General features: G+C 43.8%; 1 protein-coding gene across 2 annotated transcripts; it reads right to left on the bottom strand.

Moving 5' to 3' along the window:
• Positions 1 to 1,951: 1,951 nt before the first annotated feature.
• On the bottom strand, positions 1,952 to 175,763 carry SEMA5B (semaphorin 5B). 2 transcript variants are annotated; one of them, XM_077829927.1, is made up of 21 exons: positions 175,610 to 175,763; positions 153,060 to 153,159; positions 132,860 to 132,905; positions 103,427 to 103,489; positions 90,332 to 90,430; positions 87,766 to 87,979; positions 84,896 to 85,181; positions 79,254 to 79,389; positions 74,196 to 74,403; positions 71,732 to 71,939; positions 51,007 to 51,124; positions 41,807 to 41,988; positions 38,756 to 38,899; positions 35,818 to 35,965; positions 34,147 to 34,372; positions 33,191 to 33,409; positions 30,852 to 30,926; positions 29,726 to 29,875; positions 28,901 to 28,945; positions 21,353 to 21,558; positions 1,952 to 2,107 (listed from the first exon to the last, which is right to left on the bottom strand). In XM_077829927.1, the coding sequence occupies exons 1-21, from the start codon at positions 175,761 to 175,763 to the stop codon at positions 1,952 to 1,954; spliced, it is 3,183 nt and encodes a 1,060-aa protein (XP_077686053.1). The 2 variants fall into 2 exon arrangements, with proteins under 2 accessions (XP_077686053.1, XP_077686051.1); XM_077829925.1 differs by having other exon boundaries at positions 30,852 to 31,022.
• Positions 175,764 to 288,358: the final 112,595 nt, after the last annotated feature.

The following is a 288,358-nucleotide window of genomic DNA, read 5'->3' on the forward strand; positions in this document are numbered from 1 at the left end:
CAATGATGAAATTTCATAATAAATCTCCTTACAGCTATCGATCACTAGCATACATTAGGGTTCAACTAGTTTAGAAACAGAAGGTTAATTTGTTCTCCTGCTTTTGGTCCCACACTGTAAGACCAGGTTACAGAGGCCACCTCTGCTCTGCCTCACTCTTAGGAGACTGTACATTTTGAGTCATGAGCAGCAAAGCCTCTTCTCAGCTCCAATTTACCACCTCTATGGATGGGTATGTGTGCAATGACCAGCTACATCTCAGCCCCACTTTCCAAACAAGTGTCCGTGAAGTGACAGCAATGAGAAACTCGCTGAGTGCTGGCTTACAGTGAAATCTGTTGTATGTAACCAACAGAACCCAAACTGCTTCAAACACATCCCAATCAATGACTGAAAACAGACATGGCAATTGCCACAGTAAGATGCATACAAAGAATTCAAATTCTGGAACTACTTGGAGCTCCTGGGTGTTTAGGTTTGTGCTCATCTCATGCTCAGTATTGTGGCATTCTAAAAGTCATAGCATCAGTTCATTATAAATAGTTAGAAACATTCAATAGTAACAGTGTCAAACTTGCTCACGTTGCTAACACATTTGATGGAACTGTCCATTTAGCACTGCCAATACTATTTGGCCAAAACAAAACCTAATGTCAGACATACATCTGGTTGTACACACCATGGCTTCTGCAACAGTCTAATACAGTTCTGCTGGACACAGGCACACACATACACAAAATTACATTTCAAGGCTGGATATAATGTTTAATAACACTACAGTCCCAATTTAATAACTGTAGCAAGATTTGTTTGTTTCTAGCTGAGAAATCTAAAGGAATATTGGCAAACAATGCACATTATTCAGCTGTATAATTATTTGATGGAGTACTGACTGGAAGACACTGAAGAATGTGCAGCAGACTTTCTGCATCATGGTATGCTATGAATACATTCCTTAGAAAAATACCGTGCCAAAAATTCAGAATTTCTTACTCTTCGAAAAATAAGTGAACTAAAAAAAAATAATAAAATAAGAATTAGCCCCAAGCCTAGTGATTTCACAAGAGGAGGGCCGGGGCCATCAGTCATCATTCCTTGTAGATATGAACAGAATCAAAGTTGGAGGGGAAAAAAGTAAATGTTATTTCAAAGAAAGCTCACAGCTCATGTACAGCACTCCTCACATTTTTTCCAGTGCTATGCACATCTTTGTTCTGCAGCCACAGTCCACATCTCATTCGTTCAACATTTACCTCACTTAACATCTCATTGCCTGTATCATTTTCTTTTAATAAGACTGGAAATATTCTGAAATGCTTCTTTGGGTAGAGCACTTTGTGTGTTTTCTTTCCCCAGTTGAACTGGATGTTACCAAAGAAGACTGTGGAGGCTATTTCTTGCAATGTGAAAGGAATCTTCTGGTGATGCTGGAGACACCACTATAAACCTAAAACTTTGTTCTAGTTCCTAGTGTGATGAAATCCCAGACAGCTCGTCTTGTGAACTAAGTGTCATTCAATGTACCGCCATTGTCGAGTCACTGTACAATCATCCATTGCTCTAAGGAGCTATCTGTAAGGTTTCTTAGAACACACTGGTGTATCATGGTGGAAACCTAACACAGCATGCAATCAGCTCCTCGGCAATTCAGGCCTCAGACAGAAATACTGATCATCCGGCCATGAATATTTGCAGCAGTAAGTGTCATTTCCAGCCAAATATCCACAAAAGTTTATGCAGAATGGTCCATGGTCCATAAGCATTCTGTCCACTTAAGGAGGAGATGTGCTGTTTAAAAGTAATACAGTTAACCCCCCCCCCCCCAAAAAAAAAAAGGCCCTACTTGTACAATATTTACATCTAGAGACCGGGCCAATATTTGGTCCATAAACTCAGTTTAAAAAACAATTCATATAGGAAGTGATCCAGTCCTTGGACAGTCTGTCCATCATCAGCTGTTGGTAAAGGTCCTTCCAGGGGAGGCCTCAGGCCTGTAGTCATATTTATTCAGTGTACTGGGATAATAGGTTGTAGTGTACACGTTGGTTTGCTGCAAGGGGTAGAAGTTGGTCCTTTCATCAGGTATTAAGTTGTTCTTGTTAAGCGTCTGTAAAAAGTAAAAAGAAATTACATAGACATATATAAATGTTTTGGAAATGCTCTTTCCTATCTTCAGATCTTTCTCTCTCAGATTCCTTCTCCAGCATGGTCTCCATTCTGGGCCACTGGCACCTTCCCTCCATCTGGGAGGATAAAATGGATGTGTACCATACATGGCTCTCTCTTTCTGTGGAGTCAGTCAGTGGGTGGACCCACATCTCTTGCCATTTCTGCATTGGTGGATCTGTGCTCAGCCATTACTAGAGCCAGAATCCAGAGTCTTCTGCAGAGACCCAGATTCTCCTAGTAGATGGTATGATGTCTGATCATCATTGTCACACAACCATGCTGGGCCTAAACATGACTGAGGTGGTGAACTGTACACTCAATCTATTCCCTTCCAAAGTGTTCATTGTACAGCCACCAACTCCCTCTCATAGCAGTTACCAAAATGGCACTTCTTTTCTCTTTTGAAGAGCAGGTGCACATTTACCTGATCTCCATCTCCATTGGTAGATATCCAGGTTTGGACCCCCCGATATTAAGTGTGTCACTTCTGTCAGCTACAGCATAAGTAACAAGTCATGGTCACTTTTTGAAAAACTAAAATGACTCAAGAAATTCTACAACCAAGTAACAAGTGTTGTCAATAGCAGCAGAAAAATGAGAAATTCAAAACGTATCTTTTACCACTAGAATTTAGAAATGAGACAGGGGCTTTTCCTCCCCCTTCTTTGCCTTATCATGGAATCACTTATATTCATGCCACGAGAAATTGTTCCCCCCCCCCCCCTTGTAAAATCTATTGACATGCCAGATGTTTCCAGCTCAAAGGGATAAAGTCCCGTTTTGGAGGATGAGACACCTCTCAGAAAATTTATCGTTTTCCTTGCTGTCAATGTCATTTCAATCACATAATCCATTTTGCTTTTGAAGCATGATCATGGCAGGCTTTTATTTGTAAATAACTGCATGCCTCAGTCTCTCATGTGAGCACCTTAATCTGCTGTTATGCTGCAACAAGGAATTCATCCCTTGTTCTAAGGCAACAAAAGGTGTATGTTTCACTTACACCCTTAAAACAGGTTCACACTGTTTCCAAAAAGGGTGCAGATACCTGTGATTGGCTAGTTCAAGCTTCTTGCCATCTGGAGTAGAGAATGTCACCCATTTGAAAGGCAGCATGGACCTGAGGACTGAATATAGGCTTTGGAGTCTGGAACTCCTGAGTTCTAATGCTGGCTCTGCTACTGACTAACTGTGTGACCTTGGGCAAATTACATCACCTGTTTCCATATGGATTAATAATGTTTGCTAACCTACCTCCCAGAAGTGATGTGATGATTAACTGGCTAATGCTCACCGAGTGCTAAGGGCCCAATACTTCCACTCTCACTCAACCTGAGAAGTACCCTACTCATGCAGATAGTCCTAGGTACTTCAAGTGAGTAAAGGTAACAGCATCAGGCAGAACTCCTACTTTAGATGTGCAAATGCTGTCCAACAAGGAGTGAGAATTCCTTCTGCCCTTAGAAATAAAAGGAAGATATGATAGGAAGTGTTATGCATTGCTCCCAATCAGCCAAAGAAATATCAAAATAATAAAGGGAGCAGTTTGTTGGTTAGAGCTCAGCGCTGGTCATCAGGGAATTTGAGTTTAATTTTCTGGCTCTGACACATTCTATGTGTCCTTGGGAAATCTCTGTGATTCAGACTCCCCATCTGTAATATGAAGATAAAAATACTTACCCAGCTTGGTCAAACAGTTGAAATTCCTGGATAAAAGGCACATTATATGTGCAAAGTTTTATTATTGAGGAGCTCTTCCAAGGCAAATGAACTTAGTTATTCATGCATACTGTACATAAGGATTGTTATTTCCTAGCCGGTGTGATTTAGCTCCGTTTACTTAACACATGGAGTTAAACACTACATGCCAGTGCCTTCCACGGAGGAGTATAGAGCGTCGTACCATTGGTGTCCTCATTCACCAAGAGAGCATAAAACACCACCAGATCCACTCAACTGCACAGTAGTAGCACAAGTGTAAATTTTCAGAAGCATAAATGAGGGCAAGAGGAACAAGTGTCTGAAGAAATCGCCTCCTACATGGTCAAGTCTTATGATGATGCTCAGGGAAATCTCATCGGTTGCACAATGTGGAAAGCAGAGAGCTGTCAGCATATGGATGTGAAAGAGCAGGTGGTTCAACTGGGATGCTCTCGGGAGGTCACAGCAGTTGTGGATTAGCTGAGTCTCCGCTTGGGATTTCACAAAGTGTTAAGAGTAGAGATGAGTCCAGATCAAAACCCCAGATCTAAACATGCCTGAAGTTTGGTGATGATCAAATTCTGGCAGGGCCCACCTCTAGCTCAAAATGAAAAATCACAGCCCTCTATTACTTGGGCTCTTAGCTGGAATGACTAAATTTCAGGATATCCTGCAACGCTTTAAATCTAGTCACTGAAAGCAAGCGTTGCATTTAATTAACATTTGCATTTTCTCTCTCTTTTTTGCCTTTACTTTCCTATAACACTTAATTAGAAAACAACCCCACAACTGTGTCTTTGTTCTTTGATGGAAGGTCTCATATCTTCGGGAAATACCTTATGAAAATGCTTTAAGGGATTTATAATGCAATTAGCTGCACAGAATATGTCTCTGGCGATATTAGGATGGCAGAACAAGCCCTAAATCAGTACGATCAATGTATAGCACCTTAATGTTTTCCAGCACAAACATATTGTTGGTCATATTTTAATGAATAGATGGTTAGTCTCCCAGGCACTAGAAATTGGTTGATATTTTTGCCAGAGGGGAAATTGGGCAGCAGCAAATTTTAGAAATCCACAAACCCAGAAGGGGATTGCAATTAAATTTCCATGTTAGCCTCACTTGTATTATTAAGAGATTTAACCCTGGCTCCTTTCCTTTCTCCCTATGCAGAGATGATAGGCAGGTGACAAACCGTCCCTCTGAAGACTTTCCTTCAGGTGCGATATGGGTTGCGCCATCAAGGCAGGCAATGGCTCAGACGCTGGACCGCAGTCATCCCCAGTGTGCTGAACTCAATGGAGTTACACCCGGGGCACATTTGGCCTACTCTGAACATACAGGGGTCTCCAGCAGGGTTTGTTGATTCTGAGACCGCAAAATCAAGAGCACTCATTGCCACAGCACTAACTCCCACCACAAAACCAACTGCAGAGAGCACCAGAACCCAGCAACAAGCTCCATAATCTCGGCCCTGTTCATGCAGTGCTCAGCAGCTCACTGCCCAAGAAGTGGTTGCTGACAGCACTATGCTTGTGCAGTTCTCTTCGAAGAAACACTTGCTGTCTGTCCTTCTAGGTACTTATATGGACCTCATCACCATAGAATCTCATCTTGCTAATCCAGTGCAGCACATGCCACCCTCCACACAGCTCTCAGAGAAGATACAGAGAGAAGAGACTTGCCTCTCTGTGCCAGTGTAGATTGTCCCCTATGGTAGATTTTATATTGTCTAGTTTAAAAGGCTAAAGCAATGGCATTCCCATCACTTGGCAGCCTAGGAGATCTTATTGTCTAATAGAACTAACAGATCTTTTCCTGATATTCAGTTTATATTTTCCCTTTCTTAATTTCACCCCATCTCTCACATAGCACTAATTAATGCCTCTTCCTCCTTGGTGTTTACAACCTCTCCTGGCATTTATCTGTGAGCAGGAAGGATGGGGCTATATCTGCATTTTCCCCACCCCTTTATATTTAAGAGTCTTAAGTATGTAACTCCCCCTTTCCTAGTGTTGAAATATCACTTGGCACACAATGCCTGGGCAATACACAGCTGTATCTGAGAACCTTCCTAAACACAGCTGGGAAAGGGGGTTCAGGCTCTCTCACAGCCCCATCCTGCCCTGAGGAGAAGGCATCTTACTGCAGTTTTAGAGAGACAACAGACAAATTACTACAAGACTTTAGGAGCACTCAAAATCTATAGTGATAAAAATGCCTATAAGATAGATTTAGACAGAAAGATAGAAAATTGTTTCACTCGGGAGCAAACAGGAACTCAAACCACATTGATCAAATATCTGCTACCTGCTTCCTCCATCCTCGAGATCAGCAGTATCAGCAAAGCCAAGTTATATTTGCCAGTCTATCCATCAGGAGCCTCCATCCGAGAACCTTTTAGCAGATGGCTTGCCAGCAATTTATGCTAATCTGACCAAGGGCATGCACCAGCATTTAAAGTTCTTCCTTTAAAAGAGTTTTTATTATATGATATTGGCATATGAATAAAACACAAGAAAGACTCTTCTGTCCTAGGAATATTAGTTTGTCACATGGGGACGTTTTCAGAAAAGTGAAGAAAGAGATCACTGTAAGATGGTTTGAGATAAGTGCAGCATTTTGACATACTATCACCATCAGCAAATTTTAAAAAAATGTCCTGACAATGCTACTGTTTAACCTGGGGCTAGCAGAACACTGAATAGCCCAATATTTACAGAAATGTATAGTTGTCATTACAATAATTTTAAAAGCATAGGGCTACCAAAAATGCCTTCCATATATTTTCATAACCTCTGAAATTTACATACAATATATGTATGGATATTTTCCATATGGATGGAACATTATGTATGTGCATATGTGTGTGTGTGTATTATTTAACATGCACACACAGTTCCATCCCATCCAAGATAAAGTTCCAATAAAGCAAAGTGTAAGTAATTTTAAACATGACTGGCATCATGATACATTTGTTCACTAGATCTTTTTCATCATTTACTAGTGATATTTTTAGGCAAAGTAAAACATTCAGACTTTCTAATTACTAACCTCCTGTGCTATAAGCCTTACTCCCAGGCCAAAAAATACTGCCTTTAGGTCATTAAATTATAATCCACTCGTGTATTGGATTGCAATCTGACACAACTATCAGCACATGATCACATTTAATAATATGGATATTACAGAACTAACCCAGTTTGATCTTGGTTACAACTGTATATATGCCTGTATGTACATTTGTTACTTATACATAGAAATGTGTGCTAAAACTTTTCCAAATTTCAATTTTTTCTTCAAAATTTGTCTAAACATAAAATTTTGACTAAAAACAGGACAATTTTTTTACAAAAATGTTTCAATTTTCTCCCCATTTTTTGACCAGCTCCAGTGAAAAGGGCACTTTTTTTTAGTGTATTAGCTATCAATACACTTTCCTCCCAAACATATGCCCCCAAAATCGAAGTCAGAACAATAAAGTAACAGCGTTTCTAACACAGAGAAATAATACAGAAAGATTTCTAATAAGCCTCATCTGGTGCCTGATTTTGCAGTTACTTCTACATTTGTCCAGTCCTCTCAGCACTTCAGATTCCTCTCCCTTTTTGGAGCTCTCCTAGGATCTTGGGGGCAGATCTTCATCTGGTGTAAACTGTCATCACTGCATGAAAGCCAATGGAGCTATGACCATTTACCCAAACAGAAAATCTGTCCCAACATCTTTCTGCCACTGGCAGATATTTCAGTCTTTCCGTTTTACATTTGGCAGATATGTTTAGTTAGGTGACCCCTTTAGAACATCTCACTCATCATTTGTGATTAATCCCTAATCGCATTTTAATCTCCTCCTGGATTAAGAGGTTTTATACCATGATGCATATCCTTCCAACTGTAGTTTCCCCCAAAAGATCCCTCTAAAATGCTATGACTGCACTTCCCCTGCTCTTGCAGTTTTGTATATAATGTCAGATCTCTTTCTTCCACTAAAAAAAATCAGTCCTAAACCTCAAATTGGGTGGAAAGGAACACAAGAAGCCAGCCAGCCAATCAGTGCTGCAGCCTCTCCATATACTTTTAAGCTTTGACATGCATTGTGCAGTGGATTTAGGCAATAGCCCAGAACTAGTGTCTACATATCGAATTGACTGGACTGCTTTATGGATAGACAGCATTCATTAGACTACTCCACTCAGTCACAGTAGGAACCCACAATGCCCAAATTGGGACCATATGCAAGTAGAGCTTGATATCCTACTTCCGCTGTAATCAAGGGCATGACATTAGGCCTTTAAAGAATAAAACGAGTAGTTCCCATTTTCCCTGCTAGCAGTATCCAATATCCTGCAGTAACAGTGATCTGGGAGAGCAAGCTGGACACTCCTTTTTTCTGTGGGGAAAGAGGGAGGGAGAAGGGAATGATATAATCAAATCAAAATGTAATTATATAATGGAGAGAAAAAAACACACAATAAAGCATCCCAGATCCAACCTTTTGTCTTTTTTGTGTTCCTTGTGGGGCTCATGTTTTCCTCAGAGTAAAATCAGATTGGGTGAAATGCTTTTTCCATACAGATGGTTTATGTTTTATGGAGCTAGCCATGCCCTTCTCAGGAGAGGAAATTACTCTGTGTCATGGCAACATAAAATAGATAAGGATTACTGAAATGGATTCAGATTATGAAGAATTCCCTGCAGAATGCACTTTTCTGGAGTGGTGCACGGTGGCAATCTCAGCACTATGATTAGCCAGCAAATTGGGGAACAATTAGCACAACAATTACATTAAAAATAAATAAAGCACATGACTAAAATCAAACCTCTTGGCATTTACTAGCACTAACAAAACAAAGGATACATAGCCTACTCCCGCCCATCAACTGGCTGCTGCAACGGTATCATGCCTCTCACGCTATACATTATAACCACTCCTGAAAATATAGACAGATGCTGGAAAAGGCTTCAGAATCCCATAGATTTATTAGCCACAAGCTATAAAAAGATTCAAAGCCTCTGGTGTCTCTTCTTTCAAGTCTTCCTTAGAAGCTCACCTCCCGGATGGTGCAAAGACATTTATATCTGCTAAACCATATGCCCTGTGGGTGAAATCCTAGCCCCACTATAGTCGCTGGCACAACTTCCATTGTGAACGAGGCACATACTTACAGACAGACTTGTGTTTAAGTATCTTTCTGAATTGGAACCCAAGAGTCTGATCCAAAGGTGACTGAGGTCAATGGGAGTCTTTCCACCAACATCAGCGGGTGCTGGATCTGACCCTAAGTAATTTGTCCACCTCACACTCGTAGTGATCTCAGACTCACCAGTATTTGTTACTCTTCTCTGGATGATCATCATTGGTTATTTGTTTCCTGTAGCACTCACAATATGCTATGCTCTATACAGACACAAAGGAAGCCCCAAGCAACCTACACCCAAAAATTCCCTCCTGTTTGTCAATATGGAGATGTTTGGAGTGGGACACAAAATTCCAGCTGTAGTCTCAACAGTGCTGTGGAGATATAGACTATCTGCTCCCTGCTCTGTGATGTCTCTGTGCAGAATTCTTCTGTCCACCCAGCTGTTGCCTATTGGGAAGGTGAACAGATGTAAGCACCCCTCCTGTCGGCATAGGTAGTCTCTACACTGAAGTGCTACTGTAGCGCAGCTGCAGCATTTCCAGTGTAGATAAGTCTTACATCAGTGTAGCTACACGGGTACAAATAACTCTAATGTATATACTGCATCAGTGCAACTTACCCTGGTAACTTACTGGGGTGAGCCCCACATCACACCAGCACAGTACATTTAGACTGGGAGTTACACAGATACAGCTACCCCAGCACACACAAGAAAATATCACAGTATAGACAGGGTCTAATTTGCCAGCCAATATTTCCCTTAGGTCTCTGACAGCCTTCCTGCTTTTCAAGGCCCTCCTGTGATGCTGGCAGACCAGGTGCCATATCTTGCCAAGGCTTTAGACCTCAGCTGAGCAGTGATAAATTCATTGCTGGAAACCAGTCTGTTTCACCTGTGTACCAGGATGGCTAAGATGGGTACTGGACTTACCACAAAGTGTTCAGTGTTTAGATTTTATGAAATGCTTGTAAGTTGCTGCAGGCATTAATCTCACATATATCTTTATCACATGCTATGAGGTAGTATTTGTTTTGTTTTTGTTTTGTAACTGTAAAAAATGCTTGCTCTTAAATTGTGAACTCAGTCAGGAGGGATGTCTCCTGCCCAACAAGAAGTCCTATCTAAATGAAATGGACCACTGTGGAACATTACGATCCAGACTTTGTTAATTGCCCCCTCACACTCATGAAGAGGCTACATTCAAAAGGGCTTGTCACATCAGCTTGAATTCTGGAAGTAGGAAATAAAAACAGCTGACAAGAAAATGTGTCATCTCTTTTGCTCTTTGGATTCCCAAAGGGCTGGAGGCAGCTCCGAAACAGAAGCAGAGATCCCCAGTGTGACCCTGGGTTAGCTCTAAAAGACATTCAGAGCTGACATATTACTACAACTCTCTCACCTTTTGAAACCATACACACTAATTCATTTGCGTATCTATGCATGCCTACCTTAACTTTGTAAATAACGCTCTCATTTTTTTCATAGTTAATAAATCCTTAGATAATTTACAATAGTATTGGCTACAAGCATTGTCTTTGGTGTGAGATCTAAGGTGCAAATTTACCTGGGGTAAGTATTTGGTCTCTGGGGCTGGGAGTAACCCAAATATTTTGTGATCTTTGCTGCATAGCAACCATCTATCACTACGTCATTTGTCTGGGGGGAAGACAGACTGGAACGTCCAAGGGGACTGTTTGTGACTCCATTGTAAGGCTGTTATAGTGCTTCAGAAGTTCACATTTGTTACTGGGTTAGTGAAATCTAATTACAGATCATTCAACCAGGTTGGGGGGTCTGCCCTGCTTCTTGACAGTCTGCCTTGAGGGTGGCACTCACGGTCGTCACTCCCGACAGCGTGACACCTCCCTCCCACTACATAGCTGCCTTTTGAGTACCTTCCACACGATTGCTTTGGCTTTTCCCCCATGCTAAATCTCACCTATTTCCTTTCTACACTTATGAACTCTCCGGGTCCTTTCCCATGAGTTTTCTATCCTGGCTGGTGTTTAACACACCTCCCAATTTACTGTCTTCTAATAATTTAATTAACATGCTGTTTGCAATGAAGATGTCGAAGGAAACCAGGCTTCACCGATCCTTGCTCCGCCCCACAAGACACCTCCTCACAATACAGGTTATTGTCATTAATCATTGCTAAGGCTACGATTTAATCTCGGGTATTTTTAGTAAAAGCCATGGACAGGTCACGGGCAAGAAACAAAAATCATGGGCTGTGACCTGTCCATGACTTGTACCATAAATATCCCTTATTGAACCTGGAGAGGAGGGGTGCATGCTGTCAGGGTGGGGAGCCCGCGGCACCAGCTGCCATGGTGGGAGGGAGCCCCAGAGGCCCATGGCACCAACTGCAGGGAGAGCCCCACTGCCGGGGTGGGAGCCTGTGGCTGCTCCTGCCACCATCATGGAGGGGGTGTTGAGCCCCGGGGCCAGCCACTGCCCCAGCCATCTCGGGACTGCTGCTGGGAGCCACTGAGCTGTGGCTGCTCCAGTCACCCCCAGGACTGCTGCTCAGGTGGTCCCTAGGGCCAGCTGCATTGGCTGGTGCTTGGGCAGTCCCCGGGGCTGCCCAAGCAGCTGGCTGCAGAGCCCCTCCAGTGGCTGTCCCCAGAGCCGCCTGAGTAGCTATCTCTGGGGCCAGCTGCTTGGGTGTCCCTGGGGTCAGCAACACTGGCCACTGCAGATGTCGCAGAATCCGTGACTTCCGCGACCTCCGTGACAGACACGGAGCCCTAATCACTGCCCACCATTTATAATCCATCAACCAATTTTCAGGCTCAGTGGCAAATCCAAGCCAAGTCAATCTGAATCCATTTGCCAAATCAGATTTCATATACCCCTGTACCAAATGCTTTACTAAAGGATATGGGTGAGTGGAGTACACCGATTTCCAACAGGTGGGGATCCAGCCCTAGATATCTGACATGAGCATTCCCTTCATCCCCTACCCTTGGAAGGCAAAGAAGTGATGATGTTTGATTTCTCTCTGTATGCAGAGGGGGTCCCAGTTCAGCTGTCAGTTCCACCCAAGTACCCTTCACTTCAACATATGTTGAAGTGAAAAAAAGGGGGTGGGGGGGTGAGAAAACCTGGATTTGTGCTGGAAATGGCCCACCTTGATTATCATACACATTGTGAGGAGAGTGGTCACTTTGGATAAGCTATTACCAGCAGGAGAGTGAGTTTGTGTGTGTGGTTTTTGGAGGGGGTGGGGGGAGGGTGAGAAAACCTGGATTTGTGCTGGAAATGGCCCACCTTGATTATCATACACATTTTAAAGAGAGTGGTCACTTTGGATGGGCTATTACCAGCAGGAGAGTGAGTTTGTGTGTAGGGGGGCGGAGGGTGAGAAAACCTGGATTTGTGCTGGAAATGGCCCAACTTGATGATCACTTTAGATAAGCTATTACCAGCAGGAGAGTGGGGTGGGAGGAGGTATTGTTTCATGGTCTCTGGGTATATAATGTCTTCTGCAGTTTCCACAGTATGCATCCGATGAAGTGAGCTGTAGCTCACGAAAGCTTATGCTCAAATAAATTGGTTAGTCTCTAAGGTGCCACAAGTACTCCTTTTCTTTTTGCAAATACAGACTAACACGGCTGTTACTCTGAAATATGTGATACTGCAGCTCAAAAATTAATTCAGCTCGCCCTGCATGTAACGTCGACACAGACTGGCTTCAATGCATTTGCACAGGCATAACTGACAGCACAATATGGCCCATTCAAGCCATTGCTCCTAGTTTCATTCTCCACTGTGGCCCCGATTCAGCCAAGCGCTCAAGTCCTAATGGTTTAATGGGGATGGATTGAAGTTAAGGATGTGCTTAAATACTCTTTGGAATAGGGGCCTATGTGCCTCCAGATATCTCCTCTTCACACCAAATCTAGCTGGCTTTACTCATGTGGAATTAATGCGGCTACTCCTGTGACTGAAGTGACCCAGATTTGGGGGTTTAATAGCTATTCAGTTAAGTAAGGACTGGAGCTCTCTCTTCCCTTGTATTTAATGCTTGGTACTCTATATTTGCATTTCACTGCACTGGGGTATTGCCTCAGTTTTCATGAATTTTCATAAATAAATACTAGCAATTGGGGCTGTTCATTCACTAATTCTCGCACATTCCAGGATACACTCCATCCAGACCTGTTGATTTGTACAGTTTCAGTTTTCCCCTTTATTCTCATACTTAGTGCTGGGATCCAGTGAGGATGCTCAGGCAAAGCAACTTTAGAGATGGCTTAATGAGGATTCCCCTTATATACGAGCACCTGCGGGCAGGGCAGAGCCAGCATTGTTAACTCGATGCCAAACCCACTCTGTATAGGGGATGTGACTGAGGGGAGGAGGTGGTGTAGATGGAGTGTTGCTGCACTCCATCAATCCAGACTGCTGGAGGAGCAACCAATGCATTTTAGAGCAGCCCTGAGGCTGCTCTCAACTGCTCCTCTGGACAAGTTTGCACTTTGACAGGGTCCCTTCCTCGAGCTGCTCCAAGGTGCCAAACCACTGTCCCCTAATTCTTAGAATTGATAGCTCATTATTTACTAATTACCAGACTCACTCTCCTTATTATTCCAGTTAAAGAAGCCATTCAGTAGCTTCCTAATTCTAGATTCCTAATTAATTTAGTCTCCTTCCAAATGTATCACTGGGCTTATACTTTCTCTGGTATTTATTGTTCCCCTGATATATTTCTAAAGTCCCTGTTAATGTCTTTGTTTAGCATTCTGCTGTTTTGGTTCCTTTACCTCTTCCGCAAAGCTTTAACCAATTCTGTCTATATTATTATTAGTCCACGGCCACTCAGGACTTCACAGGTTTCTCTATGCTGCATACCGTTGCCACTCTGGGCTTCATGGCAGCTGTGGAGGGAAGAATACACATCTTCCTTCTCCAGTATCACAGTCCCATGCCCCCGAGCCAAGGGAAAACCATTAGCTGTTAGCAGTAAGAGCCTAGGACATAACTGAGCAGGCTGTTCTGGCCAGTAGAGGGCAGTGGTATAAATATACAGTTAACCGCCATATTGCTGAATTTCCTTAGGAATCCACATTTCTTCTTCCTTGAATTCTGTTTTTTTTTCGGTGTGGGGAACAAATAAATATCACACCAATGAAGGCAAACCTGGCATTTGCAATGACTCGATGGGGTTCTCAGCTCACAGAGTAGGGGACAATAGCAAAAATCCTGCTCACATGCATATCACCCTCTGGATGGGGGAGAGAGTTGAGTAATCATTAAACACTTGGCAGGACGAGAATGAAGGACCTACATCCACAGGGAGGTGGATAACTTAAAATCGAAGAGGAAGTCAAAAAAGGATCAAGAGAATTGAACAGAAGCTCTCTTGACAATTACCGATGTGCTAATTTGGATTCCTGCCACACAGCACGCAGGCACAGCCCTGCAAAGCAACGAAGCGCCCGCCTTAAAAACGGCTAGAGTGGAAACCAGATTGGACTCGAGCAGCACTGTGAGCGGCTGTTTAACATTCCAAGGGGGAGCCCTATCTGGGACAACCAGAGAGAGGAGACATTCCAGCTCTAACTGGCAGTTTTCACTGATCTTAAACAATTCATCTATAGAACAGAGGCATGTGTGAAAACTAGAAGGCAGCTTTCCCTCTCCCAGCTCACATCCTCCTGGTCACTGCTGTCACCGAGTAATGACCCCACTGCTAGGTTAAGTCACTCCATGGGCATAATCATCGCATAAATAGCCACACATCCAGGCATGCCTGACTGCTCAATTTGACTTGACCCAATTAAATAAAGGGGTTGGGGGAGACAGACACTAATAGATTTCATCTGAGTTGCATGGCTTAATCCTTTTTTCCCCTCAACAGGAGCTCTCTTACTTTCCTTTCCTAGCAGGGCTTATGTAAATTTAGACTCCCCTGAAGTGATATTTGCAACTGCTGGATAATACAATGAAGAGCACAATGCTCCTTTGCCAATACAGCCGCCAGGCCCTACCAGTCTTTTTCAAATAAGACTATACTCGTAAAATACGTAATGTGCCATTTAAACAGTTAAATGCCAATTTGCTCAGGGGCAATAGTCTTTATTAAGCATGAAATTCACCTAAGACAGATTTTATGTTTCAGTCTGATTTACTGTTGTTTTTATTTGTTGTTATTTCATCTGATTGCATCAGCTAAATCTCTCTTTAAAAAGCCACTTAGCCAAGGCAGATGCTAAAGGGAAACTGTTGAGAACTTTCTTGAATGTGTTCTGTTTCATCAGCTGTTGACTGTCTGAACTGTATAGCCAAATTCCTGGGAATTGAATGATGCACAGTGACGAGGTCATTGAAACAAAAGGAATTCTTATATCACAACGATATAATGGTCTGTGCTGTGACCACATGGGAATAAGTGTGTTAGCTAAGCATAGTTGAAGTAGCAACACATCAAATTAGCTGATAGGAGACAGAATCCTAAATTTTCCAAGGGTGAGAGAAGCAAATATCCTCACAAACTAAGAATGACTTAGGCAAAACTTTCCTCTGGGGGACCCAAAGTAGCTAAAACTCATTTACACTTGAACCCCAGCTGCTTCTCGGCTTTAAAAAAGATGGAATTTTCAGTAGCGGTAAAAACAACTATACCCAAAAGAAACAGATTTTTAAAACCAGACAGATATCCACAGCCCGCTTCAAGCTTTATTTCTCACTACACAATTGGAATCTTTAAGAATCTACCATCTTTAAGACTGCCGATTCGTTCAGAATGGTTATTCTTCAGCAAGGCAGAAACTCAATCACGCGAACCCCATATTGATATTTTGTTTCTATAAAATATTTTGCTGTTGTCTGGCATCCCTTGCAGAGGGTGCCTGCTCCGCATGGGTCTTTGGCTCTCAGTGGGATTATTCCCACTTTGTTGAAAGGCGTTTAATTTAGATTTATATAGCTCCCATGGGAATTAATTAATATATTTTCCCATTTATGAATATTTTCTAATGGCCGTATTTTTATTCAGAGGTATAACTTTGGGCAAGTGTGATATTCGCAGAGTTACCCAACTTAGTTTGTAGTGACCCAATCTCTTCCCATAAACTCCAGGCACTAGGAGACACATCAAACATTTACAAGTTTCTTCCAGTTTCTTTACAGCCCAATCCTGAAATCCTCACTCAGTTTTCACTCTGTCCTCTCTCATATAAAGCTCTTTTGGAGCAGATGGCAGTTTTGCTTAAGCAACAACTTCAGGGTTTTTCCCGTGGTTTACAAGGGGATGGCAGTGGGGGTGACAGAGACAGGATGTGGAGTAGAGGAACTGGAAGCTTTGATAATTTGTCCAAGGCATCTCTACAGAGAGAGAAGTTTGATTTTATAAAATATATGAATATGTCTTCAAAATAAAGCTACAAGCTACATTTAAAAAAGACACGTCAATACAAGCACAGCTGGAAAGAAACTATATAGTTGTCATCACACCCAACCTTGAAAACATGCAATTCTCCTTAAATCGATAAGACCCTGATCCAAAGTCCACTGAAGTTAATGGAAGCCCTTCCACTGTCTTCAATGGGATTTGGTTTTGGCCCTATGTGCAGGTGCCTTTCCCAGACGTTTCTAAAGCTCAGTCCACACGCTTTGTAGAGTCAACACTTAGCCCCCTTTAGTAACAAAGAATTTAACAATAAGAGGAAGTTCAGTTTGAGCCTTATCTTCAGGCATGGCTGCTCTAGGACTCCTATCTCATGACAGCTCAGCCCTGACCTTGGGTCCTCCTTGCTTTCAGTCCAAGATCCCTCGTCCCTTATATCAAGTGCAGAGCTAACTAGCCACTTGGAAAGAGTGGGCTGCTGAGCAATTCTCAGAAGGAACAAAACCTGCTAAGAATGCCAGTCCACTGCAGGTTTGCTCTCCCCTATTATCATCAATTATTAACTAATCAGCCTGACAGTACTGGGGATGTTGTAGGAGGTTCTGTAACCCATTCTGCCATGATGCCCAGTTCAAAGAGCTGCTAATTCTTATTTTGTCGTGCCCTTGTACTGCATAGTGCTTGATATTGTCAAAGCACTGTATGAATTTCACTAATTAATGAAACGTGAACTACTTATTAGATGACCCCAAAAGTCTCTCCCTACAATTTATGAATAAGAACTCAAAATCTATGTATTGCTGATGAAAGCATATGTATGAAATCTTTTAAAATGTCACAGCTAAAATATCTAATAATAGAATCCACAGAATCTGACTAAGCAAGACAGAAATTCAAAAGAAGCCAGGAAAATAAAACATTTTTGTACAAAACCCTATCGTAGCACGTTATCATCAACTAAATGATCAATAGGTCATTTTCATCAATGGCATTTACATATGATCTGCATTAATGTGTGACTGTACTTGAGTGTCCCAACAAGGCTAATACCTGCTAAGATTGCCGTCATTAAATCTACCTTAATATAAAATTCACCTTGATTTACAATTCTGCATTCAGCACTGTACATTTGAGTGTAACGCTCTCAAAAACTTTCAGTTGTGTTCACCTGCTGATTGGGCAACAGAAATATTTCAAGATGAATACAAAATAAAGAAGGTTGCAGAAGTCTTAGTAGTATCAAAATAATAGAGAATATAATAGAGCTGTGTATATGCTCAGGTTTATGTTACCATCCAGTCAATGTGCATTATTGGTTTCTTTTACTGCAAAGTAGCCAACTGATCATATATTTCCTTAATCTCAGGTTTTATTAACCCATACGCACGCACATAGACACACACCGTGTCCGTGTGCATTATTCTGACCCAGAAAATCAATTGGAATTTAAATGTTTAGAATACAGACAGGCCCAAGCCAAAATTCCAGAGCACGTTCCATTTTTAAGAAGGTGAATTTTAGCCCCCGTGAATTTAGAAGGACAACAAGGTTCATGTTCCTGTGTAGAGCTCTGTAGGATCACACTGAGACCATGGACCCTTCTTTAACTGATGATAATTCTATCTAATATATTTTTAAACTTAAAAACCATTAGGAACATTTTTAAGTTTCTCCTTTTTAAAAACCAGAGCAGGGCACAATCTCGCTCATCAAAACAAACATCTACCACAGATTAGTTTGGCGGGGACAAAACATAAGCAATGAAAAAATCCCCCAAAACGCCTGCTGAAGTTTGTCAGCTACTCGCAAATACAAAACTAACTAATAATACCCCTTTGTCTTATGTTCCACACACACACATGCAACCTCTCTTCAACTGCCGTAACACTACATTATTTAGAGAACAGTGAGAAGTGACTCAACTGAAGTGTAAGTCTAAGGTTCTTGGACAGACTAGAAGTAGGGGTTTAAGGTAAGAGGAACTATATGCAAGCAGATTTTAAGGAGACACTATTTTACAGAGGGAGTGATGATTAGGGAGAAGGGATTTCATTTAAATCATTTGCCTTCACCACACCTGGATGTCCATACCACTCATTCCCCACTCCCTCTGTAAAATAAGATCACTTTAAATTCTTCTTAATATATAAGGAAGGCCCTTTTACCCGGAACTCTTAGTTCTTGTTGGTCCAATGATCTTCGATTTACATACTTCAGTTATGTCACTTCTTAACGGTCTCTAAACAACCCCCATCTTGTCCATAACTACTTATATGCAAGTCCCTCCTTTCCATTAATCACCTTCACTGCCCTACCTTGTACTGTGTCCAATTAGCTAAACCTTCCTTCAAATAAAATAATCTAAACTGGACACTCCAGAATGTGGTCTAACTAATGCTAAGAATTCCTACGTAATATATACACCCCCACTTCAGAGAATCCAACATCCTATCACCTTTTACTGTAGCTGCACACAAGAGTAAACATTCAGATATTCAGTCTGTCAAAAACCCAGGTCCTTTTCTGATACTGTATTAACTAATCCATTGCCATTTTAAACTATGCTTCACTTCAGTATTATTCCTACCCAACTGCATCAACTTTACACAGACACATTCCATTCCATAATCCATTTGCCCAGTCAATCAATATTAGTCTGTAATCAGCTGTATCCGTCTGAATCTTAGCCACTCCCACTTTTTTAGTAGCGTCTGCAAATGTAATGATCTTACACATTACAGCAACATTTGCATTATTACCAAAATATTAATATAGTGCCCTGCAAGTTCCTTGCCCACTTCCAATAAGAATATACCCCTTTCACGCCAGCACTCTGCATGCTGCCCATCAACCAAGAGAGCAGTTCTGCAAAACTCTACTCACACGAGCAGGCCTTACTCACTGCTGCAGGCCTACAGAATGTGCCAGGACTAGTCACATAACTGAAAGGTTTACTCCTGTGGTTTCGGAGCTTTCAGGATCTGGCCTCAATTCTTTACCCATCTTCATAATTTATTACCTACCCTGTATTCTGAGACTTTATAGGATAATCCATCCTGTGAAACTTTGTCAAGAGCTTTCTCAAAATCCAGATATTGTCTGCTGCTTCCCTTCTACCTAGATCAATATTTATTTAATTTAAAAAAAGGAATCCAATTTGTGTGACATGATTTACCGTCCACAAATGAATGCTGACTCTCATTATTATGCTGCACCCTTAGTAAACTCTATGCAACTGTATCCATAAGCCACCAGGAAACATATTTTTGCGATTGCATTTACAAACTTCACAATCCTGCAAGGTGCTAAACAGCGGAGGAGAGGCCGTGACACCCATCAGGAAGTACTCAGCACCTCAATCAAGACCGCAGTTACCAGATGAGTCTGTAGTTTTCAGACTCTTATAATTTTTCTTTGAAGTACCAGAACAATAGTCACTGTCTTCTAATTACCTGGTTTAGCCCCATTATCATCATTGTTGTTATTATTATTCGTATCATGCTAACACCCAAAGGCCTCAATCAGGAGTGAGGTCCTCTCGTGCTGGGCGCTGTGAAAACTTTTAGGTAGAAATGGTCCCTGCCATGAAGAGCTTACAATCTATGGCCCCGATCCTGCAATGAGCACAGTTCAAAGTCTATGGGTTCAGAAGTCTGCCTGCATGGAGCTTATTGCAGGATCATGGCCTAAACAGGAAAGAGGCAAGCAGCAAAAGACAGACAGACAACATACACAAAATGTCAGTGAAACATAACTACTGGGGGAGGAGGGGTTGTTTGTTGTTGTTATAACTTCCAGACCATCCTCCCCACTGTGTTCCTGTGCCCCAAGACAGCCTGCTCCACTCAAAGTCCCTTCCTGCCACCTCAGCAGTCACCATTCAGCTGTCTGATCCCTAATCTCAACGTGAAGCTGCAGAACTGGAATTAATTTGCAAACTGGATACCATCAGATTAGGCCTGAATAGAGACTGGGAGTGGTTGGGTCATTACAAAACCTAAACTTTATTTCCCCAACACTAATTTCTCCCTACTGTTACTCACACCTTCTTGTCAACTGTCTGTAATGGGCCACTCACTTACCACTTCAGAAGTTATTTTTCCTCCCTTGGTATCCTGCTGTTAATTGATTTATCTCGTTAGACTGACCTCACACTTGGTAAAGCAACCCACATCCTTTCATGTATTTATACCTGCTCCTGTATTTTCACTCCATGCATCTGATGAAGTGGGTTCTAACCCACAAAAGTTTATGCCCAAATAAATGTGTTAGTCTCTAAGGTGCCACAAGGACTCCTCATTATTTTTGCTAATCTCATCTATTCCTGGTAGACATCATCCATTACTACCCCAATTTTACTCAAATAAGTGTTTACCACTGTTTCAGTATTCTCAGTCTTCTCCAGCACATTGTCTCCGGCACCCTCCTGCAATTCCTCCAGGCATGTATTGCTAATGCTCTCCTTACGAAATACAGTTCCTAAGGGAGCATGTGAGTTCTACTATCATTTCTTCCTACCTCCTTAAGATCAGATTCTTCCAACCTTTCACACACACTGAGTAGCCTCATTGATTTCAATGGAGCTACTCACAGAATAAGGTGTTACCCACCATAAATAAGGGAGGCAGAATTTAGTTCTTATTCTGTTGCTCCAGGAACGGCCTCACCAAGTCTCTCCTATTTTTCATTCCCTCTGTGTATTTAAAGAATCTCATCCTATTTATCTAAATATCACTACTAGCTATTTGTTCTTTAAGATTTCCATTTTTCTTTCCATTCTTTCTATTTCTTTTTACCAAGCCCTAACAGTGCTGTCGGGTTATCCCCTTTCTGACTCTTTTATGGACGTATATACATTTTATATATGTATCACGTTAGTGCACACACACACACACACACACTCATAATTAAGACCATAGCATAAATATATATGTAGGCAGCTGTTATCAATTTGCCAGGGGTGTTTCTGGTAAAGTACCCTACCTTGAATTCCATGGGCGTGTACTTTTCATTCTTGGGGGTTGTGTTGCCTTTGTAATGGAGATGGTTGGGAGTGGTTGGGTGGATAATAGTCGATTCCTGGGACTGCCGCTGACAGCGCTGACAGTACACATAGATCACAAACGTTAGGAGACTGGAACCAAAGAAGCAGGAGACCCCGGTGGCAATCAAATGGATGAGACTAAACCCTGCAAGCAAAACAACAAGTGATGCTCCTTTCAAAAAACAGCCTTCTTCCTCTCGGGACAAGAGCACAGATACAAGTCAGAGCTACAACATCTTGAATTCAGTGGTGATAAGCTGCTGAAGCCAGTATTTCATGTTCGAACATACAAATCAGTCCCCCCCCCCCCCACAGCTCTGTCTTGCTGAGTTTAATGGGTCCATACATTGTTTTCTCAAAGTTCTTTCACTGTCTCCCCATTCTCTCTCCCTCTATTGATATTGAAACTAAACATTCTGTTAAGCTGACAGCAACAGAAATGAGGCATACAGACAATACATGTTCATGGCTTGCAAAGCACGGGCATGTCATGGAAATGGGGGGCTACAAAAACTCAGTGTTTCTCGAATGGAAAATAAAAGCCCTCTTTGTTGGCGACCCAAAAATATTCAGTGGGGGAGGTGTATGTGGGGAAGCAGCATGACACATTCCTCCTTTATGTAATCCCCACGGATACATTGACAATGCAAACAAAAAACCCATGGAAGCAAGTCTCAGAGCCTGGGCCAAATGACTCAGCCATGTGGGGCTCCTACTATGGGGCTAAAGAATAGCAGTATAGAGGTTCCTGCTCTGAGACCCACCACCCACCCCGCCGGAAACCTCTACACTTCACTTTTTAGCCCTGAAGTTTGAGCCCCACAGGCCTGAGTCAGTTGATCCAGGCTGAGACTCGCAGCTCCAGGGCTTTTTGCAGTGTCCACATACCCTAAGTGTGCTCAGCCATCTTGTTTATTGACGATTAGTCTCCCCTCACTATCGATGCGGTGTACTAGCAACACTAAAGAGTGTGCTGGTGGGTGCACAGGAGGGTCCCGGGAAATGGGGAAAATGAGAAGGAAACAAAATGGGCAGTGGGGAGAAAACAAAATACCAAGGAAATGGTCTGAAATATTCTTTGATCAAACTTCTCCATGAGCTGCCCAGACAGAATCCCAGGCAGACCCTGGTGAGGCAGCTATAGTAAAAGGATGTCAAAGAGCAGAGCTCTTAACCTGAGGTTTCAAACACTTCCAGTACAGCACGTTCTCTGCTGGAAGGAGATGCATATCTGTCGGCAGGCGAAACCACAGGCACTGGGAGGTAGCTGAGAGAGGTGAATGGAGGAAGTCAAATAAATGCTAGGAGAGAGTCATCCTTCTTACATTTTTCATTCCTGCTTCACCCCAGAGAGCCTTTATATGGTCAGGGTATAACCAATGGCCAACAGCTCTCCACCTTACACAAGAGGAACAGCCCTGACCGGAGTCCATGGCACAACCAGCACTAGCAGATGTAGGAGTGGGGACTGGAAGAGTCTTGCGCAGCACCCAGATGTGACCCTGTTTAGTGTCCATCTTCAATCAGAGGGTGCTGCTTTCTGGTCGGAAGAGTGGAGCTATTTGAGAACCAGCAGTGTTAGCCCAAATGTACATTTCTACCGACTTTGGTCTGCTACACAAGTTGAGAGGAACCACTGCACTACTGAACATCAACATGCTCACTGCTGAGTGCAGCCACTATGTTCAGAGTCTAGCTATCAGAATCTTTAGGTAGCCCAGGAAAGCCGAAGAATTCATCTGCAGAGGCCGCAGTCTCAACTTTGCTGGGTGTGGCAGAAGTGACTGCCTGGCAAGCAGCGCTAAACTGATGCTTATTCTTGGTCTGCCCATGATACAGATATGCCTCTTTCTGCCTGCCAGAGGTTGGTGACATTTTACTTTTCGGTTGACATGCTTTTCAAATAGAGAATTTCACCCACTAATTTTACTGTTTTGCTCTAATCTTCATTTTAAAAAACCCCTATAGAAATAGAATGTAATAGAGAGTTTGATAGGGTTCTATCATAATTACATGAAGGAACATACAGAATTGAGTAGACCCATAAAAAATGGTTACCTACCTTTCTTAACTGTTGTTCTTTGAGATGTGTTGCTCATGTCCTTTCCATGCTAGGTGTGGACACGCCCAAGTGCACAGTTGTCAGAGATTTTTGCCTTAGCGGTATCTGTAGGGTTGGCTGTGGCACCCGCTTGAGTGCTGCACTCATGCATCGGTATATTAGGCACCGCCGGCCCTACACCCTCTCAGTTCCTTCTTGACAGCAACTCTGACAAAGGAGTTGGAGAGCGGGCAATGGAATGGACATGAACAACACATCTCGAAGAACAACAGTTATGAAAGGTAGGTAACCATTTTTTCTTCTTCGAGTACTTGCTTCTGTTGACTCACAAGAAGTATCCATGGAGGTGGGCTTGGAGTTCACGGTCATGCAGCTTGCATTACTGCTCTACCAAAGCCAGCATCATCTCGGGCCTGCTGGGTAAGCGCGTAATGTGATGTAAATGTGTGGACGGAGAACCAGGTGGCAGCCTGGCAAATATCCTGGATCGGCACTTGGGCTAGGAAAGCTGCCAAAGAGGCTTGCGCCCTGGTTGAATGGGCTATTAAAATTGCTGGAGGAGGCACGTAGGCCTGGTCGTAGCAGCAGCGGATACAGGCAGCGATCCAGAACGAGATTCTCTGAGCTGACAATGGATGACCTTTCATCCTGTCGGCCACCGCGACAAACAACTGCGTCAACTTACGAAAAGGCTTGGTCCCCTCAATGTAGAAGGCTAACGCCCTTCTAACATCCAGAGAATGCAACCTGCACCCCTCCTCTGACTTATGGGGTTTAGGGAAGAAGATAGGTAAGAATATCTCCTGACTCCTATTGAACTGTGAGACCACCTTAAGCAGGAAAGCAGTGCGTAGCCACAGCTGGACCATGTCCTCGTAAAACACCGTGTTGGGCGCCTCACAAGCGAGCACCCTAATCTCAGAGACCCAGCGGGCAAATGTTATTGCAACCAGGAATGCAACCTTCCAGGAAAGGAGAAGGGGAGAGCAGGAAGCCAGAGGCTTGAAGGGAGGCCTCATGAGCCGCGACAGCCCAAGATTCTGGTCCCATAGAGGCACAGGGTTCCTGACGTGAGGGCGGAGGCGTTCTAGGCCCCTGAGGAATCTGGCTGTCATGTCTTGGGCGAAAACTGACCTGCCCTCGAGCGGAGGATGGAAGGCTGAAATAGCGGCCAAGTGGACCTTAGCAGATGAAAGGGACAAACCCTGGAGTTTAAGATGCAGGAGGTAATCCAGGATTAACTACAGTGAGGCCCGCTAAGGTCGAATACCTTTGTCCAAAGTTCAGCATGTAAACCATTTCCATTTGGCCAGGTAGGTCGCTCTGGTAGAGGGTTTTCTGCTGCCCCGCAGGACCTGTTGGACACCGGCCGAACACTCCCGTTCATCCACATTGCTTAAACCCTTTTGTTTGTCCTTTCTCCTGTAGGAAACCCTGCCAGGAAGACCCTCAGGACCTACGAGGAAGAGATGGAGGAGGAGGCCAGAAGTGCTTTCTGGCCTGCTGTGGAGTGTAGAGACCTAGCAATTGCTGGGTGACCTGGGAGTCTTTAAGGCCATGCAGCCTTGCATCCGTGAGCTCAGAAAAGAGCCCCGTGCCCTCAAATGGGAGGCCCTGGATAGTGGTCTGCATCTCTTAGGATAACCCCAAAGATTGTAGCCAAGAGCTGTGCCTCACGGTAACTGGCGAGGTCACCACTCTGGTGGCCAAGTCTGTAGCATCCCAGGCCATCTGCAAGGTGTCCTTTGCCATTGCTTTGCCCTCCTCCAGGATCGTGGAAAACTCGTGGGCCAGGTCCTGTGGAAGGGCCTCCCTGAACTTGCCAAGGGAGTCCCATAAATTACAACTGTATCTGCCCGACAAGGCTTGGTGGTTGGACCCCCAAAACGGTAGACTGGCTGTAGAATAAATCTTTCTGCCAAAGAGGTCCAGTTGTTTGGCATCTTTATTTTTTGGTGAGCCGCTCACCTATCCCCGCCTGTCCCTCTTGTTACCTGCGGACAAAACCAGTGACCCCGCTGGTGGGTGTGTATGGAGATATTCAGACACCTTTGCGGGGACATAATACTTCTTTTCTGCCCTTTTGGACGTGGGCGGAATCGAAGATGGGGTCTGCCACCGTGTTTAGAACCCCTGGACGGACACGCAACGTGATGTGGCCCGGGCTAGGAGATGACATGACGTTGAAGAGATCATCTGACTGCTCCGCCAACTCCTCAATTTCGAGGCTTAAGTTAATAGCCACCCTTTTAAGGAGAGCCTGGTGTTCCTTAAAGTCGTTGGGGGGACTGCCAGTCTGAGAGGGCCCCGCCACCGCTTCATCTGGCAACGAAGATGACGAGGGCATTGCAGGGGGAGGGGCAGGTTTCCTTTCCCTTCGTGAGGATGGCTCCTTGGGCGGTGGCCCCTGTTGTGCTGCCCCATGATGGACTCCACATCATGATCTGAACCTGGTGCTGGCAGTGCCGGGGTCTTTTCCAAGATGGCCAGGGAGGAGTGGTGGGAGCATGGACCTGGCATCACCGGTACTCCCCAAGGGTTCCAACACAGCCATTGGGCAGGTCACTGGCCCTGCTGCCAACCTGCAGTGCTGGTCTTGTGGGCCGACAGGGATTCGGACCCCTTTGGCGATGGGCTGAACCCTGTCTCCGACTCAGACCAGTCCCCTTCCCGTGATCATGTTGATGCTGTGGAGGCCAGCATCTGCCGACTAACCCTTGTTGGAGACTGGTGTCTAGGGAGCAAGGATTGCCGCCTGTCCCTCGAGTGGTACCATGGCAGCGAAGATTGGTGCCGCGATGGTGACCGACGTCTAGGAGACCACCTAAGCTATAGGGACCTGCGCCAAGGTGATCTTAAGCAGGAGACTGGCCAGTACCGGGATCCCGGTGCCTCAATTCCGGCATTCAATGCCTTGTGGAAGGAGAGCGCGGTGCCGGGAAGCTGGGCCTTCTAGCTGGTGACCAAGGTTGTGGGACCGGGTTCCTAGGCCGTGGGGATGGGGACGAATGCCTGTGATTCGGGGACTGATGGCGCTCCCCTGCCCTTTGGGGAGGTCCCATGGCTTGCTTGCCCTTAGATTGCAGGGCCTTAGCCATGTCCGGTGCAATATCTGTGGTGCTGACAGGCCCACCAGGTTTTTGGCTGTCTGGGCCATCTCGGGTGACGAAGGTCCCCATAGGAGCCAGGATCCCTTACCGCTCCTGGGAGTCGGAGTCACATCCCTGGCTGGGCTAGGGGGGGTCCAACCATAGCAGTACTCCCCTGTAGCTCTGGAGCGGGTACGTGGCCTAAACGAGACCCTTTGCCCAGAGTCCCCTTCCCCTTCTTGGTTGGTGCCGGGGAGCTTTTTTTCCTGTGCCGCTTCTTGGGCACCGGCAAGGGGGAATGGTGCTGGGAGGATCCTGGTGCCGGGGGGCGCTCTGCACTGATGCCAAGGTGCTGGGAGTTGAGTCTGGTCATGAGGGCTCTGACACTGGGCAAAGCACAGTCTCCATCAATAGGGCTCTCAGGCAGATTTCCTCTCCTTCTGGGCTCTGGGGCGAAAGTTTTTGCAAATCCTGCACTTGTCCTTTATATGGGATTAACCCAAGCACTTCAAACAGCACTTCAAACAGACGTTGAATAGGGTCACTGATAGGCATGGGCCTGTTGCATGACGAACATGGCTTGAAGCCTGGGGAATGGGGCATGCCCCACTCTGGGGCGAAGGCCCAGCCAGGACTCTAACTACTAAACAACAAACACTTACTTAAATTGGCTAGGTACCTAAGAACTATGAATAACAATGGGCTGTTAAGAACCGCTAACGCTCTTGCAATGCAAGATGAGGCGCTATGACCAACCATCACGGGTGGGAAGAAGGAACTGAGAGGGGTAGGGCCAGCGGCACCTAATATACCAACGTATGAGCGCGGCGCTCAACAGGTCACCACAGCCGACCCTACAGATACCAGTAAGGCAAAAATCTCCGATGACTGTGCACATGGACACGCACACACCGAGAATGGAATCGACACGAGCAAGCACTCGAAGAATCTATGGTTTACTTTTTAAAAATTGTATAAAATTCCATAGCAGGCATATAATTTTTATTATATTTTATAGGTTGGTCCAAAAAGTCTACAGAAAGACTATAATTTCCTATTAAATTTTATAGGACTTTTCCATCAGGGCAGTTCCCTCCTAAAAATCCACTTCTGCCTTCCTGGTTCATCACTTTTTAAATGTTGGTTTTCTCTTCAAGATGCAGCACAAGGAGCTTCTATTGATTAGCTTCTTTGCCAGATATTGTAAGATGCTAAGTCATAAATAATATTAGCCAGGGTAAAATATAAATTGTAACTGCAAATAAAATATCAATGGAAAAAGAAGACAGTTCAAATTGTCAATAGGAATGCATAATTCTGGAGTGCAAGGATAATCAGGAGCCCTGGAATAGGAGCAGATACCTTGCATTATTTGGGCAGGAATAAGTGATGCAGAAAGACAATCTTTATATAATTGGTACTGAAGTCATAATTCCACTGACTGCCCTGCAGCCACAAACCAAGAAGCTCCATATCAAAATACTGATGTTTTATTTGTCTTTTTTGTCATCCCTTTGAAGGGAGAGCTGCTCTGCATGGGCCAGAAGCTGCGCTTCATCTTGAGCACTTACAGGCACAACTGGTGATTTGTATTTCACAAGAACTTTGTGTTCACCATCCGTGGAAATCTACCAGAACCCCAGTGTGACACTCCTCTGGTACGGTTTTAAAATGTACAGGAAAATCAGTAATCCGTGTCCCCAGCAGCATTGTAGGGAGCAGTAAGGGCAAGTCACAGAAATCTTGGAAGTCTTCAGAAGACCTTATCAATCTAGAACTAACAGGGCAGTAGAGAGGTGAAGTTATTGATTGGACCTTCCAAGTTCTACACATAATGAAGATGCAGCTGCTTGGGAGATAAACAAGATCATGAATGGAAGGGAATGCTTGGGAGGATGATGGTCCACTCTGATCTAATCCACCTTGTCTCTCAAACCTCATTATACTGCAAAGGTACAGTCTGGGATGTTCTACTCATTGAAATTTTCATAGCTGTCTGAAGGATACCTCCCTCCAGATAGCTGGAATGTCATAGAGGAATCTCTCTTAATTTCTCTTGGACCATTTACAAGTGGGCACAACAAGACAGGCATGTGCTCCCTGCTAATTAATGACTCTGAGGACCCAACCCAAATTCAGAAATAAGTAAGAGTCTTGGAACTGACAGCTGGACAGAGCAATGCATTCTTCCAATGTGACTCAGACAACGAGACTCCACGGGAATTAGGGCTATCAGCAGGATGCGAATTGGGTAGATTAATGGTTTGGTTGATGCTGCCCAGAAAGGTAAAGCCACATTAAGATAAAAATAAGATATATAGTTAGCTGTACTCTACCTCCACAGTTTGTGCTCTCATCAATGCTTGAGGCCGGCAGGATCACTAAACAAAGAGAAAGCATTGGGGAAAGTTGTCATTTTGCCTCAGTTGCAAATACCCCCTTTGCTCCTTGCAGAAGTTGGTTGTGCATTCCACAGTAAGCTGCGGGCCTAAGTGGAGAGACTGGCTGACAACACGGAGCAAAATGTAACAAAAACTGTATAAACCACAAGGACACAAAGGTGCAGCACAGAAAACAATAATTAGAAGGGGTTCTTCAGTCTAAAACTGCTAAATATTTGCACAGGGGACTCAAATTCAACTGACACAAAACCTGAGGTTCCAGGTGTTCATGAACCTCAACCTGTCAGCAAAACTACACCCGAAGAGCCGTCAATGGCCCCTCTCCCTTCCCCACATCAGCCCTATAAGCCCAGACGCCTTGCCCTTGTGGGATGTTTCCCCTGGGGTGTCTGAATGAACAAAACTCCAGTCGCCAACATTCACACAAACACCAGGGGTTCATTTAATTAACGCTTCATGCACTGCACCCTGCAGGGTTTAACAGCCCCAATTCAAATTAAGCAGCTCACTTAATTTATTGTAGCTGTAAACAGTATTGCCTCATGGGAGAGCTGAGCTGCCACATCCATTTCATGCACTGTACGTTACAGAGGGGTTTTTCAAAGAGGTCTGCAGGTGTGTGATATGCCATTGCCATTATTTCTAATGGGCATCCAAACCCCTTAGGCAGCTCTGGACACTGCAGCATATGTTGACTGACTGTCATTCCTCCTGAGCGAAACCTGCTTTCCTGGCCCTGTGGGGCTATGCCGCACCTACCGGGAATCTCATTGTACAGGCAGTCTTGGTACTGTGTGCTGTTTCCGACGCACTGGGATGACTCTGGACTGTGCATCTCGCAATAACGGCTGCGATACTGGATCCCGTCTTCGTTGCACAGGCTCCACTCTGACCAGTCCGACCACCCACCTTAAATCCAACCAGTCTGAAATCAGGAATAATGTGCACACAAGGCTACCGGGGCGGGGGGGGGGTACACGACACAACGACGACACACCCATACGATCCCAACTTCCCCAGTGTTTGGGGGTGTCTGAATCCTAATTCTGGTGTAGGCCCATCTCTGGTACGACCTACAACAGGGAGCCTTCAGGGGACTGGATTGAACTCCCTCAATATAATCAACATTACCACTGTGCAACCAAAGCTTCAGTGCAAAGCAGCCTGAAGGCTGACTTAACCAGCCCCAGAAGGAAAACCCAGACTAGGGGGATCCTCATGGGGCTTAGAGTGGGCATAAAGGCTCCTAGATCAGCCCTCTTCCTGTAGCGGCACAGGAGCTGGCTGGGGTTTTGTTCTAGTTGCCATAATGCCCTCATGGGGGCATAACTTAGTCAGCCTGAGGGCTGCTCTAATGTCCTACTGGCCACCAGCCCAGCATGCAGCCAACCCAGGATCAGGGGAGCACAAAAGTGGCTTCAAACCACCTCTGCACCCTTTTCCCAACCACCCGTCAAGTTGTGATGTGAGCTCCCCACCCATTCTGTGTAGCGCAACACAGGGAAGGAAAATCCCTTGTCAACTGCACAGGCTGCTACTTCGGAGACGCCTTTGGCTTGTCTTGCGCGCGTCTCCGCTCAAAACCAATCTGCTTTTTCAATTATTTTAAATGGATCAGCTATCAACAAGATTTTGGCAGGCTGGCTGGCTCTAGAATACCAGGCCATGCTCTAGTGAACAAGTTAAGAGGAAGGTGATGCCATTAGTTTTAAGAATAGGGTGCCTTCTTTTACATGGTTCAATATATGCTTACGGAAAAGGCAGGCAAACATTTGTTTTACAGCTTGTGTTTCTTGCTTCTGTTTTTTTTTTAATATTCATTTGCTGCTGGGGTTTGTTTCCACCCTCCCTCACCCAACTTGAACAGGAGAAAATAATCTGCTACCTTTGCAGGAGTGTGTGTTGCAGAGCGCCTCCTCGGTGTGCAGGCCAATGCAGATATCCTCTCCGCTGGACGGCGCTGGGTTGGTACAGGTGCGGGTACGCTGGTAGTGTCCTCCCCCACAGGTTGCTGAACACTGAGACCAAGGGGTCCAGCAAGACCATGAACCTTTTACTGAGGATCATAAGAAATAAAACAGAGACACACACTGGCTTTTATTTCTCTTTCTCTGATCAAGCTTGTGGGACCATTTGAGTCTCGACCTCCTAGGCAGCCCAGCCCAACCTAACAAGCTCTTTCTGTGCCACTAGGAATAGAGATTTCCTGGTTGAATGTCTGTGCCAGACAATGGACAACTTAAACCAACAATGAGGTTAAACATGTTGTACTCCATAGATGCTGAATCAAACATATTGGTTATTCAGCCAGAGGAAACCCTGTATCTTAAGAGTGCTCTAAAGGAAACAATTATTTTTCATGTTTCTTTGTTCATACACGTTCATAATCTATTATTTACCTATTTCCTTACAAGGCCCACTTCACCCACAAGGAGGGTGAACTACCTACATTTCTTGGAAACAAATAGCTGCTACAACCCGAACATTTTTAATGCAATAATTAGTCTTTGAGTTTGCGTAGCATCTTTCTTTTGATGATTTCAAAGTGCTTTACTAACAGCAAGTCTTAGCACACCGTTGTGAGATGTGTATATCAACCCCTTTTACAGACTGGAGAACTGAAGCGGAGAGAAGTTACTTGACCCGAGGTCACGCAGCCAGGCAATGGCAAAGCAGAGAATGAACCCATGAGTCCGGGCTCCCAGACACTCTCCCCTGTTTTTCTCATTTCCATGTTCCATTCCTTCAAATGTGATTCAGTGCAACATATACCGGCATAGCTATACACGCTGAGAAAGGAGGCAGAGATAAACCGATATAGGAACCATGCACTCAAAACACTGTGCAATAAATCAGACAAAAAGGAAAAAAGAAAATCTGTGCAGGGTGCACAAAAGGACACAACCATTAGTGAAAAGCCACTAGGATGTGCCAAAATAATAGTAAAAACCGTATTTGCAGAGCTCAAATTTTTAATTTTTACAGGCCACATTTTACAGGCTCAAATTTTGTCACTCTCATTGTGCTCAGTACACATCTCTCCTGTCTAAAAATGGCAGCTTTAGCTTTAGGGTTGCCAACTCTCCAGGACTGTCCGGGAGTCTCCAGGAATTAAAGATTAATCTTTAATTAAAGATTATTGACATGTGATGAAACCTCTAGGAATATGTCCAGCCAAAATGGGCAACACCATTTAGCTTGGCCTTTGAGATTTTAAAATATAAGAAATATAATACGTGATACTGCTCATAATGGTACTTAGCAGTTGTAGCAATTTCACAACTAAGGCATAAAGTGCTTCACAGGAAGTGGCTAAATATCGTTACTGTTCAGTGGTGAGGTGACTGCTGAAATTGTTTCTACAGGGTGAAGAGGAGCGGAGTGGGGGGAGCCCATGGACTATGAGTAAGGCCCTACCTAATTCGCAATACTGCGGGAATTGCGGATCCCACAATATTAGGCTTCCCCAGTGGGAGCCTCATCCGCCCCGGTGGCTGACAGTGGGAGCCCCGGCTCTTAGTCCAGGTCTGCTGCTCTCAGCCCTGGGGTGCCGACAGCAGAAAATCACAGAAAAGGAATAATGGACCTTATTACCACAAATCATAAGACCCATTATTACTTTGATACGATTCTCCATGGCTTGTCCTCAACGCAGTGCAATTTTTTGACAATCATCCTGCAATTCAAGTAGGGCCTTCACTATTAGAACTATTCTGGACCAGAAGTGCAACAAAAACATGAGGACTAACTCAAAAAACAGGTAACCTGGCACGAATACTCCCTGCTGGCCATGCAGGAAATGCTAATTGATGTTGGGAGGAGATCCGCATTACATATGCGGGAGAGGCGGGAAGTGAGAAGAAACAAGTGTTCACACAAAAAATTTGCCACAACAAGCATCTCTACACAGTAGTAATCCACATTTGTTGTTCTCTCACCAGGGGTAAGGGCACCACACTGCCCTCTGCTGGATGGAGCACTATGTCTGCTCAAGTGTGCATGGAAAGTAAGCTACAGTGCCGCCTCTAGAGCATGTTGGTATGTCACCCTCTAGGGGCGACAGAGGGTATAGGGCATAGCACTGAAGTGTGCATGTATCAGGCTGCCCAAAGCTTATTTAAAATACTTTAAAAAAAGTGATGTACGTTACAAACAGACATTTAGAACTATTGAGTCTTCATGAGAAGAGCACATAATTTTGTGGAGGAAAGAAATTATTTTTACCTGGGCAGGGATGTGGGTTACAATCTTGGTATTCCATTGCTGACCCCACGCAGGGCAGGCCGCCATTTTTAGGCTCTGGGTTTGTGCATGTTCTCTTCCGGATCCGAAATCCCAATTCACAGTCCCTGGAACACGATGACCAGGCCCCCCAAAAGGACCAGCCCCCATTGATAATCCGTGCAGAGGTTTTACCAGTCTTTAGAAGGTCGTCAACTAGAGCTTCAAGAAGCACAAACAAGACACAGAAGTGTTAATTTTCAGGCAGGGCTTTGTCATGGAAACAAACTCATTCCATATTCAGGATCTGGGGAGGAATTCTGGGGAAACTGCATCCCCCTGCAGTGCTGGAAACCCAGTGCCAACAGCATGGCTCAACTGCTCCGGAGTGAAACTGAAAGGGAAGTGAAAGGGAGCAATCTGGTTTCCCTGTGCAAACCGAACGAAGTGAAAAACAATATCACACGGGCAACAAACTGACTAGGGCCAGACCGGGCCTGAAATTCACTGACCTGTGCTAGGGGGCAACACAGAGGGTCTTGACCCCACAGGCAGCGCCAGGAGGATTTCTGCTTTCCCCTTGAACCTCCGGAGCACGCAGTGGGAGCGTACATGCCACACCTCAGGATGGCCCTCCCCACTAGAGAGAATGGGTGAGGCCATGCCCCCACCTGCAGCATCTCAGCCCCCTGCGGGCATAGGAGGAAGCAGTCCCTACATTCCCATAAGCACAAGGATTAAAAGACTGTGTCGCCTTGAGTGCAGGGGAACAATTGCTCCTTGCAGCCTCCCTGCATGGTCAGGGACAGTCGGGTCTAGAGATTCTTGCCATCCCTGCAGTATGTGGTGGTGTCAGAGCACAGGTCCACGTTTATTCATGTCTGCATCCCCCTTTCACCACCACAAAGGATGCAAAGGTGAGCCTGGCTTAGGGCTCTGGGCGAGCCGGCGGGACGTACAGTCGGTATCACAAACCGCCGAGCCGTCATTGGGGCAGAACCGACTCTCCGTCTTCTTCCTCCCAAACTGCAGCTCGTGAGGATCAGCCAGCTGGGCGCGGCAGGTGTAGCGGAAGCGCTGCTCTTGGCGGGCTCCATTCTGGGTGAGGTTCACGGGCATCCAGGGGGTCCAGGGCGTGTTTCTGCGCACCTCTGGGCAGCCCTCTGGATTGCAGGTCTTGTATTCCTACCAACCAGGAAAACCATTTCTCGTTACTCCCAACGTGCTTATGGATGAACTTAATAACTATAACATGTCTGCAGCACAGCTAAGAGGAAGGAACTCCTTTACACTCAAGAAATCAGCACGAAAACAAGTGGATCTAAGAAGGCATGCACCTGCATCACCCTGATTGCTCCAGATACAATTCATCCCCATGCAGAAGGACAGCATGATCCAGAGGGATTAACTGGGAGCTAACTGGTGCAGAGGCCTCATACAGGTCCTTGGCACGGGATGAATTTCACCCACTGGCTTGTGACCTTCCTTTGTTTTTGTTTCTTTGCAGTTTGCAAGCTCTTTGGAGCAGGGAACAGGTCTTTACACACATTCGGTCAGTGCCTAACACATTTTTGGAGTGGCCATAATGCAAGTAATAAATGAAATAAATTATAACAATAGTAAATCTCTGGCTGTGAAGAGCAGTGGGACGATCCTGAAAGTTAAGTCTACGGAAGTGCATGGCCCATCACTGAAGTAAAAACATTAGCCCATTCTCCAGCACTTTATATTCCAATTGTGGCACTAGCCGTTTACTTCTAAAGAGGCTTTTAGAAAACCTGTCTTTTAATTTGGGTTTCTGCATACATGGTGAAGGCAATGGGCCATATAGGTCTTCAGTCTAGATCCGAGTTCCTACTGACATTTGTAGAAGTTCTGTATCGGCGGATAGCAAGGTGGTCCTGGATTCTGATAACCCCATCACCACCATGTTACAGGATGAATTCCAATGAATAACACCGAGTTCCTGTTTTTAAAAAAGAATAAGGGAATTCCTTCTGGCAGGGGATAAGAATATTCCTGCTTCAAGACTTTATATGACTCTAGAGTAGATGCCAAATGGCTTGTGAACAAAATCAGAGATCCCTGATCAAATCTGCTTACACCGAGAAAAACCCTTCATAAAGAAAAACCTTACTAAAACCAACTCATTAAAAATACAATGCACCCATAAGCTGACAAACTGTGTAGAAATACAATGGAAATGTTAACCAGTGTATCACCAGCAGGCTGATTAGATAAACCTTCCATTGTCAAATAAGTGCGAGACCCATTTCTGCAGTATGTGCAAGGCTCCCGCTAACTGCAGGAGGATCCTCCACGAGAGTGAGATGTAAAAGAAAAAAACTGCTGGAATGCTCTCACTTTCCCAGACTAATGAGGGCAAAAGGCCTGATCAAAAGCCAGCTGAAGTCAGTGTAAAGACACCCCTCCCTCCCTCCCCCCCCACATCAAGTTCCATTAGCTTTGGCTAACTCCCAATATAGCATGACTCCACGACCTACCATTTTCCCCAGCACCTTCCCTAGCAGGAGAAGTTGCTCCTGGCATTTTTTACTAGCACAAAAAATGAAAAAATAAACGCACGAGATTCCTGTAGGCTGAATGCAATGTCAGTAAATAATACATACCACAGCGCAGCCCAGACAGGTGTTGCCATTCTCACAGGACCTCTGCCTGGAATGTATCCCTCCACCACAATTCGCACTACATTTATTCCAGGGGCCCCATGAAGACCAAAATATTGGTAATGGGCATGGACTGTTCTCATTGCAGAATCTGAAAGAGCGTGGGCGAAGCACATCAGAGAATCCCTGTCACTTCTAGAGGCATCCAAAGGACAGAGGAATATGGGCTTTAAATGGCACCCCCAAAGCAAGATCACAGCCATTACATACGTTTTGGGTGACATTCATGTGCCACCAAAGTCAAATTTAAGGGAAGTGTGGGCTTTGCTGGCACGCCGCACAGGAGTGAATTTCACCCTTTGCACTTAACCCAAAGTAGTTAACCAATTAGGGGGAGATTTGCCAACAAGCTCAGAACCCACAGTCAGGGGCATATTTTCAAAAGAGTTCAGATCTCATTTGGATAGCAAAATCACTCAGATAGATTTCCAAAAAAGCCATGCCCCCAACCCACATGTGTCACAACGGATGCTGAGCTGGGTGCTGAGCATTTTGGAAATCTGGCCCTCATTTTAGTTGCCTAAATGGGAGTGGAGCTGTTCAATCTGTCCCCAGTTACAGGTGCTGAGCCCTTGGCAAACTAGGGTTGCCAACTTTCTAATCGCACAAAACTGAACCCCCTTGCCATGCTCCTGCCATGCCCCTTCTCCGAGGCCTCACCCCTTCCCCACCCCTTCTGAGGCCCCACCCCCATTCACTCCATCCCCGCCTCCCCCCCACCCTCACTCACTTTCACCGAGTGTAGGAGAGGGTGAGGGCTCTGGCTGGGGCCAGAAATGAGGGGCTCAGGGTGTGGGAGCAGGCTCAGGGCTGGGGCAGGGGGTAGGGATGTGGGCCGGGATGATGGCGCTGGCTGGGGGTGTGGACTCTGGGGTGGGGCCGGGGGTGAGGGGGTATGGGGTGCGGGAGGGGGCTCAGAGCTGGAGCAGGGGGTTGGGGTTAGGGGTACAGGTTCTGGGAGGGAGTTAGGATGCAGGAGGGGGTTCTGACCTTGGGCAGGGGGCTCGGGTGCAGGAGGGGGTTCAGGGTGCGGGCTCCAGCTGGGCAGTGCTTGCCTCAGGCAGCTCCCGATCAGTGGCACAACAGGGCTAAGGCAGGCTCCCTGCCTGTCCTGGCTCCGCCCAGTTCTCGGAAGCGGCCAGCATGTCCGGCTCCTAGGCAGAGGGGCCAGGGGGCTCTGAACGCTGCCCACACCTGCAGGCGTTGCCCCTGCAGCTCCCATTGGCTGCGGTTCCTGGCCAATGGGGAGTTGCAGAGCCGGTGTTTGGGGCAGGGGCAGCACATGGAGCCCCTGTGGCCACCCTGCACCTAGGAGCTGGACATGCTGCCCGCTTCCGAGAGTTGTGCGGAACCAGGGCAAGCAAGGAGCCTGCCTTAGCCCCGTTCCGCCAACAACTGGACTTTTAGCGGCCCCGTCAGCACTGCATTCCGGTCGAAAACTGGACACCTGGCAACACCATGACAAGCTGGTCTTTCAAAAATCTCGCCCTTATTGATGTTCTGAACACAGGTAACTAGTGTTTGAAGTTGGGCTGTACCTAATAGCAGATTAATGTTGTTTCAGGTTTCCTTTTAAAAAGGGAACATCATTTTTGTTCAGCTTTTGAATCAAACTCCATCTGAATTTTAATCACTCCAGTCTTTAAACTTAGACCACAACTGACTGCCATGCAGTCTTTAAAGTTCCTTTTGAATGGCCACAAATCAAGCCAAACAGAGACGTCCAGAGTCAAGAAAGTGGAAATGAATTACCCTTTGCACAGTGAAAAACACAGAGAAACCTGTCTTAAGTCACTACTCAAGAGACCAGCAAAAATCTGCTGCCAAGTAGAAGTGGCCTTTAATGAAATGTCAAAGCTAGAAACCACATGGGGATACTTTAAAGCATTTGCTTAAAGAGTGGTTGGACTCTGAGAAGTGACTCTGTGGAAGACGTATTGTGCATTCCAAATTTATTGTCTTTCAAGAATTCCAGATCAAATTTCCTCAGTTTTCAAGTAAAAACAGATTTTTCCCATGCCGAACCCTGCAAACTCAATCTGAGATCTGAAAGTCAAGCTGGGTTCTTTCTTTTTCGCGCATAATTACCATTAACACTGACCTAACACTGGAGTGAACTGGAGTTGTAATTAAGGTGCAACTGATGTGTGCACTGACTAGAATGTATGTACACCACTGCCCTCTAGTGGGTGGAATCAGAACTGCCCAACTGAGTATCTGCTAACAGAGATTCTCTTTTAGCACACGAGATAGGATCATCTGTGTTGGGGGTAAGAAGATCTCAGTTCTATCCCTGATACTACTGAGAAACCACAGCATGCAGCACGGTGGTAACTGTGAAGTCTTAGGGCTTGTCTTCACTACCGGGGAGATCAACGCTGCTGCAATCGATGCAGCAGGTGTCTATTTAGCAGATCTAGTGAAGACCCGCTAAATCCACAGCTGTGCGCTCTCCGGTTGACTCCAGTACTCCAGCTCCCCAAGAAGAGTAAGGTAAGTCAGTGGGAGATGTCTCCCGTTGACACAGCACAGTGAAGACACTGCGTTAAGTCGACCTAAGCTATGTTATTTATTTAGGTGGAGTAGCATAACTTAAGTCGACCCACCACACTAGTGTAGACAAGGCCTTAGATGTCACAGGTTTGTTACAATATAGAGCATGGTCAATGTGGGCGAACTAATGCATTTTAACTCTGAAATTCCCTCACTTCTATGTGCTTGACTGGTAAGCCCTAACACTGCATTAACACTAGCTCTTTGTCTTTCATCTACGTTAACTTAAGACCCATCCTTCCCGCTGGTACATATTTATAGCCTCGAAAGTGAATGCACTGCCCTGGATGAAAGACCGTCTAGTGTCTGGGCTGGGAATGCCTCTTACCTCTCTTCTCTGCTCTGTCCAACACAGACCCTGCCCCCATACCGCGGAGCAGGGTTGCTGCACGATCTCTGACGGACCTGAAAGCCAATCCCACAGGAGGTGCTGCATTGGGCCCAGGTGGACCAGGGTGTCCAAGCTCCATTTCTGACAGAGACAAAGGGAGGGGGCAGATGAGAAAACAGGCTATTTGGGTTAATTACAATTCTTCCAGTTTTGTGCTATACTCAAAGTCTTAGGCTGTAAAGTTCTTAAGGGGCAGCCCCACTAAATCACTGGGATACACTGTTCTAAAAAGGCTCACTTTATTTCAGCCAGACCCAAGCGATAGACCCCAAGTTAGGACTGGGATTTTCAGAAGCACTCAGCCTTGGCCTAACTCCACTCCCATTGGAGTTGATGGCAAAGCTCCCGCTGACTTCAAACACAGCAGAGTTAAGCCAATGCTGAGCAATTTGAAAGCCCCACCCGAGGATTCTCTGAGTTTTCTGTGGTGTTACTGGATGATGATTTCCCTTTCCCTTCAATCCCATTCCTCTATAAGTTTCATTGACTAACCCCCTCCAATATCTCTTTACCTTCCCTCTCTAGCCAATGTGCTCACACAACAGCAGACCCAAAAATTTGCATGTTAAAACCCAACCCCGTTGCATGAACTGGTCCTCCCACTGAATGGGATTCAGGTGTGGTGGGTCAGCAAAACCAGCTCTGCCAATGCCCAGGTGTTGGGAAAACTACCCCTCTCCATTGAGGGCACACTGACACTACAGATTTGCTATAACTAGTGTTGCTATCTCAGGATTTTATCATGAATCTTGTGATATTTTGGTGTTTTTCTTAAAGCTCCAGCTCCTGGAATCCTGCTTTTAATCTCAGCTTTCAGTTAAAAAAAAATTAGTATCATCTAGCTTTCATGGTTGCAGAGAAAAGTCTGAAAAATCTGACCTTAGTGTCACCCTAGATGTGCAGAAACCAGAAGGCAAATTAAAACCCCCAACATTTATTACATTAAAAAAAAAATCTCTCATGATTTTTAAGCCAATCTCACAATTTTGGGGGCCTGATGTCCGACAGGGGTTGGCAGTACTACTCGATCACAAATCTCAATAGGACCAGGGGACAGAAGAATTAGATTACGGTTTTTCATGCGCCGCAGATTCTCATCTCAGACTGTGCCACCAGATAGGCAACTATCTCTCTGCCTGAAGACCTCATCTCAATGTGCTACTGTTTCTAGTCCAGCAATCTCATTTTGTAAAAAATGCCACTTTCTAATGTCTGCTAAAGCAACGACTCAGGTGCTCTCCTGTTACAGCCATGCTCGAAAGCTGAGGTGGAAAACAGATGTTACTTTTCAAAACCTTTACTGAACTAATAACACTGCTGGCAACAAGTGCGTTTTAGCCTGGCACCAATCGTGGTACAGGATGAAAGTTAAAACCCAAGTTCCCCTGAATGTTTTTTGTGTTCGTTATCAGCTCGTGCCTTCTCTGAGCAGTCTGACTTCAGAACAGTGCTGGATATCCCCTCCTCCCCACACAGGTGAAGGAACGAGAGATCCTTTTATATGAAAATCTTACTCTTCCATGTTTTAACCCACCTCTCACCTGCCAGTCCTCACTCCAGGAGGAGAGGTTTTATGCAAAATCTTAAAAGGGAAAAACACTACAAGGAGGATTTTTGTTGCTGTTGTAGCAGGAAAAGAAAAATAAATATATACAAAAAACATTCCTCATAAAAATAACACTTCCTGCCATCAGGTGATTTGTATTCCAAGTAGAAAGGATTCTTAATGGCAACAAAAAGTTTCCATTTTCAGATTTCCAACTCCTGTTTTCTAATAAAACTCATCTTTAAACATCCTGCTTTCTCTCTGCGGAAACATCCCAATGGCATATGAAGTCAATTAAAGGAAATTCTAGGGCTTAAGTGGATGTAGGATGACCAGATGTCCCTATTTTTCAAACCTTGCTGCCTTCCTATGTTTTATGATGGAATACATATTTCAGCCACTTCTTACAGGCTGTTCCCACCACTTTTCCCGCTGGACCGAAGCCTATAACATGAGTGATGCTGAAATGCTTGTCCCTCTGGTGGGCCTGACATCAGTCAGTGACAGAAAGGGCTGCCTCAAGAGGGCTCCGCTCAATACGGGGCAGCAGAGCAGTGGCAGGAATAGCTGGCTCTGCTGCGTAAGCAGCACAGCTGGAAGAATACACTGCAATTAAAATATTACCCTTAACAAATGTAGCTGATCCTTTTGCTGCCAAGAGCAGGGCTGAGCTTGGGGGAGGAAGCGAGGCCTACTCAGTATGAGGAGTGTTTAAAGAGGGGCTAAGGTAGATTAAAGCTATGTAGGATCCCAACTCAGGAAAGAAACACAGACCTAAGCCGATCTCTATTAGGGCAGCACTTAAGCACAAGCTTAACTTCAGATCCATGATTAAGTTCCATTGACTGCAATGGGACATAAGCAAGTCCTGTCCTGACTAGAGATGCTTTCCTAGGCCTGCCCTTGTCTCATGCAGCCAGCCGGCAGCAATCCCCTGCGTGGCGTGATGCTGATGGTTCACTAACTCAGGGATCCGGCACACAAAGGAGGCACCTGAATGCTCCTGTGCAATATGCTGTCTCCCAGCCTCCTCCATTTGGCCACACTTCCAAGGCTAGAAACACTAGTGTGCTTAGCACGTTTTAATCTTCACAGCACTGTTCAGTCATTACCTAACTAAGCCTCCTGCCACTGCACTGTTGTCTCACTATTCCTACTGTACAGCGGGGGGGAAAGTGAGCCCAGAGAGGCTAGGTCCGTTTTCCAGTACATCCACTCACTTGGGAGCCTCTCAGCTCTTGGGTGCCTCACTTGAGACACATTCAGCCTGTTTATCAGAGGAGCCGTGTCCCTGCAGCTCCTATTGATTTGGACTGGAGTTGCACCCACTTACCCCTTGGGCCAAATGTGGCCCAGAGACAAGACGATACCAGTGGAAATGTAGTTGAGGAGACCAGACATTTAGGAACCACCCTGTTCCCCTCCCAGCCATGCAGAGGTACCTTGAGCAATTTGCTATCTCGATCCTGGCCCCTTCGCAGACACGACCCCCGCAGCGAGGGCGAGGGCTGTCACAGGACCGTGACCTGCACATACAAGAGCCTGTGCTGTCCCCATCCAAATGCTCACATGGTTGCCACGGGGACCAGGGCCCCAATCTCCCATTTGTTGTCAGGTTTTTCACCTAATTTAAAAAAAAAAAAACCATAAGAAGTCACTGCAGAGAGTTTACATTTCTGGAGACAGCACCACAATAGACAGAGCAAACACAGCTGCTGAGAGCATTAAGATGCAGCTTGGACAGGAGCTGTCTGTGCCTGTGAGCAGGATTCAAAAGCTGGGGTTATTTTCAGATGACGCTGAGCCAGTATTTACCCTCAGAATTCCATCCTGCATACCTAACATGCGTATACAAGCAGCAAAGCTCCCTCAGGCGACTACCGCAACCCACAAGAGCATTGTCTGCCTACCTCACAAAACCGCCACACCTTCAGACATCATCTCACACCGCCTCAGCCTTTAAGACACCACTACGTTTTGTGGTTATTATTTATTTGTCTTACCCTAGCACCTGGGAGCCCGAGTCATGGACCAGGAGCCCACTGGGCTAGGTCTTGTGCAAGCACAGAACAAAGACACAGTCCCTGCCCCAAGGAGCTTACAATCTAAGGATAAGACAAGAGACAACAGGTGGATATGGACAGACAGGGACAACAACTGAGCAATGAGACAATATTCCTCGGCATGATAGGCAGTAGGCACTGCCCACTAGCAGCCTCACCACTGGCTTCCTGTGTTAACAGTCCCAAACTCCACAGTTTACTGAAGTACTGCTGCAATGTGTGAGACTATTCCCCTAGAATTTATTATTTATATGACTGTAGCATCCAGCTGAGCTCAGAGCCCCACTGTGTGAGGCGCTATACAAACACATAGTAGGAGACGGTCCCTGTCCCAAGCAGCTTACAATCTAATTAGATAACACAGGGAAAGGAGGGGAGATGAAACAGACACATACAGGTAAGTGAAATGACTTGCTCAAGGTCACACAGCAGGTTAATGGGAAAGCAAGGAATAGAGCACAGGTCTCCTGTGGCCAGTCCAGTGCCTTATCTAGTAGGCTGTGCCACTCGTCTCCAGAAAACTCGAATATATGCAGCTTTGGGGCAAGCGCTGTCTTCTTATTCTGTGTTTGTACAGCACCTGGCACTATGGGCTTGTGCTCTGTGACTTGGGGGTACCAGGCATTACAACACAAATACATAATAATAATAAAAACATCAGGGTAATCATGCAAGTGCAAAAAACTGGAATAAGGGGAAGTTTCAGACTAGGATTGATAGGTGTGAGAGGTGGGGTGTCAGTATCTGCTCGTGCGATGCCTGGCTTGCTGTTAATCTCATGCCTTCAAGATCGCTAAATTACCCTACAAATGAAAAATAACCTTGCACGTTGGTCATGATTTATACTTAAAAAAAAGCCAACAACCACCCAGACACAATTATTTAATCAAACAATCTTCCTATTGAAATTAATACTACAATCACTCCCATCCCCCAACCTCTCTCCCTCTCTTTCTTTTGCTACAGGAAGTTGCCCATCTCACAGAGGCTCCTAGGCGATGCACAAGTGTAAGGTCACAAAATTCTGGTGCAAAGTGAAGTCAAGGGCCTTACAGAAGAGAGATGAGTTTGCTGAGCACGGTTGCCCCCGTACCCTGCTTTAGTTTGGTTTGCTCTGCCAGCTGCCACAATAATAGACCTGTGCTCTTCACAAACTCCAGCCAGAACCAGCCGTCAGGATACTGCTGCTCTAGGCTGCACCAGCTCCTCTCTGTCTAGCGTAACAGAATAGAAGAAGAATCAATAGAATCAATCCTGAAGCACTTACATGAGAGGAAAGTGATCAGGAACAGTCAGCATGGATTCACCAAGGGAAGGTCATGCCTGACTAATCTAATCGCCTTTTATGATGAGATTACTGGTTCTGTGGATGAAGGGAAAGCAGTGGATGTATTGTTTCTTGACTTTAGCAAAGCTTTTGACATGGTCTCCACCAGTATTCTTGTCAGCAAGTTAAAGAAGTACGGGCTGGACGAATGCACTATAAGGTGGGTAGAAAGTTGGCTAGATTGTCGGGCTCAACGGGTAGTGATCAATGGCTCCATGTCTAGTTGGCAGCCAGTGTCAAGTGGAGTGCCCCAGGGGTCGGTCCTGCGGCCGGTTTTGTTCAATATCTTCATAAATGATCTGGAGGATGGTGTGGATTGCACTCTCAGCAAATTTGCGGATGATACTAAACTGGGAGGAGTGGTAGATACGCTGGAGGGCAGGGATAGGATACAGAGGGACCTAGACAAAATGAAGGATTGGGCCAAAAGAAATCTGATGAGGTTCAATAAGGATAAGTGCAGGGTCCTGCACTTAGGACGGAAGAACCCAATGCACAGCTACAGACTAGGGACCGAATGGCTAGGCAGCAGTTCTGCGGAAAAGGACCTAGGGGTGACAGTGGACGAGAAGCTGGGTATGAGTCAGCAGTGTGCCCTTGTTGCCAAGAAGGCCAATGGCATTTTGGGATGTATAAGTAGGGGCATAGCCAGCAGATCGAGGGACGTGATCATTCCCCTCTATTCGACATTGGTGAGGCCTCATCTGGAGTACTGTGTCCAGTTTTGGGCCCCACACTACAAGAAGGATGTGGAGAAATTGGAGAGAGTCCAGCGAAGGGCAACAAAAATGATTAGGGGTCTAGAACACATGACTTATGAGGAGAGGCTGAGGGAACTGGGATTGTTTAGTCTGCAGAAGAGAAGAATGAGGGGGGATTTGATAGCTGCTTTCAACTACCTGAGAGGTGGTTCCAGAGAGGATGGTTCCAGACTATTCTCAGTAGTAGAAGAGGACAGGACAAGGAGTAATGGTCTCAAGTTGCAGTGGGGGAGGTTTAGGTTGGATATTAGGAAAAACTTCTTCACTAGGAGGGTGGTGAAACACTGGAATGCGTTACCTAGGGAGGTGGTAGAATCTCCTTCCTTAGAAGTTTTTAAGGTCAGGCTTGACGGAGCCCTGGCTGGGATGATTTAATTGGGGATTGGTCCTGCTTTGAGCAGGGGGTTGGACTCGATGACCTCCTGAGGTCCCTTCCAACCCTGATATTCCATGATTCTATGATAAGCAGCAGAAACTAATTCTGTGCAGTATGTGCGCTGTGGCCTCCAACAGGGGGGCTACATGAAGTGAGGCAGCTATAGGGGAGGCAGCAGGGCACCCTAGCCCGCCATGGGAGGAAGTGTAGAGGCCCTAGAGGTGCCAGTGTCTATAACTGTGCCTGAGATCCACTGGGTTCCCAATGCCACTTCCTGAGGATGTGCAATTTGTGTGTTGTCTTGAGCCTACAACTCCCTTGCAGCTCCCACAGAGACAGCCCAATCTGAAGGGCTCTGACAAAGGTGTGGTAGGGCATGTCACCTGGAGCTGTTCCAGAACTGTGCTTCCGCAGTATGGTCGGAGTGAAAGGAAACAGACTCGCCAGGTGTCAGGCATCTCCTGTGACATTTACAATTCCAGACCCAACCCCAACCCCACAACACCCAGCCACAGGGTCAGCTCTCGGAAACTGGCAACCTCTGCACCTCTCTCCTCTGACTGCTCCCTGCTCTCCCTGCCGGTTCCCAGGCTGCCTGGAGCTGCAGGGAGGGACAGAGGCGGCAGGAGTGCGGGGGTACCTGGAAGGAAGTGACTCGTGCCTCTGCCACCCAGCAACTGCACCTCCAGTTGCCCCTGGTTCCTGCCGTCTCTTGTGAGGCATGCAAGGAATATGGTCCTGCTTCCCCACAATTGCTCCCCCTGCTGGGGGAAGACAGAAGGGAATCAGAGAAGAGTCAGCACCAGTGTGAAATGTCCCACACAGAGCTGCACAAAACCCTGCAGCTACAGTGAAACTGCCAATAAAGGCAGCATGGAAATTGGTCTTTGGGGTCTCATTCCAAGAATGATAAGAACAGAACAGACTGGGGCCCTGGCTAACATTTCGGGCCCAAGTACTGAGCCAGAGACAGCTGCAAATAAAACCAACATTCCTTATCACTCTACAGCTTCAAAAAGCTCTACAATCATTCTGAACTAGCCAGTGATGTAAGCATCTTTTCCCCAGTTTTACAGATGAGGAAACTGAGGCACAAAAAGGTTAAGAGACACGTCTGAGGCCACACAGTGAGTCAATTGTAGAATCGGGAGTAGAACTCTCTCATTCCTCCTCACCCATCTGGCCTTGTGTTAAGCTTTAAGTAGGTACTTTTGAGAGTCGACATCACCCCCCTCAGTCCTTCTAACAACCTCGGCAATCCGCAGCAATGACATGGAAGTAATTTAGATCTGTTACTGTGCTCGTCACATTGCGGTTAAGGGGTTTCAAGCATCTGTTGCAAACCTTTGTTTTCAACAGATTGTCATTCAGCAGCAAAAATTCATTCTGGGTTGAAGGTTACCAGGCAAGATGTCCCAAAGGAGTACGTTGTTTCTTTTTGTGATTTTAAATACAGACACAAAATTAATACAGCTTGGGTGTTACAAAATTAGAAAATTAAGAGAGCTATTTTCAAACATTTGATTCTGGATTTTCTTTTTTTTTTTTTTTTTTTGCCTTTCAAAAGTAAAAATCCAAATATTGGATCATGCGATTCATTTTTAAGCCAGAAGCTTTTGCTGATTTCCATGAGGAGTTCTGCTTAGAAATCAATGGTATGATATGGCCCATTGCTTCAGTTTTTAAAAATAAAAAGCTGATAAATAATTATTGGCTCGTAACTGGTACTGGGAAACAACCCAAAATTTAAATAAATAAACAAAATGGCTGAAATGTTGAGATTTATAAACATGTCACGTTGCAAGTATCGGAAGTTTTTTTTCTTAAGAAATTATGTATGGATTATTATTCCATCCTTAGGTTTGTAGTGACATTTTGAAAAGAGCCAGCTCGGGAATTTGGATAAAAAATCATGCATTGATCTTTTTCAGAACAGGTCTCTGTGGTGGTTCCTTTGTAGCCATCATATAAACAAGATATTTTTTAAAAAATCTGTACATCAAATACATCTTTGAAATTATTACATGATCAGGTAAGAGAGTCCTTGTTAATCATAAATAGACCCACATATGCAGAAGGGTCCAATCCTCCACTGCTCACATAACTTAAATGTCTCACTGAGTTCAAGGAATGCAGAAACAGGCCCAAAAGCAGCGGTGTTCAGAATCCAAGCTAAAAATCCAGACTGACCTGTTTTCATGTAGAGCAGATATTTTTGATATATAGTCAAATACGATAGGTGGAGATGGTAGCACCACCATAGCTGGCAAGTGTAACAGGCCAGGGGAGGCTAAGCCTCTCCTGGTGCAGCTGCCGCCAGCGGACAGCTGGGCCGTGGTGACCCCACCTGTACCCAGCCTCTTCCTGTCCCTACCCTGCCCGCTGCTGTCTGGTGAGTCCCTCCTCTTCTCCACTCCACCCCAGCTCCAGGAGGTCCCCATTGCTTGCTACATCCCTCCTGTCTTCCACCTCCCCTGCCCCGCAAGGCCCCCACTGTCCCACGTCCCTCCTCTCTTTCATCCCCTCCTGCCCGCTGCTCACCATGTCCTTGCGGGCAGTGGGGGCCTCGCAGGGGAGGAGGAGGGAAAGGACGCACAGCGTGTGAGCAGCAGGGGCCTTGAGGGAAGGGGACGTGCGGAGAAGAGGAGGGAAGTGGGGAGCGGCGGAGGCCTCGCAGGGGAGTGGCTGGAGGAAAGGAGGGATGCGGGGAGCCTCGTGGGGGGCAGAGGAGAGGAGGAACGCGGTTAGTGGTGGCGGGGGGGTGGAGTGGGGGTGGAGTGTGGGCGGGGCCACAGGTGGAAGAGATGGGACAGGGAGCTAGCCTCCTCCAGGGGAAGCTTCACCCATTGCTCGTGAGCACCACCTAATATGAATGCTGCCCGACACTTTTCATTATAAGACCCCGTTTTCAGTTCCATACAGCTTTGCCAAACTCAGACATTTGAGCTGGTTTTCCATGACAGGTGTCTGCCTCAGGCTGATTTATTAATTTCAGCCAAGGCGAGGGAGAAACGCATCGTTTTCCCTACGTTAAAAATTTCTGGTGTCCTTTTCTTTCATCAGCTCTAGTGCCCCCATGATTTGGAGCAGGGGTTTGAAATTTGGCAGAGAGGTGCCCTTTGAATCAGGGATGTGCCTTTTGTTATCCCTAGGAAAACTGCCAAATTTGGCCAAGTTATAAGCCTTTGTAAAAAATCACAGTTTGCACAAGCTCAATAGAGACTTCTCTTAGATTTTAGAGGCTGAATTCCCTGAAGAGCTTATCCATGCTTGGGGGGACAGAGCAGGACTTTCTCTGTAACTGCAGCTCTAGACAGTTGAGGGCTGGGCCAGGCCTTGGTCTGGGCACTTGAGCTGAGAGCAGAGAGACTGTTTCATCTGTGCTCTTCATGGTCCCCCTGCTGGGCCAGGCAGGGTGGAGGATGAAGCTGATGATTCAAACACAGAGGGTACAAGAGACAGATATATGAGGTAGGGGAAGACTGGAACTGCAGATAGGAGAGGAAGAGAAATGGGAAAATGAGACTAGGAGAGGATGGGCAAAGCAACTGGGTCTGAGGTGGGGCAGAGGGGAAACCTGTCGGGATAGACTTGCTCTGGGGATGCATCAGGGTTGTGTAGTAGAGAGGACAGTAGTCTGTAGGATCCTTGTCTCATTAGTAGCAGAAGTTGAAAAGCTTACAGTGAACGTGGCAGGGGACTGCAGGAAGAGAAAGGACAGCCTTAAGGTTACAGCAGTTGAATGTTGCCCTGGAAAACTGGATTCTCTCCCTTCCTCTGCACAGAGTTCTAATGTCATGTTTGGCAAGTCATTTAAACAAAAACTTTTCACAGGTGATCACTAATTGCATGTTCCTCATTTTCTAGGGGCCTGACTTGAGACTCTCTCTGCCTCAGTTCCTCACCTGTAAATGGGGATAATATCACCCCTTTCTTCACAGAGATTTTGTGAAAGTAAAGTAATTAGTAAAGCACTCAGATCCTACAGGGATAAGTGCCACAGAAAAGCTCCTGAGGAAGTTAATCATTCTCTGTCTAGAGCAGAAGTCGAATAGAGTGCAGTGAACAAAGCACAGGGCTATGCATGGAACTTCATAGAATATCAGGGTTGGAAGGGACCTCAGGAGGACATCTAGTCCAACCCCCCGCTCAAAGCAGGACCAATCTCCTGAGTGCTTGACTTTGCAACTTGAATAACATGAGTGTGAGAGAGAGAGAGAGAGAGAGATAATACTATGGATCAAGTACCTGAAACCCAGTAAGATAAAAATCTGGATTCTCCAAGACACAGGAAGTAAAACAAACGAGATAACAGAGAGGCATTCTTCACAAGGGCAGTTAACTTCTGTTAACTTCAGTGTCCCAGCCAAATTCCAACTCCGGTCACTGCATTCTATTTACCTACATGCCACTGCTTTTTAAATGGGTACAACATTCTTCTGCTTACTGTAATGTAAGGCCCCTACTGAGCAAGGCGTTTACCATGCACTTAAAATTGGGTGCATGCTTCCATACATTGCTGAATTAGGGCCTTAAATCAGCTGTTCCATTCTATATCAATCTCTGATGTGTTCAGTTAAGGGGGGGAAGGGGAGAAAGAGAGGAAGTTATTTCTGTAATGTATGTGGTTTTTAAAGTACTTGGAGTGAAAAGTACTATTGATGAAAATTAATATATTAATAATAAAAATCCTAAAACTATCTGCATATTAAATTCTAACACAAAGGTGAAATGAATGTCCCTAGGAGCACACAATATTCAGAATGCTCCTGAATATTCTGTGCAGCCTTTATAACCTTGAAACAATTATCTGGAATTGCACGTTCCCCAGCGTTCGCCATGGTGGATGTGTTCGAACTATAGGATTAATACCTCACACCTATCAACAGACACAGGCATTAAACAGGAAGAGATAACAGCATGTCCAATCAGGAAGCACCACACTAGAGGGTTATAAACACACAAGCCTTTGAATCCAGTGGTAAAAGACTTAAGCCTGCCAAGCAGAGGATGGATTGAAGTAATGACTAGTATTTCCTGGGAAATTTTCTGAGAAGAAAGATAGATAAGGGAAATAAATATCCCAGCATCTCTAGACATAAATAGCATATTGAAGTTATAACCCACCCAGCCCCTTCTCAGCCTGCTGTAGTTAGCAGCATTAGCACACTAATTGGCATTAGATAACAATGGAGGTTGAAGAGAAATCTTTTAATTTTCCACATTGCAAGGTAATCAGAGTAGTTCTCTTTCCTGCCATCTTACAGATATGGTTCAAGCAGCAGGAATTAACTTGGCCATGCAGCTTTCGAAGACTGCAGCCACAAACTGGGTATGATAGGCAGAAAGATAGCCAGCTTGCTGATCAAAACTGAAGCATGCAAAGCTGGTTTGTTGCAATGACATTTCAGAGACCATGACAAGAACAGAAAAGTGTTCCCTTTGAGTGCCTTAAACTGTGTTTGAATCCTAGTCAGATGAGTGGAGGGTTACAATTTCATCTCTCTCTCTCATATATAGATATACACCATCACCCTTCCCTTCCAACTGCGCTTACATACTGACACATCAAATTCTCTCCACTTTAACACACACACCCTATCACCCTCTTTCCTTCTTTATGCTCCCCCCACTCTAGCATTCTTCTCCCCTTACAAACACACACACACACACATGTGGCCTGATTCTCTGTTTATGTTCAGCCTCTTTCTGCTTCTCCAATAGAATATAGCCCAGCACAGGGAGTTTCTCTGGCTAGAACAGAATTGTCACAAGAACTCTATCCGGTCCCTCATATAAGGTGTGTGTCAGAGATGAGTTCGGACATGCTGGGCAGGGCCAGAGAGCACGGCACTTCAGCTACTCTCATTTCCCACACCCACAGAGAGCCGAGAGAAGTAGTGCATGAATTAAAGCAGCCTTGAGGCTGCTCTGACTTAACTGCGGGTTTAGGAAGCCCCCAGCAGGACTCAGAGACCTTAGAGAATAGAAAGGTATGTTCTGAGCAATAGGCTGACTACAATGCTCACTCACTCTCTCTCTCTCTCACACACACACACAGACACACACACAGTGCAATATATTTTTCTACTCTTTTATTTTAATTTCCACTTACCGGGCACTCAGTAATATTCTGAGTCCACAGGCTCATGTTGGAGCTGTCCTCAATGGTGGTGCATCGTTTCTGTTTGTTATCCCAGCCACAGTATGGGTCCCTGGCTCCTAGACATTCCCTGTGTGAGGAAAGAGAGCAGATTAGAGCTCTTTAAGATTGGCCAGCTCTAAGAACCTATATTAAAGTGTAGTGCTTCTATATGACAGCTGTCAACTGCACCAAATTTTAGCAGAAGAAACCATTTCTTTAGGCAGCACTCCACCTGCTTGCAACGAGAGAAAAGTTGAATAACAAGGGTGATAGGACACAAAGCAAATATCACTCATACAAACTGTAGATTAAAAACCCAGTCACTCTCTCTTTTGAGGCCTAGGGGGGGAAAATTGTGAATTTTAGTCAGGAACACTTGTCATTGAGATATCCTTGTGCCCCCTAGTAATCCTTCACCAGGCCAGATCTCACACAAAGCATCCTCTGTGAGCATGTTTGCTGACACTATGTCCATCCAAAGGGGTTAGACAAGCAGAATTAGCCAATGGGCCAGTAATAAAGGCTTTCTATTAGTCTTGGCCTTTGTCAGAACAATGATTTCATTTATAATCCTAACATCAAGATGTCAGTTTGGAACAGTCACAGCAGAATATTATTTCTGAGCCTTTGGCTGCTCTGAATACGGGTGCATTCATTTCCCTGCCAAACCCATATTTACAGCTATGTGTGTGTTCCCATCCTATGAGCTGCTAAAGAAAAATAACTATGGCTACCACGATCACTGGACAGCAAATGTCAGGGATCAGACTGGTCCATCTTGGGCTGTACTGGTTACTTCCCTCACGGATTCCTTTCAAGTCCTTAATTTTCATTATGAAAATGTAATAGCACAAGCCACAGAGAATATGTGCAAGTTGGGGAGAAAGAAGAGGGAGGGCCAAAACTAAAAGGATTTGTAACATCATCTCTTTATTTCAGTGATCCACGCTTTGCTATCATGCAAACTGCTGCTTTGCTCTTTCTGAAATCCCCCAAAGATTTCAAAAATGCCAATTAAATGGTGGCATGGGACCAACGGGAAAAAATCTAGTCCAGGCAACTAAAAAGGAAGATAATGAGATTCATTCCAAGGGTAGGTATCAGTATGATAAGTGAAACATCAGAAAAAAATCAAATGAAATGAGATGTGAAGTATTCCCACCCAGAAATCTTTGAAATCCTATTAGACCATAATCAGCTACAAATGAAAAATCATGTCCCTCGAGCACAGCTGAAAACACTTGGATGTAGCACTAGTCCTATTGATTCCAAAGCAATTTACCCAAAAGCAAACACTTGATTCTTTTGCTCTCTGGTACATGTTTTTATTACTTAACAACTCTCTAATTTGCTCATATGGAGCAGAAGGGCATCTGTTTCACTAAAGATTTAAACTTGGTAAACAGCAAGCAATGCAATTGTCTCTTGGTTGTTTTAAAGGAGAGATTTATTTATTTAACAAGTTACAATGATTCTCCATTATGTTTTCCTTAAACTGCTTAAAAATACCTGAGGAAAAGATATAGATAACTCTCATCCAGCCCGAAGTAGTAAAGGGCTAGGCTTTAACGTAGAAAAAGACTTGAGATCCCTAGCCCAAGGACACTGAAGGGTACATATGTGCTGCGGTGCTTACTATTCTGGCTAAAGAGCCCCATAGTACTGTTTTGGCTGCCCATCCTGTTCTAATCCACAATATGGGGTAGCATTCATTTTCATAGGAAGTGCTTGTCTGCTGTTTGTACTTCAAAGGCAGCAGCTCCTCTCTGGGATCGTACATAGTCACTGAGCAAATGCAGAGCCTGGAAAGATGCATGGCATGTGCTCAGACCCCTAGGTAACCCCAGCACTTCAGGAGGGAACTGTGTGGTTTCTGGAGGAAGTGAGAAAAACACAGAGAAGAACAACAAAAGAATCCGGCATATAGCTGTACAGATCTCTGCTCATCCTTCCAGACCTTGAGACGGAGCACGTGTGGTTGCTCCCGACTGTATAAAGCTGGTCCACTAGACACTCAGCAATCAGAGGCAGGTCATTGTAATTCGTAACAGGGATGGCTGTTGTGAGCATCACCCTATTAGAAATACACATTTCCTCTGAATTTAATTTATAGGAAAACATGTGCTGCATAAATTCAGAAAATAATCTCCGTATGTTCTGCGCTGCAGCCCACAGCCACCCTGCAGGCTGCAATATATCCCAGTTAGGCACTGACCACTTTGCTGGCACTATTATACCGTATGTCATGTAGCTAATGTGCTGCTCTTGGCTGAGAGCAGCAAGTTACAGACCCTTAACAGTGCACTCAGTGAATCACAGCCTGCCATTCTCTTGCCATTCTCACTAACCCCCACTGCTGATGGGCAATCAGTAACTGAATCACAGAACCAGTGCCTTCATTGCAATGGGCTTGGCAAAAGGCTGACACTGTGTGAGTTAACCCGAGCTATATCTTGTGCTAGGAGTGCACTCACTGTGCTCTGGACATGAATAGAACAAAGTGTCATTTCCCTCTCTCTCCCACTTACATGAGAACTGGACTCTATTTGGTGAGCAGAACATACATGGTATAATTTAATAATAATCAAAAAGAACAAGACATTTCCCCATCTCAAGGCTGGCTCCCGTGACCAGCTGAGATCTAAAAACAAAACAGCTGTGCTGTCAACTTCACTTCAAAATTCAGAACCCATCTGGTTCAGTTCTCGTAAGAAACCTATCAACTGACAGAGATACGATTTAGCTTAAAGAGAAATGTATTTACTTAAACACAAGTTACTTCATTTTTTTCTTTTTATAAATGGAAATAGCATTACAATAGACAGTACAGCAAGAGACGATGTCTGGCTAATGCATTAAGTAAACACTTTCAAATCCACATTTCATTTAGATTTTTGAAAAATATATTCCTATTTATTTTATGAATAATATAGACACACACACGCACACCCATCCCCCTCTATACATAGTACATCCCCATTTATCTGAATGGGCTGGGGGACATCCAAATACTTCAGATAAACAGGTTTTCAGACAAACGGAAGTGCTATTAACTAACATCGGGCTATATGGGAGGGACACTGTGGCTTTGAATAACTAGGATTTTCGGATAAAGGGCATTTTGATAACTGGAATTATACTGTACACATACACACACCCCAAAATGCTACATAAATTGTATTGCAAAAACAACAATGTATGCAATAAAAAGACAAATTAGACACCTTCTAGACTGTAGACTCCGAGGTAGGGACGGTCATTCGCTATATGTGCAATGCCTAGAAAAATGGGACCCTGATTTGGTTGAGGCCTCTGTATGTTACCATAATATAAATGTTAAGGACCAATAATATCCATACAATAGTCACCATTAGTAAATCAGCATTGTCACACCATGGTAGCTACGACACCACGGTATTTCCGTGTGTTTAGAATAGAAAATACATGCGGAAACTACTTACAAATATTATCATGTAGCAATTACATTTTGGTACTGCTCAAAAGCCCCCAATCAGGATCAGGGCCCCATTGTGCTATGCATTGTACAAGACATAGCGAGAGACAGTCCCTGCCCCCAAAGAAACTCAGAGGATGCTACTGAAGTCAATGGGACTTTTACCATTGGCTTCAATGGGGCCAGGATTTCATCCCGTATGTAGACTCTTTAATGGCAAACAGTATGTAGATTCTTAAAGTGGCTGATTAGAAGCGCCTCAAGGAGCAAATGATACAATATCATCTCCTCCCTGCTCCTTGCCATCACAACTCCCATTGAAGCAACATTGCCAGGGAATCAATCCACTAGCCCTTTCCACCCCCCCCGGGAAATTCTCCCTGGGGGCCTTCCAGAGCATAGCAGGGAATAGCGATTACATTAATGCTGATGGTGCTGCCCACTGACTTACCTGATGAAGTCCCAAAGGGTGGGATGTGCATTAAGAGTAAGATGCTGAGGACACCAAACCACCGCCCCGCACCAGGACCCCTAGTGCTGATTAATAATTGCAACACGTTCACTGAGTCAGGAAAATACCTCTCCATGTACAGCTGCTGGGCTGCGTTTATGATGACAAGGTATTTGTATCAACAGTGATTCACTTTAGTTCATTGGCTTGCAATAAATGTCTTATCTGGTCCCTAATGGCATATACTGTACTGAAAACCCGCAATTTAGAAACAATTCTGCTGATATCTTCTGCACAGGGTATTTTGTCGCTCGCTCCCTACTTTCACTCACCAGGGACATTTGCATGAAAATAGGAACTCCTCCTTAAGAGTTCACCTGCCGCCTGCTGCTCTGGAGCCACAGGACTGTCAGTTGTCGAACAACAATAATTTCCACAGCAATGAGATGGGATAACACAGACAGAGGATTAAGGCTCCGGGTGGGGAATCAGCAAGTAGGATTTGATCCACAGCCCACTACAGTCAATAGAAAAACTTCCCCTGCCTCCTGGCCCCATTCCCCACTACCCAGGCTCGGCCTCCTATCTCCTTTCCTCAACTGATCAAGGCCCACCTTCCCTTCTAATCACCTGCCTTCTGTCCCCACTCCTCAATTGCTCTGGCTCTGCCTGCCTCTCTCTCATCACCCAGGCCCTGTCTCCCTCCCCACTCCTCACCACTCAGTATCTGTCTCCTATCCTTATTCCATAATTACCTAGGGCCAGCCCCCATCCCCACTCCCAATCACATACCGGCCATGCAGCAGCGGCTTATTGGGAAAGTATTTGTGAATTTTTATGTCCTTACGATGCAGGTTAGCATCTGAAAACAAGGAGGAGAAGCCAGCATTGTGTGGCCAACCATCTCTGTGCTGACCACCGCATGAGAACTTTTCTCTCACAGAGCAATGAAAATGAGGGGACCCTTCAGAATCACTTTGTTGCTGCAGTTGTGGGGTTTGGTTTTAGGGGACTGAATTTTACCACAGACTGTCCCAAAACGAGTTAAATGACCCAGAAAAACGTTTGACCTGTGAACACAGTTGTTTCTTAAAGGGAATGTTTATTCCAATGTGCACCTATTGAAGCACTGGGGATGCTTCTGCCCACACACATCTAAAGGCCCCTCCCCTTAACCCAAGGGGAGGAGCCACTGGACCCAGGCTTCAAATAAGTTCAGGGGACAAAAAATGAAAAAACAGGAATGGTTGTGAGGGTCACAGGTATAAAAGCAGGGATCCAGAGGGGGACACCATGCACGGAAGCACAGACACCACCCACTACTCTTGGAAAGCAACTAGGGAGCGAGTGGAGGTGGCCCAGAGGAACTCTACCTAGAGATGTGACTTGAGGGAGAATTGGAAGTAGGGCCTGCAGTCGCAGAACACTCCCTCCCCCCAAATTTAGCTTCCTGCTCCAGGTATAGTGGATGGCCACTTTGACCAGGGCCAAGAGGAGGCTGACAAGGAGGTCTTGCAACTTTGTGGAGCCACAGACAGGGGTGCGTAAATCAGGAGATGTGGGGAGAAGTGAAACCAGAATCACTTGAAACCAGTCAGCCTCACCTCAGTCCCTGGAAAAATCATGGAGCAGGTCCTCAAAGAATCAATCTTGAAGTACTTGCATGAGAGGAAAGTGATCAGGAACAGCCAGCATGGATTCACCAAGGGAAGGTCATGCCTGACTAATCTAATCGCCTTTTATCATGAGATTACTGGTTCTGTGGATGAAGGGAAAGCAATGGATGTATTGTTTCTTGACTTTAGCAAAGCTTTTGACATGGTCTCCCACAGTATTCTTGTCAGCAAGTTAAGGAAGTATGGGCTGGATGAATGCACTATAGGGTGGGTAGAAAGCTGGCTAGATTGTCGGGCTCAACGGGTAGTGATCAATGGCTCCATGTCTAGTTGGCAGCCGGTGTCAAGTGGAGTGCCCCAGGGGTCGGTCCTGGGGCCGGTTTTGTTCAATATCTTCATAAATGATCTGGAGGATGGTGTGGATTGCACTCTCAGCAAATTTGCGGACGATACTAAACTGGGAGGAGTGGTAGATACGCTGGAGGGGAGGGATAGGATACAGAAGGACCTAGACAAATTGGAGGATTGGGCCAAAAGAAATCTGATGAGGTTCAATAAGGATAAGTGCAGGGTCCTGCACTTAGGACGGAAGAATCCAATGCACCGCTACAGACTAGGGACCGAATGGCTAGGCAGCAGTTCTGCGGAAAAGGACCTAGGGGTGACAGTGGACGAGAAGCTGGATATGAGTCAGCAGTGTGCCCTTGTTGCCAAGAAGGCCAATGGCATTTTGGGATGTATAAGTAGGGGCATAGCCAGCAGATCGAGGGACGTGATCGTCCCCCTCTATTCGACATTGGTGAGGCCTCATCTGGAGTACTGTGTCCAGTTTTGGGCCCCACACTACAAGAAGGATGTGGAGAAATTGGAGAGAGTCCAGCGAAGGGCAACAAAAATGATTAGGGGTCTAGAACACATGACTTATGAGGAGAGGCTGAGGGAACTGGGATTGTTTAGCCTGCAGAAGAGAAGAATGAGGGGGGATTTGATAGCTGCTTTCAACTACCTGAAAGGGGGTTCCAAAGAGGATGGCTCTAGACTGTTCTCAATGGTAGCAGATGACAGAACGAGGAGTAATGGTCTCAAGTTGCAGTGGGGGAGGTTTAGATTGGATATTAGGAAAAACTTTTTCACTAAGAGGGTGGTGAAACACTGGAATGCGTTGCCTAGGGAGGTGGTGGAATCTCCTTCCTTGGAAGTTTTTAAGGTCAGGCTTGACAAAGCCCCGGCTGGAATGATTTAACTGGGAATTGGTCCTGCTTCGAGCAGGAGGTTGGACTAGATGACCTTCAGGGGTCCCTTCCAACCCTGATATTCTATGATTCTATGATAATCAGAGGAGTAAGTTTTGGAGGAGCCGGAAGGGGGGCTGCAACCAGGCGCACTTGATATAAATGCGTGCCAGGGTCTCCCTCTCGCCACAGAAGGAACAGCTGTTGGGGGAAGTCATGAACCGTGCCAGGTACATAGCCGTGAAGGAGCCACCAACAAATATCCCCGGTGGGCCATGGGGCCAGGGTGGAATACGAACTAGCCCACTGGGATTCCTCACCCTCCTTAGGCATTCCAGTGTGCAGTGCAAAGCAGCAGCTCACTCCTTGACATGGGCACTTGGGAACTCTTGTTTACGAACTGAACAATTTCTCCCTTAAAATCTTCATTGAAGTTTAAAAGTCTGCAGTTCAAAAGTTTCCAATCCAGGCTCTAATGTACGGATGGCCCAAGATGACTCCATCTTTTGGTCAGTTTTCCCTGACAAATAAAAGCTTCAGACTGTAATAAATAGACCTTTTAAAATCAGGAGAGCAGACCCAAGAGATTAGGCTTTGACAGACCAAAGGAAAGCAAGAATTATTGTAACTTCTGTCCTCTCTTCTGATTACCATGGGAGAGACAACAAGGAAATGTGCTCTTCTGTACCAAGAATCCCAAAGCAACCACATGGCATTTATACGAATAGATATTCAGCTAAGGTGCTCCAGCAATTCATCACAATGCTCTTGCTCTCCCCATGCCCTTCCTCTCTATTTCCATTTTCCTCTTTCTCACTCCCTTTCTCTTTACTCTGCAAGTAAATGCAACTAATTCTGGAAGGTGGGTGAGGGAGGGTGTAACAGGCTGGCATGACCCTTTAAGGGCCACAGGCCTGAGGCCAGCTAGCCCTGCTCACTAATCAGATTCAGCTGAGCAAGGAGTCAGTGCTCCTTATAAGAGCTGCAGAGGAGGGGTGTCTGCACAGAAAACTGCCAGAAAGGGATAGTCTCTTACAATAGTCCCTGCAGTAGAAAGAGTCCAGGAAGGAAGGTCCAGGGGAGCAGCCCTGTGGACACTGTCCTGTATAAAGGGCAGGGTACGAGAAGAGAAATGAGATGGAAGAAAGCCAAGGGGCTACAGAGTGGCAGAGGTTATGTTTCATGCCAATCTCAGACTACTAGAGTGAAAAAAGGCCCAGGGAAGCAGCCCCGCAGCCACTCTCTGGAACAAGGAGCAGATTGCTGAGAAAAAACCCAGGAGGGACGCAAGACTTTTATTAAGCCCAGCGCGGGTGGACATTGTTTATGTTATTCCTTTGTTTTAAGGAAGACTGGGGACTGATAAAGAACATGAAGTCATAGAAGGAGATGGGAGCCAGAATCTTTTGAGTTACAGTACTGAACTTTGCTTTGAGATGTTAGGAGTCCATATTAATAGGTTTCAAACACAGAGCAGCCCGGCTAATGCAAAAAGGGTAGCATTTTGTAAGCAATAAGATGATATTATTGCTGTTGATTAGCTATGAGCCTAAAGACTGTGTTTGGCAGACTGGCATTTCCTGACAAGGTTAGCTTATTGTCCCATTAACATCAACCTGCAGAGGGTATGAACGAAACAGATAATCATATTAGCTTCCAGCCAATCAAATAATAATTCCTGACAGTCTCAATAACCCATGCAAAGGAGAGTGGACTTTTGTCTTCCCTAAAACCAGATGGCGTGAAGAGAGCAGAGTCAGAATCAAAGGATGTTCACGGCTTATGAAAATAAGATTAAAATGAAAAACCAACTCAAACAATCCCAGGAATTTCGATACCTTTAAAAATTTAAACCCATAGAGATGGGCTCATGAGCTGTGCAAATCCATTATCTTTCCCACTGAACAGACAAGCGGACTGGAACTGAGCTGTTGCAGTCAGATGCTGGTCAAGTTGCAACTTCATTTTTCTGCCAAACAATGCAACACATTCAGAGCCAGATTTTGCCACCCATTATTCATTTGGAGTAGGACTTTACCCCTCAAAGTAATCAATGGAACTACTTACTGAGTAAGGTACTGCCCAATAAGAAACCAGCCCCCAGACCACAGTGGTAGGGTGATAGTAGCATTTACAGTGGCTAGATGAGGTTCATTAGTTTGGTGCATGATGTCAGAACACGAAGACAGAGAAGTGTGTATGTGAAGTTTATCGCCTACATACTACCAGCTTCCGTGATTTCCACTTTGCATATACTGTGTTTTAATCACATAAATTAAAACCTGACACACAAAAATGACTTCTGAAATTAAATTACCTTCCAGGCCATTTAAAAGCCAAAACACATCTAACTTATTTGAAAGTAATAGTGTATAGATGCATGACTTCTGTCAGCAATTTTGGCTTATTTCCCTTTCCTTGCCATAGACCTTGAATTGGCTTTATCTTTGTTACTTTCCACTTGGGCCCCAACATTTTCAATATCTCCATAATTGTTTGTGGCTTTATAGATTATGGCCTCTCACAATCTACACAACAAATTATTGCATTTCTTACTCCCTGACATCCCTTTCCATCATTTCTTAGGGACAATGAGTTCCTTATTGCGTAGGGTTTGTTTTTTTATTAAAGACATGAAATAAAACAACATTGCATTTATTCAGAGATGAAGATTAATGCTATCCTGAGAAAATTCTGATTAAATCTGGATTTACGTTTGCATCAGTAAAACAGGTTATTAAAAAAAAGCACTGACAGGTGTTTTTAATAACTAAAAACAGGTTATTAAAAAAGCAGCACTGCTCCATAAACACTATTAAAAACTCCTGTCACCATGCCAAACAAAACTGACCTCTAATAGAAACAGAAAGTCAGCGTGCCTTTGACTACCCGACATGGAATCAGTCATCCACAAGGAAATGCAGATAACTACACAAGTCCTAACCAGAAGGGTCACAAGAAGGAATTCCTCAGTAGGAAGTGTACTTGTCCGGATGTTGAAATACAATCCATTTCCGAAACTGAGAAGAATTTAGAAAATTCCTAGAGCACATTTTGGGGGAGTTCTATGGCCTGTGTTATACAGGAGGGCTGACTAAATGATCCCAATGGTCACTTCTGGCCTTGGAATCTAGAAAGACAACATCTCTTATACACAATGCAGACTGCAGTGTGGAGCAAACACACCAAAAAGAAAAAAGGCAGCGGGGTTAGAGGTCCTTTTGAAAAACAGCATTGGCAAATTTGCCCATTCAAGTGTTATTCCCTACAGCTGCTCCGTGTCGTGAAATGCCAGGATGCTGATGTCACGTGCAGCTGGAACTTTGCCTCTGCATTTTGGGTTTGCAATTTCAGATTTCATATTCTTAAGAATGAAGTGAATTCCTGCAATTTACTGGCTTCAGAGCATTGCAGAAGGGGCGGCTGGAGGGAAAAGAAATGTGTCTGCTCTCACTAGCAAGGAAAAATGAATATGTTATAGGCAACCTCCAGAAGATGCTGCTGATTCACACCTAGGCTCAGATGGGAGTTATCAAGAAGAAAGCCTGCAGGAGCAAATGACTTTGAAAGAGTCATGAACGATGATACAGAGGTCTGAAAACAACCTACAATTTTCCCCAAGGCTGCACAAAATAATCACTATTTGAGTAGCTCTTTCATATGAGGTTGTTTTGTCCAGCTTTGGGTAATTACTTTCTGCTCAAAAAATAGCCCTCAGCTGATTCAACTAGAGAGAGAGTATTTGTAGAATAACAGAATATTAGAGAGTTCAAAGAAACGTTAGCCATCTAATCTATCCGTTGGGGATCTAGTTCACCCCTTGCCCAGTGCAGGATGGTCCCTACACTAGACAAGTGCAAGAAGTATGTTCTCCATCACTTGTTCTGTCTAGTTTTAAGTGTCCCAGGAAACAACGCTTCCTCTACTTAACTTGATAGATTATTCCACACTGTAACTGATCTCACTATAAGGACATTTTTCTTGATAGTCACCCAATACCTTTCTAGTGCCTGTCCAAAACAGCTATGTAGTGTTGCTGGGAGCGGCTGTATTCCACGTGAGAAGTAACTGATTTTCAATGGTGGACGAAATGGGTGACTATATTTTTCACAGAAGCTTGTTGCTTTGGGATTCTTTGGCATGAAAGACACTATATAAATATAAATAACTATCACTATTATGTGTTTCAGAGTAGCAGACCTGTTAGTCTGTATCCAGAAAAAGAATCTTGATTATCACTACAAAAGTTTTTTTGACTATCAATAATCTTTTCACTTATCACTATCAATAATCTTGATTATCACTACAAAAGTTTTTTTCTCCTGCGGATAACAGCTCATCTTAACTAATTAGGCTCTCACCAGCCCTGACCTTCCCTCGGCCTTGCCCCCTGTATCTCCCTTTGGTGCAGGTGGAAGGAGCCATCATGAAGCTGGGCTTCACAGTGTCCTGTGTCTTTTGCAGAGTGGGCTTGTTCTGGTTTCCCTGTCTCAGGGGGTGCTGTGTACCTGCAGGGGAATGGAGGCAGCACATACAGATAGAAGGGTTTGGGGAACTAAGGCATTTGCACAGTAGTTTCATTTCTGCAAAACATTCACTGTAACAAAATGCCTGGCTCACAGTGTCACATGTAGAAATAACAATGAGCCCCCAAGGAAACAGGATGGATGAGGATGACAACTTGCAGCTCAGCTCTGCGCAGGCTCCTGCCACGTGTTCCAGTGACTGCAGCAGGGACACTTCCTGGGAACCTACTTCACTGCCTCACTTGTTACCTCAAGTCATTCTTGTTAACTCCTGGAAATGTGCTGGAAACGGCCCACCTTGATTATCACCTCAAAAGGTTTTCTCTCCCCCAACCCCACTCTCCTGCTGGTAATAGCTCATCTTAAGTGATCACTCTCCTTACAATGTATATTTTTCATGGTCTGTGTGTATATATAAAATCTCCTCACTGTACTTTCCACTTTATGCATCCGATGAAGTGAGCTGTAGCTCACGGAAGCTCATGCTCAAATAAATTGGTTAGTCTCTAAGGTGCCACAAGTACTCCTTTTCTTTTTGCGAATACAGACTAACACGGCTGCTACTCTGAAACCTGACAGTTTGTATGGTAACTTCCAATTTATCTGTATGTATATATCTATCTATCTTACTATATGTTCCATTCTATGCATCCGATGAAGTGAGCGGTAGCTCACGAAAGCTCATGCTCTAATAAATTTGTTAGTCTCTAAGGTGCCACACGTACTCCTGTTCTTATGATGTGTTTGATTCTGATGATGAATTGTACATACATAGGGTGACCAGATGTCCCGCTTTTATAGGGACAGTCCCGATATTTGAGGCTTTGTCTGATATAAGCACCTATTACCCCCCACCCCTTGTCCTGATTTTTCACACTTGCTGTCTGGTCACCCTGTATATACATATTTTACACACTCTGCTGATGCTGTAAAGAAAACCCCAACAACTAGCACATCTCCAAATGAAAAGGCCAAATTCCCCAGCAGCTGTCCAGCTGGATATTATGACTATGACTCCTCCAATCAGGGGCGCACATTGCATGTTACAGTGTCTATTCACTCTCACTGCAGGTCTTGCTGTAAGAAGACCGGAAATTTGAGATATGAAGTAGGCAGCCAGTGGAATTAGACTACAAGCTCTTTGATGCAGAGACTGCGTCCTCCTACGTGACAGTGTCTAGAAAATTGAGGGTGCTACAAATAATATGAAATAACAGTTGCACAAGATGTAAAAGCTGAAGGCTGCAAAGGATGAATCACCTGGGGCCTGCTTGTAGCATTTTGTTATTAATATTATTTAAATTACTGTAGTGTCAAAGCCATCCTAGCATTGTACATTCCAAGAAAACTGCCTGCTCACTGTCAATCTGCACTGGACTGAGACTAATTTCACAGAGCCCACCAAGCAGTCAACAGATGGTAATGACTTCTAGACACCACTGATCTAGGCTGGACTCAAGCCAGTTAACTAGAGGTGAAAGAATCCATCTTCTAAGCTATTCAGAATCTTCTGAACCACCCAGGTCACAAGTGCAGTGTGTTTAAAAAAACAACAACAACAAAAAACGTAACACCAAAGCATCCCAAAACAAATTGGCAACAAAGAGATGACAGTGAGAAAACAAAAGCCAGTGAGCCCTGAAATTAGCTCATTTTACTGGGCTCATTCTTAAGTGACCTTCGTCTGTCTAAGCTATAACCTTTCTTTTTTCAGTAGCTGCATAAACCTGGGCTCCAGCTATTGTATAATATGATAAATGGTAGTCTAAAGGCGGGGAGAGGGGGGTTAGAGAGAGATGGTATTCAGAAAGACAGCATAAAAATACAGCTTTATAAACTGAGTTTATAGAATCATATAAGTCACAAATTGGACAGAACTATCAAACTGTCCAGTCTATTTTCCAGCCACTGTGGGTTTCTTCCCTACAGATTATTTCTTAGGGTTCTGTCCACTCTACTGTAGTTTTAAATGTGCCAAGTGATGGGGCTTTCACCACGTCCCTTGGAAGATTATTCAATAGCCAAACACATTTCTGTAACCACGTAGCTTTCACACCCCGCTCTGTGCATCCAGACACAGCACAAAATCCTGAATTCCTACTGTTTGCTTTTTCATGTTTAACTCAACCACCACCAGAACACAAACCTCAGTCTCAGCTTTCTCCCCAAACTCACCCCATCTTAGCTTTCCTTGCAGATACTTAATTTTCTCATCACTGTTCTTTGTGATTCTTTCACACTTTAGTATCAGCCACAAAGCATGCTATTTTCTTCCATGTCATAAAGATACTGTCAAATAAGATGGACCTATTGCCAATTTCTTGAGTACCTCACTAGAAACTTCCCTCAACTTGCTTCATTATCACTTACCCGTGCCCTTTGCTTACGGACTTTTAATCGATTTTAGATCCATACAACAATGTTCCTTTCCTAAACAATTTGAATTAAGCTTTCATGAGATACAGTACCCAATGTTTTACTAAAATCTAACCATATTACATCTATCTCATTCCCTTCAACCACAAAAGTCCAGATCCTGCAAACTATTATGAAGTTGCTTAACTTTAGGTACAGGACTAGATTTATTATAATAATTAGGACTACTCATCTGCTTACAGCTCAGCATGTGCCTTAGAGTTTGCAGTATGGAGGTCCAATATTGTAGTGCTATAAAAAAAGCAATCAAATTAATCTACCACGTAAATTCATGTAGCTTATTGATTGTAGTTCTGTTTGTTATCCTTAGGGTTATGTCTACACTGCAATTAAAAACCTGCGGCTGGCCTGTGCCAACTCACTCGGGTTCGTGGGGCTTGGGCTAAGTGGTTGTTTAATTGCAGTTAGATGTACTGGCTCAGGCTGGAGCCCAGGATCTAGGGCCCTGTGAGGAAGGGCTTCCTAGAGCCCAGGTTGCAGTCTGAGCCCAAACGTCTACACTGGAACTAAGCAGCCCCTTAGCCTGAGTCAGCTGGCATGGGCCACCCACAGGTGTCTAATTGCAGTGTAGACATACCCTAGAGGTAAAATGCTGGCCCCATCGAGTCAATGGGAGTTTTACCATTCAGACATTCCTGTTAACTGCTGGAAATGGCCCACCTTGATTATCCCTACAAAAGGTTTTCACACACACACACCCCCGCTCTCATGCTGCTAATAGCTCATCTTAAGTGATCACTCTCCTTACAGTGTGTATGATAACACCCATTTTTTCATGTTCTGGGTGTATATAAATCTCCTCACTGTATTTTCCACTGAATGCATCTGATGAAGTGAGCTGTAGCTCACAAAAGTTTATGCTCATATAAATTGGTTAGTCTCTAAGGTGCCACAAGTACTCCTTTTCTTTTTGCGAATACAGACTAACACGGCTGCTACTCTGAAAATGTAAATTGAGTCAGGATTTCATTCGCACGATTTATCACATTATATTAGTAGGGTTTGTGGATGGATTTATGGGATAATACTTGTCCTGATCACTCTTCTTTCCTTCTTTGAAATTTTCCAAGGCTTTTCAAATTAATTATCAGTGGTATAGTAAGTAGCTAGTTCCCTTAACCCTACAGTGACCATGTCAACCAAACCAGATGGAAAGAGGTAGTACAGATTTTCCCTTTCCTGCTTTTCAATAATAGTTATATTTTCACAAGGCCCCCCTTACTACTTCTCTTTAATCTCTCAAACACATGCATAAAAGGAGTTCAGTATCTCAGCAATTTTCATAGTCGTTAAAGAACCAGATTTTCAAAAATGCTCAGCTCCCACTTAGTTATCAAAATATTCAGCAAAAATCTGGCCACCAGTCTCACAATGGGAGCTACTGCGCCGTCATTACCATGTTCCAGGGCTCTTCTGAGGGCATCCAAGTATTTTTAATACTGCCACAACTGCATGCGAAGAGGGCCTGGTTCTCATCCCAGTCACAGAAGTGTAAATCAGGAATAACTCCAGTGACATCATTACTCTGCTGCCAAACTGGTACCAGGCCTAAGAGATTCACAGCTGAAGAAGTGAACACAACTGCACAGAGAAATATGCCTCTTTAGCAGCAGGGGTGGATAATAAACTGGCCCGTTCCCAAGACCCCACAGTGCACCCAAAATATCATTGATTCGTATGAGCTGTAGACTCTCCAGACAGTTGTGTGGGACGGCGTGGGGAGAGGATGGGGAGGAAGATGATCCATAAAAAGTGCACTGAAATAATGTCTCTAGCAGGAATAGGAGCAGCAGTGATATTGGCGTGACCTTCCAGCCTGGTCACCAACCATGCTTTGTTGACGCTGTTCTAAATCCAATGCAGGACTACAGCTTCGCTCACATTCCCTGTTCTGAAAGTGGTTGGCTGACCCACGGGTCAGTAACCCACTGTACTGTACGCACACTCTGGATAGATGTCGGGCAATGGGTAGGTCACATAGATCACAAAGCTCCTGGTGTTAGTGCTGGCCTCACTGTCCCAACTGCTCCACAGTGATTCCCAACATGAAATAATGATCTCACTCTCCCTTTAAATAATTATTGACCTAGACTAAAGATTGGCCCAAACTATCAATACTGGATCCTGATCACAAATCCCCACCATTCCAAAGTTCCGATGCTGGGTTTTGTTTTTACCTGTTCTCGATATACTGTGGATGCCAGCTGTGAAATTTAGACCAGGAATCCAAGACCAACCCCAGGCCAAAGTTTAGGGGTATCTGGAAACAAGAGTTAAACCCAACTTTACCTACTTCTAGTATTATAAGGAAATTAAAAAGGTTTCTAAACAAGTAAAACCCTTAGCAGCAAACCCAGCCAAACTACTATACAGCAAAGAAGTCTAGAAACATGGCATGTTTAAAAGGGTTTGTAGATTTTGCATGCATTGGACACCCTCCTAATACTCTCCAGTGAAAGTGAGGAACACAAGAGGAAAACACACAAATGCACAAGGCAAGGTCCCAGCAGCCAAGTCCAGCCATAAATTTGGGCAACTGACACTACAGCCGTCTTCCTGTCGCCCGGCTGCTGAGCCTGGCTGTATTGAAAAGGCCAATTGTGACAGGTCAGTGGACATGTACAAAGCACCATTTAGACACCCAGAAATAGCTTGGGTCAGCGAGACACATCAAGACACTGTGCAATGCTATCAGTGACCGTTTAGCAGGTTCAATTGATGCTATGGCAATAAACAAACAGTAAGGAGAGGTCAGAAGTTCTTTTTTCACCCCCTTTCTTCCTCTTCCCCTCTTTCTGAGCCTTAGGTATGTGTCCCACTGCCTTGCAGCAGCAGAGCTGTATGGAATGCCAAAGCTAATCAATGCTAGATCAATTTTGTTTCCACATCTGATTTCCCTTTCTTAGGGCCCAGACTGATATGATTCCAAAAACTACTTGGCAATCATAATTCCCAATCAGCCCTTGGGGTGCGAAACAGTCACAAGTTTCCTGATAAAGTGGGACAGAGCCAAGGGAAACAAACAGCACTGTAGTATTCCTGCCTGGGAGGTATGAAATTTTCATCAGCTGAAGGCTTCCCAAGCCCCCGTCAAAATGATTAGATTATGAAAAATGCTGAAACCAGAGCTTTTCTGAGAAGCCAGTCAAGAAGTCATAGTACCGGCAAGAAAGTAGGTGAGGGGTAGGAATCGTGACTTGCTCCTGAGGTTATTTATTGGCATGTATTAAACATAGACACAACAATAAGCAATAAATCACAGCCCATGAGAAGTGCCAGGTGAAAAGCACCAGAAAAAATTAAAACACCCCTCTTGAAACAACTCAGCACTGAAATAAATACAAAGGTTGGTAAACATGTGATCTACACATCCAGGATATTAAAGGGGGAAAGTTTCAGGAATCTGAAATTGAGAAATCCCCTACAAAACAGTTTCTATTAGGAAAAAAAAATCCACCATCTAAATACATACAACCCAGCTCCTCTTAGCTTTCTTTAAGGGATGTGCACATTTGCAAGTTTCCATTTGTTTTGGGGTTTTTTTTTGCAATGTACCATCCCTCTGTTGCTCCAGATCTCATGAGAGCCTCCCAGAGTTTTCCCCCATCTTCTTTTGAACTCAGGACCCACCACTGCATTACCTGCAAAATCACATTCATTGACCAACCCTCTCTGAACAAATTCTGGCTTACCACATTGTACAAATGTGTTCACTGTTTGCCACCCATACGTATTTACAGTACCTTTCAGGTACTATCCTATCCAGGTACTTCTATTTAGCCCAACCCTACTAATTTTACAGTATCTAAAACTATGATAAAACTGATTATAGGAGGCAGGATTTTGACTCCCCAGCCCCTCAAGAGCTGGGATGATGCTTTATTTCATTGAAAGAGGTATGATTTGGAGAAAATTTAAAACCCTCTCCTGATGTCAGGCAGCTTCCAGTCACCTGAGATAGACCTTAACATAGTACCATGAGGTCAAATGATGATTATGATGTGTGAGAGTCTGTGTGTTCTAAACTATTGTGTACCACTAAGCTGGAGTACAGATGGATGATAAGGGGAGGAGTTGTGCCTCCCAGATCCACGTGTAGAGAGGACTCTCATGAGGCAAAAAGCACTCAGCTGCACTTGTGACACCATCACCTTTTCCCTCCAGTCCATGAAGCGGGTTCTCTGGGTGTCTGGGATTCTGGGCCAGATGAGGTGTGGGCAGGCTGGGACTTGGAACACACATCACCACTCCTCTGGCCCTGCAGAAAGTCCTGGGGCTTTGTCATCTTTTCTGTGGTCCCCTCTCCAAGGTAGCGATCCCTTGAAGGGGGATACCACGGCCAGGGAAGTACCTGGTAGCATGGCTCCACTGAAGCACCAAGCTGCTATGGAAGGATGCATGGGGCCTCTATGTTGAGGGCCTTAGCTTCCCAGAGATCCCACAGGATCCTCGGGGTTTCTGGGTGGATTCCGCAGTCTGTCCATATGCGGGAGCAAACCGTGATCCTCCTGGTGGGATCTCTGTGAGGAGACTGTCATAGACTGAACGCAGGTGGTCAGGGCTAGTGGTCAGTGCAGAAGTCAGGAGCCAGGAACCGAAGGTCAGCGATGGAACCAGAGTTGGGAGTCAAGCCAAGGGTGAGAGCCAGAGTCAGGAATCAGGCCAAGGTTCAGAGCTGGAGCCAGTAGCTAGAGGTAGGGCACAGAAGTAAGGATCTGGAACAAGGCAGGGCGTAGGAACCAGGAATAGGACAGGAAGGCAGGAATCAGGAACAAGGTAGGACTTAAGAGTCAGACGAGAAGGTAGATCTGATGTAGCTGCCAGCCAGGAACTCACCTAGTTGCTTATACAACTTCGGATTCAAACAATGAGTCTGAGCCAATTGGAGACATGAGACATCTCCTCCAATTGGGAGCTCTGTGGGCGGTGCCTATGGTGAGCTAGGGTCCACCAGCCCACACCCTTTGCTGGTACCAGTCAGGTGGTGGCTGCATTCAGAGGACTGCCCAGGGACCTGGGTTGGAGACCCACGATCCCCCACAGGGGACCCTAGCAAACACTTCCTCTCCCAAACCCATTCTTATAGTTTTTCACAGGAATAGATGATCCAGCCTATTGAAACTACGCTCCAAATACAATGATGTTGCACCTGGAACGAAACTGGCCCCAGATATGTATGTCACAAGGCTGTCTCCCTAAGAAAACCTTTAGCACTAAATCAGCATCGTAATGAAGGCCGTGCATGTCTGTCACGGCCATGACTTCCAGGAAGAAAATAATTACTTTTAGGGGAGTTATACAATGACGGTCTCAATCACCCGGTTCAGCCTGTTACTGAGCAAGTCTCATCCATTAACTTTCACAGGATTGGCTCGTTCTCTCTGTTCAGTGGAGGGGCATATAAGTTCTCCTTTAATGGTTAGCATCCAAATCCCTCAGGCAACGCGTAAAACCGTGGCCAAACCGCCTTTCATTTACAATACAAATTGTTAGAAGCAGCAGCAATGGGAATGGAGTGTCCATATACCTTAGGGAGCCTTGAAATCCTTGGCCATTTGACTTTACAAAAGGGTCACGCTGGACCCCACGGTGGAAAGTACTTTTATATCCTCAAACTGGGAACTTTAACATTCTATAAATTGCCAGCAAATTTAATTTGGGAATATCTTTCATGAACAAATAGAAAAAGAGGGAAGAATTAGGTTTCCCTTGATCTGTTTTATATGTATATTCCTTTCAAGCTGTATTCTCCTACACAATCTTAAGAGAAAGGCTCTTGTGTTCTGGCCATTTAAACATTTGCCATTCAGAGGGGAGGACAGGATGATGTTTTCCAGCTATGGTTCCTTTCTCGTATTAAACCCTTCTGTATCAAACTCCTACACCTTAATACATTCACCACTCCTGAGTCAAACTTAAAGTAACAACTGAAGTGGAGGGTTTTCTTCCTAAAAGGAATAATTATACTTATGAGGCTCAGCACAAATAGAAAGAGCAGATGTTTTTACATTTAGACAGACTCAACTTTAGAACAAGCTAGTTGATCATTTTAACCTGGTTAGAAACTAAGCAATCATGAAATTCACCACGTGGAATCAGGCAGGTTTTGTGCTAGGCCAAGAAAGAGGTAGTTAGTTTAGAGCATGCTAATGAACTGCCTCCTTTTGGCATGCACCGGGGACATCCATTTCAGACAAGGATCAGCAACGCAAAGGCTGAAGGAGGAAGAGTGTCCTTAGGGGTGCAAATAAGCAATTACCCACAGCTGGACCCACTTCAAACTCTAGGACTGAAGATGGAAAACACAGATTACATGAGCACGTGCCTCAGTCAGCTAGTATCACACGGCTTTGCCTGCTGAAAGTAGGGGCAGGCCATGTAGCTGTCCAAACCCTTCTGTATTCAACACTGGGTGGATTACACCTCTGCAGTCAGAGGTCAATATTGAAAATGTTTTTTTATTTTCTTTTAAAATGTTCAAGCCAGACAGCACTTTCCAGGTGCCAACTCTGTCACATGCTGTTCCAATGAGCTACTGGCTTCTAAAAACAACGAAAAATAACCACCCAATGCACTCCTACATTGTTAAACGGTTGGCAAGCAATCATTTATAAGCCACAATGGGTGAGAGGACCAAGAATTGAGAATACTGCAGCCTTTCAGCCAGTGAGACCTACAAGCGAAACATGTGGAGATAATAAAACCAACACTGAAATGTCAAGTAATATTGGAAGTTACTCCTCAGTAAACATGTGATTAATTTCTAATGAGGACAAATTAATATTTACCAAAAACAATATCCTTCGTTCCCATTGCTCCTGGCGTGAGCACTATCTATCAAGATACACACACAAATATCTTGACTCTCTCTCCCAGTGATGAAAAAAGGCATTCTGAAATGAATCAGACTAGGATATGTTTCCCTGTTGCTTTCCTTTGAAGCTGGAGTGGAATATATCAGAGCAATAAAATTTGCTTACCCTTCTGTTCTGTACACTGAACACCTCTCCAGAGGAATTTTTAGCACTCCATTATTTAAACCCACAAACAGTGACCTGTCACTATGCAGGATTTGGAGGCTCTTGATTGGTTCCTGTTGACCGTCGGGAAGAATCTGCATTTCCTCTAAATAACAACTCCTCAGGCTCCTATTAGTGGTAGAAAGTGCCTTCAAAATGGTGCCATACTCTAATGGAACAAGAAGCAAGATGCAAGTAAATCTTAGAGATATTGATTCAATTTTGTACCTAGCACAGAGACTGAAAAGATTAATGACATCCTATTTACATAAACACTTTAAGGCTTGTTTCCTCTTCTACTACTTTTTAAACATTTTTGTTATCCAGGGTAGAAACTGCCCCAGCTATGTGGGTGCAATTCCCTTTCGTGTATTCAGGTGTCCTTACCGGTTTATAGCTGTGGAGCAGAGGGGCCCAGAATGATGCCACCTCAACCGCAGCAAATGGTGCACCAGGGTTGGAAATCTCTGATGTCACAGTAAGGACTGAATGGGTTTGAAGTCTAAATTATCCTTTCCCTGCTAAAAGTGGTCTTTACAGTAGGAAGATGGGATACAATGACAACAAGCAGTGTTTGTATGGAAGCTTATGCTACACTGTTGATTTATCAATTGGTGGATTGATGGATCTATGGGAGAAGTTCATCTCGGGCTGTCAAATGAGCATTTTTTTCCAAGAACAATACATGCATTTAGAACAAAAATGAGATTAGTCCATGCCTGTTATCTTTGAAGTTTGACTTATTCAAGGAATAAGTCAAACAGCAATTTTTTTGTGTCAATACCATAGTTAAATTACTCCTAGAAACAAACTTCTGCTACATACAGGAAGTTTCTATATCAATTAATAGTGCCCCAAAATACCGATCTGGATCTATACCATCATGACATTTGGGGTCAATTCCGATTTGGCCTCAAGTCCATCACTAATCTCCAGGATCCAATATGCTAAAGGTTCCCTCTAACTGTGATTCTCATCCTTTGAAAGGTTTCAGTTTCAACAGATTCCAGCCTCCAGTGACCACTACCAGTGTCCAGAGAAACATGTGTAAAAGAAAATAGATGATGAAGCATTATGACTTCTTCACGGATAATGGAAGGCAAAAGCAAATGAGATTAAAATCTCAGTCTTCCACTTCTGTTTCTTCTGGCATAGTAACTGGGACACATCACTTAAGGAATAAAGATGTAGAAGTAGCAAAACCTTGCCATATTTCATTGTAAGTACAGTTTGCTCATCATGATCACTTCCATGCAAGCTTAAATCAGGGGGAATGTTACTAAAATATATCAAAGCTAATCACTTTCAAGGTAAGTGGTGGTAAAAGTTACATAAATTATGATACAATCCTAGAAGATGGTAACTTTAGAGTGAGAGGATGACTCCATATTGCAATGTTAGTTTAATCTAACACTTACAGAGGCAATATATCTTATTATAAAGTCAACACTCTCACAATAAAGGATTCAGAGTAGCAGCCGTATTAGTCTGTATCGACAAAAAGAAAAGGAGTACTTGTGGCATCTTAGCGACTAACAAATTTATTTGAGCATAAGCTTTCGTGAGCTACAGCTCACTTCATCCGATGAAGTGAGCTGTAGCTCACGAAAGCTTATGAAGTGAGCTGTAGCTCACGAAAGCTTATGCTCAAATAAATTTGTTAGTCTCTAAGGTACCACAAGTACTCCTTTTCTTTTGACAATAAAGGATGAAAACATTACACCCATGAGGCTGGCCATATGCTCTAATTAATCAAAATATTTAATTTAATTTTGATCTCAAGTGTGAAAATAGGTTAAGGCAACCATTTATAATACTTTGCCTTTCTTCATCACCTTTCATCCATGGTTCTTGTGCTTTCCAGCGTGCCCTAATTGTCAGAGCATGGCAGTGGGAGTCAAGAGATCTGCATTATAATCTCAGTGCTGCCACTAACTATTTGTGTGACCATAGGAAATTGTTTGCCTCAGTTTCCCCATCTGTAATGTGATGATAATAATGCTTACCCATCTCTTGATCTCATAGGCATTTAAAAGTGCACAAGTATCATTGCAGATAGGTAAACTGTAGCACGGAGAGGTTACGTTAGCTTGCACAAGATCACACACAGCAATTTAGTTACCTAGGGCAAGCCCTTTGCCCTTCTCCACCATTGTGCCTTAGTCTGATTAGTTGATACATGTTAAAAGGAAAGTCATCTTTTGCTTCTTTTACGCATTGCAGATTTAAGGCCTCTTCTCTCAGGGTCATGCCTCAAGGTCTCTATTCTGTTTTTATCTCTTCCTTATTCAGAAAAACTAGCTTCCATGGAGCTTTGCCTACAGTAAGAACTCAATACAAACAGTAATGACCTTAGGATCAGGCTCCCATGCTGCTATGTCTCTGAATGAGGGAACTGGTCCTACTTAAACTCGAATGCTCTTACCTGTCCCGATATACATCACATGGTAGAGAGTATCCTTTCCTTGAACAATGTCAACCACCAGTTTGGAAAATCGAATGCTGTCCTGAGTGACGTACGGATCCACAGAGACCGGCTGAACCACGTCATTCATCAGGAACAAGCGCTGGGCATCCTGCAGGATCCTTTCCGTCAGGTTCTCGTTAGGACTGTTGTCATTCAGCATCCCACACTAAACAGGGATGACAGAACTTCAGCAGCTGTATTTGCACTTCACACAACACAACCCTGAAGTCCTTCCTCAGGGAAAACACTCATTGACTTCACTGAGAATTTTGCCTGAGGAAAACCTTCCAGATTTGGCCCCTTATGCTAGCAGCCAGTGTTACAGGGAGCTTTGGTCACTCTTCCACCCCATAAAGTCATGTCTTCATACTGGTCCATTGGCTAGCGAGACAGTCTTTTATTCCTTTGTGACACCACAGAGTGAGCAAGTCTACAGATAAACTACAGGAGTTCAGAACTGAGGAGAAAAAAAAGGTAAGGATGGATGAAGAAATTCAGAGGAGATAAGAAAACCCTGAACTTCTACCCAAACCCTTTCTGAGGTACTCCCAGGTCTGCCTGAAGTCTCACCCTAAAGTCCTGTAAACCTGAGATGAACTCCCCCCAAAATTACTCTTTTTGTATGAAAACACCAAGTTCGCTACCTGGCCTCTTCCACGTGCATTCCTCCACTGGCTCCTCTGACTTTAAATAATCCTTGCAAAGGAGTTGGCATGCAACTTCCCTCCAACTCCTACAGCTTCACATAGATGGCTGGTTAGCCTGTGTCCGACCATCTCAGACTTCACCTTACCTCCCACGTCCATCCAAAATGGACCTTTTGGTTAAGGCATTGGCCTCCTTGCTCCAGTTCAACAGCAGCATCAGATCTGCTACCCTGGTTACCTCATTCTGAGGCCTGAGTTGCCCTGGAATTCACTTTATATCATACTTTAATACTTATCACTTAATATTGTCAAAGCACTGTGCAAAGTCATACTCCCACAGAAGCCAACAAGACGTTTGTTATTGACGTCACTGGGAACAGGACTGGAGCTGTGAGGTGGGCAAGGAGGCTTTCATTAACCCATATGAAATATGAGGAGTCTGTTAAATGTCCTGTGCCCAAGGGCACAGAAGTCAAAGGCAGAATTGGGATGAGTGCTCAGTCCTAAACTCGGTCCACTGGACTATGTTGCCCGACTGATTTACTGGTCTTAACAGATCAGAGAACCGACAAATTACGTTTTCCCAATTGGGGTCCCATTTTTGACTCTTTACTGCAACAACGAACAAATTCTTCACTATGGCTGGGCACAACTTTCCTTTTGTGAATCCCTGCTGAAAATCTGCAGCCAGAACTGGAGGAAGTGGAGGAAATCTAGGGCAGTTAATAGGGCTGGTGCTGATGTACTTCAGCTGAAGTTCTAGCCCTTTGGTTAGTATCTTCAGCCTCTTTCCAAATACTCATGCCAAGGTTAGTGGTTTTCTGACTCAATCCTTAGAGAATACATTTTCTAATAGAGAACTTCTTTCTATTTCATCAGTGCCTAATCCCTGGTTCCTAAAGAAATTTGGAAATCTCTGTTTTGCCACTTCCTTCTCATTCTCTCTCTGGCCCTGCATGTTCATGCTTCAGATAGTCTAACTTTTACCCACTATACCCTTTTCCTTCCCAGGTCATCACTGATAGTTGGAATGTTATGGTTAGTTTTATTTCCTACTCTCATCAAGCAGAAGATAACCCTTTTGCTCTATTGGCAGCCCACATGCTGACACAGCACCCTCCCGTTTTTGTTTTATTTTGTTTTGTTCTAATTTCCTGATTATCTGTGCTGTCTTGATCCTCTATATACTTCAGTAGTTCTCTTTCCTCTCTGCGAAGACATTTTTTTTTCTGGCATCCTTCCCTCATCTTCCTTTGTGAACACTGAGTCAAGGAATTAATTTAATTTTTTTGCAATATCTGCCTCTTCTGTCACTAAATTACCCTTGTCATCTCATAAAGGCCCTTCACTGACCTCTTGTTCCTTACGTACTTGAAATATTTCCTAATCTCTTTTTGCAATCTTCCTTTCATCTGCCACATACCTTCCTTTCCTTTTCTTATTTTTTTATCTTTTAACTCTCATATATTCGTCCTGTAATCTGTTCACTCCCCCACTGTATCTGATATTTTCCACAGCAAATAAATCTCTTTTCCAGACTCATTTTTTGCATTTCCCTGTTCACCCAGGACACAGTCCAGTGAGGTGCTGAACACCCTTGACTCTTAGAGAACCCCAATACCCTTCAAACCCAGTATGAATGGAGGGCATTCAGCATGACCAGGCCTCCAGTTAGACCTTAGATTTTGTTTTGAGTGCACCTAGATCAGGGTGGCCAAAGTGTAGCCAATCAAGATGGAGCAATGCATGTTGGAATCTGTAATCTGCATCAACTGGAACTCTGCATTTCTATGGAGAATTAGGCACTCAATTTGGCACAAGGCCCCACTGTGCCACAGAGAGATTCACCCTGAGGGTGTGAGGAAAGATTCCTGACACACTGACACTCCCCCTGCGATTTCCACCAGTGCTGGATGACTAAGTTCTACATTGCAATACAGGCTTCATGGCAGCCCAGATAGCAGAGGCTTCTCATGGATGCTCTGAAGCAGTCATCTTCACTTGCTGAGGTTTTGTGCAGAGCTGACTGTAAATCTGGACGGTTGCAATTTGTTCCTTTTTTGCCAATTTGCTGTAACTCAGGATCCTGGCAAATTCACAATTCACAGATGCTTAGATTTTAAGGCCCAAAGGAACTATTATGATCATCTAGTCTGACTGCCTGAATAACTCAGGCCATAGTAATTCCTGCATAAGCCCATAAATTCAGGGAGAGCTAGAGCTATCTATTAGAAAGACACCCCCACAATCTTGACTGAAAGATTTAGGAGATGATTTAAGATTTCAAGTGACAGACAATCCACCACATCCCTGGGTAAGTTGTTCCAACGGTCATGTGCCTTAGTTCTAGTCTGAATTTCTCTAGCTTCAGTTTCCAGCCACTGAATCTGCAAACCATGGCTGGGAAGTCTGCATGGCTCATTTTAAGAGTCTCATTCTAGACACTCATGTACCACAGTGATGAGCATAGCAGAAATACTAACCTAGAAGCATAGGAATTCACATTCTGCAGGCCCTCTAGCCCAATATGGTCTCAAACAGAGGCCAATGCTAGCTGCTTCAAGGGATGGTGCAAGAAACCCCGCAGTGGGAAGTTATGGGATAATCTGTCCCCCAAGAAATTTTCATCCTCAGCCTTTTAATTAAAGGCTATTTTTTGCCTGTCAGCATGAGGGTTTATATCCCTTCCACAACTCTTGTTCATTTTCTAAATCTTTACTATAACAACTCTGGCTATTCTTATTCTCCATAGAAATGTTCAATCTTCTCTTGAATTCTGCTTAGTTCATAGTCTCAGTAATATCACAGAATCATAATCATAGCATTTGAGGCCAGAAGGAGCCACCAGATCATCCAGTCTGACCTCCTGTATATCACAGGCCACTGAACACCACCCAGACACCCCCATATCATGGCCAACAACCAGAATTAGATCAAAGCATTACAGCTCATAAGAGACTCCCCAAGCAGAGAATAGGAGGGATGAAGGAGCACCAATCCCCAAGACTCCTGAAATTTCAGGTAATTGATTTGGTGAGCTATACCCAAATTATGTGGTAGGGAGTTCCACAGACTAAGAATATGCTGGATGAAAAAGGTTTACTTTCCCCAGATGTGTTTCAGAGTAACAGCCGTGTTAGTCTGTATTCGCAAAAAGAAAAGGAGTACTTGTGGCACCTTAGAGACTAACCAATTTATTTGAGCATGAGCTTTCGTGAGCTACAGCTCACTTCATCAGATGCATACCGTGGAAACTGCAGCAGACTTTATATACACAGAGAATATGAAACAATACCTCCTCCCACCCCACTGTCCTGCTGGTAATAGCTTATCTAAAGTAATCTTCAGGTTAGGCCATTTCCAGCACAAATCCAGGTTTTCTCACCCTCCACCCCCCCACACAAATTCACTCTCCTGCTGGTGATAGCCCATCCAAAGTGACAACTCTTTACACAATGTGCATGATAATGAAGTTAGGCCATTTCCTGCACAAATCCAGGTTCTCTCACTCCCTCACCCCCCTCCAAAAACCCACCCCCATACACACACAAACTCACTCTCCTGCTGGTAATAGCTCATCCATGATTTCATCCATGAGCTATTACCAGCAGGAGAGTGAGTTTGTGTGTGTATGGGGGTGGGTTTTTGGAGGGGGGTGAGGGAGTGAGAGAACCTGGATTTGTGCAGGAAATGGCCTAACTTCATTATCATGCACATTGTGTAAAGAGTTGTCACTTTGGATGGGCTATCACCAGCAGGAGAGTGAATTTGTGTGGGGGGGTGGAGGGTGAGAAAACCTGGATTTGTGCTGGAAATGGCCTAACCTGAAGATTACTTTAGATAAGCTATTACCAGCAGGACAGTGGGGTGGGAGGAGGTATTGTTTCATATTCTCTGTGTATATATAAAGTCTGCTGCAGTTTCCACGGTATGCATCTGATGAAGTGAGCTGTAGCTCACGAAAGCTCATGCTCAAATAAATTGGTTAGTCTCTAAGGTGCCACAAGTACTCCTTTTCTTTCCCCAGATGAGAAGCTAGACCTATATATATTTTTTCCTCCTCATTCTACTTCATTTGAAAACACACAGTGATTCCTGAATTCTTCCAAAAACCGGCCATGCTTTTCCCCTCTACCCACTTCAGTCTTTATCTTGAAGTATTTTGGTAAATCTAGAGCACTAAAAAGAACCCACCTCAAACCCTAATTTTCCATTACACCTCCCCGTGTGGAAAAATATAGTTCATTGACTTGTACGGCACCATGCTTCTGCCTGGAGCCCTGAATTCCATACAAATCAACTCAGTACAACGGTTCCATCAAAGAGAAATTAAAAGGGTCTGGAGTAAATTGAAGTACTGCAGTCATACCTGAAAATTAGGGATGGGGTTTATTGTTGGCAGCCATGCTGATCTTGGATTCTCCTGGTATCGGAAAGGGCCATTAAACGCCTGAGTAATGGCACTGAGGTTGAAGGCACATACTGCTGAAGCAGCTATACTGTTTCTGGAGGGGGGGGAAATCAATTTTATCATTAGAACATTGACAATTTCATCATAACAGACATCAAACTCCACGTGAATAAAACACATGTAAATTACCAGGTAAAAGTGAAGTGCTACAGATCTCGGAAGGAGGAAAAAATGCAACCAGATTAGATGACAATCTTGAGAATCAATTTTAATCTCGACTGTAAAATGTACGATTTAAGAGCCACAAAAGCAATCCTGACATGAAGGGCCCATATTGTTCCATTTCCATGGATTATTTGGGTCCAGTGTTTTATTTATTTTTTTTACATCCCATCAATCCTCACTGATAATGAACAGACTAATTTTTAATTTCATGGTATTTGTCAGATGAAGGTGAAATTCAGTTTCTGTAGATGCCTGAAATCAATAGCTGAAAAACTATTCTAAATACACCTAGAGAGAGAATTAGCACCATGCCAGCTATTGCAACAGTTCAACATGCAAGGTCATGCCACAGAAAACGCTGTTTTCAATGACCACAGTTCACTTCTTTGCGTCCCCAGCTGGGAATTGTATCTGTCTCAAGAATGCATGCCCCAAGCAGATGAATCAGTCTGTAAAACAAATGCTTCTGGACAAAGGACTATCTGGCAAGGGAACTTGTTTCAGCAACTTTACCCTACTCAGTCACCATATCCTGCAGCTCAGTGGGCCATTGCTGTTCCATTTCTGTCAGTAAGGGTATGTTTTGGCAAGGTGCGAAGCACACTCCACTTCTAACTTTAACAGGCAGTGATGTCACCCAGAACCACCCAGGAGTGGCTCCATATCTAAATAGGATGAAGCCCTAAACATAGATATTTACTTAAGTGACGGGGCTTGTATAAGCCCAACCCGGAATTCATACCATTCTTTTTAAAGGAAGAAGAAAAGGAGAGAGAAAATTAGAGAGAAAGACAAGAAATTAAAAATAAAAATAGATCACTAAGGGATAGCATGATTGACTTCAAGACTAACAAATTTATTTGAGCATAAGCTTTTGTGAGCTACAGCTCACTTCATCAGATACATGCAGTGGAAAATACAGTGGGGAGATTTTATACACACAAAGAACATGAAACAATGGGTGTTACCATACACACTGTAACAAGAGTGATCAGGTAAGGTGAGCTTTTACCAGCAGGAGACAAAAAAAAACCTTTTGTAGTGATAAACAAGGTGGGCCATTTCCAGCAGTTGACAAGAATGTGTTTCATGTTCTCTGTGTATATAAAATCTCCCCACTGTATTTTCCACTGCAAGCATCCAATGAAGTGAGCTGTAGCTCACAAAAGCTTATGCTCAAATAAATCGGTTAGTCTCTAAGGTGCCACAAGTACTCCTTTTCTTTTTGCATATATAGACTAACACAGCTGCTATTCTGAAACATGATTGACTTGTCATGGTGGCTTTTAGATAACCCACGGTTTGCTTGACATATTGCGCTAATTAAAGCGATCTGAAGTCTCTGAAAAGAACAATTTTTTACTAAACCAATAATTACACACACAAAAAGCCTAGCTGCACGATTCCAGGCAGGGAACCAGAGGGACAGATTCTTTCACAGCAGATTCCTTTGGAGCAACCCAATATAAAGAGAAACTTTTTTTTCCTCTTCCCTTTTCCTCCCCCCACTAACTCCCCTCCCTGCACCTTCCATTCCACTGTGCAATGGAGCAGTTCACTTTGAACATGTCAAAGCAACGCAAGCCGAACCTTTCTCCACTTTTGTCTGAATGCCGCTGATGCAGTGCATGTTCACAGAAGGCAGCTCTTTAGACAAAGCTAATGATGGGTGACAAGTAAATGCCTCAAGGCACACACAAAAAGGCTAGTCTAAATAAAGCAGCATAGCTTTTCAAAATAGAATGAATTCTTATAGAGCCCTGCTAAACATTTCAGAGTCAAGTTATAGAATCATAGAATCATAGAATATCAGGGTTGGAAGGGACCTCAGTAGGTCATCTAGTCCAACCCCCTGCTCAAAAGCAGGACCCATCACCAATTAAATCATCCCAGCCAGGGCTTTGTCAAGCCTGACATTAAACACTTCTAAGGAAGGAGATTCCACCACCTCCCTAGGCAACGCATTCCAGTGTTTCACCACCCTCCTAGTGAAAAAGTTTTTCCTAATATCCAACCTAAACCTCCCCCACTGCAACTTGAGACCATTACTCCTTGTCCTGTCCTCTTCTACCACTGAGAATAGTCTAGAACCATCCTCTCTGGAACCACCTCTCAGGTAGTTGAAAGCAGCTATCAAATCCCCCCTCATTCTTCTCTTCCGCAGACTAAACAATCCCAGTTCCCTCAGCCTCTCCTCATAAGTCATGTGTTCCAGACCCCTAATCATTTTTGTTACCCTTCGCTGGACTCTTGCCAATTTATCCACATCCTTCCTGTAGTGTGTGGGGCCCAAAACTGGACACAGTACTCCAGATGAGGCCTCACCAATGTCGAATAGAGGGGGACGATCACGTCCCTCGATCTGCTCGCTATGCCCCTACTTATACATCCCAAAATGCCATTGGCCTTCTTGGCAACAAGGGCACACTGCTGACTCATATCCAGCTTCTCGTCCACTGTCACCCCTAGGTCCTTTTCCGCAGAACTGCTGCCTAGCCATTCGGTCCCTAGTCTGTAGCTGTGCATTGGGTAAGTTCCTTTGCTCTGCTGAAGATGAGTGAGAAGAAGTGAATATCAGATACTCTCCATGAAATTATCCCACCTCCAGGGCAGTGCTGTTTCACCCTGACTATCTAAAGTTTGATCCCAATCTTAAATCACTGACATTAATTTCTCTATACAGTTCTTTATTTCTGGGTGATGCATGGGCCAAGGGTAGCTATCCCGTTCATTCACATCCAGTACCAGTTGTGACGATTAACCAGGCTGTTTGGAAAATGATTTAGTTCAAAGAGCTTTTAAATGTGATCTCAATGACCTTATAGAAAAAACTTTAATAACAACTGTTTAAATATTTCAGAAGCTACTTCCCTAAATAACCATCTTTTCTGCTGACTTAGCTCAATATTACACAACGAGTAATAAATCTGTTTGTCATGGATTTTTCACAATGAAGCATGATATAAGCCAATCATCTTTTGTTGGGAAATGGCCCCGATACCATTAAACACGAGTTTTCAGAAAGTAATAATACTTTTAAACAAAAATCATGTATCTTCAGTCTACCAGCAGAACAGTGGATAAATACACAGACTGGAGCATAAATCAGCCTTATTTTGCATGCAGAACACATATAGCAAGATATAAATCCTGATGGAAGTTAAAAGAATAATTATCATTATTTCTCTAGTCAGATAACAAATTGGAACATTTTCCTCTTTGAATTCTTGAAAGAACATTCTGTCAGAGCCACAAAAAACACTACTTGTTCTAACTTCAGCTATTGTCAATAATAACGCATCTAGTCAATTACACCAGTGTTATATAATACATTGTTCTCAGCAGGTGGAGGAGTGAAGGATGAACCAAGTGTGGGGGTGGGCCCTTTAAAGCCATGGAGTAACAAAAGTGTCTAACTGTATCCCTTATAGGGATTGGGGGATACCCATTACATTCTGTGTTGCTTGCAAATAATGGGAGAAGTGATGCTACAGACCCAGCAGGAGAGTATCCTATCCAACCCATGCCACCCAATACCTTCTCCCAGTAGATTCTAAGTATACCAGTTGTTAATTATAAAAATGTATTCTTTTTTTTTAAATTATCATTTCAAACTTTTTGGTGCCAAATGGATGGATGGATAAAAACCCTCAACGTCTTCATTGCAAACTGCTCAGCCACTTTTGGTAACATAAGCACTGTCTTCTATCTTAACCCGAAGCTCTAGCCAAGTTTCTTTATAGGGTCAGAATGTTTGGCTAACTTCCTTTAAGCATTAATTCTAGAGAGTGTTTTATTCAAAGTTCAGATCTGGGTCAGATTTTCTCCAAAGTCCATAGGATGTTTGGATCTGGGTTTGTGGTTCAGGCCCATTGCCCAATTATATTTTCTTTTTTAAGCTCTGCACTGGCTAGTTCCTGGCTGATTTTAGCAGTGAACATGCAGAAATAGCACTAGATAGATACATAGATAGATAGATAAGTACAGCCTACCACCCTCCCTCCCTCTGGGCGTTTACAGAGTATGGGTGAAAGCCTGGACCCATTGACTTCAATGGCAAAACTCCCACTGCCTTCAATGGAGCCAGGATTTCACCTCTAGGGCTGCAATATCTAAGTACTGTATGTGGATAACAAAAAGCACAAAGTAGTGTGTTCCTTTGAGAGAAGTTGCCTCTCTGTCCCAATCTCAGTGTCAGTGGAGCCCATGTTAAGACAGCATGACTCTTTACAGTCTGCCTCTAGTTCCTGTAGAGAGGTTAATGAGTTTGCTGCAGCCTCTGACGGCTTGTCTACGCTACCGGCCAGATCAGTGGGCAGTCATTGATCCAGCAGGGGTCGATTTATCGCGTCTAGCATAGACGCAATAAATCGACTGCTGAACACTCTCCCGTTGACTCTGATACTCCACCAGAATGAGAAGCAAAAGCGCAGTCGACGGAAAAGTGTCAGCTGTTGACTCACTGCAGTGAAGACACTGCGGTAAGTAGATGGAAGTACGTCGCCTTCAGCTATGCTATTCACATAGCGGAAGATGTGTATCTTAGATCGATCCCCCCGCAATAGTGTAGACAAGCCCTGAGCGAAAGAATCAGGTTCTTTAGCTCAAAAAGCAGAAGTTCATGTGTTTAGATCAAGGATTCCCAAGCTCAATTTCTGCCACTGCCAGCACCGCAGAAGCATCACTGTACATAAGCAAGATCTCTATGTGAGTGTGATGCCAAGTCTCTGTCCTGCATGGGCTATTATTTGGGACCAACCCTTTATTCACATTGAGCAGTATCCTATGCCACGAGTAGTCTGACAGAAGTCAGTTACATGAATTAGGCACAAGTGTCACATCTTGTACAATAATTAATTTGATTTTCATCTTCTCCTTTATAATTCAGTCTAACGTAAACTCTAGAGAGTATTACTGTGACCTCATAATGGACATGCTAGTAGCAGTGAGAAATTGTTCTCATCTGAGCAAGGGGGTCTGGAGAAGACTTGTTTACACTCATCTAACTTAAAGAAAGTAAATAAAAATCTAAACAATTTAATATATTTTTTTAAAACTTAGCTCTTCTCCTCTGACTCTGTCCTCAGGATTCTCACACATGCACACCCAAAATCATCCCAATGCAACTTCCTTGAAAATGATCACAACAAACAACAGAAAGGTGATATGACAATCTTCAGTTGTGTCTTTACGTCCCTCTATTTTATAGTTCATGCTTCTCCCTCAAAGTTCTAAAGGTTACTTTGCCTCTAAAAGATCTTTCAGAATGATTGACTGGAATTGACAGTAAGAAAGGAAAATATGTCAGTTTCATTGTGCTGGGGGTTGGGGAGGGAAAGTGGGGCCTAAACATAACTGAAAGAATCACAACTCACACATTGGTAGTGAAGACTCCATAGATCAAGTCTTGCTCAGGAAGATAGAAGGTGCTTTGCAGTTCATTATAATAGAATGGGATTTCTCCAGAGCGGGAGCAGTTCAGCCTGGCCTTCATAAAAGTCGTCCACGTGTCCTCCAGCAAAAATCTCCCCCCAATGTCGTTTTTGCAAACTCTGGCCACGCGGGAATAGACAGTTTTCCCACAATCATGTTCCACCGCATTCTCACGGAAAAAGAAGTAGGTGAACAAACCAATGTCATAGGCAGCAATAAAGTTGGGCTCTGTAAAACAGATGCACAATGAGATTTACCCAGCTCAGAAACTGAACGGTGCTCATTGAACTGCCCTGTGCATTGCACTGTTAGACTATAGGGGACACTGAGTTGGCAGAGGGCACCCGAGCAGTGGATCTGAGAATAACGACATATGGATGTGTAGCTCCCATTCAGTTCCTCAGTTCCAACCCTGGTGATGCAAATACTGGGCCCCATCCTTTCACCATTGCTATCAGTGGCATAGCTACCACTGATTTTAGTGCAAGCGGAGTTAGACATACTCTGTGTGTATAGATATAGAGAGAGAGAGCGCGAACGAGCACACTCATGTGTACTTGTATTCACTCTACAATACAAGCCACCCAACCCCTTTTCGTTACTGAGTCACACCTTATGGTGTTAGATATGTTGTTTGCATCACCTCCTAATTCTCTAAATGCTGTATTGAAACATTCAGCCTATTCTCCTAATGCAATGACATCTGGCTTCTATCATGAGCCTTTTTCCAGTTCACAGGCACTAAAAGATTTTCTCATGTTTGTAAAACAAACCACACCAAAACTGATAGTATCAAAACAAGCATTTTAGTTCTCCCCCTACAAGAATTTAAGAGACTCTGGAAGACGTTTGAAGCGTTCATTTTAATCAGACACTACACAAAGTTTTTAAGTGTATACTCATTCATGCCAACAGACTTTGTAACAAAGGAAAAAGTTTGGCCAATGAACAATATTTGACTGGAGGGGGGAAAAAACTGTTGATTTTACAGGCTGCTTTTATGATGCTTATGCTTATGTAACGCTCAAAGGAGGAAGAAAAATGTACAGGAATTCCTTTAATGCTACAGCCCAGGAGCAAGGAGGAGAACAGAGCGTGCACAGGGAGCTCTGGTGAAGCTCCAAGGCAGATTTAAGCTGGGAGGTAGCAGATGATAAAGTAGGAGAGGGCACCACAGAATAGCTCCAATCAGACTATCACAGATAAAGCTATATAGATTTTTAAGGCCCAAAGGACCATTATGATAGCCTAATCTGATCTTCTACATAACACAGGCCACAGAATTTCCCCCTGTGGTTCCTGCATCAAGCCCAGTAATTTTTGGTTGAACTAGATCATATCTTTTAGAAAGGCACCTAATCCCCACAGAGCAATTTCCTGAGATTTCAAATCCTCCACCTTCCTTGGTAACTCATTCCAATGGCTAATTACCCCCATTGTTAAAAACAGGCACCTTATTTTCAGTTTGAAATTGTCTAGCTTCAGCTTCCAGCCTTTGATCTTATTATAGCTTTGTGTGCTATGTCAAAAAGCCCTTTTTTTAATCAGGCGTTTTCTCCCCATGCCTGTACTTATGCTGCACAGTCACGTCACCTTTTAACCCTCTTTTGAGTAAGGTAAATAGATTATGCTCATTAAGTCTCTCACTGAAAGACAGGTTTTCCAGACCTCAAATCATTCTTGTGGCTCTTCACTGAACCCTTTCCAATTTTTCAACATCCTTTTTGAAATGAGGACACCAGAACAGGACACAGTATTCTGATAATGGTCTCACCAGTGCTGCATACAGAGGTAATACTGCCTTCATACTCCTACTCAATATCTCCCCATTTATATATCCGAGGTTTGCATTAGCTCCTTTAGCTATAGCATTGAATTGGCAGCTCAGCTTTGCTGTACTCTTCTTTAAACTCTCTCTTCAGATATTCTTTCCTTCTCCTGGATTTTTCTCTATTTGTCTGTTTGTGAAAACAGACATACAGGAGAAATGCTGGGACTTGCCTCCTATTGGAAAGACAATGCCATAGTCCACCACCTTCTTCCTGTAGGCACTGCTTCACACAATATCCTACAACCCTGTAGCAGCCCAGATAAGCCTCACCAGGATCTGGAGAGTGGACGTGAGCACTGCCCATAAGGTTTGAGCCAAAGCCCACTGACCTGAATGGTTTGTGGATCAGGCCCCACTAATCAAGGGACATAGCAGATTCTCCATCACTTACATCTTTCAGTCAGATTGGGTCTCTTTCTAATAGTCTGTTCTTGCTCAACCAGGGCTCGATGCAGGAATTACTGGATGAATTTTTATGACCTGGGTTACACAGGAGGTCAGACTAGATCATTATAATGATCCCTTCTGACCTTAACATCTAGGAATGTATAATAGAGTGGAGGTTTATGTTTACTTAGTTTCTCCTCATTTTGGGCCTCATCTTGCATTGATGCCATGCACCTTCAACCTCTACTGAAGTCAATGGGAGTTGTGGGTACTCAGCAACTTGCAGAATTTGGCCAATTACATGACAACATATGTAAGCCACAGCTGCTCTCCAATTCTGTGACTGGCATCCAGTGGTAAAATATCTTTTTCATGTTCAAAAAGAACACTTTGGCACCTCGAGACTACATACCCAGCAACCTGTCTCTGTAAAAAGTACTCTCTAAACCACATTCTCTGAATTGTATTAAGTTCTCTGAAATCCCCTGTCAATTCTGAATTCTAGTGTGAAATGCGGGAGAGGGAGCTGATTTACAAGCCTATCCTGTTGCTTTCAATACACCTATTGCTTAGGTTTGACCAATGGGACTTTACCATTAAGCCATTTGGAGTTGTATTGTGCAGTCCGAAGTGGGGGAACATTTCCAAGGCTGCGGTAAATAGCAGGATCCCGTCCAGAGAAATCAATTACAGTCGCAGCATAGAGTTCTCCCCGTGATGTAATCACAGCTGTCGAGTTGTGCCGAGGGTCATATGGGCATCTAGCCACTCCATTTATTTTGTCAATGGTTTTACTAAGATTTCCTACCTGTATTTAAAAGGAATGAGAAAGTGGGAATAAAGGGTTTTATAGCACAGTTGGCTTCTCTAAGCATGCACACAGAATTCAACCTTTCCTTGAGCACCAAGTAACAACCCTATGTTAAAAAAAAAAACAATAGGCAATTGTAAGAAAATGACATTGTGCATGATTGTAAATCAATGGTCAAATCTGCCACATGCAGAGGAATCATAGAATAACCGAGTTGGAAGGGACCTCTGGAGGCCATCTAGTCCAACCCCCTGCCCAGAGCAGGACCAATCCCAACTAAATCATCCCAGCCAGGGCTTTGTCAAGCCTGACCTTAAAAACTTCTAAGGAAGGGGATTCCACCACCTCCCTAGGTAACGCGTTCCAGTGTTTCACCACCCTCCTAGTGAAAAAGTTTTTCCTAATATCCAACCTAAACCTCCCCTACTGCAACTTGAGACCATTACTCCTTGTCCTGTCATCTGCTATCACTGAGAACAGTCTAGATCCATCCTCTTTGGATCCACCTTTCAGGTAGTTAAAAGCAGCTATCAAATTCCCCCTCATTCTTCTCTTCCGTAGACTAAACATCCCCAGTTCCCTCAGCCTCTCCTCATAACTCATGTGTTCTAGTCCCCTAATCATTTTTGTTGCCCTTCGCTGGACTCTCTCCAATTTATCCACATCCTTCTTGTAGTGTGGGGCCCAAAACTGGACACAGTACTCCAGATGAGGCCTCACCAATGTCGAATAGAGGGGAACGATCACGTCCCTCAATCTGCTGGCAATGCCCCTACTTATACAGCCCAAAATGCCATTGGTCTTCTTGGCAACAAGGGCACACTGTTGACTCATATCCAGCTTCTCATCCACTGTAATCCCTAGGTCCTTTTCTGCAGAACTGCTGCCGAGCCATTCGGTCCCTAGCCTGTAGCTGTGCATGGGATTCTTCCGTCCTAAGTGCAGGACTCTGCACTTGTCCTTGTTGAACCTCATCAGATTTCTTTTGGCCCAATCCTCCAATTTGTCTAGGTCCCTCTGTACCCTACCCCTACCCTCCAGCGTATCTACCACTCCTCCCAGTTTAGTGTCATCCGCAAACTTGCTGAGGGTGCAATCCACACCATCCTCCAGATCATTAATGAAGATACTGAACAAAACCGGCCTCAGGACCAACCCTTGGGGTGCTCCGCTTAATACCAGCTGCCAACTAGACATGGAGCCATTGACAAGAATCCATTGACAAGCCATTGTCAACTAGACAAGGACCTAGTGTGGTGCGTGAGCTTCAGACCTGCTGGCCCTCTGCCAAAAGGTGATGTGCACCAACCTGGGATGCCAGCAGGCGCAGCTCGCTAATGTCAATGGAGTTGTACCCACATTCATCAGCTGCCTTTTTACAGCCTCTGGATGTCTAGGCTCCGTCTGTTTCCAATTTTACATGCTGACATTTTTTAAATCACTGCAGACCTGGTCCTGCTCCTTTTCATACCCAGGAGAGCTTTGTCATTTGCTTTGGTGGAACCCTATATGAGTTGCAATACCAACAAACAGGGCCGACTCTCACTGAAAACAGCCTTTGTAGTACTAACGACACAGCTGCAGGGGCCAATCCTGATTCTGAGGGGGAATCTCTCCTGTTCGGGAGCTGCAGAAGGCCCCCATTAGTCAGTCGGTGTTCCATGCCACCCAGCTCAATTGCCACCTGGGATAATCTGTGTCTTGAGAAGGATGTCAGAGGATGGAGCATGCCCCATGCACATCCCCAACATCCTAAAACAGAGACAGCTTCCAGTTCAAGCTGACTGAGCATTCAGCTAGGGAAGAACCTTATAGAGACAACAGATGCATGTTGCCAGTCCTAGCTGTCAGCAACCGGCCTATTAGCAAGGTAAGAGCAAGAAAAAAACGTGAAAGGTGTAAAGTTTCAACAGCCCTGTAATCCCTCTGACCCCAAGGCTTCCTTCACAGCTCTTCTGCCCTGCTCCCTACAAGGGGCTGGAGTGAGGACAAGTGAAAAAAACCTCTCCTCCCAAAACTAAAGGGTAGTCTGAGTCCAAGCCCCCTCCACCACAGTCAGCCTCTCACCTCACAAAGCACTACCCTACAGGGAGTATGTGACTCACAAGGCCTCAAATATTGTTTTGTAGCTGAACCCAATCCATATATACCATCAGCCTCATTTCCCAGCAAGGGGGGTGGGTGGGATCACGGCAAAGAGACAATTTCAGATCAGCTGAATTTTGAATATTTATTCTAGAATAGGGAATACTTCCATCTTCGCCTCAAAATGACTCTCTTTCCCTGGAACACACCCTCATCTCACGCCACCATCCCTCCCCCTCCCAAAAGAGAAAGACAACAACAGACCTGTCTACTGGAACACACTGGAGAGAAGGCATTGGTACCGCAGGTAAAAACCTTCTTGCCATAAACGATCAGCACTCGCACATAGTTCTGGCATTCCTCCTGTAAGAAGGGAAAATACAAACAGGCTATGTGAAAGCAGGACTGTCAAGTTAGCACTTTTGTTAAAAAAACCTCATATTTTCCTTACTTGTGTTACAGCCAAAATACACCTCTACCCCAACATAACGCTGTCCTCGGGAGCCAAAAAATCTTACTGCATCATAGGTGAAACCGCATTATATCGAACTTGCTTTGATCCACCGGAGTGCGCAACCTCCCCCCTGCCCGGAGCGCTGCTTTACCACGTTATATCTGAATTCGTGTTATATCGGGTCGCGTTATATCAGGGTAGAGGTGTATACCTTAGAGGATTAATTATCTTTGAATAGCATCCAAGAGCCCCATTCAGGATCAGGCCCCATTGAGCAAATTGCTGTACAAATACACAGCTCTGTACAGTCCACTGCCTGAATGGATAAGTCAGACAAGCAACATATGACCAATGTGCAAAGCAAGATATCAAGGAGATGTTAGAAACCCAGTTTGTTGGTTACTCCTCTAACGATCCCCAATCCATTGAAAGGACTGCAACAATCTAATCTAATTTACTCTTCACCAGTTATGCCAATGGCTCACTTTAGGCACTTCACCTAGCTTGCCAAATGAGGGAGTGGCTACAATAGGACATTTAACACCCATTTTCCTCTCAGTGGTGCGGCTGCAGATGTACAAGCTGTAGTGCAGACCAGGTGCCCTGCCTACCCTGGGGTTCGTACTGTTGCTAGCAGCAATGTAGCTGCATTGTTGCTGGAAAAACAAGTCAGAAATTCTCTGCTGTAGACAAGGCCTGAGAGTCGAGCAACGAGGCTCGCTTGCGGCTAGGCAGCTCCACTGCCTGATTTTCATGCACTGGGACTGTGTTCTCAGGAGTTTCACAGGAGGCAGCGTAACACAAATTCCCCACACCAGCCCAGGCCACTGAGTGTCAGCAAAGCCCCTGTTTACATATTTAACTGGGGACTCCTGCACGTAGCAAATGACTGATGGATCTGCATAGCTGTAAAACCATAGTTCCTGCCCCCGTTCCCCAGAGCTGCCCTTAACAGCCATGCAGAATATGAGAGATGTCCTGCAAGTCTGACATCAGAATCATGTCTTGGGGTCTCTGTCCATCCTGCACTTCACAGAGAAAAGGCTACAAACAATTGTTCATTGACTACCATTCATAGAGCACATTTTAATTTGATACCTTTACATTCTATTATAAACAGAAAAAGAAACTTGTTAAAAGTAATAACCTCATCTTGGTTACACTGGCTGCTTTGCTTTCCTCCTCTCCTCCCCCGCCCCGCCACCCTCTGTAGATAATAATTTGCCATTAAGCTGAACCCACAATTGCAAACACAGCTCCTTCTTTTGTGAGTCACAATCATGCTGCAAGCTCCCCTATCTCCAAGTCCTACAAGCGGCTGATCATTTCCCTGAAGACTTCATTTGCAATATTCAGCCATGTAAAAACACTCCATATCATTTGGGAGGGAAGAGACTTGCTCAGTTGGATTAAGTCCTATCTCCTTTCATTTGCTACATGGAAATCAATTCCTGGAAGGACTGTATTTAAGGAAAGGCTACCACCATTAGCTAAGAACAAGATACTGATGTTAAGAATATTTGGGGGTTTTTTTGTTTGTTTGTTTGTTTTTTTGTTTTGTTTTTTTTAAAGATGCTCCCAGGCAATGGGATGTGTACTTTCAGAGCTAGTCTGGGAGCACTCAAAGATTCCATGTGAAGGCTGCACTTCCCGTTGAGTCGGTAACTGCCAATCTTAATTTCAGGTTTATTACTTCTTGATCATATAACAGGGATCAGATTTGAAACCCCAAGTGCCCTGGAACCAGAGCTTCAAATCCTAGCTGGGTCAATTCACCACTTCATCGTTCAGAAGCAGATAAACTGTGGTTTTGTCTATCAAACAGGACTTTAAATAACAAGACCCTTATACCTGTTTTGTGTTGAAATTAAAGCTCTTGTGCTTTTTAAAATAAGACTAAGGGCTTGTCTGACCATGTCTCCTCTCGCTCTGTTGTGCTGTGTGATCTGATTGCCCTCCTCTACCCTAGAGGTGGCTGCATTTCATTGGTGGGTAAAGTAATTCTTGTATATGTAAATCATAGTTCCGCAATCCCAACTCTGGCAATAACGCAGTGGGGGTTTTGCCTGAATTAGGACTGCAGATTTGGGTTTGATAGCTGTACAGGACCAAGAACACTTTGGTCAGTGGCTGCTATATAAATTACTAGACATGGGCCACAGAATTTTCCCCACAGAATTTTCTATTTACGTTCAGCATCTAACCCAGTATGCCGATTTGTATCCAAATTCCAGTCTCAAAGAAGCTAACCTGACCCCACTCCTACTCCCAATTCCCCCAGCCTTGAGGAGACTGTAATCAGCATCTGATCTGAATTAGCCACTTGCTTAATTTGATCTTTTGGGGGTAACTGGTGTTAGGGGTGCGTAGAGTCTTGTCTAGATTCCTCTCTTTATTATTGTAGGAACAAAATAAACAACATTTACGGAACTATATTCTGGACCTTCACTTCCATTTTACAAAAAAAACCCTCATGGCTGACAACATAACACTGAAAAAATGAACGATCTGTAAACTGATGCTGCAAGGTCTTCCTGACTCTTCAGGCAGCCAGAAACAATAAGCAGCAAAGTATGACATGAATTCTACTTCAGGGTGATTAGGATGCTCAAAGCATCCCAACCTGGCTGGTAAATTACCTGTATTTTTGCCTGGTTAAGCACCATTTTTAATTGTGCTCACTTGAGCAAAAATGCAGGCCATTTAGCAAAACAGAAGGTGAATGGCTAAGGAATCTATATTGAGGAGATCTTACCACTGTGGTCTGAGCTTGTAGCAATTCATTCTGACCTTTGACTCAGCTTGCCCACTCCTGATCATGGCAGCAAAGAACATGGTTAGTTTGGGGTAGTAGGTTGAAACAGAAGCATTTGACAGCTGGTATTTTTCACAAAGATTGAATGAGATGAATCTGCTAAAGTTTTCATTGGCTGAAATGGAAATAGGGCAAACTGTGGCATTTTTTACACCACTTGGGAGGAGGAAGAAGGGAACAGTGCAAGGGAGACCAATAACATGGGGCAAATGTAATTGTCTTATTCCTACAAAATAATTGCCTGAAACCTGTATAGCTTCTTTAACGGAACTAAGCCTCTAATAAAAACAACAATGCTGCACGCTTCTGGAAGAAAGGAAATGATAACATAGCTCTTTTTATCCACTGAGCTTAAAGTATTTTCCTTGACATTATTTAAAGCCTCATAACATCCTTCTGAAGCAGGTAAGCATTATTCTTCCCTGTTTACAGAAAGGTGAACTGTGGCAAAGATATGTTAAGGGACTTGCCCAAGGTCATGGACTTAGGGTCAGTGGCAGCTCTGAGAACAGGACCCAGGAGTCTTGGGTTCCAGTCCCCTCTTCTAGCCACCAAACAGCACACCCTCCTACACATCCCTAAAAATAGTACTGTATTAATCTTAAGTTTTTCACTGCTGGCTCCACTCTCTCAGTTGCCTCAGTCTGTGCTATGCGAAAGCCTCACGCAAAGCAAGAATGGTACAGAAACGTTTAGATTCACTGACTCTCGAAACGTCCTCATTTGCTTAACATGAAATACCCTCTTAACTCCCCGCCACTCAAAAATACCTTTGTAAAAGACCAGCCTTCTATATGCTTTCTTTAAATTTACCACCTTGTCCACAAGACCTGGGGTCTCTCTGAAAAGTCATCTGTGGCTGTATTTGATACACTTCTCCCTATAACTTACATTTTTAACTGGTTAGTGAAATTAACTCAAATGCTGTAGAATAACCAACTCCAACTCACAGCCTCTGACTTGCCAGCTTCTTAGACATAAACGTTTTAAACAAATAGAAGCTATTCAGTGCTAGATTTTGCTGTCTAGATGTGGAGCAATTACTGTTCTAAATAGGTGTGGCTGAATCCAAAGAGGTTTTGCTCCCGGTCACAAAGTTTGGCAAGCCAGACTCCATGACACAATAATATTTACATCGCAATCTGATGTCATGACACCAGCCCAGATGAACCTGTGACCAATCAGCCTGTGAAATTCATCACCACAAAATATTATTGAGTCCAAGAGCTAAACCAGATCCAAAAAAAGGACTGGACATTTACATCGCTAACAAAAACAGCCCCCATTACAATAGATGGGATTATTTTCAAAAAAGAGTGTGGAACTGATATAAATAAGCCAATCTCTAAGTAATGGGGTCAGAAAGAACTTCCACTAAGGACAGGCTATTCCATAATTATCCACTTCGGGGTTCTTGCTCCGTCCGCTGAAGCATCTAGCACTGGCCACTCTCAGAGACAAGATACTAAACGAGATGGACCATTGGTCTGATTCAGCTGAGCTATTCCTGTTTTCCTAAATAGCATGAGCATCTCTAGCTGCTGGCCTAGTACTCAATCTAGTAGGTCATCCCACTTCAATATCAATGAGAGAATTTCACTAAAGCCCTCACTTGCAGTTCCATTTATTCAAAGATTTCATGACCAGAAAGGACCATTGTAACCACCTAGTCTGACCGCCTGTAGAACACAGGCCATAGGACTTCCCCAGAATAATTCCTAGAGCAGATCTTTCAGAAAAACATCCAATCTTGATTTTAAAATGGTCAGTGATAGAGAATCCATCACGATCCTTGCTGAATTGTTCCAATGGCTAATTAATGCTTAGTTTTGTTTCCATTACTTTGATTGTTGCCACCTAATTTAAGTCTTTGCTACTTTGTTTCATTCGTTCCAACATTTGGCCATGAATGACTTAATAGCGACCAGCAAGGTATTAAGAGCAGGCCTCATTCTGGCATTTACACATTTGCAGGCTGCTCTGAATGGTCACCAAGAGCATTTCAAACCCAATCACAGAAAATGGCGCCTTTCTCGCCTTCTCCCCATTACTGCCCTTCTTCACCTTGGGAGACCAGCAAGGCAAATAAAGGGGGCTGAAGTCCCTGCTGGGCTAAGGTTCAGAGAAAAATCAAAAGGCAGTTTTCAGCATATTAAGAACAAACCTGCTGTAGATGCTTCCCAAGGCATGTAATCTGTCATCTTTGAACATCTTAATCTCATGGCACAGGTGTATATTTCCTTCTGATGTCTAACTATATGCTGTGACCCCCTTTAATTGGGACCTCACTTTGAATAAACCAGTGGGGCTGGGTTTTCTGTGTGCTTTTTATTTGGTTTTTTGTCATTTGGCTCAAGATGGTGTACAACAGGTGAGCTGAATATCTTGGTGGATCATGAAACTAGCATCATGTAAAAATACAAACACATTATATAATGAGAAATGATTCTGGATGATCTGTTGCCCTTGGCAAAGAAACAGATAAGCCATTCAGATAGCAAAGAGGGAGAGGATCCACTTGGGGTGCGGTTCACAATGGTTTTACTAGGAGAAATGGGGTAATGTTGAACAAAGGTATAGGTAAGAGGAGGACTACAATCAAACCCCTAATGGTCAGATGTTGGCTGTGGATAAACGGAAGTATATTTTCACACTATGTACAATTAACCTGTGGAACTCATTGCCACAAGATATCATCCAGGCCAAGAGCTTAGAAGTATTTTTAAAAAAAGGAATAGGAGTTTATATGGAGAAAAAGAACATCTAGAGTTTCAACAGCAAGGGTTTTATTCCACGTATTTTGGAAGGGATAAAAATTCTCATGCTTCAGGGTTTCAACCAGCCTCTAGTCAAAACAGCTGAAGGGGCTAGGAAAAAATCCTCCCTGTGGGCAGGTTATTCCATAGCTACCACTGAAAGATTTCTTGGATCTTTCCTCTGAAGCAGCTGTTACTGGTGCTCAGGCCCTCTCAGAGGTCCAGAGAGGCCCGGGCCACTTCCAGCTTTTGAGGCCCCAAGGCATAATAAAAATAAAAAATGATGACACATGAAAATAAAATAAGGCACCCAAAAAAAAAAAAAAAAAAGAAGAGTGAGACATAATTTGAATATTTCTCTTATTTGCTTAAATTTGCAGCTCTAAGCTGAGTGTGTGCGCCACATTTTGGTCCAATAGGGATGCTCATAAAAACAAGTTGAGAAACTTATCAAATGCCAAAAAATTAACAAGTGTCTAAATTTGAGGCCCCCTATGAGCTTGAAGCCCGGGCCAAATGGCTCTCCTGGGCCCCCCTCTCTGATTGGCCCTGCTGGTGCTGTAACAGTCAAGATACTGAACTAGATGGACCATTGGTCTGAGGCTTGGTCTACACTAGAAAACTAGGTCACTTTAACTATACTGGTCAGGGATGCAAAAAATCCATACCCGTGAGTGGCATTGTTAAGCCAGCCTACGGGCTTGTCTCCACTACCGCTTAAGTTGATGTAACTTATGTCGCTCAGGGGTGTGAAAAAGCCACCCCCTGAGCGATGCAAGTTACATCAACCTAAGCTCTGTCCACACCAGTGCTAAGTGGGCAGGAGACACTCTCACTCCCACCAACCTAGCTTCCAGCTCTCATTGAGGTGGAGTCATGATGCTGACGGAGACCGCTCTCCTGTCGGCATAGTGTGTCTTCACCAGACGCTGCAGTAGTGTAGACTTGCCTTAAGTCCTCGTGTAGACAGCACTAGGTCAATGGAAGAATTCTTCCATTGACCTAGCAACTGCCTCTCTGGGAGGTGGATTATCTCCACCGATGGGAGACTCCCTCCCGTAGGCGCAGGTAGTGTTTACATTGAAGTGCCGCAGCTGTGCTGCTGTCGTGTTTTCAGTGAAGACAAGCTCTCAGTCAATATGCCAATTCCTACCCTCCCAAATGAGGCATTGGAAGCCACACTGCCTGAGTCATTTAAAAGTGGATCAGACCAAATACTGAAGAATACACAGTGGGGAGAGACTCTGCATGGTGGGTATCAGGGGATGGACTCTAGACCGTCCCTGGCTGGTATTTCTTCTCTAATTCTATGATTCAGTATTTTCTACTGTAACTTACACATTACTGTCAACGACTCATGGCTCTATCTATGGCATTGATTGAATGCAGGGGAAACATTTCTTGACAGGGACGGGATTTTGGGAATTTCCACAGCACCAGGGCGTGCTTCAGTTCCCACTTACAGCTCTAAACCTTTAAAGATATTGTTCACGGCCCTCTCAGCTGCAGGGACAGTGAACACAAGTACATTCAGCTGCAGTGGGCTCGACTATGCCTCCTGTGGGTCAGGGTTTGCCTGGAACAGAAAACATACAGCGCTCCCGTGGAGAAGCCCTGACGAGACGAAATTCTGGCTGGTAAAAGCGTGGGAGAAGCCTCGGAGGCACGCCTGTTTCTACTCACGTGTAACAGGTATAGCCATCAGAGTGCAGTCATCCCAGTGCGCGCGGGCAGCCCTCCCAGGCATGCCCCTTAGAAGTTCTATGGCACTGCCAGGAAGACCCAAGCAGATTATTCCTGCTCGCTGTGTGTGAGTGGTGGAGTGGGAAGGGAAAGGGCTTCCATGACACCTTGGTGGTTTGCCACCCTGTGTCAGCAACTACAATAAGCCCTGACAAATTCACTACACCTAACACATTCCTATCATGGCATTTATTGATCAAGATGATATCAAATGAAAGCTTATATCCTAGTGGTCCTCATAAGCACTGCGTGATGTACGTACAAGTAATATGTTAGTAGTTGCATGTACTATTTCTGAGGGCATTCTGTGCCAAAAAATTAAAAATTCTGCACACAGTATTTTATAATTCTGCAAATTTTATTTGTCAAATAAATGTGGAGACTCCAGCATTGGATTGGGGAGCACAGGCCACTGGCTGCACAGAGGTGGGAGATCACTGTGCAGCTCCCCCCGGGACATGGACTCAGCGGTGAGGCTGCACCCAACCCTGACACAGCACAAGAACCAAGCCTGCCCCAGAACCACCCCAGGGTCCTGCCCCTCCATGTCAATTGCACCAGGTGTGGGCAGGCAGACTCAGCAATGCAGGATCCAAGTGTGGAGGGGCTTAGCGTGAGGGGATCCAGATATGGGTTGAGAGGGTTCTGTGTGGGGCAATCTGGGTGCGCGTGGCTCAGTGGGGGATCTGGGTGGCGGGGGCGGGGGAGATCTGGATGCTCAGGGGCTTGTTGTGGGATTATGGGTGCAATGGTAATAGGACTCTGCAAGGGGGTCCAGGTGAAGATGGTTGGGGCTCAGCGGGGGGAACTGGGTATGTCGGGAATAGAGCTCAGCATGGTGGTCTGGATGTTGGGAGCTTAATGAAGGTGTCCAGATGCTGGGAGAGTGGGGCTCAGCTGGGTGGGGATCCAGGTACAGCTGGGTGGGGCTCGGGGTGGGAGGTGGGGTGGGGGAGAGTGGGTCCGGGTGCAGGCGGCTCACTGGGGTGGTCTAGATGTAGGGGGAGTAGGGCTCGTCAGGGTAAGAGCCACCAGCCAGGTCTTCCCCAATCCCGCCCCCAGCGATTTACCTCTCTGCCAGCTGCCCTGGGCACCTGAAACATACTGCTTGGTAAGGGTCGCATGACCGCTCTTGTGGCTTCCCTTTGCTTTACCATCAGAAAGTCATTTTCTTTGCGGGGAAGCAAATAAATCTGCGGGGGACATAAATTCTGCGCATGCACTGTGGCGCAGAATTCCCCCAGGAGTAATTAACGTACTAAACGTATGTTTAAACTATGTAAGCAGGCAGGGGTTGATAAACAAGTTTTTCCCAGACAAAGGAATGTTGGTTTACCTGTCTGCCTAGGTCTTGGATGCAAATTAAATACGGTAAGCCAAACCCAATGGGAGGTACATTTGCATCTGAGGTACACAAGAAGGTCAAGTTAACCAGAGGATGGGAAAGCAGCATGGTGTCAGCACACTGCAGCACAAGCAGCAGGGGAGAAGGATCTTATCTGGAGGTACACTTCAAAAGGATCCATTTCAAAAGATTACCGGACTATAAAAAGGAAAAAACCATTTTGCTATCCATCACTGAAGGAGCAAAAAGAATGGCAATTTTTGCATTAATGAAAGTTGCATCCTGACCTGGGACAGGGCTAGTGACACTGAAAAGTTGCTTTAGGAGAGCAACTTTCATTAGACAAGGATTGTAGCAGGCTAAAATTGTTTAATCTCTTAAAAGGATGCTATACTTTTGTTTTAATTGTACCCAATTCTGTTTCCACTATCCCTATTCAGTATCAATTAAATCTTTGTTGTTTCGTAATAAACTTATTCTTGGTTTTATTATAAATTCATCTCAGTGCTGCATATTAAGTGAAGTGTGAATGCTCCGCTAAACCAAACAGGCTGGTGTGTACACTTTCTCTTTGGAGACAGCAAACTTGGTTATTTCTGTGAGTGTCCAGTGACAGGGGCTGGATGCTACAGGGGAACGCTCTTCAAGAGGGCTCAGGGATTAGGGTTCACCTAAAGATGAACAGCAAGGTGAAATAAAGGCTGGGAGAGCTTCTGAGGAGACTGGGTGGCTAACAGACTGGAGTGACAGGGAGCTGTCTCTCTCTGAGGCAGAAGGGGTAACAAGGTGATTTATAATCCTGAGTGCGTTGAGAAAGTGTGACAGCTTCTTCTGGCCTCTTCTCCCTCTGAGGCATCAGCACTGAAGCTCACAATCTCTCCCCCTTCCATTTACATTATCCCTCCAAGAAGAACCTTAGCACAATCCCAGACCTATTGGCCGGGCTGGATTGACTGGTCACCTTCACTAGCCAGAGGAGAACCCAGTTGAGTGACCCAAGACTCTCCTCTTCTACATATTCTCCTTCACTCTACAGCATTCCCAGCCTAAAGGAGCACCAACAGCAATTAATTGAGCCCGTCTCTTCCCCAGGGCATTGTAGTACAGAACATTAACCAGCAGAACTCCACGCAGCCATACAGCCTGGGACTCTCACAAATGTACATTTCAGGCAGCCTCCGCTGAAGTTTCCCACACGATCCGCTCAGTCCCTAGCGGGAAGGCATGCCAATTTGGAGAGCTCAAAATAATTCAGCACTCACTCACGTGTTTGGAGCACTGCAGGGTCCGTGTACTATGCAAAATGACCAGTGGTGGGGTCTGATTGTTATACAACCAGAGAGGAACCTCAGCTAATGATAGACCAAAAAATACTGAATGCTGAGTTCCTCGCTAGCGACAATGAACGTGTCTTTGACCCAACGGGGTCACTTCTCCCCATGCTCCACCCTGTAACTCATGCTAGCCACACCGTCAATGTGACATCACTTGAAAGACAGAGAAAGAGGCAGCACAATGTCACACGATGCACTGCCAGCCAATAAGGTGACACCTTAAGATGTTGGTTTTAACCTGCAATCAGGTGGTTTGGACTTGAGCAAGCACCCAGCCTCATGCAATAGGTGGTCAGATGTAGAGTTACTACTACAGTTCTCATTATTACAGTAATATATGAGCAGCTCACCATGTATCTTGTTAATATTTAAACTGTGACTTGTATTCTTAGGCTGAAGCTCCGGGCACTCTATGGTAAGCTTTTCTAAGCTACCCAAGGGATCCGATTTAGACTCTCAATTGCCAGAAAATGATTGGGGTTTGGGCACTGTAATACGCTAGGTGGCTTTGAAAACCCCTCCCTGAAAAGCACAAATAAATAAATACATGTTTGAATGGGGGAACTAAAGCAGACAGGTCAAGTAATTTAGCTATGGGGTAATTGATGTCCAGGACTCTTGGCTCTCTCTCTCTTTGATGCCCATTATTTCAGTATCTGAGCATTTCACAATCTTCAGTGTATTTATCTTCACAACACCCCTGTGAGGTAAGGCAGGGCTATTATCCCCATCATACAGATGAGGGACAGAGAGACTAAGTCATTTGTCAAATAAAAAGACTGGCAGAGCCAGGAATTGAACTTAGCTCTCCTGAGTCTCAAATTAGCACCATAAACCACTGGACCATCTTTCCTCCCTCCTGCCTAGCTCCAGGTCTTGTTGAGAGACCACTAGGCAACACCTGTCTGCTTTTAGTGCTTCTAATAGCTCAGTGCCACTCTAACTATTGTCCCTGAGAACTGTAAGATGGATTCAAGACACATCTGCAAACAAAGACCAACTGCATGCACTAAGATCTTCTAAGCTACGAATCAAAATGAGTTTGAACTCAACTTTTCAGAACATTATCCTCTTGTGAAATGTTTGTCAAATTCTGCCATGTGATCTGCAGGGACAGAGTAGGCAGGAAAAAAACAGACACTCAGACCATTGCTTCCACTGATATGACGTTAAAAAGATAAAAGGGAAATTATCATGTGATGTGTTCAGTTGAGTGCATGGGAATCTCACACTGGTTGCTCTGTGGCTTGACAAAATAATGCTTGGTTATAAATTCAAGTACTTCATGAACAATGGAATGCCATTTTACTCTTCCGCATTCCACACTGGATAGTGATAGCAAAATGCTCACTTTAACCTATATATTCTAAAACGTAAGTACAGAAGATTTCAGATTCATCTTAAAAAGTTGGCAGTGTCTTGATTTTTTAAACTCTCTCCCATCTTGTTTTTTTTTTCCCCCCTGAGTTCATCCTTTGCTGGCTGGCTAGATTACTTGTTTACCTCCACAATGTGTCTAGAGTGATCGCGGCATTTATCTGTATAATGCAGGTGCTCTATAATACTCTAGTTCAGGGGTGGGGCACTACAACCCATGGGCCAGATCCAGCCCATTCGTTAATTTCATCCACCCTGCAGTGCCCTCCCACAGGGCTGGAGCCGCGAGGGCTGGCTTGCCCCGCCGTGAGGGGGAAGCCCCAAGTCTCCGCAGCCTCCCAGCGGGTGAGTGCCCCGTGACTGATTTTTTCTCTGGGTCAATGGCCCATAACAGAAAAAAGGTTCCCCACTCCTGCTCTAGTTGATGCCCCCATGACACTTGCATTGCTTAGCTCCAAGCTTGCCAGAGACTTAGTATCAGAGATTGGCCTACGTTGCGAAATTCAGGCTAACTCATTGTGTGTGCTTAAAAATGAATGAAATACATAGAAGGTAACAAGCTAAGCTTGGGGTTAAAGTACCACACTGGGACTCAGGAAAGCTAAGTTCAAGGTCTGGCTCTACTACAGATTTCCTGGGTGACCTTGGATGAGTTGCTCCATTGGTCTCTGCCTCAGCTGCCTATCCGTAAAGGATAATGACACTTCCTTTGTTTGTCTGTCTGGTTTAGATTAAGTTTTTTGTGGCAACGCTTTTTTTAAATATATATACTATATGTATGTACAGCACCTCGCAAAATGGGGCCCCAGTCTCAGTTGGGGCCTACAGGTGCTATTGTAATACAGGAATAATAATTTCAAACACCCTGAAGTTCCCAGCTTTCAGATCTGGGGGTTTGTTTGGGTTTCTTATGAAGATAGTGGCCATTTGCAAATTGTGGGTGCGGATCTGAGCTTGAATCAAAAACACCCACAAATTCAGATGTGCTGGAATCCAAGCTCTTTACATGGACTGTTTTTGGTTTGAATTGCGTTCTAGGAAGGTGGACCTATCTTATAAAGAATGCTGCAATGTCCCTGATGTAGAGAATTGTTTTGTGTCATCAGATTAAACAATGCTGTTTGAGTGAATTATACCAGGACATGTGCTTGTCTGTAATTAAAGCCGAATGCAAACGGACATGGCTGAGATCCAGAATCTGACTGCCTCACACTAAGAGTAAGCTGACCTGATCAGTCTCAACTATACAATAAACGTTACTCCTGGTCTGCCACCATTCTGCTCTCTGATTTGTCACAAATTACACCCCTTCCAGCAGTGAATTACCTTCAAATTTCATGCAGAGCAGGTCTAATAACTGGAACAGAGGGCCTCTGAAATGGCTGGTTCTATGTAGCTTATGCATTTGTTGTGGAGGCTCTAAAACCCTGCAGATTTACAAACTTGAGCGGGTGTCAGATGTTCCCTGCATGTATTTCCAAGGGTGTGAAGCAAATCATTTAACTGCAGCCTCTTTGTGCCAAAGCAAAACTTACCTCAGTTTTTCCTTTACTCTGACAGGACCTCCTAGTGTCTTCATCTGAGCCCCATTCTGTTGCCTGGGAAACCAAAATGTACAAGTCACATGATAATAGTGTGAACTATTGCTTCTTGGCTAAACCACATCTGGAGACTCAAAGAAACAAGAGCAAGCATCTCAAGTCAATTTATGCAGTGCAATTTGCAGCAGGCACTGGGACCGTAAACACAATGTCATATATATCATTCTTCTTGTGCTCACAGTGCAAACAAATGATATATAGATGAACCGTCCAGAGGTTGAGGCAACTAACATGTTAACAGAGAACAGATTTTAATTTACATGTAAATACAACATCTGATTATAATTCAAGTGGAAGGGTCCAATGCACAAGCCCCATACACCAGGACTTTGCCCTTTTTAAAGGTACAGTGCAGTGTAAAAGTACCAGCTTTAAACACTAAATGGAACAACAACAACAAAAATTCCTTACAACAAAGTCATAGGTATTTAACAATAATTTTGCAAAAATTTGTAGTTTTCTTAGAAGCTCCCCTGAGATAATCACCCTATTACTGAAACCTAGTGTTAGTCACACTGCAAAATCAGTTGGATAAGATGAGAAATGAAGGATATCTTGGTGAGGGAATATGGGGGAGAGAGACCTCAAGGTGATTGTAATCTAAAGAAATGTGGAGTGCTTGGACCAGATACTTAGTTGGTGTAAAATGGCTATGCTCAGTGCTTAAATTCAGCTGGAGCTGTCCAGAATGTAGCTCCGGTAAATATTTTTAAACCTGGGGCTGAAGCCCCGAGCCGCAGGGGGACTCGGCCCCCGGAATGTGGGGTGGGGGTGGGATGGGGGCGGGATGGGGGCTCCAGGAAATACTATATAGAATTTAAGACCTGGCTATGTTGCATTGCCCAACAGTGGAGCTATGCCAATCTGTACCACCTGAGGATATGACCCATAGAGACTGCTTTGAAAGAGGAGTCAGACCCCCAGCAATACTGTATCAAACACAGAGCAACTTGCAGCCTTAAAAAAATACCAGCATCAGATCCAGCCATTTACCACTTTCTCCATTTTCCCCCCTTTAAGCATTTAAAAAAAATCAAACAAATATTCTTAGCTTTAATAACTGGCAGTGAAAATACACACTGACATGCATACTGTACATTGCTCTGAGTGCTAGCAAAATAGCCCTCTAACGAAAGATGGGCCAGGATTGCAAGGTTCAGATATGGATCCAAACTCCCCTAAAGGAGCCAGGGGTTTGTTTTGTTTTTTCAGCTCATAACAAAGATAGGTAACAGCAGCAAAGTTTGGTCTAGAACTGAACTTTCCCCCACTTTCTGACTGCTGCCAATATTTTAATCCGGGGTGTTTCCAGAAATTGTCCCCTTAACACCAGATGAACCCAGGTTCCCATGGGAGACAGGAGTGCCTGCAGAAAAGAGGGGACCTATTAGTTTTCCCAATTCAACAAAATACACTCTCTCATAATCATAACCAAGGACATAGGTAGCGCCACCCAGTAAGCACATTTATATTAAGTAGCACTTTGTAGGGAAGTGTTTGGGACTGTTTATATATTGGTCCTTCAAACTGTGCTTTGTATATTAACATCAGAGCACTCCGTTCAAGCTGGAGAACTAAAAGTGTGTGTGTGTGTGTGTATTTGCACGAGAGAGAGAGAGCGCGCGAGCGAGCGAACGCATTGCACTGGAATATGGAAGGAATGGGGGGTGAACTTTTCCTGGGAATTGTTTGGGGAATTACCTGTCATTTAATGCAACTCAGCCCATTCCAAAGGCCAAACATTTGCTCTACACAAGTATTTTACAAGCTTGGGGATAAGTCTCCACTGGAAGGGACAGTTTTGCAGTATCCAGATAGGGGAAAGACACCATCAGAGGTAGGGAGATTACTCCAACAGTCCCTTCAGCCCAGGTGTGGACTTTTAACTGGCAGCTCCCATCAGAGAGGTGTAACACAACAGTTAGGGGGGTTGGATTCTAGGTTCTGGTTCAGTCCCATCACCACAGCCAGCTAGCTACAATATTCTCTAGCCTAAGATTAATTTTTGAAAAGCTAAACAAAAACCAACCCAACAACCACCACACAAAAAAGGACCACCATCACCACACAAACTCCAGAGCAAATAGCTTATTTGATGGTTTTCTTCCCATTTCAGAAACACTCAGAAGCAGCACTCTCCTTTACAGCACCCATTTAGCATGACAGCGTTTGGCAGGACAAAATGAAAACAAAAAGGGGAGGTGACTTACCTGCAACTGGAGGTTCTTTGAGATGGGTGGTCCTGATCTGTATTCCATTAAGGGTTATGCACATGCACCTGGAGCCAGAGCTTTTTGAAGTAGTATGGCTTGGCGGTCTTCTTCAAGTGATGGTCCCTATTGTTTTCCATAGAGGGTGATTGACAAGCAGTACTTTGAGAGACAGAGGGTGTGAGGAAGATGGCTGAACTGTAGAATGGAGGACTTCTGTGTCGAATAAGGTATCCATCACAGAATCATGTACCAGAGCACAGTGAGAGGAAAAGGTGTGTACTGAACTTCACATGGCCGCCTTACAGATGTCCGCAAGGGGCAGGTCATGTAGTTGGGCTGTGGCTGATGCCTGCACTCTCATGGAATGGGCTCATATCCCATCTGGTGGGGAGAACTCTGACAAGTGATAGCAATGCATAATGTGCCCTGAGATCCACTTACAGATTCTCTGGGTGGAAATGGCCTGTCCTTTAATTCTCTCCGCTATGGCGACAAATAGCTTGGGAGACTGACTTCTCGAATGGCTTTGTCCCTTGTAGGTAAAAGGCCAGGGCCCCATGCACCCCGAGGGAATGAAGCCGCCGTTCCTCGTTCAAGGCATGTAGTTTTGGAAAGAAGGTAGGTGGGTATATGGGTTAGTTAGGGTGGAATTGTGAAACGACCTTTGGCCGAAACTTGGGATGCAGTTGCAGTGAGACTGTGTCCTTATGGAACGTGGTAAAAGGGAGGTTTTGCCATCATAGCTCCCAACTCATCAAATAGCTGAGCCATGTTGCTGAGGTAATGGCAACGGGGAAAGCGACCTTTCTGGAGAGAATAGGGAGAGTGCAGGAGGCCAGCAGTTCAAAGGGAGAGTTCATTGAAGAGGTAAGGACTAGGTTGAGGTCCCATTGGGAAGTGATGGGCTGAATGGGTGGATATTTACGTAATAGGCCCTTCCAGAATCGAGCGGTCAAGGGGTGGGTAAAAATTAGGGCTGTCAAGTGACTAAAAAATTAATCGTTGTTAATCGCATTGTTAAACAATAATAGAATACTGTTTATTTAAATGTTTTTGGATGTTTTCTACATTTTCAACTATACTGACTACAATTACAACGCAAAATACAAAGTGTACAGTGCTCACTTTATATTTATTTTTGATTACAAGTATTTGCACTGTAAAAAAACAAAAGAAATAGTATTTTTCGATCACCTAATACAAGTACTGTAGTGCAAGCTCTTTATCATGAAAGTTGAACTCACAAATGTAGAATTATAAACAAAAAATAACTGCATTCAAAAATAAAACAATGTAAAATTTTAGAGCGTGCAAGTCCACTCACTCCTACTTCAGCCAATTGCTAAGACAAACAAGTTTGTTTACATTTGCAGGAGATAATGCTGCCTGCTTCTTGTTTACAATGTCACCTGAAAGTGACAACAGGCATTCACATGGCACTGCTGTAGCTGGCGTCGCAAGATATTTACGTGCCAGATTCACTAAAGATTCACATGTCCCTTCATGCTTCATCCACCATTCCAGAGGACATGCATCTATGCTGATGACAGGTTCTGCCTGATTACAATCCAAAGCAGTGCGGACTGACACATGCTCATTTTCATCATCATGAGTCAGATACCACCAGCAGAAGGTTGATTTTCTTTTTTGGTGTTTCGGGTTTCGTAGTTTCCGCATCAAGGTGTTGCTCTTTTAAGACTTCTGAAAGCATGCTCCACACCTCGTCCCTCTCAGATTTTGGAAGGCACTTCAAATTCTTAAACCTTGGGTTGAGTGCTGTAGCTATCTTTAGAAATCTTACATTGGTACCTTCTTTGCGATTTGTCATATCTGTAGTGAAAGTGTTCTTAAAATGAACATGTGCTGGGTCATCATCCAAGACTGCTATAACATGAAATGTATCAGAATGCGGGTAAAATAGAGCGGGGGACAGACAATTCTCCCTCCAGGGAGTTCAGTCACAAATTTAATTAACGCATTTTTTTTTTAAACAAGCGTTATCAGCATTGAAGCATGTCCTCTGAAATGGTGGCCGAAGCACGAAGGGACATATGAATCTTTAGCACATCTGACACATAAATATCTTCCGAAGCCAGCTACAGCAGTGCCATGCGAATGCCTGTTGTCACTTTCAGGTGACATTGTAAATAAGAAGTGGGCAGCATTATCTCCTGTAAATGTAAACAAACTTGTTTGTCTTCGCAATTGGCTGAACAAGAAGTAGGACTGAGTGGACTTGTAGGCTCTGAAGTTTTACAGTGTTTTCTTTGAGTGCAGTTATATAACAAAACAAAAAAAAATCTACATTTGTAAGTTGCACTTTCACAACAAAGAGATTGCACAATAGTACTTGGATGAGGGGAATTGAAAAATACTATTTCTTTTGTTTATCAGTTGTCTGTTGTTACAGCTCTCCAAACTCCCGAAAGGCATGGAGGGTAGGAGCACTGATGTACAGAGTGGTTGACTGCTCTCTAGGCACACTCAGAAATACCATTTTCGCAATGACTGAGTTTATTGTGTCGAGGTCTGAATTGCTGGAACAGGTGGACGGGCTGTGTATCTTAGGGCACTTCTGAGGAGGTTCATAGGCCCAATGACAGTAGAAGTGAGGAGTTCTATAGCGTTGGACTGGTGGTGGATGATAAAATTTTATCTTTGGTGCCAGTATGTATATGCTTAAGGATCATAAGGTGGCTCTACAGTCCTTTAGAGAGTGTAAGGAATCATCAGTTTTCAGGTTGAAGAGGTGTGATTCATGGAAGGGAAGGTCCTTGATTGTGTTCTTCACCTCTCCAGGGAGACCTGAGGAGTGTAACCAGGATTCCCTCCTCACAACAATTTCAGACACTAATTCATGTGAGGACTTGTCTGTTGAATCAACTGCAGCCTGAAGTATGGACCTGGCGACCAACTTGCCTTCCTGTATAATCTCTTGGAATCAAGTACGATCCTGCTTAGGTAGCTTATCTGCAAATTCCTCCATCCGGCCATAGTTTATAAAGTCATACTTGGCCATTGGTGCCAAGTAGTTAGAGATCTGGAACTGTAGTCCAGCCCAGGAGGCCTTTCAACAGATGAGGTCCAGTCTCTTACCCTCCCTGTCTGCCGAGGCAGAGCATGGGTGTTATTGTTTGATCCACTCTGATGCAGCCTGTATTAACAAGGAGTTAGGTGGAGGGTGTGAAAATAAAAATTTTGACCCTTTCAGGGAAAATAGTTCCTTTTCTCTGTCCCCTTTGGGGTCGGTGCACACGTAGCAGGGGTATGCCACACAGTGCATGCTGGTTGAAGAATGGCGTCACTGATCGGTAAGGCAATACTTTCCAGTGCCTACGTGTGCAGAATGTCTACTAACTGGTGCTGACTGTCCTGCACCTCTTCTAGGGGGATCTCAAGAGCATTGGCTGTTCTCCATAAGAGTTCTTGAAACTGAAGATAGCCATCTGAGAGGGAGGAAGGTGTCGATGACACGGCTGTGTTTGGAGACAATGAAGGGAATCTCTCCAAAACCACCAGTACCGTCGGAGCCAGGCTGATTGATGCATCATCTAACTCCATTTCCAAATATCTACTGGATGGAGAGTGGGACAGTGAAACAGCAGTTCTCCTGAGCCTAATGAGACTGTTCCAAAGGCAAATACTGGGGCCATGAGCTCCAAATGGCCAACTTATTTGATCCTGCTGTTGTCCTCCTTGGATTTACGGGAAAACTTAGTGCCATGCATATGCACATGCTTCTGTAGCTCACAGCTAGGCCCCGATGCAGGGTCCATAGCACCTGTACCAGCAGATCCAGATGGAGGCTCTGCAGTAGAGGGAGCACTCTTGAATTACTCAGGACAATGTACGAGGGTGGTGGGTTCCCCAATCAGGATCCAACTTTGGGCCCATGGCTACCTCCATGAGGTACTTCTTGAGACAGAGAGCTCTGCCTTCCCACGTATGGGCAGGGAAGGAGAGACAGACACTGCACCTGCAGGTAATGTGGCCTTTCCCCGAACAGTACAAACAGAATAGGTGTTCATCGCTGGCAGAAAACAAGCGAGGGCAGGAAGCACAGATTTTGAATCCCGGTGTCTTCGGCATAATCCAGTACCCAGATCTGGGAGCTGCGGGGGCAGGGGAGGAGGGAGACTGGCAGGAAAAACTGTTGAAGCGGTATCCCAAGTTCTTAATTACAACAACTGCTAGAAACTACCAAAATACAATGAAAAACCACAAAATCCTAACTATGAACAAAAATAAAAACTGTTGTGTAAAATTTTTTGAAAATGTGTCACTAAAACAAGAGGTCAAGCGGAAGCTCCTTCTCAGACCATGCGAGGGTGAAAAGGAACTGGAGATGTGGATGGCCCGCCCCGCCTTTTTTTGCCTGGGGCGAAACTCCGAGGTAATACAAGTGCGCGTGCGCGGACCACTGAGCAATACTGCTTTAAAAGCTCCGGCTCTGGGGGCATGGAGCATGTGCATAGCCCTCCGTGGAATACAATAGGGACCATCACTCAAAGAAGAATCATTGGTTTCCTTAGCAATTGATGCTGCTCCTTGGTAAATAACCTGGGCCCTAAGCACCAAAAACATGGCTTAGGGATGTATCTGTGCTCTGACTTGAACTGTGTTTGCAGAGTAACTCTGAGCTTGTGTGTGGAAAGTAGACACACTTCTATAGAGGGCAAGATTCTGCTCTCAGTTACACTGCCGCTGTCCCAAAGTCCATGTTTTTGGTGCTGGGTTGTTTTTTTTTTTTTTTGGACAACATTGTCCTTAGGTTCTCCCAAGTCCCCTGATGAGGCTGTTGATAACAGAAGCCCTTGCTGATAGAACAAATTATAGGAACATGTTGCCGGTGACTGCTCCATTCATCAATTCAAGTTTCATTAGAGTCAAGAAGATAATTAAGCACTAAGGCATGTTGTATTAGGCCAGTATACACACCTCAGGTGAGCTCTGAGGCACAGGGTTGAGGGCTGAGTGACTCCAATGATCTCCAAAGACTCAAAGAGCATATTAAAGACCCAGCAAAGGGGAACCTGGAGCTTCTTGTCACTAATAAAACTATAGCTGCAAAGCCAAAATGCTAATGTATGTTTAAGGAAAAGTAATTGTACATGAATGAATGAACGTGCACCAAGGGTCTGTCTCAAAGCCAACTGAAGTCTGGCTATTCATTCCAATGAGCTCTAAAGGGTCCCACGGAGGGCCAGGATTTTGAGCTCTCACCCTTTTTATCACCTCTCCTTTTGGCCTCAATCTGTTCTATCTGTTTAGATCCCTCTGCTAGCCAGATTCCCCTTTTCAGCTCTGCAACCACTTCTGAGTTTCTTCTTTCATTTCTGCTGTCTTAAGCATCTTGGATTTACCCTTATCGCAAGCCTCCCTGAAAACTGCTAGGGCTTCAGTGTAAGCTTGTCCTTTCTACTTCCCTTCCAAGCCTCTCCTTTCCAGAAGCTCCTTACGAAACCTTCCTCCTCCCCTAGACACATTCAACACTTCTGCTTCAGCCAACTTTACTCCCAGTACCTTTCAGAATCTCTTCAGTCAGTCTTTTCAAGGAGACATATATATTCTGAGGCACATTGAGTGTATAAAGCACATGTGTCTGGCTGATACCTACACAACCAGCATAGGACCAAACTTTGGGGGTAAGGCACCCTTGCACTCATTTCACTACCTGATCACAATGCATATGGCCAGCTCAGCCATGACACATTTTCTTAGCCGCTAGTAAACAAAAACAAAAGAATGTTATTTCTGTTTATTTTTCAAAGCTGTCTATGCACATTTCGCTGCACTGCAAGCTAACTAAGCAACAGGCTGCTACCCACCAGGCTGGAGATCATCTTGAATTCTTCACTCATTTTCTCAGCTGTCTGAGCCATTTAAGTTTCACTGCCACAGCAAACATATACTGGACTATTTCCATACCTCCTGATACGCACGTCAATCAGGAGAAGAACAGCAGATGCCTATGGAATAACATGGTGAGACACCAGCTCTCATGGAAAATAGAGCCCGGGTTGTTAAGTGACTGAAGCTGGTAGGAGGATGCAGAACAAGAAAACAGGAGAATATGAATGTTCTTCTATCTGCTTCCCCATCTCCCACATGCTTACACACAAAAGCAATATTTATCAGTTTGAGGACAGACTGATTGGGGGCACCAGTACCTCACTCCCTGTTCCTCCTAACCTTGAGCATTTCACCACTTCTCGTTTCACCAGCCCCCTCACCCTTTCTCTCTTCCTATTTCCAAACAAACTTTGTGGGTTTCTTATTGTCAATGGTTCTGGAAACTTTGGGGACCTCATATGAAACCATGTGATCCATATGCAGAATGAAGAAAGCCCAGATTCTTGTACTATAAGAGTTTGAATGACTAGTCCAAGGGTACCATCACTGTACAAAATGACAGGCACAAAAAGCATGCACAGAGTGGCCCACCCATCTGTGCAGGTTGGCACTAAAAATTCTGGCAACAGTATCTGAGGATTGATGGCGCCATTTCATGTGCTTTTCATTCATAAAATTGACAGGTGGATCTGCTTCTCCTCTCCTCCACTTCTGTTACTTGTGTTCCTTTCAACACATAGTTCTTCTCCCAAAAGGCTTTTTCTGCAACTTTCTGAAGCCATGTGAGGGAGAAGAATTAATTATCTGAGCTAAAGGGGTCATGTTTACATCATCTCAGATACATGGTGCAACAGTGGCTAAAGGGAGAACACTAAAAATACCATAAAGATGAGCCACAGACGCACATCTGAACTTTCTTAAAGTTCACAGATATTCAGATTGAGAGTCTGCGTTTTGGTTGTTTTAATAGGTGATAGAGGTCAGTTGTAAAGTTTGCATCCATTTCAGAATCTATTTAACGCTGATGGATTATCTGATCTGAAAATGCCATTCTGTCTTGTGCTTTCAAACTCTATCACTCAGCACACACTTCTCAGGGACCTTTGGAGATCCAGCTACTCAATTACCTACAGGTGCCACTGTGGCTATCCTCAGAACCTCCCTGTGTCATACACAATCCTGGTGACCTATGTCATGTGTGTCCTCAGATTCTGAGAGACAACACTCTCACTGATTTGATAGGCCAGATCTCTCTTTGGGCAAGTAACATTGATTTGCAATCTGTAATTAATTTAAGACTGCATTTTAATGTAGTACATTAAGCTCACAATAATTCCTGTGTTATACTTGGGACTACAAAAATACAGTTTTTTCCCAGAACTAACTAAGGTATCATTTCAAAAATGGAAAGCAAAGACTATGAAAAAAATAAGTTACACTGCATATGTATTTGGTAAATGAAACCCATTTTTAATTTCTAAAGTATCTCATTACAAACCCATCCATCTGTTACGATCCTCCCTTCCATTAAATATGTGTTCCATAAGAGCTGCTGACAGCCTTTCATGCCAGCAGCTAGGCCCAGAATCATGCTGTTCTCTTCTCTTTTCATTAAGAACTTTTGTTTTTACATTTTATGTTATTTATATCTGGAGGTGACTGAAATGCACATATTGCAAACACAGGACCTGATTCTGCAAGACGCCAAGCATCTCCCGGACGATCCTGAGCCCCCTCAATTCCTACAGATGTCTACAGGAATGGAAGGAGCTCAGCATGTTGCCAGATCAGGTCTACAGGGACTGCTAAAGGCAATCAATACACAGAGGAGGCTTCTTCCATCTGCCCAGGAGGGAAGAGGTGATTTTGGTTCCATGCTTGTTCAATGAACAGCACCCTGAGCCCAGATTGCCAGCTTCATCAACCTGCACTTAGATCTGAGCTGGCAAAGTTATTTCTCTCCCTTACATGTTCCTTTCCAATAACTCTACAGGGGGCTGGTATCTTCAGTTAAAATACTCCTCTGAAAAGAGAGACGCTACCACCAAGGTAGCTTCCAGTATTCCTTATTCCAACACAAACTTCAGCATTTCCTATCGTTTACATTAATAAATCTTTTTGTGCTGACTCATTTTGGACCTGACCCCATGAGGTGCAGACAGCTCTCAAATCCCCCGACAGCAGGGAGCATAGAGGGTGCTCAATACTCCACAACAGGCACAATTAAGCAAAGCATTTAAGCAGTCACTTAACTTTTAAGTATCTATTTAAATCCATCTCTGTTCAGCAAAGCATTTAAACATATGCCGAAGTGTGTTGATTTCAACAGAACTAAAGCACCTTACTGGACAAGGATGGGCTTTAGCATGTGCTTAACGTTAATCACATGCTTAAATTCTTTGCTGAATTGGGGTCAGGGTAAAGCCCTTTAGGCAAAATGCTGCCTACCGAAGCCAGCACATTTCCGCTACAAATTGCCATCATAAACCTCTTCATCCATTTAACACCAGTCAGGAAAATGTCAGTTCCATAAAGTGCAACATATAGATTATTGTTGATGTGAGCAAACTACTTTATAAGGCCATTTCTATGCTCATAAATATTTGGTAATCGCCACAGAAGACAAAGTCCACACCATCAGTGACAATGCTGACCTACCATTTATGGGAAAATCCGATAAAGTTTAAAAGGAAATGATAACTTTTCTTTGGGGGTTAAATTACAGAATTTAAAAGAAACCACCTCTACTAGATGATTCTATAGGTTGGATCAAGAAAACCCTTAAGAATGGATCTCATTTCACTCTATATAAAAGTATTCTAAAAACCTATTCCTTTTCTACGTAGCCTCACTGGTTTCATCTTCATTAAATTCTATAGGACTTACCCATAAAGGCCTTGGCTTTTGTCTGTTATGTACCAAGCACATTTGCATTGCTCTATAAACAATAATTTATCAAAATCTAACTTCTTAATAATACAGAACAGAAACTCAGTGCCCTAAAAGCCACTTCTGAAGTTCCACAGCATTTAAATTTATTAAAACTGTGATACACAAGGCTGATAATCAGATAGAGTTGAAAGAGAATATAATGCTGTGTCTAAGTAAACAGACGAGCTACATATTTCACTGGGCAAATTACAGAACATTGCTGCAGACTGTGATGCCTATGAGGAATGGTCATGGAATTCACCAAATTAGTTTTTGATGGGAGCAGAAGTGGGGAGAGGAGAATTGCACTGCAGGTAATCAAATTGCTAATTGATTTCCCTTCAATGATCTCTAAATCCTTAGGATGTGATAAAATGCAAGTTCTACATTTCATTTTCAACTCAAACTAACCATACTGTATATCAGCAAAAGCCAGCATGACAACCTGGCTCTCCCACAAGTGCCTGGGCTAACCATATGTGCTACAAGTCACCTGCAGAAGCTGAACATTATAATGTAACATTTAGGAGGCAGGAGGGATACGTGCTGAAAAAAAAAAAATCAACAGGCTCAAATCACCCTTAACCTGTATTAGTGGGTATATACATTTTTCACCAGTGCAAATCATTGTACAAGGCTCAGGGCAAGAGTGAATCAAGCCCTCTGATTATAACAAAAAAATAACCTATTAAAACAGTGCACCTTATTCTGACACTGGTCTTAGACTTGTGCGACTCCTGATTTACACCAGTGTAAGATCAGAATCAGATCCTACGTGTAAGTGACATTACGGGAAGACATACACCAGCCAAAGGAAGCAAGTTCTTATTTAAGGTTTGCTCTGAATCTGTAGGTATATTGAGGCTGAATTAAACAACCTAGCCCACAAAGAGTTTTATCAAAGTCCTTGTACACTGAGAAATGGTATAGCCCTAGGTTAGCTGTTGTACAAGAGTTGTACAAATCAGCTACAAACCACTCTTTCTAAATGAGTCAATAAGGACAAAGCAGGACTGATCAGACCCTCAGATGAACTCTTTCCCTCTTTCCAGTTGTATTTATTATAACTATGTTTCAGCCTCTCATTCTTTTGCACCATTTATTCCCGGCAGGGCCTGTTTCCCTTCCTACCATTTGTCTGTCTTGTCTAGCTGGTAAGTTCTTCCAGACTTGCTAGATGTCTGTATAGTGCATAGCAAAATGGGGTCTTGATCTCAATCGAAACAAATGGGACTTACTACAAAGTGAGGTAGAAAAAATCTGGCCCTTAGTTTTTAGATGCAGTTCTAAGTAATCCGTTTTTGGTAAAGTACTTCGCCTTCTGTGTATTCTTGCTAATGCTGAATGCATTAGTTATTTCTCTCTCCTGAGCAGCTGCAATTATCATGTATTATTATTCATTTGTACTACAGAAGCTCCCAGGATATGTCTACACAGGGAGAAAAAAACCACAGCTGCCCCAGGTCAGCTGACTCCAGCTCATGGGGCTTGGGCTCTGGGGCTTTTCTTTCTGCGTAGCCGTACCCCCAGAGGCCTGGACTGAGACCGAGTCCCCACTGTACTGGTATTACACAAACACACAGTGAGAGACAACCCCTGACAGAAAGTGCTTACAATCTGAACAGACAAAACAGGCAAACGGTGGGAGGGGAAACAGAGGGACACAGAGGCCCAGGGTCACACAGCAGGTCAGTGGCACAGCTAAGAACAGAGCCAGTTCTCTCGATTCCCAGTCCGCTGCCAGGTCCACAATACCACACTGCCTCCCAGGTTTATTTCTGTATAGCATTCTTCATAGGAGTAGTATCACAAAGTGCTTCTCAACCACCAGGTCAGTGCTAGCTGGAACGGAGCAGCACTGGAGGGCGGGGGGGGGTTAAGAACAGGTTAGACAAACGCCTCTCAGGGATGATCCATGTTTGGTGGCTAGAGCAAAAAGGACTGGCTACAGGATTCACAAGTCCTATTCTTAATTCCGACATGGATTTGCTGCGTGATCTTAGGCAAGTCAATCACCTCTGACTTTGCCACTGTGTAACTGGCATTACTGTTCTGGAGCTGTAAACTTTCATTTGCCCTGCAGGGGATTCCACTGAACAACACCAGGTTCCTGTAAATCAGACACTCCTCCTTCCTGTAGTGTTGGGTAGGAATTTACAGCTCCAGACTCTATATTTCCTTATCTCAAAGGGTTATTGTGTGAAGCTTAATAGACCACAGTTTCTAAAGCACTCTGGGATGAAAAGCACTGTACAAGTGCAAAGTATTATGATTAAAGATTATTGTCTAAAGCTTTACTAAAGAGCATTTGATACCAAGTACAAATTTATTTCCAGACCTCTAGAACTAAAATGGTATAAAACTAGATTAAAATATTTTTCTAAAGTAAGTGATAAAGATAATCAGTCAGGGTACAACTTGCATTCCCCGTTTCAGCTATTCGTTGTTTTAAGGACATAGATGCAAAGGAATAAAAAAAAGTAAACAAAAATCACAGTTTATAATAGAATGGCCAATTCAACCTTAAAGAGACACTGTCAACTTTAAATTCATAACTTAAACAAGCAAATTTCCTTGCTAGTTGGTCTAATCTTACCCTCAGTCTTTCTGGCATATATCCAGTCTAACCAAGCTGACTTCCACTGAGAGCAGAATTTGAGCCCTTAACAACAATGTAAACTTAGATGGTTGAAACTGGAAGTATTTTTTAATTTCCAATTTACTTTTCACTAATTACCTTTTGCATTTCTTGCACTGCACAAAGTAGTCAATGACATTCATGTCATTTTGTTTACAAATCATTGCTCAACACTGCAATATTTGGTTGCAAATGTTGCAGAAGAACATTTTTTGTTTAAAAACAACTATATCTAGTGGCAGTTAGAAAAAACAAATATTTCTATTGGTTGTAAGTTTGTAAAAGCACATTTTTACAAAGTCTAAAGTTTGGTCCAAATGCAAGTTGATGGTATCTCTTCACTGAGATTAAAGTTGGGTGGGGAATGATTTTTCTGGCCTGTGAAAATTTTCAAGATTTCAAAATTTTCCTGTTCTGTATCAGGACAAAACCAAATATCCCAGGTGAGTGCCTTAACAGCCAGGTGACTGACTATCCTGGGATGGGTTAAATATTTCTTGGAACGGGGACTCAAACTTGGGTCTCCCACATCCCAAGTCAATACTCTGATTGCTGGACTAGCAAGTCAGTCTTCCTTGGTCTCTCTGACCTAATGAATATAGAGTTATTTATACACAACAGAATAGCTCAAATAAGAGAGATTGAGTAACCCCTATCCCAGAAAAGCCATTAGCGTGGTAGTTATGCTAAACACTGGGCTATTCTGTAAAGACAAGTTACAGTATTTCCTATAACTGAGGAACCAAAAGCATACAGGAGCCACGACAAGATATTTAGCAAAGTAGGCAGTTAACCTCCAGGGTAGAATTTGGTCTCCTGCCATATCAAATATATCTTGTAAGTTATGGCAACAAACATTGGCAAAAGGGACAGGTGATTATGAAGACACTAGATTATATGATAAATCAATAAAATAATTATATAAAGGAGGTTAAAATATATGCAGCCAAAAAAATAAAAGAAAGATGCCACTTTAATATGTCAGACATAAGTCAAGGATATGAATATAGGTGAACGCTGGTTTGTTTTAGGTTGGTCATAATCTTTAGACACACCTGACATTTTTGTAGTACATAATATGCTTTCTTCGCACCTCCAGCGCTATTTATTTTGCAAAGATCAGTTTTTACACTTCTTCTCTCACAGCTATAACAAAGGATTCCTTAGGACTGAGTCAACCACAGCAATGCCTCCATTTTAGCAGCATAGATCAATTCTCCCTTCAGGCCAACGTATCACCAAAAGATGTCCATCTCCACCCTTTTTGTTCTTTAGTAGAGTCACCATTCAGAAATAAATGCCTCCCTCCCATTCGTGGGCTCCACTGATGGATGTGCCAGGACTCCTAAACAGCCTCCCTTTACTGTTCTGCACAATGATCTCGGCAGTAGAAGGTTAAAAAACCCTTCCAATGGACCAGCCCATATTCAGTACAAAATCGATTTACCACGGCTGTAGTTCTCTTTGTGTTTCTGCATCAAGCAAGGAGATTTTCTTCTCCTTCATTTTTCTGCTCTGGGTTTCCTCTCCATTGTGCTTGCCTTTGAAGCTTACTGCTGTGTAGAGATGTTAAGATTTCTCCACTACACACGCTTTTTTTTTTTTCCCCCACTACACAGATAGCCCGGATGGATACCACACAGTCAATGGAGAGACTTTTTGTGCACCCGCATTAAAAGGCTTTTATGTCCAGCTACGAAAGAGGATCTTCGTCAATGCTTCCAATCAAAAATGTAATCAACAAAGTCTATGTGAAGCTTCCACACATTATCAGCTTCCTAGATAATAAAGTGGGGAGCCATGGATTCCTTATTCCACTTCAGGTTACAGCAAGGAGTAGTCCCTTTCAGCCTTTGTTTGTTTGTTTAGAGAAAAAACTGAATTAAGCTCGAGGAAACTGCCCAGCGTGGACACAATTCTCTCAACAATTAGGATGAGATTCATGAATCAAAATCAGCACATCATGCCATTTTAAAGAGACTAATGAACAACTCAAGATGACATTTTCACTGTTCTGTGTTCCTTGTTTTTCTTCAGGGAAATCACATCCATTGCATCAATGGGGCCTAATACTCTTTCAGATGACAAACACTGCAATATATTCTCATTAAAATCGTGTAAGTTGTTCAACATGGGCTTAGTCCTGTCTCGGCTCTAAAAAAGGGGCAATTAAATAAAATGTTCATGTGATTCAACTTATCCTATCCACATTCTTTTCTGGTTGTGCATTTAAGCTTGGTGTAGTGCAACCAAAGGGGAAAAAAGTGGAAATCTTTAATGAAGCAAAAAAATGCCTTACTGGGACCAAATAAAAGGCTTGAAATTACCTTAATTAGCCAAGGGGAATTTCGTGCAAGCCAGAGAGACTGGGAAAGTCTTTTGCAGAGAGACGGACTGAAAACTTTGACGAGATCCTGAATAAACATGACTGCACTATGCAACTCTCGGAGTCTGAGCACAAAAGGCAAAACCAGAGTCTAATTCTACTTCTCTATCTCATGATGTTTCTTAAGACATAATTTCAGGAAGAAAGGCAAGAATGGCACAACACCCACAGGTACAAGTCAGCCCTCTCTTCTACCCTAGCCAATCCACTTTGCTGAGATCAAAGTTTCACCCTCTTTTTAAAATATATATTTAGTGCTGGGGGAAAAAAATCCAGACAGATGACCATTATTATTATATGTTTCTGAGTAGCAGCAGTGTTAGTCTGTATCTGCAAAAAGAAAAGGAGGACTTGTGGCACCTTAGAGACTAACAAATTTATTAGAACATAAGTGTTCATGAGCTACAGCTCACTTCATCGGATGCATACCAATGAAGTGAGCTGTAGCTCACGAAAGTTTATGCTCTAATAAATTTCTTAGTCTCTAAAGTGCCACAAGTCCTCCTCTTCTTTTTATTATTATATGTAATTGTGGTAGTGCCTGGAGCCGACAGCTCCATCACACTAGGTGCTGTATACGTGTAGACAAAAAGGAAGTCCCCACCCCACAGAGCTTACAATCTAAGGATAAAGTGAGATACAACGGGGAGACACATCAAAGAGACAGCAGAGCACAAGGTAACAATGAGATGACTGATCAGTGTAATAAGGGGCAGTCACAGACTAAATCCCTGTTTTGCCACAAAACACATGGAGTCCAGGTAGAAGCAATACAAGCTTCCCCAATGGGGCACTGGCAATATGCCTCAATCCTGACTTGGAAGGACCACTCTGACAGCTGAAAGCACAGTTCAGTCTCCAGGGCTCATTCAATCCATGGCCTACCAAATGCTACCTGGGTTGGTGGGTTTTGGGATGCTGAACACACATCTAACAGAAAGCAGACTGAAATCACCACTCATTTCCCTTAACTAACGAACACTACAGCAAATAATGGGTAGCAACTTTCAGTTGCTACCTATAAGGGATGGATTAAAATCAGCTGAACTAGGGATGAAAGGTTCATAATGCATTTCCAACCCCCAGAGCAATCCAGTTCCCTGCAGTATCTTTTTAATTTCACTGTCGATGCAGTTGTGTTACAGATCTACACTCCTCCAGCACCTTACTCAGAGCACCCAGCATCTAATTACAGCTTCCTGCCTGCTTTACCTCAAACTCCCTCTGAAACTAACCTCTAGCCGCACTTGTGTGTTTTCATTAACACCAGACCATCCAGGGTCTATCAGCAATGGAGCATTTTACTTAAAGGAGATAGCAGAACAAACTGTGCTGATTTCCCCAGTACATGCTCCCAAGACCTATTCCCAATGCCCACTGCCCTCAGATCAATCTTCTGAACAAACCAACATTGATCCAGGCCTAGATGCACCTTCCAGAAAGACCAATCCGCCCATTTTCTCCTAGAGCCAGCTCCGTAAGATGCATCACCGTGTGCAATTACTTCCTCGCTGGCCACTTAAACATAATTAGGTCCAGGTCAGGATGACCTTGCCTGAACTTCTCAGATGTAGATATAAAACTAGGGCTTCATCACACTGACCAGCGGGCTGCTAGCTTGCTCTGCCTGCAAAAAAAACAGCACTACATCTGAGTGAGGGAATCTGACACTTCTCCAAGAGAAACACAGAGTGCCAGCTTTGAGAGAAAGAGATGGGGTTTACAGAAAGAGACCTTTAGGGAGGATATATAAAGCCCAGCATTTAGTACTACAAGACAGAGACAAACAAGAGTTTAATCAAAACAAGATTACTACCTTAAAGAAAAGGGCCCCCCCCGCACTCCATGTTGCCAAAAATTCTAGTGCCTCCATCAGAATCCCATTCCACAACTCTTGCAGCAATAAAATGTTATCTGCCTCTCCACTCCAAGTAAGCCTCCTCCCCAGGCTTCACTTAGCAGTTGCTCTATCTCCTTCCTAGAGTCTGTTGAAACAGACGCCTTCAGACTCCCTGCTTGGTCTGTCACAGTTTGCCTTGCTTCTGTCTCTTCCCCTCCAACACCAGACGTCAGCACCTGATGCTCCAGTCGTCTCTGCCAAGCTCTGTCCCAAAAAGGAATTTATTTGCTCTTTCTACTGTAAAGAAGACTCTCATCCTGTATTTTTTATTCCTTCCTATCTATTATGCTTTTCACTCGCTGTTCTCTTGCCATCCCACTATTTATCTTCCAATTTCTTTCACTCTGAGCTCGGCCCTTAGTTTCTTTCTGGCACCTGTCCCTCTCCCCTACCTACTCCTCAAAAACAATTAATTTAACCTCAACCCAAGATCAAAGACTCTAGTAACAAGTATTAAGAGTATGCCCCTTATTTAGGATGTGGGAACACAGTCTGATTCTCCATTGGTCTTAACGTAGTATATTTCTCCTCTGTCCCATTTCTCTCTGGATCCCTTTTTTGGCTGTGCAAACTTGACATGGAATGAAAGTTTCAATCGATGCTACAAGAAAAGTACATTAAACATTATTATTATTAAACATTTATATTGTGGTAGCATTTAGAGGGCAACTAGATCAGGGTCCCATTGTGCTAGGCACTGTACAAGCATCTAAGAAACGACAATCCCTGCCCCGAAGAGCTGACAGCCTGAAAGATAAGACATACACACGGATGAGAAGCTGGGGGTAGGGGAGTGAGAGATAATCACAGTAATGAGATGTGCACAGTTCTTAGCCAGTCAGAAGTGGCAATCACAAGTTATTCCATAGGAAGACCTATAGCCTACACAGAACTGTGTGAGTTTAAAGCCTTTTTCCTTGAGCAGGATCTGTTCTTCTAACACGGCTTTTTGAAATGCTAGACTGGAAAACCTGCATGGGTTCAGTTGGCGGCACGAACTCTTAAAGTTGTGGAGAAACCAAACCTAAGCCTTCTTCAGACTCCTGAAGCGAGTCCTGAAATAATCCCTGAAACTACAGTCTCCCCCCACCTTGGTCCCCTAATGATGGCATCTTCTCCCAATCGAGGCAACCGAGAGGTATTTAGAGCTAATCAAGTTGGGGTTTGATCACCTTTTTCTCCTCTTCATACCTGGCTTATAGGATGTGGGTTCTTTTTTTTTTTTGGAGAGAGTGAGGTTATTAAGCGGGGGGAACCCTTCCAACCAAAAGCCTTGTCATGTTATAAAAGATTTCACCCTGGCGTGCTCCATAAAAGTGATTATTTGTTCCCCTCCCCCCCACAAACTCTGGACGCGCCACAAGAGCCGCAGAGCTATTCAGCCGGTGTTAGCGACCCTGCTGTAGGCTTCAGGCTGCGATAATCCCATGGGAATTACTCATTCAAAACTATTACATATCAACTAAGTTGTTACCAACCAAAACATATCAGGATCATTTTATCCTGGGAAACTGCTTGTGCTACCATGAAATGTATTTACTGTAAAATAAATGTTTTGGGGTTTTTTTTCACAAGAGCTCAATAGTTTGTTTTATGGGAAACACCTGAGGTTGTTTTTTAGGCCAGTTTTAGAGAGGCACAAATCAATGGACTAGTCTTCTTACACTCCCACTATAAACTACCCTATGCTACCAGAGGCAAATTTACTCCTGTGCAGACAGACAGCACAAGGTAGATGAACCACTTAAGTCTTATTCAAGCCCTGTTTTGAATTTAAAATCCCGCTATTAACCTCTATTATACCTATAGTATTCTACAGTTACTTGCCAAAATACCGCAATTTCACTCTTGAAAGATGCAATACTTCTAATACAGAAGAGCATAATGTTGGCTCCTTTACTAAAGGTCACGTAAGAACACACAGGAGTACTAGCAGAAGGGGAGCAAACATGAAATACTTTTTCAGCACAGTGTCAAGGGATTTTCAGCTCATTTCTGGCCAGGTTTTAGGAACAAACATTTCATCTGCTTTCACAGAACTTCTCATTACTGAGTCGAAGAAAAAAAAATTGCCCTAAGCAAACATAAACAAACTTCTGCCAGTAGGTCAATTTCAGCAGAATGTTGATTCTTCGCTCAGTAACACCAACATAAATAAGGAATAAGTCCCTAAAGACAATGAACTGATTATGTTGGTGCAAGGCAGGAGGAGAATCATAGCACAAGTACACAGACTTCTTCTGGGCACCGTGGAATCAGAGTAGTGGGAAGCAAGAGACAGAGAAAAATAAGCTAACTAAAGCCAAAATATGCTTCACATCCTTTTGCAGCACGAGGAATCAGAAACAATGCTGATTGTAAGAAACAAGAGGTGCATTTTTTTTGGTCTGTATAAAGCATGTTTAATGGCCCTGGCTGTAACTTGCAAGTAATAAGAACATTTGTCTTCATTCCCCACACATAAAATGCCTGACAGGGTTTTATCAAATAAAAAGCCAATATGCCACAGGTATCAGTAAGTAACTTCAGCGGCTACTTAAATCCTCAGTTTTTGACTCCTACTCTAAATGTTTGATGACAAAGCCCAAAGCCCTGGCAATTGCTTCACCATTTACATTCCAAGGTTAGGGGTGGGGAATGGCACCTGAAAAGCTATCTGGGAACACGGCTGACCATCAGCTGCTGACAAACATCACAGAAGCTGCACTTTTCACACATGAAGGTAAAGGGCTAGCTGATGTAAATCAACACAGCTCTGTTGACTGCAGTGGAACTTCATTGATTTACACCAGGTGGGGGTGTGGTCCAAACAGTGTCGGAGAGTGAACCTCCAAACTCTTCTTACTGCACCCTAACAGTGCACCACAGGGCGCATTGACTTCAATGAGGCTTCACACAGCGGTAAGCAATATGGCCCCAATTTAGCAATATGCAATAAAGCATATGCTGAAGTCCATCCATATTCAGCAAAGCATGTCAGCATATTCTTAACTTTAAGTAAGTCCAAGAGGAACTTGAGCACCTGTTTAAAATTAAGCACATGCTTAAGTGCTTTATAGAACACAGATGGACTCCTGAATCGAGACCTTACCTCAGTAGTGACTGTTTGGAGGAAGGAGTCCTTAGAAAGGAACTGTGGACTCCAAACACACACTTTGACGCGTCTCATATTTTCCCCTATATCCTAGATTTCAAGAATCCAGAAGCCGCAGCAGCCTCTTGAATAGAATCAGGGAAGAACCTGAAATTCAATTTTCAGGTCCAGAGCTGAATTTTTCAAAAGATGAGTGTATTCAGATGGAGGGTTTGATTTGGGCCTGGACGTCAGATAAAATAAAAAACTGTGACAACAAGAATCAGGGTTTCCTCAGTATTCAACCTACTATAACTGAAACCACAAGGAACCACAATTTTATATGATCTTGATGTCAAACCAGATTTGCTCAAAAGCAGGTCTGAGATACTAACAAGTTTCATCAGATCTTCAGCACACAGTACATCCATCACATAAGCCATTTATTATGGAATGGCATTAGAACTCTGGGCTGACAATAAGAGATTTTAGGTGTAGCTATGGTAGGTGATTTAGGAATAGATTTATATGTTAATTTGCTAATAAAAAAATGTATCATTCTGATAAAATATGTGACATTCATAACTAAACAATAACCCACATATTAAGGTGTGCTTCTGCTGTACTATATAAGATGTTGATTATGTTTAAAAAAATAACTGGATGCGTCTGAAAAATAAGAAATAAATGTTTTATCTAGGTATTTATACCACATCACTCACAGTGTATCTGAATATCTGAAACTGAGAAGCCACATTCAAAACACTGCAGTTAACTACAACTTAAAAACTATTTTCTTCTGGAAAAGTTACAATTGTTCTTGAAAATTTCAAAATGCAACTGGTTGTAATGCAGCCTCACTAGTAAATAAAGCTATGAAAAAGTTTCCAACAAACGGCTAATTGTCCAAAACTCATCTGCGTTTTGTGTTGAATGACAAACCTGAAACTCAGACCAGATTTCATGGAAGGTTTGCTAAAATTTGTGGACTTTGGAGGAAATTTGGACCTGCTTTTGAGCAAAACTGGTTTTACATCAAGATCATATACAATTGTGGTTCAGTGTCAGTGGTTTCAGTTATAGCAGATTGAATACGGAAGAGAACCCAGATTCAGAAATATTTTTGCATATAAATACAAACTAAAATAATACTACTCTTATATAGCCCTTTCTTCTGTAGTTCTAAAAGCACTTTACAAAGGATAAACTGTGACAAGGAGCTGAAATGACTTGCCCAAGGTTGCTCAGCAGGCCAGTGGCAGAGCTGGAAACAGACAGCATGTCTCCTGTATCCCAGTTCAGTAGTTTGTCCACTAGGCAACACTGCCTCCCAAGTTGAATTTACTGTGATTGGTGGAATGATATTATTGATCACTTGCAAATATCCTGCTGAGCACTGGTCCTTCATGAAAATGTTTCTAAATCCTTGAAGTTCCATGAATTTGAACATGAATGAAAATTTGGGTGAGAATTTGTCCTGAAAACTGCATTATTCACTATTCATCATTTGTTATGCTTATAAATGTTTATGTAACTGTCCAGGGAAATACTGGAAGTCAGATTCTGCCACCTCTATTTATACTGACTACAGGCACCCCCCCCGGCTTACGCAACTGTTCCGGAACGCCTTGCATAACTCGAATTTTGCGTACGTTGGAAATGTACACCCCTACGTTACGCAAAAATTGCCGCAACTCAAAAATCCTATTTCTGGCTTATGGAACTTTTTCTGTAAGGGCGCATTTGCGTAAGTCGGGTCTTGCATAACCCACGGAGCATCTGTAGTGCCTTAATATGTGGACTGCCTGCAGAGCAAGGTACCAATCAACATATGTAAGGGAGGAAGTATCAGGCCTTGAATAGCAGGAAATAAAGCAAACAGGATGTGTCTAATTCTTGTTTTTGATTCAAGACCAGAAATACAAAACTTGTTCATTCTGTTGCAGGGAGAGATGTTCAGGACCGATGGAGGCATTTTATTACCATTAACTGCAACCCGTTGATAGGTACTATTGATTTACCAGTGGTTTTGCCCTAGAGTTAGTGATCCCTCCACAGAGAAGTGTCAGAGGGATAGTGTCTGTAGCAAGAGCAGTTCAGTTTAAGAGCTGGAGCTGGGAAGTGCAGCTGTTTCTGATTGTCAGATTAAGAAAGAAAAAGTGAAGCAGGGTAAACCACCTTCTCTCAATGGAAATACTGTTAGCTAAGAAGGACAGTTTAACTACTAAAGAAATGTATATCAGTTTTTCTTCTGTACTTTAGCTTTGCACATACTGTATCTGCTCCTTTACAGCCTGGTCCAAATGACACTGAAGTCAGTGGAAAGAGTTCAACTGATTTTACTGAGTCTTGGATCAGGCCGTATGGGTTTGGGCCCTGATTCAGAAAAGCACGTAAGCACATTGTCAATGGGATTTAGGCACTGAAGTTAATGGGACAACTCACATGCTGAAAGTTAAGTACTTTCTTACAAGTACAATTTGCAAAAGCACCCAAGTGATTTAGGAGCATGCATGCCATTGATTTTCGCAGAGGGTAAAATTTTCAAAAGCACCTGACTGCTTTGCTGAACAGGTACCAGATTTATCGGCTTGCAGGATGGACTGAATGAAGGCCTAGATTCTGATACCTTTACTCACATTGAAAAGTACCTTACTCCACAGATAAGCCACTAAAGAACATGTTGTGACTAAGATGCCATTTTTCCTCAGTATGAGTAAGGGCCTCCATTCTGCAAGTCTGGTCCAGGTATTTATTTTGCCATTTAATATGTAAATACTTTATGGCTCAACTCCCTATTTCTTTAATGGCATCCTTTTACACAAGGAGCAAGTATTCTTGAAATAGTTTTAAAGTTGCCTACATGAAATAATGTCACTGATATACATGATGAGCTCATGCCCTGCAGTGCTGTGAGCTGAGCTGGGCAAAATGGCTTGGGTGGACAGGTTATACTTGAATCGCCATCTGAGGAGGACTTGAACTTGGGCCTCCCACATGAGAGTCCTAACTACCATGGTACAGAGTCAGATATTACCTTCTCTCCCTCCCCAAAATCCAATGATTAGGGCGCTCTCTTGGGAGGTAGGAGATCCAAAGTCAAACCCCTGCTCCCCATCAGGCAGAGGGGGGGACTGAAAACGGGTCTCCCACATCATGGGTGAGTGGCCTAACCACCAGGCTAACGTTATAGGGGGCAGCAGTCACAGCCACACTTCCCTTCCCACTTTGTTAATCTAGCCCCTTTAAAAATACCCAGGAACAAAACGTGCCAGGCCAAGCCAGGTTTCATTCAATGCACAATCAACTTTCTAGATTCACTGAAAATTTCAGAATTTTTCCGTTTCAGTTCAGCTCAAAACAATTCCTTCTCCCCGAACTGCCAGTGAACCGAAAAAAACAGTTATTCCCCCAGCTCTAGTTCGGAGTACTCTCATTGAAGTCAGTCAGAGCTGGGGGTATTCACTAACTCAGGGCCTAGAAGGAAATGCATGCCAGGCAGAGTGATTTTATATATGCTGGCAAATGTCCTTGTTTAGTCCTTTTAAAAGGACCAAATTAGCCTAGTGTATTTTTTTAAACGCGCTATGAAGATTTTGTTTTTAAACTGACACTTTCCACCTAATCTATTAATTGTGAAATCTAGTATAAACAGCCCCCTTACTGGCCTCTCTGTGAAAGCTGGGGATTAGAGGGTAAACCTGTTACTGGTTCCTGCATAAATTGAACAGTGTGTGCTATACATGCATATCATTGCTAAGGTTTAAAAAATGCCCAATATTAGGGAAACAATGCATACATGAAAGCTGTTTTTAGGGTGGAAAACGAAGATGTATGGATTTCATTTTAAAGGGACATTAGCAGATTTAAAAATCCTGTATGTTTTGAAGGCGAGTTTCTGGAGTTTTGTAAGAATTTTAAAAAAATCTACAAGATTTTCAATAGTGACTAATGTTTTAAGGTATCCAACTTGAGGTACCTTACAGGGACTGATTTTCAGAAACTCTTGAGAACCCCTCCCCTGGAAGTTCAGCTTCATTAAGATAGGTACCAAAACATTGAGACACCCAAAATCATTAGTGATTCCTGCAATATCTTGGTGCCAGCTCACTGTTGGCCATTAACACACTGTTCACATTTTGCATTTCTCTCAGCTTGGGTAGAACCATTTTGCTTCCTGGTTCTCAAGCACAGGCCCGGGGCTGCAGCTCTTGGAGGGGTAAACAGGGGACGGGAATGTTTAACCTGAAACAAAAATCTAAAGCCAGCCCTGAACCAGAAGTGAACTTTTTTTGAACCAGAAGTGAACTTTTTTTGGATCATGGCAGGCCAGAGGAGACCAAAGCAACTTACTCTGGAGAAGGGATAGGAGACAAAGAACTGAGATGAAAGGAAAGGACAGTCTTTACTGTCTCCTTAACAGCTCCCAAAGACTCACATGTCCTCCTCCCCAACAAAACTTGCCATATCCCCTCCCTGATCTACCCTAACCTCCCCAAAGTGTTCCCCCCTGCATCCTCCTGCACTCATCCTCTTGAAACACGCCCCACAGAAACCTTCCATAACTGTGCCCGTCCCACCACCAAAATCCTATCCCATTTATCAGGAAAGACTAATTTTTGCGACATCTTTCACTGCACAAACAATATCAGTAATGTGCACCCAGAAAACAAGTTTTCATCCTATGGGCAAGACATTTGTTATAGTTTGTCTTTTGTCATTGTAATTTCAAGATCCTAGCTCCATATTATATGTATTGGGGGGTAATGTCCTAGTCCAGTTTAAAATGGGTTGAATCTCATGTCAGTATAGCACATTTTTGTCGTTGTGCTGTGAGCTTACAAGTATTCATTGCAATGCTGTATGGGACAGAGCTGGGCAATTTTTTCCTCCAGCAAATAGTTTATTCACTGAAAAATGCCATATGGGAGAGCAAAGTTCAAATCCCTGCTTCACTGTCTATGTAGATATGTATCAAGAATGGAACAGCTTCAATACGAGAGACAGAGAGACCCACAGCAAACTATAGCCCAGCTGCTAGGGTGCTTTCCCCACAATGTGGGAGACCCAAGTTTAAATCCCTGCCCCACATGCAGCGGACAGGAGAATTGAACCTGGGACTCTCACATCCCAGGGGAGTGCCCCAACCACTGGACTACAGGTCAGAAGGAAGACAATGGCAGCAATGATTTATTTCATTTCCTTTGCTTTTACGGTAAAACGTGCCCAGAAACTACACCAAGCAGTTTGCTTTGATGCAAAACAAAAAAAAAAAAAATTCAACTTTTTCCTTTTTGCTGAAATTCTTCAGATTTTTTTTTGCATTCAATTCAGGTTGAATCAATTTTTAATTTTTTTTATTTTTCAGAGTTGCCAGCAAACTGAAAATCCAGCTGTTCTCCCAAAGCTAGTAAAGAACTATCAAAAATGGTAGCCCAGTCTGGGACCAGAAATGATACAAAGCCTTTGCTGCTAGGTCTGATTTTTGTGATGGGCCCAAAATTAATGTCTCAAGTAAGGGTCTGATCCCCAGCTCACTGAAGTCAGTGGAACACTCTTATTGACTTCAGCAGGCTTTGGATCAGGACCTAAATGAGAGCAGTCCACAATAACTCAGCAGCTATGTGGAAAGAGAGAAACCAAAGTCCTAGAAGGCCTTCAAGTTTCCAAACCAAACAGCACCAAGGTGGTTTACTCTAGCCTTGTGAAATGGTAGCTAGAGCCCTGCACGGATACAATTTTATATCCGCAGATATCCACATCCGCAGATATAAATTTGTATCCATGCAGGGCTCTAATGGTGACTACAGAATTCTCAAGGGCATGAGAATTTCCTCTGAATGGAAGCAGTGAATAATGTAATGTATATGATGAGTGACTTTGTCACCGGTTTAACAGTAGGAAATGTTCATTTTCTGATTCTAGAAAAGACGGTGCAGGGGGGATGCATCAATCAGAGTTAGCCACTAAATCTACAACATTACAGAAGGAGAGAGATTTTCAAGCACCCAAGTCAGTGGGCCAGGTAACAGTGTCACTAGGCTATTGCTCCAGTGTTGCCAGGCTCATTAAAAAAAAACTACTAAGATCAGCCTCATTCATGGGAAAAGCACTGAAAGGGCTTGAATTTTGTTTGTGGGTGCAGTGTGACTGACATTTACACTCACCCTTTACCCACAGTCATCTGTGGCCATGGGGGGTGGCAGGGAAGGCAGCTTTAAGCTCAGACTATTACTCAGTCAGATCCCCTCCTCTAAAGGCTAATCTAGAAGATACGCTGAATCAGGGTCTCTTCTGCATGTCCTGGCTCTGCTCCCTACTCAGCACACAGTTCCTACTCTGTGAGCAGTGCTGCCCGGTTCAACCTCAGCAAATCAGGGGTGGGGTGGGGACTTGCACTACGTTATCCCACTTCCAGGCAGATTTGGTGCCACTGGCAGCCTGCAACATGGGTTCCAACAAGGAGAAGTGAATCAGACCCACTGGTAGGAAAAAAAGCCTTCCCAATACAAGTTGAACTGTAGGATCCATATTATATTTTAAAAGAGCCACTAGCACCTCAATACAAAAGAGTCTCCATTTTGTTATTTTCTAAACTTTGCCTCCCTCCCCCTTCTATTGAACTGAACTTAGAATCCCCTTAACTTCTCAGCTTGATTTTCTATTCTTTTCTTCAAAATGATGTATATGGAGGGGTGGGGTGTTCTCTGAGCAGCATAATGTGCTTCACGGATGCAAGCCAAGTAGCTGTTTAGGCAACCGCTAGGTCTGGAAACAATTGTTTCCATCATTCCCAACACGTGTGTCCGCATAATTCCATGCTCTCATTGTCATGCAAAGAGGTTTGTAGAAATGGCCGGATACACCCAGAAAGCAGAAACAAACAAAGCTTATTATGTTAACCAGAGATCCCACCACATCCTCCACTTACATATAGGAGGGCTTTCAATTTTAGGCAGCGTAGCGCGCAGACCATTGTGGAAGAAAGTTACCCCAGTGCAGAAAGGCTGCACAAAGCTCTCGCCATTGTTGAAGCCGCACTGCAGCACTGCCCCCCAGAAGAATCTCAACCACATCAGGATGTAGGGGACCCCCATGGGGTAACCAGAACAACAGGCTGTGATAGCCACTCTGAGAATCAGCACTCTACAGAGAAACACTATTTCACCACCACCACTAGGCTCCCATCTCTTCTATATCCCGTTGGAATTTTTCTGGCACACGTAACCTACCATCCTTGAAAGGGAAAGTTCTGTTAGATGAGGTCAACTTTTAGAGTTCGTTCCACTGTCACTTGTACTTCATTCACATGCATCTTCCTTTTTTATTCTATGAAGTGTATGAATATCTATCTGCTAAATATCTATGCTAAATATCTATGCTGCCCTCCATCCACACTTCCTGTCAAGAGACTCGCATGCAAGGAAACAGGGTATGGCAGGTGCTTTACCCAGCCATGCTGAATACTGCCCATTGGTCAGAGCATTTTAGCCTGACTCTGCATGAGCAAGGGCCCCTTGGAAGTCAACATGGCATCATTCAGGCACCTGCATACAGTGAGATGCCATAATGAGGCCTTGGATTCTAAAGTCTTTGGGAGTAGGTGCCCTCATTTTGATCTAACAAGAGCAAGGCACATCTTTCAGTGCTTACAGAAAACAACAAACAATCTATACCCCAGCATATTTGTTATTGACAGACACTCTGTTACTTTTAATTAATTAATTAATGATTAAATAATAAATTTTGCTGCACCTTTCAGTTCCAGATTCAAGCTGGCGGGGGAAAATCTTGCTCATCCCATTGGCCATTTGTAAGCCTTTTCAGTCCAGTGCAGACGAGCCACCTCCTCTACCATTGCGTGCTGGGTGACACACATTTACAACCAGCTGTATCTTTGAAGGCCTGCAAGTCCTATCCTGTTTTTAGTAACACATTTAGCTCCTCAGCATTCCATGCTCCCAGGGGCACAGCAAAAGCAGGGAGCGGTGATGGACAAGAACTGTTAAAGCCATCCCTTCCAGCTGCTGACCTCTGCACTAAGGAAAGCCAAGGATTTCTTTGTGTGGTTTTATTTACGCTGCACCAGCTATCAGTCATACTACCTGCTTTGTTTCTTTAAGATGCCATGTTTTCAGCACCCACGCATCACATCACCACAAAAAACACAAGAATGAAGAGCAAGAAAGTGCTATCCAAATGGCCAAGCACTGGAATGCCCTTCCCTTTAGCAATATCTTCTCAGTGAGAACAAAGTCTAATTCTTCCCTCTGCCACTCTGGAAGCATATTGACAACATACACCAAGCGATTCCAGGCACATTCATCTTAACGAGTCAAGCAAAACGATTGGGTAAAAAATGAACATACGTACCTGGATAAGAGAAACATTGTGTAGACTAAGTCTGAAGAGGTAGTTCCTGCAGGAGAAAGAAGAAGAAAAAAAAGTTGTTAGATTAAAGAGAACTTTTTAAAAAAGGCGGGAGAGAAGAAAGCGAGGGAAAGTTGTATACTTTCAGTTAAAAGGTATGGTCATGCATTTATACAGGCAGTGAGCCTTTCCAAGAAAAGTGTCCACATGATCCAAAATAACAAAAGGAAATGCTAAAATGGTGCCTCTTGTTTCACAGAAATGTAGGGCTGGACGGGGCCTCTAAAGGTCATCTAGTCCAGGCCCTGGCACTAAGGCAGGACCAACTAAACCATCCCTGACAACAGTTTGTCCAAACTGTTCTTAAAAACCTCTAATGATGTGGATTCCACAACCTCTCTTGGAAGCCCATTCCAGTGCTTCACAGTCCTCGTAGTTAGAAAGATTTTCTTAATCTTTAATCTCAATCTCCCTTGCTGCAGAGTAAGCCGATTACTTCTTGTCCTACCTTCAGTGGACATGAACAATTGATCCCCATCCTCTTTATAACAGCTCTTAACATATCTGAAGAGCTATCAGGTCCCCCTCACTCTTTTCTCAAGACAAAATATATCCAGGGTTTTTGTTTTAACATTTCCTCATAGATCTTTTTCTCTAAACCTTATCATTTCTCCTCTGGATTCTCTCCAATTTGTCCACATCTTTCTGAACGTGTGGCGCCCAAAACTGGACATGATGCTCCTGCTGAGGCCTCAGCACTGGCAAGCACAGCAGTACAATAACCTCCCTTTGCCTGTCTTTTCATGAACTTTGTAACAAAACTCTTAGCCAATTTGTAGCCAAACTTTCCAAAGCCTGTAATGGAGATGTACAAAGAAACCTTAACGACTAGGGGCCTGATTCAAAATCTTCAACTGGCCCAAGGCCAGTGCTGCTACACTCCTATTTGCTTCTGGGGGAGGGGATGAGATGGAATCTGCAGACCTGGGCTCAGAAGAACACGGAAAGCAGGGAAAAGGGCAGCTGCATTCCGCTAGGTGTTCTCCACACACACAAAACTTGCAGCGAAATCAGTGCAAGGGACTGTGGCCTGAACCTGTGGTCTGTGCGGCAACTCCCCAAGCCCCCACACTGTGCGGCAACTCCCCAAGCCCCCAAGCCATGATGTAGAATCTTCCCAAGCAAAGAGGATTCTGGGTCAGAGGCAGTGGAGACAGGTTCTGACATGACAGTTCTTGCTGTCAAGGGCTAAAGGGGGCAACGGGATGGCCAGATGGCTATGGGAGACAAAGGGCCTAGGCATCCCCACAACACACTCATGATCTGTGCAGACCTAAAAGAAATATTGACAGATTGTTTCCTTTTTTCTGTAATCATTTGCGTTACGTAGGTTTTTATGCTTAATAACCTTGACTTAATGCATTCACATTTCCACCCAAGTCTAATGAATACATTAAATGTAGTACATTCATAAATACAATAATATAATAAGGAAAGAAAGATATAGCATGATCTAGTAACTGGAAGCTGAAGCTGGACAAATTCTGACTGGAAATGAGGCACAACTTTTTGACATGGTAATTAACCACTGGAACAATTTATCAAGGGTTGTGACAGATTCTCCCACTGACAATTTTTAAATCAAGGATTGGATGTTTTTCTAAAATACATGTCATCATTTATTTTGGGGAAGTTGTATGGCCTGTGTTATACAGGAGGTCAGATTAGATGATCACAATGGTCCCTTCCACTCACCTGCACAGGAATAACCGATATAGAGGAGCATGAGACTCTTCAATGATCCCTATCAAAGCATGTCACAGATGATACTAAATGAATGATTTCCTGAGAAGTATTTAAGCAGTGTGGCCTAACAGAGCACGAGATTGGGATTCAGGAGACTTGGGTTCTAGTCCCAGCTCTGCCACTGGCTTGTTGAATGACTTTGGGGAAGCCACTTCCCTCCCTCTGCCTCAGTTTCCCAATCTGTAGCATGGGGATAATGATACTGACCTCCTTTGTACAGATCTTTAAAGTCTACTCAAATCTATTCACCTACTGATGAAAAGAGCTAGATATTATTATTATTAGCAAAATGTGTCCAAAGTATCTTTCCAAGTTCTCACTTAAGAGCATCTCCCCAAATCCAGCAGTTCTTTTGTACACTGAAAACATCCTTCCCTTCTCTTACAGCTGCATAACCTTCCATGTACTCAGTTATTAAATTCAGAGGGGTAGTCGTGTTAGTCTGGATCTGTAAAAGCAGCAAAGAGTCCTGTGGCACCTTATAGACTAACAAACGTATTGGAGCATAAGCTTTTGTGGGTGAATACCCACTTTGTCGGATGCATGCAGTGGAAATTTCCAGAGGCAGGTATAAATATGCAAGCAAGAACTCCTTTCCAAATGCAAACCGATGGACATCATACCAAATGGACTGAAGGTTAAAAATCCATTGCTATCTACATACTGCACAGACCACAGTGAGAGATTATGACACACACTATCAAAGAAACTGAGGAACCACCTGATCAGCATCCTATACAGCAAACAGGAAAACATCAAAAAAGAGCTCTCCAACCTGGAGACTCTCATAAATAACCAACCTTCCATACAAACGGACTTTACTAAAATAAGACAGGAGATCTACATTAAACACTTCACCTCTCTACAAAGGAAAAAGGACTGTAAGCTGTCTAAAATCCTACCTCCCACATGGGGCCACAACTGTGGTAACCCTAACTCACCCAGCAATATCGTCCATCTATCTAGCTACCCGCTCAGCCTGGCAGAAGAGTCTGTCCTATCTCAGGGACTCTCTTTCTGCCCTGTCACCCCCACAAACATGATACAGTTCTGCGGTGATCTGGAAGCCTACTTTCACCGTCTCCGACTCAAAGAATACTTTCAAGATAACACTGAAAAGCACACTGATACACAGATACCTTCCCACCAACAGGACAAGAAGGAGAACTCCACATGGACTCCTCCCGAGAGTTGAAATGACAGTCTGGATCTATACATAGGATGCTTCCACCGACGTGTACAGGCAGAAAGAGAGGAAAAACAACATCACTTGCCTCATAACCTAAGTCGTGCAGAGCGCAATGCCATCCACAGCCTCAGAAACAACCCTGACATTATAATCAAAGAGGTTGATAAAGGAGGTGCTGTTGTCATCATGAACAGGTCTGACTACCAAAAGGAGGCTGCCAGACAACTCTCCAATACCAAATTCTACAGGCCACTTTCCTCAGAACCCACTGAGGAATACACTAAGAAACTGCACCATCTACTCAGGACACTCCCTACACTAACACAGGAACAAATCATCATACCCTTAGAGTCCCGACCGGAGTTATTCTACTACCACCCAAGATCCACAAACCCGGAAATCCTGGATGCCCCATCATCCCGGGCATTGGCACTCTCACTGAAGGACTGTCCAGATATGTGGACTTTCTACTCAGACCCTATGCCACCAGCACTCCCAGCTATCTCCATGACACCACTGATGTCCTGAGAAAACTACAATGCATTGGTGATCTTCCAGAAAACACCATCCTAGCCACCATGGATGTAGAGGCTCTCTACACATCCCACACACAGATGGAACACAAGCTGTCAGGAACAGTATCCCTGATGATACCAGAGCAAAACTGGTTGCTGAGCTCTGTGACTTTATCCTCACGCACAATTATTTCAAATTTGATGACAATATATACCTCCAGACCAGTGGCACTGCTATGGGCACCTACATGGCCCCACAATATGCCAACATTTTTATGGCTGACCTGGAACAACGCTTCCTCAGCTCTCGTCCACTCACGCCCCTTCTCTACCTACACTACACTGATGACATCATCATCATCTGGACACATGGGAAGGAAATCCTGGAAGAATTTCACCACGATTTCAATAGCTTCCACCCCACCATCAACCTCAGCCTGGACCAATCTACACGGGAAGTCCACTTCCTAGACACCACGGTGCAAATAAGTGACAGTCACGTTAACATCACACTATACCGAACATCCACCGACTGCTATGCCTACCTTCATGCCTCCAGCTTCCATCCCAGGCACACCACAGGATCCACTGTCTACAGCCAAGCGCTGAGGTACGATAGCATTTGCTCCAACCCCTCAGACAGAGACCAACACCTACAAGATCTTCACCAAGCATTCTCAAAACTACGATACCCACACATAAGGAAATAAGGAAACAGATCAACAGAGCCAGAGGTGTACCCAAAAGCCCCCTGCTGCAAGACAAGCCCAAGAAAAAAACCAAGAGAACTTCACTGGCCATCACATACAGTCCTCAGCTAAAACCTCTCCAATGCATCATCAGTGATCTACAACCCATCCTGGACAACAATCCCTCACTTTCACAGGCCTTGGGAGGCAGGCCAGTCCTCGCCCACAGACAACCCACCAACCTGAAGCATATTCTCACCAGCAACTACACACCGCGCCATAGTAACTAACTCAGGAACCAGTCCATGCAACAAACCTTGATGCCAACTCTGCCCACATATCTACACCAGTGACACCATCACAGGACCTAACCAGATCAGCCACACCATCACTGGTTCATTCACCTGCATGTCCACCAATGTAATATACGCCATCATGTGCCAGCAATGCCCCTCTGCTATGTACATCAGCCAAATTGGACAGTCCCTACATAAAAGGATAAATGGACACACAGATATTAGGAATAGCAATATACAAAAACCTGTAGGAGAACATTTCAATCTCCCTGGACACATAATAGCAGATTTAAAGGTAGCCATCCTGCAGCAAAAAAACTTCAGGACCAGACTTCAAAGAAAAACTGCTGAGCTTCAGTTCATTTGCAAATTTGACACCATCAGCTCAGGATTAAACAAAGACTGTGAATGGCTCTCCAAATACAAAAGCAGTTTCTCCTCCCTTGGTGTTCATACCTCAACTGCTAGAAGAGGGCGTCATCCTCCCTGATTGAACTAACCTAGTTATCCCTAGCCTGATTCTTGCTTGCATATTTATGCCTGCCTCTGGAAATTTCCACTACATGCATCGGACGAAGTGGGTATTCACCCACGAAAGCTTATGCTCCAATACGTCTATTAGTCTATAAGGTGCCACAGGACTCTTTGCCGCTGTTATTAAACTGTTTCTCAACAGCTACAGACTTAGGGCCTGTCTAAACTGTGCAGCAGTGTGCACTACAGAGGTGTGATTCCAGAAGCACACTGAGACGTTGTGCACTAACGGATCTGCATCAGGAGGCTGCGTGCACACTGAACGTTCCCCAGTGCACTTTACTGCAGTGCTGTTTCAATCAGCATTACGTTAAAGCATGCTAGGGAAATTTAGTGAAAACCTGCAGAGTCTACACAGACAAGGTAGCGCGCAACAAGTTAGTGCACTTAGAAATCACATTGTTGTAGTGTACATTGTGGCAATGTGTAGAAAAGCCCTTTAACAAATATTACGCCCTGCAATGAGCTCTGTTTCACAGACCCATGGCACTAAGGTTACACACACCTATGGTCTTGCTCAGACTGGAATTTTGATCCAACAGCTGATTTTTCTTGGATCCCTTAGGAAAGCACACGCTAATTTAACAAAAATAATAATGCAGCTCCAGTGTGCAAGTATCATGCAATAATCCTGCTCCTGAAGGTGTTAAAGCATGTCACAAGGCCTGAAGTCTTATAACACCCCGAGGAAGAAGTTCTCATGATAACTGGCTCGGAGCTGGTTTCCTGTTGTTAAGCATGCTATTTAAATGCATTGATTCTGGAAGTCTTATAACACAGATTCCAGCTCCTTGTTTTAGTCCTGTGAAGCATGGGGTGGTTTAGACTGAGTGATAAACTTTTAATATTAGATTTTTTTTTTAACAGTGGAACAGATTCAGCCAAAAACTTTTAAAGGAAGAGGCATATTCAAAGGAGATGGTTTTCCCTGAGCCCAAAAGAGCTGGAGAAAGAACAGAGTCTGTTTAAAGACAAGCAGGGTGTATCTTTGCATAGGTCACTATGTGGCGCACGCACATACGCATCAGCTGTGAGCTGTGGTCAGGTGGCACAGAACCCTCCATCAGTCAAGGATACTAAAATTCACACAATTATCTTCTCGACTCTTCATACTAATGTTACTCCTGGTGGAATTCTGCACCAAAAAATTAAAAATTCTGCACAGAATATTTCAAAATTCTGCATATATTATTTGTCAAAATAACACAATATCATCACACCAGTTTCAATTATTTTGGTAATTTATTTCAAAATACCTGCCAGCAAGTATGTCTGTAACAATACAGACAACAAAAAAGATTCAGGAAATGTTTTTAGACAAATAGATTCCTTACTAGGCATATCAATACAGAACTCTGAGTAATAATTAATTTCAACTACAGTACGGAACCATATTTCCCACACCACTCACAAGCAGTGCAAAGGCTTGGGGGAGTCAGGGTCATGAAGGAACTGAGGAAGAGGGAAGTAATTGCTGGGAAGGAGCCTGGGTATAAACTTGAAGGGTTGTTGGGTATTGGTGGGGAAAGCATGGAACAGGTTTTTTTGGAAGGCGGGGAGAGATTGTTAAGGAGCATCCCCATGCAGACCCTGGCTGACCCCAAGCCTCTCCCATTCAGTCAGGCACATCTGTGCCTGTCCTTATGTCTCTGTGCACCTACTCAGCCATCCCCCTTCCCTCCTGCACACCTCCCCCTCTTCCCATGTGGCCCTGCACCTCCCTCCCACCATGGCCCTGCGCCTCCACTCCCATTCAGTCCCTGCCCTAGTCTGTCCTCCCTGACTAGCCCTTATGAGCCCCTCTCTGTGAACCCCCAGCAGCCCCACACCGTCTCCCCATATTCCCTGTCTCCTGACCTGGCCCGACAGGCGCTGTGAAGAAGATAGGCTCTTTCTCTTCCCTATCCTGGCTGGAGCTTGCCAGGAGCCGCTGCTCTATTCTAGCACCACAGCGCCCTCTGTTGGGCAAAGGCGGAATTGCAGCAATTTTTCAGCAGAAACTATTTTCTGCAAGAAAAATAAAAAGTATGCACGGCACATGAAATATGCACATGCGCAGTGGTGCAGAATTCCCGCAGGAGTACTTCAATGTATACCTCTGTCCTGCAAACACAACTCTGTAAGAATGGAGTCCTATATGTTTGTCATCTCTCCATGGAGAAAAATGGGCCCCATTTACAAATACAAAGATAATTTTTCTTATTTCTCACCCAACAAACTCAACATGGCATCTGAGATCAAACTGAGTTCTTTTCTTCTTGCATATCATCATCAGTAATAGAAATTCTGCTGCCCAGATTATGCCCTCAGTGATGCCTGTTCAATTCTTTGGCTTTTAGTGGCTTTACACAATTGTAACCGATTGAATCTAACAATTCTGTTGGTGATGTACAAGAAGGGATAGAATCCAGCTCAGTTGCTCTTAGCTGTGTTGGCCCTGCAGGGCTAACAGGAGGAAAAAGCAGCAAAAATTTATTTTACTCACTATATTCAGCAAATGTGACTGGGAATATGCCCAGGGAGAATATCTGCTGAGTAAGAAGGCACCATTTTTACGCAGTCACTTTTAAGGGTAGAACTGCAATTTAAGGCCCCTATTTAAAAGGGTACTTTAAAAAGGTACTTCAAAATGCCCCTATTGATTTCACTGGGACACGTGCTTAAAGTCATATGGCTGTTTAAGTAACTTGCTGAACTGGAGTTTAAATCAGCTGGAGGTGTAGAATTAAGGAATACCCAAGTGCACCAGGCCTTTACATAATGGCAGAGGTGCCTAACCTTATTACACAGGAAGGCCACATAAACCTAAGCACAACCTTGTGTTGGCCACACAGATGCTACATATTTTATTAAGATTTAAAGTTATATGTATTGATTTATATTTTAAGTTCAGTCTGTTTGGTATTTATTTAGATAGAAACAATTTATGTACAGTATTGTCTGTTTAAAAACAAATAAAGAAATCAGTGCATAAAATATGCATCAGAATTATAGAAAATGGGGAGTGGGGAAAAAAAAACAGTAAAGAACACACAACCTTCTCCCAAATCACAAATAAAGAGTTGCCTGGGGCTGTCAGCCCGAGCCCTGCTGAAGGCTTTATGAAATGCTCTGGCGGGCCATGTGTGGCCTGGGAACCATAGGTCGGGCACCCCTCTGCATAACAGGGTGGGGAGCTGAGCCCCACTTTAGTACATTCCCTCATCCATCCACCCCCAACCTGGATCTTTTTTTTTTTTTTGGGGGGGGGGGGGGGAGACGACAAATTTCAGTTATTTCCTTTTTACAATAACTTTAAAAAAAAAAAAACACCTGGGGCAGACCAAACCAGCCAAAAAAATAACTGTCTGGTACAACAAAGTTATCCTATGAACACCTTTCTCCTGTAGTTCTATAACAACAGTATGAATACATTTAAAGGGATAGGATGGTATCACTTCCCATCCAAACTGTCCGCTTCATTTCCTGTCCTAAACTGCCATGCAAAGTTGCTTTATACTGGTAAACAGTGCCTCATTTCACTCCAGAGTTGGCTGCATTTCATTGGTGGGTGGTTCAAGTGATTATCATTTGTAAAGTGCTTTGGGCACCCTTTGGGATGAATAGCCCTGTATATATTGTAACATACCATGCATGCTCATTATTATTATTCCTACCCTTATTTCTCACAACCTTCAGTGCGTTTCTAAAAATCCCCCAATTCTTATTTCTTGTATTACGGTAGCACCCAGCAGCCTCAACCAAGACTGGGGTCCCATCGTGCAAGACAATGTATGTATTCGTAGTAAGATCATGCTTTTTCTCTAAGTCCCCAATTCATGAATGCACTTAAGCACATGCTTAACTATAAACTCATGCTTGTATCTATTCACATGAATGGAATTTAGGCACATGCTTAAGTACTTTTCTGAACAAGAATGCTCTCCACAATCTGGACCTAAATACCTGTTTATTTGAAGGTTTCTTAGAGCTTCACTGTAGTACAAATCCCACAGATAAAAGTATTTATTAATTGGTTGGCCTGAAAATGACTACATGCTCCTCGTGCCTACCACCACATCGCATGAGCTGTTACAGAAAGGGAACAGTCTTGATGCATCTTAAAGAGTGGAAAAAACATATCCACTTCATTCTCCTTCCAACAACATTCCACAGTCAAATCTGCTTACTGAGTAGCCACCTCATTTGGCCAAACGCACCCTGGCTGAACTTTGTAACACGGTACCACATTCTTCCTCCAAAACTGCCTTAACTTGAAAGAATTGTATGGAGGGTAAAGTGCGTTGTCTCCAAAGCACTGAGCCATGCGGCTGAAAGAGAAACTGGGCATTTCTAATGAGACGCCATTTAACATGATCTGGAACAAAAGCCGAGGTCTCCTCTAGAGGGTTTATAAGTATTTTACAATATACTTTCAGGCACACCAGTCTACAAACAGATGTATACTCTGCTCTCTGCAAAGCCCTCTCTCTTTTCAGGCACCAAGTCTGTCAGCACGATGCCTATTGATTAAAATAAATCTTCCTTCTAATGAAAAGAAATCCTGATCCAGAGCTCACTTCCGCCGCTATAAATCAGGAGCCGCTCGAGCAGAGTCAGTGGTGTTATACCAGTTTAAAATGGTGCCAGAGAAAGGAGAGTCAGGCTTCCATTACTTTTAAATGTGATAGTTCACTTTCACCTGTATTTACTGTCTTTCTCTAAAACCAGAGTAACTCAGCTGTGCTTCAGAATGACCTCTACTGAAGACTGCAAAGCCACAAATTTTTCCAGTGCTGGTGGCTAGTTGGGACGCAGAGAGGCAGATAATGTTAATTCACAATTAAAAGCATGGTTTGTGGGGGGAGGAATGACACCTCTCTCTCTCTCCACTTCCACATTCTCTCCTTTTGGGACCACCCAACTCACTGATACAGACTGATTGTCCTAGATGAGGGAAGTATAAAGCCAGCCCTGGCTTATAAGCATCCTGACACGTGATCTGAGAAACTAAAGACTTCAGATATCAGTGTAACTTTGGGAAGGAATTTTCTGTATTTGTACGACACCTGGCATAGTGGGGTCCTGGACCATGAAAGGGGCTCCAAGGTGCTACAATAATATTCTAAAAAAAGAACAGGAGTACTTGTGGCACCTTAAAGGCTAACAAATTTATTAGAGCATAAGCTTTCGTGGGCTACAGCCCACTTCATCAGATGCATAGAATGGAACATATAGTAAGAAGATTAGATAGATAGATGTTGGAAGTTGCCATACAAATTGTGAGAGGCTAATTAGTTAAGATGAGCTATTATCAGCAGAAGAAAAAAACTTTTGTAGTGATAATCAAGATGGCCCATTTAGACAGTTGAAAAGAAGGTGTGAGGATACTTAACTAAGGAAAATAGATTCAATATGTGTAATGACCCAGCCACTCCCAGTCTCTATTCAAACCCAAGTTAATGGTATCTAGTTTGCATATTAATTCAAGCTCAGCAGTTTCTCACTGGAGTCTGTTTTTGAAGCTTTTCTGTTGCAAAATTGCCACCCTTAAATCTTTTACCGAGTGGCCAGAGAGGCTGAAGTGTTCTCCTACCGGTTTTTGAATGTTATGATTCCTGATGTCAGATTTGTGTCCATTTATTCTTTTGCATAGAAACTGTCCAGTTTGGCCAATGTACATGGCAAAGGGGCATTGCTGGCACATGATGGCATATATCACATTGGTAGATGTGCAGGTGAATGAGCCCCTGATGGCGTGGCTAATGTGATTAGGTCCTATGATGGTGTCACTTGAATAAATATGTGGACAGAGTTGGCATCGAGCTTTGTTGCAAGGATAGGTTCTTGACTTAGTGTTTTTGTTGTGTGGTGTGTGGTTGCTGGAGAGTATTTGCTTCAGGCAGGGGGGCTGTCTGTAAGCAAGGACTGGTCTGTCTCCCAAGATCTGTAAGAGTGAGGGATCATTTCTCAGGATAGGTTGTAAATCTTTGATGATGCGCTGGAGAGGTTTTAGCTGGAGGCTGAAGGTGACGGCTAGTGGCATTCTGTTATTTTCTTTGTTGGGCCTGTCCTGTAGCAGGTGACTTCTGGGTACTCTTCTGGCTCTGTCAATCTGTTTTTTCACTTCAGCAGTTGAGTATCGTAGTTTTGAGAATGCTTGATAGAGATCTTGTAGGTGTTTGTCTCTGTCTGAGGGATTGGGGCAAATGCACTTGTATCGTAGAGCTTGGCTGTAGACAATGGATTGTGTGGTGTGTCCTGGATGGAAGCTGGAGGCATGTAGGTAAGTATAGCGATCAGTAGGTTTCCAGTATAGGGTGGTGTTTATGTGATCATCGCTTATTAGCACAGTAGTGTCCAGTACAAATACAGACATCATCTTCCTTTCCAAATGCAAACAGATGGACGTCATACCAAAAGCACTAAAGGTAACTAGTGCAACAGAAAAGCTTCAAAAACAGACTCCAAAGATACCATTAACTTGGGTTTGAATAGAGACTGGGAGTGGCTGGGTCATTACACATATTGAATCTATTTCCCTAAGTTAAGTATCCTCACACCTTCTTTCAGAGTAGCAGCCGTGTTAGTCTGTATCCGCAAAAAGTAAAGGAATACTTAAGGTGCCACAAGTACTCCTTTTCTTTTTACACCTTCTTGTCAACTGTCTAAAAGGGCCATCTTGATTATCACTACAAAAGTATTTTTCTCCTGCTGATAATAGCTCATCTTAACTAATTAGCCTCTCACAGTTTGTATGGCAACTTCCAACTTTTATATATATATATACACATACAGATATCTCTTCTTACTTTATGTTCCATTCTATGCATCCGATGAAGTGGGCTGTAGCCCACGAAAGCTTATGCTCTAATAAATTTGTTAGTCTCTAAGGTGCCACAAGTCCTCCTGTTCTTTTGGCGGATTCAGACTAACATGGCTGCCACTCTGAAACCTGTCAAATAATATACTAGTTACCAGAACTGGGTACAGCAGACAAGATAAAAACAAGATACAGACTGAGGCGTGAGACAAATCCTAACACCTTGCTTTGGCATTTTGCTAGAAGCCACATTGTTTAGGAATGCAAGGCCGGAAGCTGGAACTCCTGTCTTCTCTGCCCTCCTCTGTAAGGATCTGGGGACTAGATCCCAGGTCTGCTGATATTCCCACGGTGCCAACAGGATCCCCTGCAGAGAGACAGCCAGGCAGTACTGTGGAAAGTAGGCGCCGTAGGAAATACCCCCAAGAGACTCAGAGTGATGGTACCTTATGGCCCTCTGACTGGCCAAGCGTCCTATTGAACCCCAGGAAGTTGTCTAGGCAGCCACATAGATTTCAGCCTGCTGCAATGCCAGACTTTGCTTGATCCCCTGATCTCCGGTCTCCAACTCCAGCCTGACTCTGACCCTGACTCTTTTCTCCTGATCCCAGCCTGGTACTGCCGCTGATCTCCAGTCTCCAAGCCCAGCCTGGCTCTGACCCTGATACTTGCTTACAGGACCTGGCTCTTACGATTCCTCCAACTCCTGCTCAATGACAGCTGTGACTGCTAAGCCAGACTGGCTATGCCCTAGTCCCTTACACTGCGGAGCTATAGGCCTAAAGAATATTTTGTACTTCTATAGCACATGACAAACATAACTTAGCCATGTTTCACAACCCCCTTTTGCAGATGGAAGAAAAGGAGCCACAGAAAGGTTAATGAGCTGCCCAAGAGCACACAGCAAGGCAGCCATAGAATCAGAATTAATATCTATGTGTCCTGTCTGTCAAATCTCATGCTAAACTGGCCCACAATACCCCCACTGATGCCCAAATGTGGTTTGAACTTCTAAGAGGGCTATGTAATCCTCTGAAGTTGTCATCTGAAGAAGCCTAGGACACTGACAGATGATTCCAGGCTTCTTACTCAGAAGGGGTTGATTACATGCCTGCTCCATCAAGTGATGCAAACACTATTCTGCTGATTCATTTATAGGGCCCAGCATATGGATGCTGGAGAAAAGTTGATCTGCTAACATCTCCCTTGCAGCTTGTAATCTCATTGGCCAGTAATTTTGTTTCTATTGAAGAAAAACTTGTCTGGAATATCATTCTTTCTTAAAAATCAATAGTCGCTCCGCAGAGAACTGTACTAAATGGCACACAGTAATATGTTGCAGTTACTCTATAAGCAATTGCTTTTCCCTTAGTAATGTTTCTCTGTGATGAATCTAGGCAGAGCTACTGTAGAATTCTCTTAGTTGGGATTGTTTTGGAGGCATTATATCATTCCGATTAATCAGCTGTCCCACTTAAGAAAGAAGCCCACTAGGACTTCATGTTTGTCACTGTGCCACTCATCATGGCCATTTGGTCCCTCACACTGGCAGTGAAGGTGAAACTCAGATTCTTCTGACTCCAAAACACAGGCCCCTGACCAGCCATGGGAGAATTGCCATCAGCTGAAGCAGTATAGGGCTAATAACATGCAGTTGAGCAGTTCTGGTTCTGTCTAATAGAAGGTAATGGTGTGCATGCCAGTTCTGAACAAAAATACAAGGACAAAAATGATATTCCGAGAAATCATAACAGCACAGAAATTCGGTGTGGATATGCCTTAGCAGTAGCAATGAATTAAAAACAAATTAGGGAACATTTCAATGAAATTGTTAATTGAATTTCCACCCTCTTTTTCATACAACTACAGAGCTGGCTGAATTTTTTTCCCCAAAATCTCATATTTGGCGGGGGGAATGGGGGGACACAAAAACTTCCATGATACTTTCCCCTGACCAGCTCTGGTTATTAGCAAAAAGAAAAGGAGTACTTGTGGCACCTTAGAGACTAACCAATTTATTTGAGCATGCATCCGATGAAGTGAGCTGTAGCTCACGAAAGCTTATGCTCAAATAAATTAGTTAGTCTCTAAGGTGCCACAAGTATTCCTTTTCTTTTTGCGAATACAGACTAACACGGCTGTTACTCTGAAATCTGGTTATTAGGTTATCTAGTCCATCCCTCTGACAGGTCTCTATATTCTCTCACGCATTGCCCACACAAGCTGTATTAATCTCAAACTATAGGGCTTTGACTACTTTCCTAGGGAGACTATTCCACATTCTAATGCATCTCACTGTCAGCAAGTCTTTCTTACTATCACCCTATTACTTTTAGTTACGCCCTGTTGTGCCATCTTAAATAATTCCTTTTAGGTGTTTACATCATTCACATCTTTATTGGTAGTCCCTCCCACCTCCTTAAACATCATCACTTAGCCCAAATGTCCTTATTTCACTTTTTTTGTTTTCCCCTCAAACTCCAGATGATCTCTACATTCTCTATATGCAGATGAAGGCATGCGGGGCTGGTGATGCCAGTTCACTGCTGACCAAACCCCTTTCTCTGCTCCTGCCGAGTTCCTTGTGCCCTTTGAACTCCACAGAAACTTTATGTTTAACTCTTAAGCAGATGGAGAAAGAATCACTTTAGGTCGAACTATCCATACAAAACTGCTATATCACAAACCTTGCACCACAGCCAAAGGTAACAACTCCATTAACACAAGGTTAAAACCTGCTCTGCAGCACCATGCAGTGGTCCTGAGAGAAGTGCATTAGAAAGCAACCTCTCTGAAGCAGTGGTTTTCAATCTTTTTTCATTCGTGGACCCCTAAAAAATTTTGAATGGAGGTGCGGACCCCTTTGGAAATTTAACCTGTGGTCCACAGACCCCTATCATAGAAGTCTTAGACTGAAAAGTGACTGAACAGAATTCAATATTAAATGTTGCACAGGGTTGGCACAGCATTTGACGCAGTGTGAGAAAGGGCACTAAACTGTGGGCTTCTGGGTTTTGACCTGTAGGTGGGAGTATTCACATACTTTGATCAAAAAAACAGAATGTCTTTTCTAGGTTCTGAAACTTTATTTTCAGTCATCTTTCGCAGACCCCTTAGACATAGTCTGTTGACCCTCAGGTTGAAAACCACTGCTCTAGAGCTTTCAGAAAAACATCATGACCTTGTGTTTGCTTGTACCCAAGTCCCTGGAACATAATTTTTTAACTTAATTATCTTGTATGGGCTATTAGAAGCAAGTATCTCTCATGGGTGATTTATTTTGTGATGGGGTATCACTGACATTCATTTTATCCGATGTGCAAGGCACACTTGCAGTCTAGCCCTCATTTGTGAGGTTAGGATGATTTTCATAGAACCCACATTGTGCTGAGATGGTCTTTCACACAGCACTGTCAGTGAGACTATGTCTTGAGTTAACTGAGACCCTCATGTGTGGATACCATGGTGATGGGAGGTTATAAGATTAGGTACCTGATTAAACAGGCTATTTGGCAGAAATGCAGATGGTGCCACCCTGAAATTATAATTGAGGTACATTTGTTTCCATTGCTAACAAAAGGAAAAATAGGTTAAAATGCCCATTGTCACAGCTTCAGCTCCTGGAACAACACCTCTTATTTGTTCAATTACAGCAGCAACTGCTTGTGTGCGCTGGCCAGCACCAGCAACCTAAGTCTGTTTGTTTGATTCTATGTTCTATTTATTCTGAAGTAATCAAAATGCCCATGCTGAATGCTAGGTAAATGTACAAACTTTACACAGAAAAAAATTATACAGTGAGCAAACTGGACCAATGTTCAAAGATTCCAGAAGCCACAAATTAAATTTTTTTTCTTCCATCTCCACCTCCTCAACAGATAGCTGAAGAGACTGCTAAGACTTGGAGCATGATGTGAAGTCAGCAAATTCCAGCTCTTGGGTCCTCTCACCTGGACGGTCTCTAGCACCTTCATATGTAACCTAGGAGCTGCTATCTGAAGTGCCTGAGCAAATTCCAGCTAGCAAAGTACCATATGAGAGGGAAGCCCACATATCTCAAAAGCTTGTGTCTTTCACCAACCAAAGTTGGTCCAATAAAAGATATTACCTCACTCACCTTGTCTCTCTAATATGAGAGGTAAGTCTATCTCTGAACTACCTGATGATCAATCCATGTAAAGCTCTATGGGTTAAAGCCTGCACTTTAAATCACGTTTGTTCCCCGTGTAAAGAAACTCTGTGCACCCCTAATTAAGGTTTAAACTGGCAGTAATGTCTACTCATACATTTCTCACCCTTTGCCTTGTTCTCTCTCATACAGAAGATCAGGCAGTTTCTTTAAAAAAATTTCAATGGCCTTTTGAATTTCTCTGTAAATTCTGAAGGAGGGTCCTTCTTTCTCACATTACCAGACTTGTTTATTTTCTAACACTACGATGCGGCTTTTAAATCAGACCATTTCTTTTGTCCCTCAAGAAACTTAATATGGTAAGAGTGGAGGTTATTTTTTTTCTGAGTTTCCTTCCAGCTTCTGCAACAGATTTCAGATACCCTCCTACAACTGATACTCTCATGATCACAGTCCCATGAATATTTCAACTAGCAAAGTAATTTCTCAGCCACAGATGACTTGGTAGGGGGCAAAGCCGGTAGGGGGCTGAGTGATATGAATATAAGCCATCATAACAAATGGCAGTAACTTATCTCAGTCAAAAAGAAAAGGAGTACTTGTGACACCTTAGAGACTAACAAATTTATTTGAGCATAAGATTTCGTGAGCTACAGCTCACTTCATGCATCCGATGAAGTGAGCTGTAGCCCACAAAAGCTTATGCTCAAATAAATTGGTTAGTCTCTAAGGTGTCACAAGTACTCCTTTTCTTTTTGCGAATACAGACTAACACAGCTGCTACTCTGAAACTTATCTCAGTCACTCTCTCAGAGAAATATTGGATCAGATTCAGAGGCGAACTAAGGACTGCACATCTTGTCCCTCTTGCTAACTTGATAGATGAAAGTGCTATTCAACCTCTCAATGTACCCATCAGATTGTGGGCGATAACAAGTTTTTTGTGTTTTAATTTCTACGTGGGCACACACACCTGATTTTCAGAGCTGCTGAGCACCCACGACTCCAGCTGAAGTCCGTGAGATCTGTGGCTGCTCAGCATCTTTGACAAGGATGGACCAGTGGTTAAAATACGAGAGTAGAACTCTGAAGATCTGGTTCAAGACCCTGCTCTGCCACAGACTTCCTCTGTGACCTTGGACAAGTCACTTAGTCTCTCTGTGCCTCAATTCTCCATCTAAAAAATGGGATAATAGCAGCCCCCTACCTCAAAAGGGGACTCCAAGGATAAGAGATCTTGAGTTACCCAGATACTATGGCAATGGGAAGTAGCTTAGACAGACTCCAATACTTACGATCTGACATTCTGTATCTTCCCAGGTGTGCAAAACGTGCATATAAACTCCCGAACCAGGACTTTGCCACAGTCCCAGCTTCCTGGTTTGTAATGAATTTCTGCCCATGCAACATAATCTGGTAGCACTTGTTCATTTTATGGTTCAGTGGCAGCCACACTCTGGGTACAACTGAAGATGCCCTGGGGCTGGAAGTGACGTTTCCCAAATGGCACAGATTTGACAGCACTGTTTGGAACTTTCTGCCAGCTATGCAGGTAAAAGCCTATTTTCAGCCTGCTCAGTCTGCTCAGATGCTACCATCTGAGGTACTAAGCTGCTACCAGGCTCCAGGGCTCTCCAGAAAGTTTCAATCAACTCAGGGTGCCAGACCTTCAGACTAAGGATCCCAGAGCTTATCTGCAATCCCACATATTTCTGCAAGGTTGGAATTTAGGTAACCCTTCTAGGGCCTCAGTCCTGTCCATCCAGTCTCCAGGCCTTCAGCTTAGCTAGTACAGACTCTTTTTCTTGTTCACACTTTACCAAGGCCCTGTGGTCAGTGTTTGCTGGCACTGGGGGTACCCGGTGCCACGCCACCTGTTTACCAGTGATCTGACCCCTCCAAAGCCAAAGGAGGGTTTTTTAATACAGATCCTCTCCCCTTTGATACTCAGAAGCAGTTCTTTTGACCTGATCCAGAATAAGCATTTCTAAATCATGTCCTGGTCTATCTTCCCTTAACACATTGAGCTGCCTCTTTGCCAAACACTAATAGGCATATTCAGTACAGCTCTTAATCACTCCCCTACAAAGCACACAGGCCTCCATCACTGGCAGCTGCACAGTCCTAGACCAAACGAAGAGCATCAGAGTGAGAGAACCTGGATTTGTGCAGGAAATGGCCTAACTTCATTATCATGAACATTGTGTAAAGAGTTGTCACTTTGGATGGGCTATCACCAGCAGGAGAGTGAATTTGTGTGGGGGGTGGAGGGTGAGAAAACCTGGATTTGTGCTGGAAATGGCCTAACCTGTTGCTCACTTTAGATAAGCTATTACCAGCAGGACAGTGGGGTGGGAGGAGGTATTGTTTCATATTCTCTGTGTATATATAAAGTCTGCTGCAGTTTCCACGGTATGCATCTGATGAAGTGAGCTGTAGCTCACGAAAGCTCATGCTCAAATAAATTGGTTAGTCTCTAAGGTGCCACAAGGACTCCTTTTCTTTTTGCGAATACAGACTAACACGGCTGTTACTCTGAGACCTATCACAGTGGCCAACAGTCTCACAAAACGCAGGCCCTCTCTGATTGCCAGTGTACAGCCCTGTAACGGGGCTCAGTAACTTCCTTACCACCACTGGCCTTCTCTGCAATGCCTGTTTATGGAAACAACTTCTGCGCTCCAGAGCCCATGTGAATTCCACGGTGGGACAGACATTTTATAGCTCCTGCTGGAGCTGGCGGTCCCCTGGGCAGGCTGAACAATGGAGACTTCTTGTAATGATGCTTTCTGGATGCTTTTCCATAGCAGCACCTCAACTTGCTGGAAAACAACTGTCTCCTTATAGATGCTTCTCACATCCACAGTTCCAGGAGGCTATCTCCCCAGATCTGACATTCCCTGCAGCTTCCTTCTCGGGGAAGTTATAGGTTTCCCTTCGGGCTTCCCAGTCATTCTGTGTGTCTCCATTTGTCTGGGCACCATCCTTCTTCCAGCCAAGCTGTTTCACTTCAGTTTGTAGCCATGCAGATTGCCTCACGGGGTCTCAACTATCCCCCTTTTAAAGCTTTTATTTTCTTCTAGTCAGCAAGTTCTTGTACAGTGCAAATGTTGGCTTTAGTCTGAGTTGGGTCTTTACAATCAACTCTCCTTAGCTGCTCCTGTCACTGCCCAATAGGTAACGAGATAACCCTGAGCTAGCACATCTCAAATATCTCTGTCACATACCTGGTAGGGCAGTACATGTCCTCCACAAAGCCCTTTATACCTTTCCCCAGGTTACGCCTTCTGGACCAAAAGACAGCAGGGCCATCGCATGCAGACACTGAAGGTTCAGACTGTTGCTTTTAATTTACCACTCTCACTTTTCACCTCAGCCATCTACAAACACTACATGTATCTCTTAACCTAAATTTCCTAATTCAATGAATGGGCATCTCCTTCATAAAACCATTTATTTTTGAGCAGCTAATTCAGGCTGTTCTGCCCAATCCATTCACCATCTGTATAACTCTGGCAGAAGAACACAGTGTTCCAATCTGCCTATTCTTTGCTCCAGTATTTGGAATAACCTCTTCCCTGACAGTTTCACCGCTGCAACACTTTTGTCTGGAATTACTTTTAAACACAGATACGCATATCTCATTATGTGACACCAATCTGCAAGATGCTGCCACTGATTTGTTACCTATTACTCTTAGGTTTCAGATTTTCTGGTTGTGCAAATATAATCTTAGTTAATAAAAGCAAAACATCCACAAGGAACACTGCACAGCAATGTTAAATTTGAATGCTAATAATGGGGGAAAGAGTTGAAAGTAAAGACAATTGTCCCAGTTACGGCATTGCAGAGAGATGGGAGCCTTTTCAATAATGAAAAAGGTGTAGCTGAAAAACTTGACTAGACAAACCACCAATAAATAAACCATAGGTCTCAATCCTGCACTGGCAGATCGATGGACTACACTGGCCTACTAGAACTTTTCTAACATCTGTTATTCTCTGGGAGATAGCAGCTTCCTGTTTCATTTTAATTGCATTTCAGATGGTTTAAAAAAATAGTCGTGATTTTGATTCTTTGCAATTTTATTGAGATTCTAAAACCCCTACATAATTACAGCCCTCTCTTTGAGAGAGAGAAAGAGAGAGAGAGAGAGAGAAATATACAATCTCCCCTGAAGCCAGTAACCTGCAGGGAAAGAGCTTGAATAGCAATCCTGGTCTAATTACAAGATTATCTTTACCTTGCTCCCACAACGAGCTGATTCCTGTTGGCATCCAGTGCGAGCTGAGAAAAGTCATGTACACCTGGATAGGTGAAATTCGACACCCAGGGCTTCAGATCTGCAAACAAGATGAAAAAGCAGAAAACAATGATACTGCTCCAGAAACACAGAGTTCACCCGGACATTCACTAATGGTTTTCCTACCGAGTATCTGTCAGAGGAAGGATAATTAATAATCTATTTAAAGTGCTTCTGTTTATTCTGAGCAGAATCTGCAAAAGCTGCATAATAATGGAAGGTTGTCTCAGCAGTTATTTTCACATCCACGATGCCCAAAGACTGAGTGTCAGCGTGAACTCTGAACAGACATCGTGGTGGCTTGGTTTATTAATTTATTTTAAAGTCTATGTGCCAAATTCAGAACTGGTGCTAGTGGTGCAATCTCACTGAAGTGCCATTCAGGGTAAAAAGGCTGGTCTAGTGGATAGGACACTAGACTGGTACTCAAGACTCCTACGTCAACAGGAATGATGAGGGCCATACAGTGCCCAGACAGAATTCTTCACCGGGCCTGAATATGGCCCTATACAATACATGTACCTTATTTATCTAGCTTGGATTTGCCATGCTAGGCACTTCCTCAAATTGCAAACACACAAAAGTGAAATGCTAAGCAATAGAACTGGGCATCCTCAGATGGGCAGAAGTCCCGCTGAAGTCAACAGGAGGCCCATGAGAGTCACGACAGTTTACACACTAACATCTATTGAAAGTTCCAGGGGAAAATGTTTGTGATATAATAAAAAAAAAGTCTTAAAAAAAAAAGAGTCCAGGTCCATGGCAGTTCTTAGAAGTAATGCTAAGGCATTTATAGATTTTTAAGGCCAGAAGGAACCATTAGATCATTTACTTTGACGTCCTGTATAATGCAGGCCATAGAACTTCACCCTGTTACCTCTGTGCTGAGCCCAATAACTTGTGTTTGACTAAAGCATATCTTCCAGAAAGGCATCCTGTCTTGATCTGAAGATAGCAAGACATGGAGTATCCACCAATTCCTTGGTTAGTTTGTTGCAGTGGTTAATCACCTTCACTGTTAAAAACATATGCCTTATTTCTAATTTGAATAAGTTTAAACATCCAGGGTAGCAGAGGCAAAAATAAGAACCATACCACCATCTCTCTAGTCCTTTTATGACCAGAGGGCCAAAAACTGTGCTCCCATTTGGTGCTGATCATAGGCACCGACTTTGAGATTTCCCAGGAGGTACTCGACCTCCCTGGTCCACTCCAAGCCCCGTCCCCACTTCATCCTTTCCCCCAAGACCCCACCCTGCCCCTTCTCGCCCCTTCTCCAACCCCTCCCCTCACTCCACTCCCTCCCCCCAGCACCTCCTGCATGGCTGAACAGCTGATCATGGCAGGCGGGAGGCACCGGGAGGGAGGGGGAGACGCTGATCGGCATGGTAGCCAGTGGGTGCTGAGCACCCACAATTTTTTTCCCGTGGGTGCTCCAGCCCCAGAGCACCCATGGAGTTGGCACCTATGGTGCTGACAGTAGGGCTGATCAGAAATTTTCTGATGAATTCTTTGAAGCAAGATGTTTTGCTGAATCTATTACAAATCTGACACGACTTTAGTGAAAACACGAGTAGGTTACCATTGGAAAGCTGCCAGTGTTCCAGGGTCCACAGTTCTGCAGCAGAGAGCCTTAGCTGGAATAGCAACCATTATTCAATGAATAGCATATGTGACACTGACAAGAATGTCAATTTCACTTATCACCTTTCAGGAACATGTTTTCAGTGTTCCCAAACCAAATTTTCCAGGGTCTTCGGTTTGCAAGATCGTCTGCTAAAATTTGCACTTTGAAAGCAAATTCCAAAATACTGAAATATCTTGTTAACCGAACACCCCCCCCCCCACAAGTTTTGGCCGGATGAAGCTGGAAGGATAATTACGATCCAGCACAGTAAGGGATTTCAAAGTGAAAGTTAATGTCTTCTATGTACATGCCAATCCATGGAGCAGTGATCCTTTCTACCCACCCACCTGTGATCATGCTGTTATGTTCTGCATGACATAACAGATTCAAAATCAGCCCACTAGAGCTTTTAAAATCCGCACATTTAATTTATATGTTAAGTATGGGTTTAGGTGCCTCACTTTAGGAATCCATGTTTGAAAATTTCGGTCTTAATGTTGTGGGGGTAGGGATAGCTCAGTGGTTTGAGCATTGGCCTGCTAAACCCAGGGTTGTGAGTTCAATCCTTGAGGGGGCCATTTAGGGATCTGGGGCAAAAATTGGAGATTGGTCCTGCTTTGAGCAGGGGGTTGGACTAGATGACCTCCTGAGGTCCCTTCCAACCCTAACCTTCTATGATTCTTTGTGCCTCAGTTCCCCCATCTCTACACAGGGAGTAATAATGCTTCCGAGTCATAATGCTTCCGAGTCACAGGGTGTGCACTGTTTGCAAAGCACTTTCAGGTCTTGGCATGCTTTGAAGGGGCTTCAGAAGTGCAAGGTATTATAACAAACGGCTGGGTATCTGCTGGTTAACCCCAAGCCCTTCTCATTGCAGCAATCAGGAGGGATAGATGAAGGCTAAATCAGACCTGGAGCCACCAAAACCTTGAGAAGCACCCTGGACACTCTTCACCTTGTTTCCCATGTCCCCTTAGCCTGCCCTGCCCTTTCCCAGACAGGCTCTTTCTTCCAAGCTTCCACATTCCCCAGGATGTTCTCATGTCTCTCACCCACGCCTGAATTGCTCCTGAGTGAGTGATCTCCACCCACTGTGATCAACTGTGCACTGAACCGTGGCCTGGTGCTCTGACTCAGTGCTGAGTCAGGCCCCTTATGGCAATGGATTTAAACATCCTGCCTCAGGGCTTTTCAGTGGGAGTCATGGGTTTCCTGCACTGCTCAGGATCGGGCCCTTAATCTTCGCAAACAAGCATTCATATCACACTAACCTGGCACATGGAATGCATGTACCCTCCTCTGCTATTCAATACAAAGGTGTGAGGTATGGAATAATTCAGCCAGCCTAATCTTCAAGCACTTCCACCTACTGAGCAGTCCTCTGAGACCTTTCACGGTGTGCTAGCACCAGGGAGGCGTGATGCTTTCACCTCTGGCGACGTCCTCACTAATGCAGCTTCGACTTTTCTTCCTGTAGCTCTTTAGCTGCAGAAACATTTCTGAGCCAAGCAGCAGAAGCTGGAAGAATAACACCTTTCCAGTCAGGTGAACCAGCGTGTTCATGTTGTCTAATGCAGGAGGTCAAACACGGTCTAAGGTGGAGGAAGGGAAGGTCAGCACATATCCATAGAACCTTTTAAGGATCCAACATTTATGCCATAATTTCTCTGTTTTCCTTCTCTCCTACCAACTATTTCCCCCTCCCCCCAAACCAACCCACTATTATAATTCACTGGCAAGAAGAAGATTTCCTCATTTGCTGTTCTAAATGAAATCTCCTCACTACAGAGAGGCCCAGTCCTCAGCTCTTCCTTTTGATAGCAAGCTCTGACAAATCACAGGTAAAAAAACAACAATCCTAATGAAAAAGCCGTCAGTGGCTCAGTTCTTGCCGCAGACAGTTTAAACATCAAGCAAGCCTGTGAAATAACAGGCTCTGTCCCGCTTTCTATTTACTACTGCAGGTGTCACAATGTATAAAGAAACCTTTCCTGATTATTAAATTAAAAGCTGAAAGGAATGAATCTTCATAGCAAAATTAAGCTTTTAAAGGCATGTCGCTGGAGATTATTAAGCTCAGCGTGGTTCCCAGCTAAGACTATCTAACTGCAAGTGATGGGAATTAATGCCAAACGGCACATTATCCTCCCCAACCCTCTTTTCTATTAGAGTGAATGGATAAAGTGGAATGGAAATCCAAGCTGCGAGAGAGGATGTAGGTCTTTTTCATTCGACACATTAAATCCTGTCACTCAGACCACAGGCATCCCTAAGGGCAGCTCAATGCTTTTATTTTAAAATGAGCCTCACTTCTGTGAGAGTAAGTGTTTGGCTGGGCCTGTCCCACCTTAGCAGAAGTTTACACATATGGACCCAATGAACTCTAGAGTTTGCTTGCATTTGACCTTTCTCCAAGAGCTGATTTTTCAGAGCTGACTTTTTCATTTGGCTGGAAGCCCTCAGTGCTGAGGCATGTTTACCTTTGCAAATTTATCTGTTTAAAAACACTATGAAAAATTAAAACCCAACGCTCTGGCTCGGCGTGTCAGCAGCAGGGGCAGGAAATCTAGGAAACAAATGACTTAATGGCAATCTGCTCATCAAGGCCTCCTTTGTGCTTCATGTTTCTATTTCCAGGGGGTCAAAGAGCCACGTTGTCGCTTTCTCCATGTTAGTACCCCAAAGTGTAATGGTTTCAAATACAGCCCATGGTCTGCAATGTGATCGAGAGCCCCTGAACTTTTGCTGGCCTATTTGCGGGCCAAGCTGGTTCACAAACATGGCTACAAAGACCCAGGACCTTCATAAAAAACATCAGTCCTCCACGCACGCACAAAGGTGGTGAGAAAAGACAAGGAATTTGTTGCATTTTTTAGGCTGGGGTCAGGCACAATGCCATTTGGGAGGTTAGCCACTGATCCTGCTAGCACTTCATTGTGCATTAATCACCTGAATGTAAACAGGATGTGGTGAAAGGGCTGGACCTAAAGACCGCTGAAGCCAGCGGGATTTTTTCCATTAAGTTTGGTGGGCTTTGGATCAAGCTCTAAATGTGGAAATTGTCTCATAAGCCTCGTTATGATCACACTTAATCCCGTGACTCCTCCAAAATCCCCTTTCTCCATCCCATTCACACCTTGCATGTTTATGAGTAAAGAAGCAAGAAAGCAGAGGGCTTGAGACATCTCTGCATAAAGGATTCCACCTACAGCTTAATTTCACTTGTGCCCACATAGAGCCTCCACCTGCAATGGAGTGCAACAGTCTCGTGCAACCTGCTGCACACCGTGTAAGGATCAAGATGTTAAATACCTGCATCCGGAAAATGCAAAACCCTCTCTAGGTGATAAGTAGTATTCCTATTAGAGGTATGCCGCTGTAATCCACCATCACTGGACCCATTTATTCCCTGTTAGAAATGAGAGGGTAGCACTGGAACACATAAAAGATAGAACAGAAACATACTGAAATAGGCAAGATTGGAAATTAATGGGAAGGAGTCCCCCAGGACCTCACTCCAGAAACAAACCCAAAGCAGAAACTCCGTTAATTAGCCTTCAGACTACAGATTTATATTATATAAAGTTCCCATAAAATAAAGCTGATTCAACATTAAAGGCCTGCATAATGGAACAAAACATACTATTCTCCTAGGCGCCTGCCATAAATAAATACCTGCTCTGCCAAAACTCAAACCCACTTTTGTACAGGGCTAACCTGACCACACATGGAGTGGTTTCCTAAGTGTCTCAAGACGCCCTCCTAAAAAGATTTGAACTGGCTTCACTGGCTGCATGTCACAAAACACGGAATGGGTATTTTTCCTGGTGCCTGAGTTGTGTGCATGTGAATTTAGCCTCCATGGAAGGTGCGCCTATTTGACAGCCTTGACATTTGTTTATCCATAGAACAGGTACAGTTAAGGCAGTGGCCATGAAAGTATCTCACACGCACCCTTGTAATGTGTCTCAACTCTGACAGGGAGGGACCACCTTTAGTTCAGTCTTCATGTCCACTCAGCCACTGGCCTCTCTGTTGGGAACGGTCAGTTCTGAATGGTCTTGGATTGCACTGGATCCCACCGCTGACCAACAGATTTCCTTGTAACAAAGGTTCAGGTTTCAGGCTGAATACAGTGATGATGCCTCCTCCCCAACAACAGACCCATCTTTGAGGCCTTTAATTTACTTAGCTGGGTGTGCAACCTCCTGTAACTCAGCCCACTTCAAGCTATCTTCCCTTGGAATAAGCCTCAATGGTGGCAGTGGCTTTTGTGATCTGGGCTCTTTTCTGCTACAAACTGAACTGAGACCATGGTCCTCATTTTATATAAACCGCTGAACAGACAGCATCAGACGGTGATAACTTCCCATCAGCACCAGCAGAGACTGGATCAGCACCAACAACCTAGAAGGGAAAAGGCTTTAGATGCTACCCCCAGACCCCTGAGGTCAGTATGCTTTGGTCATTGCAGAGAGATTCCCTACAGCATCCACATAAAATCCTAGCACCATCAGTGAGACACCACTTTATAATTCCATCATCTAAATCTTCTTTACAGCTTCCTTCTATCAGCATGGACATTTTCACAGCTGAATAAAAAACTACAATTGTCTTACAATCCTCTGACCATGTAATCTTAATATGTGATTCACTGTTAGTTTAATAAACTCCTCCTTTGAAATTCTGAATCTCTCTCTGTAGGTCACACTATGGGGTTAGTGCAATAGTCTTTGGAGAACTGAGTTCCAATCCTGTGCAAATGAGCTGTGTGGCCTCCTCCTAGTCCCTATTGTACACAGCGCAAAACCAAACCACAACGTGGCAAAATTAGCAAGGCAACTGGAAAAATCTATAGATGCATTGGCAAAATTGCATAGACAAATATGCCAACATTCAGACTTAACTTTACTCCTGAAGCCAGAGATCTTGGTGTTACCCTGCGTTCTCTCTCTCTCTCACACACACACAGACACACTTTGCTATATTGTCTTAATTGTGCACTAATCACATCCTTGCCTCCGATGAATCTTGTTGCATCCGATGAAGTGAGCTGTAGCTCACGAAAGCTTATGCTCCAATAAATTGGTTAGTCTCTAAGGTGCCACAAGTACTCCTTTTCTTTTTGCGAATACAGACTAACACGGCTGTTACTCTGAATCCTTGCCTCAGTGACTGCAATTCCTACTTCCCCTGTCTTCCTGAATCCCTGCTCTACAACCAAAGTTCCAGGGATTCAGAATGCTGCAGCCAGGCTACACTCTTGTTCTAGGAAATGGGGCTACATCATCCCAGGATTGTTGGCATCCTTTCCACAACTCTCATCTCCAAATTCAATTCAAAATTGCCTCTCAGATTTTCATATCTTCCTTGATTCCCCCAGCCTCCTTCTAGGACCTCATATCTACCCTCCAGTAACTGTAGCACACTCCTGGCCAAGATGGGGTCTGCTCTGCAGGCAGCTCTGGCCAAGGAACGCAACAGTGAAAGTCCCTTCCACCCCAGGGGCACCTGTTCCAAACACCTCCTCCCACCCCCCCCCGGAGGGAACACACACAAGAATAGTAAAGTGAATACAGGAAAGGGAAATATTTATTCACAGAGGGATGAATGGAGAAAAATCAGGTGAAAAGACACGGAGAGGGCTAAAACAGAATTGCATTCAACACAAGGCCCTACAGGCCCAATGGTAGCACAGTCTGAAAGGGCAGACACCGAGCAATGTCTGCACTCCGAGTTCGGGAGTCCTGGGCAAAATTCCAGTCCAGTGCTGAGTCTTGAGTGCTCCTGGTCGTCTTTGGAGCCAGTGAACTTTCCGCAACAAACCCCTCCAGGGCCCTCTTCTGCCACTCTCTGCAAAGCCACACAGAACGACCACCTCCCCACTTAACTAGCTAACAGCCTTCCTCCTTATACCCAGTGCAAGGCCACAAGCTCCAGTACTCCCGGCCCCATGCAGCTCTGGGCAGCAGTGATACTGGGTCCAGCTCCCATCTGTCCTTCTTGAGCGATTCCTCCCTGGCCTAGTGCTCCTCCTGGCTCCTGTCCTGGAGTGTCCCAGATCCAGGTAATCAGCACTCCCCCGCTCACGGCAAACATTTAAAGGGGCCATGCTCTCTACACCCGAAAGGGGTTATAACCCCTCCCCCCATTCACTCAATCTCCAGCTCGCCCAAGTGGTCTCATTTCCCCTCTGATTTCCTGCCCATTCACTCAACTCTTCCAATCCTGGCCAGTTCCACCATGAGAGGAACAATGAGCAAACTCAGGATGGCATGAGAGCCACATGGAATCTTGTTTCCACCCCTCCCTTCCCTTGAAAGGCAGTGACAAAGGAAGTACAGGAGCTACCAGTGCCCCCCACAGCCCATGCTGTCCAACAGCAGGCAGGAAGGGGCAGCCTGGATGGAAAAAGGGAATAAAATCCCTGTTCTCTCCCAGCACCAGGAGGGAGAAAACAACTCTTCTCCCCTTCCCTCATCAACCAAGAGAAGGAAGGAGACAGCAGGCGGCTCTCCTCCTTTCCAGCAGTAACAGAACAGAGGAGCTGAAGACCCACTTCGTCACTGAGTGGAGTCACAGAGACACAGTGTCATTGCCCAACCCAAGACCGCTTTGTGGCGCTCACACTCTCAACAGTCCACAGTAGTTCCCTAAACTGAACTTCCCATGGTCCTTCCATCCTAAGTTACAAGGAAGAAATGAGACCTTGTGACTTGAGCAGAGACCAAGGAATCCCAATAATGGCTCTGACACGGAATCCCTTTGTGGCCTTGAGCAAGTCACTTAAACTTTTCAGTGCCTCAGTTCCCCGGACTGCAAACTGGGGTTAATGACTCCACCCTAATTCACAAGCATGCTGCAAGGCCTAATGACTTGTAAAGTACTTGCAGGATGTGATGTACGGCAAGACTATGTGTTGGTACAACATAACATGGATCATCTCAAACCTTAGGGTATGTCTACACTACGGAATAAGGTCGAATTTATAGAAGTCGTTTTTTTAGAAATCGGTTTTATATATTCGAGTGTGTGTGTCCCCACAGAAAATGGTCTAAGTGCATTAAGTGCATTAACTCGGCGGAGTGCTTCCACAGTACCGAGGCTAGAGTCGACTTCCGGAGCGTTGCACTGTGGGTAGCTATCCCACAGTTCCCGCAGTCTCCGCCGCCCATTGGAATTCTGGGTTGAGATCCTAATGCCTGATGGGGCTAAAACATTGTCGCGGGTGGTTCTGGGTACGTATCGTCAGGCCCCCGTTCCCTCCCTCCCTCCGTGAAAGCAAGGGCAGACAATCGTTTCACGCCTTTTTTCCTGAGTTACCTGTGCAGACGCCATACCACGGCAAGCATGGAGCCCGCTCAGGTAACCGTCACCCTATGACTCCTGGGTGCTGGCAGACGCGGTACGGCATTGCTACACAGTAGCAGCAACCCCTTGCCTTGTGGTAGCAGACGGTACAGTACGACTGGTAGCCGTCATCGTCATGTCCGAGGTGCTCCTGGCCACGTCGGCTGGGAGCGCCTGGACAGACATGGGCGCAGGGACTAAATTTGGAGTGACTTGACCAGGTCATTCTCTTTAGTCCTGCAGTCAGTCCTATTGAACCGTCTTATGGTGAGCAGGCAGGCGATACGGACTGCTAGCAGTCGTACTGTACCACCTTCTGCCAGGCAGGCAGGAGATGAGGATTGCTAGCAGGCGTATTGTACCATCTTCTGCCAGGCAGGCAAGAGATGAGGATGGCTAGCACTCGTACTGTACCATCTTCTGCCGAGCAGCCATGAGATGTGGATGGCATGCAGTCCTTCTGCACCGTCTGCTGCCAGCCAAAGATGTAAAAGATAGATGGAGTGGATCAAAACAAGAAATAGACCAGATTTGTTCTGTATTCATTTGCTTCCCCCCCTCCCCCGTCTAGGGGACTCATTCTTCTAGGTCACACTGCAGTCACTCACAGAGAAGGTGCAGCGAGATAAATCTAGCCACATATCAATCAGAGGCCAGACTAACTTTCTTGTTCCAATAAGAATGATAACTTAGGTGCACCATTTCCTACTGGAACTCTCCGTGAAGTCCTGCCTGAAATACTCCTTGATGTAAAGACACCCCCTTTGTTGATTTTAGCTCCCTGAAGCCAACCCTGTAAGCCGTGTCCTCAGTCGCCCCTCCCTGCATCAGAGCAATGGCAAACAATCGGGCATCTGAGAGTGCTGTCCAGAGCAGTCATAATGGAGCACTCTGATGGGGCTAAAACATTGTCGCGGGTGGTTCTGGGTACGTATCTTCAGGCCCCCGTTCCTCCCCTCCCTCCGTGAAAGCAAGGGCAGACAATCGTTTCGCGCCTTTTTTCCTGAGTTACCTGTGCAGATGCCATACCACGGTAAGCATGGAGCCCGCTCAGGTAACCGTCACCCTATGTCTCCTGGGTGCTGGCAGACGCGGTACGGCTTTGCTACACAGTAGCAGCAACCCATTGCCTTCTGGCAGCAGACGGTGCAGTATGACTGGTAGTCGTCCTCGTCATGTCCAAGGTGCTCCTGGCCACGTCGGCTGGGAGCGCCTGGGCAGACATGGGCGCAGGGACTAAATTTGGAGTGACTTGACCAGGTCATTCTCTTTAGTCCTGCAGTCAGTCCTATTGAACCGTCTTATGGTGAGCGGGCAGGCGATACGGACTGCTAGCAGTCGTACTGTACCACCTTCTGCCAGGCAGGCAAGAGATGAGGATGGCTAGCACTCGTACTGTACCATCTTCTGCCGAGCAGCCATGAGATGTGGATGGCATGCAGTCCTTCTGCACCGTCTGCTGCCAGCCAAAGATGTAAAAGATAGATGGAGTGGATCAAAACAAGAAATAGACCAGATTTGTTTTGTACTTATTTGCTTCCCCCCTCCCCTGTCTAGGGGACTCATTCTTCTAGGTCACACTGCAGTCACTCACAGAGAAGGTGCAGCGAGGTAAATCTAGCCATGTATCAATCAGAGGCCAGGCTAACCTCCTTGTTCCAATAAGAACGATAACTTAGGTGCACCATTTCTTATTGGAACCCTCCATGAAGTCCTGCCTGAAATACTCCTTGATGTAAAGACACCCCCTTTGTTGATTTTAGCTCCCTGAAGCCAACCCTGTAAGCCGTGTCCTCAGTCGCCCCTCCCGGCGTCAGAGCAACGGCAAACAATTGGGCATCTGAGAGTGCTGTCCAGAGCAGTCATAATGGAGCACTCTGATGGGGCTAAAACATTGTCGCGGGTGGTTCTGGGTACGTATCGTCAGGCCCCCGTTCCCTCCCTCCCTCCGTGAAAGCAAGGGCAGACAATCGTTTTGCGCCTTTTTTCCTGAGTTACCTGTGCAGACGCCATACCACGGCAAGCATGGAGCCCGCTCAGGTAACCGTCACCCTATGTCTCCTGGGTGCTGGCAGACGTGGTACGGCTTTGCTACACAGTAGCAGCAACCCATTGCCTTCTGGCAGCAGACGGTGCAATACGACTGGTAGTCGTCCTCGTCATGTCCGAGGTGCTCCTGGCCACGTCGGCTGGAAGCGCCTGGGCAGACATGGGCGCAGGGACTAAATTTGGAGTGACTTGACCAGGTCATTCTCTTTAGTCCTGCAGTCAGTCCTATTGAACCGTCTTATGGTGAGCGGGCAGGCGATACGGACTGCTAGCAGTCGTACTGTACCACCTTCTGCTGGGCAGGCAAGAGATGAGGATTGCTAGCACTCGTACTGTACCATCTTCTGCCGAGCAGCCATGAGATGTGGATGGCATGCAGTCCTTCTGCACCGTCTGCTGCCAGCCAAAGATGTAAAAGATAGATGGAGTGGGTCAAAACAAGAAATAGACCAGATTTGTTTTGTACTCATTTGCCTCCTCCCCTGTCTAGAGGACTCATTCCTCTAGGTCACACTGCAGTCACTCACAGAGAAGGTGCAGCGAGGTAAATCTAGCCATGTATCAATCAGAGGCCAGGCTAACCTCCTTGTTCCAATAAGAACGATAACTTAGGTGCACCATTTCTTATTGGAACCCTCTGTGAAGTCCTGCCTGAAATACTCCTTGATGTAAAGACACCCCCTTTGTTGATTTTAGCTCCCTGAAGCCAACCCTGTAAGCTGTGTCGTCAGTCACCCGTCCCTCTGTCAGAGCAACGGCAGACAATCGTTCTGCGCCTTTTTTCTGTGCGGACGCCATACCAAGGCAAGCATGGAGGCCACTCAGCTCACTTTGGCAAATAGGAGCACATTAAACACCACACGCATTATCCAGCAGTATATGCAGCACCGGAACCTGGCAAAGCGATACCGGGCGAGGCGGCGACGTCAGCGCGGTCACGTGAGTGATCAGGACATGGACACAGATTTCTCTGAAAGCATGGGCCCTGCCAATGCATGCATCATGGTGCTAATGGGGCAGGTTCATGCTGTGGAACGCCGATTCTGGGCTCGGGAAACAAGCACAGACTGGTGGGACCGCATAGTGTTGCAGGTCTGGGACGATTCCCAGTGGCTGCGAAACTTTCGCATGCTTTAAGGGCACTTTCATGGAACTTTGTGACTTGCTTTCCCCTGCCCTGAGGCGCATGAATACCAAGATGAGAGCAGCCCTCACAGTTGAGAAGCGAGTGGCGATAGCCCTGTGGAAGCTTGCAACGCCAGACAGCTACCGGTCAGTTGGGAATCAGTTTGGAGTGGGCAAATCTACTGTGGGGGCTGCTGTGATGCAAGTAGCCCATGCAATCAAAGATCTGCTGATATCAAGGGTAGTGACCCTGGGAAATGTGCAGGTCATAGTGGATGGCTTTGCTGCAATGGGATTCCCTAACTGTGGTGGGGCCATAGACGGAACCCATATCCCTATCTTGGCACTGGAGCACCAAGCCGCCGAGTACATAAACCGCAAGGGGTACTTTTCGATAGTGCTGCAAGCTCTGGTGGATCACAAGGGACGTTTCACCAACATCAACGTGGGATGGCCGGGAAAGGTGCATGATGCTCGCATCTTCAGGAACTCTGGTCTGTTTCAAAAGCTGCAGGAAAGGACTTTATTTCCAGACAAGAAAATAACTGTTGGGGATGTTGAAATGCCTATAGTTATCCTTGGGGACCCAGCCTACCCCTTAATGCCATGCCTCATGAAGCCGTACACAGGCAGCCTGGACAGTAGTCAGGAGCTGTTCAACTACAGGCTGAGCAAGTGCAGAATGGTGGTAGAATGTGCATTTGGACGTTTAAAGGCACGCTGGCGCAGTTTACTGACTCGCTTAGACCTCAGCAAAACCAATATTCCCACTGTTATTACTGCTTGCTGTGTGCTCCACAGTATCTGTGACAGTAAGGGGGAGACGTTTATGGCGGGGTGGGAGGTTGAGGCAAATCGCCTGGCTGCTGGTTATGCGCAGCCAGACACCAGGGCAGTTAGAAGAGCACAGGAGGGCGCGGTACGCATCAGAGAAGCTTTGAAAACCAGTTTCATGACTGGCCAGGCTACGGTGTGAAAGTTCTGTTTGTTTCTCCTTGATGAAACCCCCCGCCCCTTGGTTCACTCTACTTCCCTGTAAGCTAACCACCCGCCCCTCCTCCCTTCAATCACCGCTTGCAGAGGCAATAAAGTCATTGTTGCTTCACACTCATGCATTCTTTATTCATTCATCACACAAATAGGGGGATGACTACCAAGGTAGCCCAGGAGGGGTGGTGGAGGAGGGAAGGAAAATGCCACACAGCACTTTAAGCACAGCACTTTAAAAGTTTACAACTTTAAAATTTATTGAATGCCAGCCTTCTTTTTTTTGGGCAATCCTCTGCGGTGGAGTGGCTGGTTGGCCGGAGGCCCCCGCACCGCGTTCTTGGGCGTCTGGGTGTGGAGGCTATGGAACTTGGGGAGGATGGCGGTTGGTTACAGAGGGGCTGCAGTGGTAGTCTGTGCTCCAGCTGCCTTTGCTGCAGCTCAACCATACACTGGAGCATACTGGTTTGGTCCTGCAGCAGCCTCAGCATTGAATCCTGCCTCCTCTCATCATGCTGCCACCACATTTGAGCTTCAGCCCTGTCTTCAGCCCGCCACCTCTCCTCCCGGTCATTTTGTGCTTTCCTGCACTCTGACATTATTTGCCTCCACGCATTCGTCTGTGCTCTGTCAGTGTGGGAGGACAGCATGAGCTCGGAGAACATTTCATCGCGAGTGCGTTTTTTTTCTTTCTAAGCTTCACTAGCCTCTGGGAAGGAGAAGATCCTGTGATCACTGAAACACATGCAGCTGGTGGAGAAAAAAAAAGGGACAGCGGTATTTAAAAAGACACATTTTATAAAACAGTGGCTACACTCTTTCAGGGTAAACCTTGCTGTTAACATTACATACATAGCACATGTGCTTTCGTTACAAGGTCGCATTTTGCCTCCTCCCACCGCGTGACTACCCCCTCAACCTTCCCCCCTCCCTGTGGCTAACAGCGGGGAACATTTCTGTTTAGCCACAGGCAAACAGCCCAGCAGGAATGGGCTCCTCTGAGTGTCCCCTGAAGAAAAGCACCCTATTTCAACCAGGTGACCATGAATTATATCTCACTCTCCTGAGGATAACACAGAGAGATAAAGAACAGATGTTGTTTGAATGCCAGCAAACATACACTGCAATGCTTTGTTCTACAATGATTCCCGAGTACGTGTTACTGGCCTGGAGTGGTAAAGTGAAGGACGCAATAAGGCTACCTACCATGAAGGACGCAATAAGGCTGCCCTCCCCAGAAACCTTTTGCAAAGGCTTTAGGACTACATCTAGGAGAACCGCAAATGCCAGGGCAAATTAATCCTTTCACATGCTTGCTTTTAAACCATGTATAGTATTTTAAAAGGTACACTCACCAGAGGTCCCTTCTCCGCCTGCTGGGTCCAGGAGGCAGCCTTGGGTGGGTTCGGGGGGTACTGGCTCCAGGTCCAGGGTGAGAAACAGTTCCTGGCTGCCAGGAAAACCGGTTTCTCCACTTGCTTGCTGTGAGCTATCTACAACCTCATCATCATCATCATCTTCTTCGTCCCCAAAACCTGCTTCCGTATTGCCTCCATCTCCATTGAAGGAGTCAAACAACACGGCTGGGGTAGTGGTGGCTGAACCCCCTAAAATGGCATGCAGCTCATCATAGAAGTTCATGTTTGGGGCTCTGACCCGGAGCGGCTATTCGCCTCTCTGGTTTTCTGGTAGGCTTGCCTCAGCTCCTTCAGTTTCACACGGCACTGCTTCGGGTCCCTGTTATGGCCTCTGTCCTTCATGCCCTGGGAGATTTTGACAAAGGTTTTGGCATTTCGAAAACTGGAACGGAGTTCTGATAGCACGGATTCCTCTCCCCAAACAGCGATCAGATCCCGTACCTCCCGTTCGGTCCATGCTGGAGCTCTTTTGCGATTCTGGGACTCCATCATGGTCACCTGTGCTGATGAGCTCTGCATGGTCACCTGCAGCTTGCCACACTGGCCAAACAGGAAATGAGATTCAAAAGTTCGCGGTTCTTTTCCTGTCTACCTGGCCAGTGCATCTGAGTTGAGAGTGCTGTCCAGAGTGGTCATAATGGAGCACTCTGGGATAGCTCCCGGAGGCCAATACCATCGAATTGTGTCCACAGTACCCCAAATTCGAGCCGGCAACGTCGATTTAAGCGCTAATCCACTTGTCAGGGGTGGAGTAAGGAAATCGATTTTAAGAGCCCTTTAAGTCGAAATAAAGGGCTTCATTGTGTGGACCGGTGCAGGTTTACATCTATTTAACGCTGCTAAATTCGACCTAAAGTCCTAGTGTAGACCAGGGCTTAGATTCCTAAATAATGATCACTTTCTCAAAACAGGAGTTGGCTTGCCAAATTGTTGCAATATGGACAGAGAGGAACTTATTCCAAAACCTCTTCACTGTACAAGTACAATTACTATTATTTATTAGCTTTTTTTATTACTATTGAGCAGCCAGTAAAGTGTTGTGGTCTGTTTTGAAGAATCCCCAGTGATTCAAAGCCCAGGTAAAGAAATACCAGATAATCCCTATGAGCTAGATCATGACAATACAGTCTGCTCTCATTTGGTCCCTGGAGCACCCTGGGAAGGAGATTGTGAGGCAGAGAGTCACATCTGCCCTCCTGGATCCCTTGCTGCTCCAACGAAGAAGTAAACTCCACAGATCTATACCAGAACAGTGCGTGCTGCCTGATGCACTATAGGGTGGAGCCAAGGCTCTGCCATCCCCCTCCCCTTCGGGCCCTCCCAACCACTTGCACAATGGGGGTGGGGGGCCTGCCGCAGCTCTGCAAAGCCTGCTGTGCCCCTCACTCAGCTATCTGAGATCTGGGTAGCCAGTAGAAGGCAGTAAGGGGACTTTACACCCTATTACTAACTTGCACGGCTGCACTAGCCAGACTACAAACTGGCCCCCAAGTCAGCTAATTTAGAGCCTGTTTGTTGCTTTAAGCACATTCCAGGGCATTTAAACATTGTGACCCATTGTTTACCGAGACAAGCACTGAAGCTGTCACACAATCACATTCATTGAGAAAGATAAAACTAGTTGCCCATGCATCACTCATTGCTTCTTATGACAATCTGATCCATTTAATCCCTCTTTTCAGACAGGAAGGCAAGTTGCATCTTGGCTCTCAGAGCCACTGGCATCTGATGGAAAAAAAAAACACTCTTTTGTCATCACTCAACCTTTCCAGCCAGCCTCTCCCACATCTGGGGGTGGATTTTACATTACCTCTACACTCACGTCTATGCCAGCAATTTTGTGCCAACAGATGTGTTGTATAAAATTCAGAACCACTATCTCCCCGATCAGATCCTGCAAAGTCCGTAGAGACTCAAATCCAGTTAATACATATGTTTTAGACAAATACAACTTACTAGGCTCCACACAGGTGTAACTGGATGAAAGTTTATGGCCTCTTTTATACAGGTAGTCAGGCTAGAGTATCTAATAGCCTATTCTAGCCTTTGAATGTATAAATCTATGAATGAACATCAACCTGAAAATCCTTTAGGATTGGGTTTTAAATCTGCAGATTGCCAAGGCCTTGATGATTCCCTTTTTATTAGCACTGGGCAATTCTTAGAAGGTTTTAAGTAGAGAGGCTCAAGCTGCAAAATTCAGACCCAGATTTCAAACACAGGGACCATATGGTACTACATTAATGGAGAGACAGAGAGGACCATTTGTGAAATGTAGTCCATGATCATCCTCCAGTATTAACTTTCATTTCCTGTTTGAAAGAACATCCAGAAAAGTTCGACTGTGTATTCAAAGCATTTCCACATGTATCCGGTCTGCATGCCAAATGGCAAATCTCCTGGGAACTGGCTTCCTACGAAACACTTCCAGTATTTCACAGCCTCACCTCTGTCTAGTGCATTTGTGTGACCCACTGGTGAATGTGAGTTATAGGCCCCTCTCGGTACTGAGGATACATGCTTGTTACTACCTAGAGAGCATTAGCACGAGGTATCGTCTTATGCTTTGAGTTCTAGAAGTCCCCAAATCTGTCTTCTGTGTGTCAGTCAAGATGATGGCTATTACATCAGTACGTCCGCTGCGTGTACACATGGAAATCCAAAAAGGGAAAGCTAATCAAGCTGTCTCTAATCTCAGAAAGGTTATCCCAACCCGATGGCTTAACCATGGTAGAGGAGATTATTTGCCAGTTGTATCTATCATTGCAACACTCTGAGCAGATAAAAAAATGTGTGTTACGGTTTCCAAGTAAGGGCTTGATCCTGAAAAGTGATGAGCGCTCTGGCTCTGCTTCAGCAAAACACTTAAGCATGTGCTTAGCTTTAAACACATGAGTCATCCCATTGGCTTCAAGTTAATCATGTACTTAAGTGTTTTGGTGGATGAGGATCACAGTGCTCATCATCTTCAAGGATCAATTCCCCTGATAGTTAAAGGATAGTATCAATTAAACAGCTCTCATACAGGGATACATTTAATTCAGGCGCAATGAGATCTTTGGAAGGAAGGTGTTAGTGAAGTGCATCATGTTATTGTTATTTACAACAGAAGGTGTGTACAGAGGCTAACTAAATCAGTTTTGCAATACTATTGGCTCATAAACTGAATCTGTTAAGGAGCAACATTACGCAAACCTTAAAATCCAGAATGAGCTCTCTGGAAAGTATATATTTGTTTATATTGAACCACCACAGAAAAGTTGTTTTTTTCTGCTTCTCTTTCTTTTGCTGGGGATGCTGCCTGGGATTTGCAAAGCAGCACTGCTTATTAACAGCACAATTTCATGTCCTTGATCTGACTAATTCTGAATGATATATTCAGGACTCAAAGCAATGTTGCATGCAGCTGTTATCAGAAATTAAGCTAGTGGCACCTAAAAAACACCTAGCTGCTCTTCAAAACTCTACATGGATTCACTCCTCTATGCTACCTTTTTGACCTATTCGCAGCCAATTCCCTCTGCTCCACAACACTTCCTCGCGTGCTTCTCCTCTGCATCCCACCACCCATGCCTCTTCGTGGTTGAGGGTCGCTCTTTCACTTGTGTTAGCCCATCTCTTTAGAACTCCCTTCTTCTCCTCTCTGTGAGAGGCTCTGAATCACTCCCCTCCTTTAAACCTTACCGTAAAATCTTCCTTTTCTCTGCAGCTTGTGAGTGACTCTCTCTGTTTCCAGCATTTTATGAATGAAGGGCACTTTTCCCAGACCCTTTTTATCCCAGAGGCCTTTCGGCACAGCACACTGAATCCTTTTTATCAGTTCTCATTGTGTTGATTTGCAAGGCTCGTAGGACACCATTGATGAGTAAGCACCAAAGAAAAAATATTATTGTATTAAAAAATACATTGTACTGTATAGCAGAAAGCTGTTGTGTGAGATTTTCAGATGGTTGCCAGAGAGCAAAATTACTTTCCTAACCATTGTTCAATTATTTATGACTTTATTGCTAGTAATTTCAAAACAAATTCTAAACCAACCCTGAGGAAGAAAATATCAGACTCATTTGCTATAGTTCCATTTTCAAGATAAAAAAAAAAAAAATACTATGAGGTTTTCTAATAGAAAAAAGAAATCCACAGCCAAATGCCTTTGAGGTCAAATAGTCTGCACCACTGCAGTCTTAGGCACATGTTGCTGTTGGTCACCCATCAGTGTCACATTATTAGCTAAAGTTTCAATTCCCTTAATGGAGATACCAGGGCAGCAATGGATTTTCCCATATTAACTTTGGTTTCCCCCAGATATTTGGCCAGAAATACCTCTCAGACTTCATCCCACAACTCTCCTCCTTTTTTAACTAAATTTTTGGTTAGGAATGCCAAAAATCAAGCACACTCAACATGAATGCAAATCTTTAGCAAAATTTCCTATGGGCTTTTCATACCTGGGTGGTGGAGTTAATGGATGATAGTGTGTTTTTTTCCAATCAATACACACGAACGGTAACAATGTATTAGTGACCAATTCAACTGTAGTGTGGGTGTTTGGCAGACTATCGCGCAAATCCAAGAGAAATAAATCATACTCCATTATCTTTCAGCCACGCAAAGTTAAAACAGCCTTTTGTTTCAGTACAAAAAGCACACATTTAATAGCTCCCCATAGATCTGAATGTTTGCAAGTTGGCCGGTTTAAAACAAAAATAAGAACAATGCATTTATATGCAGCAAGCTACGTTCATGCTACCCAAGTCATATTCATCTGGTAGCAGGTTACAATCACACATCAGCCCAAAGTAAAATCCCGGATTAGAACACTCCCAAATCAATTAAAACACCAGGCAACAGAAAATGCACCCGGACATAATTCAGGAGAGAGCAGGTACCTGCCAATAGGCCAAATTTTGCATGCATGGAAACTTTCACCAACAGTTATGATAGGACATGGAAAGCTGCCATATATAACACCCTATGTGGTTGGGGATTTAACAGTCTTAGTTACCTAGCTCAGTCCACCTCTTCCCTATGTATCAGCATACATATGATGGCTCAGGTCAGCTGAGGCAGTTTTGCTGACAGTCCCCGCACTGGGGGACCTAAGCAGGAACATCCCCCCCACCCCCAACACATACTAATAATTAATAGGGTGTCCCCTTAAGCTGCTTGGGCCCTAAGCAATTGCTTCGTCTGCTTAAGCCTAGCACTGGCTCTGGTCCCCACATTGTGTATGCTTGAGGAGTGGAGGTAGAGGAGTAGAGCTGCACTACCAATATTGAAACAAGGACTCCCACAAATAGGTCCATCTTAGCCTATAATAACTCCCATGTCCCAGGGTGAAAGCACTGGCTGATAGGAGAGAACTAAGGACCCTAGTAATTTGTTTAGTCATTTAAAAAACATTCTTTCCTAACCATAACCAATAAAGAAGGCAGCATGAATTAAAAAACAAAACCAGAGAGAAGTAAGAATTAGTAGAAATCTGACATAAAAAGCTGTTCTCAAGTGACTTCTGGCTAAGTTTGGCAGATCCAGGAGGTTCAGAATGGACAAACACATAACATATCTAAGTCTACATACCATCGCACTGGCTCGGACTTTGTTCCTGTGGAATGGATAAATAAACCTCGATAGGACACACCTTGCCGCAAAAGACTTACAATACTAGTAGACAAGACAGAGAGTGGTGCCCTACCTTGACCCAACTTATTAATAACCAAGCCAAGACTAGAACCCAGAGTCCTGACTTCCAGTCCAGTGTCCTACCCACTAGACCATGGGCAACAGCTACGGAGATGCATGGGGTCTTGGGAAAAGGAATCCTCCACCAGGCTGTGGAGCATCAGCCCAGCTGCTCCATAGGCTACAGTATCATCAGCTGCCCTTGCATTCCCACTACACAGTAGGTTATGGCCCATGGAACAAGGTATTTGCGGACCTACTGGCCACAACCCTCCTGCTTCATGCTGCCATGGAGAGAGCCTTCACAGAGCAGTACTCTGCAGCACGTAAGATGTGGATTCCCCAGTCTGTTCCCCTTGCACAGCGGAACTGCAGTGGTTCCAATGCGTTCAGCACTTTTCATGCCCACTGGTGTTGGGGCCAGGACAGGATACAGCCTTAAGAGCTGTGACGTGCTTTTTGGATGCATAACACTCTCGTCCATAGATTTTTGAGTGCTGCTTGTAGCTAAGGAAGGGAGGTGCCTTTAATTTCATTCTGCATATTTTCCTACAGAACATCTTCCGCAGGGCTGCATAACCTAGCACACAAGACTACAATGTACCGAACAATCACCAGGAAACAGGTGCAGAAAACAAACAATAACCATGAATCTAACCAAAGTTTAGAGGACCCATGTGAGGACATTTGCCTTAGATGGCTGTAATTTTCATCTCTATTTCTTTCCTATAATTGCCGGGCTCTAATTAATCCATACCAGAAAAGAGCAGCAAAAGGGAAAAGGAATGCTCTGGGTTTTGTGTGTTCCTGCTATGCCTGATTAACACAAAGCAGTTTGGCAAATGAAGACACCCATCTTGAGCATCAACATCTCCAACTGGCTTTTCAGGATCAGCATAAACATGATTCTAAACTTCACATGGGCTCCAGAAGCTAACACATCTTAAAGATAGATCCTATAAACTGGTTCTTTGTGAACCAAAAAAACCCAACAACAAAAAAATCTGTCTTTTGGCTAATATTAAGACACCCAACTTTTCTCTCTCTTTGTACTTGTAATATGCTCATTACTGTATTATCTGTTTAAATAGCCAATTAAGTTCCAACACATTTTTTAACCTCATGGATTTCTTCTTTCACCCTTCCCCAATAAAGCAGAAGGTCAGCATTATTAAGCAATTAAAAATCAAGGTTTATTTATGCATTCTACAGAAACAAGGTTCGAGCCAATGCCTTATTATGTACTGTAGGCTTAAAGTTTTGCTAATTTACTTTAATCCACTTAAACCTTTAAAGCATGGATAATGGAAAACAGACAAGAAAACTGTTTCCAAATGTAAAGACAATAGCTTCCTTCCCTCCAAAGAAGCATAAAGCCTTACACAAGAGCCCTAAAAGGTCATCAAGGAACCCTTCAACTTCTCCTTTCTCCCTAGACACCCCATCTCAAAGGTCACAGAAGCCTCATTCAGATGCCCTCAGCAAAGAACCTAACCACAGATGCAATGCAATCCCCCAAAGGGGAACCAAAATCAATACTTCAACATTTAGGAGGAAGCTACAGCAGGCAAGGAGGCTCAACGCACTATGGTAATGGTGTATGGAACTTCTTGCTCAGATCTGAGGGTGATGAGGGCCATGGAACTATATGGATGAGTAGACAGAAGCGCTGACGGAATCCTAGGGGTATCACTACTACACATAACAACACAGACCATTTATCTGGGATAAGGACACAGTTCTTCATGGGAATTCTTAAGCTGCAAGACACTAGTAAGAGGCCTGTGATGTTTTTATGTGTGGCACTGTCGGCCTCTGCAGTTAAAAAGGCTGCTCTTTTGCCTCTAAGGTCAGAAAAATCAACAAGAACAATGGAAGCAACTAGTGACTATTTTATTATTATTGTCTACACAATAATCTTGCTCTAAATGTCCAAAATAATAAATGTGCCTTGCATTCAAAGATCTGAAAACACTTTCCAAGTCTGAAATAAGCCTCATATTAGCCCTGTGAGGTTTCTAAGCATTATTGAACCCACTTACGGATAGGAAACTAAGGCAAAATTCAGCAAGTCGCCCAAGATCACAGAGTCAGTTGTAGAATGGTGAAGAGAAACCTTGAGGACTTATCTCCCAGCCCTCTGCTTTGACCTCGCCACTTCCCAGGACACAGCACTGTAGGAAGGACTTCAGAGCAGATTATCCTATTGTACCTTGCAATCAAGCTAAGACATCCAAGGGAAGAGAATCTCTTACCTTCGAAAGCAATGGTGGGGTGTTCTCTTCTGATGCATTGCTGTTGCTCAGTTTCAGGGTATTCGGGTGCATTCTGTGATGCTGAGAGATGAAAAGTGAGAAGGAAAAGGCTTGCCAATGACAGAGAAATGCCCTTTAATCTTGATACAACCATGATTGGAGGCCTGCTGCAGATCTAGCTTCCAAGGCAGGCCCTGAGAGGATACCTGCAATGCAAAGAATTTCATTTTAGGAAACATACATCCCTATCTAAAGTCTGCAACAAATCTCTGGGGGTGGTTTTCCTCTTTCATTACAAACCCACATTAACTAGATGTGATAATATTCAGTAAACAATACACTGAAAAATTAAGTGCCTTTATACAACTCCTAGCATGCAATACCAACAAAATTTGTAAAGATACTGAAATGTGCAAATACTCCAAATGCATGTTAATGGCTCAATATTAAGTATAGGCATAATTCAAGTAATGCAAATGCCATAATAAACTGCTTAAAGAGACAGTAGGAAAGAGGTACCAGGTAGCAACATTACAAATTAAAGCCATAGGCTATGTTTTATTCTTGTCCCTATGAGTTTTGAATATTGCCATAAAGATGATCAGTAACTCTTCACACCCTCTAATATCTGCATCTGCAGCAACTACTACATATTACATCAAAAATTATGTTAAAAGAACATTAAGATTGCAAAATCAAGCACTCAGAAGTTAGGAAATGCCAAAATTAAGATTGCCCCAGCTCCTCAGCTGCTCCCACCGATTAATTCCCTCATCCCACCACACCCCATCCTATCTCTCTTCTCCTCTGCATTCCAGAATGGCTACTTCCTCCTTTCTCTGCCTCACTATCTGGCTTCCAGCAGTTTATTGAGAACACAGGAGACATTCTGCCTGCTGCAGACTGGAGCATGCTCAGTGCAGACAGAATCTTTAGAGAATTTAGCTGCCGAACTAACAAGTTTCTACTGAGCATGTGCAAACTGAGATTTTTTTTCCAAAGGCTTATAACTTGGCCCGATGTGGGCAGTTTTTCATGGGAAGAGCAGAAGGTATGTCCCTGACACCAGGGCAACCCCCTCCCCCTGCCACATTTCAAGTGCCTGCTCCAAAGCAGGGGGTAGCTACAGCTTTTCAGGGAAATGGTTGCAAGAATTTTTTAAAACACATGCAAAACTATGTATTTTCCCCTAATTTTGTTCTCAGAAACAGCTGAACCATTTTAGCTGAAACTTTCCAAAAAAATGTAAGCTGAGGCAGAAATCCACAATAGAAAATTTCAGCCCAAACAGTTACTTGTATGGTAAGCAAGTTGGGGCAGGGGCAGTCTCTTTGTTCTGTGTTTGTTCACCACCTAGCACAATAGGATCTTGATCCATGATGGGGGCTCCTATGGTAATACAAACAACAGATAATAAGAACAATAAAGTTTGGCAAAGTTATAAGCAACTGTAATGGTCCTCACTCGGGGTCTAGTTGGGAAGTGTGGCCTAGTGGTTACGGCCACAACCCCTGACTGTCATGGGGGCTGTGAGGAGGGGAGCCTGGGCCCTTCCACTCCACCAGGCTCCAAACCAGGGCCCTTTGGGCTACCAGTAGCCTAGCAACCAAGTAAGGTTGCCAAGTTTCTAATCACACAAAACTGAACACCCCTGCCCTGAAGTCCTGCCCCTTCTCCGAGGCCCCGCCCCTCCTCGCTCCATCCCCCCTCCCTATCACTATCACTCACTCTCCCACATCCTCACTCCCTTTCACCGGGCTGGGGCAGGGGCTTGGGGTGCAGGAGGGGGGTGAAGGCTCTGGGTTGAGGCCAGGGATGAGGGGCTTGGGGTACAGGCTCCAGCTGGGGGTGCGGGCTCGGGTTGAGGCTGCAGATGAGGTTTGAGGTACAAGAGGGGGCTCCAGGCGCAGGGTACAGAGTGCAGGAGGGGGTACATGCTCCACCTGGGGGTACAGACTCTGGGGTGGGGCCAGAGATGAGAGGTTTGGGGTGCAGGAGGGGGCTGGGGCAGGGGGTTTTGGGGGTGCGTGCAGGCTTTGGGAGGGAGTTTGGATGCGGGAGGAGACTCCATGTTGGGGAAGAGGGTTGGGGTGCAGGAGAGGGTTTAGAGTGTGGGGTCCTGGAGGAGCTTACTGCAGCTTCCAGGAAGCAGCGGCCAGGACCCTGCAGCCCCTAGGCGCATGGGCAGCCAGTGAGGCTCTGTACACTGCCCTCGCATCTGCAGGCGCTGCAACCGCAGCTCCCATTGGTTACTGTTCCCGGCCAATGGGAACTGCTTAACAGGCATTCGGGACACAGGCAGTGTATGGAGCCTCCCTGACCGCCCATGAGCCTAGAGACTGTAGGGACCCGGTGGCCACTTCCAGGAGCCATGTGGAGCTAGGGCAGGCAGGGAGCCTGCCTTAGCCCCAGACCCCCACTGCACGACCGACCGGACTTTTAACAGCCCGGTCAGCGGTGCTGACCAGAGCCACCGGGGTCAAATTTCAACCAGGCGTTCTGGTCAAAAACCGGATGCCTAGTAACCCTACAACCAAGGCTGCTTAAGGCTGTCCTCACTGGGTCTCTTCCTCTCATCCCCCCTCCCACCAGGGTCAGCTCAGTCCAAGGCCTTCCCCTGGTGGGGAAATCCAAACCAAAAAGAAGTAAGAGGGAGTTACCAATGTCCAAGGTCACAGGATACTTCCCTCTCTGGTTGTACCTGGGGTGGGTCCTCCCTTCCCTCAAGGAGGCCCCCTTTGGGCAGCTATATCAGAGCCTTTAGGCTTCCCTCTGCTCTGCTGGAGCTATGAGCTACAAGTCTGCTCACCTCCAACTCTGACACCCAAATAAGCTAATTGTTCCCTGCTTTTTAATTCCTCCAGCAGCTGGAGCATTTGCTGCAGGTGTGGCGGGGAGGGGCTGGCTGAACCCAAAATAATTCCTTAACCCCTTGTTGCCCAGTGTGGGGTCTGTGCACCCCATTACAGCAATTGAAAATGGGATCCTAGAACAGGAAGCGTCAGGCAAATTAAACTATAGGCAGGCTCCACGTACCGTAGCAGTTCCACGTACCGTAAGAGACTACATCCAATTTAAATCCTTATTTGGGCATACTCAACCCAGCAAGATTCAGCAAGTTCTGTCTGAAAAAAAACCCTCAGGATTTGGCTCAGTGGCAGTTTTGTCTGACACAGTGAAGTCAATGGAAAACCTCAGATTGGTTGCAATGGGTTTCGATCAAGGCCCTCAAGGTATTCAGAGTATGGCCAGAGGATTTTTCAAATCTTTTGCCTCCTTTTGAATTGCTATGAGCACCATCAATCCCAAATTATGTCACTGATTGTTCTGACAGACATAGCAATTTCCTGTAATATCCTTGAAAGATATAAGTGTATTAAGTTTATGTATTATTAAGGGCTGGGATTGTATGTAACCTCTCAGGGGGGAGATGTGACATACAGTGCAATCCCATGCAGCATCTTTGTGGTCCATTGTTTTAATGGAGTGGTTTATATATGACTGTGTTCTATTCCATGGAGGAGGACTACTTTACCTCCTCCAAGAACTAAAAACTGTGGGTGGTGATTAAGGCAAATCAGTCAGGTTGTAACCCCCTTCCCAGAGAGGTACCACCTCCTGCAGAGGCTCACATATAGCAGTTCAAACTAGATTCTCCAGAGAACAACAGACAAAGAAAGGCCTTTTGGACAAATAGCCTGAGTTTCTTCACACAATGCACGGTCAACTTGTTGCCAGGGGATGTTCTGAAAGCCAAAAGTATTACTGCTCTGGGTGACCCTAAGCCTTTGACTGCCAGATGCTGGGACTGGACTTCAGAGGATGGATGACTCAAGAATTGCCCTGTTATGTTCATTCCCTCTAGAGCATCTGGCATTGGCCACTGTCGGAAGACAGGATACTGGGCTAGATGGATCATTGGTCTGACCCAGTATGGCCATTCCTATGTTCTCCTGTTGATTCAGGGCCTTCTTTCTGATCAAGCAAATGGGTGGGGAGCTCTAATCCTTCCGGAAGGCTTGGAAGGACTTGTACTACTAGGGCCCATATGACTTATAGGTGATGTTTGGTAAGCTTTTTAGCATGTGTATAGGTTCTTCTATTGTTTTCAATAGGTTTTCTCTATAATGCTTTCACCTTAAGAACAAACACACTTCCTTAGAAAGAGCTGTGTGGTAACGGACACCTATGGGCAATGACTCTATTCATAGCCTCTGGAGAGGAAGCAAAGTGCAGACTCTAGCTTGTTTAGGGAGTCTGGCTTGCTGGGAATATCACAGTGTAAGGGAACTGTGCAGCCTGGAAAAACACTGGTCAAGAGGGAGTGAGGAGCAGGTCTCCGCCCAAGAGAGGTGATGGCTGGGGGCCAGAAACCTTTAAGTGGATGTCCTTGATGGAGCGCAGCGGGGGGAATATAGGTGTAGTTGCCCTAAACTGTGACAAGTATTACTGGCATTTAGCTATTCTCAGGCCCCAGATTAGCACAGATTTCGTGGAGGGGTTTTATAAAATCCCACCACGATTCTCCCCAAGAGGGAGATAGATATATATTTTCTTTTAAAAACACAAGCAAGTAAAAATAACAAGTGGCACTGGCAGAAATGAGAGCTGGAAAATAATTCAAAGTTAAGGTTAGCACAGTCTATAGCTCATGCCATTAAAGACAAGGCTACTGCAGGGATCACACACACACACAAAGGGTTCTGGGGAGATGTTACATGCAAACCATGCTATGATGGGAGGCATCAAAAGAGGATAGTGGGGGGAGGAGTGAGGGCAGCGGCTTCAAAAGCCAAGCAGCAAATCGGGAAGGGGGGGGAAGCGACCCTAACACATCCCCTCTTGTATCAAAAACTTTATCACTACACAAGCGAGCAAGGGACTGAACACAGCAAATATTCCCAATATCTAGGAAGATGTGCTTTGAATCATTCTCTCCACCCTGGGTTCCAGAGAAGGTAGCATGCAGCCTTCCTCCACTACAAGGTGCTCATTATGGTAGAGGGTGTCAAAGGGGGGAGAGGATCTGGGAGCACCTCACCCAAAAAAGGTGACCTTGATTGACACTGTTGAGTTGCAACAATAGCCAGATATAAAATGCTCACCCTTGACACAAAGACGTGCTAGGCCGCCTGCACATTCCTGTGATGAACTCCTAATTCACTGTGAAGTCTAGAATCAGGGGGTAGAGAAGCCCAATTTTCATACTCTCCAGGATCATGGAACCATAAAAGCTGCAGGGAGAAAAGACTCCCAATGTCATGCAGTCCATTCTCCTGCTAACGCAGTGTTCCCTATTGTACAGTTACTAGCATTTTGTCCAGACTAGTTTTAAAATGTGCCAAGTGATTGGATTTCTGCCACTTTCCCTGGGAGACTATGCCACAGCCCAGTAGAGATATCAGTGTTCCCTAGAAAGTTTTCCCTGATAGTGTAAATTTCCACTCTCTCTTTAAAGGTTTACCAGTGTTATTAAATCTAAAGTTGTATTCAAGATCATTATTTTCAAAATGATACCAAGGAGAACCAAGGTGAAAAAGAAACCTTAAAAAAATCTAAAACTTAAATATCTGTGAAGTTTCCACTACTCTGAAAAACTGAACAAAAATCAATGCCATGAACCCCTTGAACTGAGACCCACTGTAATCAATGGGAAATGCATGCTTGGATTTTAAAAAAATAACTTCAAAAACCTTTTTATGATTGGGTGGGTAAGTTTATGGTTTTATTGAAACAGGACATTGGAAGCTGGCAGCAACAGCAGACAGAGGTGCATTGGCACCAAGATATTCAAAATCTGCATTGGACCAATACACAAAATAAATATAAATGTTATACAACATGACAGCTGAGCAATACAGTCATGACAGCCTAGCACAGCGAACTACGCACTGTAAAAAAAAAAACTCCAACCCAATGCGGACAAAAATGCAGTCCTTGCTATATTCATATGTCATTGCTTGCCCTGACCACAGACTGCAGCCAGCTGGAGTTCACTCTTTCAGACTGTTTCAAAAGGCTGCTTCTCACTATCAAGAAAAAAAAACAGAGCTTTTCTCTCTGCCACCAGCAGTTGGTACATTTACCCATTAGTGCTGTTTATATTGTGAACAGTGATCTGTCTTACAACAGAAAATGATACAGTGCAATTATATAACACAATGTTTCAATCACATTTACAGAACTAGACTCCCTTCTAACATACTGAACTTTTTATTTTTTAATGCTAGATACATTTGACTACATGAACCATTTTCCAGATGTGTACCAGGGAAGAGTATCTCTCTTTTTTTTTGTTTTAATCAATGCACTGTGGTTTTGTTTTCATTTTTTAAACCACTGACTTATTTCTACTTTTACTTCCATTTAGACTCTGAAGTTCTTGGTTCTGGCTGGGATTTGTTACTTGTAGATGCATCAGTCTCTACAAGCTCCTTGCATGGCCCTAATTAGCATACCATCATGAGGACCTAAGAATCTCCAAGATATTCATCCTCACAACACAGAGAAGTATTATTACCTCCTTTTTACAGAAAGGCTAAGTGACTTGCCCAGGGTCACACAGGAAGTCTGTAGCAGAGCAGAAACTTGAACCTGGGTGTCCAGCTTGCACTCTAACCACTGGGCCATCATTACTCTTTCTGAGTGTATAACTCACTGGGAGTTTCTCTCTTTTGAAGCACTCACCAGCTTTTGACAACATTGTTGTTTCTCATACAGGAGTAAAACAATGCAAATCAGGAAATACAACAAGACACATTACTCTAATCTTTGTTATCTTGACTTATGTGAATAGTTCGGACATCTCCACATAAAATAAGAAGTTACTTAACTTATACTAACTCACATTGCAGGCACATGGCATGGAAGCATGAAAGGGAGCTGGGAAGAAATGGTCTAAGGTATGAGCATCTATAGGACTAGATAGTTCAAGGGATTCATAGATACTAAGGTCAGAAGGGACCATTATGATCATCTAGTCTGACGCCCTGCACAACGCAGGCCACAGAATTTCACCCACCCACTCCTGCGAAAAACCTCTCACCTATGTCTGAGCTATTGAAGTCCTCAAATTGTGGTTTAAAGACTTCAAGGAACAGAGAATCCTCCAGCAAGTGACCCGTGCCCCATGCTACAGAGGAAGGCAAAAAACCTCCAGGGCCTCTTCCAATCTGCCCTGGAGGAAAATTCCTTCCCGACCCCAAATATGACGATCAGCTAAACCCTGAGCATATGGGCAAGATTCACCAGCCAGATACTACAGAAAATTCTTTCCTGGGTAACTCAGATCCCACCCCATCTAACATCCCATGGGTAATGGGATTAGAAGCATTCTATCTCTACATCACCATTTGATTCCAGCTCACCTTGGTAGTGAACAAGGACGTGATCCAAAGACCACTGAAGTCAATTGAAAGACCCCCAATGACTTCAGTGGGCTTTGGATTAGATACTACAAGACGATACTCTCTCATGGCAGCTTGGTGGCCCAGTCTGAAATGAGTCAGTGGATCTCAATCCACTTCTGCATGGGCATGTGTCCAAATCAGAGGAGCCACCAACTGGCATTAGTTGGCCCCCTTGTTGGCAGAGAAGCTAGCGACTGAATGGTCATGGAAACTGAACTGCTGTCACCCTTAGAGGAGGTTCCTCCAGAACAGAATTCTATTATATAAACTTCCCATAAAATATTTCGGAATCAATAGTACAGGCATGTGCAGCAGAGCATGACCTACTATATCACTGGGCACCTGCCAAACTCAATAGGCATAAATAAATTCCTGCTCTGCAGACACTTAAATCTACTTTTGTACAGAGCTAACCTAACCACACATGGATTTCCTACGTGCTTCAAGATGCCCTCAAAAGAAAAAAAGACTTTTGAACTTGCTTTATTGGCAACATGTAATATAAAAACATGAGCTATTTTGTTAAGGGTTTTCATATGAATTTAGCGTTTGTGAAAAGTGCCCTGGAGTCTGAAGTCTTCTGTTTATCCAAGGAACTAGTTTGACAGTCAAACTTGCACACATTGCCCTGACCGAGTGCCTCAATCCTTCTCGCGGGGACCCTAGAATCATAGATGATTAGGGTTGGAAGAGACCTCAGGAGGTCATCTAGTCCAACCCCCTGCTCAAAGCAGGACCAACCCCAACTAAATCAGGACCAACCCCAACTAAACGAGAAAGATGGGAGGGGTGGGAAAGAGCAGCAGCTTGGAGAACGTAGGCAACGATCCCGCTACCTCTCATATGGTACGCGAGTGCTCTACCATTTGAGCTAACTCCCCATGCCCTCAATGAAAAGGTATTTCCATTCCTATCCCCAGTCAGTACTTGTCATCTCTGCTGAGATAGTCAAGAAGGTTGCCAGAAGTGATGATGGGTTTTGTACTGAGGCTTGTCTGCTAGGAACTGCACTGAGTATGAAATGAGTTTTCAAGGTCCCCATTTCACAGATAGAGAAACCAAGGCAGAGATTAAGGAGCTGATTTTCAGAAGTGTCCGTCACCCTGAACTCCAAGTGAAGTCAGTGGGTGCTACAGTACTCAGCACCTTGCAAAATCAGGCCATAAATTTCTTGCACAGGGCTTCTTGCACTGAGTTTCTAACCAGCCAGGGTGTGCTCCCCTCCAGCTCCGCCCCAACTCCACCCCTTCCCCCAATGGCTCACCTCTGCCCTGCTTCTTCCCGCCCCTTCCCGCCTCCTCTCCCGAGTGTGCTGCACCCTTGCTCCCCCCTTCCCCCCCCAGTGCCTCCTGACGCCGAGAAACAGATGATCCACAGCAAGCAGTAGGTGCTGGAAGGGAGGAGGAAACGCTGATCGGCGGGGCCTGCCAGTGGGCGGAGGTGCTGAGGGGAGGGGGAGGCATTGATGGGGGGCTGCCAGTGCATGCTAAGCATCCAGGGCCCTGCCCCATGCTTTGCCCCGAGGCCCCCTCCTGCTATTCCCCTGGGGCCCCAGCCCAGGCTGCTCCTCTTCCCCAAAATGGGCGGGGGTTGGGGTAGGGACTGGGGGTAAGGTGGGACAGACTGTGGCATGGGACTTGGGCCACCCAGCACTCTGGGGCTGGCAGGGGAGGGGAGGCAGAATATTTGGGGGAGGAGCCTTGGGCAGAAGGGGTGGGGCCAGAGGCTAGCCTCCTCGAACAGACAGTTCTTGCACTACCCATGGCTTCTGGATCTGTAAAGTAGTGCATCCACCAGCACTAACTTCACTCTCAGCCCCAAAGTGCCTCCTCTAGAGCAGAGGATTTGCCCCTTACTGCAGTAACTCAATAAACATTTAAATAAATGCAAGTGTATTTTCTCAGTAATTAATTGTTTAACAGAATGTTGGGAATCATTAGGAAAGAGATAGATAAGACGACAGAAAATATCATATTGTTTCTATATCAATCCATGGTACGCCCACATCTTGAATACTGCATGCAGATGTGGTCGCCCCATCTCAAAAAAGATATATTGGAATTGGAAAAGGTATAGAAAAGGGCAACAAAATTATTAGGGGTATGGAACAGCTGCTATATGAGGAGAACTTAATAAGACTGCGGCTTTTCAGTTTGGAAAAGAGATGACTAAGGGGGGATACGACAGAAGTCTATAAAATCATGACTGCTGTAGAGAAAATAAATAAGGAAGTGTTATTTACTTCTTCTCATAATACAAGAACAAAGGGTCACCAAATGAAATTAATAGGCAGCAGGTTTAAAACAAACAAAAGGAAATATTTCTCCCCACAACACACAGCCAACCTGTGGAACGCTTTGCCAGAGGATGTTGTGAAGGCCAAGACTATAACAGGGTTCAAAAAAGAACTAGGTAAATTCATGGAGGATACATCCATCAATGGCTATTAGCCAGGATGGGCAGGGATAGTGTCCCTAGCCTCTGTTTGCCAGAAGCTGGGAATGGGCAACAGCGGATGGATCACTTGATGGTTACCTGTTCTGTTCATTCCCTCTGAAGCACCTGGCATTGGCCACTGTCGGCAGACAGGATACTAGACTAGATGGACCTTTGGTCTAACCCAGTATGGCCGTTCTTATATTCTTATGCTGTGGAAATGGGAGATATTTTCAATTATTTTTCTCATCATTTTTTTAAATTCAAAAAGATTCAGTAGAAATGTCCATATTCATGCAAAGTTACTGCTCACTTTTATAATACTGTGCACTTCTATAGCCCCTTCTATCAGAGGCTCTTGGAACATGTCACAAACACCAATGAATTTACCTTCTCAACACTCCCGTGAGTTAATTTTACTAGCCCCATTTTACAAGTGGGAAAACTGAGGCACATAGCAAGTAAGTGGCTTGCCCAGAGGCAAATAACCAGTCTTTGGCAGAGCCAGAAAAGTAACTCAGGTCTCTTGACTCCAAACACTTCAGAGACAAGGCCCTCCTTGTTCTCCCAGTTTAATTTGGAAACCATAACTCTGCTTGACTTTTGCGCAATTACAGTACTAACCATAAAGTTTTACTGACATTGTTTTATATTGCAGCGTAGAGGCACACTGGTGGTGTTCTTTGATTAAGCCTTTTGGAACAACTTTAGTGCTTGTGGCAGTGAGGAGAAACTAGTAACAGCCCTGGAAGTAAGTCAGGCATAGTTCAGGCAGATACAGTACTGTGGAAGTTCCCCCTTCGACTCAACACTGTAAAGCCCCTGGCTAGTCCAGTCCTGGGACTCTTCTGAGGAGAGACTGATGATCATACTGCACCGTACCAGCCCCTGTGGTGGTCTTGTGACTGCAACATGAGGAAGGGAGTAAAAGGAGATCAGCAAACTCAGGGTATGTCTACACTAGAAACGTGACAGCGGCAGGAGTGCAGCTGTGCCATTGTAGCACAGACATTACAGCGAAAGAAGTGGGTTTTCACTCACTGAAGTCAACCCACCCCCTCCGCAGGTGGTAGCTTGGTCTACAGAAGAATTCTTCTTTCAACCTAGCGGTGTCTATACTGGGACTTAAGTCACCTTAATTAGATCTCTAATTTTGCGCAGCCCTGAGTGATGTAGCTAGGTTGACCTCAGTATTAGGTGTAGACCAGGCCTTATTGCCACTTGTGACATAAGCCAGGATTGGAACTTGAGTCTCCAGCAGACAAAAGCCAATATATCAAATAGCCATGCCACCCAACTTCCTATCTGATAGTCAGGCTTAACATATAGGCTTGATCTACTCAACAAGACTTTATTTTCTGACTTAAAGACTCCAGTTACAGCTTCCTTCCTCCTCCACTTGCCCTGCCCAACTACCCCTGGATCAACAATTGCCATTCCTCTGTTCTAGCTACCACAAGGCATTATGGATACTCAAAATCCCGCACTGCCCAATCAAGCATAATCGGATTGGCATAACAAACTTGTAGCACACCCTGCAGTATTTCTCTCAAAAACACTGGAGTCTGTGCAATAACTGGATGAGAAAAATCTTTATCTAACGTGTGTATGTGTGAGATAGAGAAATCACAGCTTGTGTGTTTTTGGCTGAGATTTATGATTATCAGCTGCCTCATAAGAAATATATGACTTAATTATAACTAGAGAGGGAGAAGCACTCAACAACGTTACAATGGAACTCAAGTTTAGTATGCTTGGAACCACGAGTACTTTTCACTGCAGTGTCATTTTGGCACTTCACAGCATCGTTTATCACAAGCAAGCTCTCAGCTACAAAGCATCCAAAAGGTCTATAAATGCCCAGAATGTGAAAGGGGTGGGGGAAAAAATCAAACATAGTCTCCCTTTTCCTGCTACACCCAGCACACCAGTTTTATTCTGCACATTATTCAGAGGCCAGCAGCTGCTGCACTACATTAACTTTTCTCATCCATGGACCGACGGGGCTACTTTTATCAGCCCCATCTATTGCACTCTGGGCAGGTGTTCTTTAGGAAAAAGTGTGTTATGCTAAAACATATACAGCTGCAGAACATCACTTAAAGGGAGAGAAACAAGTAGGAAAATATCCAAATCACAAGTCACTTCTACTCTTCATTACCATGAAGGGTGTAGAAATGTTAATAACCGTGCTGAGTGTAAGGGCTTCAACCAAACAATGTAGGACGAAATTCTCATCAGAGTAGCTCCACTAAAACCACTCCAATTTACACCACATAAGTGTCTGACATCAGTCCCCCTAATACTCATACTTACCTCTGTTCTACCCATGAAACAACCAGGCTGTGATCTTGTCTTTAGCAGGCTGGACCAAATTTCTTTCTCAGATACCCTAGTACAACTGTCAATAGGCTTGCACCATAGTGAACTGGCCTGCTCTTGCTCCCATTGAGGTTAGTGGAAGTTTGCCATCAGCTTCAAGAGGAGCAAAAGCAGGTCCTCTGAGAAAATCTGGCTCACTGTTTTCATTGCCTCAAAATTCACTTTGCAGTGGGCTCTAGTTTATGGTCCCTATCCTGGGAACTGCTGAGCTCCCTCCGCTCCCAGCGACATCAGCGGGACTGAGGGTTCTCAGCCCCTCACAGGGTCGGACTCTGTGTGATCTAACATTAGGCCAGACAGAACCATGCTGGTGTAGTAGGAGGGAATATCTAAGACTATGCAGCCCTCCACACACTTCGGACATGTTGCTAAAAGCTGGGTCAAACCTCCAGTTTTGAACCTGATTTAGAAAATGTCATCTTTTGCGAGGAGAGTCTCCAAACAGAGTATCTCCCAGTCTCATGGTGCTGACTTTACACTGTGGAACAACTTTTAAAAATAACCCTTCAGATCCAGAGCTTGTCATTTCACGGGTGGAGAAGGGCTATGCGTGAGTGCTAGGAAGGCTGGCATTAGTTTCACACACTGTGAAGCTAGGGCTTTCTGGAAAAGATGAACTGTGTGTAATGAATTCCAAGCACATGAGTTCTAACCCCCTCACTACCATACTGCATATATAACCAAATTAGTTTAGAAGATGTAAGTTATTCAGGGACTTAGCTGTTCAGTCGGCCTCTGAGGATTTGCTCTCATTATGCCTTTTATGCAAATTCTGTCCTCCAAATCTCTTCTGAATCAATTATTACTAGATTAATTTAAACATGTCCACCTGGGGTGCCTGTATATCATGTGCCTCATGTTAAAAAGTAAAAGAGATGATAATGAATTCAGGAGGTGACTGAAACAGATTCCTGCTTTGTGGAAATGTGACCTTTTTGCATAATGTCATAAAAGAAAGAAGTTCCCTCAAGAAACATGGCAGATAGGGTCGTTCCTCAGATCGTCTGGGCTCTCAATCACTCTTTGGAAATTAGCATGACACAATAAAAAATGTATAAGAAATTTTTTTTTAAATATCATTTTAATGCTCCAGACTATTAAAGTTTTTGATGGAGTGCTAATTGAAATGTAATGCTTAATTTTAAGCAATGCCATTTTATTAATGGTAAAAACTTGAATTAACGTCATTAACCAATGTTAATATTACATATACCCAAAGGGATAACAAAGCAATTAAGTTATTCACGAAATCGGAGACAAAAAAAGTACATAGCCCGCACATGGCTCTTGTAAGGAGGCGGAAGAGATTGATATGATCTGCATTTCCCCTACTGAGAAGGGATTGTGGAGGCGGGGGGGGGGGGGGGGAGAGCAGAGAAGAGGAAAGGGAGAGGAAAAGGAGAATTTTTGCTAACTTAATCACTGAGCTTATTCAGACTTTTAATATGGTTTTAAGGCTATTCTGCTACCTGGACACTACACTAAGGAGATTCTAAAAAAATAACTTTGGGAAGCAAAACCAGTGGTGGAGAAGACACCCCACTTTGCTCCACTTTTGGTTTTAGGATCCAAGTTGTAGCTAGAACACATATTAGCCCATCTATCGCCCTTGCCAGCAGCATACCCATCCCCACACAACTGGACAGATCCTCACCTAGTGTTAGTGGCTCAATAGAGCCATGTCCATTTTTACCAGCTGAGGTGATGGCCCAGTCCAGACACTAGAACTCAACCCTGTGTGGCGCCGAATGCCCTCAGTTCTTTGAGTTGAGAGAATTCAGTAGTTTGCAAGATCAACCCTAATACAACAGGATAGGCAGAGACATAGTGTTAATAAAAGGCTAGATGAAGAATCATAAGCAAAACCCTTGCGAATTGTCAAAAGTCATATCGTCCACGGGGAATTAAAAATTGTGTATGGCAATGGCATAACACTGTATTTACTGAACCACAACCACCATTCAGGATAAACCCTTGATTAGCATAGTCTCTGTCATACAAGCTTTGTTTGGCTGAGTATCCAGCAGCAATGGAAAGCCTTCAGCTAGCCAAGCAAAGTGGCGAGCCTCACTGAAGAGCTGAAAACCTTGCTATCTTTCTTTGGGTCCCAAAAGATTGGTTTTATTTTATCAAAACACACACACACCCTTCCTTTAAACTCCACATCAGAAAATCATACAAACCCCCTTCAGCATCCCATTGACAAAAACAAGTCAATCAAAAGTACCACAAATTTCCAAACAGCATCAATGCATCAAATAAATAAATCAATAAAATTAAAAGAAGATATTTCTATGGGTCCTGCTATTGTACAGAATACACTAATGCTCTGCTTTAATAGTTCACACGGAAAATGGCTCAGACGGTTCAAAATAATTTTCTGGTGTGATCTAATGCATCATTTTTTTCTAATATATTTCTGTTTCCCTTCATTCTTGAGGGGAAACCCATTTACAAACAGGCTTACTAAAAGCATTACTAACTGACTTCCTACTCACTTTAGCTGCATATAGTATAGAGAGCTCAATTCTGCCTCCACAGAAATCAACAGAAAACTAACTAACTACTGACTTCAGTGGGTACAGGAACTACTTCTGAGTTGCGTCTAGTATCATAGATTCACTTATTTGCTATGTGAAACCATAGAGTCTTTGTTCCTTTGTGGCCCAAGCCCCAACACTCCCAAAAAGCTTTTCTCAGCATTTCAATTTGAGGTAGAAATATGGCTTTGGACATGGTGAGAGTTTGGGATTTCAATACACCGATACATCACGTTGGGTCTTATTTCAAAGGGGAGAGAGCAACAAGGAATACTTAAATGTTAAGAGCAACATAAGCCCCCAAGAAGAACTGCTGCAAGAATTCTCTAGTGATTGCTGATGAAGTCTAGCACATGGAAGGTGCCAGTCTAGCAATCTGGTCATGTTGGAGACGGACACACCATTTCTGGTGCAAAATTTACAATCCATATCTTTTATTTTCCAATAATGTGCTCTCCCGCTCTCTCCTTTCATTTCTTCAGAGATTGCAACAGGATGCATGAAAACCCAAGAGACATATCACCAAAGTCCTTTTCTCTAGAGTCATCTCTTCCTTATCGCCCTCTTCAACAGGATGGAGAAAAATAATTGAAGACACCAAGGTCTATGCAGAGTGAGCCAAAGTCAAATTCATAAGATCATTTAAAACCTCACACCATCAGGCTATTATAAAGATGCAAGACATTATGGATTGCAGTTTAACAGATCACAAAGGCAGACAATAAAGGAAGGGGGGGAAATGTTCCCTATACACTGAAACTTACTGATTAAGGAGCAAGAGTGGTCAGGGTCAATGGCAGCATTCGCATTCTTAAAGCCGAGACTCACTCACTTCTTGATATTAATGGACACACCATTGTCGCCAGACAGAATGTTTTGTTATTCCGTGATTAATTGAAAGTTGCAGGCAATGAAATATTATAGGCAGGATAAAGCTGTCACTTGAAAGTCATTTTTCACAGTAATTCCTGCCAATGTCTACTATCTGAAATAGTATACACCGTTACAGACAAGCCCTCAAGTACAAACACATTTCATATCTTTATATAAATAACAGTGCCAAGCAGCAGCAGTCTAGAGTAATCTCTATGGGATATGAAACAGGGAGAAAATAAGGCAGAGAAATTGTCTTCAAATATTAGTGAGGTTGTGCGTGTTAATCTCAATCAAATGAAAATCATGCTTGTCTGAGACGTATGTGATATAATAACAGATACTCTGTGGCATAAACTACAATGGAAAACCTTCCTCTTAGGCCGCTAATTCTAAATCTTAAAAATGAATCTGGATCAATACTAATTAAGCTTCTACAGGGTTGCCTCATCAGCGACTGGTCAAGTTTAAAGAAAAGGAGTACTTGTGGCACCTTAGAGACTAACAAATTTATTTGAGCATAAGCTTTTGTGAGCTACAGCTCACTTCATCGGAGGCATGCATCCAATGAAGTGAGCTGTAGCTCACGAAAGCTTATGCTCAAATAAATTGGTTAGTCTCTAAGGTGCCACAAGCACTCCTATTCTTTTTGCAGATACAGACTAACACGGCTGCTACTCTGAAAACTGGTCAAGTTTAATTTCTGAAGACCTTTTGATCAAAGATCCTTTTATATTGCTTTCTTCATATGCCTCAAGAAGATATCAAATCATCACTTTTCTCCAGCATATTTTATTTTGGTCACAAGTAACTGTGACCAAAGCATACACTGGCTAACACCTGAAACAATGTCTACAATGCTCGAGAAAAAGAAACTGCCATATAGATAAAAGGTACCGAGGACGCAGTTCACGTCACTTACATGTCTTGTGTAACAAATTCACAGCTGAGTTGCCATATTGGGATACAGTTGTCTAAATATCCGGAGTTAAACCCCATTCTGCACTCTGTTGGATGACGCTTAGATCTATCGTAATACTCTAGTAATATATTTGCTATTTGAAAAAGAAAAAGATATTCCACTATTCCAAGTAGATGTGCCTTTCACAGACCTCCCCCTGCAAAGATCACAGTATCTAAAACCAAAAACTTTAGCCTTACTGAACCAAAGCTTGTCACCAGTTTTCAATCTGCGTTTCAGACATCCTTTGAGAAGTCCAAGAGACTTTAAAGCATTTAAATGCACCCACTTTTATATTTTGAACTAACTAAACAAAGCAATAGAAAAAGTGATGCAGAGGTATTTACCTGGTTGTAAGATGGTCTTGCTCAGACTCTTGTAAATCTGCCAGTGACAGAAAGGTTTTAAATGGTGATATAAAAGCACAAAGCCTGGGTTGTCCTATGGCCTACAGGCAAATAGCAATCTCTGTCTTTACCTAATCCAACCAGAACCCTGGAAGGGAGTGTATCTGTGTCCACCGGCCCTTTTAACAGTCACTTAATGACCGTTAACTTTTTTCAGCCAGCCATTGATTCTAATGGCATGTGTATTCACAGACAATAATACCTCAGACGGCCTTCATTAATTTACCATGCATAATTTCTCTGAAAGCTTTTGCCAATAGAATACCACTAAACTGACTCGCTTAACTGGTGAAGATAAAGCACTTTCTGTGTGAGACCATTATGCAGATTCATGGAGTTCTCCTAAAATAGATTAAAAAGTAGGTATTGTTTGGTGTCTACACATTTTTGGACACAGCAAAGTTACATGGCTTGCAAATTTAAAACTGCTGCTTGAATATCCGGTATTACAACGACAACATAAGATACTCTAGGCTGGGGAAGAGGAGGGACAGGAAAAAAAAAAAAAAAAACAACCCTGACTTATATGAATAAGCCTTTCTGCTGTGAAGTTCCTGAAACCCCTTACAAATTTCAACAATGGGAAGCCCTAAAAGTGAAAAGCCTTTAAAATACCAAGAGAAAATGCAGCAATATAGATATTCACAAGCCCAGTTTCATTCATCTGGAAATATTTTTTTTTTAAAGTAGACTTTCTTCACTGGCAACAAACCATCTCAAAAAACAAAACTCTGGAACTTTCAAGAGAATTACAGTGCTGCCCATTAGCACCACAACAATTTAACACTTTGTCAGCATTTTCCCATAATAAATCTCCTGAGTCTCCTCTCAAGTACATTGGTGTAAAACTCAGGAATAACTCCAGTGGAGTCAATGGAATTAGAGAGCAAAGAATTATGGACCCTGTTTATAAAAATTAGCTATAAATATTGTCTATGGCCTTTCATATTTACATAGTACTGGTTTTTACACAAAAAGGATTTTTTTTTTAATTAAAATTAAATTGGCCTTTTTGAAGTTACAGGAAAGACAGATGCAAGACAAACCACAAAAGTTATTTGGAATCAACTCTGCTACGTTTATGCTACATAGTACATTACTCTGCAAGTAATCACGTTAATTTCAGTAGGCCTGCTTATGAAGTATGGTATTACTCAAAGTTAAAAGGGATAGTCTAGCTCTGAGTGATTACTGTTTGTTTTGTTTAATATGCAGGCTTTTTTTTTTTCCCTTGCCCTCCTCTAGCACAATATCTAGAGATGGGGTGAAGCCTAAGAAGTTTGGGCCTATAACTTAACCTAGACTTTCTCTAAATTCATGGGTATTTGGATCCAGTGTTTTGGTTCTACCCATTAGACAGAGAAGAACTGGCACAAAGTTCTAACACAGAAGCAAACTTTATCAAACTTTATGGGTATTGGGAGGGATCTGTAGTTCTTTCTCAGACTCTCTATTAAAAACAACTTAATTTTATTTAAAGAAAGTGGCATTTTATTTATTATTATTTCAGAATGCAACCTACACAGGAGGCCCCTTTGGGTATTTTATAATGAAGATTGAGGGACTGGTGGGAGGGGACAGCAGGCAGGGGGGACCTGTTCATATGTAGTAACTTTTTTCCAGCCTAAAAAAATCCATAAGACTTTTGACAACACGGACTTAGTGCAAAGGAAACGAGTTGCTACCAGCACACATGCAATGAATACTCTGGAGGAGACATCAGGGACTTGAGCTAACAGTGCCAAAAAATGGTTAATATTCCTGGTAATTTAAAGTGCCGAAGTACAGTTTCATATGAGGCTGTAATAGTGACAAAGAAGCCAGTACACCATCTGTCTAGTGAATAATATGCATTTCCAAAACCCCTAAGTATATACCTGCATGATGAAATGCAAAAAAGCCAATCTACACTTCAGTCAAGAATTATTCTTCTTCAATTTATCTTTTCTTCTATACGTCTGATTTACACTAACTATCCCTTTGTTGACAGGTTTCAGAGTAACAGCCGTGTTAGTCTGTATTCGCAAAAAGAAAAGGAGTACTTGTGGCACCTTAGAGACTAACCAATTTATTTGCTCAAATAAACTGGTTAGTCTCTAAGGTGCCACAAGTACTCCTTTTCTTTTAACCTTTTGTTGTTATCTTGGTCAGTGAATCAGACACCAAAGGCTTTTGTTAAAGTAACACAGTCTGATTTTGACCAATGGAAACCTGGGTGCAAAAAATTAGTATTAAGACCAGAATTCTCTATTCACTTAAAGTGGTGGCAGTATTCTAAGCCTATTTAGCACATGTATAAATGGCTACCCTAAACAAAGCAGTGGAGATGGTGGAGAGTTCTGGTTTGGTAGCATTTTACGCACTTTAGACACAAATGACAACTCAAGCATGGTAGTGGATAAGCAGGCCCTTTCTAGGGGTTATGATTCTGATTTTCCTGACCCTTTGAAAATGTGTTTCTGCATTGTACTTTCATGTGTCTTGATGATGGGGTAGGGGAGACTGGGAAAGAGACTGATGGATAATTACCCCTTCTCTGGCTCTTGATTTCTGCATTAATTGGTCTTTATTGGAATCCTGAATGTAATGCTTCTAGTGGAAAATTGCAGCACTCTGCTTTCAGAGTTTACAATGACAGGCCAAAATACAATCCGAATATCTGAAGTACCAGAGGTTTCTAGGCAGGACGGTGCGATTAATGCCAACTGCATTTCAGCAAAGACAAATCTACAAATAATGTACGATTTCTCTCTTTGTGAACAACCACTTGAGAAAACTCCCCTTCTGTATCTTACAAACCCAAACCAATTTTGGAAAATTGTCTTACAATAAATCAAATTTGGGACACTGCTTGATGGATGAAATTTCAAGCATCATCTCTTTATTCTTTGGGTGCCTCTTTTATGATGTCAAGTTAGCAGGAAAAAAACCACAGTGGATATGCAGACTCCAGAGACTTTCAAAGGTTTCCATCTGGGCCTTAATTGCTATCACAGTTGCCTCACTAAATTGGACACGTTCCTCCCCCTCCTCAGGGTTTTGTCTTTATATCTGTTTTGGCTTCCTTTTGCCTTGATGAATGGAATCTGATATAATCATTTGGTATAAAACATCTTCCTGTGTATGAACATGTAGACTCATAAGTCAGGTTTTTACAGTTCTGTCTTCAGACGTTGCTCTGAACTTTACTCAAATTGATTCTTTTCCCTTTCAGGATATTATTTCGGAAAAGCTTAGGAGTAGATTTCCTCCAAAGATCAGACGGAGATTAGATTCCGCCCTCCAGTTTTTAACCACTGCAGGGAAAACTACACCAAAACTTCTAAGCAACTTCTCCCAACCCCAGAAAGCACAGACAAACACAACTCTTTCTCCCCCTAGAACACAATATCACCTGTTCCTGACCCTGTCTGACCAGTTCATTATTGCTTTCAGATGTTAATTAAAGATCCCAGACAGTCTGCTCTAGCATTATTTCTGATCTGTCATTGCCTGGCTTCTCACAGTTAAGATCAGTGTATTTCTATAGACATTCTCACCATCTGTCTTCACTCTCCTAATTTTGACTGTTAAATAAAAATAGGCAACATCATCTACTAAAACACCTTCATTAGGGCTCTGCCATGAGCTCTGTATCATTTATAATTAACTGCAGGCCTGCTTGTTGGTTTCCAATAAGGTCACGCATTCACTAATCAGATATGGTCTCAGGAGACTGTGCATAAATATCCCATATTGAAGCCCAAATTAGGCTAATTGCGAATTTTCTTTTCTCCTATAAAGCAAACATTTGTGAGATCTTGCAACATCAGAGATTCCTTTCTACAACCAGAATTACAGCAGATCTCCTTGCTGACTGAAAACAAAACAAAACAAACACCCGAAAAACAAACAAATCAGCCTAAGCAAATGTATTGCAGTTTGGATTCCTCTGTGCATTCACTATGTTGGAGATTTCTTATTCTACTACTAACATTTCACTCTTAAAAAAAAATGAATAAAAAGAAAAGGAGCACAAAGGGTAATTAAACAGGGAGGTAAAGACAAAAAAAAAATCTTGGAAGGAAACATGGTTTTGTGGTTAAAGCACTGACTGCCAAGGACTCAGGAGATCCAGGTTCAATTCCAAGCTCTGCCAGACTTTCTCTGGGACCTTGGGCAAGTCCCTTAATCTTTTGGTGCCTCAGGAACCCATCTGTTTAAAAACAGGCAAAGCAAAGGGGGAAACGTTACTTCCTTCCTCCAACCTTTTGTCTTGTCTGATCCTACAAAGACTTACTTACGTGCCTAACTTTATGCACCACTCACCATGTGTAAAATTCCACAAGCATGGAAGTCTCAGCAAGAGTGGGGCCTTACACTCTAGAACCTTCAGGGCAGAGACTTTCTCTTAACATGTGTTAAGACCTCTGTTGGATAGGGGTTTTTTTTTGGAGATGACCGAGGGTTTGCATGCCCATAGCGATAAAAGGGTGGAAGGGAGTTTTTGTTAGTGTCTGGCTATCTAAGTTTGGGTTGAAACCATTACTTTAAATGCTTCTGGGATTTTAATGTTTTACTCATATTGTGTTAGAACCTTGGATAGAGTCTTTTATTAATTATTTAGATTTAAATCTAAATAATTAATGTGTGTTTTTTTACAGTGCCCAGCATAATTAGGCCCCAATCTTTAGCAGAGCTGCTACGTGCTGTTGTAATACACATAATAAATAATATTAATCATATTATCCCAAGGCAGCAGTAGACAATAATAGGTCACTGGAGAAATGGAAAGTGTTAGAGATTTGTTTTAGTAACCAACAGGGCATCAGTTTATCAACTGGAGGTGTAAGGATTTTAACCTACTGATTTCTTTTATCTTTAACAGCTAGCTCTGAGTTTAATCATAGAATCATAGACATGCTAGTGCCTACCTCACCCTGAGGCATGATGGAAAACCCTTTGGGATCTCTTAGGAGGAGAGGTTCCCTAGCACTGCTAGGTCTTGCAAGACAAGAGCATCATCATTGGCTAGTCAGCCTGTTTGATGGCAATTCGTTGTTTCTGGTATCACTCATCAATGTGCTAGATACTTTCCAAATATAAAAGAAGGTGTGGGTCCTGCCTCAAAGAGCTTACAATGAAGCCAACACACAAAGTGTGCAAGGTGCAGTACGTTTGTTCATAGGCTAGCAGAATGGGTCTGGGGCCTTCAGCTGCTACCATCACACAATATTAAAGGTGCAGTACGTTTGTTCATAGGCTAGCAGAATGGGTCTGGGTCTGGGGCCTTCAGCTGCTACCATCACACAATATTAAAGATATATAAAGTGAAGATATGAAGTTCATAACTGACCCCATTAAGTTTTTTATTACAATGTGTTGGGGAGAGAGGGTGGTTTTAAAGTTTAATGTCTTTAGATATGGTAAGATTATATATATATATCTATATCTATAACACATTATGTACATACACATTATATAATTAATACATATTAAACACATTATCCCCCAATATCCCCAGCCCTAATCATTGAGCTAGTTTCTTGCATGGCGGACGTGGACCTTTGGGAGGGTTCCGAATGCACAGAGGGTACTGGCCTCATCAGCCAGCTCCGGAAAGGTGTTCCGTGCATGGGAGCAGCATGGAAGAAAGCTCAGTGATTTGTGGAGGTGAAGCTCACTGTAGATCTTTTCAGTCTCGGCTAGTTTTTATAACCTCAGCATTGATGGGCAGCCTGTTAAATGTACTCAGTAGTAGTATGACACCAGGGGTGCCCACACTTTGCAAAGCCAAGAGTCACATTGGAGCCCTAATGCTGCACCTGATTTTAAGAGAGAGACAGACATTTGTTTTGATGCAATTCACCAGAAAAGAAAACAAAGCCCAAGAAAGGCTGGGTTATGATTCTATACAGAGACATGCTGTCCCACCAGCAGCCCCTCCCCCTCCAGGTACTGGGCTAGGAAGCATGGACTTCAACCAGGTGCATCATACATCTCCCTTGTGCAGGCATGTTCTGCTGATCAGTTCAGAAGGGGAGGGAGGGAAGGTCCTTTCCACACCCACTGGGGAGCCCAGTGCTCCTGTCAGTTCTATTGTGGCAAAGTTCTTCTGCTCCCCAGGTACAAAGTGTGGGATTGTCTAGCCTCTGTACTGGGCTAGAGAGGGGATTTGGGGAAGGGAAAGGGAGGGAAGGTTCCTTGTGCCTCCTTCTTTCACTTATTGCTCTATGCTGGACCACAGGCAAACAGAGCCCCAAACTTTCATAGAGCCACTTAGTGGAAGGAGCAGACTTGGGCTACACCTGGCTAGAACCATTAGTTTGTCAGTCACTCTTGTACACAGAAGGTCCAAGAGGGTGTCCAAAGGCCCCGTTTTAGGGCTCTAGGTCCCTGGCTGCACCTTAGGTACATATACATACCTATGCCACAGTATACACAGTATTTTGCACAAATATATGAAGTCCCACTGGATTCCCCTTGGGCCCAAGACACCTAGGAAACAGCAGAAGAAATGTCTGCTTCCACCTTCAGTTTGCCAGGAGACTGTGCCGTTTCTTCTCGGACACGAATCTAGCCACAGCGAGCCATATATTAGTCACCTCCAGATCAAAGTATTGCAATTCAGTGTGTCTGGGACGGAAGGTAGAGGTGATATAGATTCCTGCATGGGCAGAGTGAAGCAGCACACTTTGTCAGCAGACCACATCACACCAATGCTCTTCATCTTCCACTAGCTTCCAGTTCACTTCCCTTGACCAAATGTTCAATAGGGGAGGGACCCAGCTACATCAGAGGCTGCCTCTCCATTCACGACTCTCTGAGAAAGCTGTGCTCCTCTGGAACAATGCAGCTAATGGTGCCCTTGACAACGCTCATGAGAGCTGTAGATAATGTGTTCTCAGCTGAGGGCCCTTGACTTTGGAACGACCTCTAGACTTACGGTCTTCAGACCAGGTTGGAACATTCACCTGTTTAGCAAGCTGGCCTCACAACAAGCAAGCTCCTGAGAACTTGGGAGCCTTGGAAGAGCAGAATCTACTATGAACAGCATCATCTTAATCTTGAGTACTGCATTGGGTGCTTAGATATTATGATGATGGGTGCTCTAGAAATGATACAGACTGGAGAAGTTGGTGGATGTAGATAGAATAGATACATATAATAAAAGGTTGAGGAGTCTGTGACCGAATGCACTCCTGTATTCACACCATACACACTACTGTAATGATCTTTGTACAAAATATGCCTTTGAGGTATCATTTGAAAACTAATAACTCACTGGTCAATAATATCACGGTAAAATGTATGTAGCAATATTGTGTGTAAAGTTATGAAATCCTCCCTATATATATATATATATATATTAAAGGCACATGTTCAAACTCACGTAACCCCAATTGGGTAAAACAGGTCAAGCAAGCCTGTCTTAAAGAAAGGGATGTGTGTTTACCTCAATTTGCATATAACCTGTAAACAGAGTCCTCAGACAGCGAGAGGGGAAAGAAAGAACACCCCAAAAAATCTGTATTCGGTATACACATGTGAAAAGAAACAGCATAACATCTCTTCCCCACAAGACTCCATGTCTCCTTGCTCTCAGCTGGACAGAGCTTTATCTAGGGGGTCACTCTCAGGAAAATGCATTTCAAAGGGTGACTGAACTATAAAAGTGAGGGGCAAAAACACCTAAGTTATATCTCCCTGTCCATCCCTCTCTTTTCACCTAATAAGTCAAAGAAACAGCTGTTGGACCTTGGGGATCAGATCCTGGCCTCAGAGTTTGGTCAGCAGTGAACTGAAAATATATGATACAATTTTCACCTTGAACCAAGTCTAGTTTGTTAGTTTAGCAATAAGAAGCGTTTTATCTCTACTTTTCTTCTAACCATTTCTGACGTTAATGCCTCATTACATGTACTCATTTAAAATCCTATTTTCTTTTGTTTAATAAACTTGTTTTATTCTTTAATCAAAACTAATCCAGCCTTGTGGTTAAACTGGGCTGTGTGGTAACTCCATTTAAAAGGAGCAAGTTGTTGTATATTGTTCCCTTACAGAAACAAAGGACCTTTGTTATCTGAATGTCCAGGAGAGGGCTGAACAATGCAGTACATAACACACATTTTGGGGAGGAGGGAAATCCAGGACTGGGAGTGTGTTGGGGTCATCCTGCATCTGGTAACCCAGGTTGGTGGAAGCCAGAGTGTGACTGGAGAGTACTGGGGGCTCCAGTTATACACAGACACTTAGGGTGTGACCTGCATGCTATCTGTGAGTGGCCCAGGTGGGAACTACTGCAACAAGGCATTGTGAGGTACCCACGGTTGCAGGGCAGTGGTGACAAACCCTCACTGGTCTGGATTGCACCCTGGAATGTCATAGCTTCTTTCTAACTTTACTAAACCCGTGCCTTGAAACAATGAAAGAGCTAAGGACAGAAGTGAACTATTTTAACTGTGTTCTTCTTCACCACAACCTAAAGGTTCTCTTAGCTACAAATGATGGAACTGTGAATACCCTAGTTCTATTTCATTATTAATTCATCTGCTTAAATTTGGTATGTGGAATTTAAAATTGAATCAAATGAAGGCTAAGTGAGTAATAGCCTAGTGTTTATTGCCCCATTTTCTCTGGAAAACTGGCTTCAAATGCCATTATAAAAGACAAAACTTTTTTTTTAAATAATTTTTTAAGGTCTGGTGTCAGAGGGGAAGGGCAAGCCTTGGCAATTCTGGATATGATATGCTTCCCTCCCTGGGTCCCTGATGAATATTGTGTATCTGTGTACACACAACACAGCAAATAGCACAGCTCTTTGTATTCTCTCTGCAATTTTCCCCTTTCATACAGAATTCACAACTTGCTGCAGCCATTCGGCAAAGTTACATCTCCTTTAAACACAATATACAGATCCTTTCCCTTGTTGTTTTGAATACTGAGCACATTGGATACTGATTTTCTTTTCTTTTTGTTTAAATTTCTCTTTTCAGTGTGGAGATGGCTTACACCAGGTACAATGCAGACAGGTAGCATGCAAGGATTCCCTACACAGGTCTGTTACTCCTTCTTGAAGTCTGCGAAAACTGCCAGTGATGCGGTTTGATGATATGAACAAATGCTTATTAGGGTTTAAGGAGGAGATATTTGAAGGAATACATGGAAATTAGGCACCCTACTCCCACTGACTTTCAATGGGGATTGGGAACCTAAAGCTTTCAGGGAAAGGGACAGTCTCTTTTTTCTATGTTTGTACAGTACCCAACACATTAGTGTGACAGCTGTGCAAACAACAGATGTTTTCGTTTGCTGGCAATTCCCAAAATTTAAAAAAAAAATTGTTTTGGTTCAAAGTATTTTGTTCGACCTGAAACAAATTATGTTTTCATTAGATTTTGAGCATTTTTAAACATTTAACAAATTTTTTAAATAAAATTAAGAGGAAATTTCAAAACAAAAACATTTAAATTTTTTTGGAATTATATTTTTCCACAATGGAAACAATTCTGTAAACAGAAAAAATTCTTGAAATGTTCCCATATCACTGAATCTGTACTTTCTGCCAAAAAAAGTTTCAGTCAAAAAATTTTGAGCCACTTTAACTGGGGCCACAATCACACTTTGGCCTTTTGAACACCACCACAATATAAATATCTCCCACTAACAATAATAAAATAATAAAAAATAATGATAATACCATCTAGCTCTTATCTAGGGCTTTTTATCCGTGGAGCTCAAAGTGCTTTACAAAGGAAGTCAGTATCATTATTCCCTTCTTGACACAACTGACCTTTGTCTCTTCGAAAATCTCCCCTTCAACTGCCACTACCAAATTAATTTTCACTTAGCATCTAAATGACAGATGTGACATCAGACTTCAGATCACCAAATCACCTGTTGCCTCAGAGTTTTAACAATGTCATACAAAATCACAAGTTGAAGTCACATACCCCTAACATAAGGCTAAAGAGAAATGTAGGTTTTCCTGCTTCTTTTTAAAGTTTGGTAAGCAGTATCAGTTCCCTACCACATCCCCAGGAGGCATGGAGAAAGGAAAAGTGCTATGACTCAGATTGATCCCTGCTGGAATGCCATCCACTTGACACAAAGCCCGGGGGGGGGGGGGGGGGGGGGGAGGAACGACACGACACCCAGGAATGATTTTATTGTTGTTTCTGAAAGGTCTAGTTGGGTGCAGTAAGCAGAGATTTCTTTTCACTTCCGGTACTTGCAGACAACTTGCCTTTCTCCTGTAGGCTAAATGATAAATATTTGTTTTTCTTTTAAAATGTTGGTCTCTTTACAAACTTGTGTTCATAAAGCACTGTGTAGTAGTGCTCTTCTGCACAGCTCCTCCCCGCTAGTTCTGCATGCTTGCTTGCCTATCTGCCTAAGGGTACGGCATCGGAAAAATAACAGCAGCGCCAAAGCAGCACACGTGGCCGCATGTACCTAGGGTCTTGAACGGGATTATATTCAGGCAGCTAGCCCATGACACTGCCCATGCCACCATGGCTGCAAGATCAGTCAAAGCTAGCACGTGTATGTCTACCGAGCTGGACATTTCGCTTCCTGCTGCAATGTAGACATATCCTCAGAAAGCAATGTAGAATTACCTGCTTTGACAAGGCATGCTTGACACGGGTTGCATTTCACTGCAACATCACGCTGACGTCACACGCTGAACACAAACCAGAGTGACAGGTTACATGTGGTGTATTCCATGGGCCAGATCCTTAGCTGGTGTAAGTGAATCTAAGTCTACAGTAGGTCAGTAGAGCTACACCAAATTACACCAGTTGAACATCTAGCCCTCCATGTCTAAGAATTAAGGCACAGAACTGCGAGGCAAGAGTTCTAGCTTTTAATTTTAACACTACCCTGTGCAAGTCATTTAACTGCTCAGTGCCTTAATTCACCCCTCTGTAAAATGGAGCTAATATTGTCTATCTACCTCACAGAAATGGTTTAGTTAGAGTTTGTAGTTAGAGTTTGTTTGGGATTCTAGAATGAAAGGTGCTATGGAAATTCAGAGCATTATCATAAACCATTAAAAACACACTACAGAGAAAGTTAATGGGTACAGTTGCTAGAAAAACATCACCCTCCTGCCCATGTTAGCATCATGCCGTACCATGAGCCAATGAATCAGGCATTGCAGCAGTGCTGTATTTGAAGAGCAGGTGCTAAAAGAGGAATATACCATAAACTAAATTCTGGTCAGTCCAAAGGCTGGTTGGTGTAAAAGTGTTGTGTGTGGCTTTTCTACCCGAGCACCATGGATATCTGGGCCAACTGGCTACATTTTCAGGGGTGGAACCCGCCACCCAGACAGGACTAGTGCCCTCTCCAAGCAGAGCCTTCACTGAAATAGGATATTGCCAATTAGAAAAGACATGCACTGTCCTCTTTCCTCCTCCCCCTCCACTGAACAGACTGTAAAAGAACAAAATCACAACCATCTCACAGATCACAAGAATATAAGAGAGACCAGGAGGAGCTGCTGCCCACCCATGACTGTTTAATTCCAGCCCAAAGAATCTGTCTCCTCCAGCTGTGGAGGAGCAATCAGCGATGGAATCCGACAGTAAAACAGAGCCAGTGGAGATGCGACTTTGCGCCTCTGGCTCCAGCACTCAGCTAATTACAAAGGACTGTTAATATAATTAGTGCAGGTGGATGTGGCCAAGTCTCCCTGAAACAACTGTGGGGAATTTTCAACCCTCATTTCCAACCAAAAACCATCTGTCTAACTGGAGAGCACAAAATGAAACACCTTCATGCCAAATCCTTCCATTAAGTCTGTTAGTATCACTAATCCAGCTGCAATGTGTGACATGCAGCCCTCACATAGGAACTGGTTAGTGAGGGAAAACCCCTGTCTTTATCCTCTCCTCCACCCCATAAAAATTAATTCATGTTCGTACAAGGAGATTGCAATTTCTAACCCACTTCCTTCCCACCACATTCCCTCTCATCTGTCCCAGGTCGGTGTGTTTCAGTAAGCTGGGCTGGAAACAGTACTGGGTTTACAATGGTGCTATGGCGCCAGGTCCAAGCTCCAAAGGGGCCCCGCCAGCTCTTCTCCGCCCCCCGCTCACTCCTGAGGGGGCAGAAGCTTGGTTCCTGGGGCTCCTGCTGCAGGGCAGGCTCTGCCCACACCCACCAGCAGCCAAGCTCCCCCCTCCCCCGCCTCTTCCCCCCAGGGTGCCACGTACCCGCTCCTCCCTCTCTCAGCGCTTCCCCTGCCGCCAAACAGGGAGGGAGAGGAGCGGGGCCGCACCGCATTCGGGGGAGGAGGTGGAGAAGAGGCGAGGGTGGGGCCTTGGGGAAGGGGGTGGAGCAAAGGCAGGGCCCTCGCACTCCTCCTACACATACCCCCTCCAGCCCCCTGCCATGAGCTACTCAGGACAGGGGATTGGGAGCATCCTCATGACCCCAGCCCACACCCCCAGACCCCTGCCCTGACTCCTGCACCCCCTTCACATACCTCCATGACCCCACCCCTCACTCCTGCACCCCCCTCACACACCCCCACGACCCCACCCCTCACTCCTGAACCCCCAACATACCCAGTCCCCCCACAGCCCATGCCCTGACTCCTGCACCCCCCTCAAATCCCCACCCCAACCCTGAGCACCAAACAGGAGCTCCTGCACCCCTCGCACCAAACAGGAGCTGCTTCAGGTAAGCACGCCACACCCCAACCCTGAGCCCCCTTCTTCACTCTAACTCCCGGCCAGACCCTGCACCCCAACCCCCAGCCTGCTCCTGCACCCTAACTCCCTCCCAGACCCTGCACCCCCAGCCCTGAGCCCCGTCCCACACCCTAAGTCCTGGCCAGACCCCACACCCCATTTTTTAACATTTTTTTAATAAAGCGCTTTTATCCAAAGCGCTTTACAATAGTTAGCTAATGGTACAAACAATAATTGGAAAGATCATTAAGTGGTCCACCGAGACCCACAGCGATTTTCAAGTGGTCTGTGGAAAAATAAGTTAGAATACAAGAACAATCAAGCTATCTCACTTTATTTTCGTTTACTTGCTATTACTTATAGGAGGAGGATGAAGAAAAAAGAATGAAAAACAGGGGTAGGGGGAGATAAGAGAGAATGTTCTTTTTCTTGGCTGGGTCCCAAGGAGGGGCCCCAAAAATGAAGCTGAGCACAGGACCTGTCAAGGTTCCTTCCCCACTCTGAACTCTAGGGTACAGATGTGGGGACCTGCGTGAAAACTCCCTAAGCTTATTTTTACCAGCTTAGGTTAAACTTCCCCAAGGTACAAACTATTTTACCTTTTGCCCTTGGACTTTTTTGCTGCCACCACCAAGCGTCTAACGAATATACAACAGGGAAAGTGCCCGCTTGGAAATGTCTTTCCCCCCAAAATCCTCCCAAACCCTACACCCCACTTTCCTGGGGAAGGCTTGATAAAAGTCCTCACCAATTTGCATAGGTGAACACAGACCCAAACCCTTGAACAATGAAAAATCAATCAGGTTCTTAAAATAAGAATTTTAATGGAAGAAAAAGTAAAAGAATCACCTCTGTAGAATCAGGATGGTAAATACCTTACAGGGTAATCAGATTCAAAACATAGAGAATCCCTCTAGGCAAAACCTTAAGTTACAAAAAGACACAAAAACAGGAATATACTTTCCATTCAGCACAGCTATTTTATCAGCCATTTAAACAAAACAGAATCAAACGCATATCTAACTAGGTTTCAGAGTAGCAGCCGTGTTAGTCTGTATTCGCAAAAACAAAAGGAGTACTTGTGGCACCTTAGAGACTAACCAATTTATTTGAGCATAAGTTTTCGTGAGCTACAGCTCACTTCATCGGATGCATAAAGTGGAAAATGCAGTGAGGATGTTTTATACACACAGACCATGAAAAAATGGGTGCTTATCACTTCAAAAGGTTTTCTCTCCCCCCACCCCACTCTCCTGCTGGTAATAGCTCATCTAAAGTGATCACTCTCCTTACAATGTGTATGATAATCAAGGTGAAAAGAAAAGGAGTACTTGTGGCACCTTAGAGACTAACCAATTTATTTGAGCATGAGCTTTCGTGAGCTACAGCTCACTTCATCGGATGCATACTGTGGAAACTGCAGAAGACATTATATACACAGAGACCATGAAACAATACCTCCTCCCACCCCACTCTCCTGCTGGTAATAGCTTATCTAAAGTGATCATCAAGTTGGGCTATTTCCAGCACAAATCCAGGGTTTAACAAGAACATCTGAGGAACGGGGGGTGGGGGGGGTGTGTAGGAAAAAACAAGGGGAAATAGGTTATCTTGCATAATGACTTAACCACTCCCAATCTCTATTCAAGCCTAAGTTAACTGTATCCAATTTGCAAATGAATTCCAGTTCAGCAGTCTCTCGCTGGAGTCTGGTTTTGAAGTTTTTCTGTTGTAATATCGCAACTTTCATGTCTGTAATCCCGTGACCAGAGAGATTGAAGTGTTCTCCAACTGGTTTATTAATGTTATAATTCTTGACATCTGATTTGTGTCCATTTATTCTTTTATGTAGTGACTGTCCAGTTTGTCTAGATTACTTACTAAGTTCTAAGACTCCATTCCTGTTCTGTTCCCGGCAAAAGCATCACACAGACAGAGACAAACTTTGTTTCTCCCCCACCTCCCTCCAGCTTTGAAAGTATCTTGTCTCCTCATTGGTCATTTTGGTCAGGTACCAGCGAGGTTATCCTAGCTTCTTAACCCTTTACAGGTGAAAGGGCTTTTCCTCTGGCCAGGAGGGATTTAAAGGTGTTTACCCTTCCCTTTATATTTATGACAGGGCCCCACTAACTCTAAATCTGCCACTGGAGCTGACCCCTCCCCCACAGCTCCTCACACCGCAGCCAGGGGCTGACCCCCCTTCCCCAAGTGCCGCATGCCGCTGCCAGGACAGAAGCTGACCCTTCCCTCACACCAGTGCCTCACACCGCTGCAGGGGCTGGGGCTAGCCCCTAACCCCCGCAAGCTCCATTCTGGCTGGGATTGGGGCTAAGCCCCCAAGCCCTGCAGCCTGACATCTCGCGTCGTAACCCCCACATACACACGTTTTTCCACGCCCCGCTAGGGGGTCACGCCGGACTTTTTTGGTAAACTGATCATTTGTTCATTTGCTTTTGCCAACTGATCAGCTGGCAAGAGCAAATGGGATAAATGCCCGTTTTTGTCAAAAAAGTCAGGATGGTCGGGACAGAGTTTAAAAAGGGAACTGTTTTGACCAAACTCACCCTATCTCCAGGCAAGTGGGTCCTGAGGGAGTCCGGCCAGGGCGGGGGCAGATCCTGGCCTGGCTAATCGTGCCACTCCCAAGAGGTCGGAGTGATTCCCCGCCCTGGCACTGGAGCGGCTCTGGCTACGCTGCCAGCTCAGCCTGGCAGACACCATCACCTTCCGGCAGGGCCGGTGAGTGTGGCCAGGGGGCAGGGTGTGAGGGAGCGGGTCTCTGGAGATGTGTGGGGGCCTGATGGCCAGTGGGAGGTTTCTTGGGGGTGGTCTGTGTGTTGGGATGCTGGCCAGCGGGGGGTCTGAGTGGGGTGCTGTGTAGTTCTGGTGGTGGGCTGTGGGGAAATGCACTGGGCAGTAGTGGTGCAGCTGTGTGGGTGGGTGCTGGGCAGGGCTGGTGGTATGCACGCCATGGTGCATTTGTGGTGGAGGGTCTGTGTGTGGGGTTGCTGGGCATAGCCGTTCCGGAGGACGCTGGACATAGGGAGTCGGGGGCCGTGTGGCATGGCATGGGCCCACCCCCGAGGGGAAGGGGCATGCTAGCAGCACAGGGCTGGGCGGGCCACTCTGCTTCTGGCAACTGCCAGTTTCAGGGCCGGATCCAGGCACCAGCAAAGGAAGCAGGTGCCTGGGGCGGGCAATAGAAAGGGGCGGCACTCCTTCCGTCATCGGGGCGGCATGTCCGGGTCTTCGGCAGCAATTCGGCGGCGGGCCCTGCAGTCCCTCTCTTCCTCTTCAGTAGCAGCTCAACCAGGCTTGGGTTTGGGTTTTTTCCTTCGCCGCTTGCGGTGGCAAAAAAGCTGAAACCGGCTCTGGCCAGTTTGTATACAGTGCCCTTGCACGGGGCTGGGTGGAGCCAGTCCAGCCCCACCATGCTATGCCCCATTGCCCCTGGCTGGCCCCTTGCTCTGGGGACCGACCTCCCAACGCCATGCTCCTTTGCCCCCATGGGGGCCCACAAATATGTTTGGCACTGGGCCACAAAAGGTTAATTCAAGCCTGGCGGGAGAAGTTACAGAATTACAGAAAGAAAGTATGATTTGGAAGGGCTATCAGGCAGCAATTGCGACGTAGCATGTTTTGCAAAGGATGGTTGTTCTTGGCTATATACACACAGCATGCTTAAACTTTCCTGTACGTGCACTTTGGTGACTTCCTGCATGGCAACTAGAATACTGGAAAATAGAGTAGAGGCAGCATCATGCTTCCAACTGATCTAGATACAGATCATGGAGAGAATAACCTCATGCATAAAAGGTTATGGCCCATATCAGGCTTCTTTTTCTCCCTAGCTCAATTAAGAAACAAACAAACAAGAACACAGTATCATCCATCGTAGTGCCCTGTCTTATCTCTTTTCATGGTCCAGTGGATTTTTTTCCCTTTCCTCTTCATGCTACAGTGTTGGAGATGAATTCTCTTGAGAAAATAACTGAGACAACCCAAATTGGCCATTTTTTATGTATTTCTTCAGCTACCAGACCCCAACTCACAAGCATTTTCAAATATTTTGGGTGAACAATTTTTTCCTTCGAAAATTTTTCTACTTTTAGGACTATAAAGCCAATAGCATAGAAACTCAGAGGTCTCTATGTGCAGATGACCCAGCTATGCTTATCATACCAGCTCAGGTTGCGAACTCCTCAAATCTCGGAAGCAGTGGCAGGCCAGGCCTGGTATGTGACTAAAGGACAAACAGAATGTTGCTGAAGAAAGCGATGCAAGTAATTCAGAGGTGGGTGACACTACTGGAAGCAGTATCTTTTGGATGCAACGAGAACTCAGATCCCAGCCACTAGCTTTTATAAAGATAACAGAGGAGCAAAGGAAAGACGGTATTGACCTGGAAACCAGCTTCAATCTCAGAGCTGCCAGAGACATCCCATATGGTCTTAGGTATGTCATTTAATCTCTCTTTGCTTCAGTTCTCTATCTGTAAAATGGGATAAATGGTGCGAGAAAAGAAGAATCTGTCTTGTCTAAGAGAAAGCTCCTTGGGCCAGAGACTGTCTCTTATGATGATGAGTATATATGGTACATAATGAGGGACATTGGGACACATAATATGGGACAATGAGGTCCCAACCTTGGTTTCTACTATAGTAATAATTATAAATAATAAATGTCTCAAGGTTTTAAGCTGACACTGCCTCAGGGACAGAGTTAAGGTTGTTTTTGTAGTATGTTTGCATACGAGTGGGATGAACGATGCACATATGCAGGACTGGGCTGAATGAAAGCTGTGTTTTCTACAACATTTTGTTGGTTGACTGCTGTCTTGGACATAAAGTTAATTATGAATTGCCTAATATGTTTAAACACCTAGGTTGATGGTGGGTGTACTTGTGCAAACTTAACTGTTACATAAGACAGTGTTCTGTATTGGGATATGCACATGAAAGTTTCTAATGCGCTAGATAAACGTACATTATTATTTAATATGGAGACTTTTCAATTCATGAAAATGTTACATTTTGCTGCACATTTTAAAAGTTTTCATATTTCCCATAATATTTTATTGTAAATCTTTAATTCCAAAAGAGAATAAAATAATCCAGAGGAATACAGATCACATTTAATAAATTTCAAGAATAATCTCCAGTGGATTCCAGCTAAATAAACCAATCTCTAGTGTGTTTTAAAATGGACAAGGCAACCCACCGCTGAACCATGTTTTAATCTGGGAATTTAAACATACTAGTGTCCCTAGACAGAGATTTAACTTTTCCTTTTATATCCTAAATCATTCTTAAGACTGTTCCGAGAAAATAACCTTTACAGCTTCGGAAACAATGAACATCTAAAGTAATGGTTTTCCCGCCATGCGGATTACTCATATGGCTTTGTTAATGTCAGTAATGATTTAATTTCTAATCTAGATTTCTGGGAGAACAACAATAAACTAACCTTCATATAAATAGTAAGAATCCCCTGGGCTATCTGAGACCACCAAGATGAAACTCCTAAAAGAAAAATTGAGGAGTCCAAGTCAGGTAAAATAAACTCTATGCTTTATGCAATTAGTAAGCATGTTTTACACTAAATTTTATTAATCCCATCTTCCTGTCAGATAACCTAGTCATAAATTCATCAGCACTGAGTCACCACTTTGTCCCTCCAGGGTGCAAATGTAACTGAAATCTCAAAACCACTTACAGCTGTTTTTTCCCTATTAAAAAGGCTACCAAGGTTCAAGTCAAACACACTAAAATATCAGATCAATCTGACATTCATAACAGCTTTATCTCATGAAAGAGCCCCTGATAAGTCTGTGGGCAAATGTTTGGCTTCCGATTTGCATTGACTTGCACTATACATACATTCAGATTGCTTGGCGTAGGAGACTCAGGGGAGACGCAACTTCAGTAGAAAATTATTTGACAATCACTTAACAGTGGTTAACATCTGGTGCTTAGCTACATTAAGTCTCATCAATCAGTTTTCATTCTACTTCCCACTGGTGTTTTTCTTTATTGCTCTATCTTCCCTCCATTATTGCTGTTCAATGAAGTAAGTACAGCAGATAAAATGTTAAAATGATTAAAGACTATAAAACTACAAAAAGTTTGTGTAAATAACATTAAGAGTCTGACTTAAGCATAGGAAAGGAAACGTGCAGATGACATCCTAGAGCACTTCAACAGCTTGGAATCACAAAAGAAAGAAAAAGACAAATCATCCACAACCATTTAGGATAGAAAGTGAACAATAACCTTTGTAACTGAAAAGAAAAGGAGTACTTGTGGCACCTTAGAGACTAACCAATTTATTTGAGCATAAGCTTTCGTGAGCTACAGCTCACTTCATCGGATGAATGCAGTGGAAAACACAGTGGGGAGATTTATATACATAGAGAACATGAAACAATGGGTGTTACCATTCACACTGTAACGAGAGTGATCACTGTTTCATGTTCTCTGTGTATATAAATCTCCCCACTGTATTTTCCACTGCATTCATCCGATGAAGTGAGCTGTAGCTCACGAAAGCTTATGCTCAAATAAATTGGTTAGTCTCTAAGGTGCCACAAGTACTCCTTTTCTTTTTGCGAATACAGACTAACAAGGCTGCTACTCTGAAACCTTTGTAACTGATTGATGGATGTTATTTGTATTTCACCCTTTCAGTTGCAGTAATGGGGATGGGCTGAAGCTTTTAAAGCAAAAAAACAGAACAAAAATCAGGCCCTTGGTGTCTCCCAGAATATAAGCAACTATAGCCAGGGAAGACTAGGCTTGTGATACTACCTGTGCAATAATGTACTCCTTGTACCACAGACAGCAATGTGAAATTGACTAGTACACCACAGGCCAACATGCACTACAATTTGCAATCCTAATCAGTTCCGTCTGCTGAAAGTGCTGAATGGAAATGGATTTGTCCATATAACCATAGCCAAAGCCCTTGAAATTCTGCACCCTTCACAGGCCTTTCTACATCAAGTACTCACTTGAAACAGCAGCAACAACCACCACCCACATTTGTGCACATAGAATCAACTAAGAATTCTAGGAGTCCTGTCATTAAACAACCAAACAACAAGCAGCACATCAACTTTATTTGAAAATTCTTTTTTTAATAATGCTTTATTTCCCACAATATTATTCTTGGGATATTAAATCTCTTTTTGTTCTTATGGAACCACCAGTCTGGATAACTGACACTGGCTAAGTGATGTCAGATCTGGCAATGTTTACCATCAGATACTATCCAAACAGTATATTTAAGAATGATGCTGACATCCTATATATTGAAATTTTGCAGTTATTCACCTCTGTCAATTCCACATTACTTTTCTATTCTGCAGTTGTTGGGCAAGGAATCGTGAAATTGAAGAAATTCAAGCAGCCTGATTGTAACATCATCGTCATCATCATATTGTTCTGACCGACAGCTCTCCTAATCAAAACATGGGGGAAGCAAAATGCCCTGATCATACAATACATATCAGAGATAAAACTAGAACCAACCTGGCTAACAATGGGGAAAATATATACACATTTTCATTCAAATGCTAAAGCACATTTCTATTCAACCATGTTCACAACGCTTTGGTATTCAATTACCATGAAAATTTGAGAGCAAGAGCTTTAAGTGTATTATAAGCTCAAATACCCTGAAATTCCCTGAAAGTCAATTTCAGATTGTATATTTGGTTTTATTTGCAGTTCAAATGGTTTTGATTATTTACATAATTAATCCAATCAAATAACAGAAAATACCATAATACTTATAAGCAACAAATATAGTGCAAACTAAGCATATCTGCAATTTGCAAACCATCAATGGACTTGAAATTATTCATACTTGAACAAACGATAAATAAATAATTGCACAGTCTGTTTGTGAACATTCAGAAATAGAAAAAAAAAAGGGTGAAATTTGCCAAATAAAAGTTGTTCACACCCAGCTCTAAATCAATTGCATTCAACAGGAAACATTACTTTAAAACAAACTAGGCAGAGCCAAATAGAAAGATACAGATCTGGCAATACAAATAGACAAAATGTTCTGAGTAAAACAGAAACCACTCTTAATTCATCATTTGGATGCAACCTGTAAATCTAGCGTGTCATCTAAAGTGGCTGAGAGGTTCAGTTTTCTTCAACTTGAAGCTTGGAAAAATCTCTCTGCTATGTTAAGAGCATTAGGATTCCAACACATAAAATGAAGAGCATGGAGGTTCATCATGCTACACAATCACCACGATCCCACCACTTACTAAAGCTGTGCCACTGAGTTTACAAATGGCATTTTCACAACCACACTGGCCTAACTCTGCTCTCTTTAAGTTGATTGGAGTCAACTGACTACACTGGGAACAAAGTTAGGCCAATGCAGAGCACTGTCATACAGGGTTTTCCCCTAGAGAGTGGTCGCAGTACCACATGAGACCCAGGGGAGGGTTCTTTACCACACATTAGAACTGGCTGCGCCAAGTCCTGGATCTCTGGGAACCCTGGTACAGGCAGTGTAAGCAGGTCTCTAGCTGCCGCAAATGCCTCTGGGATGGATGGTACTGCAAATTGCCCAGTATGCTGCCTGCTTGGAGGATGCTATTTCCTGTACTGGAGTACGCGGAGCTGGCATAGGTGCCGGGGTTGACAAAGGCAGCTGCTGAGGCGCCAGGGAGAGAGAGCAGCCCGCCATAGGTCTTGCTCTATCCCAATCACCTTACCTACTTTCTTTTGGCACCAGGGAACGGCTTTTGTCTGGGTACCTCTTCTTAGACACCAACGAGGAGGGCTGGTACCAGGACTCTCGACTGGTGGGAGGCGTGCTCTGCACTGAAGCTGAGGTGCTTGATGCCGTGTCCAAGTGCGGCTCCGACGCTGGTCTCAGCATTGCCTTCAATCTCGTTGCCCAGTCTTTCTGGATGTGGGGTTTGAAGTCCCTGCAGATCTGGCAACGGTCTTTTCTGTGAGCTTCCCCTAAGGACTTGAGATAGCTTGAGTGTGGGCTGCTCAATGGCATTGACTTGCCGCAGGAAGTGCAGGGCTTAAAGCCCGGTGACTGAGGCATATCCTAGCACTGAAGAGGACAAGCCTCTTCAAGCAAGTGTAGAGGCATCCAAAACACTCTAACTACTAAAACTACTACTATCACTACCAAACTAATTGAACTACAAGAACTATATACAAAAGGAGAAGGAAACCACTGGAAGAGATTGTCTGAACAATAAGTGAAGTTCCAGCAATCATCACAGGCAATAAGAAGGAACCGAACAGGCGTGGGCTCAGCAAGCCCCCTTATATCAGTGCTATGAGTGTGCGGCACTAGGGAGTGCTGGAGCCAACTCAACAGATACCACTAAGGGAAAGAATTCCGGCAACTGTGCTCGTGGCGCGTACACACCTAGAATGGAATGGACATGTGCAAGCACTCGAAGAACTTCCTTTATGACCCAGGTTGGGTTTCTTGCATCTTCCTCAGAGGTATCTGGCACTGGCCAATGTCAGAGTATAGGGATTGCGGGTCTGATCCAATATGACAATTCCTATGCTCCTAACAAGTAACAATAGCTACAACTGTGTCGCCAAAGCACTGCTTAAAAAATACATTCCTAATTATTTTGCCAGTAGCATTATGACATCCTATAGGGACAAGCCACCCACAAGGAGGATATAGTATGGTCAGATAACTAATTTCCTGCTCAGGAATAGAGCTATCTTCTGAAAAGTAAGTAAGTGTTGTTACTAGGCATATCATTGCTCTCTTTGCCATCCAAATCATGTTGCACCATTTATGAACAAATGTTTAGTACTATGAGCACTGGAAAGCCAATATAACTCCGGAAGCATAGATTCTGCACTGTTTTTCCCTCATGCATTACAAGCAAAGTTTCCAGCTAAGTTCTGGATCCAGCATCTTTATTGTAATTGATGATGCATGAAGCAAGAAGAACAATGCTTGTTCTTTCCAAAGACCAAGTGGACCTTGCCATGCTTGTTTTGACTTGAAAACTTACTGGATTGAGTGTAAAACCATGCCTGAAGAGTAAAGAAGGAATATCAAGGCATCTTTTCTATTGAGCCGCATGACTCTTTAATATTTATTACAATCCAAACATGGTCTGGTCTAAGGATCTCACAGTACCAAAAGATGAGTCAAGACAACAAGGATTGTATAAGAAGGTAGAGGCCATCAGCTAAAATGGGAAAAAATAAGTATAAAAAAATACAAGGCTACAGAGACAAATGACATAAAAAAAATTTCACTAAAGGAAATCTATACAGAGCACAAATTTTTGTTAGCTTTAAAAATATACAGTGATGCTGTAATTCTAGCCTACAGCAGCATAACGTGCAACAGCCCACAGTTCATACAACAAGTGAAAGTCATTTAGAGAGGGGATGAGGAGAGCAACCTATTACATGAAAAACCAAAAGATCAGACAAATAGGCAAGTGCTAGGATCTTAAAATCAACCTGCCGCTTTATTGGGAATCAATTTAGTTCCCTTAGGATACAAATAGCACAATGGAAAGACTTAGACCTGGAAATGTGTATTCCTACTGAATTCTATAAGAGAGGCAAATATTAAAGGACAGCTACTGGCAGCTATGCAGAATAAAAATGGTACAAATCATACATAGTTGGATCAAGTTTCTGTGCTCGACCTGGGTCTACAAACCCTTACTCAGATCAGCAGGCCTTAATCACATGCTTAGTCTGTCAGCCTCTCTGACTTGGTATCTATCTTCAACACCACTCTCTTCTTCAAAGTAGAATCTTTGGCTTCCCCCTTTGGAACCATGGTCATCTTTTCCTTTCCCCACTCTCTGCCTCTGTGCTGTTCCCCATACTGTACTCCCTCATCTGATACCCTGTGCAACCTCTCTCCACCGCTTCAAACCTGCCTTTCCAATAGTCCCTCAACCACTCTCTCCATAGTTCCTTTTCAGAGGTAACAAAACGTAATTACAAAAAGCAACACATTGACCTCACCTACTGCAATCTGTGCCATTCAAGTCATTTCTTTGTATTCCTTCCTTCCTCCATCCCCCTGGCTCGTTTACACTCCCTCGCCCCATCCTCCCCCCAGTATCCTATCTTGTGACAGTCATTTCATTTGTAAATGCTGAGATTTACAGAGCACTGGCCAAGATTTTCTGATGTGCCATTGACTATGGAAGTCTCCATTTCTGGGTGTCCAACTGGAGACTCTTGGGCTTGGATCTACACTAGGAACTAATGTCAGTATAACTATGTCATTCAGGAGTGTGAAAAATCCACACCCCTCAGCAACGGGCTTCTCCCGTCGACATAGCTACCGCCTCTCGGAGATGTGGAATAACTACACCCATATGAGAAGCTCTCCCATCGTCATCGGTAGTGAATTCACGGCAGCTGGCGAAGCTGTGCCACTACAGCCTTGTCTGTGTAGACAAGCTCTTAAATGGGCCTGATTTTCAAGAAGTGCTGAGCACCCACCCTCAAAAAATCATGTCCATTTACAATGCCTTAAGTTGGAAATGCAAGGGGGGAAAAAACAAACAACAACAAACCAACATCCAAAATCACTTGTCACTTTTGTAAATCTTGGCCTATGTGAAGCACAAGAGACACCTATGGCACTATACACCAGTCTTAAATGATAATAGCCTTGTTGGCTTCAATGAAAGAACTCACATAAGGGCTTGCAGAGGTCTACAGTCCTTATCTGACAGTGGAGCATCTTAATTGTGTGAAAGATTCTGAGCATTCTTTCAGTCCCAATGAACCATGACACTGGCTTACAAGTAAAGGCCTTACAAGATCATAGTGTAGAAAGAAGCCACCATAAAAGCCATCCACAGGCAAAAGCATAAGTCCCAGAACAGACAGCAATGGTGCTTTGGGCAGGACGAGACCTGATACCAAATGCTCTGCAATCACACTGGTGCCCATGGGACTAATACATTTTAGGCTTATGGCACATTTTACAATTCTGGTGTATATGAAATAAGTCTGCATTGCAAACAAAGCCCACATGTGAATCACAAAACAAATCCAGTCACCATAAATAGAGAATAATTGAATCATTCTTTCAATGTCACAATCCAAAAGCAAAGCTTCTAACCATCCTCCAACCCATGGCAGCACTTGAAGTATTGTCTCGCTCAGAAAAGGAGATACTACATCAAAGCTTAGTTAGCGGCAGTTCTGCAGAAAAGGACCTAGGGGTTACAGTGGACGAGAAGCTGGGTATGAGTCAACAATATGCCCTTGTTGCCAAGAAGGCTAACATATTGGGCTGCATTAGTAGGTGCATTGCCAGCAGACGGAGGGAAGTGATTACTCCCCTCTATTCAGCACTGGTGAGGCCACATCTGGAGTACTGTGTCCAGTTTTGGGGGCCCCACTACAAAAAGGATGTGGACAAATTGGAGAGAGTCCAGCGGAGGGCAACAAAAATGATCAGGGGGCTGGGGCACATGACTTATGAAGAGAGGCTGAGGGAACTGGGCTTATTTACTCTGCAGAAGAGTGAGGGGGGATTTGATAGCAGCGTTCAACTAAGTGAGCTGTAGCTAACGAAAGCTTATGCTCAAATAAATTGGTTAGTCTCTAAGGTGCCACTGGTACTCCTTTTCTTTTTGCGAATACAGACTAACACGGCTGCTACTCTGATACTTGAAGGGGGGTTCCAAAGAGAATGGAGCTAGGCTGTTCTCAGGGGTGGCAGATGACAGAACAAGGAGCAATGGTCTCAAGTTGCAGTGGGGGAGGTCTAGGTTGGATATTAGGAAAAACTATTTCACTAGGAGGGTGGTGAAGCACTAGAACGGGTTACCTAGAGAGGTGGTGGAACCTCCATCCTGAGAGGTTTTTAAGGCCCAGCTTGACAAAGTCCTGGCTGGGTTGATTTACTTGGGGTTGGTCCTGCTTTGAGCAGGGGGTTGGACTAGATGACCTCCTAAGTTCTCTTCCAACCCTAATCTTCTATGATTCTATGAAAAGTAAAATAAATGTGCCTTCATCCCAATTCCACCTGCAATTGACAGCTGCTAATGTGACAGCACAGCCCTGGCCAACTGGATAGGGCACTGCAGTGGGACTCAGGCAAGCTGGGTTCTATTCCTGGCCCTGGCATTGGTCTGTTGGGTGACCGTGGGCAAGTCACTTTGCCTCTCTGTGCCTCAGTTTCCCCAAATTTAAAATGGAGTTAAATGATACTGATAAAAAGCCCTATAAAAGAGCCCAGCAGATATACCGCTGTCATTTACACTCTGGGGCTTGCTCATCCTAGTAGAAAGCTCCACAACAGCAGCAGGAGAACTTCAGAGAAGGTGCCCATGCTTCATTAGCTAGTTTGGCAGCAGAAGACTAAGGGGAATGTTCCAAAGTGCCCTTAATTAGAGAGTGTGTGCACAGTTAGGAGGAGCTACTGTGCTCCAATCTAACGGGCTGACAACGAGCTGCCACTGCCTCTGGGCCAAAAATAAAAACTGCCACTGTTACTCAGATACCAAAGTTACATCCCTCTAATTCCTCTTCAGCCTAAAAACAAAAGTGATCTTACCACTCTGGGCCACCCTGGTTAGAGAGTCATGCCTGATCCTCCAATTGGCAACAAGTCTGTGCTTCCCATCTGCACCAGAGGGATCCCCAAAGGCAAGGTTCCTTCTTGGCTCTCACCTTTCCCCTGCAGTGTCAGATTACCCCTCTCCTCCCCACCCTGGCAACCAGGACTTAGTCTGCAAGGACCAAAGGTGGGAATTTCCAAATAAGGAGAGGAGAGGAGAGAGAGAGAGAGAAAGCAGTAGGAAGATTCATTCCACCCCAGAGAGACACACAAGTGATGACAAAACCTCACCTTGTCTTTCTAGAGTTGGTGTGAACGTTTTCTTCTTCCAGTTCAGCAACAGCTCTACACATGCTGAACAATGGGTTCTAACTACCGATCATGCTGACCAGTATTGTCTCATAGTTTACTTGAAGTTCCCTGCCTGTCTGCATCCATTTGTTGTCTCATACTCAGATTGTAAGATCCTTGGGGCAAGGGACCATCTTTTTGTTCTGTGTTTGTACAGCATCTAGCACAATAGGGCCCTGGCCCATGACCAGGACTCCTGGATGCCACAGTAATACACATAAGAACCATTGCCACCTCAGCTCAACAGTCTCCCAAGTTAGAGCTTGTGTGGAGGTAGCCAAAATTTCATTTGACTAGTTTAACACTAATTCAGCTCAGATCTGGAACCTGGGCTCATTCAACCTGCAGCAGCAAATAAGCATGTCAGTAGCTAGACAGTCACAAACAATGACAATTCAGGTTCCTAACTCAAGTTCTATGAAGTGTCATTTTGATTCTTTCCCCAATAGCTAATTCAGAGGCCTGGACTTCTTAATGTGTGACAGGATTCGCTTAATGCTCATGCTGGAATACCCCTTAGCACTCCTCCTTGCCCTCTTTGGCAGGAAAAGGCTCGTCAGATAGCCTGACTATTTAATAAAGGAAATTCCTCTAAGAACCTTTGAAAAGAACATATTAAACAGAGTTTGTAAGTCCACTGACAGAGCTGTTATGACACCAGCTACTCTTTGGGTCACAGCATGGTATTTATGCAGGATGTAGTTAAGTAAAAGGTACAATTTATTAGCCATGGGCCTGGTCCCACACATGGACATCCCCTCACTTTGGACCTGAACATTTGCAGCTCAGGCCTCTGCCACCTACACAGACACACAGAGCCACATTCTCTGCAGCTGCAAAACTGAAGTCAACCAAGTTGCATCCATTTACACCAGGAGAAAATTTGACCAATAGAGCTCCACATTACACGAGTCAGAGCTCTGTCTGTCTTAGGTACTTATATCTTAGGTACCCATTCCCATTGTATCTGAGCCTCTCGCAATCATTGCAATGTATTTACTCTCACAACATTCCTGTGAGCTATGTATCATCTCCAATTTACAGATGGAAGAACTGAGGCACAGAGATACCACATGACTTGTCCATGATCAGACAGGATGTCCATGGCAGAGCAGGAAATTGAGCCCAGGTCTCTACATTAGCATCCTAACCCTAGGATCATCCTTCCCATCAAAGGTCACTGCTCCATCATTGCATCCCTGTCCATGGCCCTGTCACATTCTTAATGTGGCAGAGACAGATTCCTCAAACTGTTCTCGCCCACTCCTTACTGCCTGGAACTGTGCATTGGCTCTAATCTAGTGCCTCTTTCTAATCCCTGCAGCATATGCTGCCCAGAGGCTACAGAGCCTGAAAGAGGTGAGAAAAAGACTCACTACAGCCTGATGAGGGCTACAGGTATGTGCATTCTATGGTCACGGGAATCTGATGTTGCTTTGCATATGGCCATTCAAAGCCGAGGGTTGGGCCTGAGTATATTCACAGGCTTTCCAGTGGGGAAACTCTACTAATGAACACACATCAGAAAATCTTTCCCACCCCATTGTGTCTCATTCAGAGGAGAGACATTAAGCCAAGGTCCTGATTGGCTGGCCATTAAAGAACCCATGGCGGATTTTCCTCACAGAAAGCGTTGTCAACTCCGGAGTCCTGTCCACTTTGCAAATGTGATAGATGATGGTCTGCCTACTTACACGTCCCCCTGAAACATCACCTGAACACAGCATTCTTCGCTTCCTAAGGGTGTCTGTCTGTCTGTGTGATGCTTTTGCCGGGACCAGGTCAGGAATGCTCTTCAGAACTTCTGTTAACTTAGTAAGTAATCTAGCTAGAAATGCGTTAGATTTCCTTTTGTTTAAGTGGGTGGTAAATAAGCTGTGCCGAATGTTTTTATGTCTGTTTGTAATTTAAGGTTTTGCCTAGAGGGATTCTCTATGTTTTGAATCTGATTACCCTGTAAGGTATTTACCATCCTGATTTTACAGAGGTGATTCTTTTACTTTTTCTTTAATTAAAATTCTTCTTTTAAGATCCTGATTGCTTTTTCATTGTTCTTAAAATCCAAGGGTTTGGGTCTGTGTTCACCTATGCAAATTGTATCAAGTCTTCCCCAGGAAAGGGGATGTAGGGCTTGGGGGGATATTTAGGGGGGAAGACGTCTCCAAGTGGACTCTTCCCCTGTTCTTTGTTTAACACACTTGGTGGTGGCAGCATAGGGTTCAAGAAAAAGGCAAAGTTTGTACCTTGAGGAAGTTTTTAACCTAAGCTGGTAAGAATAAGCTTACTGGGTCTTTCATGCAGGTCCCCACATCTGTACCCTAGAGTTCAGAGTGGGGAAGGAACCTTGACAGCTCTTAAGCAAAGTAAGCTGTCATGAGATAAGAGGAAAGGTCCTCTCATGGATCGGTAACTGGTTAAAAGATAGGAAACTAAGTATAGGGATAAGTGGTCATTTTTCACAATGGAGAGGGGTAAATAATGGTGTTCCCTGGGATCTGTACTGAGACCACTACTATTCAACATATTCATAAATGATTTGGAAAAAGATGTAAACAGTGAGGTGGCAACATTTGCAGATGATACAAAAGTACTCAAGATAGTTAAGTCCAAAGCAGACTGCAAAGATCTATAAAGGTATCTCACAAAACTGGGTGACTGGGCAACAAAATGGTAGATGAAATTCAATGTTGATAAATGCAAAGTATTGCACATTAGAAAACATAATCCCAACTATACATATAAAATGATGGGGTCTAAATTAGCTGTTACCACTCAAGAAAGAGATCTTGGAGTCACTGTGGATAGTTCTCTGAAAACATCCACTCAATGTACAGCAGCAGTCGAAAAAGCTAACAGAATGTTAGGAATCATTAAGAAAGAGATAGATAATAAGACAGAAAATATCATATTGCCTCTATATAAATCCATGGTATGCCCACATCTTGATTACTGCATGCTGTTCTGGTCACCACATCTCAAAAAAGATATATTGGAATTGGAAAAGGTTCAGAAAAGGGCAAAAAATTATTAGGTGGATGGAACAGTTTCCATATGAGGAGAGATTAATAAGACTAGGACTTTTCAGCCTGGAAAGGAGATGACTAAGGGGAGGATATGATCGAGGTCTACAAAATCATGACTGGTATGGAGAAAGTGAATAAGGAAGTGTTATTTTCTCCTTCTTATAACACAAAAACTAGGGGTCACCAAATGAAATTAATAGGCAGCAGGTTTAAAACAAACAAAAGAAAGTATTTCTTCCCACAACGCATAGTCAACCTGTGGAACTCTTGGCCCTCACAACATCCTCTGGCAAAGACTATAACAGGCATCAAAAAACAACTAGATATATTTCTGGAGGATGGTCCATCTGTAACTATTAGCCAGAATGGGAAGGGCTGGTGTCCCTAGCCTCCATTTGCTAGAAGCTGGGAATGGGCGACAGGGGATGGATCATTTGATGATTACCTGTTCTGTTCATTCCCTCTTAAGCACCGACATTGGTCACTGTAGGAAGACGGGATACTGGGTTAGATGGACCTTTGGGTCTGACCCAGTATGGCCGTTCTTATGTCAGTTTCCTTTAGTCACGGATCCAAACTGCAGGCTACCCCAAGCTAACACTGCCAAATCCAAATATTTGTCATTTAAACAAGGAACTGCACTTCAAGTATTAGTCCTAGGTCTCATAAAGCAACGGAGAGAGTAAACCTTTGGAACTGGGTTTATAAAAGAAATGCCAATGCAACCTTAACTGCAACAGCAGAGTCCCGAGGTGGCAAGATAGTGCTGTCAACCTTCAGACTTTCAAACCAGCTCAGCAGTAATTTCTACTTGCTTAACAAAAATAGAGAAACTTTTCTCCTCCATGTCAGGAGACCAGCCTGAGCGTTTTCACGTACGCCCACTTTTGTCTCTCTGTGCAGTACATTACAGAAGCATTTCTTTTTGCTCTCTTTATACACTGTGTTCCAAAGCTTTTCTGACAACAGTGAATTAAATCCGCTGTACTGAGTTAATACATGTAGTCAACTCATAGGCAATCATCAATCCCACATAAAGTCATGAACCTTTTACAGAAGCCTTAAGAAGTGTCGTAATGAAAAGGATCAGCGCAAGTCTATTATATTAATGGTGACATTCCCTTTCTCTCCACCCCCACATTGCCCAGGCTCTTTTGCTCTGTTGAAGGCCCACCAAAACCTTTAATGTGTATTATAAACCATGCCACAGTGAAGATGACATCTCACATCCTGAACTGCACCCAGTGTGTGCCCCCACAGCTTACCCAGGCACTCTCTGGTGGGCCTTGTTGCTATGTGCATTGTGTTGCTCCCCTTAGTGTGAGGCAGTCTTGTCCGTGCTTTCTGTGGATCAGCTCCCTGAAACCACCAGCCTCTGGCACCACAAGCACGGACTTCCAGGCTTCCGCAGGCAAGTTCTTGGTGCGTTCCCTGTAAAGTCCAGCCCCTTATCCACTGAACACTCTACAGAGTTACCAGGGCTGCTGTTCCCAAAGGAACAGCACACACCACCTTGTAAGATTCAACTCAGGAACAACACTTTGCTCACCACCCCAGCACTTAAATACATTTGCCATGAAAACCAGTGATACCGAGTCAGAATACTGGAAACAAACGGTTGCATATAAAACAAAATCATAACTTCCTTTCTAGACACCAAACTTAGCTTAGACCAATGGTGCCCAAACTTTTCCAGTCACTCCCCCCCCCCCCCCCCAGCAGTAATGGAATCTGTCCACGCCCCCGCCCTCCATTATTGCATAGCCAAGGCTTCCTCAGTAGTGGAGTTTGGGCTGAAGGCAGAGTTGGGGGCAGAACAGGGGATCGGGGAGAAGTTAGGGCTAGAGGCTGAGTTGGTCTGGGGGCACAGAGGGAATGAAGGCAGAGCTGGGCTGCTGGTCTGAGTGGGGCTGGGGGCAGATCCGGCTTGGAGGCAGAGCTGGACTGGGGGCTGAATGGGGTTGGGGGTGGAACTGGTCTGGGGGGGTGGACGGGGCTGGAAGAATGGTGCTCCCTCCTGACCCCGCATTGGGGGCTGGCCCAGGCCTGGAGGAAGAGCTGAATGAGGTTGGGGGAGGAGTGAGCTGGGGATGGAGCTGGTCTGGGGGCAGAGCAGTGCTGGAAGCATGACACTCCCTTCACAGCCCCTGTGGGGGCTTACCCAGGCCCCACTGCATGCCCCCCCAAATGTTCCTCCTCACCACCCTAGGGGGCATGTCCCACAGTCTGGAGACCACTGGCTTGGAAGTTATCCACTTGTGTAAAGAAGCTTATCTCACCCAACATTCTCTCCAGTGTTTTCAACCTAGCCTGGCTGAGATCACACTTTCATGAAGAAAGCTTGCTGTCTGTATACTTCCTTGGTAAAGGATGACAGGGTGTCATCTTTGTCCCCCAAATATACTGCAGCAAACCGTTAATGTGCACCTCAAGATAGGGTTCTCCTCTCCCTCATCACAGTTTACTTCTAATTAGCCTCTCACAGTTTGTATGATAACTTCCAACTTATCTGTATGTATATCTTACTATATGTTCCATTCTATGCATCCGATGAAGTGAGCTGTAGCTCATGAAAGCTTATGCTCTAATAAATTTGTTAGTCTCTAAGGTGCCACAAGTACTCCTGTTCTTTTTGTGGATACAGACTAACAGGGGTGCTACTCTGAAACTTTTCTCTCTTTGAAGTTCTTACAATTGTTCATTAGCATTCGGTTCAGACTGGTGAGAGGAGACCCATTGTGAAACAAACCATACTTAATTTACATGTAAATAGCTAGTTAGATAAGCATTTCTTGTCTGACAGAAAACCTGTTTTTCACCTTTGCTGAGGACCAGTCCTGAGACACGGACTTTAAGGACATAGTTTTCAGTGTATATACATAACTCCTTACTCAACATCTGGTACGTGATCATACTGATGACCAGTCTGACACTGGCTTTTATTTGAGACCTCACATGACACTCTTGGATGAACAAAAATGTACTTGCCCGACCCAAGAGCAAACCCTCTGCGTTGCCTCTGCGCCTCTTACCTGGGTGGCATATATTAACACCGCATACAGCAATAATAAATATGAACATATGGGCAGACTGGCTGAGTAATGATCCGTGTGGGAGCCAGCACTTTGAAGCTCATAATTTTCATGCATTTAAAAACTGAATCACAACGTTGCAGTAACACTGGGTGTGACGCTTTCTCGGGGTGTCCAGAACTGTACGTCACCTCATTACCCATCTGCCTCAGTGAGAAGAGATTTGTTGGTGCTATGCTGTGTGACAGCTCCCTGCCACCCCAGTTTGTCAGCCAGCCAAACAAACTCCACAGGACTCTGCCAGGGCAAACTTTGCCTTGCAGGTTAATCCTTGACGTACTTCAGCTCCCAAATCCCTTGAAATAGCATTCTTTTGCAGCATCCAGCCCCCGACCTTGGATGCCCACAGAAACATCAAGTCCCCTGTCTCCAAAGACACAGAATACACACCAGCCTCTTGGCTCAACCGAGGGTGCACATCTCACTTGAGTATAAACAGCGCAGAGATGAATTTATAATAAAACTAGAACGTGTTTATTAATAAAGAACAGAGTGTTAAGTGATACTAAGCAGAGACAACTGAAGCAGAAAAGGGTTACAAATCACACAAAAGAATAACACTTCTAAAATTACACATGTAACCTCAGCAAGCTCCAAGCTTTGTCTAAAGCGGTTTTTTCACCAATAGTTACTTTTCAGCATCACCAACCCGCATACGCAGGGATCCACCATTCACAGACGCAAACAATGCTGGCCTCTCTGTTCCTTACATGATGGTTAAAGGGCCTCACTCTCCCTATTCTCATAGTCTAGTAAACCTTTGAAATATATTCCTGTGAAGTGCATCTCCAGATTAAGTTCTTCTCCCCTTCTGTTTGTGTTCCCATGACCTGACAACATGCTGTTTTCTCATCCTCCTCAGATGACGTTTACCTCAGATGTGAACAAACCACCCACTGTCTTTGGCATGACCCTGCTCAATTTACTTTGGCAGAACAGTGAACAGGCAAAGTAAAATATGTGTGTCTAGGAAAAATTTGTTTCTCAAGTCTACCCCCAAAACATATTTTAGGAATATATTTCCAGCACACATAACTTTTTACCCCCCATCCATACATACATCATGCAATGTTCTCAGTGACTGGTGTGTCCACAGTTTTCACTGGATACTACGCACAATACTCTACACAGATAAATACTACGATGGCAAGTGTTAAGGTGTAGTGAGGGTGTCAGACCTGATGGGAGTTTACAGAATAGTGGGCCGTCTGCCACTGAGGGGCTCTTAGGGTTACATGGGAGATTATGGGTGGCGGTTGCATTTAAAGGATAACATTTTATATTTTCTCCACAATGAGAAAACTCAGCAATATCTGAATGGATTCACATCAAAATAATCAAAAAGAAAATTCTCTTTTGCCATAAGAGAAATTTCATCCAAAATGGTTGTTTTTATAGAAGCACCTGAAGATGCATGTCTGGAATGAAAGTCCCATTTCAGCCTTAATCAAAGATTCACACTGAAACACTAGTAGATAACATATAAGATTTTAAAAAGCAGTGATATTAACATATAAGCCCCATTAATTACTGTTGATCGGGAAAATTAGCCCATATAGTATTGAAATAGTCTAATTTGGGGGATGACTCGGGTGATTGGTAGTGGACTCTTCTAAGTCAGACATTCAGTCTCATCAACAAAAGTCAGGCCATCCAATGGATGTTCAACAGCAATACTTCCCTAAGATAACTAAAATGAGATATGCAGTTAGTTATTTACCCTGTTAGCAGCATTCAAAGGATTCCCAATATAAGCATAGGGAAGAAGAAGGGAATCCTGCAGCTACTGAAGTACCTGAATAGTTAGATCTAAGTGCATTATTTTTCCCCTCTTCACCCTGCAAAGAAATTTATCCTACATAATAACTGGCAGATGGAGTAATTGCCTTACCATGTCTTAGCTTTCAATCAGAAAGATGACAGGGCAATTGCTACCGCCACCAGGTACTCTCCTTTAGAGACTTCATTCTCTGATACCTGTGACATTGCACTGTCCCAGCAGTGCCCTTGTTGTGAGCAGCATGATAACAAAGTACAGATAATGACTCCAATTAAGAGGTGTGAATGTCATTCCACTCCCCCTGTTTTCTTCCAGGTCAGTAAGAATGCAGCTGAAAATGACTGGCACAGCAAGTTAACGATAATTCAAATTTAATTTGCTCCCTGTCATCTCTGTTTTTTCTAGAGGCTTTAACAGTTTAATTTAATAGTCATAAGCGCTGTCTATATTACCAAGACATAATGTATTTCAGGTCTGGGCTGTTGCTTGGCACAAAATAATAACATCTCACATTTATATGGTGCCTTTCATCCTGAAAAAGAAAAGGAGTACTTGTGGCACCTTAAAGACTCACAAATTTATTTGCGCATAAGCTTTCGTGAGCTACAGCTCCCTTCATCAGATGCATTACATCGGTTGCATTCATAGGTTGCGAATACAGACTAACACGGCTGCTACTCTGAAACCTTTCATCTTGAAGGCACTCAAAAGTGCCTCAACAACCGTATACCTAGAGGAATCATTTCACCCACTCCTGAAGGGCATCCACCTCCAGGATGGGAAGACTTCTATCCAAATGAAACGGCGAGGCAATTTAAGCAGGTAGAATTTAATTTTCCAAAATAGAATCTGGCCAGGACTCTGAGTTAACACCTTTACTCTTGCAGCAACTCCCCTGGTCATAAGTGATCAGGGATTCAGTTTTATGTCTACTCAAAAGACAGAACCTGTGGGGGTACAGTTCCCCCAAACACCATGGCCATCTGCTGTGACCGAGATTTTCCTCAGCTGTCTCTTATCCAATTACTGACCAGGCAGCAGTGCCACTGCTCAGCTTTATAATCTGGTGATAGCCTGAAGTGGTGTAGCTGAAGGCCCCCAAAAGAAAAAAGGTGTAGTGCAATAACTGGTTAGGTTTCTCACTTCATAATTGCTCCTGCTGAATACATGCACAAGATCCTTAATACAGAGTAGGGTCCTGATCCAAGACTACAAGGAGGGGAGGGATAGCTCAGTGGTTTGAGCATTGGCCTGCTAAACCCAGGGTTGTGAGTTCAATCCTTGAGGGGGCCATTTAAGGATCTGGGGCAAAAATTGGGGATTGGTCCTTTTGACCTCCTGAGGTCCCTTCCAACCCTGATATTCTATGATTCTATGGAAAGACCCCCACTGACTTGGGATCAGGCCCTAAGGGAACAAATCTTGATGTGCCTGTATTAGTGTTACCAGGTACCAGTTTTCCAACTAAAAGACTTTTGACCAGCCCCACAACTGTGGGGGTGAGAGTAACCATTCATGTTTGGATGAGCATCCTGCTTAAGCTTTGAGTGAGCGGTACATCAATCACAACAGCAATCCCTAACATACACATGTAAAAAGAAAAGGAGGACTTGTGGCACCTTAGAGACTAACCAATTTATTTGGGTATAAGCTTTCGTGAGCTACAGCTCACTTCATCGGATGCATAAAGTGGAAAATACAGTGAGGAGATTTATATACACACAGACCATGAAAAAATACCCATTGTAAGGAGAGTGATCACTTAAGATGAGCTATTACCAGCAGGATAGTGGGGTGCGGGGGAGAGAAAACCTTTTGAAGTGATAATCAAGGTGGGCCACTTATATAAATCTCCTCACTGTTTTTTCCACTTTATGCATCCGATGAAGTGAGCTGTAGCTCACAAAAGCTTATGCTCAAATAAATTGGTTAGTCTCTAAGGTGCCACAAGTACTCCTTTTCTTTTTGCAAATACAGACTAACACGGCTGCTACTCTGAAACCAATACACATGTAAGACATATAACAATAGGGGTTGGTTTTGGAAACTGAACTATATCTCTTTATATTATCCAGATATTCCTTCTTCGTTAAGGTGGAGTTCACCATATAAGAGCTTCTGTCAGATCTTCCATATCCTTAAGGCCCTGGCAGCAATCAAACTTGCTGCATTCTTGTGGGTTTCCCAGATAAATCTTCATTGCAAGGACACATTTTTGTGATAGTGATCCAAAGACCAAGAGAAGTAGCAGAAAGTGGGTGGGTGGAGAATGAATGTGTTAAATGTAATAAAGATTCTCTCTATTTTCTATCTAGCACATTATCATCTATGTTCATCATTTATTAAAAGCCTTTCATTTATTAAAAGTCTTTAAAGCCTAGTTTAATAACCTGTAATCATTATTTGAATCACAAATTCTGCTTTCATTATTTTTTTAATTTTTTTTGTAAATGAAGCACTGTAGGGCTGACTTTAAATTAAAGATATGCTCAAATGCTCCCCTCCAAGCTTGGCTGTTCCTCGGGTTCCTCCAGCAGGACTGCTCAGCCCACACCCCAGAACCTCTTTCCCTTGAGAGAGGCTTCCTATTCCCTTATTTTCAGATGATATAAAAAGGGGTGATTTCATTATTAATCCTCTCTCTTCCTGAGGGTTTTGTGGATATTTTTAAATTAAGAGTTTAAACCCTAATATTTCCAAGGTGGAATTTGTGTATGTGACAGGTAAGAATATAAAACTTGGATGGAATTGTCTTGCTTATGGGAGACGGTGTGGCTGCAAATCAGAAATCCCACACACACGAGAGAGAGAAAGAGAGAGAGAGAGAGAGAGAGAGAGGTCTAGAACCCTAGCTAGTCAGCTACAAAGGCACAGACCTCTACCACTGAAGCTACAGGAGAATTCCTATAAGGATGAATAGCAGTAGGTCTCATATCCCCAGTGAGGCCAACCACTAAGAGGGCATCATCACTCATACACACAAAACAAAGGACATTATGAGACCTGGATCCAAACCAGAATGAAAAATAAAACAGGAGCCAAATTAAAACTGAAAAGGAGTACTTGTGGCACCTTAGAGACTAACCAATTTATTTGAGCATGAGCTTTCGTGAGCTACAGCTCACTTCATCGGATGCACCGATGAAGTGAGCTGTAGCTCACGAAAGCTTATGCTCAAATAAATTTGTTAGTCTCTAAGGTGCCACAAGTACTCCTTTTCTTTTTGCAAATACAGACTAACATGGCTGTTACGCTGAAATTCACCACTGGCATTAAATGAGTGTATTATGTGGTATTTTGTGTATCCTATTGTGTTTCGCATTTAAAGCCATAGCTCCAGTCTGAAAATGCAGCAGAAAAGTGAAAATGAAAAACAGTTTGGGTGGGGAGGGAAGTTATCCAATTTTTTTCAACCTAACTAGCATCTCAAGGTACTGAAATTTGGAGCAAACATTTCGTAAAACTTCTTATTGTATCTAAACAATTTTGCCCAGCCGTAGCCGTTGACCTGTACGTGGGTAAGACAAGTTACTCATGGAGTTAGCTAGATGGCACTAAAGCATAGTTATGCTTGGAATGTGACTGTCTGGAATACAATACTTGTTGCTGGTTAGAAGTTCCTGGAATAAGTTAAGTATTCAACTTTGTGATGCTGTTGATTTTTTTTCCAAATTGGAGCAAATGGTACTGCCTCTACTTAAAGATTTTTAGTGGCAAGAGGAGAGGGTGCTTTTTAAGTGCTGTCATCTTATTTTAAATCCACTTTGAGGTTTAAAAGTAAAAAAAAAAAAAGTGTAGAAAAAAGTTTGTCTTAGAAAGAACAAGATGATAAACCCTCTCTTCTCACGAACCAATACACACAAATTATAATCTGCACATAAAATTTAACAATATCACCTAAAAATTCTCATCAAACGCAAATTTTCTTCAGTGATTTATTTGTGCAATTGTGGGTGGGGAGAAAGCACACAAAGCTTTCAAAGCTGAAGATTGAGGTAAATGGTGTGTCAGACTATGCAAAATGAGGGAAGGGGAAAAAAAGGAGGAAGGGACAAACACATTCCCTGGCTGGGAAGTTATTGAATGCTCAGAGCCAAAGAGGACCTAGCAGCTTGGAGAGGAAATTCCTACAAATAACTTACTGATTCAACCCCATTTCCACTTCAAATGTCTCTTCCACTTAGCTAACAGATGAAAAAGTTTCAGGGGTAGATGGAGGATTAGATTGGCGGTTTAAAAGGTTATTGCAGAAAATCAGCTCTAAGGTAAGCAAAGTTTTGCAACTGGTTAGATCCTGTGTGTTTCACACTTGTGTAGAGCACTGGGAATGAGGTAATCACTTAGGAATGTGTGTGGTTGGATAGCCCTGAAAAGAGAGCCGCTCAGTTACCAAAGCTCTGTGCTGAATATTCACGCCACACACACAATCATTTTTCTTGTTAAGTGCCTAGAAGAATGGGAACATTACAAATGCAGTATCTTTTTTGGCTACAAGTTTAGCTACTATAAAAAGATATTAAAAGACACTCCCCTCCCCCTCCACCCCCAAAGCAGATCTGGATATACAGGATTTGAGAAGGAAATAACAGAAGAAAAAAGAAAATAAATTTCAAATCTAAAAGAGGATTTGCCAAACAATAAGAGGTTTAGAAAATGAGGATCTAACAAAACCATAACAAGCATTTTAAGATTTGGCTACATGAAAACAGATCCGCTCCCAGTATGTGGTTGGGTCATATCTGCTGACCTTATATTAACCAAAACAAACATTTACTTCTGTTAAGACTGCAGTCAGTACAGCCATGGGAAAGCAAACTAGGTTCTAATATCAACAGAACTGTCCAGTTAATTTCTGGTTGTGGAATCTTTCGTACCGGCAACACAATTAAGACAGACAAAAGGAACACAACTTGATTTTCCAATGCCAGGTAGTGTTTGTGGTTAAAAATGGCGGTTAAAAACGTAATCTCCCATAACTCAGCAAATTTGTTATGAAAAAAGCATTCAAGGCCTGATCCAAAGCTCAGTGAAGTCAATGGAAAGACCCCAATTCACTTCAGTGCACTTTGGATCAAGCTCTAAGAGAACAAAACGCTGAAGCCACAATACAATTAGACTAGCTTTTCTGATTGTTAGTTGCATTTTAGCAACAAGATTAGATAGATAATCTTCTCTTTGGCTTGGGCTACACTGAGGGGGGGTGTTTCGAACTAAGATACGCAACTTCCGCTACACTATTCGCGTAGCTGAAGTCGAAGTATCTTAGTTTGACTTAGTCGACCGAGGCAGCTCTCCCGTCGAATCTGCTTACACCTCCTACCGAGGTGGAGTACAGGTATCAATTCAGGGACTGATTTATCGCGTCTAGACGAGACGCGATAAATCGATCTCCGATAGATCGATCACTATCTGCCGAGCCAGTGAGTAGTGAAGACGTACACTTTGGGCTAGATCCAACTCCTGCTGAAATCAATGGGAATTTTTCCATTTACTTCAGTGGGTATTGGAAAGAGGCCACTTGTTTAGCTCTGTAGGTTCGGTTTTATGCAATTTTCCCCAGTAGTAGAAAGAAGATGACTCTGCATAAGAATAAATTTCTAAATTGCTGATATCTATGAAAGAAAAAAAAAATCACTCACTCAATTGCCTGTCTCCTTTTAAAAAACTTAACTCCACACATTTAAACTCCCAAGACTATGCAAGATTCTAGAGCCAGAGGATTTCCGGATGATTAATCAGTAAGATATGTTTAAATACTAACCCATGGTCTCAAGGGAAACAACCAGTCCAACATGTATCTCTTGGCCTGCTTTAGTTCCTCTACAATATACTGTTTAATAAAGGGGTGGGAGGAGAGCCCATCATCTTAAAATCCTCCATTACAGCTCTGAAGACTTAGACTCCAAAGAAGCATTTGTGTGTATGTGCTCAGAGAGATGAAAAATCATTAAGCACATGAACTTTCTACAGCTCGGCAATAGAAAGTGTGTCCCAAGAAAGCCACCTGTTCCATGCCAAATGGCCAAGATGCTAATTTGCAAGGACACATTTAGAAATTTCCTGGATAACTCTGACTAATGTTACAGAACTGGTATCATTTTCCGTGACACAGGAGTATGTGAATGATCCTCTCCTGTCCCCCACACATGCCAATGAGTTATTCCTATAACCACAGACAACCTGCAAGGCAAATAATGAGTTTCAGATGCAGACACCATACTTCAAAGAGGAGTACAATTTCAGTAATATGGACAAGGCACCTGGATCCTTACACAATAAAGAGGCAGTAATAAGCTGTTTACATTTAATGACCAAGTCACCTTTTTCACCTGAAAGGTGCATTTTCTTCCAGCACCATTCTTCACAAAGTCCCAACCGCTTCACAATGAGGAGACTGAAACATGACATACAACTGAAAAGGATAACACATATTGGGCCAGATGATTCTCAGTTGCAGCTACATCAATTGACACTAGCTGAGAATCTGGCCCTTAGCACTTCTGTTTGTGCTTCCCATCAGAGGGTACTGAAACACTTCAAATGCAAACTGATGAAGCCTCAGAACATCGCTGTGAGTTAAGTAACCCCCCTCCATTTCACCTGGGAGGGGGAAAAAGAGAGAGTGAGGTTAAGTAACTTGCTCAAGGTCACACAGTGAGTCGGCTCACCTGTAGGTTAAAACCCCTCTTCAGCTCTTTGTTCTGGGTTCTAACCTCAGCCTACATTCAAAATGTCCTTGTCTCTGATGACTGTCTCCAAGCACTTAGAAACAAGGCATGAAACTTTTACCAAGAGCAACTTCCTTTACCTTACACCAGTTAAATTCGTTACCTTATTTTAACGAGAGGCACTGTCTTGAATACCCCACGCAGCTACACCCGAGTTTGATCACGCCTAGAATTACTACCTTTAATAGAGCATTGGAGCATTATGGATCTCATCTCCAATGTAAGGCAACTAGGGGATTAAAAACTTCCAAGTGAAATGACATTTTTAGCTTCACATTTGTGCCAATTACACACACTCCTTTGAAAGGAGACAATTAGGGACTACACGTAACAATTATACTAAGAAGTCATTTTCTTTTCAAAGGTCTCATCAAGTTTGTTAATATCCTCTGATGTTGGTGAAATGATCCCTCGTTAACATTTCAATTTATTATTGCTGTTCCATTAATGAGACCACACACAAAAACCCCACCTGTAGTGGAGGCCCATAAATATGCTAAGAGTGAAACTCAGGTAGCCTAATATTGTGTGCATTTTATGAGCACTACCATGTTACAGCTTCATGTCATAGTAGATGGAGGAGTTGAGTTCCACGTAGGTCATTGTGCAAGTGTCTTTAGGGTGAGATCTTCAAATTAGAGGTTGCATGTGGCCATTTAACATCCCAGGGCACTTTCTGCAAGAGTAGGGATTTGACTCGGTGTCACTGACTGAAATTTCCCTCCCCACGCAATTATGGAGAATTGCTGCTTTCACCCCTGAGTGAAAAGTACCAGTGAACATACTCCTCAGGTCAAGCAAGATCTCTCCTAAGGCAAATGCCATTGCTGTACTTGGATTTTCAATTATTAATGTCTCACTTCTTGTCTTCCAAACTTTTTCAAAAGAGGAAAGCAGCAGCTTCTCTCTCTCTCTATGAGCAAATAGCAAATCACATCACAACGTGTTGCTTCCCTGATTCGAAAGGAAAGGTCCATTCATCACAGGGATGTCTTATCACACAAACAACATTTTTGTCTTCTAATATTTTCCTCTCTAGTGACTAGTTACAATAAATTCTACCTAGTTTTCTGTGCAGTGCTGAAGGCATCAGGCTCATGCTAAGGGACAGATCTGCGGCCACACTTCCACTACAGGTATTGTCTTGCAAGGAACAAACTTGTTTTAAGATGATTTGCAATTTATTTCCCAGGAAAGCCCAAGCTTAGAAGCAGTATTTGGTTTGCACTGAGGTCCTGCTCCATTGGTGATGAGAGAACTGTATGCTTCATGCTCCTTTTATGCATTAACAGAAGAAATAATCTAAATTAGCAATTTTTCTGGTGCATTACAAGTGGATTTTAAAAAACTGGATACCTTCAGGAAAATGAAATAAAATGAAACATAAAAAGAAGCCTATTTAATGACAGCACAGACTATCCTAATAAACCTATTTCTTTGATAAGCAGACTCCAACTGTCAGCCTTTTATCATCTGCAAAAATGCATAATGGATCTTCTCCGTTTGCTTACAGTTCCAAACCTTCCTCCCTTCGATCAACTAGCATTTTTGCTCCAGTGCCTACAACAATAATAATTTCTAGCAACAAACTCAGATTCCCCCTCAAGCAGTGCCAATCCAGCCAGGGGCTCATTGGTATCTACAAACGCTGCACACACAGACTGGTGAAAGGTTGTACAATGCTTTTCTTGTCCTGAGTTTTCCTCCCTTTCAGGCAAACTGTCCCCACGGAGGTGGCACACATGCTGCTGAAACAAACACTATATGTTTAATCGTAGCCACTGTGAAAGGGCATTAGAGTCTAGTCTGTGCATTCTGCATTGCCTCCCTACAGCTGCTGCTCAAGTGAGGCAACTTTGGAGGGTTAATTCCCATATTAATGGCTGGCCTTTTCCTCTTTAATGAATCATGGAATCCTGAGTGTGTTTCACTCCTACTTTCCCACATCTCTTTCAATTCTTCTATTGTAAGGAGATAAAGTCATTATTTGGTGGAAAAGAACCCCCATATAGCACATACTTGCAGCACTTTATCTAGCTTCATGATTCAATTGCTCATTTTTTTTCTGCTGCGTAAGCATATCGTTAAAAAAAACAAAAATGTATGGCAAGTTCCAGGAAAACTGCTGAATCGGCTGCTGCCTGTGTGCATTGTTTGCTCTAAACCAGTTAGCCTGCCACATGAAGGAATGATTCAACTGCGATTTTAAACTAGGTTAGTAAAAGTATCTCAGTCATGATCCTAGCTGATTTCAGATGATTATTTTTCAACTATGGATCTGAGAAAGCAACACTGCCAGATATCGTTAATGTAAGGGCACTTTATGCAAAATACAGAGTACCATACCAAGCCACGTGAACCTGAACCACCAACTTTCCAGTTTAGAATCTTTCAGGCACTTTGCTGAAGTTCATGTTTTATTTCTTGGATATTAGTGGGACAAATTCTCAACTGATACTTATCAGCATAGTATCACTGAGTTCTGATTCAACTTGAATTAGTGCAAATCAATAGCAACCCCATAGAAGTCAATTGGCCAGATCCTCAAAACAGAAGTCTTTGGAGCTACCCTAATCTACACCAGCTGGGGATCTACTAGCTTCAGACTGAAAGATGCTCAAAAACCTTGCTATTTTTATTTGCATTAACAAACTTAAAAACAAAATTAAATATTTAATCTGTGATAAAATCATCTGGCAGCCATTATAAAACATGCTGATCCAGATTCTCATCACCTGCTGTTTGTCCACTAGAGTAAATCTGTTGAATTCAATGGAGTTCCTTTAACCTCTCATCCACACATTCATGAGATCTACTCCAAAGTAATACTTTACATGGACTGAATGGTGATGAAAGGCACTGGACTGATAACTGGATTCCTCAATTAACTCACAGAAAAGGTACAGCAAAGGCAACAGGGACCAAATTCACCTAGTGAAGGCCTTTGATTTCAGTGGGGTTGCATTAGGGATGAATTTGGCCCCAAGGATGTCTGCTTTCCCCAGCACTGCCCCTCACCCTAGCCCAGGAGGGTTCACCTCTAGGACTGAGTGAGTAGCCTGTTTGTTTTGAATACTGCATTGGGAACATTCTTACCTTTGCCAGCGGGTATGTGCCTGTACAGTGAAGTCACGGACTATATGCCACCACCACCATAAAGAGTTACAAAGGGCCGGGTTCAGTGCAGAATCTGTGCTGGCACCTCACAGTGCAGATCCTGCTGGATGCCCCCAACAGTGGGGAACAAGCCAAAGAAGAGAGTGAGGCCTACCTCAGCCTATATACTAGAAATGGTCTTGGACTCCCCTCCCCATCTTACACCATATACAATTCCAATATGGGCTACCTCCCAGTAACCACCACCTACCCACACATACGCCCGCCCACCCACGCACTTCCCCACCCAGGACCAATCCCAGACCATCCTCCAGTTCACACTCTCATTAGTAGCAAGAGACACCATGATCTTGTTATCCACTAGGTGCGCTCAAAGGACTAGTGTTCAAAAGGCAGAAGACACGAGCTACTTGGAGATACACTGATTCAATGCATCCCAGGAGCAGTCTCCTATGGATCTTGCCCCATCCATAAACTCTTAAGTTGTTCCCACCCACAAACCCTACCAGAAAACCCGGAGGCGGAAAGTAGCGGTAACCTCACCTACTATCCCTCAGGGCAGATTTCCCTTTGGAGGGGGCAAAGCCTGGGCTGGCACAGGGAGATATCATTTACACCTCACTGGACCGTCTTTGATGGATCTTGCTGAAGGTTTTGAGAGTTCATAAACTAATGGCTTCTCTTTCCGACATCAGTAGTGTCAGGATGTTACACCGAGGTGTTTGGAGGCAGTATCTGATCTAAAGCTAAAACAAAAGAGCCTATTTCCCCTTATCTGAGGGGGAATCCAGCCTTTTGGAACTACAGTAAGGCAATCAAATTCCTGGCTGAAATCCCAAGATCCAGAAGAAAGCGAGGCTGTAAGATAGACTGTTCTGGAAAAGAGTAGCAATAAAAGGCAAGGTCTGGTGTAGGTCCACAGCACGTTGGAGAGCTCACTAACATGGGAAGCAGTAGTGGCGTAATGCATAGAGCTCTGGAATGCAAGTCAGCAGACCAGACTTCTTATTCCTGCCTCTGCTAGGACCCACTGAGTCACCTTGGGCACCCCTCTGTTACCGCATCTGTAAAATGGGGACACACATAGGAGCTAAGTATTCTAATTAATAGTTCATGGCATGCCAGCTCCTACATGTCCTTATCCAGGCAACAACCCCACTGAAATCAGCACTAGATTTGCCTGCCTAAGGAAGTGTAATGTGACAATATAACAACAAAAGATGAAACTGGGGCCTTTCTGAGGCTCTCTAGACTGCAGTCAAATGCAGTCCCCACGTTCGCTGTAGCAAAGGAAAGCTCAGGCCTGTTACTCTTTCACAGATGCAAATATTGCTCCACCACAGGGCTCTAGGACTTGCTTTTACTTCTTCCCCCCCTTGCATAACCTAAAACCTCCCCTTTCAGGATTTCAGAAGATGCTGATTGATTGGGCGGGGGGGGCACAAATGGGCGCCGTTTCTGCTGCAGCTATTGTTTGGCTCCAACCTGGAAAGCATCTCTGCTTCTCCCCCACACACCCACCTGGGGAATTCAGCTGCTTGCGGAGACGCTTGAAAAGCTAAAAAGGAATTTAAAAAAAAAAAAGAAAAGGTGGCTGGCGCAGCCCAGAAATCAGAATTAAAAGCAAGCTGCCCACCTCGCCCCAGTGGCTGCAGGATTTGGAGCAAACCCAGGGCTGTGGAAACAGAACATTGCTCTTTGTTAACAAAAATAAATAACTCCTCACTCTTCCCCTTCGGGGCATGTTTCTATGGAGGAATAAACCTCCACGGGGAGTTTATTATGTGTACATGAGAAGTGTGCCTCCTACTGAAAAACAGCAGGGGTGGTTTTCCCCCTGCTAGTCTGACTTGCGCCCTTCCACCACCTCTTTATTTATCCCCCAGGTTCTCCCCACCGCCCCCATGTCTGTAACAAGTGAAGCAGCACAAAGGAACACTCAGGTAATTTCGATCTTAGCTGCACAAAATGACACGGCATTCCCCCTTCCCATATAAACGATCAGTGTGTGGGCCAGGTTTCATTTGCAACTGTAAATGAAACAGGCCTACAACTGTGTTTATAATCCTCCTTAATTGAATTTCTGTGACAAAACCCAGACAAAATTATTACCCTCAAGTTAGCAACTTGCTCCAAGTAGCCAAGGGTTCCTGGAAAGCTGTTAGAAACACATGGCAGAGTATGATGCCATGCAGTAGTACTTTGGTGTCACTAATATTTTTATCTATTTATTGGGTCGGAGGGTGGGGAGATACAGAGGTAAAGAGGAGGAGAGCAGGGCTGCTTCACTATCAGGGCCAGCCTTAGGGTCTGACAGACCCCAAGCAAGAAAGAATGGAGGTACCTGGGGGGAAGCACCTACGGTGGAATCCAACCTTAGGCAGTGATTTCGTGCTATGTTCAAGGTATATGCACAGAGAAGTTAGATAAAAACATAAAACACTCTTGCTGGAAGGTTGCAATCTTACCTTATTTCTTAGGATTCAGAACGATAACACACAAGAACCCCAAGCACAGAGAGACAACGTGGGTTGCTCCCTAAAACAGAGAGGCACATCTGCTCTAGGCTGGCTCTCTACAGATGGACTCCGATTGCACACTTTCCTACTGAGCACTGTAGCCTGCAAGTAGGACCAGGAAACCTCTCAGAAATTTCACAGATTCCAAGTTCAGAAGGGACCACTGTGATCATCAACCCTTCCCTCTTGTACAACACAGGTGTAACAGGGTGTACTGACCCTTTAAACCAAGCAGGGAAGGGAGGGGGGAGAAACCCCATCTCAGGGATGTTGGTGTGAGCACAGCCCACGGAACCACTTGAACTGGTAAGAGAAGAAGTGGTTCCAGCCAGGGAGTTAACAATGGAAAGGGGAAAATTCCAGGACTCTGTTACTTTCAGGGACCAGGATTAGAAGTCTCATAGCACAGGAGAGGCCAAGGCTCTCCTCTCTCCTAGCCAATCGTGAGGAGCTCTCAGAAGGAGGAGAATATATATACCTCCTCCACTCTCAGAAAGAGGAAGAGCCAGAGAGCCATGCTTTTGCTGGGCAGAATAAAGGCTCCACAGTCTACAGGAGCATTGGAGTTGGGTATGAACTATGGGGTTGCTAGGATGGACCTTATGTTTGGGACACTGAGGCCTATTTTGAATTACTTTGGGCTACTGACCCAGTTTCAGGGGAGAGCTGATGGTTCCTCAGAGAAAGATAATGTTGTACTCCTTAAGAGGCCCCAAACAGAGGGGATAGATGGAGGGAGCTGCAGAAATACCTCTGGCCACAAGAGGGAGTCCCTGCTACAACAGGCAATAACAGGTCCCTGAGCAGATCTTTTAGAAAAACATCCAATTTTGATCTAACAATTGTCAGCGATGGAGAATCCATCACAACTCTTGGTAAACTGTTCTAATGGTTAATTACTCTCACCATTAAAAATGTACACCTTATTTCCTGTCTGAATTTGTCTAGCTTCAACTTTTAGCCATTGGATTCTGTGATAGCTTACAATTTTAACACAATTTTCCAAAACAACACTTTTGCCTCTCCTGCTCCAGCTACTGGAAAAGGGTAAGGGACTGCCCTGCTTTTTGGAAGAGGAGTATCATTTGCAAGTTGCTGTGGTTAGAGAGGAGACTCAGAGACCTCAAAGTCTGTATTGTTTATTCCTAAATCCAGATCTAGCCAAAATTTAGGGGTTTCTACTTCAAAAAAAAACACTCCCCTGGTAAAAAGCTTATTCATTTCCTTGGAATAAAAATTGACTTATGTAGTAAACACAGTTCTTAGTAAGAAACAGCCCATTCACAATAATATTGTGCCAGTCCTAACATATCTTGGGCTCGGACCGTGAGAGCTCTTCTTATTGGAAACACTGTTTCAATAAAGGCCCTGTTGTTCTGAATTACGTCCGGAATAGGAATACTAAATAAAGCCCCGAATATTACTGAAAATTTGCGCAAACTCTTCCTCCAGATGATGATGTAGATTTTTTTTGGAGGCTGCTTCAAAACTTCTTTGGACACAGGTTCTTGTTTGCAGTCACCAGCTTCCTGTGTCACATGCACTGATTTGGGCACTGACGCGTACCACATTTAGCAATCGTTAGAACACCTTCACAGCGCTCTGTCAGCTGGTAACTGCAGCAAACTAGTGAAGTAATATATTACGTCTCAAAGCCCACCATTCATATTTTACTTAGAGGTCCTACCATTGACCTCGGTAGGAATTATGCCTGTGGACTGACAGCAAACAGAGCCCCTCATGGTTAAGTCTGACAGGGAGGAGATAGAAACAAATCAGCCCAAGTCAATGCAGTGTCCTAGGTTGCTCCCAAATCATCATAGTGGCATTTGTTCTTTTGAACTTAAGCTGGAGGAGAGACAAAGAATGGATGGAACTGGGTCAAGAGAAATGGAAAGGGAAGAGCAGTGGCTTCATAGTATCCCCACTGTAAGCCACAGCAGCTCCTTCACAGACAACGCACACAGCTGAGGTCCATGAGTATGTGGAGGAGTTGGGGGTGGAAAACTACAGAGAGAGTCTCTGTGGGAATCAAATCCCTCTCTGTTAAATTATTCTATCCTCCTCAGTGGTGGGGTAAGACAAAAGCAGCATGGCTCATGGAGGAGAGGGGAAGACCAGGCAGCAGTGTTCAGGAGCCAGGTCCACAGGACCTGGCGATACCACCTGACTGTCGCCAGACCACTCCTCCTCCCCACCTGTTTTAGCGCTAAGAGTTTCTAGAAGCCATTTCCCCTCCTGTGGAAGCAGCCGGAGGTGACAATCAGGTCCTATCGACTCTCCTCAACATCTTCTCTGCTCAGAATTTGCCATTGCTTGTACTAACACCTGTTTTTGAGAGAGCGCTGATTAGCCCTGGGGTCTTCTCTTGTAAATTTCACCAACAAGCTACTTGTGGCTCTCTAGGTAACCTTTTAAGAAGCACCATTTTATAAGGTATGGGCCCTGTTTTTCCCCAGGCCATGAGCAAGCTGCACTGAACACCTGGAGCAAAGTGCGACAGAATGGCAATATATATATATATATATATATATATATATATATAAAAATCAGGGCAGGAGACCAATGCCCTCCGGAGCAGGTGTAAGGGACAGATCTGGGGATAAATCCATTACTGTGCTGTACCACTGCTGCAGCAAAGGAAAGAAAAGGAAAAAATTTTAAAGCGTGATGAAATGCTTTGAGAAAAAGCAATATATTTTTTATGTACTTGTAAAATCCATTGGCAGTGAATTTTCTGGTTAATTGGTTTCATCTTATTAAACTAAAAACCAATTTGTAAAAGTCAGGCCTTTTTAGCACAAGTTTGATTCCTGCACCAAAAGCCAATACAGCATTTTGCAGACAGAAAGCTACGCACTGTAAGCTAGGTTCCATTAGTCTGAAAGCAGAGCATTTGCCACACAGAAGAGAAATCATAGAATCATAGAATATCAGGGTTGGAAGGTACCTCAGGAAGTCATCTAGTCCAACCCCCTGCTCAAAGCAGGACCAACACCAACTAAATCTTCCCAGCCAGGGCTTTCTCAAGCCTGATCTTAAAAATACCTAAGGAAGGAGATTCCACCACCTCCCTAGGTAACACATTCCAGTGTTTCACCACCCTCCTAGTGAAAAAGTTTTTCCTAATATCCAACCTAAACCTCCCCCACTGAAACTTGAGACCATTACTCCTTGTCCTGTCATCTGCTATCACTGAGAACAGTCTAGAGCCATCCTCTTTGGAACCCCCTTTCAGGGAGTTGAAAGCAGCTATCAAATCCCCCCCCTCGTTCTTCTCTTCTGCAGACTAAACAATCCCAGTTCCCTCAGCCTCTCCTCATAACTCATGTGTTCCAGTCCCCTAATCATTTTTGTTGTCCTCCGCTGGACGTTTTCCAATTTTACCACATCCTTCTTGTAGAGTGGGGCCCAAAACGGGACACAGTACTCCAGATGAGGCCTCACCAATGTCGAATAAAGAGGAACAATCACGTCCCTCGATCTGCTCGCAATGCCCCTACATATACATCCCAAAATGCCATTGGCCTTCTTGGCAACAAGGGCACACTGTTGACTCATATCCAGCTTCTCGTCCACTGTAATCCCTAGGTCCTTTTCTGCAGAACTGCTGCCGAACCATTCGGTCCCTAGTCTGTAGCGGTGCATGGGATTCTTCCGTCCTAAGTGCAGGACTCTGCACTTGTCCTTGTTGAACCTCATCAGATTTCTTTTGGCCCAATCCTCTAATTTGTCTAGGGCCCTCTGTATCCTATCCCTACCCTCCAGAGTATCTACCTCTCCTCCCAGTTTAGTGTCATCTGCAAACTTGCTGAGGGTGCAATCCACACCATCCTCCAGATCGTTTATGAAGATATTGAACAAAACCGGCCCGAGGACCGACCCTTGGGGCACTCCACTTGATACCGGAAAGGAATGGAAGGCTTGATTTTTGTAAAACACACTGTGAAAATAATCTTGTTAATCCATTTCCCCCAAAATTGCAGGCCCTTCTCTCAAGCAGTCTGCTCAGGGAAACTTGATAAACATTTCAGTGAAATAATTTGATGATTTATAGATCAATCTTTTGGTATTTTTCCCTGCACATGTCACGTTCAATTTCTTCCCCTCATTAGGCTACTCTCTCTTTCATTAAATAGTTCCTCTGTCTAACTTGCCAAGGAACTGCCAATGGGCCCCTCATCTTACAGAAGAATAGGCCCAGTTTTACCAATGGGAAAGGGCCTCTAATGTACCATGGACAGAGTACAATGAAGCATAGTAATTTGCCTGTGTTAATGATGCTATTCCACATTGATCGGTGAAAACAAAATCTTTAATAGCTAAATGACACCTAGTGTTTCTGTAGCCTGTTGAATCTGAAAACAGGGGAAGCAAAGATCGGTGTCCCTTGGGAGGTGGAATCAAAGAAGCTGCAATGTCCATTTTTTCCAGGTCTGGCTGGAAACACTGGCAAAAAAGAAAAAACCCCACACTTTAAGCATGTTAGCAGTTTAAATCAATGGACATAAAAGTTTTGGATTAGTAAACAGGTGAGCGTGTTGTCACAGTTTAGGGCAACAGCACCTGAATTTCCCCTCTGTGGTCCAGCAAGGTCACCCACTCACCGGCTTCCAGCTTCCCAATTGTTGCCTCTCACATCTCACTCCTTTCTGACCAGGATATGGCCAGGCTGCACAGCTCCCTGATTGCACTGTGTATTTCCCAACAAAGGCAGTCTGCTTAAACAGACCTGCTTGCTTTCTCTTCAGAGACTGATAGAGCGATTGCCACAGATATATAAGTTACCACACAGTTTTAAGCAAGCCTACTTTATTCTTAAGGTAAAATGCATTACAGAGAAAACAATAAAAGAACCTACATGCATCCTAATAAGCTTGTCAGAGTTCACCATATCATGGATTCTGGCAGGCCCAGTCCTTCCAAGCCTATCCTAAGGATTGGGGCCCTCTGTGGACCAGGGGTCCTGTCCATGTGCTGGATCAGGAAGAAGACTCTGAGTCCCTCAAACCCAGGTTATTTATCCAGAAGTCTTTTCTTTGCCTTTTGTTCTCTGGAGAATCCAGTTCGAACAGCTATGTGCATTTGCTCCCAGGGGGGATGGCTACAATGGCTGATAACCAGGAAGTTCATTAGCATATTCCCCCACCCTACTAGAGAAAGTACATACAGTGCCACAACACACACAACTGCATTTTTCATATAATGTACCCCAAAGATATTAACCCTAATTCAGAAAGTTTATCTTAATTCAATAAAGTGTATCTTCATTCCATAAGGTTTCTTCAGGATACTGTCAGTTTGTCACATGTGTACTTACGTTTGCCTACTCTATACACACACACAGAGACGATTAATTACACGGCACAGTCAAAAACATTAGTGCAAAATATCTTTCACCAGTAGAAATAAAATCTGTGACGCTTATTTTTAAGGAGAAAAGAGCAAATCACTGTTAGAAAAAAAAATTCGCCAACATCCTTTGACACTTTTATTTACTAATCCCATTACGAACCCATCGCTGAAGACTTCCCAGTTCAGCAGAGAACCTAGCACACATTTAAGTGTTTGACTGAATCGCAGCCTGAGTGCAACCTAGGAAGTGCTGAGCACCCTCAACCCATATTGGATGCTCTGCATCTCTCATGAGCAGGCTCTCTGGGTTGCTTGGTTAGTAAAAGGTTGCTCAATACAGGTGATCTTGGAATGAAATTAGTGGAGAATTGTAGTCAATGGGCCAAATTCAGCTCTCAGGTGTGCCTGGGTAAATCTGGTATAACACCACTGACTTTGATGGAGTTAATCTGGTGTAAACCTGAAGAAGCTATGAGCAGAAGTGGATGTAATATGTTCGGGACTACTTAGGGCAATCATTGAAGATGGGAGGTCACAAATAAAGTTTCTTGTACAGGTTTCACATTTTAGGAAGACTGAGAGCTATGGTTTACACTAGGAGTAATAAATTATTTTTTGTCAAGGTCCAAATTTTTTGGTCAAGGTATAGTCAAGATCCAGACTCCAGAGAAAATAATACAAAAATAATGATAATAATGATAATAATAAGTAAATAAAAAGATTTTATACTCCACTGAAAAGCGCCTGGTGATCTAGATTTGGCCAGCGGTTTGCCTGTTGACTACTTCTGGTTTACCCTATAGTTTATGCTAATCAAGGTATTTGATTGATATTTCTGGTATTTCTGTTATAGAAACCCTTATTTTCACGGGGTTACAATTTGTCAAAAATTCACTGGATGTGTTTTTTAAGACTTCATAGCAGTCTTGATTTCCATAATATAATAGGCTTGTCTAAACTACTGCTAAACTCGATGTAACTTACGCCACTCAGGGATGTGAAAAAACCACCTCCCTGCCCGCCCGCCAGAAGTAAGTTTCTTTGACTTAAAGCAGCGTCTACACTGCACTGTCAGCAGGAGACGCTCTCCTGCTGCCATAGCTTCCGCCTCTCATTGAGGTGGAGTAATTACGTTGACGGGAGAGCATCTCCCATCTACACAGCATGTCTTCACCAGATGCGCTACATCGGCGCAGCCGCGGTAGTGAAGACAAGCCCAACAATAAAGGGTCATCAATGGAGGTCAAGAATAAGCATTTTAGGACTCTTTAAATACTAGTTTACTCAATAAACCCAGACTAGCATTAAGGGAAAGTATTAGAGTCCAGGAAACGAATACCTCACACAGCATGTTAAAAATTCCCTAATACGTTGTATTCTTAGCCTTTCTTTGCTGATCTGAAATATCTGACTCAATATAAAAAGCTCCCTAAATATGTGTTTAAATAGTTGGCTCAGTAATCTACTTGTAGAAAGTGGGGTTTTGTGGGGGATGGACATGTTGGTTTTCTCTGAACACTGCTTGAGTTACACTAAAGAAATGAATCCTTAAATTTCTTGGATTAATTTTGTTTTTGTCCTCCTCATTTTGGATCCCACATTTGGCCTGTGGCAATTTAAGAGTATAACTGTCGCAAGGAATATCTCTGTAAGTATATCTATGGACAACTCTGCAATAGTTCCCACACTTCATTACTCATTCAAGCAAACTCTGATTGCAGTCAAATATCCAAAGCAAGGACTAAGGACTACAGGATCTGATCAAGCAGGTATTAGTGCATTCCAAATCTGAGCCCTAATCTTTCTCCTAATGAAAGTAGTTGAGGTTCTATGCAAGGAAAGGCTGCGGGATTTGGCCTGTAATTTTGCAAAATCCATTATCTACTTTTTGGTGTAAATGGCTGATAAGATTTTCATTGTGACCATTAGAGAGTGGGTGACAGCAAGCATAACACAGAGGCACCTATAAAGTTAATCACACCTATGCAACACCATTTTTCTCTTAGTATTCTCTTATTGTCATGTCTTTTCCTTGAGCTCTTTCACATTTGATCTCCTTGAGAAAAACAGCCTTGCCTACTGATATTTTTAAAATAAAAAATAAATAAATAAATACTTAAAATTACCATTTTCAATGGCCAATCATTGAGTTATCTGATAACACCTGCCGAAAGCCATCAACAATGACTGAAATAAAGGCTGGAAATGGTTTTGTCTTCATTATAAGTGGTTTGGGTGCTGAGTTTTCCACTGAATTAAATGGAGATTGAATAGACCAGCAAATGAGCTGAGTGGAAGGCATAACATAAAGCTTAGGAAAGATCTGCTGAAATTCACAGTTGTTTATTTAATTCACCCATAAAAATTAAAAATGGGACCAACCAATAAATAACAGCAGGCCATTTCCTTTTTTAAACTCTCTCCAGTCCAGGGCTAATAAATCTAACCAGGTTTATGGCACAAATAGTTTTTCTGCCAGACAAGGGGAAAAAAGTTTCTGGAAGGAGAAGGGAACTTTCCATTATGGGAGCTACTTTTGGATGTAATGAAAATTTTAGGCTAATTCCCAGAAACTTTATTCCCCAAAGTATAAATGGTGAAAGGCTGAAAATGTTTTACTTTTAGGTGTGAAAAGCCTTCACGGAGCTCCAATTCTGACATAAAGTGACAAAAGGCTGACAAAACAGTCAGGGCTGGAATGAACCCAAAGTCAAATTCATTCCTGGTGTGGCACCACTTAAAATAGGTCCCGTCAACATGCCACTCCAGGGTTTAGACACATTATGGTCTCCTTGGTTCAGAGTGGAGTTCCTAGTGATATCGATGGGACCTCCACAAACAGGCAGAAGGTAGCCCAACACCCTCTGCTTGTTCTGTGCCTGGGTATTGCATGCCAAATTTTGATAACGTATCACTGCCTTTTATTTGCTGCTCATAAAGATTAGTGCTCTTATTATTTTTATGGTTCTGAGCCCCTTCCTGAAATAATGATGGGTTCACCTGGCATTCCACATCCAAGCTGAACAAGCCATTTTTGGAATTCTTAAACAAGAGAACAATAAGCTGTGAACGCAAAGTGTCTCAACCTGAACCTTCCATTTTGGAACCATATGATCTTACAGTCATTTCCTTCCAAGCTTTCTGCATAAAGGAATTGAGAAACAGAAGGCAGGACCTAGCAAAGAATAGGGGAGGGAGTTACCATGGCTGTAAATAGAGTCTTAAATACTTACTGTCTCTGCATCACTGGTGTGTCACATTCAAAGTCACACTCAGGGAAATATCCTGTAGTAACCTGAGGAAACACCAAAGAAAACATAAGTAGGGAGAGGACACACAGGACCAGCTCTCAGCAGAACAGAGCAGAGACTAACCAAAAAAAAAAAAAGCTTTATTATTATTTAAAAATAATAATTTTTAAATAACCCTGATATTTTGAATAGTAAAATACAGAGTAGGGCAAAGACTACAAAAACCTTCCCGTCAAAGTTCATTTCAATGTGGCGTTAGAATTTGCTTTGCTTGTGCGCACTCCACTTTCGCATTTGCTTTCTGCATTTATCCTAGCCCCAGATTTAGAAATTTTGCAGAAACAGCAACATAGCATTTGTTTGAAAATTGGGTATGTGTATGGCCCCCATTACCGGAGTATCTGAGCACCTCCCAATCTTTAATGCACTCATTCTCACAGACTCCCTATGAGGAAGGGCAGGGTTATTATCACCATTTTACAGATGGGGAACAGAGACACAGAGAGGCTAAGTGGTCACAAGGGAGGTCCGTGGTTGAATCCAGGTCTGTAAGACCACTAACCACTGGACTAACCTCTCTCTTGTTGTGAAAAGCAAATTCATAAACAAGCACATTCACTCCAGATATCTAATTCTTAAGAGTTGTCTTCACCCATTCAAGAAGCAGAAACATACAACGTGTCCAATCCAAACTAACCTACACAGCTCACATTTAGAATTCCACATTTAGAATTTAGAAAGTCTCACAATGGGTTTGCAGAATTTGAGAAACTCATTAGCTGCTTGATGACAGTGAAGAGGCAAGAGTAAGCTATTAATAGGATGAAACTTTGGATTGCGGTAGTGTCAGAAAGCTTCAACCCGTTTGGACTCCCTTGTGCGAGGTGCTATATAAACATAATAAATGATAGTCTCGGCCCCAAAGAGCTTACAATCTAAATGACAGGAGGTTGGAGAAAGTAAGTAAGTAGACAGGCAGGACCACAACAATAAGGAAAAGTATACATTGTTTTAGCACAGACTGGTTGTGTGCACAATTTTTAGCCAATCTGTTATTCACTTTGGGAGAGATTCTGATACCCTTACCCACATCGAATAGCACCTACTCCAAGAGAAGTCTCACTGAAGTCAGTGGGAGCACCCATCTCTCTCTAGATAGCTACCTTCCCGCCCCCCATGACTGTACTATCTAAGCACCTCAAAATCTTTAATGTATTTATCCTCACAACACCCAGTTTGGTAGGTACAGCTATTATGCCCATTTTACAGACAGGGAACTGAGGCACTGAGAGGCTAAGTGACTTGCCCAAAGTCACACAGGGAGTCTGTGCCCTAAGCACTGGACCGTGGACCTCCCAGAGAGAATGTGCCACTTGTCATGAGCAAAGGGGATCAGAACCTGGCCCTCTGAATTTCTCGCTCATCTCTGATATCTGTTTATCCTCCCTGTAGAAAAGACTCTAAAGCAGGGATAGTCAATAGGTGAACCGTAGGCCAAATCTGGACGGCCAGATGCTTTTGAACAGACTCCAAAATATTTTTATTTACTTATTATCATTATTGTTATTTTTTTCTCTGGAGTCTGGACCTTGACTATACCTTGCCCAAATAAATTTGGACCTTGCCCAAGAAATTTGGACCGTGCCAAAAAAATAATTGACTACCCCTGGCTCTAAAGTGTGTAGCTCTTGCAGATCTTACAGCAAAAAAATACATAGTTCTAATAATCGCAGCAGCACCCAATTTGGGAAAAACAAGGAAGCTGCAACAACAGAAGAGCATTCACACTGTTGGCAGAGAGGACTGAGGCAATTGTTTTCCACAAAAAACTTCATTTATCATGTCTCCACAATGCTGAAGCGGCTCTCAGGCCCCTTTTTGTAACATTTTAAACCTGTCACACACACATGGTCACACAATCACCATCATCTTTCAATTTCCTTCCCTTCCCTAATTGCGCTTGTGGGAAAAACTAGAGGAGAGGCTTTCGGAGAGGAAATCTCCACACGGTTCTCCCCAGCTGTTCTACCTGGGGCTGGATCCCAAGCACTGCAGAGCCCGAGGGAACCAGAGGAGGTCAGAGTTTTCCACACAGCAGCCCCGGGCTTTCCCCCACAGCTCTGCCCTGGCTCTTTGCAACATAGGCATCAATGAAGTCGCACTAGCAATGACGCTCCTGAGGATTCGCCTCAAAAAGGGAAGGGCGTGTAAATAACATTTAGCTCAGACGATACTACTGCTGTATACAGCCAGTGGGGGAGCACCATGTGCATTCCCATCCCTGCAGACAGCCCACCCAATCTCTTTCCAGCCTCACCCCCACCTCCATCCTTGAGCGCCTCTGCTTTAGGGCAATGTTACACAAACACCCTTGCTAGTTCATTAGACCATAATATATACAAGTCAACTCAAGATGGGGGGGAGGAATGAAGGCAGGGGGGGCATGGTTGGAGGAAGTGGCTATCTAAAAGGCATGCTGTAGCTCAACCACCAGCTACTGGGTTCAAAGAAGGGATCGCTAAGGGGATTTTCATGGCTGCTGTGATGCAGGAGGTCAGACCAGACAAACTCAATGGTCCCTCTGCCCTAAGATGTATGAGTCTATAAACTACCTGGCATGTGTGTTAGGTAAAGTCATCACTGCTTCCAAACACTACTTAAGAAGTCAATAAACCCCAGACTAGCATTAAGGGGAAGTGTTAGAGTCCAGGAAACGAATACTTCACACAGCATGTTAAAAATTCCCTAATACGTTGTATTCTTAGCCTTTCTTTGCTGATCTGAAATACCTGACTCAATATAAAAAGCTCCCTAAATATGTGTTTACATAGTTGGCTCAGTAATCTACTTGTAGAAAGTGGGGTTTTGTGGGGGATGGACATGTTGGCTTTCTTTGAACACTGCTTGAGTTACACTAAAGAAATTAATCCTTATATTTCTTGGATTAATTTTGAATTCCCTCCCAAGTTAAAGCATGAAGCTGTTCTCCTCTCTCAGTCAAAAAATAAACATGATTTATGAGTGGGATTTTCTGTCAGGTTATTTGGATGCTCTATTTCCACAAATTTTAATTGAAACTGGGGTTCAAGTCCCATGTGCAGCTATGAAAGATCTCAGCCTCCATGTTTTGCACAACCAGAGTCAAGTAATTCTAAGTGAAGTATGACAGTGAGCATCAAGAAGGAACTGTCAGAAACATTAATAAGTAGAACTCCATGTAAAATAAGGACCAAACCTCACCCTGAACACGATTACATGCCGGTTGCCATCTTGGCCAACACACCAGGGCTTGAACCAAGGACCTCCAGAATTAAAAGCACAAACTGCTATAGAACCAAGCTAAAGAGCTAAAGAACCACGCTTCTGCTCCTGGGGCTAGAACAGATTCATATTTTTGGCAGATCAGGCACAGAGGAGAACTTGTAATGCACACTCCGCCATGGGTTACACAGGCAGCCCACTGGCTTTTAATGACAGATGCTACCAAGGACAGAATATTACACTGTAGAGCACCGCCTTCAAGAAGCAACAGCTGCGGTGTAGAGCAGTGGTTTTCAAACTTTTTTTCTGGGGACCCAGTTCAAGAAAATTGTTGATGCCTGTGACCCAACGGAGCTGGGGATGAGGGGTTTGGGGTGTGGGAGCGGCTCAGGGCTGGGTCCCGGTCGGCTGGCCAGAGTGACCCAGTGCCTTTCATGCCGCAACCCAGTCCTGGGTCACGACCCGAACTTTGAAAAACACTGGTGTAGAAAACCGGGAGTCCGGTTACACTCACAACTCTGTCACAAACTTGCTGTATCATCCTACACAAACCTCTTTGCTCCTCTGCACCTCTGGTTTCCTACACGTGTATAAAGACGATAATGATGTTTGCACACCTTTGTGAAGCATTCTGAGAGCTGCAGACAAAGATCTATGGAAGTCTAAATAAAGATGGAGTTTTGGTGTTAGGGTATAATATACCTAGCTATTTGTGTGGCTCTCTTCAGGATAGCATCTGAGCAACCTCATAATGGATTTTAATCCTCACATTGCCCCTGTGAGGTAGGAACGTACTATCCAGGTTTACAGAGTAGATTAAGTGCCTTGCCCAAGGTCACACAGGAAGTCTGTAGCTGAGTTAGGACTTGAACCCAGGTCTCCCGATTCCAAGTCCGGGGTCCCATCTACTAATCCATTGTTCCTTAATCCTAAACTCCCTTTGAAGCTCCCAATGCATGTGCAAGGAACAAAGACAAACACAAAAGGTGAATGCAGTGCTCTAATCACTTTGCATTAGTGTCAGTAACATTTAAACAGGGAGCTGTAGGATTAACCTGAAATGAAAGAGTGCGTTGAATGTCATGTTTGGGTTACTATATAAAACCACAAGAAAATACTGTAACAATGTCAACATTTCCCCCCTCCAAACTAATCAGACCCCTAACTGTTCAGTGCTAGGCTCCCAGCCTCACCACAGATTCCCCATGCCTGTCACTTAGTTGCATAGCAAGGAACATTAACACAGCAAAAAAACCAGCCAGAGATCATCAGTAGTTGAAGTTTCATGCATTATATCAGTATGATTGAAGGGGCAGCCTGTGGTTGCACACTGAACCAAAGGGGAAACTGAAAAGCTAACAAGGTTCAAAGACAGATAGCTAAGTTTTCAAACTGTGCAAGCTTTTTAGGCCAGCTTTATTATTACAGCTGGGATTGCTTGCCCTGGTTTAGCTGAATAAAGTGGTGTTTTCCCTTGTAATATTTCAGAGTCCTTTTAGGAATCAGAAATCACCACCAGCCAAATTCACAAGGAGCAAATAGATAATAATGTAAATGGGCCAATAATTTAGTCAGTGGAAGGTTCCTTTAGTTAACACTGAGAAAAACCTGGGTCAAGGCCTCAGGATTTGATCCTTTGATAAGATCCTCAATGCAGAAAAGCTGCATCCCGTTGGCTTGTACAGCGCTGTGCACACATCTGACAGAAAAAACAGTTACTAACTTTGCATAAATGTTGTTCTTCGAGATGTGTTGCTCATGTCCATTCCAATGTAGGCGTGTGCTCACCCCAAGCACCACGACCAGAAAGTTTTCCCTCAGAGGATATCCGTTGGGTTGGCTCTGGTGCCCCCTGGAGTAACAGCCTGATAGCACCAGTATAAAGGGCCCTGCTGCCCCATTGCCCCCTCAGTTCTTTCTTGCCAGCTAACTCCGAGAGAGGGGCAGGTGGAAGGGGGGATTTGGAATGGAAATGAGCAACACAACTCAAAGAACAACGGTTATGGAAGGTCTGTAATAGTTTTTTCTTCTTCAAGTTTTTGCTCATGTTCATTCCAAGGTAGGTGACTCCCAAGCAGTTGTGCAGGTGGAGGGTTCGGCATTCACTGGCATGCTGACTGCAACACTGCTTGGCCGAAACCCGCATCATCTCTAGCTTGCTGGGTGATGGTGTAGTGGGATGCAAAACCGTGGTCTGATAATGACATTGCTGCTCTACATATATCCTGGATAGGAACTTGAGCCACGAATAATGCCACCAATGCTTGAGCCTTGTAGGATGAGCTGTCAGCAGAGGGTCCCGGGATTTTTGCTCAGTCGTAGCATGTGTGGATACAGAAAGTGATCCATGATGAAATTCTTTGAGCCAAGACTAGATGGCTCTTCATTCTGTTTGTAATGGCTACAAAAAGCTGAGTGAATTTCCAAAAGGGTTTAGTCCTTTCTATGTAAAAGGAATTTGACACACTTCCTGTTCTGCCTTATCACAAACAGATCCATCTGGGGAGTTTCCCACCTCTGGAAAATGGTGATCATGGCATCTGGGAGGATGGACCACTTTTTTTGGTCGGAGAAGGATCTGCTGAGAGGATCTGCTGAGATGATCTGCTAGCTCATTCTGTAACCCTGGGAGGTAAGAGGCTTCAAGGTGGATCAAGTGAGCTATGCAGAATTCCCACAGGTGAAGAGCTTCCTGGTAGAGGAGAGAGGAGCGCACCCTGCCCTGCCTGTTTATATAAAACGTTGCAGTCGTGTTGTCTGTTAGGACCAATATGCAGTTGCCCTCCAAGTGGGGTTGGAATGCCTGGCAGGCAAAGCATACCACCCTCAGTTCCCTCACCTGGAGGTGTAAAGAGAGTTCTTCCGGAGACTAGAGGCCCTGAGTCCCCAAGTGAGCCCTCCATCCCATCGCCGACAAGTCTGTAACGAGAGGTGTTGACGGTTAGGGCCTCGAGAATGGAACTCCTGCACATATTGTCCATGGGTCCAGCCACCAAATAAAGGTGGTAATCACCGACAGGGAAAGTGAAATCACCATATCCAAATGGTGTCGGCCCAGTGTACATACCAATGCCAGCCAAGTCTGGAGAGGCCTGAATCAGTCTTACATGCTGTACCACATAGGTGTATGATGCCATATGTCACAGGAGCTTTAAGCAGTTCTTTGCTGTGGCGATTTCTCAGAAGGGTTTCCAGGAGGAAAGCTCTGGCCTGGGTCGAGTCGAAGACCACCCCGATGAATTTTATCCTTTGACCCAGGGAAAGGGTAGACTTCTGCATATTTATCAACAGCCCCAGGTCTGGGAAAGTTGACAGTATTAACTTTACATTTGCCTCCACCTGGGCCTTGGTCCGACCTCTGATCAGCCAGTCGTCAAGGTAAGGGTAGACCTGGACCCCTTGCCTCCTCAGGAAGGCTGCAATGACTGCCTACATGCATTTCTTGAACATCTGAGGGGCCGCTGACAGGCCGAACAGCAGCACGGTAAATTGGTAGTGCATGTGGTTCATGACGAATCACAGGAGCCTGCTGTGTCCCTGAAAGATTGCAATATGAAAATAAGCGTCCTTCAAGTCGAAGGCAGCAGACCAGCCCCTGGATCCAGAGAAGGGATAATGGAGGCCAGGGAGACCATGCATAACTTCAGTTTCTTCATGAATCTGTTGAGGTTTCACAGGGGGTAGGGCTGAGAGGTTTGGAGTGTGGGAGGGGACTCAGGGCTGGAGCACCGGGCCGCCACAGCCAGGGGCGCCCCAGCCGCAGCAGGTCCAGGCTGTGCCATAGTCGGGGCTGGGGGGCTGCCCTGGCCACAGCAGGTTGGGGGCCAGGCTAGGGTGGGTCTGGGGGAGGGGCGCCCTTACAGGGCACTTAGCGGCTTACAGGGCACCTAGCTGCTAATTTAACTAACTGAAACTTAAGCACTACAAAAGAACCATGTACAGTAAATAAGCAAAGTTCACTGAGAGAGGCACTTGCGGGAAAACACAAGGATGAGCTGCAGTTCCAGCCATCGTCCTGGGCGGTAAGAAGGAACTGAGGGGGTGGCAGGGCCCTTTATACTGGTGCTATGAGGGCATGACTCCGGGACACCAGAGCCGACCCAACGGATACCACGGAGGGAAAACTTTCCGGCAGCGACGCTCAAAGGAAGCACACGCCTACTTTGGAATGGACATGAGCAAGCACTCAAAGAACAATCACATACAAGCTGGAGATTAAAAGGTACTAATCACATAGCGCCTCTCTCTCACCCAGCCGCACAAGGGAGCAGGAGTAAGTACTGGTTCCACCACATGTTGCAGAACTACTTAGGGCCTGTCACAGTTGCAGCACCAGTGCCTGAGGAAGCTTAGGGCCTAGGTTCCTCCATAGCAATGGGACAAGAAGTGGGCTGAAAGGGGCAGAGAGTAACCAGAGCCACAGCCAGTAGAGCTGCAGGTCACACATGGGGAAATGAGGGGGATGGTGCTGCAGGTTATACATGGGTGCCACAAATGACTCTTCCCAACCAATGCAACTGGGTTGCAGAGGAAAGAATGTACCTCTCCAAGGCACTATTCTTCCTGAAGCTCCCCCGGAACAGTGCCGTTAAGCATGACCCCTTCCTGGGAGCTGGATGCAAAGAGCACAATCCAGCCCATCATTTCTACTAGTGAATATTTCTTTTCTCAAACAACAAATTGGTCAAAGTGCATCTGAATTTTAGAAGTACCAACATCCAAACATACACAGGAAGCAAAGTCATTTTCTTTGTGAACTCTTCTACAAGTTGCATAAATTTGGTGGACATCCTTGCATAAAACATGAGATAAGAAGGGGCTTGTTTTTTAGCCTGCATATCTGAGATGGTTCCTTAGATACCAGAGAAAGACTGAAGGCACGTCTTGGCTCTCGATTCCCGCGTGCCCCCCCCCCTTTTTCCCCAACATTTTCAGAAAGATGCCTTTGACATAGAACTGATGAGAAACAGGGATGTTATCTGTATCACTCTGGGTAAAATGCCAAACCATCTGGAGAGACCATCATATTAAAAAAACCTCCTGTTTGCTACTGATTATGCAGCTGAATTAAAACTGATTAAATGATTGACTGGGATCCAAGACTGTTTATCTGCATATAAAATCACACTCACATTATATATAGTTGGACAGTGTGGATTTGGCAGCCTTGGGAAGAACCCACCTCTTTGGCAAACTGATTATTGCAGCAATTAAAATATCAATGAAGTACATGCCTTTGGGAAAGAGACGTCAGGGGTTCCTGAAGCAGTGAATCCATGAAATATGAATTCAAACAGGCTCCCAATTAAAGTTTTGAAAACAGCTCCTGATAGAGTATTAATTTGTTCCTTCTGGTGGATGTGTGATGTTAGAAGAATCAAAGCCTAGGGAAGCATAGGCACAAATTAAGTAGTTAGACATGCCGAAGGGATGGTAGATACATATCTTATGCGTGCAAGGGAATTAAAAAATAAATAGGTGTCCTGTCAATTCAGACATGGTGTTAATAGCTAATGAATATGACAGTACGAACTGCAGTTTTCATAGCTATTAATCTAAACTGAAAATTGGTAGCAGACTGCAGCAAAGAAAAATAAATCACACTTTGTTCAATTTGAAGATATATGTGTCAAATAACTCCCATCCCCACCCTTTTCCCTCGGCAGAACTCTCTACCCTGTCAAACAGCTCCGCAATAAATGTGACATTTCGGAAGCACACAACTCCTAGATGAACTGAAAAGTGACATGGATTTCATACTTCTAAACACAGCTAATCTACTTGGGGGGAGGGGAAACCCACAACTTTTGTATTTATCTGAAGCATAAGCCATGAGATGCATTTCCAACCCTGGGAAACTATTTAACATGGGAAGTGGCCAGGGAGCGGGGAGGAGAACGTTACATATCCCAGCTGGAATCTAGGATGATGCTTCACAGTTCTGATCTCTTTCGGCCAAGTTACATGCAGGAAGTATGAGAGCATCAAGGGTGCAATGAAATATGCTCTAGACAATAAACAAGCCAGGGATGTATTCAGACAGTCAGGGCCGTCCCTACCCATACGCAAAGTACACAGCTGCATAGGGCACCAGGAAATTTGGGCTGGTGCCCTACGCAGCTGCATGCTGCTCCAGCCCCAGCTCCGACTCTTCCCCATAGCCCCCGCCCCTGCTCCGCCCCCACTCCATTCCTTCCCCAAAGCCCCCGACCCTGCTCCGCCCCAGCCCTGCCCCCACTCCACCCCTTCCCCTGAGGACTGCAGCAGGGGTCGGGTGCCCTGTACTCACCGGGCAGTAGTAAGTGGAGCGACCCGGCCCCAGCCCGCTCTGTGCCACCGGCTCCCAGCCACACCACCGGCGAGTGCTGGGGGGGTGGTTCCCCCCGCCCACCAAGGCTGGGAGCCAGGGGAGCAGAGCAGAGTGGGCTGGGGCTGGGTCACTCCACTTCCCACCGCCCCGTGAGCGCGGGGTCGGCCTGGCCTGCACTGACCAGGCGGCAGGAAGTGGAGCAACCCGGCACAACCTGCTCTGCTCCGGCGGCTCGTACTGGGGGGTGGTTCCCCCTTCCTCTCAAGCCTGCTTCTGCTCCCCAGTGGAGGCCTGGGGCCTAGGGATGGCCCTACATACAGTAATGTTATGGGCCCCATTGTGAAGCCCTTAGCATTCACTCATGCAGGTAGCCAACAGGACTACTCGCATGAGTAAATAAATGCTCATTGTTGAGAGTAAGAATCCCACAACTGGGCTCTATATAAATAAAGTCTTCTATGAAATGTGAACATAGAATACGTCCATAGGGGGAAATGTTGTTCAGACACCGTATCGGCAGACAAGACCCCAAAAGGCAGTGATGCATACGGTGGTTGGAAGGAAGAGGCAGAACCCCCATGTGCTGATTCATGGCAGCTCCCATGGTAGGAAAGCATTTGATAGGGGAATGGAGGAAAGGCAAGATGTGGCCAGTGGGGCAGAGGGTGAATGATTCTGATCAATAGCCAGAACACCAGGGTACATATACCAGTCTATAGACCGGGGGGCGCAGCAGGGCCTAAGCCGGGCCCCACTGGGGGGCAGGGAGGAAGTGCCACCCAGACCCGCTCCCAGCTCTGCTCCAGCCATAGCCTGGCTACTAGACCCAGCTCCTGGTCCCGGACCCAGCCTCGGCCCCCAACTGCAGCTCTGTTCCCAGACCCGGCCCCAGACTCAGCCCCAGCTGTGGCCCCAGACTCGGCCCCTTTACCCGTCTGCATCGCGCCCTCTATAGCCATGGCCCCACTCCCGGGCCTAGGGAACTGGTGTGGACAAAGGTACGGGGGGGTGCGACCCTGAACAGTTTGGGGACCACTGCTATAAACACTGCTACGGCCCAGAGACTCCCCTCTAGCTCTGGGCTGGGAATGGGAAAAAAGAAAAGAGGAATTCTGTACCCCCCTTCCGCCCACCAAGTCCATGTGTACTTTGCCCACAGTACTCAGGCTCAGGACAATTTGCCCCCAAGTGGGTATTTAAAGCAGTGCTTCCAAGGTCCTTTGTTATGATTCTCAATGTTCTGTTATTCCTCTTAGCTCCTAACTGCCTTCTAGAAGCCGCAAACCAAAATATGTAGATTCCCTCCTGTTCTGCCTGACCTCCTTTCCTCCAGTAACTCCAACAGACCAGGAGCCACACTCGCCACCTTACGTTTAGTTAATTCCTATGACAGATTAAGCAAGAGAATTCAAACATTGTTTTTGTTATCCATAGATCTAACATATGGATGATGCTTTATCCATAGATCTAACATATGGATGATGCTTTAATAACTACTGTTAATGTGGGTAATTTCACTCATCACAGCAATGCAGCCATTTCTGGGGTGAAACAAGAGGCAGTTATTTAACAAAATAGTTGACAAATTATATAAATATGAATACAATTTGTCAACTATTTTGGGATCCATCAAGATGAAAGGCTCTACATAAATATATATTACAATTTTACTGGACAGCTGATAAAAACCTGAGATCCAAAGGAAACTCTTTCCCCCTATTGAGAAGAGACAGGCTGCTACATGAATCAATTCAATCTCTGTTTTTCAAACAATATAAAGCAGTTATAACTTTCAAGGAGCCCCATCTCATCTGATTTTTTTCCCAGGCTGCCTACCAGGGATTGAACAGTAAGCAAACGTTTGAAAAGTGTTCCTCTGAGAGCAAAGGTTTAGATTTGAGTCACAGGATCCATTGAAAAGAAAAATTGCTTCTGTGTATTGGGACAGTGCTTCCTTTCTGAAAATTTTACAAAAAGAATGAATGGAGATAATCTCTTTACAAGGTATAGCCCATATGGAAATTCATTATTATTCTTTTTTTTCCTAACTTCAACAGAGTTCTGAAAGTGAGAATAGGATCACAAGAAAAAAAAACAGTATTATGTGGAAGAAACATTTCATCATACTTACAAACAGCACGGGTACATTTTAAGGGCTGTATCATGGTTTTGAGTGATAACGGAACTGTTGATGAAAATGAGCGATGGGCAACAGAGAGAAAGGTACGAAGCCCCAAGTGATCAAATGTATCCAGCCCAAAATTATGGAGTAAATATTCATAGACCCCCAAGGCCAGAAGGGATCATTGTGATCATCTAGTCTGACCACCTATATAAGACAGGCCAGAGAAATTCCCCCAAATAATTCCTAGAGCAGATCTTTTAGAAAAACTTCCAATCTTGTTTTTAAAATAGTTAGTGATAGAGAATCTACCATTACTTTTGGCAAATTGGATCCGTTCCTGCTCGGTGCATAATACCCACCTATTGCACCTTTTACCGGAGGCTCTCTAATATTTTATTAACAATTAGTCAGCCTTATAACTCCGCTTTGAGGTACAGCAGGAATGAATTATTGTCCCCATTTTGCAGGTGGAAAAGTGAGCCACAGAGAATCATAGAATATCAGGGTTGGATGGGACCTCAGGAGGTCATCTAGTCCAACCCCCTGCTCAAAGCAGGACCAATCCCCAATTAAATCATCCCAGCCAGGGCTTTGTCAAGCCTGATCTTAAAAACTTCTAAGGAAGGAGATTCTACCACCTCTCTAGGTAACACATTCCAGTGTTTCACCACCCTCCTAGTGAAAAAGTTTTTCCTAATATCCAACCTAAACCTCCCCCACTGCAACTTGAGACCATTACTCCTTGTCCTGTCCTCTTCTACCACTGAGAATAGTCTAGAACCATCCTCTCTGGAACCACCTCTCAGGTAGTTGAAAGCAGCTATCAAATCCCCCCTCATTCTTCTCTTCTGCAGACTAAACAATCCCAGTTCCCTCAGCCTCTCCTCATAAGTCATGTGTTTCAGACCCCTAATCATTTTTGTTGCCCTTCGCTGGACTCTCTCCAATTTATCCACATCCTTCTTGTAGTGTGGGGCCCAAAACTGGACACAGTACTCCAGATGAGGCCTCACCAATGTCGAATAGAGGGGGACGATCACGTCCCTCGATCTGCTCGCTATGCCCCTACTTATACATCCCAAAATGCCATTGGCCTTCTTGGCAACAAAGGCACACTGCTGACTCATATCCAGCTTCTCATCCACTGTCACCCCTAGGTCCTTTTCCGCAGAACTGCTGCCTAGCCATTCGGTCCCTAGTCTGTAGCTGTGCATTGGGAAATTAGAACAGTAGCCCACTCTAAACATTAGGTCATGCTGCCTCCCTTCCCAGACATACTGAGAACAGAACTCAGAGCTTAACTACAGTTTTCAATATTGTACATTTCACATACAGCTGTAACTACAGGAAGTGAGCTGTAGCTCACGAAAGCTTATGCTCAAATAAATCTGTTAGTCTCTAAGGTGCCACAAGTACTCCTTTTCTTTTTGCAGAAACAGACTAACACGGCTGCTACTCTGAAACCTACAGAACTTTAGATTCTCAGATCTAGAAGCACAGACATCCATAGCAGAATGAGAGAGGAAGCAACTCTGACTGACTGACTGACCGACCAAAGACAATATTAACGGCTAGATTCTGCTTTCAGCCACACCACTGTGAATCCAATGTAATTCTGTTGGCTTTGTTGGATTTATACTCCAGATCAAAATTTGATCCTAACAGTCTAAATTAAGCCACCAGCTGCCTGGAAATCGTTTTCTGTTATAGCTGTCACTCATTCCTGTAGTCGACTTGATTGTGCACTATAAGTATGCCAAGCACCTGAGAATGCTAAGTAATCTTCCACACAGGACATGCTGCAGTACCTAGACAAAACAATGTGAGTTCCAGACACAGACAATAGGCTCATGGATGGTCAACTGAGACATCAAATTCTTGTCCTAAACAAACTGGTTAATTATTATAGGTGACTGGCTGGGTTAAGGACACAACAGCTTTAATTCATTGTTTCTGTGTTATGCTATTCCAAGCAGAGTCTTTAGGGCAGGTCCTGTATATTCTATTCTTAGCACATATTCACAGCTCCCATTAGAGTGAAAAATGTGAGTTTTCTATCAGTCAAGGGGGGGGGGGGGGAATGTTTTCAGCCAAAGAAAATGCTCTCCACTCCACAGTGAAGTCCACCGTATGAGTCCACCCTTTTACTGAAGAGAGGACTGCCATATAACTGAACTCAAGGAAAGTAAACATATTGGAACAAAGGTTGCAATTTGCAAATTTTTAACCAAGCCTATCACATAGCAAGTGACTTATGGATATCTTGTTGCAACACTACGATGGAAGAGGAGAAGAGCAACTAACTCTTCCAGTGGCAATTATTTCCCTTGGGCCAGATTCTGACCTCAGTTAACTTCACCAGGCTTTATTCACTCTTGCCCTGCCCCTTGGGTAGTCATTTCCATCAGTGCAAAGTAAGTTGTACATAAAAGGTGTAGGGCAACAGTGAACTGGGCCCACAGATTCCAGTCAAGTTACCCCAAATTTGCATTGGTGTAACCTGGGTCAGAATTTGTCCCTTCTTTATGGTTATAACTTACTTCCCCCTATGCACCAGACAGTATATATAAAGATCACTCAGTGGTTTGAGCAGTGGCCTGCTAAACCCAGAGTTGCGAGTTCAGTCCTTGAGGGGACCATTTAGGGATCCGGGGAAAAAATTGGGGATTGGTCCTGCTTTGAGCAGGAGGTTGGACTAGATGACCTCCTGAGGTCCCTTCCAACCCTGATATTCTATGATTCTATGATTTAACATCTCTGAGGTAGGAACATAGCCATTTTTATGTCCAACTGATCATACAGACCTACCCACTTTGTGCAGTTAGGCAGTCTGCAACATAAAGGATCCCGTTCCCATTGAAGATCATGGTAAAACTCCCACTGACTTCAGTGAAAGCAGAATTAGGACAGCACTGAGCAATTTTAAAAATACCATGCCTCAAATCCATGATCCTTTGCTTTACTTTACAATCTGTGGCAGCCTTAGAAACAAACCAGGTCTCCCGTCTCCCACGCTTGTGCTGTAACAACTTGTCTGCATTTCATCTCAAAACTAGAGCCACTATCATTTTATTAAGAAAAAATCCTGCTCTGGGGAGAGCAGCACCCAGCGGCTCTTCATAACTCATGCTTCAGCACAACATAAAGTGTACAACTCCATCACTAACTCACCAGAGAGGAATCCAAGTCCAAGACAAATGGTCCTGCCACAGTCCAAGTTCCAAGTCCCTCAAGATAAACTAATCAAGAATAAGGAAATATAGAACCAGTGCTGCAAGCCCCTACTCACAGAAGTCCCACTGAAATCTTTTTTGAATTCCTCATGCTCTGAGAGCTTCCTTCAATGGCATATCTCCTGGGCCTCCCTTCCTTCTAGGTCTCTTAAAACTTTGTGGATGATTTATTGCTTTTTAAAAAATGTAGTTTTGCTCATCACAAAGCCCTCCGAGTTTGGCCGGATACAATAATGATGTTATAATGTCTTCTTTGAGGAAGGCTCTCATTCTTTCTGTCAGTTCCTCTCTCTTTTCCTGAGTTATGGGTCTGAGATCTCAGGAAAAATAGCTTAGAGCCTTCATAGTCAATATCCTTTTTTTAAGCAGCATACACGATTCTATGTCTCTCTTGAGAGTCTAGTCTGATATAACCGTCATCATTGAAGGGCTTGCTTTTCATCCAGTAGGGGCACTTGTAGGGATTCTGTATCCCTGTTCAATGTAAATTTCACTGAAAGCTCACGCATCAGATTATTATTATTACTTGTGTTAAGGTCGTGCCTAGCAGTCAGCTCCAGCATGTTAGGCACCATACCACAGACTGTGAACTCCTTGTGCAAGGCTCTTTTTTACAATCTGAATAGACACAGAGAGATTAAGTGATGTGCCAGAGACCACACAGGGAGTCTGTGGTAGAGTCAGAAACTGAATGAACCTAGCTCCCCTAAGTACCACTCCAGTGCCTAAACCATAAGACCATCCTTCCCCTCCCACCTGTCTCTGCTTAGAGCATGCTGCTCCAAGTTTCCAGCTGCGTCTCTTGCTTGCTACTATCTCAAGTATCATCTCAGTAACAACATTACTAATTGCAGTTGGTTTTTCTGAGCATACATCTCCAGTGGTGACCATGCTGCTAAAAAATTATCTCATTTGTGAGTCCATACTGGTAGCATGGAATCTATTAGAAGAGACTAAACCAGTCTGGATCCTGCTATTAATATAGGTTTGACACAGCATTTAAAAATTAAAGTGCCAAATTCTTCTCTCAGCTACTAATGTGCAGCACACAGGCACCTCCATGGCAAAATTTGATCCTAAATAATTGTTTGAAATATTAAATGGGCCATCCTGATTAACACTACCAAAGGTTTTTTCTCCTGCTGATAACAGCTAACCTTAATTGATCACTCTAATTATAGTATGTATGGCAACACCTATTTTTTCATGTTCTCTGAGTGTGTGTATATATCTTCCTACTGTATTTTCCACCGCATGCATCCAGTGAAGTGGGTTTTAGCCCACGAAAGCTTATGCTCAAATAAACTTGTTAGTCTCTAAGGTGCCACATGTCCCTAAAGTGTCCTCGTCCTTTTTGCTAAAGCACTATAGTGTTTCTTCAGCTAGAGGAGATTTGAGCTGAATTTTGAAGCTTTCACTCCCTCCCTTGCTTCTGTATTACAAAACCAGCAATTATGAATCTCTTAAATTTGTTTGCTGTAGAGGTGGGCCATTGATTATCATACACATTGTAAAGAGAGTGGTCACTTTGGATGGGCTATTACCAGCAGGAGAGTGAGTCTGTGTGTGGGGGGGGGTGGGGGGCACGGAGGGTGAGAAAACCTGGATTTGTGCTGGAAATGGCCCAACTTGATTATCATACACATTGTAAGGAGAGTGATCACTTTAGATAAGCTATTACCAGCAGGAGAGTGGGGTGGGAGGAGGTATTGTTTCATGGTCTCTGTGTGTATAATGTCTTCTGCAGTTTCCACAGTATGCATCCGATGAAGTGAGCTGTAGCTCACGAAAGCTTATGCTCAAATAAATTGGTTAGTCTCTAAGGTGCCACAAGTACTCCTTTTCTTTTTGCAAACGTAAGGAGTTATAAAGTCAGGGCCAGATTCAGTTCAGAATCTGGCCCTACTGTAGTCTATAAAAAACACAAAGTACAAAGGAAAATCAAGAAAGACAAGAAAAGTCCTGAAAGGTACTGAAACACCCACAGTAAGTTCCCAGATACACAGTTAATGACCTGTTAAGTGAGTTGAAGTGGAATGGTGTAAAGAATGGAGAACCTGCCAAAGGTTGACAAGCCAGGAAGAACTGAAAAGAGGAACAGTTACAAGGAAAGGCTTCTTTTCTCTGCTGTGATGAACAGTCCATCCAATTACAGCACCACAGAGCAGAGAGGGATTAGCCTATGGTATCTGACTAGAAAGACTTCTGGCACCTTCTTAGAGGAATTAAGATATTGGAAAAGATATTCCTAGTAGGAAATGTTGTCAGCCTGCTTCAGCTACACGGGCTATTACAACAGGCTGCGCAATCTCGATGTTTATGTCTTTTAAATAACATGGACATTATTCAACTATCAAAGATGCATTTTAATTAAGCATCCTTTGTTTTTGCAGCTGAGCAGGTACACATACATGAACGCTACACTATAGCGTGGACATTAATAATAGTGGTTATTCATAGATGTTAAGGCCAGAGGGGACCATTTGATCATCTAATCTGACCTCCTTTATAACACAGGCCATAGACCTTCACCCAGTTACAGGGTTTAGTTGAGAACATGGTATATATTATTTGTAGAGCACAGTGTGCTATTCACTTTTGCCTACACATTTCTACAAACAGGGGTGCTTGAACAATGTGTAGAGTGGGAGTTCTGAGAGCTATTGAACCAAATTTCAGAGTAACAGCCGTGTTAGTCTGTATTCGCAAAAAGAAATGGAGTACTTGTGGCACCTTAGAGACTAACCAATTTATTTGAGCATGAGCTTTCGTGAGCTACAGCTCACTTCATCGGATGCATACTGTGGAAACTGCAGCAGACTTTATATATACACAGAGAATATGAAACAATACCTCCTCCCACCCCACTGTCCTGTTGGTAATAGCTTATCTAAAGTCATGATTGTAAACCCTGCCTATAATGGAAACCACTTCAACCCAGCACCCCATGTTCCCGCACCTATGTCTACAAATATTCATGGAGAAATATCTACCTTTCTTGGGTCATGCCACAACTCTACTGGCATAATCTCAAAGGGTCATTATTGGGCAACTCAAATATTTATATGATACCAGGTGTAAAATTGAGCATGCTGCTCTTTTTGCCCCCAAAGAATTAGGCTGCTTTGGAAAAGCACCATTCTTTAATACATACTGTAGTGGCTGCTGCTAATTTGGATTTGCCTTCTTCAGCCTTTATGACTTCTCTCATTGTTTTGGTAACTATTGCTTGCACTGCCTCTGCTATTGCTTGCACTACACAACCACAGTACGCTAATGATACTTTTCGGCTAATCTACCACAGGTAGAGAAGATTACAAAGCAGCATGATCTCCTGCATGGATTACAGAACACAGGCTAGGTCTCCACAGCGTTGTCATCGCACAGGTGGAACAACATTCTGATGGCCCACAAGTTCCATGTGTGCAGTAGGAAATGTGGCAGAACCCGAATAGAAGTGGAAAGATCTCTAAAGGCTGGCTAATAAGGATATGGAAGAAACACCATCATGCACATCTAGAGAAATGGAAATATCCAATTTCTATACATTTTTTATTTTGTTTTGTTTTCATTGCCCCAAAACTACACTTTTTTTGGCTGGAAACTAAGTTTTCATCTGAAATTTCTGGGTTTTCAGTTGCTGAACACTGAAAAGTTTTCAGTTTTTCAATGAAAACCTGAAAAGTTTGAAGTCGCATTTTTATGAAAATTTAAAAAAAATGTTTTCATGGGAACAAAAACATCTTCCAACCAGCTCTACATCAGGCACAGTTGCACACTGTAACAAATAGTAATAGTTAATAAGTTCAGTGGACTCCCTCTGCAAACAGCAACCTTGTTTTGTATCTTTCTGAACAAGCAGAAAGATACAACCCTTTTCACTTCTGATAATTTTTTCCTCAGTTTTGCATTTTAAGATCTACCTCACTCTCCATGTCCATTGTTTCTGGCGCAGATCCACACCCTCTTGGACACTGAAATAAAACACCAGGCCCTGGCTCTCCCTTCAGACTGGTTTTATATTGGTGAAACTCCATTGACTTCTTTGGGGTAGCTCCTTACTTACACTAGTGAAAGTGAGATCAGAACAAGTCCCCATGTCCCTAAAGTGTCCTAGGCCCACCATCAGCCAATGGAAAACACTCTGCATCTGATAACATATCACATCAATCCTTTGATTGTAGTATACAGTGAAGAGCGAGAGACTATAGCATTTGACAATGTAATCTGGGACCACATATAGATACCACAATCACCACCTATGCCCACCCACACGCTGAAGAGGGGAATTGATCTAAGGATCCCATGGTCCAACCACAGCCTTAGCCACTGACACTAAAGGAGAGCCTTCAGCATCTATTTTTTCCAGGAGTACCATAGATTACAGCCTCTTCTTAGACCAGCTATTAAATGAGGTCACAATCACAAACACTTAGGCCCTGACATTCCATCCAGTAGAGAGCAGTGGTCATAAAAGGACCACAATAGCTAATCTGTGTGCCTCAATTTACCCACCTGTATTAATATTTATAATATATAATAATATTTATCTCACAGGTGTGAGCATAATTAATAACGGTAACATACTTGGATATACAAGTACAAAGCATTATTACATAGTCCTCTTCTCTCTGTTGCTGTGTACTGTTGGCTGTCTAACAAATTCTGCCAATCATCAGGAGTGCTTTCCAAAATCATATGAAATTAAACAATTTTACAGTCACTTCCAGATAACTGAGGATCATTGTGAGTTATATTAATTTTTGAGCAGATTAAATCATTGTATGAATTCTGTTACAAGAATGTAATAATCAGTAAGTACTTTGTGCAATATATTTCAGTGTATGAGAATGGCAAATATCAACCCACTTCATCTTCAGAAACAGTAAATATTACCATTTGGTGACCATTATCCATTATTCAGATCCCTCTGGAACTTCATTAATTAGGCATTTTGCATTTGTCAAAGCATTTAAAAATAAGGCGAGTAACAAACTGTATAACTGTGGCACAAAGAAATAAATGTATTTTACTTTGCTAATCATTTCCCTTAGTATGTAATTCCCTGGACTAAATCCCTCGCAGGTGCAATGCCACCAATTTCTTTATTCCCTCACTTCTGTGGACTTAAACCTAGGATTAGTTTGTCCCATTTTCACCAAGAGGTGAAGTTCTGGCAGTATGTAATTTGCATCTCATTTCATAAAGCTGTCAAAGTTTTCCTCCAGCTTTTTCATTTTTTTCCACAGGAAAAAGGTGTTTGGGTTTGTTTATTTTAAACTAGAGGAAATGACAACCCTGCACACCAGTGGTTGTCAAAGTATGGGTCGCGACCCAGTGCTGGGTCGCAGAGTATTAGACTTGCAAATTTAAAGTCTCATGATCTCTTAAAACATCTTTTATTTGATGTTTTAGAACAGTTTTAAAATAACATTACAATCATTTAAATATCAGACGTCTTACTTATTTGCGGTTAAGACTTGTTTGCAGAGAGTTTCTTAAACACTATGCATTACACACATACACAACGTGGCCATTTTAAATGCAATCACCTAGTGAGACTGCTTTCCACACACTGTCAGTTTTGTTAATGCTGCGGAGACTCAAGTTGCAAGGTTTAATCAACAAACCTTAATCCTGAAAAATGGATTGTTTTGTAATAAGAAAAAGAAGTTCAGAAACCCAGTCATGAGATCCATCTACATCTGAAAATGAAAATAAGTGTAAGTACGTCATCTGCAACAGAAAGTTCTAGTAATAACGGACAGACTTCTGCCATGTCGTTCTCATCCAAACCACCTGTTAAAAAGAAAACCAAATTGTGGACTAGTGATACTTTTTTGAAATATGGTGTCATCAACTGAGCTAACACAAACCAAGATCCAAAGTCGCAGTGTGTTATTTACAACAAGGTGCTTGCAAACGAGAGTTTAAAACCATCAAAGTTAAAAAAAGACATTTAGAAACAAAACATGGGGGACTCATTGATAAGCCTCTTGAATATTTTCAAAGGAAGCAACAGGAATTAAAGTTACCAGCACAACTTCTTAGTCGGTCAACTACTTTGAATGATGAGGCTCAACCAGTATCATATTTGGTAGCATCCCATAAAGAAAAATGGCCCATAGTTGCCGAATATGGTATAGTGCATACAATTTTTGAAGAGAAGTTTGTGAAAAATTGAGAAGTATTCCTCTCAGTGATTATACACAATGTCTCAGCGAATATGTAATATTGCAGAGCATTTGGAAGCCCAGCTTATTACTCAGTTACAGTCAGGCAGGGATTTTGCTATCCAACTTGACGAGAGTATTGATATTTCAAATTGTGATATTTCAAATATAACACTGTTAGTTTATGTGAGGTAGGTATGGCAAGATGACTTTATGGAAGATTTGCTGTGTTGTCTGACTTTAGTAACAAATATAACAGGAGCACAGATATTCGAAGCTCTGTGTGACTGTGTAACTGGAAAATACAAATTGGACTGGGCTAATTGCAAAGGAATTACAAGTGAATGGTGCAGCAAATATGACAGATAGAAATAGCGGAGTTGTGAAAAAAATATCTGAGGCAGCTGGTAATGATGTCGTTTCGAATCACTGTTTCATTCACTGCGAAGCTTTGGTGTCCAAGGGGATTTCTCTTGATCTTATGGCAATACCGAAGAAAGTAGTGAAAATGGTTAATTTCATTAGAGGAAGCTCACTGAATAGCAGGCTTTTTGAAGTGTTATGCTCAGAAATGGGAGCAAAGCGTTCTCATTACCTGTTTCACGCTGAAGTGCAGTAGCTGTCACAGGGCAGGGTGCTTACAAGGGTGTGCGAACACAGGAATGAGATTCACATTTTTCTGGTAGAGAAACAGTCTAACTTGGCAAATTTGTTTGACGACGACAGGTGGTTAATAAAGTTGTCATATCTAGTTGAGATTTTCTCAGTTTTAAACTCAACTGAATTTGAAGTTACAAGGAAGAAACAATTATTTGTTTCGATGCTGTGAACAGATACAAGCATTACAAAAGTCATTAGCACTGAGGCAAGCACGACTGAAAAGTAATTGTCTGAGCTACTACATGTTCCCAACTTTGTTACCACACACTGAGAACCGTATCAGTGAAGAAAAAGTGAATGAAATGAAGTGTCAGACAGCTACATTTCACTGCTCTGACAATTTTAGTTGCTACTTCCCTGAAGAGGGGTTTGAAAATATGAAGGAAAACTGCTGTGTGAATTTTGCTTTCGAAAATCCTGAAATCAAGAATGGAGCTAAACTTGATGCCTGAGCAAGAAAAAGAGCTGCTGCAATTTACCTGTGATAGCACACTCAAAATACACCACAGCTCATTAAAACTGTCATTATCTTAGATAAGTGTTTTCAAAGAATATCCATGGATAAGTAAGATTGGTGTTCTGTTGTTGCTATGATTCACAACAACATACATGTGTGACCTGGGATTTTCGACTTAGACAAGAGTAAAAACAAAAGCAAGAAGAAACCTACTCAACAGCGCATCTGATATGCAGGTGGCACTTTCATTTGGTGGCGATCATGAACACAGGGCAGGCCCACCCGTCACATTAAGTAAGCGAAACTCAACCTGATATTTTTAAATACAATATAATGGAGTAAAAAAGACTGTTTCACAAGTAACATCAGTGTCTAATTTTAGTTATTACTTGAAGTGAAGTGGTTAAAGCTAGCATGTATTGCCCTCTATTGTGATTTTATGAAGCTCTAAGTCAAAAGATATTATTGTTTTGGGTCACGGGGATATGTGATTTTCTTCCACTGCATCGCAAGGAAAAAAACGCTGAAAACCACTGCTGTACACAGTCTCTTTTTCCATGTATACGCTTATAATTAATCGTACAATATGTGCAAGGATAAAATAGAGCATCTACAGTTCAACATCTCATGAGGACTAATGAAGGTTAATGAAGATCAACCATTTAACCATTAATAGCCACTATGTCAACTGTAGTCCAAAAAAAACACATGAACACAGTTTGACTTTCAAAAGAATCAAAGGAAGTTAGGGTTTGTCTATATAAGGACACTCATGAAAATTAATCCAGATTAGTTAAACTGCATTAAAACCCTGTGTGGACACTCTTATTTAAAATTAAAGTGGCCTTAATTCAGTTTATCTTAATTCACTCCAGAAGTAAATTAGTCATTTGTCAGTTTCATGCAGTAACAAGACTGCCCAGACACAGCATACTGTGAAACCAAGGGCTTTAAATCTCAACTAGAAAAACAATTAAGCATTTCACTCTTCAGCTTTTATTTTGAAACTAGAGCACAGCTGTAATTCAAGGATCCTGTCTCTGAACTCTTCTTCTCATGCTCTCTTCTGTTAAAGGTTAAGAATCTTGTTTCTCTGTAAGAGCATTTGTACTAAATATATAGATTACCCAACTAACGGTCATAGAGGATAGGACTGGAAGAGGACTGCTAGGTCATCTAATCCAAACCTTTGTGTCAAGTAGGAAAAATTCAACACTACACTTATTGAACCTAGATATCTGAACAGCTCTACTGAGTTTGCTATAACTACCTCAGTAAGCAAACTATTCCATTGTTAGATTGCTCTCAACCATCTGACAGTTAATCCTCATTTCCAATTTGAATGTGCCCTTTATTAGATTGGGGCCTACTGTTCTCTGTGTATCTAATGTCATTTCATCTTCCTGGTATTTTATTACCCTTAAGTTGATCATCTCCCCATTAAACGAAAAGGAGTACTTGTGGCACCTTATAGACTAACAAATGTATCTGAGCATAAGCTTTCGTGAGCTACAGCTCACTTCATCGGATGCATTCCAGGGACTAACAAATTTATTTGAGCATAAACTTTCATGAGCTACAGCTCACTTCATCCGATGAAGTGAGCTGTAGCTCACGAAAGCTCATGCTCAAATAAATTTGTTAGTCTCTAAGGTGCCACAAGTACTCCTTTTCTTTTTGTGAATACAGACTAACACGGCTGCTACTCTGATACTTGACATGAGTTCGGTTGGCACAATTTGGTGGTTAATAACACCTCCTTAATTTTCATCTTCTGGTATCTGCTATGCATATTGCCTTGCCATTCTTTACATATAACTTGGGTCCAATCAGCTCCTGAAACTATGCAGATCCTTCTGTATGTTTACAAGGTGCTTTCTCTCTCTGTCTCACATCCCCTTTCTTGCCAATCTCAAGATCCAAACGGAAAGCCGCTTTTTGTTAAAGGAGTATGTTGGTGTGCAATCCATTCACTCCCTACATTTCCCAGGCCTTTAAGTAAGCAGACGTGACAAATGCTGCAGTGAGGAAATTCTGAAATGAATCAACAAAACAACACAACAGAGTCTGATTAGCAGACATCTGTGTACGTGAAAATCAGGCCCACAATGCCATTTTTTAAAATGACATTTCTGGGCCGACTTAATAGAATCAGGCTGCTGTATTTCAAAAGCAGCCTCAATGGATGGAAGCAATAAATCTTGTCTGATCAGTTTAATTAAAGGTAGTAAGCAGAAAAGCCTGCTACACAGCCTCTGTGCAAACACACATACACGCTAACTCATAATATAAAACCTTTTGCATCTCTTCCATGATTTATCTGCAAATAGCTTATATTGTGGCCAAAGATCCCTCCAGCAGACCCCGCATTACAGGAAATATATTGTGTAGTTTGAAGCTGTTTATTTCTCATGGTTTCTCTTTTTTCTATTTATTTATTTATTTTTAATTTTGGCCTCATCTCCCCCCAGAGAGCAGAATGGCATGGAAATTATTCTTTAAGTGGAACTGTAGCTGTATGGTGAAAATCTCGCTGGTCTTAATTAGGCAAAGGCTCTTAAACTCATGTAGATATAAATTGCCAGAAGTAGAAATCTACTGAATGTAATAAATGTGCTTTAGATAAACAGCAGAGAAGAAAGTACAAATAGCCCCATGTTACATGGCCTGACAAAGTTTGACTTTACTTGGATCAGTAGTAGAGGTTTTAGTATTGATTTTTTTTATTATTATTGGAAATTTGCAATAGACTCTATTAAATATCATGAACTGGGATTCATAAAAATAATGAACCATCTATATATTATTTTCTAATTATAATTTACAGTGATAGTTTCACACTGATTATTTACAATTCTTTAACCAGGAAGTACAAAAAACAATAACAAAACAAAAAAGAAAGATTTAATCTCCTTACTAAAATACCAAGCAACTTCATTTGCTGTATTTTAAAAAGCTGCATGATACCAGCAGTGGCTTTTATGATGCCATATGCACCACTGAACAGTGTTTCACACCACTTGTGCAGTCTTCCTGAAAGGTTAATAAAGAGGCATGATCCTTTGTGAATAAAAACTGAGCCCATTACAAAGGGGATAAATTTCAACTTGCAGGAGAGAAAAAGGAAAAGCAATGAAAACAGCAGCTAAGGTAGAACTCTATCCCTACCAAGGACTGGGCTGGAACGGTACTGTTGGATGGAATAATTTGCAGAGCAGAAGATATTGGCCTCCTATGGTGTATCATCACTACAGAACATGGGGAAGGTAGCCATAAGCCTGAGTCAGAGAGCTTGGATCTTGATCTAAAGTTTGGAGGTGATTGGATCTGTAATTTCTGGAGTAGCCCATTAGAGACAGACGGACAAATTACGGAGCTTGGATCCCAAGCTCAAGGATAACGGGAGGCATGGTTTCAGTTCAAGCCCATCTGTAGGTTTGATGCTCCATATCACTTTGGTGGAATCTGCTGCACTCCAAAGGCAAAGTGTTTTCTCTTTCCATAGGTGTTTTCATAGGCCAAAGAAAAAGAGTAATCTTTAGTGGGAGACAATTTAGCAGCCTTTAGAAGGGAGCAGAACTACAGCACCCCAGAGCAGAATCCCTGCTCCACCATGCAGTGTGAACACTGCCAGCAAGCACCAAAAAAAGCATCGTTTGAAAAGGCAAACCTCTTGCCTGCTCTCTCTGTTCCTCCTAAGGGAACAGCAGGCAAAGTCAGCTCTTACCAAAAAGAAAAGGAGTACTTGTGGCACCTTAGAGACTAACCAATTTATTTGAGTATAAGCTTTCGTGAGCTACAGCTCACTTCAAGTGAGCTGTAGCTCACGAAAGCTTATGCTCAAATAAATTGGTTAGTCTCTAAGGTGCCACAAGTACTCCTTTTCTTTTTGCAAATACAGACTAACACAGCTGTTACTCTGAAACCAGCTCTTACCAAAGTGATTCATGACATGCTTTTTAAACATCTACCATTTCAACAGACCCAAATCCCACAGGTCTGGGTCAGCCGCTCAGACACACACATACACACCCCCACCTCCACCCCCACTAGGCCAGGTCCTGAAGTCTTCACTCTAGTTACTGAGACTAAACTCCCATTGAGGTAAATGGGAAACAGAATGCCAGGATTTGATCCAGTCTTCATAAGAAATTTTGCTCTAATATAGAACTAAGTGCTGCAGGATTTTGCCCTTAAAATGTTGCCAAAATGACTTATGGAAATTACCTCCTGCTTGGTTCATTTGGACTGTCACTTTGGCAGGCTATTCTTGAGGGCATCAGTGTTGGCATTCAGACAAGTCATCAGCTAAGAGATTTAAGAATTATTGATTCTCCTTTCACTCTGAAGCAGACGACACCAAACTCTTAACATACTGCATATTTCATTATATCGCTTTGGAGAAAGACATACTTGTAACACTGAGGCAAGGGGGTGGAGCGGGGGAGAGAATCTCCATCTCTCACACTGCGATGAGCGGATGGTGTGATGTGGCCAGTGTATTTTACCCTAAAACAAGAACTGATCGAATGAAAATATGTTTGCACAGAGAACTGCTTCCAAATCCCTCCCCCTTGAAATGTTAAGTTGACAATTATGTACGAAATAAAAACTATATTATAGTGCCTCCAATGTGGCACACAAAGAAATCAGCTCAAGAGTCAGTTTTCCCCAAAGTCATCCTTTGATAATCTCAGATTACTACCTCTCTCCAAAATTAAGAGGCCAATCCATTTAGATTCCATGCATAATCAGTGATCAGTAGCACTAGCCTGCAGATACAAGAAGATCTTGACAATTCTAGCCAATGTCAAGGTCTTTTTGCATCCTGCAAGCTAGTGATGGGGTGGTGAGGACTTTTCTGTGGTGTCAGACAATCTATGTGCATTATGCCATAATGACACTACATCACCATTGGATCATGTCATTACCATTATTTTTCTTGCCAAGGAGTAGAAACCATATCTGCATCTCTGAAACTCCCTTGTTTTTTTTCTGCTTAACCACCACCATTCATAGGAGATGGGACTCCCTTCGGGAATGATGTTTAATAGGACAGAAGGGTCTTTCCCCAAGGGATGAGCTTTCTGTCTCCACCACACTCAGACCTCCTGCTGTCCCCAAAGACTGAACCCCAGAATTGAGCTATGGAGAGCACCGACTACTAATCCTTTGCCTCTGTTAATTTATAGCAACTGAAGAACATGGAAGCAGCTTCCCATTATGACTCCTGCACTTGGGAAATCTATGTTGGGACTTTCTACAGAGCCCATCACTGACTAATGCTTTGCATGAATATAGCATTTTTTATCCAAAGATTGAAACCAAGGCTCAGAAAGTTTAGTTTACTAGCCAGAGTTCAAGCAGTGAGTCAGCAGCAGAGCCAGAAACAGAACCCAGGATTCTTAGCTCCCAGTCTTTTGCTCCATCAACTAGGCAGTATCGCACTGGGCCACAACAGGGGTACTAGAGGATCACATAAAACCCCTAGGCAGAACTCCGGCCTCTCCTGATTCAGAGTATAGATTAATTCAAGTGGCCCACATCTTTCACTTTGAAATGCTTCCTCTGCACCTGACATATAAATACTTTTCATGCAAATTTTTACTACGCATGCTGCAGAGATTCTAAATATTCATTCAACCGGCACATCTTAATGGCTCTGAAGATGATATTATGGCTTATCAGGTCAATGATCTGCATTTTAATATCTCCCTAACCACATATTTACAAGCAGCACCACACAGGCTGTTAAAATCTATTGTGTCAAACTGCTACATTATTAGCTCGAGTGGCTTTTTTTGTTGTGTTGTACAAATACTACTTTTCTCAATATTTAAATGATGACACAAGTGATTGCTTTATCCACTGCTTTTAGGACTGATTAAGCTAGATAGATGATGGAGATCTCTCATTAGCATGAAATATTTTGTGCCATGTACACTGGAATACACAAGGATAATAAATTCAGGGTTGCCACATGTTCCAATTGTCAAGGGACAGCTCTGATTTGGGTAGTGTTGCTAAGACATTAAAAAAAACGCAATAGCACCACATCTCAGTGATGTACTGTTTGCACCCCAGAGTCATGATTATGTGCCACAGCGATGCTGGGACATCCTGATATAAATGACAACAGAGAGATGTGAGGACTTTATCGCAGGGGACGAAGTATAAAAAATGGCAGCTCTACAGGGATAGGTAAAGAATGCAGAATCAGGCGTAACTGGGTGCTTTCTATTGATTTGTTGCAATGGCTCTGATCTTGCAAAGTACATGCTTAATTTTCGCCTCAGTAGGATTACTCTCACATCCCTTTGGGTCAGGGGAGGGCAAACTACAGCCCCCGGGCTGGATCCGGATTGCCAGCCCTGTAGCGTGGCGGTGCTAAGGCAGGCTCCCTGCTTGCCCTGGCCCCACGCCGCTCCCAGAAGCGGCCGGCACTATATCCCTGCGGCCCCTGGGGGAGGGCTCCATGCGCTGCTCTCGCCTGCAGGCACCGCCCCCTGCAGCTTCCACTGGGGAACCGCAGCCAATGGTAGCTTCGGGGGTGGTACCCACAGGCAGCACGCGGTGGAGCGGCCTGCCCCACCCCATCCCCAGGAGCTACTGCCAGACATGCTGGCCACTTACAGGAGTGGCGAGGGGCCAGGGCAGGCAGGGAGCCTGCTTTAGCCCCGCTGCGCTGCCACCCCGGAGCCACTCGATGTAAGCGACACCAGGCCAGAGCCTGCATCCTGAACCCCTCCTGCACCCCGCACCCCAAACCCCTGCCTTGAGCCCCCTGCTGCATCCCTCCTGCACACCAACCTCCTGCCACACCCCTCCTGCACCCCAACCCCTTGCCCTGAGCACCTTCCTGCACACCGCACCCCGCACTCCCTCCCACACCCCAAGCCCTACATTGATGGCCCTGCATATAATTTCCCCACCTGGATGTGGCCCTCGGGCCAAAAAGTTTGCCCACCCCTGCATTAGGTGAACTGACCATGTGTGTGAATATGGGCTCAGAGGCCAATCTTTGCATTTCTCATATGTATTTGGAACAGAAACAACAAGACACAGGCTCATATATACACAGGATGTTGAAATAAACGGAAGGGGGCAGGAAAACACTGTTCACAATATTTAAATCAACTGAGTTAACACCAGAGGATAGCAAGGTATTTACACAAACATATATAATAATAAGCAGAGGACAGCACTGAGACAGACATCTACCCTGGATAGATGGTTCTGCAGCCTTGAAAAACACTAGGCACAAATCAAATATGAACAAGCATTAGCTACTGCAACATTTCAGATGATGTACTGATAGCAAGACAAGGTAGATCATGTGTATCTTTTATTGGACTACTGTATAAGCTGTTACACACAAAGACTTCAAGTCAAGAAGATTCTTCAGGGGCTGGCTGCAGAAAGCACATTCCTGGCTTGAAAGCATCTCAGTATTTTGGGCCAATGAAAGGCATCCACCTCCGCCCCTTTCATCTTAAGCAGCTGCAAATGTTTTCTGCATCCTTTTCTGTGACACACCAAGACAAGTACAGTGACAATCTGCACTGAATTGCCATGCCCACTAGAAAGGTCTTCACCATCTAAGTATTCCATTTACCTTCTGCACTGTTTCTATCAGTCCATAGTACTTGTAGAGCATTCATCATAGTGATTAGGGGTCAAGACTACACTATAAGCTAGTCCAAGCTTTTAAGACGTTTTTAAGAGGCACACAAGCATCTGAAAGTACACGTGACTAATTCTGCCTGACATTGAAATGCAGCTGTCTCTAGGATGGAAGACTGCAGCTGGCTTAACAGCACTAGACAACAATTTAGGAAAGGAAAAATACCATATCCAAATGAAAATGCAAGTGGTTTTAGGGAGACAGAATGGAGTTACTCAAATCTAGATTTGGCCAGGACACTGACTAACTCTCAATCTTACACAAAATGTCCTTGGATCTCTTATTAATAATTATTTGTGTTGCAGGAGTGTGATGGGCACCATCCTGGCCAACACATTGGGAACTGAGCCAGAGAACTCCAGAGCTAAAAGCATGATCTGCTAGAGCCTGAACATCAGAGCTGGTGGTTGTGACAACTCATATATTCTGTGGATCAGCAGAGAGGAGGACCTGTGAACACACACACTCCAGTGGATTAAAGTAACCCCTCGCAGTCCTACCTGGGCCACCATTGTGTGGAGTGCTATACATCGATATAAAAAAAAGACAGACCCTACCATGAATATCTTACAATCCAATGACATAGAAGAAGTATTATCATCCCCATTTTACAGAGGAGGAACTGAGACACAGGAAGATCATGTGACTTGCCCAAGGCCTCTCAGGAACTCTGTGACAGAGCCAGAAATTGAACACTACTCTTCAAAGTCCCAGTCCCACACCTTCGGCACAGGACCACGAGCCAGATTTTTAAAGGATTCAGGCCCCTACAGATGTAGATTGGTACCTTGAGGGAATTTCAGAAGCGCCTTAGTAGAGCTGGTCAGGAAAAGCATCATCTTAGCCATTTTCTATTGGAGAATGCAGTTTCATCAAAGTCAAAACCCTTTGTGAAATAGCGTCCATTTTGCCAAAATCTCAATTTGGAGGGGATAAAAATGGGAACAAGAGTTCTGACTAAATGTCAAATAGTCCCATTTTGAGGTTTTCAGGATAAATGTTTTGATTTTTCATTCTGAAACAACTTTTCATGTCCATTTTTGTTATTTGGTATTATGTATAACACTTTAAAAAAAGGCAAAAATCGAAACAAGTTTTCTTCAGATTTTTCATTCATAAAGAATTTTGAAATTTTAGGAATTTGATGCTAATCGGAATGAAGACAAATGTCAAAATCTTGAAAGCTTTTGCAAAACGGTTTCTACCCTCTGCACAGCTCTACACACAGGCATCTAACTTCCGGTGATTTCTAGGTGATTTGACAATTCCATTAGGTGCCTAACTGCATTTTTGGGCACCTAAATTCCTTTAACGAATCTGGCCCAATGTGGCTGCTTTGCATCTCATCTGGAAACTGGATTTTGTATTCCCACAACACAAGCCAAATTGCACCTCCATGGAAATCACTTAACATCAGATTATTTACTGTCTCAGGAAGACCATTTCCCTCAAAAAAATAAAAATCAAACAAACACCAGCCCCTTGATAATGACAGTGTCAGCATTTAGCTATAATGTACTAAGGCTGTAGCCGCCGATATCATTCTTTTCCCCAAAGGAACCTTTAGGTTTATGACAAATAGGAGATGAGGCTCAACAGCTATTTGATGAGCTCCACAACAGCTGCCAAGGTCTGCACGCCACTGGAGCACAGCTGGAAACATACACTGCTGCATCATTAACTGGATAATAATTCAGGGCTTGCCATACACGGAGTATTACTAACTTTTTTTGATGAGTTATTTGTGTTGATAATCGGCTGTGAAACCCTTTAGAAAAAAGATGCACTCTGCAAAGGAGGATGTGTCAGAAAAGGAACCACATGGTTATTAATAAAATGGCCTGCCCTCTAAACCAGGACACAAATCAGAATCAAAAGCCTGTGTCATAGTCTTAAGGCATTTAAATGTTTTCCAATTTAAATTTTAAAAAGGGATTAAAAGTATGAAGCTGTAAGTAAATGAATTGAGAGACTATGGTACTTAAAGGATATCTGTCTGTTAGGGGATTCTAATACACCCATCAGCATGATATCTAGGGTACCAAATCATCTCACATTACAGCTAGGATAGTATTCAGCTTGAAAAAAAATCTTCAGAATGAAAGTTGACTTGGGCTTGATTGTAATTCTACTATCTGCTCTGAGTAAGGCATGGAGCATAACTGTCCTGGCACAGGCGTAGCCAGGGAAGGAACAGTAGGTCAGAGAGTCAAGATTCCTTCCAAGCTCTGTGGGAGGAGTAAGCTACCCAACCCTGTAGCATGGAACACCTCACGCCCCCTGTGTGCATGGCCATATTGGCCAGCTACTCTAGACAGGGAGTACAGTGGACAGGACCAGGTCTCTCCTCACCTTGCAGCTGATGCCACAGTCTGAGCCGGGGGGAAGTATGCATGAGTGGAGTATTGTGTGGCCAAGCATAGGATGTGACAAGCTACCTGGTACTGATTGTCTAGGTGTACAGTACAGGGATAGGCAACCTGAGGCACACGAGCTGATTTTCAGTGGCACTCATACTGCCCGGGTCCTTGGGGCTCCGCTGCTGGTCTGGGGTACCAGCCCCAGCCCCCTGCCAGCTGGGGTTCCAGCCGCCGACCCTGCTCAGCACACTGCCGGCCCGGGCTCCTGGCCACCAGCCCGGGACTCTGCAGCCACCCCCAGCTGCAGCCTACTGGCCCCAGCCTAGGGCAGTGAGGGGTGCAGACAGGGGCAAGAGGGGGGAGAGCTCAGCACCCCCACCTTAAAAATTGTTCCAGCGCCTCTGTATTGGGATATTTTTAAGTCCTGATTTGTTGCTTACATCACTATCATGCCAAGTGGAACAGTGCACTGCGTTTGACGTTGAGATTAGAATGTACATGCAAGAACTGGAATCAGAATTTTCTGACAGATTTCAAGATTTCCAGCAATTTGGCCCAATGTTTTCTTTTTTAATTAAACCTGAAAAGTTAAATGAAAGCGACTTGGATTCGTCTATATTTCAGTGGATTGGTGTTGAAGATTTTGAAATGCAGCTCATTCAGTTAAAAAGCTCAGAATTGTGGGCGTCAAAGTTTGGAGATCTGCGGAGTGCACTTGAAGCTACCGAGAGAGATCATGAGGCCTCTATTCTGACCTGCTGGACGTCTCCGCCAGTGAAATTTAACTGTTTGAAGAAAATTGCAGCTGCAATGCTTTCGCATTTGGATCCACATACCTGTGTGAACAGGTATTTTCACACATGAAATCTGTCCTCTGTCCCTCTTAGAGCCAGTTAACAACTGATCACTCAGAAGCTTGTGTGCAGCTTAAAGTATCCAAATAGGTGCCAGACATTGGAAAACTCAGCAAGGAAAAGTAAGGCCAAGGATCACACTAAACTGATAAGATCTGCATTTTAATTTAATTTTAAAAGAAGCTTCTTAAACATTTTAAAAACCTTATTTACTTTACATACAACAATAGTTTAGTTAAAAGAAAAGGAGTACTTGTGGCACCTTAGTACTCCTTTTCTTTTTGCGAATACAGACTAACACGGCTGCTACTCTGAAACCTGTCAATAGTTTAGTTATATATTATAGACTTATAGAAAGAGACCTTCTAAAAACGTTAAAATGTATTACTGGCACGCAAAACCTTAAATTAGAGTGAATAAATGAAGACCCGGCACATCACTTCTCAAAGGTTGCCGATCCCTGGTATAGTACAATAAAACCATTTCCATAGCTCTCAGTCAGTGGCAGCATGAGGTGTAGACTATACACTATACCATACACTATACTATGCCAGCCTATACCATCATCTCCTGTTAGTGGTGGGGCATGGGCCATTAGGTAGGGTGGCCAACAAAAGGTCCAGAGATTCACCTAGGAGAATCTTCCAAAGACAGCATTCTACATGGAAAGACCGTCTCTCTTCTGGTCCTCACCCCTGCTCACCATCTCTCTTCTGGTCCTCACCCCTTGCTGTGTGTTGCATCCCCTCTTCCCCCATGCATGCAGAACCTCTCCTTCATGCAGTGAGAACTACAATGCTAGGAGCATCTGTCATTCTTGAAGGACATGCAGGGAACCATGTTGCATAGAGCACATTTCTCTTAGTCCCCACTAGCCTCACACCTAAACATTAGATCCATCTAGCTACATTGCTCAGGACTGTGAAAAATTTTGCACCCTTTGTGACGTAGTTAGGTCAACCTAACCTACATAGTAGACACAGCTAAGTCAATGGAAGAATTCTTCCATCAACCTAGTTACTGCTTCTCGGAAAGGTGGATTACCTATAACAATGGAAAATCCCTTTCTGTCTATTCAAGAATTGTCTATACTACACGACTACAGCTGCAGCACAGTAGCTGTATCACTGTAGTGTAGACATACTCTAAGTAGGTGGCCAGTCAGAGCACCATCATGTCTAAGGGTATGTCTACACTTCAAGTTGGGGGTGCAATTCCCAAATCGACTAGCTATAGTCACAGTGGTGCACGCGATGGGAGGGGCTAGCCACCCCAAGTATGTGCTTAGCATCTGAGATGGGACCATACTCAGAGTAGTAGCCCCTCCCATAGCTTGCACTCCACTCTATTTTTAGGGCACTAGCTCAATCAGAGCTAGTCCAGGTATGTCTCCTCAAGATGGGAATCATACCCCCAACTCAAAGTGCAGATACCATCTGAGAGGACATCAGAAGAGCACAGAGGCTACTCATGAACTGAGCTGTTCCTCAGCTCTGACATTTCTGATCAGCCACAAACCGCTGAGCAGAAAGGTTACAGATGGAGGAAGGGCTGTTGGAAGCAAGGGAGCCATCTGAGGTGGAGTGGGAAGATAGAAGGTACAAAATTATGTTTTTTGCCCAGGGTGCTAGTTCACGTAGCACCAGTCTTGCTTTCAGCCAGAGCCATTGATACACTGACCAATCTTTTCTGTCTTACACATTCCAAAGGAGTCTGCCTTAGAGAATTACAATGAATAAGAGTCGTCATATTTCCTTACATTATTTATACCTGGGGCATGAGAAACAGGAATCTTGGTTCTACATATTCACATCAAATATTTTCCTTCCTAAATTACGTGCGTGGGAGGGAGAGGGGGAAAGAAGCTACAGCATGAACCAAAGACATCTTTTACTGCTAATCACCAAAGGAGATGGAAAGCAAGGGAGGAACAAATGGGGGAGCAGGATGTTTCAAACATGGGGAAGCCAGATTCCTACTGAGCAACAGTGTTGTGGAGAAAGAACACATAGGATGAACCCATGGGGAGGTGTATCTACAATGGAAGGGGGAAGCCATTCCTACCCTATAATCCTACTTCTCCAGGGGGACAGAAATCAGACAACAGCAGCCACACTCCAAAGGTATCTACTACCCCAGAGTCAAGTAGCATGTGCCACCCCATATGGATTTTGTAGGACTTACTGGATCAACACTCTTCATTCAGGACTTGACTCAGGCAAAGCCATCACTGCAGAATAAAGACATGGATTTCCCTTAATGGCACTTCACATTTTCCAGGTTCCAAGTGCTAAAAGCACAGGGCTATATGATGAGCAATTCACTAGGAGTGGGATCAGAGGAGATGGAAGAGGCTTATTGTAACACTGACTCTCTCCTCCTGCACGTGCAGGGGCTAGTCTCCAAGTATTGCATTAAACGGCTACTATATTTGATCTCTACAAAAACGGTCAAGATTCACTGAAAGACTTTACACAGCAGAATGTCAAGCAAGAAGATACAGGAACACTCACACAAGATACGGCAATACCAACTGGCTTCTCATTCCCTTTATCAAAGCACTCCTGGATCCCATTTGGAGGTGTTGAGTGACACAACAACAAATACCAACCAATGAAAGTTAATGCATGTTCACAGCATTTTAATAAATAAAAATGAATAAATAAATAAATCCAGACAGATTCCAATGGCTCTTGCCAACTTTGTTAATTTTTTGTAAATGACTTCATGCAGGGACATGGAATTTTACAAGTATTTGGAGCCAATAAGTGTCACTCCACTGGCTTCAGCTGGCGTTGAATCAGGTCCTCGATGTTTTATAATTCACCACTCAAATCTGTAAATCAAGCTGATGTTGTCTAAGCTTTGCCTCCAGAGATAAAACATTGGTAGCAAATACTCCACTTTTTTTTATTTTTTTTTTAATGTGGAAGGCATGTAAAGTGATTGGCACATTTCATTTGAACCTAATTTGCTTTGATGTCAGCTCTGACTGCTCAGGAGTTGGTTTCCTCCAGACACAGTGGGCTGTCACAATAAGGCTGGGAGGTTCAATTAACTTTTGATGCATTGCAATATTCTTCACATGCTGGAACGCAGTTGCATCCTCCCCTCCACCCAAAATAACAGTTGATTGTAAATTATGCCATATTCGAAAGGGTCTAGGACATCAGTTAAGACACAACATATATTTCTTATTTACAGTGCAAATATATGTAAAAAAATAAATATAAAGTGAGCACCGTATACTTTGTATTCTGTGTTGTAACTGAAATAAATACATTTGAAAACGCAGAAAACATTCAAAAATTTAAATAAATGGTATTCTATTATAGTTTAGCAGCACCATTAATTGCACGATTAATTTTTTTAATTGCTTGACACACTAGTGAAAAGTCAATCAGATTTAAAATCATTTCATTTCAAATGATCATTACATTGATACTCATTAAAATGACAATTTTAAAACATATTTTACTTTTTACCATTAATTCAGTCTGTTTAAAAGGCTTAAAGGATGCCCTCTTCCATCCAGCAGGGAACTAGCCAGGACCACCATTGGAGATTCCAGTGTAGACAAGACTCTGGCTTTTATACCACTGTGTTGTTCAGTGCTGCTTTGACGAAGTGGTAAAAATGCATTGAGCCCTGTCTATCCTACAGCTTCCACTTGTGTTGTCATTGGTGAGCGGGCACTTGCTGGGAACTGTAGCTCTGAAAAATCCTAGCTTAGACAAGGCCTTAGAGGCCTCATCCTAACAGTGATTTACATCACTACAGCAATGAAAATTCCTGTCGGGAACCAAGTGCATCACTGCAAACTTACCATAGCTCCAGGGCTAACTAAGCGTCAAGAGGTCCCAATGTTTATTTGTTGCTCTTCCAGGCTCATTTTCCCATGAACTTGATGGATCCTCAAATGCCTTGTATTCCACAGCTTCCCCCTCCCCTGAAGACTAACTATGATTAATGTAAAGTCTTGTTTTAGTTGGAAAAGCTTCAGGGGGGTTTATGTTTTGTTTTTAAGAGAACCTGCTCTTTAAATATACTCAGATCCTTAACAGTTTTAAACGTGAGTTAGTAGTTTTAGATGACAAATAAAAAGGTGGGGTTTTTTAAATTAAAGCATAATGGCACTGATCCTGCAAGAATAAATTACTCATACACATAGCCCTTACTTAAGGAGTCCCTCTGAATTCAGTGTACAATCAAGTGTAAAAGGGTTACATGTGCAGGCCCTTAGAAAGGAGCAGGGTGACATAGTGTAATGGATTAGGTCAGGGCCATCCTTAGGATTTATGGGGCCCTATGCAGTAATATTAAACTGCTGCCCCTATGCCCGACGGCAGCCTGGAAAGGGGCAGGGGGGAGGAAAGAGGCAGCAAAGGATACCGAGCTGCCCGGCCCACCTCACGGCGGCGGAGAGTCACAGTTCCCCGCAGAGAGCCCGGTGCCCTCTCCCTCACACAGAATGCACGGCACCAATGCATTTGGCTCTGTGAATACGGCCCCTGCCTAAGGAGGCTGAGTGCGCGCTGGGTGTGTGGGAGCTGACTCACTCTTACCTGCTGTCATGGGTGAAGCTACTGCTCCGGGAGGCTAGCTTCCCAGCCTGCCTGTGGCCCTGCCCATACCCCGCCCCCACTCTGCCCAGGCCCCGCCCCCTCCCCACTGTCTCCCTCCTCTCCCTCTTCCCCCTCCCTGATCACCCCTTCCTGCCAAATCCCTGAACCCAAATGAAGCAAATGACATTTGAAAAAAACACTCTTGCTCCATTTTCAATGGAGCATGTTTTCCACTGCATGCCAGAAGGTGAAGACTGAACATACAGAAGGTACCTAATTAAAAGCACTAAATTTGGGAATAAAAAATGTCAAGTCACGGGTTTTTTGATATACCCTAAAGTTTGCCAGAGATTTATTTATTTTATTTATTTATTACTACATATTTAACTCACTGAAACAAAGACATTTTAAAGTAATCAGTCACAGAGGTTTAGTGTGTTCATAATTATGTTCAGTGCTTTTACAAAGGGGAACACTAATTTACTTTGTGTGATCTCCATGACAATAGACATCTTTATGAAAGTTCACCAACTTTAAAAAATATGTTTCCAAAGATTTTAGGCATAACAAAAGGATTTTATATCTTACTAAGGTACTGATTTTTCTAGAGGGTTCTCTTAAAACTAGTTCATCAAATAGTCAGAAGTAAAGAAAGGGAAACTAGTTTGTCCAGCTATCTGGCAGGAAAGGGGTGTTGTTCCTTTAAGGGCTCTCTTCAAGGATTTTTTAGAGATGTGATTTTATCATCTTCAGCAACACACTAATGAAATAGTTTAAAATGTGCTTTAAAAATAAGGTCCCGTAGACTAACATGTTCTGAGTAAATATTACAGTAATACACAACTGTTTTTGTCAGTAAATTCAGAAACTGATAGTATATACCTGGGGGTTGGCAAATGCCTGTTAAATGGCTTCATTACCACTTGAACGGCTCTTGAACAGTTTCAATGTTTTCTGACTGGGGGTCAACTCTCAGAGAAGCTAAGATTGTGGCACTATTTCGGCAGCCCACATAAAGGAGGCAGCGATCTATTTTGGGGGAACAGTAGAAAATGTAATACTGTAAGTCTTTTTATGTAAAGGTTCAGTTAGGGCCTGCCAGTCTTGATGGCGTCTATTAAAATAAAATGCTGAACAGTGCCTGTAAAGTGACAGACTCAGGCTCACAAGGTGACTTGTCTTCCAAGAGCCTTACAATTAACTTGTTATATTACAGTAGTGCACAGAAGTCATGATCAAGACTCCCTGATGTGAGGCCCTTGACTGGTGACTGGTCATCAGCAGTGACTGGTCGTGCCCCAAAGAGCTTACAATCCAAATAGAGAAGACAGTGTGTGGAAGAAAGAAAGTCTTTCTATCTCCATTTTACCTCTGGACTTGCCCAGTGTCACACAGGAAGTCTGTGGCAGAGCTAGGAACTGAATCCAGATCACCTGAACAGACATCAGATGCCATAACCCTAAAGCCATCTTACACTCAAATATCAGAGGGGTAGCCGTGTTAGTCTGTACTCACAAAAACAACAAGGAGTCTGGTGGCAACTTAAAAACTAACAGATTTATTTAGGCATAAGCTTTCATGGGTAAAAAATCCACTTCTTCAGATGAATGAAGAAGTAGGTTTTTTACCCACGAAAGCTTATGCCCAGATTTAAGGTGCCACCGGACTTACTCTCAAATGTAGATTAGAGGATCAGAGAACTGATTTGCCAGGGAATTGGCACTGGATCCTTTCAACTTCAGGTCCTTCTACAGTGGAGCAGAGTGTGTGGACAGCTTCAATGACGGCTTTTCCACACTGCCCTAACAACATGTTCTAGTCCTTGTTTTGGAGAGACCAACTCTAGGGACAAGAAGATATAAAAGTTTCAAAGTCCATCCTATACATGGCTTCTCCACTGAGCTGACAATTAGCACCAACAGGAGGATGGTGTTTTTTCTGTGAACACCTATCAGGAATTAACTAAAGCAGTGGCTCTCAACCATTCCAGACTACTGTACCCCCTGCAGGTATCTGATTTGTTTTGTGTACCCCCCCCCCCCCGCCCCGCAAGTTTCACCTCACTTAAAAACTACTTGCTTACAAAATCAGACATAAAAATACAACTGTCACAGCACACTATTACTGAAAAATTGCTTACCTTCTCGTTTTTACCATATAATTATAAAATAAGTAAAATTGGAATATAACTATTGTACTTACATTTCAGTGTATAGTATATTGAGCAGTATAAACAAGCCATTGTCTGCATGAAATTTTAGTCTGTACTGACTTCGCTAATGCTTTTTACGTAGCTTGTTGTAAAACTAGGCAAATATCTAGATGAGTTGATGTACTCCCTGAGAGACTTCTGCATATCCCCAGGGATATACATGTACCCCTGGTTGAGAACCACTGAACTAAAGCATCCCCTATAGCTCATTTCACATTGGCTGCACAACTGCAGTGAGATGATTAAGACTTTTGGTGCCTACTGCCCGGTCTCAGCTTAAAACGGTGGCTTAATATTATTATTCTTAAATATGTTGTTTGCAGTGTTGTTGTAGCTGGGTTGGTCCCAGGATATGAGAAAGACAAATGGGAGAGCTCAGTGGAGC

Source organism: Eretmochelys imbricata, chromosome 11 (genome assembly GCF_965152235.1).
Source record: "Eretmochelys imbricata isolate rEreImb1 chromosome 11, rEreImb1.hap1, whole genome shotgun sequence".
NCBI lineage: Eukaryota > Metazoa > Chordata > Testudines > Cheloniidae > Eretmochelys > Eretmochelys imbricata.

Coding starts and splice junctions, on each gene's coding strand:
- SEMA5B (XM_077829925.1), bottom strand. CDS start 175,763: ATGGTTGTATCAAGATTAAAGGGCATTTCTCTGTCATTGGCAAGCCTT. Junction 153,160..175,609: donor CCCCACCATTGCTTTCGAAG/GTAAGAGATTCT, acceptor TCTTGTTTGCAG/ATCTGAAGCCCTGGGTGTCG. Junction 38,900..41,806: donor GAGATAGCAAATTGCTCAAG/GTACCTCTGCAT, acceptor TGTCTCTGTCAG/AAATGGAGCTTGGACACCCT.